This window comes from Nilaparvata lugens, chromosome 1, assembly GCF_014356525.2.
Source record: "Nilaparvata lugens isolate BPH chromosome 1, ASM1435652v1, whole genome shotgun sequence".
NCBI lineage: Eukaryota > Metazoa > Arthropoda > Insecta > Hemiptera > Delphacidae > Nilaparvata > Nilaparvata lugens.
This window is the reverse complement of record NC_052504.1, coordinates 19,826,095-20,082,694: the sequence shown is the minus strand read 5'-3', so window position 1 is coordinate 20,082,694 and position 256,600 is coordinate 19,826,095. Positions and strand designations below refer to the sequence as shown.

The 256,600-nt window shown below is 34.9% G+C and overlaps 5 protein-coding genes and 2 long non-coding RNA genes across 13 annotated transcripts; 2 read left to right on the top strand and 5 right to left on the bottom strand.

The window, feature by feature from the left end:
• The first annotated feature begins 33,512 nt into the window (after window positions 1–33,512).
• On the top strand, window positions 33,513–105,651 carry LOC111047439. 4 transcript variants are annotated; one of them, XM_039421405.1, is made up of 30 exons: window positions 33,513–34,050; window positions 37,465–37,595; window positions 39,156–39,329; window positions 40,848–41,066; window positions 42,001–42,206; window positions 43,749–43,932; window positions 48,771–48,930; window positions 49,346–49,452; window positions 50,150–50,211; window positions 50,533–50,729; window positions 51,638–51,824; window positions 52,370–52,512; window positions 52,702–52,865; window positions 53,112–53,216; window positions 53,404–53,540; window positions 54,221–54,304; window positions 55,010–55,172; window positions 56,650–56,778; window positions 57,525–57,733; window positions 58,179–58,351; window positions 59,689–59,796; window positions 60,474–60,586; window positions 60,906–61,050; window positions 61,853–61,992; window positions 64,635–64,775; window positions 91,457–91,874; window positions 93,515–93,622; window positions 94,905–95,069; window positions 102,246–102,350; window positions 104,827–105,651. In XM_039421405.1, exons 2-30 carry the CDS (start codon window positions 37,473–37,475, stop codon window positions 105,330–105,332), a joined length of 4,875 nt encoding a protein of 1,624 aa, XP_039277339.1. In that variant the 5' UTR covers window positions 33,513–34,050; window positions 37,465–37,472; the 3' UTR covers window positions 105,333–105,651. The 4 variants fall into 4 exon arrangements, with proteins under 4 accessions (XP_039277339.1, XP_039277346.1, XP_039277352.1 ...); XM_039421412.1 differs by lacking the exon at window positions 54,221–54,304; XM_039421418.1 differs by lacking the exon at window positions 53,112–53,216 and having other exon boundaries at window positions 104,827–105,650.
• On the bottom strand, window positions 65,336–86,230 carry LOC111047456 (G-protein coupled receptor daf-37). Its single transcript, XM_022333218.2, has 3 exons — window positions 85,779–86,230; window positions 68,884–69,260; window positions 65,336–65,902 (listed from the first exon to the last, which is right to left on the bottom strand). Exons 1-3 carry the CDS (start codon window positions 86,089–86,091, stop codon window positions 65,531–65,533), a joined length of 1,062 nt encoding a protein of 353 aa, XP_022188910.1. The 5' UTR covers window positions 86,092–86,230; the 3' UTR covers window positions 65,336–65,530.
• A 9,466-nt stretch (window positions 105,652–115,117) lies between the features above and the next one.
• Window positions 115,118–130,845, bottom strand: LOC111059308 (zinc finger protein 239-like). 2 transcript variants are annotated; one of them, XM_039421391.1, is made up of 3 exons: window positions 130,689–130,841; window positions 120,077–120,215; window positions 115,118–116,762 (listed from the first exon to the last, which is right to left on the bottom strand). In XM_039421391.1, the coding sequence occupies exons 1-3, from the start codon at window positions 130,701–130,703 to the stop codon at window positions 115,900–115,902; spliced, it is 1,017 nt and encodes a 338-aa protein (XP_039277325.1). In that variant the 5' UTR covers window positions 130,704–130,841; the 3' UTR covers window positions 115,118–115,899. The 2 variants fall into 2 exon arrangements, with proteins under 2 accessions (XP_039277325.1, XP_039277315.1); XM_039421381.1 differs by having other exon boundaries at window positions 115,307–116,762; window positions 120,077–120,236; window positions 130,689–130,845.
• Window positions 130,846–132,191: 1,346 nt separating this feature from the next.
• Window positions 132,192–170,578, top strand: LOC111059310 (centromere protein S-like). Its single transcript, XM_039421361.1, has 4 exons — window positions 132,192–132,442; window positions 137,944–138,113; window positions 168,557–168,623; window positions 170,203–170,578. Exons 1-4 carry the CDS (start codon window positions 132,407–132,409, stop codon window positions 170,314–170,316), a joined length of 387 nt encoding a protein of 128 aa, XP_039277295.1. The 5' UTR covers window positions 132,192–132,406; the 3' UTR covers window positions 170,317–170,578.
• Window positions 149,868–175,033, bottom strand: LOC120349913. The gene is made up of 2 exons (XR_005570506.1): window positions 174,981–175,033; window positions 149,868–150,161 (listed from the first exon to the last, which is right to left on the bottom strand). It is a non-coding gene; the product is annotated as an uncharacterized LOC120349913 (long non-coding RNA).
• A 2,144-nt stretch (window positions 175,034–177,177) lies between these two features.
• LOC111064622 (ankyrin repeat domain-containing protein 6) lies at window positions 177,178–196,751 on the bottom strand. Of its 3 annotated transcripts, XM_039421347.1 has the most exons (12): window positions 196,598–196,751; window positions 195,769–195,869; window positions 195,421–195,519; window positions 192,543–192,644; window positions 190,629–190,826; window positions 189,901–189,999; window positions 189,523–189,621; window positions 188,912–189,073; window positions 186,793–186,972; window positions 184,796–185,177; window positions 181,500–181,877; window positions 177,178–177,429 (listed from the first exon to the last, which is right to left on the bottom strand). In XM_039421347.1, exons 2-12 carry the CDS (start codon window positions 195,862–195,864, stop codon window positions 177,272–177,274), a joined length of 1,953 nt encoding a protein of 650 aa, XP_039277281.1. In that variant the 5' UTR covers window positions 195,865–195,869; window positions 196,598–196,751; the 3' UTR covers window positions 177,178–177,271. The 3 variants fall into 3 exon arrangements, with proteins under 3 accessions (XP_039277281.1, XP_039277276.1, XP_039277286.1); XM_039421342.1 differs by lacking the exons at window positions 195,421–195,519; window positions 195,769–195,869; window positions 196,598–196,751 and adding exons at window positions 193,818–193,916; window positions 194,477–194,574; XM_039421352.1 differs by lacking the exons at window positions 181,500–181,877; window positions 195,421–195,519; window positions 195,769–195,869; window positions 196,598–196,751 and adding exons at window positions 193,818–193,916; window positions 194,477–194,574 and having other exon boundaries at window positions 184,418–185,177.
• A 168-nt stretch (window positions 196,752–196,919) lies between these two features.
• LOC120349905 lies at window positions 196,920–256,204 on the bottom strand. The gene is made up of 5 exons (XR_005570502.1): window positions 255,837–256,204; window positions 236,850–236,884; window positions 220,390–220,447; window positions 197,761–197,823; window positions 196,920–197,031 (listed from the first exon to the last, which is right to left on the bottom strand). It is a non-coding gene; the product is annotated as an uncharacterized LOC120349905 (long non-coding RNA).
• Window positions 256,205–256,600: the final 396 nt, after the last annotated feature.

The following is a 256,600-nucleotide window of genomic DNA, read 5'->3' as shown; positions in this document are numbered from 1 at the left end:
CACAGACATACACACATACACACACACACACACAACACACACACACACACACACACACACACACACACAGACCAACACCCAAATATCATGTTTTTGGACTCAGGGGACCTTGAAACGTATAGAAAACTTGAAATTGGGGTACCTTAATTTTTTTTGGAAAGCAATAGGTACTTTCCTTACCTATGGTAGTAGGGCAAGGAAAGTAAAATCCTTCTAGACGATATAAAAGAATATAAGGAATAAATCAAATCACTAAAATCCAATAATGACAGATTTTCAGAAGCTCTAGCAAGGAAGACTTGATGTCATACTCAGGCTGGAGCAAGTAATATATGATTTTTCACAAGGCTTGCACCCTGAACCATCATGCTCGATTAGAAAGAAGGCAGAAACAGACGCAAAGAGCCTGTTGAGAGAGGCTGGAAGTAATGAAGGGCAGCAGGAAAAAGTTTAAATGAACATGGAAATGACACGGGCCTACCTGACCCAATCTTAGAAAATAAGGAAAGCAGCACTGGAAATAGGAAAAACTAAAAGACACAATCCATCTGACAAAAATGAAAATGATCATGGAGATAACACGGGTCTACTTGACCCAATCTTTGGAAATAGGAAGAGCAACAATACTGAACAGAGGAAAACCTAAATAGACCCCATCTACAGAATGTTCAAACAATATTACATTGGAGAGCGGTGCAAAATTGATAGAAACGGAGAACCAGCAAAGAAGAGAGGAGTCTGACTATTCAATTATTGGTGATTCAATATTGAGAGGACATGCCAAACAGGGGCGTTAACATGCAGTGTTATAACTTTTCAAAATTCAAAAAATTAACTCGTCTCTTGATGGCAATTTCATTTAACGAATTTGATTCAATTGCGAAGAATATTAAATTTTCAACAGGATGTCAAGATGCTGATTTGCCGTTAACAAAAACAGAAAATGTGCACTTTCCAATTTTATCTGAGATATTTGAATTACTCAATATACTAGATACAGGTCATCTACATTATGATTGTACAAATGATTCGCCATTATCTGTTGTTACAAATTCCGATGAACTTTGGAAATGCTTGTACGATATTGCAGATAAAAAATGTAAAAGAACTTCGATCATTGACCTCTCTGTAGAGATATGGATTCACTTTAATCTGACAGTATAGCATTAGATGTGGAGAGAGAGGGAGAGAGAGAATTTTTCCCTCAAATGGAAATTATTATTTTTTCCCTCATCCAATAGTCGATAGTCAATAATCGATATCCACCCTCCTCATCTATACAGGGGGAGGAGAAGGGAAAATCTATTTGAGAGAGAGAGAGATATCTCTCTCCTTCTTCATACCCCTCGTCCTCACTGGGAGAGGGGGAGAGAGAGAGAGAGAGAGAGAGAGAGAGAGAGAGAGAGAGAGAGGGAGATTAGATTAGATTAGAGAGAGAGAGGTGTGGGAGGGGGAAAATCTATTTTTAGAACACCCCCCACCCTGTGGGGGAGGAGGGAGGGGCTGGGGGAGTTGGAATGGGAGAGGGGGGAGGGGGATTTTGTGCAAAAAAGCTTCCTCAAACTGTCATATTATAACTACTGCTCATACATGAAATTCAAAGCATCATTTGTCTCATCAACAAACCGGATCCCACAGTCCTCCCGGCAGTGAATAGAACCTATATACCAATCTGTGAGGGGGAATTTACTTATGTTTGATTTCAATGTAAGCCAGAGCGGCCTCATTATGTGATTTGGCGTTCTGGGTGATGGTACATTTTTTAATCCTACATTTATTATAACTTTTTTAGGCATTTTTTCTTGTTTTGCTAGATATCTGCTCACATCTTGGATTCGTCCTGATGGAATAATTTTTATATTTGGATACTGTTTCATTTTTCCACCCACAATTTCACCGACACCATGTGTCTCTGTTCTATAAATTGATAACGTGCACGTTGTGTACTTGTTAGCATCAACAGATTGCTGAGGGGGGTGTGTCTCACTTCTATAAAAAGATTGCAGCACACATGCTGGTCTTATCACCTCTAGCTCTGAGCTGCTACTAAACTAAAAAGTGAGAGGAATATTGGAATGAAAAATCATTTGAACACAGAAAAAGTTTATTTACACATTTCACTATAACTATTCATAATTTCATCTTCAATTTTAATTAACTTATCTATACACAAATTATGAGGACAATAATAACATAGATAGTCTCTTATGTCATTTAAATTAACCGTGCTTAGAAAAATCTCTTTTAATTGTTTCGCCAAACTATAATTTTTACGAGTTGATTTCCTAATTGCACTTTCACACTCATCATACCAATCAATACAGTTTTTTAACCTCACTTCCAACTCGTTGTCAGCAGCCAACCACTTTCTCGGGTCCATGATAAGCGAATGAACAAAACTAAGTGTAGGCTGGGACTATTATAGAGTAATTAAGCAGTCTTTCTTCATTAATTGTAGACAGGCAACATGTACGTGCTTTATGCAGTCTCAATGCATGCATGCAATAAACACAATGAATCTCTTTTCCGTTGTAGAAAAATCCATAACGAGCGAAGTTTCTTTTCTGCGAATTCGTGTACATCGTGGCCATTTTCATACTTTGCATTTGATTGTTTTCACACATGAAATTATTTGTTTGATACATATTTCTAAACAACAAAGAATTATCATGTTGAGCACTGAACAAAGCACATCTTCCATCAGGTCTATTTTTATGAATGTTACACACACCATAACACCATGAACTAGTGAAAAAGCTGAAATCGGGTTTTGCAAAATCCTCTTGTATACATTGAACGTTAGTATGCAATCTTCTTAAAAACTTTGCTTTCTCAGTTCCTTTTGTAAAAAAATTTTCATAACCTACAAGGTAATCATGTATTAATGAGTCAGTGTATTCTAAATCTCCATCTTCCCATTTTATTTTATGATAGTGACGTTCTAACCATGTTACATTGATATACAATTTTGCACTCAATTCCGTCTTTGCAAATGGCGATTTGAAATGAAATACAATATAATTATTAAACTGATCAATTATGGCAAGTTCTTTCACAATAATTTGATTACAATTGATACCTCCCTCGCGTTCGCTACCTTTCAGCCTGCCGCTCTGCTCTGCTCCCCATGCCACGCATCAACCAAATGAGTGGTTGACCCACCCGCCACCAGGGTGCGCCTCAGTCGCCGCCACCCGTTCCTGCGTTTCTATTGGCCGAGCACCGCCGGCCAATAGCAGCGCAGGTGAACTCAGGGACTGTGAATAAAAGGGGGCTACTCAGCTACCCTCGATAGCACTTGCTCACTAGCAGCCTTCCACTGAAGAGCCAGAAGAGACCACCAGCCGAGACCACTACCAGAGACCACTACCAGCCAAGACCACTACCGAGACCAGGAGCAGAGCAGCGAGCAGGCCAATGAGGGAACCACGGCGAGACTAACCGCAACCTGAGGTGTCTTCCTTGTCTACTACCCAGCTGATGCCTAGGAGGAACTGAGCCGGCCGCCGAATCCAGAAGAGGAGGGCCCTAAATTGGCTTTGCCAGGTGGAGGAGAGGCTGAGGCTGTACACCGCCGCACCAGCTGCGCCCCAAGACTTAGCGCCCCAGCCTAACAACTGGCGCGCGGTTCTGGATGCGCGGGTTGGGTGCCGAACCGACATTGGAGTGTGTGCAGCGGAAGCCTACGACCCTGCCTGCCCGGGGTTTGACCGAAGGCCCCTTCTAAACAAGGAAGTGGTCGAGGAGGTCCTCCCAGCAGAGATTCGGCACGACCTCCGGCTAGTAGATCACCTGGTCAGCCCTCTCCATAGCCTGGGTAAACCAGAGTGGAGACTGCGAACCATTGACTTGAGCCCCTGCCGGCCTGCTCTCGCACCAGACGGACCTGCCCGGGACCCTCGCGCGGCGTGGTATCGCGCCAGTTGACGACTACTAAACATCTAGCCTGCCTTGGTCCCTTTTCAGGGCCACCAGCAACAAACTTGGCCCTTTTCAGGGTCACCAAAAGCCATTTTTTTCCAGACAGTGGTAACAAACCCCTCGCTCGACCCGACTGACTAGCCCAATTGATGAACGAGCCACACCTTCCGTCATATCAATTATTGGCGCCTGCCAACGTGGGGCCACTCACTGTATGGAGATACAGTAACCCGTTACCACTGTCAAAACTTTTTTTTTCAAACAAATGCGAACCTAAATTTTCAACTAAATGTATGTCTTAAATTTTTCATCTAAATGTATGTCTTCAATTTTTCACACAAAAAAATTCAAACTTATTTTCTTTCAACAAAATGTGTCTCTGAATCTCTCAATTCAGAATACCTGTCTGGGAACAGGCAATTTCCCAGTGGCGCCCATAACACCTGAACCTGGTAGCGACTAGAACCGGAGCCGGAGACAGTGGAGATACGACCACCGAAGATTCGATGCAGTCAACCAGCCAGCACACCAAGTCTACATTCGCCGGCTGGCCTGCACAGACCACCGGTCAAACCGACAGCAGCACGATGCAGCCGCCCGCTTCCACCAGCAAAACTGGGGCAACGCAGCCACCCGCCTTCACCAGCGAGCCCGCTCGACCAACCACCCTGCAACCCAGCGTGCTGACCGTCAACCTGCCTGCTCCACCATCAACCTCTAGTCACACCACTACCGCAACCAGCAACATGGCCAACTTACCGACTCCAGCCGTCAGCCACACCAGCAACCTCAGCCAGCTGACCAGCATAGCGACCCTGCTACCGTTCTTCCGCGGCAAGCTCCATGAAGACCCCATCACCTTCATGCAACAGTGCACCGAGCTGCTACAGGGTCACCACATTCCCAGCTATACCTGGGTCATGCTTCTAAAAGCGCAACTACAAGACGACGCCGCCGCCTGGTGGAGAGACTACGGAGAATTCGTCACCACCTGGGAACAGTTCCATGACCGACTTCAGGCCGTTTCCCAGGGAGCCCATAAAATCGCAGCCGCTCACATGGAATTTTATGGCACCACCCACAAACCGAACCAGCCAGTGGAGCGATTCATCCGTCAGAAGCTCCAACTACAGCAGCGCTTAGGAACCAACCTGGCTGAAGACGAGGTGATCGCCCTGCTCATCGGTCAGCTGAGTTCCGAGCTTCGCACCCTAGTTCGAGCTGCTCATCCCACGAACTATGAAGAGCTGATCGCCAACGACCTGGAAACCGACCTCAACAGTCAACCAAAATATAAGCCGCCTCAACCTACGGCACCCGCAGGGCCACCCCATCGAGAGCCGCCGCCGAGGTTCAACTACAACCAGCTTCCTCAGTGTCATTACTGCCTGGCCAGGCATTTTCATCGCGACTGCCCAGAACTCGCGAAGAAATGGCAGGGAAACGGCAATACTGGAGAGACTCAGACTCCACCCCTCCAGCACGGAAAGTAGGAGTCCACTACGCTAACGATGAGGTGCAAGACCCGCAGCGCCAGCCTCGCAGGTCACCACCTCAACTACAAGCGATAACCGTCACCGAACCGGCCAGCCAGTCATTCCTTGGTCACGCCACCGTGGATCCTGCCAGCATCACCAAGCCTCCTTCCAACGTCACCGAAGACCCCTCGCTCTTCTCGGCTGACGGAGACTCTCCACGGTACCTAGCAGCCGCACCTCCACGGGCTATCAAGAATGACCCAGTACCAGTCGTCACCCGGGTCACCGTCTCACAACAGCAACCGCATCCAGCACACCCTTGCGCGTCAACCACCCAGCCGTCACTCATGACCGTCTCACTCACAACGGATCGATCGCCTACCCGTCACGCCACCGTAGACCCTGCTAGCGTCGCTAAGTCTCCTTCCAATGTCACCAAAGACCCCTTGCTCTTCCCGGCTGACAGAGACTCTCCACAGCACCCAGCAGCCGCGCCTCTACTGGCCCGCGAGAGGACAGCATCACCAGCCGACGATGAGTGCGTCATCGACCACCAGCCTGGGGAGGAACATGCAACTGTGACCCACACGTACCCGCCACCTACCGGGGTCGCTGTCATGGACGGAGTCACCAACACTGCCCTTGCCGCAGTTGACGACCAGGTCACCAACGCTGACCCAGCCGCATTCAGCCACCAGGTCACCAACACTGCCCCAGCCGCAGTCAGCCACCAGGTTACCAACACTGACCCAGCCGCTGTCAACCAGCCGGTCACCAACACTGCCCCAGCCGCAGTCAGCCACCAGGTCACCAACACTGCCCTGGCCGCAGTCACCGACAAGGTCACCAACACTGCCGCCCCAGTAGTCAACAACCACATCACCAGCCCTCCGCCCAGCCAAGCACTGAACCTAGCTGTGATCCAGATAGATGGACAGACTCTACCCCGGATCCCTGTCATCCTCGCGGGTAAACAACTACACGCTCTACTCGATTCAGCTGCAACGCACAACTTCGTGAGAGCTGCCCACCTCGACCACGGTACACGGATCCAACCGCTGAAGCTACCTGTACTGCTGGCCAACCGTCCCACTAGCTGCGAAACGGCCATACAAGGACATCTGGAACTCCAGATCCAACAGCACATTCAAAATATTCCCTTCCTAGGTCTACCTGACCTACGCAAAGACATCATCTTGGGATGACCATGGTTTCGGGAGAATAAGGCAGTGCTTGACTTTGAGCAAGACAGGCTAATCTACGGCAAGACGCAGTGAGACACGATCTTCTGGATAGCGCAACTACCAGTCTCAGTAGAGACGGACACTCACCTGGTTGACAAGTTACTAGAAGACACGCCCAGCGACCAGCACCGACGGTTAACAGTATTACTGCAACAACACGCAAAATTGTTCATGGAGCAGATGCCACCCTCCATCACCACGGCCGCCACCATGACAATTCAACTCAATAGCTCAGAAATACGCAGCCAGTGGCCTTACCAATACTCACGGGAGAAACTGCAAATTATCGAGTCCGAAGTTGCCGCCCTCAAGGAACGCAACCTGGTAGAAGCCAGTGATTCGCCTTACAACTCTCCAATCGTCGTTGTCCCCAAGAAGGACGGCACATCACGGTTCTGCATTGATTACCGATGGCTGAATTCCATCACCGTTCCAGCCACGGCACTGCAGATGACCCTACAGGACATCATTCGAAGCCTGGGAACTTCAAAAATATTCAGCTCACTCGACCTACAGATGGGATACTGGCAGGTACCACTCTTACCCCAGTCTCGACCTTACACGCCTTCACCACTCCCTACGGCGAAAAGCTACAATTCAAGGTCATGCCTTTCGGCCTACGAAATGCACCCAGCTGCTTCCAATCCATGATGAACAAGGTACTGAGTGGATACGTCGACAAGTTCTGCTACGCTTATCTCGACGACATCATTGTGTACATACCTCGGAAGAACACTTACTCCACTTAGCCAAAGTGTTTGAATGGTTAAACCTATACAATCTCTCTGTCTCAGCAGCAAAATGCCAGATCGGCTGCAAGCAACTTGAATACCTCGGTCACATAATCACCTCCAAGGGCAACCAAGCATAACCGCAGGCTATCCTAGCTGTGACTTCTGCCCAACCACCCACCACCAGAAAGAAACTGCGAGAATTTCTCGGAGTAGTCGGCTGGCTACGAGAATTTTTACCCAACGCTGCTGACGTTTGTGCGCCTCTGTCTGAGCTACTTAGCACGAAGACGCGATGGAAATGGTCACCAACAGAAGAGACAGCTTTCCGCCGCCTACAAGCATTGACCGCCAACATCCAACCACTCTGTCAACCAGATTTCTCCAAGACCTTCATCCTACAGACAGACGCCAGCAAGGTTGGTATAGGGGCTGTCCTATACCAAGAAATCAACAATGAGCGTAAGGTGATCGCATACGCCAGTGCCAAGCTGAACCACACGGAACAACAGTATCACAGTAACGAACAAGAGTGCCTTGCGGTTGTCTGGGCAATAAAGTGATATCGCCCTTACCTGGAAGGCAGGCCATTCATACTCCGTACTGACAATAAGGTGATTACCTGGTTACAAACTGCAAAGGACAGCCGTGCCAAACTCACTCGATGGGCCCTGCTCCTACAAGAATTTGACTTCACCCTAGAACACTGCCCGGGTAAAGAGAATCAGTTCGCCGACACACTGTCATGGCAACCCGACAACAAAAAAGTTGAGGAGACCAGTCAACAACTAGAACGAACCATGCCTCCTGACATCCTGCCAGTCACCAGTGAACCCGCTACGCTAGCAAGCATCGCAACCGAAACTGAACTGTTAGAAGAGATTCGGAAAGCACAGGCCACAGACGACCAGATCAACGTGCAGGTGCAATGATGGATGGAGATCGAACCCCGACCGTTGGAGGATCAACCGGGAACTGATCAAGTATTCCTCACCAGTTACCGCCTACACAACCGACTCTGGGAGAAGAAGACACGCGACGGTTGGCGAATAGTCATACCGCCCAACTTTTGCACCCGGCTACTGTTCCGCTATCACGACGATGATCTAATGGGACATCCAGGCTACGCCGAAACCTACCAAAACATCGCTACATACTACACTTGGCCCCGTATGAAGGTGCAGATAACCGCGTATGTACAAAATTGCCTGCTGTGTAGCTGCTCAAAAGCGTACAACCGGAATCACGAACCTACGCAACGACCGCGACGGTCTACTAGACCATGGGAAACCGTATGTCTCGATCTGATGGGCCCCTACCCACTCTCCAAGCGAAGAAATCGATTCATATTGGTCATCACTGATTCTTTCTCCAGGTGGATAGAAGCCTACCCGCTGCCTCACGGCGACGCCAACACGATTGGCAGCATGATGGATACGCACCTGTTTCCCAGATGGGGAATACCCAAAAATCCTACTCTCCGACAATGGCACTCAGTTTACGGGGAAACTATGGAACGAACTCTGCCTCAAATGGGGAGTCTTACACTACACCACGCCAATTTATCACCCCCGAGCCAACCCTACCGAGAGAAGGAACCAGGAACTCAAGAAGGGACTACGGATCTGCCAACAAGAACAACACCAAGAATGGGAGAACCAACTACCATCCGTGCTATTCACCCTGCGAAATCGACAGAACACAGCAACAAGATACAGCCCCAGTCAAATCCTGTTTGGCCAAACCCTTCCACGGCAAGGGGAATGGAGCCACTGGCCCGAAAATCAACTCAAACCGCACAAAGACCATATTAACCAGCGTCTACACATGCTAACCGCAATCCAACGCGAAGCCATGTTGAACCAAGAAAATTATCTCAATAGGAAGGGAGACCCAATAGCCGAGACACAGCCTCGTTACCAGATCGGCGACCAGGTGCTCACATGGAATCATCAACTCTCAAACAAGGCTCAGAAATTCCACGCGTGCCTAGCACCCAGATGGAAGGGACCATATACGGTCGCCCACAACCAAGGAGCTGTCTACTGGATCACCCGTGACAACGAGACCATCAAGATGTACGAGACTCAACTATGCCCGGCTCCAACCACCGACCAGCAACATCTCTTGGAATAACAACCCACCTGTTGGGAGAGACCCTTCTGGTCTTATTTCTGTAATTATTGACCACAACCCACCTGTTGGGGGAGACCCTTCTGGTCTCACTTCTGTAAAATTATCGCCCAATGGCACTTTTGTATATTTTGTAAACATTGTATCTTGTTTTTTGCAATCAATTAATTCTCGCCGTGGCTACCTCAAATGGGGGGGGGAATTGATACCTCCCTCGCGCTCGCTACCTTTCAGCCTGCTGCTCTGCTCTGCTCCCCACGCCACGCATCAACCAAATGAGTGGTTGACCCACCCGCCACCAGGGTGCGCCTCAGTCGCCGCCACCCATTCCTGCGTTTTTATTGGCCGAGCACTGCCGGCCAATAGCAGCGCAGGTGAACTTGGGGACTGTGAATAAAAGGGGGCTACTCAGCTACCCTCGATAGCACTTGCTCACTAGCAGCCTTCCACTGAAGAGCCAGAAGAGACCACCAGCCGAGACCACTACCAGAGACCACTACCAGCCAAGACCACTACCGAGACCAGGAGCAGAGCAGCGAGCAGGCCAATGAGGGAACCACGGCGAGAGTAACCGCAACCTGAGGTGTCTTCCTTGTCTACTACCCAGCTGATGCCTAGGAGGAACCGAGCCGGCTGCCGAATCCAGAAGAGGAGGGCCCTACGTCGGCTTTGCCAGGTGGAGGAGAGGCTGAGGCGGTTCTGGATGCGCGGGTTGGGTGCCGAACTGACATCGGAGTGTGTGCAGTGGAAGCCTATGACCCTGCCTGCCCAGGGTTTGACCGAAGGCCCCTTCTAAACGAGGAAGTGGTCGAGGAGGTCCTCCCGGCGGAGATTCGGCACGACCTCCGGCTAGTAGATCACCCGGTCAGCCCTCTCTGTAGCCCGGGTAAACCAGAGTGGAGACTGTGAACCATTGACTTGAGCCCCTGACGGCCTGCTCTCGCACCAGATGGACCTGCCCGGGACCCTTGCGCGGCGTGGTATCGCGCCAGTCGACGACTACTAAACATCTAGCCTGCCTTGGTCCCTTTTCTGGGCCACCAGCAACAAACTTGGCCCTTTTCAGGGTCACCAAAAGCCATTTTTTTCCAGACAGTGGTAACAAACCCCTCGCTCGACCCGACTGACTAGCCCAATTGATGAACGAGCCACACCTTCCGCCATATCACAATCTTGTTTAAACCAGTGAAGATCAACTGTAGCAATTTTCATAGTTGTCTGCTTGTCCACTTCTTTCTGTTCGGCAGACTCATCGCATCTGCCGTCTTTCTCCCCCTCCTCCTCCTCCTCCCGTTTCTGCTCCTCCACCTCCTGTGACTTCTGGATCGGTGTACTGCACCTTGGCTCATAATAGAAACTATCAAAATCGAGATCACACTGGATACCAATAGACCAAGTTTGCACTTTGTTCTTACTCTCCAAAATATCAGATCACAAAGAATAGGACATTTTAGATGTCACCTGTTCAAAGGTGAAACTGATAATGAGCCAAATTTGTCAGGGTGCACACCTTATATAATATTGCCCACAGTGCACTCTATCAATAAAATTACTGAACTTCTTTCACCATGCTTGTCAGAGGTGTGTACTTCATCACACGATTGCTAATTAAAACGCAATAAGCGGAAGTATTTGCAGGTACTGCAGTATTAAATTCCATTCCAATACGAACATCTGTCAAAGATTTCAAATGACTTGTTTGGTGTGAACAATCCACAACAACCAGCGGTGTTGAATCACAAAACATCTTAAAGTTGATTTCTGTTCCGAGTTCGCTATTGATTGAATGATTATAATATGAGGGAGCGAAATCCAGAAATATTCTGTACAATAGTTCCTTTTCACCTAGCAGATTTTCGTATGGATAATACTTGCTGTTCAAATATACTTTCACATTGTAAATACCACAGCTATTGAAATTAGATATTGATTTTTTAATTCTTACGATCAGTTTGAAATGCAATTATAACGTATTTTGGACTATCAAAAACCGATGTGGTACAGACTGCCCAAGAATGGTTAAGTGAATTTTGCAAATTTGGTAATTCACAAATTTCCCAATGGCGGAAACTTAATTTCAGCGGAGTGTCAGCATTGAGCAGTCTCAAAAATTTCAGTCTTACATGATCTTCTAAAGTTATGTAGGGCATTCTCCATTGCAGTTTTGTAATTTTCACACTAACGCTTGTTCCAGTCACGGACTCAATGCCATTTAGGTCCATCGGTGCTCCCGGTTTTGTACAGCTAACCATCCCCTCAATAAATAGAAATGATTTGCAAGGTAAAGGATAGACATCTAAAGAATTTATGCCATACGCACCTTGTCAGAGTTTTTTATTTCTTGTCCCAAATAAACTGTATAAGTGTGAAATTGGAATATGGTTATATCATTATAAAACTGAAGCTCTGTCTCCACGTCCAGAATTTCACTAATTGCAGCTCCTTCTCCTCCTGACATTCCGCCAATCAACTATAAAACCTAACTTTTCTAATATTCTTGCACTTTTAGCTGATAAAGCACGTTTGTTTTTAGGTGTTGATGCTCTCACGTTTGTCTCTCTAATGACATTGTGCGTACACATCTCATTTGAACGTGGATTGAAAACAAGATAACCCATTATGTTTACTTTTGTTTTTCACGTTTGTGCAACCTAATTGTAATTGTATCTCCACAGAAATCAATAAACGATCCATTCTGGTCTGTTACCTTTACATTAATAGTTTGAATTCAATGAGTATTCAAAGGTACATGAATAATTGGTGATGATACTTCGTTTATTAAATAACCGCTAGGAACCTTTGGCAAAAATTCGTAGATTATATGTTTTTGTTTTCTGTCAGAGTAACTACCACATGCTAAATTACACTCGAGTACAATACTGCCAATGCTTGTTATGTTAACCAAATGCTGGGAATAATGCCATTTATTTGCTTGCAAAACAACATTATCAAAACCGAGTATCTTAGCAATCGAATTAGCACATGTTAAATCAATAGCTTTATCAGAATGAATTTCAATCTCCATAATATTTTTGTTTGCACATATAATAAGTTTATTCTTCTTCTCATCAATATTCAATTTATTCTTTGAAGATTTTATAATATCCTCAACTTCATATGCACCCATATCCAGCTCAATTAATCTATCACCATATTTGAAGCTGGAATTTGTTCCTTTGTTAATGTTTGCAATACTATTGTAACTACAAAAATTAATCAATCCAATTTCCCATTGATGATTTATATCCAATTCTATAATTTCTTGTAAATGTTCATAGAGGTTACTTGTGTTAGATCTTAATGTAATAACAACCATCTTGTAATGTGTTCAGCACAAACACTTAATTACAACTGATTTGCAAGAAACAATAACGTAAGATGACCACAAAAATCACTATTTAATGGCTGCATGTGCTCTACATTATAAAATATATTTACTCCAATTTCTTTTTTCCAATATTTGTCCAATTCATATGGTGGCTGTAAATTTCCAATTGGATCAAAATACCAAACATTAGAGCCAACTTTTTTATATGCAACCCAATGCGTCCCATCCTTGCTTTGCCTGGCCAAATTCACAATACCATTCTCGTTTTTTAGAATTTTTTGGGTAATGCATCTAGCATATATATACCTCTTAGCCGAATCTGTAATAATTTCGACCAATCAATCAAATAATAATTACTCAATTCTCCTTCAATATTCATGTCTTCTTCTTCTTCTTCCTACTCTTCTTTGTTGTTCTACATTTCTTAACTTGTTTTTGGGGGAATAAACTCACACCATATGATGATGGTGGTAGTAAAGGGGATGGAATTAAAACTCTTCCGCCACTAATTGGAGGAAAAGGTTTCAAAAAATACCCTTTTCCTGCTATGCCTGTCACACCCTTAAGATCTTTGGCTGCTGAACTCAAGATTCCTCTACCTCATTTCCTTGGACTTTGCTTTCTCCTACATACCATTTTCTTACCTTTCAACTCAATGGTTGAACATTAACTGAAGTTAATTAATCAATTAATCACTACACTAACTTAATCGAAAGAAAATTGAATTGGTTTAATTTTCAATCGAGTTGGAAATGAATTCACACTATCAGATTGCTATGTGCTTATAACATTGTTCGAATGATAAGAATATTATTTCAAATAACAAATCTGAAAAGGTGAACGCAATTTGAAAGGGGGAAATGATGCCATCGGCTCACCCATATCTGTAGGAATGCATGCCAAAACAGATGTGGGGGAGTGATGCATCAACTCAGTGAAGCTGCTTGGGTGTGTGTGTGTGTGTGTGTGTGTGTGTAGTAGTAAAGATGCTTGGTGCTGTGCATGCGTGCAACAAACTATAAAAGGCCCCACCTTATTTACATATATGTCACAACAGAGTGCAGCGTGAAAGGTGAACCATTCTTCTGTCTGTGTTTCTACTATTCATTGTGAACTTATCAACAACAACATCAACAACTGTAAACAGGTAAGAATTGAAAACAATTTTTTATCAAAATATGTACAGAATTTATTCACTACTACTAATACTACTTTAACACACATCTATACAATTTGTAACACATAAGCCGACAAATTGTATAGATATAGATTTTTTTTTAGCTCATCTTTATGATGTGCTATATCTGGGTAATCTTCTCCTTCTCCTTCTTTCTCACACTCTTCATATAAACAAAACAGTAAATGTATTACTTTTTCAAATGGATTTTTGATAATATATTTGCAATAGACACATTGCAGATAGTGATTTTTATGTAAGAAATAACCATTTCTCGCAAAATTGTCTGCTTTATCAGATAATGATATACAATAGTTCTCAATGTAGATGATGATGATGAGTTTCAAAATAAAAGTTAAATATCTTTCTTCATATTGACATAGAATATTATTATCGAAATTCTCCTTTTCTATTGTTATATTATCTTTCCTTCTCAATGCACAGTTCGGACTGTACATTGCATGTTCTATTGCTGGTATGTCACTTTCTTCCCATTTTCCCAAATAAATTGAACAAAATACACAGCGCACAATGTCTGGTACACATGCGAATATAAATCCCTCTTTTGCCATGTTTTCTGCTGACAAATGCTGAGAAGATTTCGTCCATATTTTATCAAAAGTTAATAATCTTAATCTTTCATGCAACATTATCTGATCCTGAGATAACATTTTCACACAGCATTCTTCTACCAATGCTAATTCACAACTGATTTAAAAATATGCAGTTGTACTCTATCACTCTAATTCTATATCATCCTGATCATTATTCTTTTGTTTTTCAGAATCTAACATCATCATCATGCTGAGGGAACGCAGACTACGTGGCATAAATTCCAGCAGGGTCTGCCATTGTATTAGCATTGAGGATCCGGAGGAAATCAACATTGAGAATGTGCTCGAGAGGTCAAAACATCGCGTTTTCGAGATAATTAGGGTATGATGGGAATGTGAAATGGTTCATTGTGTTAAATGTTTTATTGTACAAATTAGTGGTGATGGATGATGGGGTTAGTGAGTCTGTCTCATCTCATGTCAATCTTCATAGTTACTCCAACATAGCACTAAACGTGCTTGAGTATTATGAAGATTTTAATGATCATTTCATGTTGGCCATGAGAAAAATCCTGTCATCTTTTGAGAACTTTGTTCGACATGGCAGCGGTTGGGTGTTGAAGAAAATTGACTCACTGGATGTGAACGTGATTAAATTTAATCCAATATTCACATCCAGTTTCATTCAAACACCCCAGTTTCTTAAAAACAAAAATTGTATTATAAATGTCAAAAATCTGTCTGACAAAAAATGCTTTTTATGGTCGGTCCTTGCATATTTCTATCAGAAACCAAAGGACTCGCACTTGACTGTAAAGTATTTGAGCAAGTTTGCTCACACACTTAATATGCGAGGTGTATATTTTCCAGTGACAACATGCGATATTAAGAAATTTGAAATACTGAATCCGGATATTGCAATTCACGTCATCATGTATGACAACAAAAAGTTTTTCCCCTACTGCACGAGCATTTTCCGCACTCGTAAACACCAAATTAATCTTTCAATGTTGAAAGCTGATGCAGGAAAAACACATTTTTGTTTAATTAATACCGCAAACGGGAAAAAAGGCGGGATTATCGCACCTTCTCTCTCACCTTTCAAAAGACGGTCAAGTACATGTTTGTAATTTCTGTTTTCATAGATTTACATTGATCAAATCTAAAAATTGTGATGGGAAAGCAAATTTGATGAAACATGAGCAGCTTTGTTTCAAGTTTGAATCACAGCACGTTTCATATCCTAAACGCAGAGACACAATTAAATTTAAGAAACTAGGCGCGACATTGAAGAAAAAGTATACAATTTATGTGGATTTAGAAACTTACATTGTTAATATCGATAATGATGATGATGATGAATCCGATTCCGATGAAATTACTCATAGCTATACAAAGAAAACAGCGTGACATATCCCCTGTGGGTATTGTTTTGTTGTTATTGATGTGAACGGGGAAATTGCTCATGGACCTGTACTCCATAGATTGAGTAATTTAGATGAAAAAATCATGGAGAAATTTCTTCAGGAAATTACAGATCTTGATGACATTTTGTATGAGGATATGAAACGTGAAATTCTGATGCAACATTTATCCGAAAGTCAAGAGCACGAATTTCAAAATTTGGTGAACTGTGGGCTTTGCGCCGAACCATTCTTAGACACCGATATTAAATGTCGTCACCATGCACATGAAACCGGAAATTACCTATGTGCAGCCCACATTTCTTGTAATTTATCAGCTCGTACTCCGGAGTACATTTCGTGTTATTTTCACAATTTCTCCGGGTTTGATTCGCATTTCATTCTGAAAGCGCTCAGTAAATGTAAAAAAGAAATTTCCTGCATCACGAATACATCAGAGAGATTTTTGACACTTTCAGTAGGCAAAATTAAATTTTTAGATTCCTACACGTTTATGAACGAATCCTTGGAAGTATTGGTGCATAATTTGGCAGAGAGTACAGACATGGAAAAGAAGTTTGAATGTTTATTTTCAGTGTTTCATGACCCGCCACGCAAACACAGACACCTCTTGTTGAAAAAAGGAATATATCCTTACTCATACATGAGTTGTCCCGAAAAATTCGCAGAAACATCACTTCCTCCCATCGAATGTTTTCATAATGATTTAAATGATACACCTCTGTCTCGCGAAGAATATGAGCATGTGCAAAGAGTGTTCTCGACATTCAAACTGAAATCTCTCGGTGAATATCATGATTTCTATTTATGTTTGGATATGTTGCTATTAGTGGAAGTTTTTGAATCTATGAGGTCTACACTTTTTAGCTCATACAGCCTTGATGTCACTCATTTTGTTTCCCTCGCGCACTTTACCTGGAATTGCATGTTGAAGTACACTAAGGTTGAACTAGAGTTAATCACACATCCTGACATGCATCTCATGTTTGAGGCGGGGAAGAGGGGTGGGGTCTCATTTATTGTTATTGTGAGGCAAATAACAAGCATCTACCTGAGACATATGACCCCTCAAACCGAGTATTTATCTCCTTTATATTGATGCGAACAGTTTATACTCGGAGGCCATGAGTCAAAACTTACCTGTTGGAAATTTCAAATTCCTCACAGAGGAAAAAATTTCCAAGCTTGATTTCGTAAAGTTGGATAGCAATTCAGAAACTGGATATGTAATAGAATGTGATCTCAAGTATCCGAAAGAGTTACATGATAAGCATGCCAGCTTCCCACTTGCACCTCTCCACCAAACACCTCCACATGAATTGCTGTCAAACTATCAAAGAAATGAGAATGGTCAAACTGGAACCAAAAAGCTCATGAACACACTTTTTGACCATGAAAAGTACATTGTTCACTACCTCAATTTGAAACTCTACCTCCAGCTCGGTTTGCAATTAATGAAAGTACATCGCGTAATTAGCTTTTCCCAATCTCCCTGGCTGAAAAGCTACATCGACTTCAATATCTGCAATAGACAGACCATGAAAAATAAATTTGAAGTATCTTTCTTTAAGGCCTGTTGTAATCTTATTTTTGGCAAGACTATTCAATCAGTCCGGAAACATATCAATGTTAAAATTATCACAGATGAAAAACGATTAGATAAGTACATTTCAAATCCGTTATGCAAACGCTGGCAAATAATTAGTCCAAACGTGATCGTGGTTTTCTCTCGTAAGTTGGAACTGAAAATGAACAAGCCTATCTATTCCAGGTTTTCCGTACTGGAGTTGAGTAAATTCCATATGTATGATTTTTTCTGTTGTAAATTGCAAAAAATTATACTGTGGGATCGCATAGAACTCTGTATGACCGATACCGATAGTTTTCTTTTAAATGTAAAAGTAGAGGATGTGTATCAGTTGATTAAAGAAAATTTGAACCTTTTCGACACTAGTAACTACCCCCCTTACCACCCCTGCTTTTCCATGGAGAGGAATAAAGTTGTAGGAAAGTTCAAGGACGAGAAAGCCTATTAGTCAATTTATAGGGCTTCGATCTAAACTTTACTCCTATTTAGTACAGCCTGTCAGGAATAGCATGAGCTCTAAGTTCAAGATGCGCCGTAGCCCGAGAGAGAATTTTAGTGGTGGGGGAAGCATTTGACTCAGTCTCAACTTGACCTCCGTACGGTGCACATCGCTCCGGTTTGCATAGGCCTAATAGCATAAGCAGTAGGAAAGGCGACAGTGAGCCTTTCTGTCTCAACAAGCTCCAGCCACCTCCCCTCTCTTAGTTTCGAGTGGCCTCCCCACTCTCACTCCATTATCTCTCCTCTCGCGCATCTCACAGCTCATGCTATTCCTGCCTACTAGTATGTAATGAGAATGAAGAACCTGTAAATAAATGTGTAGCAAAGGGTGTACAGAGTGGAGTGAAATGTAGAAAACTTAATTTTAATTTATACAAGAAATCGCTGATTGAACGTTGTGAACACATTGAAAAATTCAATATGATGAGATCCTATAATCACAGCATGTATCAGATTGAATGTGTAAAAATCTGCTTGAGTCCTTATGACAACAAGAGATACATTGCAGAGAATGGCGTGGACACTTTGCCTTTTGGACATCATAGAGTGCCGACAACGCTCTGACTGATTGCTCAGTATGTCCCGTGACGATCATCCAACACCACTAATTTTGATTTCCAGTTGTAAATATGAATATTATTAGATCTAAGATAGCGTTAGAACTTCATAGCATGCCACATGTCAACTATCCCACTCGCAAATATGAGTTGAAAAGTGAAAAAGACTTGCTTCAAGCTGATCATTGAGATGAGCAGTTTATCACGTTTTAATAAAGGTTATAGGTATATCTTAGTTGTTATTAATTGTTTTTCAAAATTCACATATTGTGTACCATTAAAAGACAAGTCAAGTCAATCTGTAGCCTATTTGATGCACTCAAACCAATTATTTCTGAAAATAAGGGAGTTAAGTTATTCCAATCAGATCAGGGAACATAATTATTCTTTAATTCAAAAGTAAAAGCGTTATTAGTCTGTACAAGCGTTTCCTTGTCTGTTCCAATCTTTGTTGCTTGTCAAATGATACAGTATCACGGTGGTTTGTATCATGCTTGCTGCCAGTGCTATCTAGCGTAACAATCTGAAACTACATTAAGCTTTTTTCTACTTGATTTTCCGTCAGTGCAACTTTGATCCAGGTTTTTTTCTATCAATTTGCGAAAAATGTTTGTAATTTTCACTATCAACCTTTTTTGACGTAGATAGAGCTCTCAAATTAATTTTAATGAAGTTAGCATCTGAATTGTCACTAATAACTGACTTTATAGGTGCTGCCTCTCACCCGAGTTTTGTGCAAAAAGTTTGTATAGAAAGGCACTTTTTTTATGTTTAATTAACAATTGTAAGATAAATATGATTTAAAATTTTTTGGAGGATAATTGTGAATTCAAGTAAATTTTCAATACATTCATGGTGATTCCAACATCTCAAAAACAATGAAATTCATCTTCTCCTTTTTAATAATTTACAAGCTGGCCCAGGCCAAGATAGATAGAAAGATAGATAAAGAATTTATTTTTCACTTCTAAAAACAATACAAAATAAGATAAAATTAAATACAATAGGCCTATCATAGTTCATAATAATCCGAAAATTCTTAGGCATAGCCGATTGCAAAATTCTACATAGAATAATTAATAGATGAAATCTATGATCAATCTTAATGAAAACAACTTCCTTTGAAAAATAATTCATAATAATATAGGCCCTACGTTTTGTGGGAAAAAGATTCAGGATTCGAACCGAGGAACACTCGCGCCGTAATCAATTACTCTACCGCTAGACCACGGCTGCGTTCAAATTATGATGCCTTGTACTAATGTTATAACTTCCTTACTTATAAACAAACACAATCATTTTACAACAATGTAAGCTATTCTGTATACAATTTCATGTCCTATAAATGGAATTTGAACATTAATTCTAAAAAATCTAGAAAGAAAATCGAAATTTGGGCTTCAAGGTGCACGATTTTGATATTTTTAGAATCTATATGCAAAATTTGGAGATCTAAATCATCATCGTTTTTCCGGAATGCAATCCACAAGTTGGCATGTTTTGATGCAAACAAATTCAACCCAACTCTCTCTTATTATAATATATAGAAAGAAAAATAAAAATCTGGTGTGGCGCACTCACACAACTTTCCTTGCTCATTGAACTGCAAGCCCCATTCTTAAAGGAGAATAATTTAGGGGAATAACATGATAACGATTGGCAGCAACATATTTGAAACTACAATCAGAATACTGTATATGTGTGTATATAATTTTTTCAGAGTACTTTTTACTTTGTGTAAATTGTGAAATTCGATGATATTTTTTAAAAGCCTTAAAAAAGCTTTTCTACAGATGAAATATCTCGAGTATGTGTTCTTTTTATGAACTGCTCTACCTACATACCTCATGCACGAGAAGGAGGTTACAAAGTCCATTTCTCAAGGATGGGGTGGACCACCCATTAGTTTCCCAGAAAGGAGACTCATGCCAGTTAATGGAGCTGATAAATAACTATAAAGGGTATGAATTTGAAAAAAATCAGTCGAGTCATTTTTGAGAAAATCGTGAAAAACATGGTTTTTTAGTAATTATCTGCCATTTTTCTCAAGAATATTACGGAGCTCCTGCAATTTTCCCAGGAATGAGACTCATGTCAGTCGATATAGGGCTTATGAATAAGTATAATATTTATCCATAGTATAAATTTGAAGAAAATCGTTAGAGCCGTTTTCGAGAAAACCGTGAAAAACATGTTTTTTTAGTAATTATCTGCCATCTTAAATTAAATTTTATTGAATTTCTTATTGTCGGATCCTCATGGTATAAGGACCTTTAGTTTAAAATTTCAAGTCAATCGGTTCATTAGGGATGGAGTTATCGTGTTCACAGACATACACACACACACAGACCAATACCCAAAAATCATGTTTTTGGACTCAGGGGACCTTGAAACATATAGAAAACTTGAAATTAGGGTATCTTAATTTTTTTTGGAAAGCAATACTTTCCTTACCTATGGTAATAGGGCAAGGAAATTAAAAAAGAATATTCTCTAATTGTAGTTGACAAAATACCCACTGGAGCGCTATAGTGAGGTCCACGTTATAATGACAGTATTTGATCAACTTTGGTTTTGCTATCCTTGTCTATCATTCGACATAGCCAGGGTACTATCCTTTTCTAGGTCCACACCGATGCCAATTATGTTTTTGACAGTGTAGAAATATAATTAATTGAAGCAGAGAATCGGCATCGCTATTCTTCTATCTTAATCCTCTGCCATTATAACGTGGACCTCGCTATAGCGCTCCAGTGGGTATTTTGTCAACTACAATTACAGAATATTCTTTTTTAATTTCCTTGCCCTATTACCATAGGTAAGGAAAGTATTGCTTTCCAAAAAAAATTAAGATACCCTAATTTCAAGTTTTCTATACGTTTCAAGGTCCCCTGAGTCCAAAAACATGATTTTTGGGTATTGGTCTGTGTGTGTGTATGTCTGTGAACACGATAACTCCATCCCTAATGAAACGATTTACTTGAAATTTTAAACTAAAGGTCCTTATACCATGAGGATCCGACAATAGTAGAGCACTTGTACGGCTAAGCAGTATTAACATTGTAACTTGGGCTACATTAATTTCACCAAGGCTTCAAGAAAATCAATTCAAACAATTAATTTTATGGATGCATAACAGCTGTAATACATGTATTTCAAATGCTCAATGGAAATTCAATGTAGTATTTATTTAATATAACTTTTATGAAGTTTCCATTATATCAATAGGGCCATTCAAATTTTCCGCCGCTTCTTGCCTCTCTCTGTCATGGCTGCCCATGCTCAATTCGTAACAGGAATAGCGGCCATTCAGCCACTCTATAGTTTACTATATTCATCGCCGTATTCGTAGGCAGTTCACTGCCTAAAGATCTGTAGATCTTTAGTAGGCACTGATATTCTAGCTCGTTGGTGCCTCTATATAGTATTGTCACAGAATATATACAGAATGGAAACTTGTAATCAAATGCCTATCTTACCAATGCTTTTTACATGACCCTAGGGAACTATAAATACCAGGTACGCGCAGTCGCCATTTTGAGTCACAGAAGAAGGAGCCAAATTCAAATTACATCTGTACGCTATGTTGTATGGTTTTGGACAAAATTTATATTGACATCACTGAAGGACTGAAGTGGCTTATAAAATTGATGAGAATACTTTTCTAACAAGGATACATTCAAAAAATGAACGTATTGTTCAGAACAAAATGGAATGATTTGTATCAAATTTAACAAAACCCGGTACCATACAAAACTAGTCCAGCTGTAGTCCTTCAACTCTGTGCCTCAACATTATTAGTTTTGGAAAGGTGCAGTCTTCAGAAAAAAGTTTCTATCAATCATAATAATTGGTATTGATAATTTTTACATCTAATAATTTTTACATCATATTATTAATAGTCTACTTACTATACTGCATGGATTATTATTAGATGTAAAAATTATCAATACCAGTAAATTATTCATATCAGTCCAATTTTGGATGAGAAAAAGATATAGGCCTAGGCTATACTATTGTAGCTTGCACAAGCTTAGAAGACTCGCCATTACTAGTGTATTGTAATAGTGAGTCTTCTAAGCCACTAGGATTGGTATTTTTTTAAGACAATATTAATATTCATTATAGAAAGTTCATGATGTCAAGGAGAATTTGTAAGTAAGCCTATAAACTAGGTAGGTAGTGATAATATTGTAAACCAAGCTACTGCTCAGCTTCAACACTTACCTATATTGGGTACCTTATAATAGGTATAGTAGCCTACAGTTTGTAAGTTCACATTATAATATTGTCAATTATCCATGTAATATTGTTTTGAGATGATCAATTAGTAAAATAGAAAAAGCTTTCAACATAGCGAGTAATGATTGTTTGTGAAAGTACCTGGACAGTACCGTACCCAGTGTCTTTGACTCATGAAAAACAAATCAATAGGTATAATAATGCTCACAAACAGCTCATGTAAGAGTAAAAATGAGAAAATAGACCGCATGATTGCATACCAGTCAGAATCAACAACCACGTGATACCATATGCAAACGAGGCAAAATATGTTGCCATTAATCTGGATGCTAATCTTCGGTGGAGAAACCATATTTAGAAAAAGTTGGATGAGCTCAACTACAAGTACAGTAGAATGTATTGGCTGGTAGGAAGGAATTCAAGCTTATCAACCTACAATACAGACAAATTCTGAGGCCTGTCTGGTTGTATGGTGCACAACTTTGGGGCTGTACAGCAGAGAGCAATATTGGCATCATCCAACGATTCCAAAACAACTTTCTTTGAAATGCTGTCAATGCTCCATATTCCATCAGGAACGCCGACCTTCAGGTGGAGACAGTTAAGGAAATGATTGTAAGAACAGCAAGGACCAATGAAGAGGCTCTACATAACCACATAACCACCAAAATGTTAAGGCAATCCAGCTTTTGGACAACTCAACATTAATGAGGAGATTGAAAAGGAAGAAGCCAACAGATCTGGTGTAAACCACCAGGATTGCTTAGTGAAAGTGGAAAAAATTAACATATCTATTCAGTGCAGTTATTATGAATGAGCTAATTTACAACAAGGAGAAGCTATTACAAAACTCTTCTCGTAAAATAAATTGAAGTAATTATTTAGGATAGAAATAAACTGATCGTTAGTCCTAGTACTAGTAACAGTGATATTCAATTAAAAGAATAATTAAATTGTTATACAAGACTTTAATTGCTCAAACACTTTCAAGAACCTTTTCAAAAAACCAATAATCTTGAAACTGAATGTTGTTTGGAACTGATGACTTTAGCTCCACTAATGGCTACAGACCTAAAATTACTAATCTCATTTTCTTTGCTTGATTTATAGGTAGGAGTGATTTTAGCTTCTTTCTAGATGAGAGGAAATTCATTGCTTCTAATTGACATGAAATATTTACAATAATGGCAAAATTGGTTATTTCTTCAATTTTTTGAAGAAATAATGGGTGTACCAACCACTACTTCTATCATTCTTCAAATATTTGAAAGGTGAAAAGCATCAACTATATCTATTTCACTCACTTCTCCTAAATTTAAACCCAAAGTTTGACAAAAAATATCAATATCTTTGAGTAGATCTTCACACAGACAAAGCAATTTTCTGACAAAGCAATACAAGCAGTTGAAACGAATGCTATGCTATGACTCAAAATGGCGACTGCGTGTACCCAGTCTTTATAGTTCCTTACATGACCCCAATACTAAACACGTCACGTGACCTTGGGAAGTTCCAATCCTGGTCTTCTGATTGGCTCGTGGCAGTGAACGAGATCAATTGATCCGGATCATTAAAGTGATCCGAACCTACCATCAATACTATTATTACCATTACCATTATAACATATTATTACATATATTACCATTGATAACCAGCTTGACCAACCCAACGGATTAGCTATTTTCATGTATTTTCAGATTATAAAAATAAATTATTTGATTTCAATTCTATTATTCTTGATAAAATCTATTTAATAATATTTTTATAATATTCAGAGTTGGAATGTCTATCTTTTACGTATTTTTATTGCAACCACATATCCTACCCAATATAAAGTTAACGCAACGATGACATCGTTCATACTAAAACAAATAACTATAAAGCAATGATTTACTCACTTGAATAAATAAATTAACTCTTATTTTGTTATGATTTAAAAAAAACACCAGAACTGGTGTTAAATACCTTAGCTATTTATAAGGTTTCCAACCATGACATGCACTGCACTCGCTAACCGCCAATTATGAACTTCACTTCGAATACGATTGTTTTAGTATTTCTCATTAAAATTAATTATATATTTCACATGCAAATAATGCTTGAGTTTTGATTGTTGAATACGCTCTATTCTTGTCTTATAGCACATTTTTTATCGATACTTAGTGAGGTGGGTACCTTAATATTCAAATAAAATATCATATCTATAGCCTACTGTGTTGATATTTCTTAAAAATAACTTTCAAAACAAGAAAATGTAAGAACAATGATTCAATCTTTTTAATTTCTGTAATAATTATTAACGTTCATGACGATATAGTCATCAAAATAGTGTTTCTATCTACAAAATACTGCATCAGCATAATATATAAATCCTGCCTGAAGCAAACCAAACTAACTTAACATAAATTTTATGCATTTGGTGTTATTACCTATACTGTAGGCTTAGGCTATATTGGCAATGATCATTCACACGCCTTTTTTTAACACCATCAAAGATTTTTATGAAAATTTCTATAAAATGCTACTGTATGAATAGTGTTAGGTTTGCCACATATTTTGTGACAGCACGCAATAATATTCTCAGTGTTTTTTTGAAACACGCTTGATTAAATTGAAATAATGGAGTAAAAAAATTGAAATTTTCTTTGAACGCTGCTTAGTGTTCATGGGACTGGTTAAATACCAATAATTTCTTCAGATTTTTATTTGAATCCTTGTATGATTCAAATAATTCTTGATTATTGTATGATTTATACAGTTCACAATTTTATGCGTATTCATTTGTTTCTATTTTAATCAATTATTTTTGTTTTCCTTTATTGAATATCCATTATTTTTTCACTCGTTGAATATATCACAAATGTAAACTTTAAAGTATAAATACCGTATTTTTAAAACTCATTGATATAGCTGAGTTTAATTTCCCCACCACAATAACCCTCAAATTTTGAGAGTCTACTGTTTGAACATAATTTAGTTTGATGATGCAGCACACAACGAAACGGTCGTCACTAACATGAGTTTTAAAAAGATTTCTTCTTTAAAGTTTACATAAAGCCTTATCTACTCCAAGTGCGCAATGCAAAATGTTTTGTGAAACGACATTATAAACAATCAAGTACAGCAGTACCTACGAAGGCTAGTCAATATGCAAGATTTATTGTGATAGACTCTTCATATCTTTGTCAATAAGAGTAATGGGGTTTTTGAAACTCAATTATTATTCTAGATTAGAGTTTTTATTTAAATCATCAGTAAATTCTATACCTACAAAGATTTATTGTAAAATTATATAATAAAAGTTATTGAATGTCAAAATTTGAGGTTCGATTTTTATTTATATAGATTATGGGTAACTGTAAATTAAAACAGCTCAGTTATTGAATAACTAAAATTTATTGCAAATGCTCTCCATAACAACATCAATAAACTTAATTTATATTCATTTAGAAATGAAACTCACCTTATCAATGATTACATTAGTAAGTATACCTTGTTCATTATTTTTCATCATATTCTTTAATTTTTATAAGATTTGAAATTTTGATTCTCAATTTGTTTACTTTTTCCATAAGTATTTCTCAGTTTAAACTCAAAAATACAAGTTCAAATAGGTATAGATATTAAAACATAAATTAAATTAAAACATACAATTCCTTGCACAAGAATTGATTATCTAAATGTTCAAGGATTGAGAGGTAAATTAAATGTTCTTAATGACTTTGTAATTAATGAAGATATTGCTATTATAGGTATAAGTGAACATTGGTTGCTTACTGATGAAATCGTATATAGTAAAATGGATGTTTGTATTGCATCAAGTAGTTACTGTAGATTATTACACAAAAATGGCGGAGTTGCAATATTTGTCAGTAAGAATCTTTACTCTCAAAGTCAAGAATTGAGTCTGAATTTTTTATGTATTGAACGTGAGTTTGAGGCCACCTGTACTATTATTGGAGCCAGGAAACTCATTATTGTATCATTGTACAGATCTCCTTGTGGAGACCCAAAAGTATTTTTTAGCCAAATTGGAGGAATTGCTTCTATTTTTGTCTAGACGATGCTATAATGACCATACTATTGTTCTTGGTGGAGATCTTAATTCTGCCTTTGATGTCAATCAGGAAACCTGTCATTCCAATAATTTGAAAAATCTATTGAGACAATTTAATCATCATATTTTCAATACTCTGCCCACTAGAGACCAGATCGATAATTCATTCAAATTAAAAATTGAATTAATCCAATCAATTTGAAAAATTTTGAGTCAATCTTAATTTAATATTTTTCAACCAATCAATTTATGAATGAAAAAAAAAATTATTTGAAATAATGAATAATTAATAATATTCAAAATGTATAATTTAATGGGTTCTCATTTTTATTTAATTGAAAATCAGAAAAAATACATAGAACAAGTCCGCATTCAAAATACACGCCAACAATGTCTACAACTGATTGGGATGGCTGCAAGATAATACGCTAAGTATTAAGAGTACCTACGCAAAGTAATACTTTGCGCTCTAGAGCGGAAAAGTGGTTCTTTGCGGCCTGCAATCAGTGCAGAAAAGGTCACTTTCCAAGGTACCTGTAGGAAAATGCATATTTTAGGCGTAAGTTGATTTATCTTGTTAAATCTCGATGGCAATAAAATATAATTTGCCCCACCCGAAATCAAATCCTGGCTACGTGCCAGACTGATCGAAGCTAGTATAAAATAATTATCCAATGAAGTACATAATACCTTTTAATTTTTTTTTCAAAACATATGAAAAATTGCGAAAGTAACAATAAATTGTTAATTTACATAAACACATTATTATTCATGACAGAACACATGTTTCGTAATGTACAAAATTATACAATGAGAGTGGTATATTATACTATGGTAATGGTAAAACGTTGTGTATGGTGTCAAACTATATGATTACATGTTCACTGTCTTTGCAGAATGAGCAACAACACACACGATGAACTGTCTTTGCGGCCTTTGTGATATATTTTGGTGCCTGAAATGAAAAAAAAAACATTATTTTCAAAATCTGCAATTGATTGGAATGAAAGGAATACAACTTAATAACAAAAGTAATGAGTTATACAGAAATGTTATCACACAATAGTCCAGTCACTATATACATTGGTGCTTGCAATTAATATCGTAGTTCTGATTTTTTAATATACCGTATCATTTGGATACATGAGAGAAGTCCAAAGCCAATTACTTCATCCAAAATTTTCTTCTGCTAGATACAGAACGGCCCAAGAACCTCGTATTTTCGGTTCATTTTCCAGTTTCAAGCTATTTCTGCCAAATCCAGTAATCAGACAGAAAAATTGGCCCTCGCCTTTTTACAGATAAAATGAGATCATTCGGAACTCTCTATCTCCAATGAGCACTGAGTTATGATTTTTCAAAAATGTATAAGATTCAAAGAAAAAATCAATTCTGATGAATTTTAGTTTTTGATCAACAATATCTTCCGATTGTTACCATTTACATGTATAATTCAAAATCCATCTAGGAGCATTTTTGTGCTTTACAATCTAAGATCAGGTAGAGCGCTTCATCTCATATAGATTTCCAGGTACACCTGACAACAATACTCCTTGTATTGTGAAAAACACCTAATTTTCAGCTTAATCCATCATCACCAACTACATTGTCCTGCACAATGACAGAAGTTCATGAGATTATGTTCTATGAGAATCATCCGTTAGATGCACTTCATTTCATCATTTCCTGGTGGAGAGGCGCGCATAAGGACACCTCAAGGATCAAAATTTCAAACTCTTATAACTTTTGACACAATGCTCAGATTCCATACTACAACACTTCATTCTTCTCGACTCGTCAAGGCGGCCCAAAATCATGCATCATAAGTCAAATTCGGTTGAGAAATGAAAAAAATTCTGTCGAGTGTACCTAGCCCATATTCCAATACACAAAAAAGGCCAATTTATATATTTTATTTCTATCTTTTATTGCAAAAAAGAGCAGATAGAACAATTTGAAATGAACCACCTCTCACTCATTGCAAGCTTTTATTCATAAGACTGGGAATTATGAATTTACCATGTATTTTCATATACACTTGCTTGTTGTTTGTGAAGTCTAATTTAAATGTATTTTACAGTCATAATAATGTCCACTCTCATTACACACTGAATTGATTAAATATCTTGAATGAATTTTACTATTATAAATCTAGTCATACTAGTTTTAAGGCCTGAGCAAGCATATTTTATAACCACCAACCGTTAGGAAATTACCTGAGAAGGAATACAAGAGAAAAATTAAAAAGTTCATATTGGAGAAATGTTTTTATAGTCTTGAACAATATTTTAGCATTAGGTTGAACAGCATAGAATGATGTGTTAATTTTTTATGTTAAGTGTTAAGTTGAAATTTTTATGTAAATTTACAGTGCCTGTACAATATTTTATATAATGTGTATTGGGAATAAATAGGCCTAAAATTTGAATTTGAGCGCGACCAGCGCGCGACGCGATTTTTGTAACTCATGCAATGGATAGGAGACGCGCAGCGTCACGTCGTGTTGCCAATTTGCGCTGATCTACTCCTTTACAAGAGTTACAAAAACTCGCGTCGCGCCACAAGCGCTAGTCGCGGCTCAATAGGGGGCTAGGCTTACAGACTGGACAGGTAGACCGGTACCTGTCCGGTCTACCGGATAGTGAGTGACCGGCTTTAGATATTAGCGAGCGTCCATTGATTTTGATACTTTTAAAACCAATGTTACCAAAATCACCTGTTCAAGTAAACATGTGGATGTTTAACATGATGACTACCAAAGGGTTTTAGATGTAATAATTAGAACAGCTAATTTGTTAAATACACACATGTGACATAAAAAACAAAATAAAAACTTCCTCCATGAGAATAGCATGTACACATTGAAGGACAGTAGGGCTTATCCTTTAAGCCGTGTCCACACTGAACAAATGTTTTACAAACATGTTTGTTGAAAAATTTTGGGCAAATTTTATTATGTTATTTGACAAACAATGTTGTTGGTGGCCAGTGTGGACGCGTCACCAAACAAAATATTTGTAAGTGAGGAGAACAGGTTTCATGTTTTACATATGTCAACACTGAAAATGTTTGGAAAAACAGTAACTTTTTTGTTTGACAAACAATGATTGTCCAAACTTTTTAAAATGTTTGTCCCTGAGCTCCTCAACAAACATGTTTGCCGAAATGTTCAGTGTAGACACGGCTTAAGGATTTTCTCAACAAAAATAGGTCAATGACAGTCATCGGTTATATAAACCATCTTTCGGCAAAATGTCACATACCATTTAGGCGTAACGAACACCCAGACAAACGTGCAGACGCCATCTCATTTTCATAGTGGTATAGATTAAATTATTGAAATTGAAAGCTTGAAACTAATACCTTTTACACAATATTGTCGATACATGACTTTCGTCGAGGTTGCTTTGCCATTCCAGAAGTCTATTCTTTCTTCATCACTTCCGGCAATTTTGAAACCGTTCTCACGCTTGATCATCCGCTCTGCAATGGTTACTGGCCTCTCTCTCTCACGGGCAAGTTGTTCATCCCCAGGTAGAGAACCTCATGATCAAACTAATCATCATAAGGCGATTGGACTTCTTGAATCTTTCTACCTGATTTGAAGTTGACTGTGACCTGAAAAGATAATTTACATTGAATTTATCAAAGTAAAATAGCTCATACAGAATGCAAGTCTGAAGCACTTGCTGGTATCATCAAGACATGTAAAAAGCCTTAAAGGAGGCTGAAGCTAGGATGATAGACGGTTCATAAGATATAGTCGGTTTGCTGCTCTGAATAGTTGTAGGATTAGGGTATGAATAGGGTAGGATTGACCTGACTTTCAAGAGATGAATCTCGTTTTACAGTATATGGTGAGTAACCCACTTTTTATTTGTAGAGGTGAATAGTGAAGTTTTTTGTTTTCATGAATTGTTTCAATCTGATACCAAAAACTGAAATTAATAAGCACAATATAAAAACATGGAGTACACTTTTTAATTAAAACATTTCAACAACTAGTTTCGGCCTACATTGGTCATTTTCAAGTTTAAATGCAATAATAAACAAGTTGATATTATATAATATATGTTCATATGCTTATTTTCGTATGATTTATGACTTATTCATTATTTTTTGGTTGAAATGATTTAATTTTAATTTGTTTTATTTTTCAGTTTAAAAAACCACTATTTTTGGACTCAGGGGACTTTGAAAAGTATAGAAATGTGGAAATTGAGGTACCTTAATTTTTTTGAAAGCAATACTTTCCTTACCTATGGTAATAGGGCAAGGAAATTAAAAAAAAAACTATATAATGGAACACGTTTGGTGGAAATTCGCATCACCTACCGTCCCATGTGACATTCAGTAATTCAGTAGTCTCCATCCATGACCAGCACTTGCTGGATAGATTGCGTCATAAAAAATAAAACTTAAAACTTGATAACTAAACTGAGATCAAGATGGGAGGTCAGTCATAAATCTCAGAAAACATTGGATTGACTCTTCATCCAGGAAGTAGAGAGCCAGACTCACAAGCTTCTCACGAAGTGCCTTCTTGAAGATTTTTTCTCCTGTTCACGGAAATACACCGGCATCCTGTTGTAAATCTCAAATGCACGGACAGGGAAGCTATTATGAGATCGAGTCAGTCTGGCCTGAGACAAATTGATGTCATTCCTCCTCCTTGTGTTGTGTGTTGTGACTATGTGCATGTCCTCTCTGCTGAAAGGTATGATGTCCTCAACAGTACATCTGTTGATCTTCTCAACAGTAACAGGGAACTAAAGAGATACTGGCTATAGACCGTCATAATCCTCAGCCTCCTAAAGATTGGCGCACAATGCTCCAGCCGATGAGGTGATGATCCGGAGAACCTTCTTTTGCAGAAGCAAGATCCTTCTACAGCCTACTGCATGACCCCATGCACTATGCCATAATTGATATAGCTGTGGAAGAGGCCATGGTATGTCGTAACCAGGTACTCCAAAGAAACATTTTCTTATCTATCAATTAAAAGAATGATACATAGCTGTTAGTAGTTGTACAATGAACGTTTTTTTGAGTCTATAGCTGATAAATGTCTTCTTAGTTGTTAGGTGTGGTTTATAATATTGACTCCACGAAATGGAAGTCGTGGAACTAATCGAAATTAATGGCCTATTGGCCCGTGTGTACCCAGGCTAACAAACAATTAGTAGGGAACATCTACAGAACCCAACCAATGAAGAACGGTCCTGTCTCAAAAATTTGTTTTGGAAACACCAACAATATGAATGTTCCGGGCGGCCTCCAATAGGAGATCAAGGCAGTATTGTAATGTTAGAATGCAAAACTTTAAAAAAAAGTAAATTCGTGTGGCTTTTGTCGGTGGGGAGTCTCTTGCGGGAAGGTCTCACCGCCTGAATATATTTAAGCCATCAATGGGCCTTACGACTGTCATACTTCAGCCGGGACCGACAGTTTAGCGTGCCCATCTGATAACACGATAATGCGAAACTCTATTATTATTGGTATTGAAAACAATTTGTAATTTTTATACAGCATCGACAAGATTTTTATACATCAACATGATTTGATAGGTTGATAATTACAAGAAAGCTCACCAGATACTTGATACTGTGATCACCAGCCATAAACTAGCAAGATAAACCCAAGAGCAAGTTTCAACCATAGCTCATCAGCCTGTTATTCTCTGAAAAAAGAAAAAATAACTGTTTCTAGACCTGCTAAGAGTTTATATGACAATACAGTAGGCTACCTGTATCATGCGTATTTCAATGATTCTTTTAAAAAATCCGTTTTTAAAACCTATTTTTTGGATTTGGTTTTGAGGTGTCGTTCAATCCTGAGTGAGGCAGGAGTCAGGTGTTATAACGTGAAGCTTTATATGCAACCTAAAGCATGCTATATAATGCAAAACCTATAACGAGAAAAAAAAAGATTGATTATTTATTGATTGATACACTAAGTACATTATCAAAATGATGGAAGAAAAAATAAGTCAACCTTGTGCTATTCCTCTCCCAGATTAGGTAAGGTTAGACACATAGTCCAAAATAGGTTAAGTCTTGTAGTTGTTCACTACAAGATAATAGGTAACTTAGATGATAGGTAGCCTAATGTGTATTATTCAATATTCTGACCAACTTTATATTCCTCCATCAACTCCTAAAATGCAATAGGCTACTTGTCCTATTTCAATAAACTCTATTGAAAAAATAGAAGATGCACATAGATTACATTTTGATCTTGTTCAATGGCTATTAAATATGTTCGTATTAATTTTGTTTTTCTTTAGATTGACTAATAACTACTGTATTCCAAACTCTACCGTTCTTTCTTTAGGCTGAAAATACAGCAGATTCTAATAATCCTAATTATTGTTTTTACATGTTTTATCAATAACATTTTTCAGTGGGTAGGTAGCAACCGTTATGTTGGTAGTGAGGTCACGTGGGGTTGCCTTTGGTCTATTTGCGTTTTCTCTGTCGTTAAGATCGTTCATACTATTACAATGCGGCGCTTCCTAACAAGATGGCGGATTTTGGCGTCAGGGTGTAGCCAAGTTTCCATACTGTATGTATACTGTGGTATTGTTTTGTATCTTGTTCTTTGTTACTTTACTTTCATAACCTAAAAAAGATTTATCATTTAGATTTAAACATTCTGAATTTTTGAATTGCATACTCAAAGTAAAATCTTGAAAAGTGTTTGTCCTATCAATTGTAAATAAAGACATTGTATTATTCATTTGTAATGGCAGGAATTGATGGCGATGAAATTATTGACTGGACAGCCGAAGCTAAAGCTGTAATAGAAGACGTAAAACAATTTGTGAAAGAAATAGTTGTTTCTGAAAGGATTCAACCATTTCCAACAGGTATTTTTATCAACGTGACAACAAAAGAGAATAAAAAATACTGTGTAGAATTTTGTTCTCAAGGATTTCGTGTTGCCGGTCGTTCATATGATGAAGTGAATGATGGTAGTTCAGCAGATTCAGACACATGGTATGAAACACCGTATTCGCTTTTGTCAACAATCAGTCCTCAATATTGCTTATCATTTGGAAATTGTCTGATGCAGAAACTAAATAATTTGAAAAGCTCACAAGAAAATCAAGATTGGTAAGAGAGTAGTTTCTAAAATATTTTGCATGCAAAATTATTACTTATTAATAGGCCTAAGTACACGGTACCCTAACAAGTATTACGCACAGCTCTAACTTAGTTTTTACTATGTAAGAATAATAATATAATGCATATATAAACAAAACTAATTTATTTGTAAAAAATCGTTATTAACCATAGTCCATTGGTTTTACGAGAGTGTCAGATGGGAATGAGAAATTACAAATGTAAAATTGTATTTAGTTACTGTCTTCTTTTGCTTTCATTACTTTTCTGATCCATTAGCCTAAATTAATTTATTGAAGACATAGTGAAATTCACACAGAAGTTTTTATACAAAACTGTAATGAAAGAATAATATAGGACTCAGACAATTCAGAGTTAAACTTAAATTTGAGTTTAAAATACTAAATTATCTTAACATATCAATGTAATGGATGAATTAAAACATAAGTTTATAGCTTTATTTGTGTATTAAACCGTTGAGTAACAATATTTTGGAAATTTTAAGGGCTGCACTTTAGTATATGGGCCGCGGAATCCAGCATTGAGACCTATACAGATCGATAGAGGAGATCAATACGAGATCAACCATGTATGACATTGTTGTCGATTTCCAAGGATTAGCTGAAAAAACATGGTGGAAAGTTCAAATTTTTTATATCAATTTTTATTTTTAATAATTTTTTTATGGCTAAAATATGTTTAAAACTAGTGCAATCTTATGTAAAATTTGACGAGGAATCCAATGAAACTAATTTCAGGTGCGTAACTTTAGTAGTTTTTGAGATATAGCAAAAAATGTGCAGAAAATTGCAATTTTTTTATTTAAAATAGGTTAACTTGTTTTCATTGTGATTAATAGGTATTTTTAACTATTGGATTTAGTGGAATGATGAATTCTAAAGAAAAAATGTCTAGTCACTCGATAGCCTAACCTTACCTAACCTAACCCAACCTAACCTAACCTAATCTAACCCAACCTAACCTAACCTAACCCAACCTAACCTAACCTAACCCAACTGTGACTAAACATTTTTTCTTTAGAATTCATCATTCCACTAAATCCACTAATTCAGCCATGTTTTTTCACAAATATTTCCAACAATTTTAAGTTTAGGCTATCGATGTTAGGTTAGATTGGGTTAGGTTAGGTTGGGTTAGCGTTAGGTTAGGTTGGGTTAGGTTAGGTTAGGTTGAGTTAGGTTAGGTTGGGTTACATTAGGTTAGGTTAGGTTTGGTTGGGTTAGGTTAGGTTGGGTTAGATTAGGCTAGGTTAGATTAGGTTAGGTTGGGTTAGGTTAGGTTAGGTTGGGTTAGATTAGGTTAGGTTGGATTAGGTTAGGTTAGGTTGGGTTAGGTTAGGTTAGGATGGGTTAGATTAGGTTAGGTTAGGTTAGGTTGGGTTAGGTTAGGTTAGGTTAGGCTATCGAGTGACTAAACATTTTTTCTTTAGAATTCATCATTCCACTAAATCCACTAATTCAGCCATGTTTTTTCTCAAATATTTCCAACAATTCCAAGTTTAGGCTATCAAGGTTAGGTTAGGTTAGGTTATGTTAGATTGGGTTAGGTTAGGTTAGGTTAGGTTAGGTTAGGTTGGGTTAGGTTAGGTTAGGTTAGGTTAGGTTAGGTTAGGTTTGGTTGGGTTAGGTTAGGTTGGGTTAGATTAGGCTAGGTTAGGTTAGGTTGGGTTAGGGTTAGGTTAGGTTAGGTTGGGTTAGGTTAGGTTGGGTTAGATTAGGTTAGGTTAGGTTGGGTTAGGTTAGGTTGGGTTAGGTTAGGTTAGTTTTGGTTGGGTTAGGTTAGGTTAGGTTGGGTTAGGTTTGGTTGGGTTAGGTTAGGTTGGGTTAGATTAGGCTAGGTTGGATTAGGTTAGGTTGGGTTAGGGTTAGGTTAGGTTAGGTTGGGTTAGGTTAGGTTAGGTTAGGCTATCGAGTGACTAAACATTTTTTCTTTAGAATTCATCATTCCACTAAATTCACTAATTCAGCCATGTTTTTTCTCAAATATTTCCAACAATTCCAAGTTTAGGCTATCGAGGTTAGGTTAGGTTAGGTTATGTTAGATTGGGTTAGGTTAGGTTGGGTTAGGGTTAGGTTAGGTTGGGTTAGGTTAGGTTAGATTAGGTTTGGTTGGGTTAGGTTAGGTTGCGTTAGATTAGGCTAGGTTAGGTTAGGTTGGGTTAGGGTTAGGTTAGGTTTGGTTGGGTTAGGTTAGGTTGGGTTAGTTAGGTTAGGTTAGGTTAGGTTAGGTTAGGTTGGGTTAGGTTAGGTTAGGTTTGGTTGGGTTAGATTAGGTTAGGTTGGGTTAGGTTTGGTTGGGTTAGGTTAGGTTGGGTTAGATTAGGCTAGGTTGGATTAGGTTAGGTTGGGTTAGGGTTAGGTTAGGTTTGGTTGGGTTTGGTTAGGTTAGGTTGGGTTAGGTTAGATTAGGTTAGGTTGGGTTGGGTTAGGTTAGGTTGGGTTAGGTTAGGTTAGGTTGGGTTAGATTAGGTTAGGTTAGGTTAGGTTAGGTTAGGTTAGGCTATCGAGTGACTAGACATTTTTTCTTTAGAATTCATCATTCCACTAAATCCAATAGTTAAAAATACCTATTAAGCATCATGAAAACAAGTTAACCTTTTTTAAAGCAAAAAATTTGCATTTTTCTGCACATTTTTTGCAATATCTCAAAAACTACTGAAGTTACGAACCTGAAATTAGTTTCATTGGATTCCTCGTCAAATTTTACATAAGATTGCACTAGTTTTAAACATATTTCAGCCATCGAAAATTAAAAATAAAAATTTATATAAAAATTTTGAACTTTCCGCCATGTTTTTTCTCAAATATCTCCAACAATTTCAAGTTTAGGCTATCGAGTGACTGGACATTTTTTCTTCAGAATTCATCATTCTACTAAATCCAATAGTTAAAAATACCTATTAAGCATAATGAAAACAAGTTAACCTTTTTTAAAGCAAAAAATTTGCATTTTTCTGCACATTTTTTGCAATATCTCAAAAACTACTGAAGTTACGAACCTGAAATTAGTTTCATTGGATTCCTCGTCAAATTTTACATAAGATTGCACTAGTTTTAAACATATTTTAGCCATAAAAAAATTATTAAAAATAAAAAGCCTGATATCATTATTCCTGATTTCAAACATACAAACTATCAAACGTGATTCAGAAGTATTTATTTTATAATTGCATTTGGATAATCTCAGTCAGCTAGTAGTACGGTAATGTCTTTGGGTTTTAGCAAGCTGTACTTCTTCAGTTAAATTGTAATTCTTCAATTTGCTATAGTTTGAATTCGATTCTTGCTTCTCATCGACGAAATTCCTTATCAAGTATAATATAATATCAAGAAATATAATCAAGTTGTACGGTATAAGTTATGTATAAGCATTATTATTTTTCAGACACAAGGATGACGAAACCGTCGTCTGAATCCGAACTCATTTGGCCAGAATGGGATGATTCTTCTTTGAATAAAGAGAGCTGGCATGGAGCGACCCCTGTTTCATCTAAAAGCAAAGCAAGATCTGAGAAGGTAATGAATTTATTCCTTGATACTAATGCGAATATTATAGTTATAAAATAAGTTGAGACTTGGATCTCCATCTAAAGAATATTTACAATGTGGCCAAATCGTGAAAAATTGAAACTTTTTAATTCAACCTCAGAATTGTTTTTAGAATAATATCATCACCAATATTCCAGTAGCACTGAGAAGGTTTCAGGTTTGAAGGATCAAAAGTAAATTAATTTTTTTCAATAAAATTGAAAACATCGCAAAAATATGTTTTTATTTTGAATAACTATCACTTCTCTCACAATAATGGGGTGTCTTAATAAGTACCTAAGCATTTTACATCAGAATAACGGGGAGAATGTCTACTTTTCATTGGTGTCTAGACCTTTTCATCCGACCTATAGTTATTTTTTAATTAATAATTATTTTCGTCAATATCGAGCAGAAAAAAATATATTTTCGACATGCTATAAACTTTTTTGTTTCAAAAGATTAGGTAGGTGGTGGAAGTGAGAAAGTTTCTCAGTAATAATAGAAATTATTGTTCCAATTGTCAAAAGCAGCCGGAAGATAGATAGTATTTTGGTCTTTAAGAAATTTTAAAGTTAGGAGAGCGGCTAAATGGTGTGCCTCAATAATACCGGGCTTCATTATCTGCTTTCCTCATGATTAAAATCATTTGAAGGCATTTTAATCAGCAATCTTTAACAATTGTATTTAACAATAAATACTACAACCGCTATTTATTTTTATAATAGTTCGGGCGCAAATGGACTAAAAAAGGCACTCCGTTGTCATTTTTGATTAACAACCGTAGAAGATGTCTCAATTTCTTCGTTAGGAATAGTATAATAAGGATCACGATAATGATAAGTCGAAATCACAGGCAAATACCTCGAAAACAAGATGGGCGCTAAAATTTCCAGGATTTTCTTGTAATGCTTGTATTTTGATAACCGTTTATGATATTCCACTGTTCTTTGCACCTTGGTGTTATTCATGACTCCTTGAAGGTACAGACTTGGAAATTGTATCAATTTCTTTGTTATCATGTGTAGAAAAATAATATCTATGATGGCAATCTCAAAAATATTTTTCACATGAAAAAACATGATGGCGGCACAAGAGGAAGAATTTTCAAATATTTTGGTGCAGTGAAATATCATGAAAGGTTGTCAAAAATTAGGAAATTTTAGACGTTTTGGCAATAGCCTGTTTTTTCTTTTCCGACTGCTGTATTGTTTACTCTAAACAAAAAATAAATAAAATACAAGCAATAAAAAAAAACCCTGAAACGTTTGGCGGCCATCTTATTTTTTGGGTGTTTGCCTGTGATTTCGACTTATCGTCATTGTGATCCTTATTATACTAGTCCTAACGAAGAAATTGAGACATCTTCCACTGTTGTTACCCAAAAATGACCATTTGCGCCAAGACTAATATAGGACTAACAACCGTGGAAAGGTTATTACCCAAAAATGACCACGGAAGTACATTTGCGCTCGGACTATAAATAAATACTTGAACGGCTTACTATTCTTAACGAATTTTGTGATTTATTAACAAATATTTGTTTAGGACGTTGGAAGCTTCGTTGATCCGTCTGGACATGGTTTAATCCCTTCTGATTTCGAGGTAGCTTGTTGGAAACGACCTCAGGATATTGAACCGAATTTGACCTACACTGTTGCTCCTCAAACTTCGAATATTGAAGAGTTTATCTCTAGCAATATACATCTACTTCGCTCAGATGTAAGTTACTGCTTGTTCATACTTTGAAAATATTTAAATTTAATCACCATTGTACAACATTGTCAATGAAAGTGAAGATTACTATAATAATTATTGATTCTGCCACTAGTCAACTGCAAAGCTACTCTTTTATAACGCCGTAAATCGTTCTGAAACCACTGATACCAGAATTATTTACTGAATTACTTTACTTTGCACACGTGTCTAATCATTATCATCAAGGAACCTACAATCTACAATGTATGCTAGATTTCTTGATTATTGTCACGAACTGCTCATACCCTTCCTAGACGATGAAATAAGATTTTAATCAATTCATTAGTCAATAAAACGCCAATCACAGCTCAATGAACTCTTAACAATAGAACAGTTGTAAAATTTGAAAAAAAATCACATGCATCTTTTTTTCAAAAAATGAGTGTTTGAAGCTTTTAGTAATGTTTATATAACATTTCAATCCTGTTTTGCTTATAAAAGAGGACATTTTTTTCAATTCCTGAAGGAAATCCTGTTCAGGTTCCTCGAAAAAGATTCTACCCCTATCATAGAAAACAAAATTGATAATTGAATTATGATATTAATGATTAATCATTGACAAGTTGGTGTGACGAAAAAATATGAGCAATATTAGTTCAAACATTTTGCCAAACTCGAAAGATGACCTTATGAGAAGCATAACTGAAAAACAAGTATTATTTAAAACAATGTATTATAAATTGAATTCTATTACATTGGGGTCGTTGCCGTTCAGTTTTTACTTTAGTTGACTCGTGGATGAAGAAATTGTAGGTTTTATCTCCAAAAATCTTGTTTATATTAATTAGATCTCAGATCAACTATCATTAGTAAATTGAGGATTAGTTATAAGAATGACTGAGTTCTTATTTGTAGCTTTAATAAAATAATTTTTGTAAATCAACTTGAAGTTTCCTTGAAATGCCTGATTATCATATACACGCATAAAAATTTATTCCAGGGTTGAGCCACTTGCTAAGATGAATTATAACAAGATTAAAAATGAATGACTTGATCTTATGGGAAGAGATATTGAGGTATTTCTCCATAATTGAAAGAATAAGATATTGATGTTGTCAATAACACTATTTTTGTTGAAAATCTGATTGTAATAATCACCATGAGTTCAGCTGAAGATGTGGCAGGTGTTGCCATTAAACCTGGTTCTGTAATTTAATTTGATTTTGAACAAATATAGTGGTATTGACAACCTCACTCTCTTATTCTTTCAATCAAAAATAAAGTTTTGATCAACTTTTACAATTACTCTAAATCGACAAGCTGATCATTTGAAAGGAAGTGAAATTCTAAGCTCATTGAACTCAAGATAATTTATATTTGGATTAATAACCATCAACCATTACTTATCAGGATGTATTGGTTTTATGTTTTTAATATTCTCTATAAAAAGTAGCTTTTGCTTTGGGAGTGTGCAGTCCCAATCACAGCTTCTTCTGGTACCAATTGAAATTATTTTTTGCAATTTTACTCTCAATTTTTCAGCTGTTACAGAGAATTATGCTCTCTTACATGAATCTGGACAATGCTGCCCAACGATCTCCCTTTCCTACTGAATATACAAATTCAAAATTTTTTCCATCGTTTGATAAGTTTTGGAAGCCTTGGTATCATATTTATTCATTGTGCAAAGCGGGAAAGGGTCACGCACATAAACCTATCTACAATCCTTATGGAAAATATATCATCAGGGTTTTCTTGGTGGTAAGTTATCTGTTAAAAAATAAGATTTTTATGAATCATTCCACAATTGACAGGTCACTGTGATAATTATCTATTTTTTATTGCGGGAGATGCCCTCATGATCGTTTTGCTTGTGCGTGAGTAATGGAAAGTGCAATTGATTTACATTAATAAATATTTCAAATCAGAAAATTGAAAAAATGCTATAAAAGCTGTATGAAATGAAATAATGAAATCAAATTCGCTTAGATATAGAAGAAATACAGTTGAACGGATTAAGTTGAGACTTTAACGCAGGCGTTGAAATATCCGTTATCGAACTAGGGTTTTATATATTTTATGATCATTTTTTGCGAATATATTAATAAATATGCAACCACAAGCTTACAATAGAATTTTCGAGTATTTCTAGGACCACTTCTCAAACTGATTAAGACTACAAATTCCTTTGTGGCTTTTTAGAAAATGACGTATCCTGAGCTATTAACTTATTTAGCTATATTTCGAAACCTATTTGTATAATTACAAATTGAGTATAATACATAGAACCATTTTTAATTGTTGATAAGCACTGTAAAGAATCAAATTGATAATGTAACAAGTTCATCTCATTCAGTCATTGGTTTTTGACTGAAATCAAATTTAAAAATCAACATTGAAAAATTGAGAAAGTTTCTAGCAGATAATTTACCCAGTAACTTCTTAATATTCCATTTACATCAATAGAAAAAAATGACAACAACATATAGAGGCTTACAGCTTTATGCCAAAACACGCCTCATTGAAAATCAATTGTTTACACAAACTGATACTAAATTAGTAAGAAAGAAAAAAAACGAAAAATAGCAATAAAAATAGTTTGGAAGAAAGATTATAAATAGGAAATAACACAAGACACAATAGAAATAGACATAATATTAACCTGTAATTTTTTGATGAAGTTGAACTGTTGTAGGGTCGTTGGCGAAGAATAGACGTAGATGATTTCTTGCCGGTTGATAGTGAAGGGAGAGTTTTACTCCCACTTACTAAACGACGCGAGGACTTGTGGCTTCCACTCTTGACAAAAGCATTATTGAAAATAGTACTCAGTTCCAAATCAGTCACTATCAACGTTATATCCTGTTTAACTGGATGGGTTGAAATGCCAGTGAATTGCGCGTGAGTTCTTCCATTCAATTAATCTCTTATTACTAATTGATATTCACGACCCTTGACCAAATTATGTAAGTCCAGTATTACAACATATTATGAAGAGTTTGCGCATGAGTGAAATCTTGAATAGTCACTGTGATTAAGATGACCAAATATGTTGGTAATTCTTGATTATTTCTCTTGGTTATGATGTGTTTTTCATCTAACGATATTTTTTCTCAAAATCGATCAAAAACTGAAATGTTTAGGCTCAACTGTTATTCATCACTAGAAATCTTGCTGACAGTAAGCTCACAATGGCAATTGACTTTAAAATGACTATAAAATGGCTCATTCTAAAAGCTGAGGCACTCTATGTTAGGATACAGCTACTCGGCAAGTTTACCTACGAACCGACTCGAATCGGCCTCTCTGTTATTCAAATGTAATTAGCATTTGTTAATTCGGTCAAATGAGTTATAATCCTCAGCACTTATTATTGAATTCATCTGTGAAAGGAAGGCTTAGTTTAAAGGGTAAACGTCAAAATTTCAACTTGTAAAGCAAAAGAAAGGTGAATCAAGCATAATACAGTAAAGCCAGTTACACACACATCACAATTTTTCGACGTCCGATTCTTTGCCATCTTTATAAATTTTACCAGTTTAGGCTAGGTTCAAACGAGCGCACATAGTGCGTCCGTTGCAACTTACTTTTTGCGGCCGTCGCCAATGACACCACACGAGCGTTGAGTGTGGTGCGTCAACGTCAGTTGGCTTTACGCAATTGAACCAGACGAAGCAATAAATTTTGCATTTCTCGAAGTGCGTTGTAGCATTTCTGCGCAGTTCAAAAATCACCGTCCGTTACAACTTCCGTTACTTGGAATGCACGTACCTCGTGTGTTGTCACCAATTCACTTCTATTGTATTTCTACAACGGACGTCAAAAAGTAAGTTGCAACGGGCGCACTTTGTGCACTCGTGTGGCCCTAGCCTTAAACGGAACTTGCCAAACACATGATGTGAATGTTGTGTACAGATACACTAAAATCGTACATTCAAAAATGTGTACGTCAAGAAATCGATGTACCGGTATGTGTAACTGGATTAAGATACTTCATTAATTACCTCTATCATTATTGAAAATGGATTCATCATACTAGTTATATTTTAAAAATAAGGGCCGGTTTCCGAGCTCGGGATTTAGCTAAGTCCTAGACTTTAAACAGCTGGAGTCAGAAAATTGGCTTACCGAAACGGGGCGTAGTCGTAGTCCACGTTTAAATTAAATTTCGAAAAACTAAAATTTTGAATACAAATAAAATAAAGAGAAAATAGTGTAAACTGCAAGCTATTTTGAATTATTTAGGAGTGTTTCATTTCGTCAAGGAAAAACGTTTCCAATTTATATAAATGAGAAGATGAAGATTATCATAAAAACTACGACTATGCCCCGTTTTGGAAAAATCCAGCCAGCTGTTTAAAGTCTTGAACTTAGCCAAATCCCGTGCTTGGAAACCGGCCCTAAATTGATTAGTTCTTGATTTTTACCTTTTTCCTATTCTAGTAATATAGATAGAAATCTGCTTTGGAAATCACTTGAAAGACATTTGAAGCATGACAGTGAAGTGAGTAATGTTGGAGAAAATGAAATCGAGATGTGCATTACTGAACCTCCATATTGCCTACACCAACAACTAAAGATGCCGAATCATTATCCTTATTCTCCATTAATTGTCACGCATTTCAGTGTAAGATTGTTGAAATTTCTTCATTTACTAAAGTAATTCTGGAAATTACAAAAACATATGTAACCGACCCAGAATGGGGGTAGAATATTAAGAGATCTCTAAATTCTAAAGGGCGAGTCATGGGACTTTATTAAACAACAAACTTTAGCATTCTATTTAACTTGTCAAATTTTTTAAAATGAATTAAACTAATTTAAATTTGGACAATAACAAAAATAATCTATATCGGTTCATTGCACATTCTAGAAATTCAAGATGACTGCATGTAAGATTTTGCTAACTGCTTATTTAGATTCTATCTGTTCACGAAGGTAGCGTGGACTTTACTAATTTTTCAATTACAAATTTATGATACTAGGGACTCAGTCATTCAAGGGTTTTTAGCATGAGCTAGAAAATATAATGGCACTAACAATCGATCAATTTATAAATTCATCACTATTTGGAAATTTTCACCACACTGATTACTCCCGGATAACTTACTAATTTAAACAAACATTGACATATTCACTTCAAATAATTAATAAACTATTTCAGCTTAACTTACGGCGAAAAATAATACATATTAACAAACTTAAACAGCAAACAAATTCAACACACCCGTTAACAAATTTAACACCCGTTAACAACCTCGAGGCCCGAGGCTACCTCTGGATTTTAAATGTGAATTCGGCCGCGGCTTGATTGGAACTGAACTATTCCACGCAAATTATGTTCCCCTTCCACCAACGAGACAACGGTCCACGTGGAGACGAGCATAATTCCGTGGGAAAGGAAAATAATGCAAATTTTAAATATTCCCAAATACTCGTGTATTTTCATCGCTAACGGAAATACAGTTCCGTGAGAATATCTCAACCCTGCATAAAATTGTAGTCTTCCCGGACGCAAGTTAGCAAAATCTTAATGTGAGAAAATTATTTTTTAACAGAAAAATGAATTTCTCACGATAAAAATTTACACACACAATTCAGCTACAAGATCACTAAAGTCTTTTTGTTGAAGTCCTAATTCTACACGTTTCGAATCAACCCATACTAAATTTATCTCTAAGAAAATGCAAACACATAATTAATTTATTTATTTCAATATTATCACCATCACACATACATTTCTAATCAACAATTCATTCTGCAACGAATAAATTTGAGGTCTATTGAGGTATCTAGTTGATATTATTGTAATTAACCGGTCGATGAGTTGTTTGAAATATTTTATCCAATCGGTGGTTATTTCTGTAGTTGTTTTACAACAGATGACCCCCGCTCTAAGATTTACAGAGATTTCCCCGCTCTAAGAAAGAATGGTAATACCTTCTTGCTAGTAATGCAAGACGTGTATACCAAGTGGATAGAATTAGCGCCATTGAAGAAGGCTACAACCCTCAATGTGTCCAATGCCATGAGGGAAAAGATCCTCCTACGGTATGGGGCTCCAGAAGAGGTTATTACAGACAACTGCTCCCAGTTCACGAGAGATTTGGCGAGATCTTCTGGCCGGCTGGAACATTGAGCATCGCCTAACTACTGCACCATATAGCCCGCAAGGAAATCCGGTTGAGATGTCCAATCGGACTTTGAAGACGATGTTAGCAATTTACTTAAAAGGGGATCATAAGTTGTGGGAGCCTGCGGAGCGGCGACATCTCATCATATGATTAGTTGGAGATGCGTTGCCACGAGCACTGCCTCTTGATTGTGGTAAGATTCCTGGATGAGGCGCTGAAGATCGAGAAGGCGCCGCCTCGATACTGGAAGCTGCTGGGAGAGAGAAAATGTCCACGTTAGACCACCGTCTTCGAATGTGGTATCTTTGTCTGCGCGTTTGCAGAAGCTGTAGGCCGTGATGAGCTTTTTGAAGCAATGGAGGTAGATGTCCCCAGCCTCCTTCGCTGTATGCATTAGGAGCTGCTGGTCGGAACTCTGGCCCCGACGTCCATCCAGCCTTCTCCGGAGAGTGGTCCACCTGGTGTTACCGATGAAACACTCGATGAATTGATAGATGGGATATCGGCCTTACGCCCGGGGAAGGGAGGCACTCCTTCAGAGGACAACTTTGAGGTTGTTGGAGCCGAGGAGGTGGAAACTCAACCCGTGATATCAACGACCACAGCTGACGACGAGTTCGAGGTGCTCGATTTACGGCTCCTACGCCCCAACCCTCACCGACTAGTGCCCCATCTCAGCGCCTGAGGTCCCAAAGAGGAAAAGGCGGGATTCAAAGCGCAAGGCGGTTGCCTTCGCTGTGTCGACAACGAAGGCAAGAATTCTAAATAGACTGGGGTCTGTCTTTTTTGTTTGTACTTCCACACGCTAAAGTAGGAAGGAAATTGAGTTCTTGTTTTTTTTATTAATGCGGAAAATATATTATTATTTGTTTTTCTTTTTGTTTTCTTAATACTGCGGCTTGGGATGCCAATGTTTTCCTTTCAGTTTGCTTTATTCTCAACAGGTTTCTTTTTTCTCGAAGTGAGTGGGGAGTGTAAGGGTCTCATTTTTACTCCCTATTTCATGTTGTATATGGAATTTCACTTCAATTAAGACATGAAGATGCTACAGTAGAGTCAAAAATAGATTTTGTTATTGGCGCTCTGCCGGCCCTATCTCCCTTTCAACCCAAACACCTTATTTTAATCTAGGTAGTGTCCTGCTCTGTGTCCTCACAGGTTAATCGAATCTTTTGTGTTATCTTTTTTTGCAAGGATTGACTTGAAATCCTTGTTGTTTTCAATCCATCAAAGTCCAACCCTACGTTAAACTATAAAAGGGGAGGAATTAAATCAATAGCTCTCTTTCTTTCAACTGCTGTGGCTGACTAAGGACCGTGCGACGATTTTGAACCCTCAGTTGAACCAACGACTTCGATCTTCGTCGTTTGTGATTCAGGTTAGTTTTAAATTGGCTTTTAGAATAGATCCCCGATTATTTTTGCTTTGTCAAATAGTAATTTATTTTTAACAGATTCGTTAATTAATTGCTTAATTATTTGTTTAATTAATTTTTTATTAACTTTTTAACCGTTTTCTTCCTTAACCTGTTGAATTAAGAGAGTTATTAGGTGAAATCAGTTAAATTAATTATTAAATTTTGTTTAAATAATTAATCTACCGTCTCTCTCCTTTAAGGTAATAAGTGGTTAGCCGATCGTTCCCTCATACGAATTTATATAAGTTTATCTCGATTAACCGATTTCTTTGATCCCCTAGATAATACCCAAATAATAAATAACTACTCTTTTCCGTTTTTCCGAGTGGTTGCGAGCGTAGAGCTGCAATAACTCATTCCTAAATCTTTCCAACCACCAACGATCACCAACCGGATGTTAGGCAAAGTGAATTTGGAATTATTAACATTCAAAGTTTCAGACACTGGGCACAAGCCACTTCAGCATCCGTCAGACAGTCTGAAATTGTGGTCCTATTTTCGGTTTCCATGTCAGGAGGGTCTACGACGTCGGTGCATTACTTAGCCATGCTTCAAACCTTTGTTAATGAACAGCTAAAGACATCAATAATTGACATGTATACAGAGTGTTTCTGAAATAGACCGACAAACTTTGTGATGTGTCACGAAGGTGTTACATCAAAAACAAATTCCACAGTAGATATGGATCCTAAAATGCTTTGCTACCAAGATAATTATGACGAAAAAGTATAAAGAATGTTTAATAACGGTTTTGTCTGAAACGCACACATCACGTACCTCACAAATCAGCATTTAAAGGAGACAACAGAAATCTCTTCAGAAATGTTTTTATTTTTAGATTTGTGAAATTTGGGTGCGTTTTGAACAAAAATATTATTGTGAACTTTTCTTATTTTAAATTTCTTCAATATTAGTACATATTCAAAATACCGGTCAACTATTATAAGGAACCTATTTCTATCCCTTTGAAGTTGAAAAATAGATTTTTTATCATATTTTTCCATTATTTCAATAATCATTAAAGCTATAAACTTTTAACTGGTTCCATAGAATGTCTCAGCTAATTTTACATGTGATTTGATTACTCAAGTTCCCTCATAAGGCCGCCACAGAATTATAAAATTAGAAATTAGTAGAAAAATGTGAACTTTTCCGCCCTCATCTCGGTAACAAAGCATTTTAAGACCCATGTTTACTGGTACTTTCTGCTTTAGTTTGATGACAGGAACACCTCACGAAGTTTTTCGTTTAGACCTCTATACCAAGAATTTTATTTCTTGATCAATACAAAGAAAAACACATAATTTACCGTATATTATACGGTATTAAATGAACGAACATTATAACAGCAAAGGAATTCATTTGAATTCTATATTTAGATGAATTATTCTATATTCCATAAAAATACTTCTTTATTACAGTTAAAATATTATAATAATATCGGTTTTGAAGTGTGGTTACAAGTGGGAGGGATTTTTGTATAAGGCTGGCTACTAACGACAGGACATACATGATGAACATGTGTGTGCATACATCTTTATCATGCATGTCCTGTCGTTAGTGGCCAACCTAAGACAGAGTATTTTTATTGCTTTATTTGTATACTCATTTTCTACTTGAATAGTTAGTTATGAAGTGATAAACTTTCCATAATTCAAAAATGAATAGTTTTTATTACTACAGTTTATTTACTACCGAATTTGATGGAAAAGGTATAGTGTTATCAGGATTGCCAAATAGCTGATTCGCCTCAAAATTTTATTATTACATAGCTCACATTGAAAATCTTTGAAAACACTCTTGTTTAACTCTTTTAAGTAATTCAAGATTAAAAATATTGAAATATCTACATCCATAATATTTTTATTCCTATGGAAAGTTTAATGTGTCAATAAGGTTGATTAAACTTCTCAGACTTTGCCATCGTTCAATCGTGAAGATTGCATTAATTATGGAGCGATAATTGACTTCAAGGATGATGACGAGGGGCTCTTGGATGAAGACAAAATCGTTTTGGAAAACTGGAAAATCTACCGCTGGAGAGAATGGGCTATCAAAAATGGAATTCTGAAAGGTGAATTTACATACCCTAGTAGACATATTGCTTGCAAACGACATATAAAAAATATATATTGTAGAAAAAAATCAATTTATAGAAATGTATATTCAGCTTAGTGTACAAATTACTGGATAAAAATTTCTGGATTCCGCTTCTTATTTTCTAATATTATAGTGGACTACTCTACTTTATAGTTCTATATGAATAAAAATAAAACCTTTAGTCTATATATGAAATTCTCCAATATAGTGGAGAAAATATATTGAGGAAAGAAATGGATAAAAGCTTTTGCTAATGCTGATCTGAAACATTTATTTTCAAATATGAGTCAGTTCATTGCAAAATTCCGACTATAAGTGTGATTAATGTTGAAAAAATAATTATGTATCAAGTGATTATTACTTTATTAAATTATCCAACTATTTTGCAGATTCTGTGAACAATCCAGGTAGGAAAGTATTAATTTTTACGCCAAATAACGTGAGAAAGGTGCAGTTTTTGATTCCAGGAAACCGTGTTTCTATTGAGACTGATACGGTGAGCAATATTCTCCAGAAATATTTTTATTAATGGTTTCGATTGTTGAAAAGGCATTTCCTGCTGTCTACAATAACACTTATCATTATGACTTTTATACTTGAAAAATTGTAAATTCATTGATGTGGGTGGCTTGATCACCTGCTAAAATTTCTTGAAATCTTTGTTAAAGAGAAAACTTAGTATTCAAGTTCCTAAGTATTTTTTTTTTACAATAAGTCATTTTCAGAGACTTCGAAGGAGTTCAGTAGGCTACTTATAATTTTTTTTCATAAAAATCAAATTTAAGTTTCAACCATTCATGAAAATGAAGCATTTGTTACCCACTAAATACAGGCAGAGAATAGCCATAGATTCGTTATTTTATGATACAGTGATGTTGTCACTGATCAACTACCGTACTAGGTATCTAATTATGTCACTTAATTCACCTCATACATGCCCACGCTCAGTATTGTGAGTATTTCTTCCATCTTCCCATCGTTTCTCTTTTCATCTTACAATATGCTTACTTTTGTACTAGTTGATATGCCTATGTTTGATTTTGATTCACATATATTTTTGTAATCAATTGATTGATAATCAAATCGAATTAATGATTATTATTACTACTTACGGTATGTATAACTTCAGACAGAAAAAGCTTTTTAACTTCAAAAATAAAATCATTTCAAATTTTTAATAATTTATTTTTCAGGATGAACCAGCATTAAATCTCCTTTTGTGGGTCAAAATGGATACCCTAGTCTGCTCTTTGAGGTAAATAATAATCCTAAGCATTTTCAAGTACTACTTGACTCCTTCTGTGAGACACGGGATTTAAAAAGTTTGTCAAAGAGTTGATATTTTATCCATTTTTACTTACAAGTCATATTTTGATTGCTTCAAAAATGAATTTAATGCAAATGTTTACAATAACTAGCATCCTTAAAATACCTACTTGAAGTAAACTTAATTCAATGAAAATGTCTGCAAAGATATCCTTTTCGAAAAGAAAATATATACAGTATAAGTTGATATATTATTAATGTGCTGATAGGCAAATATAAGAATTGTTGATAGGTCGTTTCTCTTCTGCAGGAAATTGAGTTTCTTCTATAAACCTTCAGAGTTTAAGCATTCTAAGCTCATTGACAATTTTCAAGAATTTCTCACCAGTGCATTGAATCCAAAAGAATCGATTCAGCCAACACCAAAAAAGACGGCGAAAAAAATCGAAGTAAAAAATACGCTGTCTCAACCGGTCATTGATACCAGCATGAATTCTTTCTATTTGGGTATCCTTTACGAAAAATAGATTAACTGTTAATTTTTATTACATAGGTTGATTAATAAAGTTAATAAAATAACCCATCAGTTTGAAAACCCTTAGTGGTTTTCCTATTGTTTCCATAACGAAATTTGTTTGCATATTATTATGTTGGACTTTATTCTTGAATCATAGATAAACTTGGATCCTTCTTGAAAAGTATCGAAGTAATCGGAAGCAATTTTTCCTTAAATTATAAATAAACTAATAATTTTATTGTTATATAAGTATTTGATTTCAGTTATGTTTATAAAGGTGGCCGTTAGTTTATAAAAGGAAAATTTTGATATTATTGAATTATATTATTGATATTTTGAAATTTTGAAAATATGTGAGAAGCTTGATAATTTAAAGTATCAAGATGATGGTTTGGTTTTGATTTTTAAATAAGATTCCCTCCTGATACTGACTAATAAATCATTATAAAAAATAATTGAGCATTGTTGAAATTGTTTGTAAAAGCCAAAATAATTTCCTTCTAAATTATAATGATTATAAATGAATTTTCTCAATTTGAAGGTTTCTATTCGCATCCGATATAGAAGTTAACAAAAATGCACAAATTTTCCTTTCAAGACGTATTGTGAAAATCTTTCGGTGTTACTTCGATGTTCTTTCTTTTTCTCATTATGACATAGTTTTGTTATTTATTTATTTAATCATTCAGAATTACACAACTTACAGAAAAGTACCACAGGTTTATAAGCCCAAAACGGTTCCAATTCTAATTTATACAACAGTTCAAATGTAGCTAGGTTATGTGTCACTTAACATTTGTTATTGTTATAAGTCAATTGAACTCGTATTATGCATTATGCTTGAGGTAATTTAATATCAATATTGATTTCATTTAGTTTCCTTAAAAAAACCGACCAGTATGCGATACTTTGTATTGCAAAATATTTTTCATCAGTTTTGAAGGATTCAGTAAAACTAAGGACATATCAGAAGGTTACTCAATAATTGGAGAAAAATTCACTTGGGAAAGGCAGACAATTGGGAAAGCTCTTTTCTCAATTCATCTCCATAGTCCTCAAACTGTGACAAAACTCCTGGGCTCTGGGTAGTATAATCTTATTCAAGTAGAATTCAGTAATGTTATAGCCTAGTTGGTTATCTATATTTTTGTTATTTCTAGTTTTAGTGTGAAAGTGAAAATATCCAATCGCCGAAAAAAATTAAATCGCAAGTAGAGTGCCAAAAGTACAGATACTAAGTGAATATCAAGTGATATTTATGAATTATTGGGCAATGAATGAAAAATAAATATGTGGAATATTTGAATGATTTTAGTTCTTCTCCCAAAATTTTTATTTTGCTTTGCAAAGTCATTCGTTTATTTATTGTAATCTACCCTACCAAGTGTTTTATTAAACAGTAAGTAAGTAACGTAGTTGAAGTCTTGGTATATAATGGATCAAAATAATGTTTTTTCGTAATTCACAAAATTTTCACACCAACAACGGTGATATCAAAGACAGTCATATAACGGTGATATAACTGACAGCTAACACATTGTAGATTTATAATTAGTAGCTTAATTCGGGAAAAAGTATTGAAAACTTTATAATGCTTGACTTAAGAAATGATGGTATTTCTGCTCTTCAGATTACAGATTTTGAGGATCTGGTGTAATTTGCCGAAGAATTATGCCTTGAGAATATTTTCATACAGTGAATTCACACTCTGCAGCAGAGAGAAAGTCTACCAAATCATGGCATTACCCTCAATCGCTGTCAAGTATTTTGCACGTGAGTAACAAACAATTTTATTTCTTAAAACCTTTATAAAATCTAGCACGGTATAACAATACCACATTAAAAAACAATGTAAATAAAATATTTGGCTGACAAGTTCTTTATAAATGAAAAATACAATTCTCTTGATGAAACATACAATGTTCTAAGTGAAAAACATGATGATTCTGTCTTTTACTTCAGATACTTCAAGCAACTTGTTTGCGGCTTTGATAAATAAATCTTCAAATTCAAACGCTCATGGGGAAGCTTATAAAAAATTCATCGATTCATTGGAGCCAAAATATTTTTCGAGGCAGGTGAAAAGCTCAAAGGATCGGTCCTTGATCAGACTGAATATAATACAGGTGGGGTTAAATTCTAATTGATTGATAGGCTTTACACAGTAGAAATCTGCCAGAATTATAATTGAAATAGAGGCGAGCCCATTTTTATAGTTGTGCGCCAATGATATTGCTCATTCAACGTCATAAGTTAAGAATTCGATTTTTGTGCAGTACGCTTTAAAAATTCAAAAATTTATTCTAAATTATCCTCTAAATTGAAAAAGTAAACAGCTCAAACGTGTATTTTACCTTTTTTGTAATTTTCAGACATTTGAAGAATTGGCAATTGATATGTTGCTTGAAAAGAAGACAAACCCAGATGAATTCATACGGTGTTTACTTGAATTTCAGAAATTATTCCTCAATCCTGGGGTAAAAAAACTCAAATTTTCTTCTCATCTCTTTAGTTAAGTTATAAGTTTATTATTCAAGTTAGTCTACTTAGATTGAGTACTAGAACTTCAAAATGAGATAAAGTATCTCGGTTTGAATTTTTACTGGCCCATTGCTCATAATGCAGTTTATTATAAAGGTTTTTATTCTATTTATGTTGTTCCAGTTTGGTGAGAAATATTTGATGATGAAAAATCAAGAACTGTTTGAACAATTTTTGAAAGAAGAGGAGCGTCGCAAACAAATGAATAAATCCAAAATTTCTCAGCACTCTTTGGAGCCATCGGCCAAAGAAAACCAACTGTAAGGAAGTTTTCAATTTTGGTTTATGGTTGGAAAATTATTGCTATTTGCTGTAGAACACAATGATGTGTGATCAATTTTATTATTTAGTCAATTATAAATTTCCTCCATAATGTATAATTATTCCATATTACAATTGAGCCAACTTTAGAATGTCATAATGATAGCCTTATTATTTATATCAATAATTTATATTATAGTAAATTATGAATCAAATAGACTATGAGTAAAATGAGCATAATTAATACATTTTGGAATATTTCATAACATGACGTTACCATACTAAAATAATATCCTTTATTAACATTAGTTATTGTATAAATCTGAAGGCTATTTAAATACAGTTCCAGGCAAGACACTAATAATACAGTACCAGATAAGTAAAATAACATTTATTCTGCAATTGTAAGTTGTAATATTATTTCAAGGCTATTTGAAAACATAAAGTACTATAAAAGGTGCTAATAATACGGTACCTACCAGATAAGGAAACTAACATATCCTGCAAATATAAGTTCAAAACATTTTATAATTCTACGAGTATTTCAGATAATAGTTTCTACTGTACTTGATATGTTTCCAAAATCTATGAACAAAACTGCTACATTCTTGAACAAATTGAAGTAGGCCTTCCTACATTCCTTTTTTTTTATTTACACACCTTATTCCTTCTACTGCAGGAAAACATCAAGAAATGATTCCCACAACCAGAAAGGTGTAGATTTATTGTTTGACGATCCGGTAAACATGATGTCCATTTTCAGGTTAGTCATTTTGATTTTAGTCTTCAATTTCATTCTAGTGCATTTTAGATATTGAATTTTACCTACAGTGTCATTACGCTTACACCAAAAATTTGCTTGGTCGTGGCTTCACATCTATATTGGAAATTGATATTGATCAATTGAAAAGCTTCAATTTAATTTAATTACTTATTGTTTCAAAACGATGCACTATATGAGTGCTACATAATAGTATATATATGATCACTTTCTTGTTTAGGGCTACAAACAATTATTGATGATCGAAGCACCATATTCATACTTATTTACAAAGCACTCCATTATTTGTTCTAGTAAATTGAATGTCTGCTGTTTTTTAATCATGTAGGTATATGATTATGATTAAAGGTTTATCATATAAGATAGGGATGGGTTGGTAACCTATTAGAATTAGATAGAAGATAGATAGAATTATGAAGATAACTTAAATAAATAGATTGAGTTCTATGCAAATGTAATATATTTCTACCAAACTCCAAGATATCTAATGTATCTAATTCAATCAATATATTAATATATCAATATATTTATATTCCAATATATCTAATAAGGATATATTAGACTTTCAACCCGAAAGAATAATCAATATGAATATAAAATGGAATATATAAAAGCCAAATAGCCTACTGTAATAAAGATAGTCAATGTTCAATTGATACGTTACACTATCATTCATTTTCGTTACAGGAGGTTTTTTGAAAAGAATACCTACATTTCAACGTTCTATCCATACACTGACTGTAAAGAATATGAAATGTCGTACGTAGATTACTCAGGAAGCTACACTCTTGCTGAACCAGAAACAGTTATATTGATATTACGTTACATTATCAATGTTGATCATGTTGATGTGAGTTCTACCTCATTCAAATTGCATTCAAAACCTTTTGTCATAGTCATTCAATCTCAACTGTTTTCCATGCATGAAAATAAAGCTGGTAAACAGCTTTTTGCAGAACAAATAAACATATGATTCTCATTACAGCATACTGTACTGTAATGGAACCATATGTTTTCTTTACAGTCGAATATGTTTCCTAGTTCCGAAATAGGAACAGCAAACTGCTACAAAAAACCCACCTTCAGCGCTCCTGGTGTAAGTTTTGTCAACTTTCACAAAATTCCTGATTCGGAATTTGTAAACAAGGTTATGTTTATAGAATGCATGTATGTAGTAACTTCAGCACAAGCAGGTAATGTTTTCTATTTCTCAATAATTATTCTTCTTTAGATTATTATGACAAAAAATAGTGTACGTTACTTGAACGTGAATGTCTTTTGCAGTGCTCAAATGAAATTCTAGTCTCGGCTAACGCCTCGACTAGAAACATCATTCTCGCCTGCAAAAGACCCCTTCCCATCCTTGTGTCGTAAGATACTATTACAGTATAGGTGCTTATTAAAATTTTGCAGTCTTCGTTTAGTGTTAACAATGAGATACGATTCTTTTATCAATAAGGGTTTCAAATAAATGTAGCGAATCGTGAACCTTAATCTTGATGAATATTGATGAATTGAATATTGAAAAGAACAGTATTAGAACAATATTAATCAGTGCAATAATTGGATGTTTTATTTCATCTATTGATCAGAGAGTGACTAATGCTCTAAACTCTAATAAAGCATACAGTTTCACGCAAATGAGTTCGGCTGATCTTTGTCATATTTCAATATCATTGGCACCAGATTTCTCTCCGACAGCAATCTCGACGTCAATGATATTTTTGAGTCTATGTAGAAGCAGAATAAAATTTTAATAATATCTTCTACCTCTCAACGAGTTTGGAAAATGTTATTGTCTGAGACGGTTATTGTACGCACATCATGTGTTTTTATACCCATCCATTGGACCAATAAAAAGTATAATCATATACAAGCCAGTTTTATAAAAAAATCATTCAATGACAATGAATCCCACTTGGATTAACTTCAAAATTGAAATTTTTTTAACAGCGAACTGTTCAAATTCGCGTTCATATAGGTCCCGAACAAGTCTTTATCCTTTCACTAGGTACTCTGAACGTTCTAAACGACAACAACACCTTGAAATTTTACAGGCGTTCAGAGAAAAGAGATTACCACTTGGTGCGCTGATTTTTTACACTCATATGTTTATTGCTTACTGCCTGTACCGTTGTATAATTAGTGGGCTGAGTTAATAAACGATAAGAAATCGTTCATATTGATTCCTTTTTCAAAATTCATAATGTTGGAAACATTTTTAGTCAAAACGTACTGTTTATCTCTATTCCTAGCCTGTTAATGCAGTCTAAATATTCAAATGCATGTTATGATAAGATTGTTTTAAATCCTTGTCTCTGTTTCAGAAAAAGCCATATGTTTTCCAAATGTTTACAAATTGCCCAATTGGTCTAGCAATGGTCAACAATGACACGAACGAAGGCAATAGTTCAATTCTGAGCGAGAGTGCCAATTTCCAAGTATCTCATAATGAAGTAAGTAATTGAACTGTTGGTTACTGTTTATTATGAGAAAATTAATGACTATATAAATGATATTGTTTTGCAAATGGTAATTCTTTAAAAACATCCTAGGTCTGTAAGTTCCTAAAGGTCCAATTACTAAGGCTAGGCGCACACCAGTTAGTCAAGACAAAACAAGACAAGACATAATCAGACACGTTTCAGTCACAATACTTCACATAGCTGCTTGTGACGCAACTCTCACTGATTAGTCATTGCAATTAGTCATGTCTTCATAAGCAATGTGAAGTATTGTGACTGAACGTGTCTGATCATGTCTTGTCTTGACTAACTGGTGTGCGCCTAGCCTTAGTCATTGCAATGACTAATCAGTGTATGTTGCCTCATAAGCAGCAATGTGAAGTATTGTGACTAAACGTGACTAGTCTTGTCTTGACTAATCGGTATGTGACCAGCTTAAGCGACGACTGTAACCGTGCTGTATTAGCTGCCATAGCTTCTATACATAGACTACAATATCTATATAATAAGAGAGAGTAGGGTTTCGTTTTTTCGCATCAAAACATGTCAACTTGTGGATTGCATACCGGAAAAACGGAAATGATTTAGATCTCCAGATTTTGCACATAGATTCTAAAAATATCAATCTCGTATACAATAATGGATTACAGCCGTAAAAACAGTCGTTGGCTAGAATCGTAGAGCCGTCGCTTAGGAATTAGAACTTAACAGTAATCAATTTCTCTATATTTTTATAGCATGGTTACACTTTGTTGGTATTCACATCCGAAGGCAAATGCCCTGAACATATTTCTTGGAAATTGCGGATAATTGGATCTAGAGACTATCCACTTCCATATTCGTTTTCACCGATTCATGGCAGAACAGACCTTCCTCCATTAACACCATTAAGACGTGGCTTCGAAGGCTTATACATACCAGATAAGGAAAGTAATATTTTCTGCAAGTGAGTTGAAGCAACAAATACTAGACCTATTTATTGCGATCGGGCTAAGCTCATTATGTCTTTATTTTATGATACCCTTATTAACAAAAAATGAGCTATCTTGAAGAATACATACTGCTGTAGACATTAACGCGAGATCTCAGTATCTTATTACTACATTACTTGAAAAATCTACAAGCTTGAATAAACAATGCTATCAAAAATAAGAATTAGCATAAGTTTCAATTATATTTACTAGATCTACTAGAGTGTAAATCATGTATCGTATATATCAACGATCTACTGATCTGCAACTGTAATGTGTTAGCATACTTGCTGGAACGATTTCTATTTTGATAAACATTCTATTGACTTCTCTCCAGGCTTGCTTTTTCCATTTCATCTGTGAATTGACAAATTTTTGTTCTTGACAAATAATAATTGTCTATCATTAACGGTGTTCCAGGTGTATGTTAAAAGTGAAGAATAGCTGTGCCCTTTCCTTAGCCTTGATTTCATCTTCCCTTCTAGCTGAATTAACTTTGAAAATCAGAGGCCATGGTCAGAAAATTATAACTGAGCATACAAATATTCATAGAGTTTACCTACCTTTCATCTTTCTTGATGCATCAGAAGGAAGTAAGCTCTTATTAATACATCCATATACTATTTTTGAGCATGCTAGAGCATTGCAGTTTGAGAAAAATAAAATTGTATTCACTATTTTCATTTGCATACGATTACTTGACCAATCCATATTTAGCTGAAAAATCAACTTTTTCATCAACAGCAATTTAGTTATATTTTAATTAATGCAGTAATTTATGAAACCTTCAAGAAATCGTTATAGAGATTGAGAATTTATGGCTATATATTTTATTTATTATTTGTTATATTCGTCATCATAGAATATTATTGTGAGAGAAGATGCAAGTTGTAGATCTAATTTTGCAAATATTCTATTTGACGATTACCTAAAAGAAAAGTCTATGTTTTGCCTGAATGAAATTTCATTTACAAACTACAAATTCCCCAAAACCTTCTTATCTTTATAGTGATTGATGGGAAGGTTTCTATTGTGAGAATCAACTAATTCATATATCATCTGCTTTGTATAACCTGCCTCATCTAACCTGCATTTAAGTAATTTTGACATTTTTATGATTACTGCATTATTTGATCAATGAAAAGTAAAGAATACAAATCTCAATACTAGACTGGAGTGAAGCTGGAACACAGGAGATATGGAGACAGAGTTGAGAAACAAACACCTGGGACCTGTTGTTTGTGGATGACCCCAATATTGCTGCTCCTATCAGGATACAGCCACACTGAAAGCGGAGCGTGGCGTGGCGTCAAGGAACGTTGTGAACAATATCATGTTAAGTAATGAGCTAAAACACACTGGAAGCGTCTACTCGCAGAGCGGAGCGGAGTGGAGCGTGGTGTCAAACTTTGGAACAAGCTGGTTTGTTTTTTGGAGCGTATACGAGCGGAGCTTAAACGCTTCCTGTGTTTATCATACACGCTCTGACCACGCCACGCCACGCTCCGCTTTCAGTATGGTTGTACCCTCACAAAGTTGAACTGGAGAGAATGGTGTAGCTTGAACAGGTTCAGAACTAACTCGGGTAGATGTGTTGAGCTGACAATAGCATGGGGTACACCTTTGATTCCCGATGTGTACTATGTACCCATACTATGAAACACCTCCTGTCTCAATGCTCATTTGTTTCCCTTAATGGAGGTCTGTGTAGTCTTTATGCTGCTTGGAATGAGACCTGTCAGTGGCTGAAAGGTTATTCTAATGCAATACAGGTGTATAATAAGGACAATTTCTAACAATTACTACAATAATTTTTAGCTTATATGAATGAATCTCAATACTTTAATTTTTTCCGTTCACTTTGATCGTTCGAATAATTCAATTCATTTTACTGTTTCAAATTGTTACTAAAAACTGTTATTAATTACAGTTGAATCAGTTGACGGTGATGGCTGGTCATTTCTTATTGAGGCTCAAGTTGAGAAAAATTCATGGTTATTATCAGAAGAAAATAAAACAGCATTGAAAGATTTCAGAGGTATGAGACTTCCCGTTTAACATTTCAGTTGAATCACTTGTTTATTAATTATTGAATCCACTTTTCTCTTATTCTCAAGTCCTTGATCTATATCAACACTGATTCTGATTTTTATATTTATTTTTTATATATGTTTACAGAATTCTTATTTCATCAGTTTTCTTTCTTTTTGTAAAAATTAATTTCTTTTAAATTATTGACTTGAAAAATAAGTTTAAATCTATAAAGTTAAACAATTGATCATAAATTATTTCTAAAGTTTTTAATGTATTGTGATACATTCTGTAATTTATTTAGAGTATAAAATCAACCTTCAAAATTCAAAATTTTAAATCATTCTTGGACCGAAAATCAAGACGAAGCAGTGTGTGATTACATAACCTCATCTTTTGGACAACATTAACATTTTATCAAAATTTTTGGAGAGAAATAGTACAGGCTCAGCCTAGTTTTTCCTCCAATGTCATAATTGTATTATGATTATAGTATTTTATACAATAAATGAATAAATAAATATACAATTCAATTGATGTGGTAGATCTGTTGAACACTTGAATTACCCTTAAAAATGTGAAAATGAAATTAATGTGGAATGAAATGATGATTTATATTTGTATTAATAATAATTAATATTTTACTAATAGTTTATATTTATATGGTAATTTATTTTTTTGCAGATTCGGAAGCAAGTAGAAGATTGAAGAAACCTGCGAAAAAATCTTCCTATCTCGACTTTCATGGGATAGATCAGATGCCCACTTGGCATTTAAGAGCATGCTTTGACCAAGAAGTGAGTTGAGTCCTTTCATTATTACGATTTCTGACTTTATAGCTACTGCAGTACTGCGCTCAATTCTTTGAATGCAGTAATGACCATTCAGCCTAACCAATTCGCTACTCTTAAATAATACTTCTTTTTATATGTTTAAAATTAGAAAACAGTTCTTGAAGTAGAATGCATATCACTAGATCCACAATCTGTGTGTAACTAGTGATGATTTTCAAATGGTCTAGTTATACAGGGAAATTCTGGCAAAACTTGAATAATTTAGAAAGAATAACTTGAAAGAATTTAGAGAAATACTTGAAGAATGAAGTGTTGGTTACAGGCTGGTGATCCGCAGCTACTTCCCGATACACAGATTGCAGACGAGCTACGTCGTCAAAAGGAGAATTGGGTGAGTGCTGGCGATGAAGCTCAACTTTTGGAGGCCCTACAGTGTCAACAGAAGTTTCTCGAAGACTATCCAGAAGGTACTAATTAAATAGTAAATTTTCAGCAAATGAATAAAACACAATTTCAATTGAAATACAAAATAGTTAGGAACATCACTTGACTGTATATTATTAAAAATTATATATACTAGACTTTCTATGAACCTAACAAAATGCCTAGGCTCTGTTTCATAGACATTTTCATTGAATATATTATGCTTTTGTTTATGTTATATTTACCTGTGACAATGGCCGATGTTTGTAATGAATCAGATGGCAATACATATACGTATATCTATTTCTAGACATTTAGAAATCCTGTAATACCAGAATAAGGTACATAAGAATAATAATAATAATAGTGAGTTTAGCACGGCCTGCTATGTGATAATTCATTTCTTTTGTAAGGGAAGCTTTTTCATGTCTAACAAGCCTCTAGTAACTATTTTTGATAATAATTGGTATAAGTTAATACTCCGTTTTTTTATTTTGAATTATAAAATTTGAATGATTTCAAAATTATAAATTGAGATTTTTGGTCATGATAATGTACCATGATAGGTCTATATCGATGATTGTTGATCTTGTGCTTTGCACAGATTATGTTATACTTTGTATTAAAGTAATATATGCATGTTAAAAATTCTAACTAGAAAATAAAAAGTCAGAACTGTCTCACGTGTTATCTGCTTGCTCTGTTTGATCTGTTTTTGCTATTTTAAAGAATAAAAACTCATTTTGAAATATATTTAGATTAATAGATTAAGTAAAAGATAGTTTATTTAAAAATGTGATAGTTAAGAATAGTTGAAGCTACATAATAGTATTTCTTTTTCTTCAGACTATGCCAATGCTTGGAAAAGTCATCATGTTTCTCAGCAAAACGGTGCAAACTATAGAATAGTTCAAACTGGTGATAACGAGGAGAAAGAAGTGAGCAGAGCTCTATTAACCAGATCAGTCCTCGATGAATACAGCAAAGTAAGTGTTCCACCGTTTCAATCGTACATTTATTCATTCACATTTGTATTTAGTAGCACATAACCATCGTAAACGGTCAACTGAATAATTGTAAATGAAATTTACAAAACTCTTGAAATCGCATTCCACAATCTCTCATTGTATTTAACACATTCTCTACAGAATTTTTTTCCCGCTACACTAAGAAATGTAAATATTTATTCAATTCAGAAATATAAGATATTGGCGAATAAGTGGCTGGATGCAAGTGTGGAAGAGAATGTGGAGCTCATGATACATTCAAATAACCGTTGATTTCATTTTTATAATACAATTTCTCCCAAGTAATATAAGTGGGATGATGGTATTCAAATTGTCATGATCTCGTTGTTAGGTATTGAATCATTATTCTATCATTCTGTTTCTTGCTATCTCTTCATAAATTTCTTTCTATTTGATCCATTTTTTTTATTTCATTAGGAACATTATCTAAACTATGTAGTCTATAACTTAGTTTTCGAACCATCACTTGTTGAGGGCTAAGAAACAAATTCATCAAATATATTCCAGATTCAGACTGCTTTCCTCACTCATGCATCAGCCTTTATGGAGAACTTTTACTCTGTTTTACTTCTTCCATTTCACATGTGTGTATTCAAATATGGTTTCTGTTTCTGTCAGAATCTACTGATACAGTATTAATATTGATTAGTCTCCGGTACATAAGATTCATTATAGATATTTATCATTCAAATTGTGATGGTCATTTCTTGTACTTTGTGTTTTTCATGCAATAAAAAAACCAAAATTGAATTTCAAATTGTTTTTATCAATTTATTGTGACATACTTCAACTGCCAGAGCACATTTTCAAACATATTTCCTGTTACCCACAGCAGGTTGAATGCTATTTCACCGACAAGCTAATGCTAGTGAACTGCAGTGGTGCAATATTTTTCATATAGGAAATTCCTTAAGAATTGAGTTTTAGAGACCAAAAACCAATTAATAAATGTGTAATTATCATGAAAAATGAAATTGTAAATTTAAGTTCATGCCAACATTCAAAGCTGGTTCATTGAGAAGATACAAATCAGGGGAAATAACTTTTTTCTATGCCAATAGACTTATAGATTTGTGAAGATGAGAAGTAATTTTTACATAAATATTGATTGGTTCCTCTTATTTTGTAGAATAACAAAGTAGGTAGCCTATTCAGTAAGACATCTAGAAGACGTTATATAATCGTCTAAAAGTGTCATTATCAGGCAATTAACATTTTTATAATAATGAAACTGCTGAAGATAATAGACTTGAGCTGCATTGAATTCACAAACTTATTGACATATACTATTATATGTCATATATACTTATTGTATACTCAATTCCAAATCCTATAAACCACTTCGTGTTGTATTAATTAGGTTTGTAGCGTGAATGTTGATGTTGTGGAACTTTTCCATAATTGAATAGACTTAAAACGTTGTCAAAAATCCACTTTAATTAAATAAAAATTAATATTTTACAGGAGCATGCTTTCGTGTGTGCTCATACATCATCAGCTGTAAGTTACAGTACAGGTACAGTTGGGAAGTAGAAAGATTCCAACCTAACAAAAACAAAAGCAAGAGCTACTTGATCTTTCTGACTAATTATCATTTCTATTTTCAATTTATGATTTTAATTTTAATTCTAATTTATATATTCTTAATTCTAACAAAATTATTAGAAATTATATGAATTCGGCCTACTTTTTATGAAAAATACCTAAAACTAACAATAATATGAATATTTCATATGAAAAAAATAGGTGTAAGGCAGTAAAATAGGTTATGTAAGTTAAAAAGATTCCAGAGTAGAAATTTGTAATAAAATGAAGAAATTGTGAAATATCATCATCACTGTTGGAAATACTTATCAAGAATCCTAGAAAATTACTGAAATTGTGTTAACAACCTAGTCTAAATTTTCTCTTAAATTTAATGTTCAATAAACTAATTTTTTCCAACATGTCTAGATTTGGTTTGGTTTATTCTAGGTTGGAATCTTTGGTTCTTTAAGTTGGAATCTTTCTACTTCCCAACTGTACTGTAATTTACAGCTGATGATGTGTGAGCACACACGAAAGCATGCTCCTGTAAAATATTATTTTTTATTTAATTGAAGTAGATTTTTGACAACGTCTATTCAATCGTGTTGTATTCATGAAACAATGATGAAATTTAGAAAATATTATGGATTAGACAATGTACTAGCAAAATGAACTTCTCAAATTAATATTAGTTAAAGCTTTATAAACTCTGAATACATGGAACATCAAATCATATGCAGAAGGAGAGAAAAACCTGTATAGGAACTCACGAAAATATTATTTTTTTGTAGTTGTTGGATCCTCTTCTAAACACTGACTCCTCTCTAGTGATATATAACTCTAAAACTTTAAAGCTTTTATGATGAATTGGGTAATGCAGCCTTCCAATTTCACTCTTCAAATGAGTTTTATCGTATTTGTCAAAATACTGGATGACTGAATGAGTTTGTAAAATCTAGGAAATTGTATTTATTCAGAGTTACTTTTGATTTTAAACTAGCTTCTACGCGCGAAATTTAGTTTGCAAACTAGTTTGCAGAAACTTGAATTATTATTTGAATTTATTTTTGAAGGTTGAGAAAGAAAGTCCAACAGCTACCCAAAAAGATGAAGCCCCCCTCTCAACCGATGAAATAATTGAAAGGACGAACAGAGCCATAGATCTGAGTATTCTTAGAGGACAAGAGTACGTGAGGATGCGAGGATTCAAGGAGGTGAGTCTTCCATCTATCTTCATCATGCCTTGTTGTTCCATTTGATTTTTAAGTTTAATCAATTTATTACATGCAACTACCACAAGTTATAGAGGAATCCACCGCATTTCACTACTCCAATTACCCTGCTACACTTATTATGAATGTAGGTAGTTATGCTTCTGTGTCAAAGTAAATAATAATGCTCATTTAAATTCTTACGTTTCTCAGAACTCTACCAAAGAACAGTCTGATCAACTGGCTATGACTATCAAGAACGCTCTGTATCATTCTGATTCAAAATCTCATACGCCTCAGAAACCAAAATCAAATAATTCCAAGAGCAAGAAATAAGTGTTAATAGTAGTTTCAAAATGTGCAATCATTTTGACTTTCGTTTTTTTGAGATATTGTTTATGGATATTTCTTTTTCAAATATATGCTGGTTGGTAACATATTAGAGGTTTTCAGTTTATGAATTGTTAGAACATTATAATCTGTTCAATTTATGTTCATTATCTGTTCATTATTTTCTTTCTTGTATATGGCAAACTTGAGGAACATTATTAAAATTTCACAAATTGAACGGTTTTAGTTTTCTTTGTATTTACAATAACATACAATATTTTTATAAGAATGGTCTCCTTATTGATATTAATTATTCTATTCTCACACGAAATTAAATAATACTCATGATCGAATTACAAGACGAAAATATATGAACAATGTGAAGTAGATGAAAAAGTGGTTTCAAGAGGTCAATCGAAGATTAAAAATCACGAATGCCTCGATACAATACGTATAGATGAATTTTCATAGCTTGCAACATTCGAATTGAAAGTATGTGATCTCCTATGCCTAGTGGATAGGCATGGAAAAAATGTTATTATCAAAGTCCTCTTGTACTTATCACTCATAGCACAATATAAAATGAAATTTGACGCTGCATTGATAGCCACTAGGAAATTGGCAATATTACCAAGTCCTCTGAGCACAAAGTGTCCCAGCGATTTTCTACTTGGACTGTAGAAGTAAGTGACTATGAGAAGGAATGCCTGCGGCGTCTGACACACCATGAACAGAAACACTACGGCTATCAGCGTCATTGTGATCTTGTTCTCTTGCTTCTGTCGGCAGTTGGTTTCCACCTGCAAAAAAATACATCAAACTGCATTATTTCATCAGTTACCAAATCTTTAGCATTTAAATGTCACAGGTTTCTTTTGAAATTCCATTGTTCACTGGTTCTCTTGGCTAAAAAAGTTGAGAAGGCGAATTTTTACTTCAAAGCTTTGTTTGACATATGGCTTTATATTGGTGAGGAGTCCCTTGAGGAATTGTCCCATCTGACCTGAATTGAAGACATCCATGGGACTTACGACTGTTATACTTCAGACTGGACCGACAGTTCAACTTACCCAACTTATAGCGTGGGAGAGACTTGGATATAAGCTTTATGTGATTCCTAGGTTTGAATCCGGGATCCCAAGACTGCAACGCTCTATCCACTAGACCACTGTTCACTTCAATATTATACAATATTTTCTAGATACCTGCTCTTCAAAGGCCAAAGTACTGCATTGCATTCATGAAATATTGTTTATGGATGATTTTGTACTCATTAACCTCCTTAAAATTTCTTCATTCCTTTCATTCATCCATTTTCCACATCCCATCTCCATTCTACATAATGCATATTCATCTTCCCATCTCAAGATTCTCTGTTCTTTAGTATTGTATATTGTCAATATTACTCAATCAATTTCTAAAATTTTAATTTAAATCCCACCATATAACGTTTGTTCCATTTAACTAATTTTAATTATTAATGCAATATTGTATTCACTATTATTCTAATTTCATTCATTCATTCATCCCATAATTCTAGAGGTGCGTACAGATTTACGCGACGCGAACATGAGCAATTCACTTTTAATCAGCTGATGCCAAGCTTTTTATATCTGTATCTTGCCGTTTCTGTAAAAATACAGATATGAATCAGCTGATTAAAAGTGAATTGCTCATGTTCGCGGCGCGTATATCTGTACGCACCTTAAGATTCAAATCAACTAGTTTTTAACTTATTAAGTAGAGTTTCTTATTTGAGCATTACTTCGAGTTATAATTCCCAACAGCTCTAATTCATCACAACCCGGTCGTGTGTTAATGGGAAGGATATTTTATATCCTTCTTAGAGAATCAACAATTATTTGTTGAAACACCGCCGATTTATGAAGTTACATCACATTATTATATTTTCGTTATTCTAATTGCATCCAATCTTTATTCTCATTGATTAATTATTTATACTTTGTAAAATTCGTTGAATAACTAGCATCATCGTCATTTAATGTAAATTAGTGTATAAGCCAGTAAATATTGTAACATACATAAATAAAGAAATCTAATCTAAAATGAGGTTTATGGTTATGAGTTGGTTAAGGGGTGAATACCATATCCGTATGAAGTGATGTGCTGTGAGAAGCAACGTTTATAACACAATCACATCGTGAAGAAAATCTAAATTTCCCGAACGTGGATTAGTGATTCTGGTGTTTTAGTTTGTGTTTTTGGCTTTCTAAAATTAATAGAAGCTTTTTCAAAATGATATTTATGTGAAAATCAAGAATAACTATTACAGTGTTCCGTCATGGGAGATTGTGGTTATGTCGAGTGGAACTTCCTAGGAGCGGGACTCCTCACAATCCAAGCCATACACTAATAATAATATATTGCAAATTATTTCTATTTGAATTATAGACATGTAAGCCTAATAGATTCAATGCCACTAATTTAGGTCCACTTTAAAGACAGTGAAGGCACTATTTGAATTGTGATGTAACAGGCAAGTGCTTGATCACTGTTAACAGTATTATTTGTTGATTTACTGTAACAATAGTTTTTCATATTGATATGACACAGGTGTTGTAAGCAAACTCAGTGCTTGAACTATGAGTAATAATTCACTTCGGGAATTGGCAGTAATGTACTTTGATTCTACTATCATGTTACTTACTGATAAATTTCACATTTTCCATCCTCATTTTTACAATATATTCATCTATTGTAGTTTTTTATACTTCTCTAGAACACTTAACACATGAAGTAATGGTATAAACAATTAAATAGAACTGGGTTTAAGTGAATTGTGTATTATATGTTTTTCTAAATAAGTACTGGATATTTGTTTTTACTACCCATGTAGAACTACCCATGTAAAAATTGAAGAATCAAAGTAACCTTTTTTAACTCCATTTTAATTATCACTACAATGTTTCGACTTATAATGTCATATCATATAGACTCACTCACTTGAAAGTGAGATTATGGGCCTCTTGTACTAGGGTAATGATAATAATAATAATTCGAGTGGGTAATTCTAGTCTAACTTTTGCTGCGGCATCGTCAAGTTAAGTACAACAACAAATGCAGCAGATAGGAAATATTGGTAGTATTCATTTTCTTGCTAAGGGCTACTCGTACTTATGTAAAAAATGAAAAAGTACCCTTTTTCCAAATTATTTTATTTCTCACAAGATTTTTCGACTTATAGGGCCGGTTTCCGAGCTCGGGATTTAGCTAAGTTCTAGACTTTAAACAACTGGAGTCAGAAAATTGGCTTTCCGAAACGGGGCCGTAGTCAAAGTCAGGTTTAAATCAAAATTTCGAAAAACTAGAAAATTGAACACAAAATAAAATAAAGAGAAAATAGTGTAAAGTTTCAGCTATTTTGAATATTATTTAGGAATGATTCAGTTCGTCAAGGAAAAACGTATCCAATTATAGAATGAGAAAATAAATATTTATTTTGCTGCAACTATTTACTGCGACTACGCCTCGTTTTGGAAAGCCAATTTTCTGACTCCAGCTGTTTAAAGTCTAGAACATAGCTAAATCCCGAGCTCGGAAACTTGCCCTATAAGTCGAAAAATCTTGTGAGAAATGAAATAAAATCAGAAAAAGGGTACTTTTTCATGTTTTACATAAATACGAGTAGCCCTTACCAAGAAAGTGAATACTACCAATACCCACTCGAATTATTATTATTATTATTACCCTAGTACAAGGGTCCAAAACCACCTCGTGTCTTTGAAAACAGGGTACCCACTAGTAATTGTATGGTATTCACCTCAGTAAGTCCGCGCTGGCGTATGCTGCGGCGAACGGTGCCAACGAGGATAGTGTTGAATACGGCGAGCAGCACAAGAGGCACAAAGACGAAGGCGAACGCCCAGAACCAGTAGAAGAAGGCGCGGTAGATGTCGTTGTCGGCCAGGGCGGTGTGTCCGATGGAGATGGACGTCTGGTTGGTGTTGGGGTTGGTATCGGTGCGGACGTAGTACTCGAACGGGGTGGTCACCGTCGCCAGGGTGCACAGTGCGAAGATGGCCAAGATAACTCGCCTCGCCCGCTTCTCGGTGCAGATGACCTTGCCGCGCAGCGGGTGGCACACGGCGATGTAACGCTCCACCGTAAACGACACTGTCAGCCACACCGACACTGCACCTATACGACAAAACATTTTTCAAAAGAGGGAAAACATTATTATGAAAAAGTGGCTAGAAAATGTACCCTGCTGATCGAATCTCTTCAATGATCTTCACTTAACAAAAGACTTAGAATCCAAACGAGGGACAGTCTTCAGCGCAAAAAAGTGGATATGAGATCCAGGAATTTGGAGATAATTTGTCGAAATGCTTGGAGACAGAACACACTAATTATTGAAGGAAATTAGATTGGAAATCTAACCTGCTTATCGAGTTTACTTGGGAATTAATTCCGGCCAAACAGTTGGCTATAAATGATATTAAAAGACCTACAGAATTTTCAGGAAAATCAACATTCAAACTTGATGATTATTACTCAATACCTTGGGCGATACATGATGTAATAGGTCTAGAAGGTTGATGAATAGTGAATAATAAAATAATAGTTGGAATAATAATTGTAATAAAAAATGCTGACTACTACTTTTACAGTGACCAGGCCAGTGGCAAGACCAGATAGGATGATATTGACATTAAGTAGCTTATTGTATGGTATTGCAGATGGCACATCACATGGCAGAAACCCACATTTAGGCTATAGGAAGAAAACGTAGGAAGAAATAAAGTTTACAACTGGAATTCATTGCAGAATGGAGGACTAGAATTTTTAAGCTCAGGACAAAATGCTTAATACGATTTGCAGAATGTTTGATGGTAACTAGAACCTACTAGCTGGTATATGGAAGAGGAAAAAATGTGAAACAAATGAGAAACTAAATCTATTGAATATAATCAACAGTATTTAAATTTGCATGGATGGAATCAACAGTTTTTGATATTTCTTGAATGCACGCACTTTCATGTTTAGAAACTAGAAGAAATAAAGTATTAAGAAATGCTTATAAAAGTGTAGTGTTGGATCAGATTTATCTTATTCATCAACTAATGATATTGATGGATAGTTGAAAATCCCATAAATTAGCTTCCATAAATTAATAACAATAAAATCATACTATATTCTGGTTAAGAAATGACCATTAATGAATTGGGTGAATTTGAATTTTGAACATTCAAGACGATATATAAGAATATATTCATATTCAGCAAGCTAAAATTTCATAATTAAGAAGGTCTCAAATGTGTTATCCTACCTCAATAATTACCTTGAAAAACAATAATTCAAAGATCAAACAAAAAACAAAAGTTACATGAAACACCTATCTTACATTAATCCAAGTCTATTAAAGATAAGTCAACTAATTCATCTATGTTATATTTGTATTTTATGTTAAATTTCTTTGTTATTGATTGAATGTTATTACTTCACCTCAATTGGTAATAAAACGTATCAATCAATCAATCTCTTTATTCAAAACATACATCAAAATGTACATGAATGCGTCTTTCTTTACTATTTTCAAAATAATAATATAAATACAAGTAAAAAACAAAATACATCAACAACGTAATAATTATGTAACGTTTGCTCTCTAGTGCCTAACAAATGTAATCGTTCCTCAATCATTACTCGGTAGCGATGGCGAATGTCTAACTCGATTATTCGGGGGATAGTAGGCGAAGCAGAGCTGAAAGCATTGACTGGCACAAAACTAAACAACGTTCCAAGAATAACCAACAGTGATAACAAAATAACAGAAACAAAAATAAAAATTTATTTTTATCATTTTGTAGTTCCATGTAATTCCGTACTGAATTTGCAGATAATACACAATAATAGAGTTATTGAACGATTATACTTTCCTCTATTTCAATGAGTTTCTATATTGAGTTTTTTCAGTATGTTTACCGTACCGCGGCAAAAGAATTTCATTTTCCGATTTTTGGCTACTCAAACATGAAGCCTCATTCATCCCCTCCCCCTGCCTAATGAGACCGGTTAGGTATCAATGTATTGAAAAAATGTACATGTCAACACAACAACATATTTCGTGGGAGTTGATTCAATCTCTCGAGCACTGGCAGCACTCATGTCATTTTCAAGTGTATTTTCACACTTCAAGTAGCCCTTTTAAAATACTTTATTAGTTTATACGATATACCTCTAAAATATAAACCTCAACCTGAGATTATTCCTATCAAATGTGAAAACATTTGATGTCGAAAATTTTTTGATTAATTAAATTGACATCTCTCACTTCTCCATTGACATCTTGCGTCGACAGTAGTTCTCATCATAGTGGCCTTTAATTAGTCTAGTTAATCAGGTGAATCAGGCTACTAGTCTGAATATCAAAACTTGAAAAATTGATTTCTTTGGGCTGTGAGATACCCAGAGTAGATTGTTTTTATTGAAATAATAAATTATTATTAAAATAATGATTATTATTTTGAGAACATGCTATGTATTTCAACTTTTCAATCTTAGAACGATTATGTGGTTCACCTCACCCTTCTCTCTCATAATATGAGATTGGCATTATATCCATTATCAAGACTAAATAATGACAGGCTATATTTATGTAATTTTATTAAATACTATAAAATATAGAATTTATTGACTGTTTTGGTTCAATAGATTTGATCATTTTTGGCCTGCTAGAAATTAGATACTTATCTCTTACTTGAACCAGTAATCACCAGACTGTACCTAGTAATATTATTCATTTATCAAGGGAGTCCCTATTATTGCTTCTAAATTTGAACACTACAACAAACCCCCTATTGTGTCTGCATTTCATAACAGAATCTTTCGATTGCTGGTCTAAACAAATTCTATTGAAGTATGGGAGGGCATCTGGAAATCAAGTCAAACGCAAAGGATGTTTTACTAGCACTAACATCACCGATCGAAATATGCTTTATAAATATTATGACTTCAAAATGATTATAATCTCTAGAAGTCTACTTTCAAATAAAAGCACACTGGTTAAATGTGTGCCAGAAAGCTCTGCCAAGAACTCTTGTGGTTCAGTGCGTGCGCAAAAGTATATTGATGTGAACTGGCCTAAAACAGGATGTACTACCTACCTACAGTAGCCAAAGTGTTTCCTTATCATTTGCATTAATTTCAACAAAGTTGAGTGGCCCCAATGTTTGCTTGCGAGGTGTTCACTCTTCAATCAGTGACAAACAAACCGACTGCACCCTTACACCGCACCGATCTCAATTAGTCCTAATTGCTTCTCCGTTCAACATTTGATTGTTTGCCAATTGTTTTCTAATCTGTTGAAGCTAATCACAACTATACCAACATAGTTGAACATTTTGTATTTCAACTTGCTAGCCCAAGAGAACGGTTCACGTGTTTTATGAGAATATAGTACTATATACTATAAAGCCAATAAGAAAGAGATTAATATTCTATATCCAACAAACTTTACAACATTTTTCCTGTTTTGTTACATTTTGTTTTTTAACACAATTTGTTAGCTAACAATAGAGAGTCTAGGAGAATTCCTTCTTGTCAAATATTGGTATACATGGGAAAGAAAATATAACTAGTAATGGATGAAGGTAATAGAACTAGTAACGAAAGATTAGAAATGATACACGTGTCATAAGGTCATGACGCGCGTAATAATAAAGAAAATGCTAACAAAATTAATCGTGATAATTGAAAAGATCATTCACTTTTGATTAATTTTCATACTCATTAATGGCTGTACCGAGCAGTTATCAGAGAAATAAAAAAATATAATGCTGATAAATATTGCATACTTCATGGTACAAGTGAACTCTATATTGTAATGTACCTAAAGCTGGAATACTATATCATACTATCATCTTTTTTCTTACATAGGAAAAGTCAGTTATCCTAATGCTCATTAATCATCATGAATAATCAAATATATTTAGAATAAATTTATTGAAATCTACTAGAAATTTATCAAGAACTCATCGAAAAATGTATAGGCTAATCCAAATATCGCATTCACATATAAAATTAAAATTGACATGTAATCGTAAAAATTGACATTGGTGTTATAAGAAATCTTATCGCTTCATCCTGGTGGTACATCGCTGATAATATTAGTAGTTATAATTAAGTATTTAGTAGATAGTCGTTAGTAACTATATTATTCAACTATAACTTCTATATACTGCTTCAATTAAAACTGTATTCAATTTTCCATCATTATTAAGTTTGAACATAATGGAGTAGGAATAGATGATAATGGTGATTTTGAATGCAAATTGCGTGGAAAACTACGTGTATTCATCGGTTTAATGAAGATGAAAATACACAATGGTATTGTGAAAACATCGTACTCAAAGGGCTATTTTTTCTGACCAATAGTCTTGATGTGAGTGAATTCTGAAGAAGAGAAATCCAAGTTATGAACTGACGTTTTGGAAACGTATGATAAAACGTAAGTCTAATTTAACACAGGAACTCTGCCAAATCGTTGCCTCGTCTATACCAGCTAAGTTATGAGGTCAGCAAAAGTCTGAAAATTGCTGTCATTCATGAAAACATCAATCTATTAATAAGTTGCACTAGTAATTTAGTGGTCATATTGTATTCATTTTCATTTTGATTATGTCAAGTTTAAACTGTCAACAATTTATAATGCTGACTGGTAGATCTTACTCGTGTCTCCAGTCAAGGAAAGCGCGAATCAGTAAACGAGTACCGTACGTAAATATACTCTACTCCCTACAGTTTTACGTGGAAATATTTCAATACCACTCTACTCTCAATTTTTAGATTCTTTTGCAGATAGCTGTTATCATTTTTTCAAATTCACCTACAAAGCCTAAATAGTGTAAAAATTGAAATACCCCACTCAAATTCATTGATTATCAGAATAGCGTAGTCATCACTCAGGCCACCGTATTGGACTTTTGGATTGGTGAGCCGAGAGTGTGATGACCGCATAGAGACTAAACTAAGTGACAGAACGTTTCGAGGTGCGCTAGAAGCAGGTTGTGAGAGAATTTGTAGAAATGTGATTGAAGTGTTCAGTATGCTCAGGAGAGAGAGAGAGAGTAGTTGTGACTGTAATGATATTGATTAATAGAGGGTGTTTGAATTCGTAAAGTTTATGTTTTATTTATTGAATAATCTTATAAAGTGAGCAGAGCCCAGGACCCTAAAATCCTGGTGGTGGCAGCGCCACTGGAGAGCACTGTCATGCACACCACAGTAATAAACTAGATTTATAGAAAAAGGCTCAAGAAAGAGCGACCGTCCTGTTCAAATTACTATGAGTTCTCCCTGAGCTTTTCAAGTACCTTACGGTACACTTCTAAATTCAAGAATCATCCATTGTGTGATACATCATTGTAAAGGCCTTCTCAAAACGATAAAAATGACATCAATGAAAATGTTCTATGATACTTTTATCCAAAATAGCGGCTGATTGAAGTTTGAGTTTTTAAAGAAATAATTGATAAATTTTAATCAGCCGCCATTTTGTATAAAAGTATCATAGAACATTTTCATTGATGTCATCTTTCTCGTTCTTAGAAGGCCTTTAAAATGATGTATCACGCAATGGGTGTTTACATTTAAAATATTTGAGTTACAACCCCTCATATTTCCTTAAAAACTGAAACTTCAATCATTCGCCATTTTGGATACAAGTATCATAGAACATTGTTATCGATGTCATCTTTCTTGTTTTAAAAAGGCCTTAAAAATGATGTACCACACAATGGGTGTTTATATTAAAAATATTCGAGTTACACCCCCTAAGTCACCCCCTTATGAGGGCGTACTCAGTTGTATTTCAAAAGGTAGAGTATTTGACCAATAACTTATCCTGGAAGTTACAGTATTATATCTACAACAGTCTCCAATTTATTGAAGGGTTCTCATACATATGACTCACTCTGTATAATTGAATTTCAGAATATACATGTCATTTCATATCGCCACCTGTAGATCACTAGGAGGAACGGCACGTCATAAATAATTTATTATTTGTATCATTCTTGAACAGGTTCCACGAATACATGTATATAAGTATATTTTAATTTGATATTTGAAATATCATTGATAAACCAATAAAAACATGCTGCAGCCAGGAAGAGTTACTCTTATTTGTAATCTACTGTAGGTTTCTGCTATTCCCAAAACTTATAAACTTATTTTGGTGGCTTATGGAGCTTCTTACATAAAAATTACTCGTGCAATTTATTATGTCAGTTTCATTGGGTGTTGAGAGTTGTGAGTCATAACTCTGTTGCAGACCTATATGCTTTCGGTTATTGAGAATTTTATTAATGAAAATTCATTTGTCTCCCAAATGTATCTTACGCTTATACACGAAACATCCACATAAAAAGTTGGAAATCAGGTAGCTCTTGGAATACGTTGCGGGTTTTGTGCCCACCACATTATAAACAAAAGTAAATATGATACGCTAACCACATAGCTGTAATGTGCAACTGAAATCGATACAATAGCCGCAGAATTGAATATAGCCAATTCGTCCATGAACACAATTATGTTGTTTCGCTGGCATGTTTCGTTCACGTATCAATTAGGTTGACTTCACTTTCCTTTAAAAGGAAAGATGTCAGTATCGGCTGCTGAATACGTATGCTAATGCTAGTTTTGCTGTCAATTCAGTAGACGGATAATACTCGCACCTCATTACTCATTCATTCGGTCTCATTGAAACAACTAGTTTGCTGCTCAAATAAAACACAATTTCACGCACGAACTACTAGCCTAGTCATCGTAGTAGTGGTAGGGTCTAGTAGTGGTGGCCTACTCGTTGTCTTTCAGTTCAATGATAATGCGGAAATACACTCCTACCCACAAACCTAATCATTCGATCTCCATCATATAGTGAAGAAGAAATATGAACAGCCCATGTGGACTCAGATATATTGGGCTACATTTCGACTTTCTATTATTACATCACAGTAGGCCTATGCTAAGATATTTTGTTAGGAGCCAAAAGAATCACATACTTGAATATAATCTACCTTGAATGTTCTGAAATAAGGTCAACATGCGTGACAAAGGTTACCCTATCCTATACATCTTGTTGATTTATCCACTATGTGACAGATCCAGTTGTCGATTAAAAACCTATCCAAATTGAATCCAGCAGTCTTGAAGGTTGAATAGAACGTTATGGTCTGATGAAATGTTTATTTATTACGATTTCATAAAATCATTTCAAAATTCATAGCATATGAAGCTGAGAGTTGGATAGCTTACCATTGTCAATCGATTAATGCACAACATAGGACGACATTTTCTCAATTAAAACTAAATATTATAATAGTCTACGCAGATAAAACAACTAAAATCAATTGCATTGAGGGTAGTTTTATGAAATGTGTTGTAAACTTGGAAGAGAACAACATGCGGGCACCGCAATGTTATTTTCTTATTGTTAATTTACACCGACATTTACTGACACTCACGCTTTTTAATGCGAGTATTAGCCTATATCAAAGAACAGTGCGCCGTGACAGCACGTGTTTCGAAGGCTTTAGAATCTTAGAAGATTTAAAAATCCTTATAATTACTACAATTTGTGTGCTTTTGTTTCTATTTATAGTTTCAATTCCCAAGTGTGTTTCACAAAATATAATTGTTGATTGGATGACTATATGTTTTGGTAAAGTGCTGAAAATTAGGAAGTGCGAGTTGCGAGCTGTTGGCGAAAAGCATTCATTGTATCAAAATGTAGGTTCCTACTGGTGGTTGAAAATAAGTTTTGAGTCGCTGTTGGCCAGGAGCCCAACTGACCTTAATAGCGAGACCTACAAAACTTGAAAATTACATTTCTACTCTGAGTAACCTCATCAGACTCGATTGAGACGAGCAGTCGTCAGGTACTGACTAATCTGGATGACTTCTCACTTATCTATCAATCACAAAATTATAATCAATCAAGTAGTCTCCCTGCTTGGCATTCTGCCGGATCGCTGGCATTCGCTTGAAACATTCTGTGCTATTCAAAATTTCTAAATCCATGAAATACATTTATACATTTGAAAGAAGCCAAATTTAAATGAAGGAAAATAACATAAAAAGGCTTAATTCGTGAAATAAAAGAAACCGCAAGCTATGGCAAACTGGAGGAATGCACTGCCCCCAAGGGGGAACCGTTTTGTTTTCCGGGAAAAATGCTTTTCCCCTGAAAAATGCTTAAAACCGTTTTTCAATGACTCCTTTTTTATCGATTCTGATTATACTTAAGGAATATTCTTGTACTATCAATTCGGTTAGAAAAAGCATACTGATTATATGATTACTTAATTGAATTAATACATGGGACAATGAAAATATCTAACACTTCAATCAAGAGGATTTTTGAAGACATGTTTGAGATCGACTGCTTATTTTAATAATGTTTGCGCAAGTTACATCCAAAAGAATTTGAATTTCCAAATCTCACACTTAGTGTGATCTTGATCCTGTATCTTTTATTTTGTAATGAAATTAAATTATCTTGGAGTATTATTTATTGATCAATATAAAAGCAACTTGAATTAGTCCAGACGGCAATAATTATTAAGTCAGTGTTTAGTCTACCTATTACATATCTGCTAATACCCGTCGTGTTAGGATCGTAAAATCTATATTTTATTAAGCTATTCGATGTTGTTGACATCAAGTCGTAGTTGATTGCTCATTTTACTGCACTCGCCTAGACAAGCAATGATTTCTGTTTATTGACTTCGTCTGCACAATGTTCCTTGCTAATCAAAATAATGCCTTCTCTAATCAATGGATGATATCTTTGTTGATATTATAAAGCTGCGTTTACAACAAAGTTATTAACAAAATGTCAATAACTTGATCCTTAAAGATTCTATTAGATTGAACATAACTTATTTTATCATACACATGATGAACATATGTGTTTGTCAAGTTCCGTTCAATCTATTAGAATCTATAAGGTAAGGTAAGATGGTTTGGTGTAAACGCAGCTCAAGTATGTTATAAGTTTGAATTTAGTAGCATGAAATATGATAATTTCTGATAATTGATGAAAGGCTACAAGGAATTGAAATGGTGTGATTAGATAGTTTCACTATGAAAGCAAAACTTTCAGCTTGGAATAGATGCTATCATGCTTCTCGAATCACCTCAAAAACGTGAATGTGCAAGTGTACAACACTGTGATAAGACCAGTGGTAGGCCTAATATACTAATATGCAGAAACTTGGGAACGGATACAGAAGGACGAAAACTTACTAAATATCTGGGATAGAAAGATACTCCGTAAAATGTATGGACCTATCTGTAGGTAGTGATCCGCACTAAGGAAATGTTACAAGAGTTTTACAACAACCCAGACATTTTAGCTGAGATAAAGCTGGTGTAGCGTCTACATTGAGTTACTGCAAGTTAAGCGCAGGGCATGAATGACTCCGGGAGCGGAAAGAAAGTGTATTCAACGAATCCAGGAGGACGAAGATTAGGAAGACCAAGAATGCACTGGATCAATGACGTGAAGATTGACTTGTGACTAATGGGCAGCAGAGATTGGAGAGAAAGCTCAAAATCGGGACGAATAAAGAGATACTGATGAAGAGCCAAGGAGTAAGTTAGTTCCACCCAAATTGAATCATAATATCAGCCCATCATTTATCATTGAAGTATTATCAACATCGGCTGCAATTAGACTTCTTACTACGAAAATCAGCATTCCATCTTCTATTTGAACTTTAGTTTTCCATCCAATATCTGGTTGTAATATAAAAATGAAATCAGAACTACTTACTTCCTTACATTAAATTATAGATTAATCATTGATGATGATTGTTTGATTTCACATCTGAAGTTCACATAGTTATGTTCTCTTGTTCTGGCTAACTTATTTCAGAGCTTATTCATCATATCATACACGACATTATAAGTGCAAATTTGTTGACATTCGATTGAGCATGCATTCATTCCATTTTCTTTAGTTAGACTAAAGCTTTTTGAACGAGTGATGTGTGTTTTCAAGAGGAATAGATCGATTTATCATGATCATTGAAACTTGTATTTCCTTATCTATTTATGTTTGTATTCAATAAATAAATACGTTTTATAACCGGGTTTAATATTATGGAAAATTTCAAATGAGTGGGAAAGCCTCTCACAATACAATATAGTGCATCTCTTCTCTTAATAGGATAATATTTTTTGGAAATAAATCATTATGAAGCGTAGGCTTACGGTGACTCACATCCAAGGCACAGGCTACCATGTCTTTCTTTGGACAATAGTCGCCGTGACGATAGTTATACCGTGGTGGGGGCGTTCATCGGTACGGAAAATCCAAGCTGTCAGTAACTTAATAACCATTATAATTATGTGAACACAGTTCCATTCCTGAACTCACCTCCTAAATTTTCTAAAAGTATATACATGATAATTATAAAAATTGCTAGTTATGTGTGTGTGCAGTCTTATAAATCTCCAAGGTGAAAACTTTGAAAAAAATCACATTTTTGGATTTGAAGATACTGTTAGCCTACCTATAATAAATAAAAGGAGTCAATCATGTTGAAATGTTTCACTAATTTTCTTGTATTTAGATGCCTAATGAAAAAAAAACAAGCCAAGTATTCTGTTTTTGGGCCAAATAAACATGGTAGCTGTATTCATTTGTTTAAATCTTTTAATAGATTTACCACTTTATCGTATTGCTGGATTGGTGTGGGATTGCTCTTAGAATAACTCTGCTGATTCTACCTAAAAATAGACAAGTTGTAAAAGATTGTTACCGTTCAAAATATTTGAACGCAAGAAATGCTCCGCCAATGCAATTTACATTTAGATAACCGAAATGGAACGAGCTGTACAGAAATCGGCGCAGTCATGTGGCGCGATAGCCGAATCAGTAATTTGAATCATTGAATCAATGTGCTACTGACTCTTCTATTTGTAAAGCAAACGCCAATGGAACTTACACTTGAAAGTTTGTTCAACATGAGCTGAAGTAGCTATCTGACTGAATAAATAAATAAAATGATGCAGAGATGATGAAAGAACTTTCTCAATATACAGTGATGCTACTACTGCCTCGCAAGTTGAGTGTGCAGCCAGAGCAAACATTTGGTCGCGTACCAGTGTCAATAGCATTCACTTCAGTCGGCATAGTAATGTCAATGAAGTAGTAACTTTTAATATCCAAGTCAAATATCAAACAATAATAATTCACTTTACTTTCTTTACAATAATTCATATGATTTGCTCTAAAATTCATATATTCTATAGTGTAACGAAGGAGTTCATTGTGAATAATTGTATCACAAGTAAAAAACAAGAGTCATCCATTCTTGTGATTAGAAGTTCGTTCTATTTGAATATGTATTTAAATGAGAATTTTCAATATTATTAAAGTTTCAAGAATGGGGAATAATAATATTAAAAACACTAATCTGTAGCTTGTTTGTTACTAGATTTACGTATTTAACTATCATTTATCATTCAAATTATAAATTTAAAACCTATTTTAAAGAGTTTCTCTTGGTATTCCAACATATATTTGGAGCTAAAACTTTTCATTTATAAAAAATATTCCAAAATACAGTACATTCTTATTTTTACCTACAATAATATGTAGACTACAACCAAAAGACCTTTCCTGAGTATTTATAAATTAAAAAAATTATGTATTTTATTTTATTTTAACTAAACTAGGTATAATGTTGATTGTATAATTGATTCAACAACTATGTTTGAATTTACTCTAATGTCAGCTAGCAGTGAAAATAAACTTGTTAATTGACCTTCTACCAATTAGAGACATCCACACCGGAACTTTCAATTCTGTCATATGGGAAAGTTGAGTCAATCTACTAAAATAATTTATCATTTCCTGTTGTAACAAGTGGGGCTTCTTCATATCCTTCCCACGGGATCTTATTGTAGATCTGATCAAAATTTATCAATCATCCTCAACACTATTACTATTTCAAAAATGTATTTATTTATTTGTAAGCACATATAGTACAGTAATTAACGGAATTTTAATGGTAATAAAATTAAAAAAAAAATTAATTTGTTCTAATGAAGTGAGTAAAGAGGATGCTTTACAATGTTAGATCTTAGATGTAATCTATCATAGTTCCTAGGGTAAACGTATTAATCCTATAATAAAAAAGTTCAAACAAGTGAACATAATTTATTAGTAATTTTATGATAAATAATTCATTTGGACACTTGATAATGGAGTTATCACATCCAAAACCGGTCGTGTTATCCAGGAAAATGAAAAGATATTATCGTGATTCTAATGAATCATATAAATCTATCAAGTAGTCCTGCAGAAATGGATTAATAACTTAGAATAATATATCAAGTACCCTCGACATGAAGGTATTAATAGGGACATGAACCGTTATTCAACAAAGTTTCAATAATCGTAGATTTCGTGAACTTCGCAAATTATTACCAGATACGATAATATTCATGAAATATATTCCTACTCCATGTTATATTTGGTGATTTCTTTTCGTGGAAAGCATAATACGGCATTGAATTGAAGAGAATGAATGAGCAATGAACGCTTCGATAATTTTTTACATTTTATGTCATAAAACCTATCTCATTCAGTGTAACGTTGATCTGTTATCATGTACCGTATATGATACAAAAGCAAAGCACCTGGACCAGTGAAATGACATCTTTATTATTTGAATTATGTCATAATTGAGAATAATAATTGGCCAAATTATCAGATTAAATTGAAATCAGGAAAATACCATACTCGCTGGAAATGACATTATGGTCTGAACTCGGCCTTGGTAAACACTAATTAAGTGGTCGCAAAAAATACACAATTACATGATCTAGATTCTAGAATGCAGTTCAGATCCATAGAATTATGTTGATGTGATTGTGCCAGAGAAGCTTCCTATGAGCAGAACATATAGCTAGTTGTCAATAAATTAATAATCAATCAATTATTGTATTAATTATTTGTATAATTAGTATCAATTTGATGAAATAATAATTCCATTCAACTGATATAATACAAGACTAACTTGATATATTATATCAAGTCTTCCTTATCTACCTTATAAAATGTCTGACTACACTACCGAATGATCTACCAGCTAAATCGAAAATCGTCCCTAAAAAGTTTCCTTATAGTTTGTCCTTAATTTTGCGACATAACTTACTTTGTTATAAAGAGAAATTCTCTTCCTCCCAAAATGATTTAATGTACAATCTTTACACTACTTAATGTAAATCTAAATCAACCAGGGATTAGGTTTCAAATGGACCGTTAGTGTGTATTATTTGGATATTGCATGCAGAAGAATGTGATTGAAATGGATTGAACTTAACTATTCGAGAAAATTTTTTTTTTGGGGGGGGGGACTGTTCAATGAGCGAAAATTTTGAAGATTAAGCTAAATAAGTTATATGGAAAGTATTTTCAGAAATTCTATTAAAATTTGCACTTTCAAGATTTGGATACACTAAGGGCCAAAACCATAAGAAGTATTTTTTCAGATGTTTTCAGATAAACTTTGTCGGAAAGGCAGGAAGCTCTCCGATTGGCTGATTATCAGCTGATTGGGTTGGCGTTCAGGAATCGGCTGATAATCAGCCAATCGGAGAGCTTCCTGCCCTGCCGACTCTAAAACGCCTGAAAAAACGCTTCGTATAGCTTGGCCCTAATTCTTGACGCTTTGACTATTGAGAGAGACTGGAAAGGTTTATCTTCAAAATTGAAAATTTTCTCAGTCAACAGTTCATTAGAAACAAGTGGACAATCAATTTTGGAACACCCGTTTCTTAGAATATTTCGCTGAATACCTCAATAATTGCCAGATTTGGCTTTTATAAACCTCCTAAGGGCCGAAGAACACGAGGTGTTTTTTTCAGACGAATCGGCTCGGCACGACAGGACCAGAAAGCTGTCTGATAGGTTAATTCTCGATACGCCTACTCAATCAGCCAATCGGAGAGCTTTTTGTCCTGTCGTGCCGTGCCGACTCGCCCGGAAAAACACTCGTGTTTTCCGGCCCTTATTGTTGTTCTCAGCTTTTTTGATCGGTTTATGGTTCAGCAATAGCAGAATTAAGTTGCAACCCTCCAGACCACTCACTAGGTTAGGCTCACTCGCCTACAGAATAAAATTAAAAATGTACATCATATCTGAATTAACAGAGCCATCTCTAGTTGCCCTGCCCAACGATCTTAAAACGCTTTAATACAAGGTCTAGGCCAACATAGTAGATGTGATACTGTAGTTATCCATTTCAAATGAAAATATCGGGGCACCGAGCTTCGTTCGTTATTTTTATTTATTGATAAACAGATCACAATTCTCTAAAATGATCATGTTTATATTTTACAGCTGGCTATACGTCAGCTTATGAATTTCGGGGATGCGATATTTTGATTTTCCACAGTATCACTCGCTCACTTTTCACTATCCACATACGTCGAAAGTCTCAGCTGTTTCAGCCAATGATTAATGAATATTGTTCCGTTCTTACACTCTCACCCGGCCAAAACAGTATTAATAGAAAGTTGTCGACAGTAATTAATTGGCCTTAGTTAGCAGAAAATCGACTTGAAATTTGAATCATAAACGACCTATGCCATGGGATATCTTATGCTATCTTTCTTATTTTGCTGTATTACGATACAAAAGAAATGCACTGGAGCCGAACGCATCATCGGTGCAGTGATAGCAAACTGAATCTACGACTCTAGATCACTTTAGGCTTTGCAAGCTATTCATTCCATTCAACAACTAATGTTTCAATATCGGGGCACCGAGCTTCACTCGTTATTTTTATTTATTGATAAACAGAACACAATTCTCTAAAATGATCGTGTTTATATTTCACAGCTGGCTATACGTCATCTTATGAATTTGGGGGATGCGATATTTTTGTTTTTTCACATACTCACTTTTTTACTATCCACAGCTGTTTCAGCCAAGGATGAATTATCCTTTTAATGTTGTTCAGCGAGTTTTCCCAAGGATGAGACCTAGAGCAATCGATTTTTTATATCATAAACCTACTATGTTCCAAATTTCGTGAAAATCGTTAGAGCCGTTTTCGGGATCCGTTGAACATAAATAACCAGATATAACAATAACTATAGATATAAAAATATAAACAGATATACAGAAATTGCTCGCTTAATATAATAGGATAACTGAAAGTTGACACAACCTAAATTTACTATAATTATCGATATACTAGTTTTGCTTGATACATCATTATCAATCACTGGTAAACTATGATTTCAAGTTTTTTATTCTATAAGTTCGTGTTCAGCTGTCACCCAGCTAAATTATTGCATTGCATGGCGATTACCGCATTCACCTCGAATGTAAGAGGACTGCCCTAACTTAGGAAGAATGACAACGTCGCACAAGTAAGTTCAGTCAACACGTCAGCCCTAGTTGAAAGCAGTGAAAATCGAGTGCAGAGTTCAATATAGGTTGGAATGAATTACATGCTGTATTTGACAGCTGTTTAGCAGAACTTATAGTGTTGTCATCTCGTTGGTTATGGCATTTATTATAGGTGGTTGTGAATGCAACTCAATGCATTTTAACCCAAGTTAGCACACACGGCGCCTTTCAACTGGAGCTGACCAGCTGACTATAGAAAAAACCTTTCTTAAGACCTTGATAGTGAGATTCACACGATATAAAGTCAGTGGAAATGATAGGAACGCATTGTTGCCACTTACCCGTTTTCACCGCCTACCATAGTACATAGCTGTGATTCAAGTTATCCTGGTATATGTGATCTAATATTAATAATTATTGTTGATTCATATAGATAAATATTAATTCTCAAATATATTCTATCCATCAAGAAAATATATTGTTTAATGATTAAATAATAAATATGTATAATTTGTATGAAATATTATGTTAGTTCATAATATTTTTTCATATACACACAAACAATGCGGATTTGGAAAAGGATACAGCTTTGTAGTTTGTCTATTGACAGACAGGATAGCAAACCATGTGTTCGATCACATTGAATACGTATGTGTGCAAGTGCATGTCTGATCATGAATGAACCGAAAAACAAAATTTGAAAAGTGTCATTAAAACACGTTGTGACTTGCATGTAGCTGCTCACACTGAACGCAACCATCAGCAAGTGCAAGGTGCATCATCCAGTGTGAGTGATCCTATTGCTCTTAGGTGATTACTTTATAACATAAATCTCACTAGCCTATAGCTAACATAATATAAACTGAAGATAAATATTGATAAGTGAATATAATCTATACTATAACAAAGTAAAGAACTGGCTTATACACGTAAGGGATAGGACATTCATGTATGACGCATCTTCACGTCTGAACTACTCAACCGATTAACTTGAAATTTTGCATATAGATTTTCAATTTACCAAGGATGGTTATAGGCCTATTCTAAGTTGTTATTCAGGATTTCAGTATGTCAAGTTTTTAATTAGACCCTTGAGGAGCACGGTTGAGGTAGGTTAAGTGAAGGTACATAACCTACGTTTTGCAACTATTTCTATCAAAAATTGGGAAAATAACAGTTGATGAGCCTGTTGTTCCTTCCTCAAACATTTATATGATTTGTGTATGATTCAATATATGAATTAAATGAGGCCGGAGCACCCAACTAGTGAATGGACTTACTGGCAACATCGGTGAACCAGATGATGAATCGGTAGTAGACCCAGTACCAGGCGTGAGTGGTGAGATGCACGTCAGGGTAGTGCTCGACGGAGAGGTAGAAGATGCCGAGCAGGTAGAGGAGGTCGGCGACGGCGAGGGCGGTGAGGTAGGTGTTGGTAGAGGACGACATGCGGCGTCGCGTCAGCACCACGACAGTCACCGAGTTGCCCAGCAGGCCGACAAACACCACCAGCGGCACAAACACGCGCTGGATCCAGAAACGCACGTCGTCACGGAACCGCACCGCATAGTGGTCGTCACCGAGCTCAGTCATCTCTGCCGCCAAACCCGCATCTCTCTCGACACTATTAATAACCTCCCGCACCACTAGCACTGCACTCACCGCTCATCACTCGACTACTGCTCAGTGCTCACTGGCACTGCTCTTGCTGTTTCCTTTGCATCTCTTTTCTGCTCTGCAGCCAATCTACTTCCCTCACCCCCCCCTCCACCCACCATGCCATCTTCACTCAACTGTCTCACTCTAGAGCTGAACATCTCACTACGTTCAAATACAATATCATTCGTCCATGCTTCTATAGTTTGACTTTCCATGAGAGAATTATTAAGTCTATACCTGCTTTATTAAAGTAGAAATATTCAGGTAGAGATGTCTATGCTTTATTCAAGTAGAAATATTCAGGTAGAGTTGTCTATGCTTTATTCAAGTAGAAATATTCAGGTAGAGTTGTCTATGCTTTATTCAAGTAGAAATATTCAGATAGGGTAATAAAAATATTTCATGTTTTTATAGAGAAAATAGAATGATTTTTATTATGAAGAATGTGTAAATACCATCCATATATTATCCATTTTACTTTTTCTATAATTATACTCACTAAATCAAATCAAATTTGTCTCCTTTTTTCAACACATCATTATAGAACTATTGAATAACTATTAGAATAGAAAAACGTTTATTGAATCAATAAGCTACCTTGAGCAAACCTTGAAGATAGAGACATGTAAATTCAAATATATATATTTTTCTTTGTTAGGGCAACTCTTAATTATCAAGAAATAAAAATACAAAATACAAGTACCTTTTTTTAATACACTCACAACTTGTTTCAACATTGATATCATTTTCAAGTGAGTCTTGAACTGATATATATTATATATAGCCTATCAGTGAACGTTATTTTTACAAGAATTTACTTAACAGCTAAATATTAACATGATATTTATGTATTTATTTTATTACAAGAACAAGGAATACTACAGGAATTACGCCCAAATCAGTCTCCACTAGGTACTTTTTACAATCAAATAATTGATTAAGTAACTAAAATAAAAGATACATACACTACAGCAATACTCAGTGAATGCAACTTACACAAGTTATAAGTACAAGCACAAGTGGTATACAAAAAGTATAAGTGGGAAAAGTAAATAAAAAATAAGTAGGCTATATTAACTAATTAATTGAAGGCTCAGCTCTCAAAATAAATAACAAGCATATTTATATTTAATAGAGTTTTAATGATCAATTCCCGATCTTTCATAAACGAAACTTATTCTTCTTGGTATTTATTTTAAAAGTTTGATAGTAAACTAATCTTCAAAGCTATTTTATAATTTTTTAACACTTCTTTTTTCAGATGTTGCCTCCTGTAATCTACGAGAAAAAAACAAACAGTACGATACTTATCTTCCTTTTCCGTCTTATCAAGCTTTCAACCTCCGAAGACTCACTGAGCCTCTATCAACGTATCATCTTCCCTTAAACAGCACCCTCTACCTACTGGAAACTTCCGATTACCATTACCATGACATGGAAACTAGAAAAACCAACATACTTTTACATGGGTCTGTTCCATTTTTAAAGTAATATTTTGTTTAATTCTAGTAACGATCATCGGAAGTTCAGGCTAAACTTCTGAAAGATAAAGTGTTTTATTATTGACAAGTCAAAATCATTTTTCAAAAAGCAAGAAATACATTTACTGTAAAGGAATTGAAGGTACTACAATTTCAGGCTGAAATATGGTATTGGTGAATTTTCTTCCTAAAAATTACTATATATGACGATTAATCACTGGTTAAGTACAGGCCTATGATGTTAGGCTTGTATCGTATAAGGACAGGAACAGGTTTGTCGTACTTGTTAAGCTGATCAGTTCTTTTATGGTAAAATATTCTATTATGTGATGGAAATAACTTCTAGAGTGTAGGATTACAATGATCAGTGAACAATGCTCGTATTTGGAATTGGAGTTGTGGTTTGAAACATCTTTTCTTAATAATTCTAAATACCTTATAGGAACTATTTCCATTTTAATGTGTGGAAATCGAATAAAAGACGCGAAAATCCTTATTAATATAGCGATGCTTATTCCATCCATACAACTAAAAAAATATGAAGTCATTAAATTGTGTCAATAGCCTTATGTGATGAATGTCATCAACGTCATATTCAGTATTGTTCTCAAACAGTTGTGGGATTAGAAAATATTTAAACAGTTTTTTCACGTCGCTTATAGTCGTAATTGAACTTTTCAGTCGTGCTGAAATGTTACTCAACTAAACTGAACTAAACTAAACTGAATGTTACTCAACTAACTTTTCGAAAACTGTTTTATTCCAAACATTTTTTTTAAATCTCTTACTATTGACAGGGAGGTCCAACAGTAAGTAGAATACATCAATGTAATAAGTTCTCTGATCAAAGTGTATTGTTATTTTTGACCAAAAATAATTTTATCATACCAATTCTCATATAAATTTTACACTATTTTATCAATTCACATTGTATTGATTCAGTTGAGAATGGCACAACTCTATTTTTAATGTATGACATGATAATTTCAGTATATCGAATAAGATCTCTGCAATTTGACCTTGAGTTTTTTAATTATGGAAACAGAACCGATGAGAAATCAGCTGAAACTGATGGGAAGTAAGAGATAAGATATGACATGCTATTAGTCCAGTCACGAGGTAGTGGAAAAGGGCCGTTTGGGGAACCTGATTCCGAACATGCTGAATTTTTTGTGCAATGATTCTGGAGTATTGGACGGTTTCAATACAAAAAGTTGACCTCCTAGCCCTGGATATCTTTACAGAGTGCTCCACAAACCTTGAATTTTCGGTTACTTTTCCAGTTTTCTGCGATTTTCGCCAAATTGAGCCATCGAAATGAAAAATATTACTCTCGAGTGAAATGTAAGAAAATGTATTCGGAGCTCTCTCTCTTCATTGAGTGCTGAGTCACAATTTTTCAAAAATTAGTCAAAGGTTTGGAAAATTGAATCTGGAGTAAATTCCGTTTCCAATTAACTATATTTTTCGATTTTCACTATTTCAATTTATGAATCAAATCCCTGTGGGCGTAATTTTGTGCTCTACAACCGAAGTCCAGTTAGGCCATTCTTTCTGAGATATATTTCCAGGTAGGCCTTCACCCGTTTACAAATTGCCTTGCATTTGACCAGTTGTTTCCATGAAACCACCTGTTGGTGCTTTGTGGTAGTATATCAATCAAATTGGTAAAACGACTCAAAACCGTACAAAATGCAGATTAACTGAACAGTTAAGATTATAGAACATTGAAGAAATATGAATTATGATACACCATTTTGATGGTCTTGAAACGAGCTACATCTTTTAGCTGAAACATTTTTTCGAAAAACCCAAGCGTAAACTTTTATTTGCAAAAATAAAAATTATGAGGCAGAAATAATTCTGACTTTGTATAAGAATAAATTCCCAATCGATGTACAATAAAATGTTATTAAACATTAATTGCAGATCTATTTATCCTTGAACCGATGAAATCAAATCCCACAAGTTACCTTCATAAGGAGTCGAGATAATACTCGCTAACCCTTGATAGACCCTATAAATTCCAAGATAAACCTTTCAAGTTTCGAACTTGAGGGGGGTCCAGGGTGATGATGCAAGCGGGGGGAAGATAAGAAAATTGTGGGTGGTTCCAGGCTATGAAAATTCAGCTTTCCTTTTATTAGTTGCGCAAAATTCATTGATTGGTCTAATTTTATGGAAATATAGGACAATCACGAATTGTCGATTATGCATGGTTATTGTTAAATCACTCTCTCTCGTGAAATACTCGATGTATGAAAAGTTCGAAATCTAGTAAAGGTTTGTAGAGAATTTTCTCCTCTTTCCATTCTAATAAACGACCCGATTCATACAATAACTATTAAAAAGTAAGATACAAATAAAAAAATGGTGAATTTCATTTTTCTATTTTTTTACGATTCTACTAATAATCAACACACTCTAAATTGATACTGATACATGATAAACTTGCGATTGGTCTCAAATTGTGGAGAATCTTATGTCCTACAAGCATAGTTGTCTCGAACCCATCTTGAACCATTTTCTTTCACCAATAAACTAGGTACCGAAAACCTGAGAATGAGAAGAGTATTTTAATTTTCTTGATTTTTTGAAACGAGCGAATTAAACTTTACGAATAAGTTATATTTTTCCATGATTATTCACGTCAAATGTAAGAAGAGATTCTGCTTTACAATAAGACCAAGAACAAATTTTTATCATTATGGATTTTCAAAATAACCCTTGAATATAGAAATTAGGTATATTTTTGCATTGAAGTATAGGTTATAGTGAAGTACAATCAAGGATGAATTTCTCATTCTTTGACCGCATTTGACTTATGACAAGTGATCTTGGACCGCCTTGCCGAGGCGAGAAAAATGGGCAAACATATTTCAATAACTTTTGACACAAAAGTTGATCGGATCTTCTCGTAAACTAGGCCTAAATAGTATACGAGAAGATCCGATCATTGTGTGTCAAAAGTTACTGAAGTGTGTTTGAATCAAAAGTGTTTGAAATTTTGATTCTTGAGGTGACCTCATGTTCGCCTATCCTCTAGGAAATACTGAAACCAAAGTGCATCTAACGGGTGAATATGATCTCAGAAACCTATATCATTGTGCAAAATCTCAATGTGAGTACAATGAAGTTAATGATGGTGGTTAAAACTGAATTTTGGGTGTTTTTCGGAATGCGAGAAACATATTGTTATCAGGTGTTCGTAGAAATTCATCTAAGATAGAACAGTCCACCAGGAGTCAGGTTGTAAAGCACAAAATTATGCCCAGAGGGATTTTGAATCATAAATGTGAATAGTGGAAATTGGAAAATTTAAAACGGAAATACTACTTTTAATTTTCGTTCTTTCCGAATTAAAAAAATATAACTCAGGAGTCGCTGGAGATAGATAGCACCACATTATTTCATTTTATTGGAATTTATTATTAAAAAAAAACAGTGATTTTTCTCTCTCCGATGAGAAAATTGGCAAAAATTGCAGATAAATGGAAAAGGAATCAAAAATCCTAGGTTTTGGGACACCCTCTAAAACACTCCAGGGCTTGAAGGTCAAATTTCGTATTAAAGATGTCCCATACTCCAGAATAATTGCACAAAAAAATAGCGTGTTCGGAGGTTTTTTCCAGCAAAAAGTACCTGGTACTACTGGACGATATTCACTATTGGGTTACTTTACGTAGTCATACGCTTTTTGTTCTCTAATCCAAACCATCTTTTGGTGGAAGAATAATTTATGCATTTTACTGTATTCTAATCGGTTCCCAATATGTAAGTCACCACTTTTTAATAAACCGTGTAATCAATTTGTCTAGATGAGAAAACTGCGCATCGAGAGCGTTTTGATAATCACATTATGCATTATTGGAAACGCAGACTGCAGTGTGGACTTGAGTTGGATTTGGGGCAATAATAAACATGATGACGGTGTCAGCAATCCCCCTGCCAATAAGAGCGAATCAAAACCTCCTGCTCCTGGCCCTGCCCCTGCCCCTGCCAACGTCTGTAAAGATCCTAACGACCAGTATGTTCTTAAAAAGTCTACAGATGAAAAAATGACGCAATTAGCAAACAGTGCAGTGCAAGAAGATGCTTTGGCCATAGTGGATCGCATGAGCCCAGAAGTGGTGGAAGTGGAGGATGAGGTAGCACATAAGTGTGATCAGCCACAATGTCAATGCCCAAAAAATGATCATCCCTGCACTGTACCTGCAACGACGGCCGCTATAGAAGGTCAGATATCATATCAAATTACTTGATAGGATTCATATTTTTTGAAAATAGTGTGTTCAAAAAAGTGTACTAGGAGTATTTCGAAATGTGAATTTCACATCAATTAGAAAAAAATGAGCTCCCCCTCCCCTTGGGCACCCCTGCGATTTGTATTCTGTGCAAGTCGTAGTCTTTCATCAATGGAATCAACAATGCTGCAAAGAATAAATGAATTTTATTTCTTTAACGTGCCGAATTTTATTTCGAAAATGAAAATCTATACTTTATAGGAAGTATTTAGTTGTAATATGTATAGTCTTTTAACGTATAGTAAATTATACGTATAGTCTTGTAGGGGAATCACTGTAGTTTTGAGCTCTGTGGCTCACATGTTGTAAATTGAAATTTGTGGGATAAATAAATCTTGACTTGAGACTATCTTTAGTCTGAGTCTTATTCTAGTTCAACCAGCTTGTACTTCACGAAGCATCACTCTTTCATCTACTTCCTCCACTTCAATGAAGGCACTTCGCCTCTTAATCCACTAGACTGTATCGATGCAATAAGAAGAGAGAAAAAAAATCAGATGGCTACTTCTTCTGTTGATAAATAATGTTCACAACTCATGTCTTATGTATCTATTAGCATTGAGAAATGTCGGCACCTCAATATATTTTTTAATTTTGATTTAAGTTATAAATATAGAATTTTTTCCTTATTTCAGAATTAGCTCTGTTACAAATACACATTTTGAACAGACCTACTTCTACTACTACTCATTCGATTCACATACCAGCAGTATCTCTCAAGACGAATTTTCCCAGAACTGCAGATCAAACTTATCCTTGATCAGCTTAAATGAAATAATATTTCATTAGGCCTACTCAGCCCCGGGCAGATTGGGCATTTGCCCAGTGCGCCAAATTTTTGAGGGCGCAAATAAAAGATGATGAAAATAATTTAGAGAATCAAAATACCCACTAAAAATATTTTACTCAAGATTTAAAAAAATACATAGAACAGCAGAACATGTGAATATAATACAGGCTACCGGAAATGTAAAATGTAAATAGTAATAAACATGAGAATTATAAGCTGATATCTCTTTTGAAAAGTGATATCATTCAAATACCATACTATCTGCTCTTGTTCAAAAAGAATTACAGAAAGAGGCCATACCACAAGCTGCGAACAAACTTTATGCCTCCAACGCCCTAATGAGATAAGAAGTGAATTTGAAAATGAATGTCTGCACTTCAAAATGTATGGAGAACATGAAGAACTTTTGATGGAATCCATGACATGTTTGAATAAATGATAGAACGTGAATTGAAGTTTACTTTCTTAAATCTTGTAGTAGCTGTTAGAATATTTTTCTAAGCAGATTAGTCACCAACTGCTCTGCAGAGAGAGGATTTTCCGCTTTGAATCGTCTGAAGAATGTTAAGAGATCTACAGTTTTGTGTTTGAAAGACGTGATTCTCACTTCATACTATATACTCACTTCATAAGATATAAGTGACATAGATTATTTGCTTTTACATTATAGTAATAAGAGGGCGCCCAGTAGAACATTTGCCCAGGGCGCCATTCACCTGAGCCGAGGCCTGCAATAACTTTTATATTTTCGTGCCGTTCACACGCTTCAATTTATTTTTCAGTTGAAGAAGCAGTTAGTGTAAGTCCAAGTCCGAGATTGATCAGAAATGGTAATGGTATTGCTTTCAAATATGAGGTCGATTTTGCAACGCCTTTATTTGGTATGAGAGGTACGTATTTACATCGTTATTATCATTATTTAGTTGTTATTTCTGATCCATTACGAACTGCGATGATAACATTATAAATCCACATATGAAAACTGACTGAGTCCTCGGTGATTTTAAAACCAAGTTCAGATAACGTTATTGCTGCATTCAAGTTAAAATTGATAATTATAAAAATCTGTTTCACATTTAATACTTAATGGTAATTATTTTGATCCGTAGCAATAGAACTATTTTTATCTATCAACTTGAGATGTCTCCGATCAGTGCTTGGTTCACCATCTTGCTCCAAAATACAATATATTATTATGAATTGGCTATAGGATCTTCTTGTGAAGAAACAAAAATAATCACAATCCAAAATACGGTAATAAAAATAATAAATAGGTAGCAGTCAATTAAAAGTAATACAGAAAGGTGAGCAATATATAGTATGTTAATAAACTTTGACTTCGACATGAAAAACGACTGTGCTTACAAAATTTAATCATAATTGAGAAGAAAAATAGGATCATAACTGTACAGTACTAAAAATATCACATTGACACATCATAGGTCTTAACAATATTATACAAATTGGAATATTATGCAGAATGGATCATCTGAAAACCGAATCCAATTGATAAAAACTGGAAAATAAATTTATCGTACCTATTAAAAAATGAAAATTGAAAAACCTATCAATTCTAAATTGATAGTCAAAAAGCTATCTTTTACATGTTTTTCTAATGTTTTATTTTACATGGAATAAAACAATCTTAGAAAACGTATAAGTTTCCTCTGACATATATCAGAGAAAGTCAACATACGCCAATGTGTTCAGTGAAAGCAAATTTAGCCTATACTAGGCAATGAGTGATTTTTCCAGTTCTACAATAATTGAGTAATTACTGTGGTAATTACTGTGCGAGGTACGGGCGGTAACATGATTGACGAAGCATCCAAAGTAGAACCCACGCTAATCCACGAAAAGCAACCCACGCCGTGGGATGTTTTGTAAACCAGTGATACAGAATTATTCATAATCAGCTGACAGTGGATTATTCATTGTATGTATTATTATCATTACACAGATGTCTTGCCTAGCAACGGTTTACAGAACATCCCACGCCGTGGGTTGCTTTTCGTGTATTACGTGGGTCTACTTTGCGGCGGGCCTAAGGCTTGCAGTTCAATGAGCAAAAGGAAAGTTGTGTGAGTGTACCACACCAGATTTTTATTATTTTTAATGCAAAATCTTACTGATTTTTTTTAAAAGTTTATAGATCTAATGTGATGGTTGTAGGATTCCGAGGAGCTGTGGCAGCAGGCTACATCACTCCAAAATCAAAGGCAGAAAACGTTGAAGCCTTTAAAGCATTCACTACCTACACTGAAGGCACTACTAAGATATTCCTGGTTGGTGAATTCGGACTCATTAAGAAAGATAATACCACTTGGGGAATAACAGGTCAGTACATTCACCACCAGAAAATGTATTGCTGTATTTAACACTTTTATCAGAGATATTGTGGAACTTCTCCATATTAAGATAAAGGAAGGAAAAAAGATGTTGTCGAATTCCACTATAACATTTTTATTCACCAAAACTAGTTTTCGTTGCCTATGGCAACATCTTGGCAACATCATGGCACCTTGGCAACATCTATGGCAGTTGCCACTGAAGATGTTGCCATAGGCAACGAAAACTAGTTTTGGTGAATAAAAATGTTATAGTGGAATTCGACAACATCTTTTTTCCTTCCTTTATCTTAGTATTGCTGTATATTGGAGCAACACAGTTCTTATATATTTACATGATAAAATACAGATTTCAATTCAGGGAATTATTAAGCTAATTATCCAACTAGTAGTTCTGTGAACAGTAGACCTCACGCAGTATTCTCATCCACAAGTACCTGATTGAAACTATAGACCTTATGGAAATACAGCAATAGACTTGCTTCTCCACACATCTGTGTAATCACTTGTCAGCTGATTTATGATGAATAGTCTGATTTTTACTCTAATATCTGGCGTACGCCAGATTCTTCCTTTTAAATTATCCTTAAAATGCAAAATTTCCAAAAACCTTGTATATACGTCGACGCGCAATTAAAAAAGGAACATACCTGTCAAATTTCATGAAAATCTATTACCGCGTTTCGCCGTAAATGCGCAACATATAAACATTTAAACATTAAGAGAAATGCCAAACCGACGACTTGAATCTTAGACCTCACTTCGCTCGGTCAATAATTACTTATTGAAATATGGTGCGTTTCTTGGGAGAAAATCGAATATATTTATGGTATACCCTTGATACGGTATGTGATAGGCAAGTTATTCTTGCAACTTCTACGATATTCGCGATGTACGCAAATTTAAAAGGATGTCTTCACTGAATGAAGTGAAGTATAGTAAGTAATGCTACTGTATATTTATTTATAGACATTGGGAATAGTATTCCCTTTTGAGTAATACTTTTCATACCCCATGAAGAATTATATGTTGGTGAAAAGTAGTGATACACAATCATATCACATAAGAAAAGGCCATTAAAAAATGGATTACACAGAATATTGTGAGTGCAATGCGCAAAAGAGATAGAATGGCCCAAAAACTGGAAAAGCAGCCTTTCAATACAGTTCTGAAAAATCATTATAAAAATTACAGAAACACTTTAAATAACATTGTTGGAAATGCGAAAATTGAATATTTTAATAATAAGTTTGAATTAAACAAAGGTAATACAAAAAAGACATGAGAAAATATTAGATAAATTTTAGAAATAGAAAAAAAATCAAAAATAGATGCAAAAATATTTAATGACTATTTTGTAAATGTTGGAAAAAAATATGCAGAAGCACTAGATAACAATAGAAATACATCTCCCCTACGATCATTATCTATACCTCCTGAAAATAGTCTCTGTCTACATCCAACAAATGCTGTTGAAAATTCACTTACTATAAATTCCCTCAAAATGATGCTTCACCTGGAGAGGATAAATTTGCTGCCTGAAACAGATCTACCCTTATATTGCTGGCCCACTTGAAATAATAATAATAACTAGATGCTTTAGTGAGGGTTACTTTCCAAAACGTTTTAAAATGGCCAAAATTATATTAATCCATAAAGTAGGCGATAAGAGCAATCCAGCAAATTATAGATAGACCAATTAGTCTACTTAGCAATTTTGCTAAAATAATAGAAAGACTGATTAAAAAAGATTGGTTGACTTCCTAAATAAGAATAATTTAATTGCAAAAAAAATCAGTGTGGTAAATCAACCAAGGATGCTGCTGTTATGGTATTGATTGATTCAGTTAACAGGAATTTCAATAAGAACGTTAAAACACTGGCTGTGACTTCCTAGACTTGGCGAAAGCTTTTGATACCATGCCCCATTCGACATTGACAGATAAGCTCAATGGATGTGGTATCCATGGAGTGGCAAAAAAGTTGATTACCAGCTATCTGCATGATAGATCGCAAACTATGACCTTGAACAATAAAACTGATACAAGAATTCTACCAAGTTTTGGTCTTCCTCAAGGAATGTTCTTATCGCCAATATTATTCTTGATTTGTTTGAATAATCTTCTCAAATAGAATATCCCGAATTCCACCAGGATATCTTTTGCTGATGATATAGTATTGCTATTTACTGGATCATCATGGAGAGAGGCATATGATAACGCAAATGAAGGATCAAGCATTGCTAAGCGATGGTTTGACGAGCATACTCTCAAATTAAATTCAAATATAAGACAAAATTTATTGCTTTTACTCCAACAATAACTGGTGAACCACCTACTGAATTAGATATAAAAATTCACAACCATGACTCTCATATCGTCTCTAGACCCAATAATAATTGTATCTGTGGAACAATCGAAAAAGTCAATTTCCTAAAATATCTTGGAATAATAGTTGACAGTCACTTAAAATGGAACTTTCATGTACAACACAATAAAAATAAAAATACCGCTAAATTTACGCTAAATTTATTTTATCTATTTCAATATCTAAATTGAAATACCTAATATACATTTTCTATAAAATTAATACTCTAAAGGATATCAACATCATAAGAACCATATATCATGCATTCGCTCACTCCTTGTTCCAATATGGAATAGAATTATGAGGGGGTACCTTTGACACGCACTTTAATAGAATATTTACCCTGCAAAAGCATTTAATTAGAGCTGCTCTAAAACGGCCTAGACTGTATCCTAGCAGGAATTTGTTTGTTGAGTTTGGGGTTCCAACGCTACGACAGATCTTTGTAGGGAAAATCATTACACATGCCAATAGAAATAAGCAGCATCTTACTTTGAATACACATTTACACAACCTTCGTCCGTCTGTACTCAATCCTTATACTCGAAACTTTACAGGATTAACTATAAATAAACATAAATTCACCTACTTCATGGAATAGTTTGCTAATTGGCGGACCAGATTTTTAAAGTCATAGTAAAGTAGTATTCTCAATTTTAGTAGGATCCCCAATCACACCCATCATCCAATTACCTTTTCCCCCTCCTACTGTCAAAAGTACTTACTTTACTCCCTGAAACATGATACTAAAGTGTCACTTTTTCGCTCTCGGTACTAAAAAACAGAACAACTCCCTAGGGAGTAAAAGTGACTCCATTTAAATAACATGGGAAGCATTTCTATTTTAAAAACGTACATTTGGAATAGGGCAGAAGGTCTAAGCTCAGATGAGGAAGCATATAGAGTAGTCATTAAACCAACTAAATTCAATACCTCAACCAGACATTTGATCGATATATAAAATTTATGTTTGTATGCTGAAATAATTATTACAAACTTCATATCACTATACTAAAAAAAAATGTATATATTTTTTTCTTTTATTCCATGTTATTCAAAATATCAGCCAACGAATATTACTTATTAACTAATCAAATTTGAAACGGGAACTTCATCATAGCTGTAGTTGTGGCTGTCATTGTTGTTACAACTTTAGCCGACAGATAGTGCTGTCGGAGGAGAACTGTGATTACAAGCCAGCTGTTTCTGTTTACTTTTTAGATTATGTTGTAACACATTGTTTGGTCACATACGTTTTTAAAAATTATTTTATTAGCAGTTTTTATAAAAATGTAGGTGGAGGAAAAATGTTGTGTATATCATGAGTGAAATAGTATATTTCGCACCTAGGGCCGAAAATGAGATATTTCCGGCTCGTAATCAGTTTTTAAGTCCAAGGCCGTAGGCCAAGGACTAGAAAAGATTGAGAGCCAGAAATACATTTTTGCCCATGGTGCGAACGCTATTTTTCGCCACACCAAAAAAAAACTTCCCAATATATAAGAAATTAAAAAATAAATAAAATTCAAACAGCCTATTTTGATAATTTGAGTCTTGGTTATGACAACTTTCACTGTCAATTAATTTCAATATTACTAATTAATAATTTACAATAGTGACAATATTTTTATACTATTAATATTTCGAATAATTGTTTGAATTTTTATAGCTCGCACTTTGCGCCTGGTGCAATATCTCATGGATAGATGGATGAATAGAATTTTCATTACTATTTTCAAATAATGTGATTAAAAAATTAATATAATTGCATATTTCACAGTTTTGTCTCAAAATATATCTAAAAAATTGATTGAAATTTAAATTACAGTAACTAATATAAAAAATAGCTAATAAAAGTCGAAATTCATCGACAAAAAAAAAAGGTTCGAACCTAGATCATGTTTGTAATTCACTGAGCTTTGAGTTCTGATGTATTATGCCTTTACGCTCTCGGCCATTGCATATTTTTGATCGAAGAGGCCTGTAAGTCAGGTAACTTATGTAGGCTACTATAATATAGTGTATAGCGGCAAACTTGAAGCCGGTCTGCCGGCATTTTCACAACAAAATATTGCTCTGAAAATAGTTAAATCATAGAGAAAACATTCGAAGATTCAATCTTGAGTGGGCCTAATGTTTTCTCTATATGGTTTGATATTGAAGAAAAATTATCTAAAAGTTTTAATAATGAATTACGGAAAAATTACTAGGAATTTTTCAGTCAAGGCTGAGTTTCACCAGTAGGCTTACCTTAAACTTTAGATCTCTGCTGTATTTTCCTATTATTATTGTTGATTGTATTGCATTAAGAAGTGGAATTCGATAATAAAAAAGAAACAATTATTACTCTACCTCACTTTTAAATATTGATACAATTATTGTACTTTGATTTCAAATTCGATTCTTCACTTTTAAATACTTGCGATACATACCTTTCTGACAATGGACAATGCAGCCAATATTATATTGTTGAGGCTATGGAGATATCATCGTATTCTATTGTTTGATATCAAAAACACAATAATAAATATTAAATTATAAAACAGTAATTCATAAAATTTATTATAGACATGATACCGCGATTCACGATACATAATTATATAGATTATTACAGTCGTTAGGAGATTATCTCTATGATTTTTGTGAGATCAGACACGATCAGCTGTTATTCAAGGTCATTTTACAGCCCTAGGGCCGTAAAGTTTTACCGGCCTGGTCGGAAAACAATCACTTTCGGCCTGCATATGACGCACGTAAACCAGCTCATTACATCCAAGTGTGGCGAAAAATGTTTTTTCTCCCTCAGGAAAATTGTTGCCCTCGGCTTCGCCTCGGGCTTCAAACTTTTCCCTCAGGGAGAAAAAACAGCACTTTTCACTCTAGATATACAAATAACTATTGTGTATGAGATATTAAGCCGTTATTGGACTCTTCACCCACTCTTTATAATACTTCACATGAAAAATATATGCATATACTTCTCATGAAGAATCACCACCAAGTATTTTTTTTAATCAGTGTGGTAAAGATTTTACGGAGCTTGACTGTCAACCCTATCATGGATAAGACTCTACAGAACGTGGCCTACGCGGATGATGTGGTTCTGGTAGCCAGGAATAAAAGATCGCTACAGGAAAGATTTGTCCAACTGAAAAATAAATCTGAGCAAACACGATTTGGAATTAATACAACCATATTTGGTGGAATATATGCACAATTGTCGAAGAAATGAAATACAGTTTGTGGTTGGAGACAGTAGCTTTGAGAAAGTTTGAGAAATTTAGATATCTGGGAGCTGTGATAACACACAAAAACGCAATCCAAGTGGATATTAAAGAAAAACTTCCATAATAGATGCTATTATGCAATGAAAAAGCTCCTCATCTCCCGACTTATCTAAAAAAAACTTGAAAGTAAAGTCTACAACTCAAATGGACGAAAACTTACTCATTGTCTGGGAAAGGAAGATATTCCGAAAAAATTAAAGACTTTCTGTAGTGATGGAAAATGGAGGATCCGCACTAACCAAGAGCTGCAAGAGCTGTACAACAACCCAGATATTGCAGCTGAAATAAAAGTGAGGCGTCTAAGTTGGTTGGGGCATGTGAAACGTATGGAAGATTCAAGAACTGGGAAGAAAATTTTCAGATCAATCCAGGAGAAAGAAGATTGAGAGGAAGGCCAAGCATGCATTGGATTGATGACGTCGATACTGATTTGAGGCAAATGGGCATCAGAAGATGGAGAAGAGCACAAAATCGAGACGAATGGAGAGTCATACTGCGGGAGGCCACGACCCTCAATAGGTTATAGAGCCAAGGCGTAAGTAAGTAAGTAATTCATCTAATATTTCTCATATGCTCATTAACATTCTAATTTTATGTTCAAGACATTCACAAAAAATCATTCAAGTTATCGTACTTTATTCTCATATGGATTTTATTGACAGAGAAATCCTTTCGAATTTTCTATTTCACGCCATAATTGAGGCCCAAGATGTGAGGACTGTGATTCAAGTCGAATATTTTGCATTTCTCTTTATATGTAGGTATGAATGTTTGTTCCGCATCCACGACGATACGCGGTAATAGATTTTCATGAAATTTGACAGGAATGTTCCTTTTTGAATTGCATGTCGATGTAAGTTTTTACTTTTGAAATGTTGCATTCCAAGGATAATTGGAAAAGGAATTTCCTTTATACACTCTACTATTACTTTGAAAATCAGACTCATTATTCATATCAGCTTTCGAGTAGATTATTAATAACTCAAAAAGTGACATAGTATTTCTCTTGACCTTTCTCTACTTCCAACTCGGGCTGACCAGTTGGCATTATGTTTTGTAGGAAATAAGCTTTTGGTCTTTGGTGATAGTTGTTAACAATAGATTATTAGCATTGTTGATACGCCAACCCAATCAGCCGTTTCCACACCGATACCTCGCCGACACAAGACAGGACGGAATTTACTCTATCATTGGAAATTTTCAATTTCACTTTCACCTCCTGATTAGAGCTTGTAAAGTCCAAATTTAATAAAATGTTACATTTGAATTTTATTTAAGTCTAAAATTAATAAAATGTCACCTTTGAGAAATAAAAATTAAATATTTTTATTACATTTATCATTCAAATGATATTTGTATATTACTCAATGTTAAATACTTATATAAATAATGTAATAATTTCAAAACTCGAGGATTAGTTGAATTTATTATCTTTTTCCAGCTATTTGATAGATTATTCTGTATTATTTCTGTATTTATTGATATGGATGATTTCTTATGAATGTTATCAGGTGAAGTTTTCCTCGAATTGAAATTTGGTCAGGGCGAAGTACATATTGGTTTCGGAATGAAAGTGACTACGCCGTTCAAATCGTATGGACTGGAGAAAGAAGTGGGTTAGTGCCGTACCATAAATATATATATATATTTTTTTTTTCATTCTATAGAGGGGTTAATATGGGACAAATAATATTTCTAGTTTATTTTGTTGAAAATGGGAATGGGGATTTTATTATAGAACGTAACTGAAATTTCAGTTTCTTGAATCCGTTGATGTTGAGAGTTGAGGTCAACCAACCAATAAATCCAGTTTATGCTAACTCGTATGAACAAATAACTCACTGCTTCGCTGTAAATTCGAGGAAAGAGAGAAGCTGTATTTAATTTTTGTAAAGAGATGTTACTATATTATCTGCGCTGTATGAATGTAGATGGCTGGCTTCTCAGGTTCACTGCAGGAGCGTATCTATTATGTACGGTATTTAATGTATTTGGTAAGCTGAAATGCAGTAGTTCAAGTAGTTTAGATTACAGTTCTAGGTGATTGGAGAGATTGTTGTGAAGTCATGTGGGGATGGGGGGGGGGTGTGGAGCCCACACCTGGAAGTCATCTGGAGAGAGAGGAGTACTTTTTACACAACATAAGAAGTTAAGGTATAGGGTGAAATTCAAGTAGTTTAACTTCATTCATAGTTTCATTTGAAAGCTGATATTTTTGTTGGCGTGTGGGATATTATTTGATTTGAGTGAGCATGAACTGGATAGGTTAGTTGAGGGTTGGTCTAGGTCAGGTTCAACCACCCTAGTTCACCGGCCGTTCACTTGTACAAGTGAGGTTGATGGTTCAAAATTTGGGGTAGGGTTTAACGAAAAAACTCTTATTTACATAACTCACCCCATACTACCTTTTGTTCCCTATTGGGACTTTTCATCACAAATATTGAGTGATATTGATATGTGTTAATAATCTATAGGCTGTGTCCAGATCACCGAGTGAATCTCAAGTTCTTTATCGAAAAACCCTGAAAAACCGAAGATTTTGAGCGTATGTTCGGCACTATTTTAAAACTCTCAACATTTGTACATCTCATCTGAACTTCTTTGCCAAATATGAACATTCAACTTTTTACACCATAACTGATCATTTTGTGTATCAAATTCAAATATTTTTGTCAATCAGTTCTTGAAAAATCTAAGAAAACGCAGATTTGGAATTTTTGTAGTCTGTTCTTAGTACGCCTGAATGCCGACTAAACATAACTGCCAAATTTGAACATAGTCTATTTGGTCCAATAGAGTTTTAGTTGTGTTAATAGATGAATGAGTGAGTGAATGAATTGGTGACATTCCGCTTTTATATGTAGGCTAAATATTAGCATTGTTTCATGCAGAATTGCATATTTCTCAAACTAAGTAAAAAATAATAATTTTACAATACGAGAACAAGTATCAGATGAGGATTCCCTATCTTCAACCCGGTATGCATGCCAATAGGCCTACATAGTCTAGCATTCTGGAAGACCTATAGAGGGGGTTTAAAAGTAATGAACCTCAAGAAAAGTAAATATAAATATGATATATGACCGTAAAACACCAACTATTCCCTGGTTCTACTATGTAAGAGCCCTTTCTTCTGAAACACGACAGTTTCTTGAAGAATTAGACGACAGACGACATGTCCTATGGATTCTAGTAACAGTATACAGATTACAGGCGAGATATAAAGTATGTAATACATATTACAGTATAAATCTAGGATAATAGGCATCTAGTAGATGTATTATAGTATAAGGGTCGTTTGCACAGTGTAAGTTTAAGCTAAAGCTTAAACCAAATCTGGATTTTTTTTTTGTTCAAACTAAAATTCCGTTTGCACAGTATCAGTTTAAACTCTGTATTGAGTTTAAACTCTGGGAAAGTTTAAACCTCCAAAGCAAGAAGTTTAAACCAAATAATTTGGATTAACTTGACATCTGTAAAGATTTGATGGGGAAACAGCTGACAGTAAATTATTTTTCGACGGTTGTTTTTAATGCTTCTGTAGACGATAATATTATTAATTTAGGTTATTAGGTTATTTAGTGAATTATTATTTGAATGTAAAAATAATTATAATGGAGGAATTGAAAGATGTTTTCAATGCAATTGATAAAGATGACTGCGAAGAAGTTTTAAAAATGAGAAAAATTGGGCAAAAACGAATGATTTAAATTTCTGGGATAATAGAGAATTTTCTTAACGGTTTTCTTGAGTAAAGCAACTGCCAATCCAGTATTTGATTAAATAAACCACTTGATAGAAAATAAGACAATTTTTGACAGTTGTCTTTGATTAGAAAACATGTTTTTAATAACACATAACTGAGATATTTTTGCTTTCGAGAGATTTCTAATAAACGAGGGAGACCTTAGTAGATTTAAGCGTAACAGCGTAACTTTAATTCGACAAAAATGGAATATTTTTTCTTGTAAAATATATTATTTGAAGTTCTCAAATTATCCCAAAATTTCTTTTTCTTTGTAATATACCATAACATGATATAGGGCTATAAGTTGCCAAAGATGAGGGAATGAAATTGTTTATTTGTTGCAGGAAACTACATGAAGGAAAGTCCACCATTCTGTATAACAATACCTCAGATTGCTGGAATAAGATTCTGTCAAGTGGCATTCGATTTCATTTTCCGAACCAATTTCACTGGCAGTGCATGCATTCAAACTGAAATCAAGCACCTGGTTTGCCCACTCCCACTAGTCACCATTCAGTATCACTGTTTAAATTTCAATGGTAGGAAATTCTTTATTACTAAAACAACACGTAAGTCTGGTGTTATCAATCCAAAAGAAATTTACACATCATATACAAGAAGAAATCCATCACCTAATAACAAAAATGGCAAAGGAAAAGATTCAAAAGGAAAAGGATCTAAAGTAGTAGATTGCAAAGGAAAACAAGCCCAGCCTCCTTCCACTAACCAGAACAAGGATAAGGAAAAAAATATAAAATCAAGTACAGATAATTGTAATAGAAACAAAGCTAGTCCCAGCCAACCACCCCCTTCTACAAAGTTCAGCAATAACGCTTACAAAAAGCAATGAAGCAACGTCTTACAAAGTTCCCCTAAAATAAGAAGACTTCAAAAAATATCATTTCAGTTTTGGATGTCAGGCAACTTTTTGTGGGGAATGCTCTTATTTATATTTACAACCGCCATGAGAATGTTTTTATAAAGGTACATAAATACATATGCAAGGGTATTTTTCTCAATAATTGAACAATATGTATGTAGATAATAGATAAGTTTTATTATTATGTATTACTTTATAATGATGTATTTCAGTCTCATATTAAATAACTTATTATTCCGTCCTATGTTCAACACAGTTTATTGTAACTATTTGAAGATAATAAAATTCTTTTCGATTTGATTTGAAAGTATTGACCAATAAAATACTATATTATTATGTTTGAGTATGTGTTTCTAGTCACCCTTTCAATATATAAAACCTGATAAGGCCGGGAAGTTAGTGCGTCTACAGCATAATAGGTTTGCCGAGTCTGGAATTTCAGAAAATACCTTCCCGGATGAGTTGAGTTCACCATTTTTTGCATCAACAACGAAATATGAAATTTAACAATAGATTTATACTTTAATTATTATATAAAAATGACTTTGGATTTAGTACTAGGGAACTAGGGATAAGCTAATAATTGTTTGACGCATCATCACATTTTGTACTACTGATCAAATTGACATTTTGCTAAAAAATACTGAGGGTTATGGAAAGGAGACGGGGCCGCGCTATCTGTCTACTATGAGTAGGCTATACTTCAATAAAGGCTCAAAAAGGTTCATCCTCCAACTCATACCATACTCCATTGTCTACTGATTCCGCCTTATTACCCTCATTAGTGGCTCCTCCTCGTTTCTGGAAGAAGTGCCTAGCTGGTACACTACCTCCGTAAACAAAGCCATAGAGCATTCTGGTGACGTCAGCACAGGTAGGGCTCCTTACACATAGAATTCGGTAATTATTATTGAACGTACGATTTTTTTATGTCCTTTTAAATTCTATTAGATTGAACATAATGTGTATATAATTTAGTCTCATCATGTAGACCTACACTGACAGTAGGGGTTCTCATGTCGAAAAAGCAGGGTTTCTTGGGCAATTTGTGAAGATGGAAACAGACCCAAATATTCTGATTCTATGTTACCTGAGGATATCCGAATCACTTGATGCGCATTTGGGGGCAGCGTAATGGCTGATTTTTAATGGCGGATCCAGTCCAGCGTTTATTAAAATACGGTCATAGAATGGTAACCATCGATGATAGAGACCTCTAGTAAACGCGAATCGAATCACAATGAACTATTCTACATAATAGTTTATTCTACACATTTCCACATAAAACATGATTATAACTGACAAAAATCTGGTGTGGTACACTCACACAACTTTCCTTGCTCATTGATCTATAAGCCTCATTCTTAAAAGAGGATAATTTCGGGGAATAACATTATGCCGATTGGCGGCTTAATAATTAAAACTATGATTATACTATTGTTATTGTTTTCAGAGTACATTTCCCTTTGTTTGAATTATGAAATTTGAGGATTTTTTAAAAGTTGTCAAAACAGCTGTTCTACAAATAAAATATCGACATGTGTTCTTTTGAATAAACTGCTCTACCTACCTACCTCACGCACGAGAAGGAGGTTACAAAGTAAATTTCTCTGGGATGGGGTGGACCCCCTGTTAGTGAGACTCATGCCAGTTAATAGAGCTGATAAATAACTATACAGGGTATGAATTTAAAAAAAATCGGTCAAGTCATTTTTGAGAAAATCGTGATAGAAATTTAACAAAATTCATTCTTCTCAGGAATATTACGGAGCTCCTGCAATTTTCCCAGAAATGAGACTCATGTCAGTTGATAGGGCTTATAAATAGCTATCTAGTGTATCTAGAGTATAAATTTGAAGAAAATCGTTAGAGCCGTTTTCGAGAAAACTGCGAAAAATTTGGTTTTTAGCCATTATCCGCCATTTTTCCGCCAGTTTAAAATTTTAAGTTAAATTTCAATCGAGTTATCGTGTTCACAGACACACACACACACACAGACCAACACCCAAAAATCATGTTTTTGGACTCAGGGGGCCTTGAAACGTATAGAAAACATGAAATTAGGGTACCTTAAATTTTTTTGGAAAGCAATACTTTCCTTACCTATGGTAGGGCAAGGAAAGTAATGAAACGTATAGAAAACATGAATTGCATCCAATGCAATGCTGATTTTATGACACATAAAATGAGTTTTACTTGGCGAACTTTATTATGATGAATAAATCAGAAAAGCAAACCAGATACCAAATATCGGTCTTTCAGACTGATTTCTGTGTGGACTACCTGATGAATACGTACTGTACCTTTGAATGGGAGATTTAGGCTATGTGAATATTATTCCAATTTACTTCATAAGGAATATCAAATTAACAAAATTTAAAAGAGGATAATTTCGGGGAATAACATTATGCCGATTGGCGGCTTAATAATTAAAACTATGATTATACTATTGTTATTGTTTTCAGAGTACATTTCCCTTTGTTTATGGACTCAGCATCATCCAACTCTTTCTGTTTCTTTTCCAATAATTTGCGCTGGATCTGATCACCTTGATGAATTGATATTAATATTATTAATATTCTTTATCAGAATGTAAGAGGACTTCGCTCCAAAATTCCATGTTTTTCCCGGGAGGTATTGAAGTGTGATGCTGACGCAATAATTCTCACTGAAACTTGGTTACACGATGGGATTCATAATGATGAATTGTTTGATGAGCGTTATACTGTTTTTCGTAAGGATAGGCCGGGCAATCTAGGTTTGAGGGGAGGTGGGGTTCTGATTGCTGTGCGTAGCTCATTGAATGCAACTTTATTGTCTGATTTATCGTCACCTAATTTTGAATCAATTTGGATCAAGATTTCATTAAATAATGCACAATATTACATAAATTCTGTTTACTTTAAACCATCGACTTCATTTGAAACCTACCTTCAATATTTTGAGTTGGTTGAATCTTTCAATGATATTTTTGATGGTAATGTGTTAATTGTTGGAGACTGGAATATCCCAGAGATCAATTGCTCCGATTTTGATTTCAGTGGCGGTTCTCGTCTGGCTGTCGCTTTGGGTCAGTTCATGGGAGTGCTTGGTTTGGAGTCTCGTAATGGGGTTTTGAATGGTAATGGTCGAACCTTGGATCTAGTTTTGAGCTCGTTTGATGTTGAGGTGGTGAGATCTGATGATTTTCTTGTGGCTGAGGATAGCCATCATCCAACTCTTTCTGTTTCTTTTCCAATAATTTGCGCTGGATCTGATCACCTTGATGAATTGTACAAACTGTACTATAATTTCAGGAGAGCTGATTTCTTTGGTCTTTATGAATCTTTAAGAGATGCTGATTGGTCTGGAGTTTATTTGTCCTCAGATGTCAATGGGGCAACCGAATCATTCTATCGACTCATTTATTCCTGTTTTGATTTATTTGTTCCAAAGAGAGCTGTTACTAATGCAACTGGTAAGTATCCCCAATGGTTCACCAAGGATATAATTAGTGACATAAAGCGAAAGAACAGATGTGCCAGGAGGAGAAGAGTCTCGGCTTATCATGATGAGGAGTTCCGGAGACTACGTTCAGGTTTGAAAAGAAAAATTTCCGCAGCCTATCATAACTATATAAATTCGGTTCAATTGAGCGTTAAGGGTGATATGAAAGGTTTCTGGACCTACATTAACAATAAACGTAAAATGAGACGTACTGAGAATGTGATGAAGTGGAATAATAGAGTTTTCATTGGCAATGACATTTCGGATGGTTTTGCTGAATACTTTTCATCTGTATTTAGCAGAAGTGACAGTAACACTGAAGCACGAGACAACCTGATCAATCACTCTCCTTTTCACATTGATGCAATCTTGTCAGATGATATTTATTTATCCATAAGAAGTCTCAAGGGGTAGGATCAGTTGGCCCTGATGGTATCCCACCTTATATTGTCAAGGGTTGCTGTGAATTGTTTTTGGAACCACTTAAATTCATTTTCAATTTAGCACTAAAGACATCTACGTTCCCAGATCTGTGGAAGCAGGCCAAAGTAATTCCAATTTTCAAAGCTGGTAGTAGACAAGCTATCAATAACTACAGGCCCATTTCTATAATAAACTGTTTTGCTAAAGTTTTTGAAAAATGTATTTATAAGAAAATCTTTGGTCATGTTAAACCATTACTGACTGAACATCAGCATGGGTTTTTGCCTGGGAGATCTACTGTCACCAATTTGTTGCATTTCCGAAGTGAGGTATCAGCCTATCTTGATAGGGGTTTGCGTGTTGATACTGTGTACACTGATTTTTCTAAAGCTTTTGACACTCTGAGCCACAAGGTGTTGTGCAATAAATTGTCACTCTTTGGATTTTCCATTCCAAGTGTTGGGCTTATCTCCTCGTATCTGTCTGACCGAGTTCAATCTGTTTCTTTTGGTGGTAACCAGTCTAAATTCTATACTAGTTCGTCAGGCGTTCCGCAGGGTTCTAATCTGGGTCCTCTACTCTTCCTGCTATTCATAAATGATTTGCCTGGAGTCCTAAAGCATTCTTCTTGCCTTCTCTATGCCGATGATGTAAAAATCTACAAGGTGATTGAGTCGGAGGATGATTGTCGAAAGCTTCAGAGTGATGTGGATGGCTTATTTTGCTGGTGCAGTGAAAACCAGCTGAATATCAACATTGATAAATGCGCTACTGTAACTTTCACAAGGCAGAGAGACCCCCAGGTTCCTGTTTATACTATCAATAATCTAGTAGTCAAGCGTGTTGATCAATTTAAGGACCTTGGAGTGTATTTTGATTCTGAGCTTAAGTTTCATTTTCATTTGAGAAATTTATGCTCCAAGGCGTGCCAGCAGATAGGATTTATTCGCAGAACTTGCTCTCATTTCAATGAAATTTCAGTTCTTATTCTGTTGTACAACTCACTTGTTAAAAGTTTGCTCAATTATTGCTCCGAGGTGTGGCATCCTTATCTAGTCTCTCAGAGTGTTGAGATTGAGAAAATCCAGAATAAATTTTTAAGATTTTTGTACTTAAAACACTTCAATGCAGTTTGTCCTTTCAATTACCCAACTTCTGATCTGAGAGCAATGTTTCAAATGCAATCCCTTGGGGCATCGCGTAACTGCAGATTGCTTGTATTCCTGTATAATCTTTTAAATGAAAGGATTGATTCTTCTTACCTTCTTTCTTTGCTTAACATCTATGTCCCCCAAGTGGCTCGGCGTTCCAGTTTTAGGTTCCAGCTTCCTCAGTGCAGAACCAATAATCACTATAATTCTCCAGTTAATCGTATGATGTGTCTTTTTAATCTTTGTGGAGCTCATCTTGATCCATTTCATTTGTCAACTTTGCAGTTCAAGAAAGCTTGTGCAGCCCTATACCCACCATCTTTCCGCCGGTAATTCTATGTGGTTATTATCTTTTTTTTTTTGAATCTTCTTTTCTCTTCACCCTGGTCTCCATAGTCATCATCATCATCTTCATTGTCAGAATCATCTCCAGCATCATCATCATCATCATCATCATCAGCATCTTCATCTCTCATAAAATTTATATAAATTTCCTCTTATTAGTAATGATTTTATTTTTGCATCTCTTTTTTTCAATTAATTTTATCTAAATTCGCATCATATTATTCAGATTTTGATTATCATTTTATTATTTTTATTTTATTTTATTAGTTTTTAGTTTATTAGTTATTTTTTTTTTAGTTTATCACGCTTAGTTTTATAACTTTATTCAGTTTTGTAGTTTGCTTTTTTTGTTATTTTTATTATTTTCAGGAGTATATTTTATTTATTGTGTTAAAATATATATTTTCAAGAAATTGATGTATTTTCTATTGTTTTGATTGGGGAGCAATTTTTGGGGCTTGCCCTGTATGCGCCCATATTGTAATTAAATAAATAAATAAATAAATAAATAAATAAATAAGGTGCGTACAGACTTTCGCTCTGCTCCGCAACCGAACGTCACTCCAGCAGAGCGATTGATGATCGACCGGGGAGCAACAGTGGTTCGACCGGGGAACGCGAGAAGATCTTCCGTAACGTTCATGATGGGTGCGTGGGCGGCGCGACTGTGGTTCGATGGAGGAACGAGGGCGGTACGAGGGAGGAGCGTGCTCGGTGCGGGTTGGAAGAGCGTATATGTGTACGCAGCTATAGCCGCCTACATTTCAATAAGTAGGTCAATACCAAAGTTAGTAGACAGATTGTGTATTGGAATATGGGCTCAATAAGTAGGCCTACACTAAACAATACATTTTCCATTTTTCGACCGAATTTAACTTATGATACATGATTTTGGACCGCCTTGACAAGCCGAGATGAATGAAGTGTAGTACGATAAAATCTGAGCATTGTATCAAAAGTTATAAGTGTTTAAAATTTTGATCCTTGAGGTGTCCTTAAGCGCGCCTCTCCACTAGGAAATACTGAAATGAAGTGCATGTAACGGGTGATTCTCATAGAACATAATCTCATGAACCTATGTCATTGTGCGAAATATCAATGTGAGGACAATGTAGTTGGTGATGATGGTTGAAGCTGGAAATTAGGTGTTTTTCACAATACAAGGAGCATTGTTGTCAGGTGTACCTGGAAATTTATATGAGATAGAGCGCTCTACCTGATATCAGATTGTAGAGCACAAAAATACGCCCAGAGGGATTTTGAACTATACATCTAAATGGTAACAATTGGAAGATATTGTTGATCAAAAACTGAAATTCATCAAAATTGATTTTTTCTTCAAGTTTTACTCATTTTTGAAAAAATCATAAATCAGTACTCATTGGAGATAGAGAGTTCCGAATGATCTCATTTTACTAAAAATTTTATAATCTAAAAAAGAGGTGAGAGCAAATTTTTCTGTCCGATTACGAGATTTGGCAGAAATAGCTGAAAACTGGAGAATGAGCCGAAAATACAAGGTTTTTGGGCCACTCTGTATATAGCACAAGGAAATTTTGCATGAAGAAATTGGTTCTAGACATTTCTCATGTACCCAAATAATATATTAAAAAATTAGAACTACAATATAAATTGCAAGCACACCCCCTTTTTTGTCTATATTGACTGGACTATTATTGGTGGACTCAATTGAAAATTCTTTTAGTTTGAAAAAGCAGAGAACTAATTTACCAGAACTATTGCTTACACAGAAACTGCTGTTTCAATCAATATTCAAAGAATCAATTATCTCAAGACGGCTGAAATGTACATACTAGAAGACATTGTTGGTGAATTTTACTCAACAATTTATGATTGGCCAAAAACTCAAGCAGATGAGATTGAATTTTTATGATTTTTAAAATTAAATATCAATATTAAATAATCAATTATTACCAGCAGCGTAAATAGTTAATATTACTTTTAGTAGGATAAATAAGGGGTTTTCAATATAGTTTCTGTAGTATTATCTCTAATTTCATGCCTTTTCATATCTTTCAACATTATATTATTATTAGGTCATTCATTAGAGAAACAACACATCTCCACTCGGGTTATTTTTACTTTCCTTACCCTATTACCATAGGTAAGGAAAGTATTGCTTTCCGAAAAAAATTAAGGTACACCAATTTCTAAATTTCTATACGTTTCAAGGTCCCCTGAGTCCAAAATAGTGGTTTTTGGGTATTGGTCTGTATGTGTATGTGTACGAGTGCATGTGCGTCTGTGTACACGATATCTCATCTCCCAATTAACGGAATAACTTGAAATTTGGAACTTAAGGTCCTTACACTATAAGGATCCAACACGAACAATTTCGATCAAATGCAATTCAAGATGGCGGCTAAAATGTTGTCAAAAACAGGGTTTTTCGCGATTTTCTCAAAAACGGTTCCAACGATTTTGATCAAATTCATACCTAAAAAAGTCATTGATAAGCTCTATCAAGTATCACAAGTCCCATATCTGTAAAAATTTCAGGAGCTGCCCCATCTATGCAAAGTTTGATTTTAGATTACCAATTATCAGGCTTCAGATACAGTTTAAACAAAAAAATTCAAGTGGAAAAGATTGAGCATAAAAATCTCTACAATTAATGTTTAGTAACATTTTCACCTAAAAATAAGCTCGATGTTCGAGAAAATAAGATTATTAAATTGCAAACTGTTGATTCTATTAAATCATTCACTATGAAGAGATAGCAGACTTCGTGTATCTGCAGAGTTATTGTCCCGTCACCAGCTGGCTCAGATCTTTGTTTATAAGTAGGCTTGAGATGCGCGTGCACACTAGCGTCAGGTGATCAATTTTCATAACGGCAAGGAAAGTTGTGTGAGTGCGCCACACCAGATTTTTTTATCATAAAATGAAAATATTAAAATCATTTTTTACTATCGTTAGCTCTTCAAACACCCAAACAACCCTATATGAACCACAGAAGAGTGAAAAATGACAAAGAATGGAATTAAAAGGTTTTTTGTAATTTCTTAGAAATTTACTTTCTTGGCCATGAGGTGTTTCTCAAATGACTGATTCTAGGGCATAATAGACGCTTACCTAACCTCGACTATGCCAATGGACCTTATGTGACAATAAATGACCAACAGTTGGAGTACTGTAATACAGTAAAAAACTTGGGTGCCTTAATGAACAGACATCTCGACTGGACCGAACACATTACTAGCACTTGTAATAGGGTCTTTTCTGGCATACATTCTCTGAAGAAGATCAGCCCTTTTCAGGTAAGATTGATGCTGGTAAAGACCCTAATCTTTCCGACCTTCCTCTACTGTGACGCTGTTACCCATGACGTAACAATGAAAGTACACATTGATTGAATCTGATTCAAATGTATAGTGTCGTATACAATGAATATTATTATTCCACTTCAGTATAAAAATAGTGGCACTGACTGTGGCACTGTCTGATAGGCTTCAGAGAGCTCAAAATTATTGCTTGAGATTTGTTAATAATCTAGATCGTAGTGAACTTATTACACCATATTTTAACCAGCTTAACATTTTCAGGCTCAAGAGGTTTCGATCCTACCGCATTCTTTTGTTCTTATTTGAACTAATGACCACTATAAGAGCCCTGAATATTTAAGCATTAGATTTAGCTTTCTGGGAGAGGTTGATAGAGGTGGTATACGGAATAGTCTGTCGGTGTTGAGTGTGCCAAGGCATCGTAATGGTGAGGGTCTTTTCATGTGACTGCCTGCCGACTGTGCAACTCGCTACCAATGGAGGTGAGGACAATCAAGCAGCGATCCCGGTTCAGTGCGGCTGTCATGAATTGAGTGAGGGGAGCTAGCTGGGGCGACTTAACGACATTGTATTGATTAATATATATTCTTATTAATATATATATATATATTACTTGGTGTGTATTTGTGTGTGTGTGTGTGTGGTGTGTGTGTGTGTGAATGTATGAATCTATATTACTTTTTGAATAAGTAAGTTGAAAATGTAATTGAAAAATATAGAAAATTAAATATTAAAAATTGAAAATGTAATAAAAATAAATAATTATATATCCACTTCAAGATTTAAATAGTGATAATAAGTAGGAAATGGAATGTATAAGAAACATTTCAGCTGTTTTGTACTGTATTGTATTTTGAATTGCTTGGTTTATCTTCTTTTCTTTTGCTACAGTGATTATCACAAAATACTATTATTATTCAGTATTGTTATGTTTTAATTTCAAGGTAATTTTTTCTCTCTTGTCAATAATTTAAAATTTGTTATTATTTTAAATAAGTAGATATTGATGTTTTCTAATAATATTATTTGTTTTTTTGGTATTGTTATAATATGTAGTTGAGTGTAAGAGAGGGCCGACTGTGCCCTAACTTCGCTCTCTAGCAAAAATAAAGGTAGTCATTCTATTCTATATATATTGCACAGTACATCAAGGCTAATTTTCCTGAATTACCAGGACAAGAAATTTCATTCCTATTGCATGAAGCAGTTGTCAGATAAAGGTTACTTCAATCAAATAATTTAATGAGCAAGGTAAATACAAAAATGAAACATAAAATACATAAAACTTTACAGAGATCTACCTCCTAAGAATAAACTGTTTTCAAGAAGTACTCACTTTCTCTCTTCCTCATATTATGGAGAAAATGATATTCAATTCAAAATTAGTTGAAAAGGAATAATTGAAGAAATTCACATGTAAGAAAAATAACAAAGAAATACATAAGCTATACAGCAAGCAATATTTACGTATTTCAGGAAAAATGATCAATGAACAAATTAACAATGCAGACTGATAAATTTAAACTATTTATCAAATGACTTGATAATTTTGTTATTTTATTGCAGATGATGTCCACATGAGCTTTCAGCTTGTGCATGGGTAATGTTAATTTCGAGGGTGATTTGATCAGATAATCAAACGACTATGCCTACCATCGGGATTTGAACCCGCGACCAGGTAACACTAGCCGACTGAAGGGTACAATGCCTTAGTTGTCTCAGCAGGAAATCAGCGTTTATTGGTGAACTTCAGCAGCAGAACAAACTTTACCTATTACCAAACACAATTACATGAATTTGAATAAGTGCATATGAAGTCTCAAAATTTCAGCTGGCATTTGTTTCTGCTTTATGCGTTCTGATATGTAATTTCAAATTACATGAACGCGCACATTTATAGTCACAATACTCGCAGCTAAAAGGTCTTTCTCCAGTATGTGTTCTGATATGTCTCTTCAAAGTACTTGATAGAGCACATTTATAGTCACAATACTCGCAGCTAAAAGGTGTTTCGCCTGTATGTGTTCTGATATGTCTCTTCAAATGACTGGAATGAGCACATTTATAGTCACAAAACTTGCAGCTGAAAGGTGTTTCTCCTGTATGTGTTCTGATGTGTAATTTCAAGTTACTTGATTGAGCACATTTATAGTCACAATACTCACAACTAAAAGGTGTTTCGCCAGTATGTTTTCTGATATGTAATTTCAAATTACTTGATTGAGCACATTTATAGTCACAATACTCGCAGCTAAAAGGTGTTTCTCCTGTATGTTTACTGATAATATGTGATTTCAAAGTACTTGATTGAGCACATTTATAGCCACAATACTCGCAGCTAAAAGGTGTTTCTCCAGTATGTGTTCTGATATGTGATTTCAAATTACTTGATTGAGCACATTTATAGTCACAATACTCGCAGCTGAAAAGAGTTTCTCCTGTGTGTTTTTTAATGTGCCTCCTGAAAGTTTGAAACCCGGGGGCTTTGTAGTTGCAGTCAGCACAGCTGTAGAGCTTCATCTTTTTCCCAGCCGCAGATTGCTCAGTACATCTTTCTAGTAGAGAGATTGAAACATTTGATTGATTCATTCCGCCCACTTCTGTTGCATTGACAGTTCCAGATGTGCTGCAGTTTGAAGGCCACATCTCCGGTTCATACTCCACTGAACTTCCTTCTGCCTCTTGCTCAACTGCAGACAATAATAATGCGAATTGGATTAAAGGATTAAAGGATAAAAGGATTAAAGCAGAATAGAGACAATAAAGCAATGATAAAAATCTGGTGAGGTACACTCACACTATGTTTCTTGCCTTACCTTAATTATATGGTCCGGGCGCAAATGTGCTAGAAAAGGCACTCCCTGGTCATTTTCGGGTAACAACCGTGGAAGATGTCTCAATTTCTTCGTTACAACTAGTATAATAATGAGAAACACAATGATGATAAGTTGATATCACAGGTAAACACCTCAAAATCTTTTTAAATTTTTTCCTGTTATAACTTTTTTGTGTTTTTTTTTTTACTATAGATTCAATTTTTACCTGTATCTCTTGCACAAAAAAGTTATAACAGGAAAAATTCAAGAAAATGAAGAAAAACAGGGTTTGTAAGGTTAAGAAGGTTATAACAAATGAAATATGCGTTTTGGAGGAAACCATTATATAACAATTATTTTAGAGGAAGATTCTCCGAATATTTTGGTGCAAAGTACAGTGGAATATCATGAACAGTTATCAAAATACAAGCAATATAACAAAGCCCTGAACATTTTGGCGGTCATTTTGATTGTGAGGTGTTTGCCTGTGATATCGACTTATCATCATTGTGTTCCTCACTATATGCTGGTATATAATGAAATTATAAATTAGAAATTAGCATATAATGAAATTAGAAATTCTCTAATTTCTCAAGAAATTGAGACATCTTCCATGGTTGTTACCCGAAAATGACTAGGGAGTGCCTTCTCTAGCACATTTGCGCCAGAAAAAATGAAATTTATGAAAACATCTAAATCAGTAGCGTATTCTCAATGCTAGCTAGGTTAGCTGCAAAGCCCAACTAGTTTCAAGAAATAATTATTACTATCCATATATTATTCAGAGAGGTAGAAAGTTTCGTAAAAACAGTAGTGGCTTCATGTTTTAACTCAAAATTGGAGTGGGTGATGCGGCACGATGAGGCCTTATACGCAAAGCTAGCGCAAAGCTGAGCACTAGACTATCGGCCTATAATAACAATGTTATTCTGAAAGGAGGAGGGGTGGCGGGTGAGTAGTTCGTTTTGCATTGCAGTGAATCGGAGCGAGAGCTTCGCTCTTGGAAGCGCATACATTCGTCCGAATATTGGCGATAACAGCCGACTGAAGCCGATGCGAGTTGAGTGCTGGCTTGAAATGTTATTTTTTGAGGTTATATTTTGTTTTTGCCAGTTTTGGTTCGATCTGTTGAAGCTATTGCTTTTACAAGTTTGTTTAATTTTTCAGTAGCAGGTAACCCATGCTTTGCAAGAGTAAAGTTTGTGCTGTTTGAAGCACAAATAGGGTGAATTTAGTTTTATAGTTCCATGCTGATATTGAAAGTATTAACTACTGTATTAATAATTTACAAAGTTTTTTACTTTTGAAAGGTGATTTTAAAATTACTGTGCGGTTGGATTTGCCAGGAGAGCTAGCCCTAGGTAAGTTTTGAGGCTACGCCACTCATCTGAATATTTTTTACAAGAAAGTATAATTTGACAGGAGGTTTCATTATGGATCCTACTATATGAAATGAAAAATTACTCTTTCGCTTCAACATTTTTGTCCCTTATATGAATCCAAACTCATTTTTTTAAATGAGAAGGTTTTAATATAAGATTTCGATACAGAGTTGCAAGAGAAAATGAATGGCGAAAAACGCACATTGATATCTCAACCCGTATCAGTTTGTTGATGTAAAAGTTGTAAATTATGTTCTACATAATGGTATATTAACTAGCTGAAATCAAGGTACCTAGAGTACATATATGTATTATTCTAGGTACATTGGCTGATATCATGTGTGTCAGCGCATGAAGGTCTGTCTGTGTGATAGCTTCCGAATACCCTTAGCCCAGTCAATGAAGGTCCAAAAAAGCAGCTTCGATCCGAAAATTAAATAAAAGCTGAATTTCCCACCATCGATAGAACTCTCCCAGATGGTCATTTTTAGTATGATCCCCAATCACACCCACCTTCAAATTACCTTTGTGTATGAGATATTAAGCCGTTCTCGGACTTCTCACCCACCCTGAATGACTTTAACTTTAGGTAATTGACCGAACGTAGTGTTATGTAAAATTCTACAACCAGTATAAATGAAATGGACATGGGTTTCATGCTGCATCATTAGAAAAGCATGATCACAATGAAATTACTACCGTAATTATTTATATTCTCAAGTTATAATGTACTATTAGACACAAATTAAGAGTGAAACGAATTTGTAGGTATTTTGTTTGGAATTGGGAAAGCAAAAGTCTGCCGGATTCAAATTGAGGAGGATCTAATCGATTGAAAAAATCAATATGATACTGTGAGTGTTTCAAGTATTATGTCTTCTTCAGTTATCTGTACTAAAATAAAGGAAATAACTGGCTTATACTCGTACGGAATAGGAAAATTATGTTTGACGCATCATCACGTCTGAACTACTCAAATGACTAACTTGAAATTTTGCATATAGCATAGAAATATTTAGGTGTTTCCGTGGATCAACATATTAAATGGGACATTCACATTCAGAATCTATGCTTCAAACTGAAATATTTAATAACATTTTTTTTACAGAATTAACCAATTAAAAGACTTGAATATTTTGAGAACGATTTACTACACGCTTATGCTCATTCACTTTTCCATTATAATATAATGGAAGAGCATATATATGAGGAGCAGAGCAGCGTATCACACTCATTTAAAAAAAAACTTTATAATACAAAAGCATATTATTAGAGCTGCGCTTAGAAGACCCAGACTCTATCCCAGCAGATTATATTTGAAGAGATGGATCTACCAACGTTACGTCAAACTTATGTGACAGATTTAATTCGTTTTATTAATAAAAATACACACCAATTTACCCGTCGCACAATCCCTTATAATATACGGCCAACTAGTAGTAAATGCTTTCAGTATTAACTTTACTTCATTAACATCTAGTAAACACCAATTTGAATTTCGGAGTAATTAACTAATAAATAAAATTCCGGAAGACTTTATTAAGGATAAAATAACAAAAACCAAATTGAGATTAATAAGATCGTGGGTAAAACAGAACTATTATTTTAAAATTGAAAATCGAGTTGGCTAAATCAACAATTTTTGGAAAAAAACACGGGAGTGACCTGATCAAAAACTTTCAGCTATGAGCGGGTTTGAGCCAAAATATGGAGATAAAAAGAGATAATAATTCATTCATAATACAATCATTATAATTAGTGTTATCAGATGCATAAAATTGAATGAAAAAATAAAATTAATCTCACCATATTCTTCCTCTTTGATGAATATTAGATTGTAGCCAGGGATTAGATGTTGTTGGCTGGAATCATCATTGGCTGAAGAGCTTGCAGTGCTGCACTCTGGTGCTGGTCCTTGGCTGCTATCAACTGCAACTGTAGCCATCTGCAATATTGACATTGGTAACTATAAGAAGAGATCAATTGTTGTTATACTTGAGATAATATAATATATTTATTCAACACATCATTTTAAAAGAAAACAAACAGTTGAATATCGTCATAAAAACATGTAATAAATACAGAGGAAGCAGGTACTGTACACTACAGCATTGTCTTAAAAATAGTGCAGGTAATAGGATAATTTATGAATAAAAATATGCCTCCATCTTGTATCACAGAAATCAGTTATACTATTATAAGCTTTTGAAGCAAGAAAATTTTCTAATTTTTTCTTTTTTTTCAATTTTTGTATTAGCTACGGACTGCAGCTCGATTGGTAGGTTATTATAAAGCTTTGCACCAATGTAAGAAGGCATTTTCTCATATGGTCGGAATCTAAGCTGTTTTAGAGCTAATTTTTTTCCAACTCACGTATCGTGATCGTGGAAGTCGGCGTTTGTGGCAAATTCTGAGATGTGGTTGTACTGTAAGCGAGTGATTATTAATAGCTTATACCACATAATACAGCATTATTGTATTCTGTGCTTGGACATATAAATTGAGGGTAGAGTTAGAATATCCAAATAAACAAAATGCCTCTCTACATGACTCATTGAACTTGAGCCCCGCCAAATCACAAATTGCTCTTTGGTAATTTGAAATTTTTTATTAGTGAATCAGCAGTGCTCCCCCACAGCTCTGTCCCATAAGCTACATGGGCGATAAAACATAGCAAAGTATATCATTCTAGAGACATGTATTGGTAGAAGTGTTACTGAATTTCTTGATACAAAAAGATCTCTACTCACTCTAATAAAAATAATAATAATATCGAGTGACCTGGCTAGCTCAGGTCTGGTGTCAGAGTTTTCAGGCCGCAACTGATCAATTTCAGGGCCTCTGACATGACCTAACGACTGCTTTTTAGGCTGCCGGGACCGACGGCTTAACGTGTCCATCTCTATTAACTATTGCATTAACATGCTCATCACACACAAGCTTAGAGTCCAACTGAAGGCCAAGTAATTTGACAGAATCAGTTTTAATAGCACAATCATTTTCAATGAACAATTGTAGATCAAATGCATTGTTTCTTGAACTAAAATGTACCATTTTACTTTTCTTCGCATCAACGGTTGGGGATAGTGAATTGAAATACTGAACAACTCTATTACACACAATATTATAACAATCATTTTCAAGATTGCCTAGGTTTTTGTCTACGAATATAGTCATCTATACATAGCTTTGCCTATCGGCGAAGGGCCACTTGACTACAATACTACCTAAACTTCGAACATTTTTTAAAACTTTCCAGGATTGCTCCAAAAAGACGTTTAATCCTACAAAACTGATAATTACGCATATTTTTGTCCTTTGAACTTTTAATGTGAATCTACTCATTCAGAAGATAAATAGAATTTAATTAGAATCAGACTTGATATGTAAATAGTGTTCCTTTCCGTTTCCAACTCAGTTTCTCACAAACTAATAATCAGGATGAAACTTTGATAATATCAGGAGAATTGTTTGAGGATGCCAAAGATCTCTTGTAAACGAGGTACCGAAATCTACATATTCAAATTTTCATGACATGAAAATGTTACTGATCTAGAAAAACAATTGTTTTTAATAATTTGCGTAAAAATATTGCGCATAAAATGTAGACAATTAGTTGGATTTATTTTTAAAGAATCATGAGACTAGGTATTTTCGCTTAAATCCTGTAGAGCGTTAAACATAGGCACCCATTTAGCATATGCTAAGCAGTTGAATATGCGCTTGCTAGAAACAATAGACTTCCAACCGACATGAGACCAAGTAGAGCACTCTATCTCATATAGATTTCCAGGTACATCTGATAACAATACTCCTTGTATTTTGTAAGCACCCCATTTCTAGCTTCAACCATCATCACTAACTAAATTTATTGTCCTCAGATTGAAATTTCTCACAATGTTATAAGTGCATGCTCTATGAGAATCACCCATTAGACGCATTTTATTCTATTATTTGCTGTGGACACTCAAAGGATCTAAATTTCAAACATTCAGGCCCGATTGTTCAAAAGCCGGTTAAATTTTAACCGTGATTAATCTCACGATAACCAATCAGAGAAGGCCTTTTTGATAAGACGGCTTCTCTGATTGGTTCTCGTGGAATTAATCTCGGTTAAAATTTAACAGGATTTTCTGCAACCGGCACCCATAACTTTTGACATTTTTCTCAACTTTTCAAGCTGGTTCAAAATCATTCACAAGTCAAATTTGGTTGAAAAATTGAAAATTTATTGTTGAGTGTACTTTAACCCATATTACCATACACCAAGAAATGGCCAATTTCTTAGAATGATTTCGAACTTCCCAGCTGTTTTTTCCTCTCATATTATTTTAAACTTAAATTAATTAATAAATGAGGTACAATACGAAGAAACTAAAAATTAAAAAGATAAGTATAAAAAAAAAATATACCGTATTCAAAACAAATCAATAATTCTTCTTCTTCGATGGCGCTAAAGCCCAAATCGAGCTCTGGCCTACTCAATATTGCGCCTCCATCCATCACGATCTCTTGCCTTCATTCTCCAATTCCTGATGCGAAGAAGTTCTGCTGCATCCTTTGAGATGCAATCCACCCATCTCAGTCTTGGCTTTCCCAACGGTCTTTTGCCTCCTGGTTGTCCCATATATATTTTTCTGGGAGACCGAGAGTCTGGCATCCGCTCCACATGCCCCGCCCATCTTAAGCGGTTCAGTCTGACATATACAGACAGGGGTGGCTCTTTATAGAGAGCAGCTAATTCATTGTTGTTTCTTATTTACCAGACACCCTCATCACACATATATTGTCCATATATTGTACACAGCATTTTCCTTTCCCAGCGGTCTAGATTCGCTGCAGCCTTGGATGATAATATCCACACTTCACTTCCATACGTGACCACTGGGCATACATACACTGTGCGTATTATATTCAGAAGTAGTGTCGAACATTTTAGGGTATTGTTCCTGGATGATAGGAGACTACAAATGTCGTATTTGATCCGCATCGTATAGGTAAGGGATACCTTAAGGCTGTGCAAAGGTTAAAAATAAACTTTCTACTGGTGATATTTTTCAAAGTTTTACGATTAGTATACTATCAAGCTATCAAAATTAAAAAGTTTTCTCAGGAAATTTTTTTTGTTCGATCATTGCATGCGGCAACTGATCAGATAGTCTGCCGGTCATTATTCTTTACACCTGTCAGTGAGGACGAAATGATAAAAGTCATTAATAGTCTTAAAACTAATAGTGCACCTGGACTCGATAATTTAAAACCAGATTTTTTCAAACAGAATAATACTATACTTGCCAAGCCTCTAACACATATTGCAAACAAAATTTTTGAGGAAGGTGTTTTTCCACAGTGTCTTAAGGAAGCTGTCATTTGTCCAATCTTCAAAACAGGAGATAAGAAAGATATGAATTGTTACAGACCCATATCATTACTCAGTACATTATCAAAAATTTTTCACAGACCCATATCATTACTCAGTACATTATCAAAAATTTTTGAAAAGTGTATCAAAACAAGACTGATCAGCTTTCTTGAAAAAAATCTTCTATCGCCAAACCATCAGATCTAGTCGCAGTACAAATGATGCTATCCACTATGTGACCACTCAGATTGCCAATAAAATAAACACTGAAGAGAAACCATTAGCAGTATTCTTAGATTTAAAGAAGGCTTTTGATACCGTGTCACATGACATTCTACTTTCAAGGCTTGATAACTATGGAATAAGAGGAGTCACATGGAATCTTTTCAAGAGCTACCTATCAAACCGAACACAATGTGTCAGAGTCAATGGATGTATAAGCAACAAGCTGACTGTAAAGTAATAATAATAATAATAATAATAATAATAATAATAATAATAAAATAATAATAATAATAATAATAATAATAATAATAATAATAATAATTTATTCAACCAAAAACAAACATTGTACAAACAAATTGAATAAAATAACATAACTGGTGTAGCAAACACCCACGCATGCACAATACAAGTTTATCATCATAGTCTAAATGAAGCCCCAAAGGTAATCCTGTGTGGGGCCTTTCTTCGTATATTTAATCACAATAGAAAATGATCAAACAAAAGATAGAAAAAGAGAAAGAAGGAATATATAGAGTCTTACATTAATAGTATACAAAATCTTAAGAAACTACAAAATTTCAGAAAAGAATCAAGAGAAAAAAAATTGAAACTAAAATAATAAATCATATTGCAATTTAAACAGTTCTCCATGCGGGCAGCACATTCCAAATGATATGATTTGGAGTCCCACAAGGAACAGTACTAGGACCAATTCTTTTTCTTCTCTACATAAATCCATTATGCAACATGGAAATCAATGGATCAATCACCACCTTTGCAGATGATACTGTTCTACTGTTCTCTGAACCGACCTGGGAGATGGCCTGGAGAGAAGCCGAGACTGGACTTCAGAGGGTGTCTCGCTGGTTGGGTGAAAATCTGCTAACATTGAACCATGAGAAAACCTTCTTTCTGACCTTTTCAGCGACTCAACATGGACAGCCAACAGGAGATGAGATAGTAATCGAGAATCAACGGAATAACACTTCATACACAGTTCACAGGAAACAGTCACAGAAATACCTGGGAGTTACTATGAACTCTTTTCTGCGCTGGGATCATCATCTCAATGAATTATGCGGGAGACTGAGGAAGACCATCTACAGATTCAGGATTCTGAGGACACTGGTCGACAAGGGATGTCTAAGAGTTATCTACTTCTCTCTAGCACAGTCCCTCATGCTGTATGGGATTGTGGGATGGGGAGGTGCAAGCTTCTTGCACATTGAACCGCTCCTCAGGGTACAGAAGCTGATCATGAGGGTCATCAACCAGAAGCCTCCACGCTATTCATCAGACCAGCTATTCAATGAGTTTGACGTGATGGATGCAAGACAGCTTTACTCCAAGGAGATACTATACAGATTACACAAGAACCCAACAACATTCCAAACCAGAAACCACAACCACAACACCAGATACAGGAATCTTCTCATCACCAGTGTTGCAAGGAAGGCTCTATACCAGAGACATTTCAATCATTTAGCACCAAAATTATATAATCTACTTCCTGCAAACTTTAAACAGATTAATCATCCTAGAAAGTTCAAAACAATAGTACACAATTGGTTGATGAGCAAAGGAAGACAGAACATAGAAAACATTATTTCAAACAACAACTAACCACCTAATGACTTACTAAACACTAACTAATTAATAATACGCACAAAAAACTAACAAAACCTACTCTAGAACATGGTACGCCATAGTGGAGTAGGTCAATTTCCACACAGAAAAAACTAAACAAGTAGAGGACACATAATAAGAATTTTTTGTAACTAACTATTGTATGTAATATTGTAATTTATCTAATATTTTGTGTAATAATTGATGTTGTAGTTTTAGTTTTTTTGGGAAATGAACATTTTATTTATTTTTTTTATTACTTTTTGAGATATGAGCACCTTAAGTTTAAATTTTTGTGCCAGAACATTTCAAGTTTTGTGAAAGATAAAACCATGAGATTTTCTTCGGAAGAAGATCAACAATACCATGAAGAATCTATCCTTAAAATCTCATGGTTTTATCTTTCACCGAACATGAAATGTTCTGGCACAAAAATTTAAACTTTAGACGCTCATATCTCAAAAAGTAAATTTTCTTTCTTTCTTGATTCTCATGATACTCTCAGAATTTGATGCTAATACCTATTATAATTTACTATCATGATATATGAAGATGTACTATATTGTTGATAAGAATACTCTCTACAAAATTTCAATCCATTTACAATCACTGGTGGGTCTCAAGATATGACATGTAAACAAAGCCACTTAGCGATTAACAGTAATATTTTTGTCATTATGTTGTTAAATATAGCATTATTCAGTTGAATCAGCGAAAAAAATACGATATAATTATTACTCATCTACCGGATATATGTCAACCGTATACAATTCAGACTCAATGAGCCATATCAAGCCCAATTTCCATCGGTCATTGACAGAAGTCAATCATCATTGTCAAGGCGATGACAGGCATACCAACCATGAAATAATGAAAATCATTTCACTCAATGACGAACTGAGCTTGTGAGCACAAAAATAGGAAAACAGATGACATAAGACGGATGCGTGTGGATCAAAGAGCAACAGAAGCTGAGAAACTAATCGGATCTTTGCCACCTCCCTATGAACATTACATTCAACTATCATAATTATATATGTTTGGAGAATTCCATTTTAAAATTCTTTTGCTATCATCCGGTTATTTTCTGTGTCTATCCTTCCAGATATTTCATGAATCCTGCAATGTTTAAAAATAAAGTTGACAATTTTAGTAACTGAACAGCTGTTATATTTTTCCACTTGCTCACACTCTCTTTCTCTTGTTTTCAACAAACTATGGAAAACTCTCTTGTGATCAGTTGCTACTTAAAGGAACAAAAATCCCTTTTCAAGGAACTTCAGTGAGTTTTCCCAGAGTTGAGACCTGTTCCAAAATATGGTTTTTATTGCGAAACTATAAAATTCCTTATTTAATAAAATCGTAAGATCCGTTTTTGAAATCTGTCTGACATACATAAATTTATCCACAAACACACATATACAAACAGAAATTGATCGCTAAATATATCAAATATCGGGGCACAGAGCTTTGCTCTGGAGTACAAAAGCATAGTTCATATTTATTTATTGATAAACAGAACACAATTCATTAAAATGATTGAGGAAGGGCTAACAGGCCAGCACAAGACTGTTTCTTCTCCGAATTTTGATTTATAAACTATAAACGATCCAAAAAGTAGGATATGTTCCATAAATTTGAATTGAGGTCCAAACATTTGAAAACAGGAAAGTTTTCATTTTGTTTACAAACCAAATTGATTAACAAAATAACACTCACTTATCACTTGAAACTGTAAAATAATTATTAACCCTAAAAATGTTGATATACTTTAATTTAGAATGATATACTATGTTTGCTACAATATTTGTTAATATAAATAAAAAAATAATTGATCTTGAATAAACTTTAATCGTTTGTCCTGTCAACAAATCTGATATTTTGATAAGTCGATTAAAATTTCTATATAATATTTCTCGTGAGATAAGCTGATTGATTGCAAATAGTTCAACAGCTGAACATAATTCTGTCTCTTCTCTACCTCTGTAAACAAAGCCGTAGTGTATTCGTGTGATGTCAGCACAGGTAGGGCTCCTACACCAATAAAATTTCGTTGATTACAGATGATCTATATCAGCTAGCGTTTTCATTGGTTTAGGAGCAATACCTACAATTACTCTTAGTAGTAGGTATTGTTAGGAGCCCTACCTGTTCTGACGTCACACGAATGCACTACGGCTTTGTTTACGGAGGTAGTGTTCTTTCTCCCACACAGGCACTCGCATCTTCCTTTATCGACAGACGACGAAATTATCATCTGTTTTTCCAAGGATGAATAATTATTATCTTTTCCATGTCCTTCAGCAAGTTTTCCCAGGGGTGAGACCTAAAGCAATTTAATTTTTATATAATAAACCTACTATGTTCCAAATTTCGTGAAAATCGTTAGAGCCGTTTTCGAGATCCGTTGGACATAAATAAGTAACCAAATAAATAACTATATACAGAAATTTCTCGCTTAATATAATAGATTGTACCTAAGAGAATAATGAAAATGTATAATGGGAGTGGAAAAAGATAGGAGAAAAACGTTGCCGATCCTCTGTCTTGTCAATGCCTTCTATATATGGTAGATGATATAGGTTTATTGATGTAATATTAACGGTTCATTATCATTTAAAATAATCAATTATATTTTATTAAGCAAGAAATTATATCTTTCAATAATTTCATAATGAATTTTTATAATTAAGATGAAATATATTGGTAATTAATTATGAATTATTCTACATTGTTAAAAGACGATCTGGCAACAGAGCGAAGTGAGAAAGAGATAGCGCTATCCGCTCTGTTGAATGATAGACACGGATAGCAATACCATTGCTAATCAAACACTGTCATTATAACGTGGACCTCACTATAGTTATTGATAATGGATATGGATTTTTCGTGCCCGACCCGTCCAAAAAATCCAAAAAGTAGTTAAGCTTGTAGAGAATTTTCTCCTCTTTTCACTCCCATGAATTATACTTCTGATTCCAATATCGTTCAAAAGCTACAGCAAATTGAAAAAAATTATTTTTATTTTCTCATTTTTCTTGCAATATTACTATTATTCAAGAGTCTCTTAAACGAGTATAATAGGAAAAATTTATTTATTTATTGAATCAATGAGAATTTCACAACTTACAGAAAAGTACCACAGGCTAACTTACGCCCAAAACGGCTCCAATTCTAATTTATAAAACAGTCCAAATGTAGCTAGGTTATGTGTCTTTTAACATTCATTCTTCAATAAATTACACACTCAATTTAAAATTCAGAGCACACAAAATTTTTTCCTCAATTAAAAAAATAAATTAAATTGAATTGAATCCATCACAATTAATTAAAAAATTCCAAACTTTGAAAAAACTATAAAATTTTGAGACCGAAAAGACAAACACACTATTTAGAACTTGATAGAAACATGATAGAAACTTGCGATTGGTCTCAAATGAAAGAGAATTTCATGCTCTATGAGCGTAATTGTCTTAAATTACTCTTGCATTACTGTGTATTATAGAAAAACCGTCAAGACTGTTAAAATGAGAAAAATATCGCAAATTTCTTGATTTTTTTTTAAGCAAACGTATCTTACTTCACGATTATACTTTTACAAAAATCATTTACCTCACATGAAAGAGGAGATTCTGTTCTTCAAATTCAAGATCAAGTACCATTTTTTATAATTTCGGGTTACCGAGATACACAGTTTTGAATGTAGAAACTGGCTATTTTTCTGAGTATTGTAATATGGGATAAAATATACTAAAGGAGGAATTTTCTATTTTCTTAACAAATTTCAGTTATGACAGATGACTTTGAACCACTTGACGAGCTGAGAAGAATGAGATGTAGTACGAGGAGATGTGATTATCCAGTCAAAACTTAGAGTGTTCAAAGTTTTGATCCTTGACGTTTCCTTATGCGTGACCCCCCCCCCCATACACTAAGAAATACTGAAATATTAAGAAATACTGTGTGTATAATTAGTGATACTCATAGAACATAACCCTTGTAAGATGATTTCAGCCGAAATATGTTTCTTTTTTGTAAAGAAGGCCTTGAAAAGGTATTATAATAAAAATTTGAATTTTGACTGCAGGACATGATTTTCTATTTTTGGATGTATTCCCCCTCCCACCACTACTTAATTCGAAAATTCCTATGGAATTAAAATTAATTGTTCTTCCACATGATGTGTGGTTTTTCATCAATACTAGAAAAAGGTTCAAGATGTATAGGGTACAGGTGTTAGGTTTGCATAATTTTGAAAAATCATCAAAAAATACTCCTTTTTTGAAAATTCGTAGCTCCGGAACGAAAAATGGGGGTACTTTAGTATATGGGCCGCGGAATCTAGCATTGAGACCTACATACATCGATAGAGGAGATGAAGACGAGATTAACCATGTATAACATTGCTGTCGATTTCCAAGGAATAGCTGAATAAACATGGTAGACGTGCGCGACCACTCAAATTTTGGAAATTTTATTATCTTTAATTTTGTAAGGAATGCTTTTTCTCGAAAAACTCAATGTCCTCGAGATTAAATGGAGAAATTAAAAAAGTCCGAAATTTTGGGGGTGAAGCCGCCCTCTGGCGTGTCAGCAAATTTCAGATTCGAATTCAGGGCCCCAAAATACAGATAGAACCGTCGGGAAAAATTCTTTCGGGGCTGTTTCCTGAAAAACGACCATTTGTCTGGACTATAGTGAGGTCCACGTTATAATGGCAGTGGATAAAGATAGAAGAATAGTGATGCCGATTCTCTGCATTAATTATATTTCTACACTGTCAAAAAAATAATTTGCATTGTTGTGGACCTAGAAAAGGATAGTACCACCGGCTTTGTCAAATGATAGACAAGGATAGCAAAACCAAAGTTGATCATATACTGTTATTATAACGTGGACCTCACTATAGAGGCCTGCCTACTGTTGGGTTTTGATTACCAACTATGTAATTATGCTACTATTTCTAACCTAAAATTCATCATCTGATAATTTAAACTGCAATTAAATGAAATTATTCTGCATTCTTCCAACAAAATAGAAGTAAGTTTAACGTGTATTGCAATAATAATAAGATTTACTGTGATCAATATAATTTAAATTCGTCGTTTCTTCAAAAAAGGTTACAAAGGAAACAATGAATTGAATTACAGTATAAGCAAAGCTTTTTTAGGTTAATTTGAAGAATAAAAATTTCAAAGAACTCACCTCTTTATCCATCATTACATTAACAGGACAAAAACAAAGAAACTGAAAATGAATAATTATTTTCTAGGTTGGTTATAGATTTTAGTCAGAAAAATTATAAATTTCCAAGAGTAAGAATTCCATGCGTTGCTTACGTAACTACAAGGCTAGAACGGTAGAACCATAACCATCGCCTACTCAACTCATGGCCAGTACCTACAGCCGATCAGCTGTTCAAAAGCGTACACTAGAAGAATCACAAACCACTCACTGTCTCAGACAGCACCGTATCGCGCATGCGTTAGCAACGGGTTTTTCCCGTTCCATTCAGTCAGTTCTTTGAATGTAACGTTCTTTGTGATGATGGTTACCGAGCACTGTAACTGGAGCCAATCGTCATTCTATTTGATGAAAATATTATTATCCAATGATGATTTATCATTTACTTCAATATAATAATCGATATATTATTATTTTATTTAATAAAAGAAAGAGTACTTTTGAAAAATATAATTAATAAAATATAACAGTTGTTATTTAACTGATGTTAAAAACACTATAACTAAGTCAGCATATTGTCATTTCAAAACAAAAACCGAACCCTCAACCTCCCCTTTTACATTTAAAACATCAATAAACATAACTATTTGAAAAACCTCTACTCCCTTCCAGCATATTGCAATTTCAAAGCAAAATCCTAACCTATCTTTCCACTTTTGAAAATATATCAAAAAGCATAATTCTACCTGGACCCTAGCCCTTTCTAGCATATTGCAATTTCAAAGCAAAAACCTAACCTAACCTAACCTTATGGAACATTATTAAATATAATCCAAAAAAACCTAACCACTAATCCCTAACCCCTTCACATTTAATAATTTAGATTTCAGAGCAAAATCCTAACCCCCTAACCTATCCTTTCACATTTGAAACATCAAAAAACATGACTCTAACTGCACCCTAGCCCCTTCTAGCATATTGCAATTTCAAAGCAAAAACCTAACCTATCCTAATAACACATTATTAAATATAACCTGAATAAAACCTAACCTCTAACCCATTCACATTTAATACTTTAGATTTGTTCGTCATCTTTAGAACAAAACATAAACATTTGGTTCATTTCATGAACATGTTCACAAAAATGTGGTTCATTTCATGAACATGTTCACAAACATGTGGTTCAGAGCAAAATCCTAACCCCCTAACCTATCCTTTTACCTTTGAAACATCAAAAAACATAACTCTACCTGGACCCTAGCCCCTTCTAGCATATTGCAATTTTTAAGCAAAAACCTAACCTATCCTAAAAAAACATTATTAAATGTAACCTAAATAAAACCTAACCCCTAACTCTTTCACATTTGCAAATCGTACATTACCATTATAACGTGGACCTCACTATAGATACTCAAAGAATACTTTTGAATAACTATGTTATAACTGTGACTGTTGCTGGCCGTTACTCTGTTTCTGAGACAAAGAGAAGCTCCTGAAGAATCAGTTGATTGTGTTTGTTGAATCACTGCCACCGCGGTCCGCGGTTGTTGTAGGCTACTGTAAATGATCGTGTAATCTCTACGTCTAGTGCACTCCCCAATTTTAGGCCTACGCTGTTGTTGTATTGTAGGTTTTTTTTATTTATGTTTTTCTGTAGATACGGCAATTGAATTATTAGCCTACCTTTCCAAAACCTTTTTGTTTTTGTTCAAGTTAATCCTATCACTTACAATTACAATATGATTGATAATCCAGATCTGTTGACTACTGAAGAGGTAAGTGTGCTCGTCTGCCTTTCTTTTGCTTACTCAAAAAGGTTTTGGGCTTTAGCCTACTGTAGTTTGCTTTTGTTCCATTTTCAGGACAAACAGTTGTAGTGTCAGCGGTAAACAGCAAACTCGAAGCTTGAAAATCAAGATCACAAATCGCTTTGTGATAAAACCGACCTAACTTTACACTCTAGCTTAGAAATTGCTGAAATATATTTTGTGACATTATTGCGTCTGACAATGTTGATTTATTTTTAACACAGAAAATTGAGGTCGAACTAATTTTGAATGAATTTTCCCCATTTGGATAAGAATTTTATTGTAAATTTAGAATATAACATCACACACCCGGAGACCTCAAACTGCATTACTTTAGTCAAGAACATTATAAAATGGAGTAGTAAAGTAGCCAAACGCCAACGGCCTAAAGCAAAATTAATATTAGGCCCTATACCTTCTTCTTCATACTTTACCCACACTTGTGGGATCGATGGCGTCATAAAATACAAGAAAATTAATTACTTGAAACATGATTAGGCCTATGATCAAGATAGTAGTGTGTGCGATCCAACCTATCAACAATAAAACATACTACATGCATGGCTAACAGGTCAAAATCTGATTCAAGTCTTCGCCCAGAAACACTCGAACACTTTAATAGGTCCTGACCCTGAAGCATTCGGTTACCACTCTCAAATGCACCCAATTCCAACTGCTTCACCCTTGCAGGTATCTTGTTGGAGAAGCATAGTGCTGAGCTCATGTAGCCTGTAGCATAAATGCAGTCTCTGTAGGCGCATTCTGGGAATCAGTTCTTGATGCCTGGTGTTGTAGTGTTGCACATCTGACCGGGTTTTTAAGTCATGATTTTTTTATGTACAACTGATAAAATAGAATGAAGTGGCTGACAACTGTCAAAATACCCAGCCTAACAAAAAGGGGCTTGTAGTGTGCAAGATGATCTTTTGGAGTCATTATCCGGGCAGTTTTTGCAGCTTCAGTACATCCACAACCTTTGCTGAATGACCCCACGTAGACAGTAGGTAATACGTATAACAGTGGAAGAGGGTGAGGTACATCATGACCAAGAAAGCCTCCATCACAAATTATCTAAACACAGTATAATAAAGTATCTAAACATATCAGGAATAGCCGTGTGAGTTCAAATGATAAGTTATTGACCAAGAAAGCATCCGTCACAAATTATCTAAACACAGTATAATAAAGTATCTAAACATATCAGGAATAGCTGTGTGAGTTCAAATGATAAGTTATTGTGAAATGCAATCAAGGACATATTAAAATTTTAGGCACACATCGGCCATTATCTACTACCAACAAAATTAGTATGATTGGATAGTTGCAGAGTCAAATCTGTTAAAAACAGGGAGTGGCTCTTTGTTCCTAAGCTGGCTCCTCATGTTTCTCAGGAACATGTTGAGTCTTTTATTGCACAGTTCAGATCCAAACCAGTGTATTGTAAGGAAGTGAAATCCAAGTATTTGTATTATAAATCCTTCAAATTGGGAGGAGTTGCAGAAGATAAGAATTGAGAACAGAAGATAAGAGTTGAATGATGCAGAGTGTCAGACAGACGACTTAATTCTCAAGGAAAAGGATGAACTGATAGCACACATAGATGAGTTGCTTTATCATCGAGATGCACTCATCGAGGACATCAAGGACATTAAAGATATCGGTATCTCTATAGTTCGAGATGATGTAGAATTTAAATTCGATCAGAATGCACATTCTCAAAGTATAAGTACGCAAACCGAATCTTATTACGGATTGACCACCAAGAAATGCAAGCCAGATTGTGATAGCTTGGATATCATTACTATTCGAGAAGAAACAATCAAGATTTTGAATGAAAATAATAATACCCTTCACAGGGAGATTCAAGAAATTGAACTTGAGATAATGAAAAATTATGACAGAATAAATTCTGTAATGCAAGAAAATTATGAATTGAAGGATATTGTATCAAATCTCAAAGACCAGATCGATGAACTCCTCACAAAACAAATTTGTGTTAACAAAACTAAGAAATATGAAAATTTTATTGCTGATAGTGAACGGCCAAAGCTAACAGTGACATGTGACAGCCAAGGACGTGACCTGTTTTCATATTTGGAACATTTTAATGATGGACTTAAGAGAAAGTATAATATTTTCAATCATTTACAGTCAGGTGCGCCTTTTGAAGTAGTCATGTCCTCAGTTCTGAATAAGAATGACATTGACACTTATACTGTAGATGATTATATTATTGTGATAGGAGGTACAAACAATATAAATCCGAGCACTTATTGTCGAGACCGAAAAGTGTTCATGAAATTCACAACTAACCTGGAAAAACATATAGCGGCATTGAATCATACCAATTTGATACTTGCAACGATTCCACAAAGGTTTGATTTGAGAGAGGATGGCTTGGAGAATGAAATTATCCAGGAATACAATTTTATAATCAGGAAGTTTGCAGCACACAATAGTCATGTCAACATCCTTGACTTGCATCTGTTGGAGAGATATTGTCACACAAGGCATGGATTGCATTGAGAGAGGAGCGTGCATGCACCAACAAGATACGTCTTCAACTTTGACTCCAATAATGGGTCGGGGGTCGCATTTTACAGAGAATCTCGGCGGCATTGGTGATGGGGGACTAACATGCAGCGATTCTCTGGCTTCAGGTTGCCAGGAGCTCAACATTTCCAGCCCCTCCCTGGGGTATGGCTCCATAACAGATGAGGAAAATGAAAAAGTTACAAAATTATCATTTAGATGTAATACAATTGAAGAGAAGGACTTAAGTAAAATAATAGATTCGATAAAACCAAAGTGGTCAGCCGGCTATGATGACATACCAATAAAAAATAATCAAGGATGCTAAGTCATCACTCATCAAACCTCTTTTGCACGTAATCAATGCCTCAATTATAACTGGAGTGTACCCAAACAAATTAAAAATATCAAAAGTAATACCAGCTTATAAGAAAGGAGATCCATCTGATCCTCTCAACTACAGACCTTTGGCCATCCAACCTGCCCTATCTAAAATATTTGAAAAGTGTGTACTAATTCAGTTAATTGATTATTTTGAAACTAATGGTATACTTGGAAAGAAAATAAATGATTGATTGATTGAGAAAAAATTTCCAACCCTCCTTTTGGCCTGATGGAATATTAGTGGCTAACTACAGATTTCCTAAGAAAATTAATAGCAAAAGCAAAAGTAGAAATTTCATCAGCTTCAAAGGAAAATAACCTTCTTATAAATGATAATATTAATGTTCAGTGTATCAGATCTAAATACAATTTATAACACGTTATAAAAAACCGTTTACTGTTATGTATATCTGAACATTGGTTTAAATGTGAAGAAGCTGATTTTTATTATAATAACCTAGAGTATGACAATTAGTCTGGGCGCAAATGTCATTCCATGGTCATTTTTGAGTATCAGCCGTAGAAGATGTCTCAATTTCTTCATTACTGTAGCATAATAAGGATCGTGATGATGATAAGTCGAAATCACAGGCAAACACCTCAGAAACAAAATAGCTGCCAAAATTTTCATGGTTTTGCTATACTGCTTGTATTTCAATAACCGTTCAAGATATTTAACCAGTTTTTTAAACAAAAATATTTTTAAAATATTCCTCTACAATTGTTGTTCTATAAACGTTTCCTCTAACATGCATATTTTTTTAGTTATAACCTTCAAAAGCCCATAAAAACTTTTTTTCCAAATTTGTACAAATTATATTCCATTACAACGTTTTTTGTGCAGAGATACAGGGAAATTTTAAATCTATGAAATTTAGAGCTTTTTTCAACTTTGGAACAATATATCTTCATGCGCTGTACATCAAAAAATGAGTTCTCCAGCGCCCTCCAAAGAAAACCCTGCATGATTTCTGGTGTGTTTTTCCATATGCATGAGGTAACAAGCTAGAACTATAAAATCGATTTTTTCATGACTACTTTAAGATAGAGACATGCAAATGGTCTCAATCTCTTTGTTACAAGACAAATAAGAATATTGATTATGGAAACAACAAAAATATTCGACATCACTGAAAAATACAAGATGGCGGTCATTATTGACAGAAATTTTCATATCGCTTGTTATTCAATTATTGTGAGAGATATCGGATTGGTTCTACCACCAAAGTGTTTTAAATTAACCAAACAATGATGTTCGAGAGAATCATCTCATTTCGATCACTTGTTCCATTATTTATTCAACTTCTAAAACTTGGAACATACATTTTCCCACAGATACCTTGAAAAGTGGCCATTTCTGCACTGATTGCAGGCTGCAAAGAATCACTTTTCCGCTCTAGTGTGCAAAGTATTACTTCGCGTACTCCAGATTTGCAGCATGACAATGCAAAATAGTTAGTATGTTATATGGAGCACCAGTGCAGGAAAATAAAAATTAAGTTGGTAACAATGTATGTGGTTAGATAAGAATCAATGGCTGTATGGCTACATATTTATGATAAAATCTCAATCTAGAAATCCAAAACAATAATTATGTTTATCTAAATCATAATTAAATAATAACTTCTCATCATTTAATAATAAATAATGTTTATTTTCTATTGACAGTAATAATTATTTCAACTCCAAGCAATGAGAAATGTAGCAAACACATTATGAAATTTGAATTTTCAGGTTAAATAATTACCGTTCGAAATCCATGTCAATAAAATTAATAAAATAACATTAGAATATACTACAATAAAATATTTTCTGTTGTCTATGTTATTTTATAAATATTTTTTAGTTTACTTATAGTATTTTTCGGTAATTTTAGTTAACCATAAGTCTAAATATCTGAATACTATTTTTAGCTGGATGAAACAAAGTCAGGTACAATTCTTCCTGCTAGGTCATGCGCTTGTCGGTTCAGCCATCTTGCAGACATCCCAACCAGCTGTTGGCGTGTATTTTGAATGCGAATTTTTTGTTTTATCTGTATTTTTTCTGATTCTTGAATGAATAAAAATAAGAACTTTGGCTGAGAATTTTCAACTTCAATTGGATTATTAATTTTTAAATGAATTAAGGTTGTTATTGTCACACACACAAACATTTGATGGATTTCAGCCATCATTTTATCCATAATTACCCACTTTTCATATTCAATGGTAACTGGAGGAAAAATTTAATGTGAAATATGTGTGCAAAGTCCCTCTGCTGCACTCGCCTATGGCTTGGGTGTAAACGTTTCTTTCAGTGCAGCAAACTGTCACTTTGCACACTAGTTGCACAAATAACTATTTTCGGGAACAATATTTCACTTTTCACTCTGTATATGTATTTGCAGTAAACAAAATGGAAAATTTGGAAAAAAGAGAACCAAAAATGGAACATCCAACTTTTCAAATGTGAATAATGTGTTCCTAATATTTCGTCTGTTTTTTGTACAAATCCCCAATGCGATATTTATTTTGTGAAATTCTCATAACCTTTTTATTATTTTCTTCCAGAAATTGAAACTATCATTGTATCATACAGTGTCGAAGATATGTCATCAGACTGGTCAGGATAATTCGGTTGTTGGAGAATTTAGTTTCTCCAAGGATGCAAATGAGTTAATTTCGGAATTAATTTGGAAAAAGCTTGAATCTTTTTCTCTTGATCTAGAGTTATTTGCAAAGTAAGTTTTTCTCTAATATGCATAAATTATTGTTTGAATCTTGAATATGACTTATACTTTCTGAAACATTCATTCAGGAGCTGACATAGATCTTGAAATAATCTTGCTAATGAAATTTGCTTCTGAGTTATTGTGTCATAATTGAAATTCAGTAATATTTTTAATTTCCTTAACTGGAAGTGATGCAAATTCTTCACTTTGAATCATTTTGACTGGCTTTCCAATCATTGATCAATCATTTTAACATACCTTCAAATCATTTGTTAATCTATATCGCTAGAGTGAATTTCATCACATTTCAGAATGTTGACCGGCTTCAATGGATTTCCAGTCATTGACCAATAATTTTAACAGACCTTCAAATCATTTGTTAACTATATCGCTACAGAATAGAAATTCTTGGGCTATTTCATGAGAGGTTTAACTCATTGTTTTCAAATTCAATCCTATCTCAATTATTATTTTTTTTTTTTAGGATTCAAAGGTTCAAACAACCCCACACATCAACCAATGCTTATTGTGTTCCCAAGTAGTATGTTAGTTAGGCTTATTGTGTCCTTTACAAGAAGATTGCTTGTTGCTATCCAGTGTGATATGCTTGGCAGTCTCTTCAGACTGATTGGTTCTCGTGACCTATGTGACTTCCACTCCTAACCTTCTTTGAAGGTCCTTCCAATGAGAAAAGGTCGCCAAGTTGCCTCTAGGGCACCTGGCTACGCTTGACTCAGCCTCTTACCCACATTTTTGTGCCTGGAGTTTCACCTATCTCTGGTCTCTTGGGTTTTTTTCTTTTTGCCCCTCCAAAACTTTGCAGGGCCAAAAGCCTCACCTCTCCCAAGAAGTTTTGCCTGAGTGAACGTCCTTCTTTGAGCAGTGGTGAGGTTTGGTCTCTCCAACCACAAACTTGTGACCTACGTGAGTTCCACTCCTGGCCTTATTGTAGGTCCTTCCCCTGAGGGAGGGGATGCTAAACTATCTCTAGGGTGCCCGGCCATGCTCAACTCAGCGTCTTGACCCACATTTGTGCCTGGAGTTTCACCCATCTCTGGTTTCTTGGGTTTTTTTCTTTTTTGCCCCTCCAAAACTTTTCAGGGTCAAAAGCCTCAACACTCCCAAGAAGTTTTGCATGAATGGCTGTCCTTGTTTGAGCAGTGGTCTGAGAAGCTCATCCTTCCCCTCCAGTTGGGATGATGTGATTGAGCTTACATCATACTTGTCATGATCAGTAGAAGCCTTTTCATTGTTTATTGCCTCTTTTAAAACTATTCCCCATCTTCAAACAATCTCTTTTGTGATTTTAGTTTTTTGAATTGTCATGTTCTTTGTGCGGTAGTCATTAGTTTGTATCTTTGCTGCTGGAGTGCTAGTGGGCCACTGCTGAACTGATTTCAGGCATTTCTTTGTATATTTTAATTAACTTTGTTTTAGTTTTCGATATGTTCTGAAGCCTTTTGTCATTTTATTATTGTATTTGTCAATTTGTTGTTCAGCTTCCAGATATTTTTACATCTTTGTGAACATCAATTTTATTGGTGACTCCATGATCAAGGTAGCAGCTGCTTGCTTCCTTCTTCCCCTTTGTGTAGCAGTTTCATGTTTTGCATCAAATCTTTGTGTGTCTCCATCTATTCTGCTTCATTCGTGAAAATAGTTTTCACCTCACTGTTTGCTTGTTTTATTTTTTGGAGACATTTCATCAGTTCTTTGGAGCCATCAACTGTAAAATTCGGACAATTAGTTCATTTACTATTCCATTTCTAACTTTTCAATGTGTTCTTGAACGTGTGTGTGTGTGTGTGTGTGTGTGTGTGTGTGTGTGTGTGTGTGTGTGTGTGTGTGTGTGTGTGTGTGTGTGTGTGTGTGTGTGTGTGTGTGTGTGTGTGTGTGTGTGTGTGTGTGTGTGTGTGTGTGTGTGTGTGTGTGTGTGTGTGTATGCCTTCTTGTACAATTTGTAAGTTACATTTGAACTCTCATCTCTCGTGAAAATAATTTCACCTTGCCCTGTTTGTTTATTTCAATTGTTGGATAATCTCGACTGGTTCTGTGGAACTATTATTAGTTTTTCAAGATTTGAATACTTGTTTCAGTTTACATATTTTCATTTCTACTGCATCATACTCAAAATGGCCACTTGTGTGTTACTGCATCTTTCTACAAGTTTAAATTTGTTTTTACATGTTGTAGACTCTTGTTATATGTCGAGTGCTAAGTTTGTTAATAGTTCCGTGTTTGCAATTTTATGGGACTGAAAGTTTTTTCCCTTCATTCATTCTATTCACAATTATTGTGATATATTGCCAATCTCACTTATCAGTGTGACTCTCAATTGTGAATTGCATCATAAGTATTGCAACTGATATTTCCAAAACTTGGGAAATATCTCCACCAGAACATTCATTGAAAAATCTTCCTCATCAACTGGCTGCTGTTTCATTGGCATTCCAAACAACATGGCATCTTGTTTCTCTCCTGATGTGTCCATTTGAGCTACTAGAAGCTCACACTGTCTTTGAAGGCCCTAGACCAAACCGGGACCTTGACTCTGGTCTATTCGAGCTACTGGAAGCTCATGCTGTCTTTGATGGCCCTAGACCAAACCGGGACCTTGATTCTGGCTTATTTGAGCTATTGGAAGCTCACTCTTCTTTGGAGGCCCCATACCATTACCGAGACCTCAGCTCTTACATTGTTTTCATAGCTAAGTATTTTGTATCACCTACTTTGTAAATTAATACTGTGCTTATTGAGTTTTTACCTTCCAGGTTAGGAATTCATTTATTTTTGTAGTCAACTCTACTTCACTTTTTGAGTTATATTTGCTTAGTCAAACTGCTCTTGAGAATTGTTTTTTCAGTTATTTGTAAGCAATTCATGCATGTTCTGTTTGAACATTTGCAGTTATCAATCCTGTTTAATTCTTTATTATTAGTCTTGTTTGATTATTGCTAATTCTGCATTTTGCAATTAGGCTATTTCGGTATAGGCTACTTCAACTATTTTAAAATGAAAGAGAAACCTTTTGATGTATTAACAAGGCTTTATCAAACATTAATGACAACTTAAATAAAACATGCATTTGATTTTCCTAGTAACTGGAGCATATGATTATAGATCATATGATCAATATCATCACATTCACTCCACCAAGGAGAATGAATGTTCATAGTCCTTTAAATAAGTTGGAAGCTTTTTTGTCCTTGTGCTTCTTCGATTGCCATTAGCTTCACTAACATCAGGCTCTTGAACTGAATGCAGACTTTCCATTCCTTGGATGTCTGGGGATACAATTCCGGAATACCCTTCCAACTTTGATTCCTACTCTGGCTCTTGAACTCTGGAAGGATCTGGGAATGATGGTGGTTCTCCTACTTCTTCCGAGCTGGCTATGGGCACAGTGGGAGCTAGATCCCTCATAGACACTGTCTTTTCTCTCCCATCTGGAAATTGTACATGAGCGTATTCACCATTTCCTTGAAGCAGTGTAACCTCTTCAACAAGCGGGCCATACTTTGATGTTCTCACATGCTTTCTGAGTAATACGGGTCCTGGTGAGATGAGCCAAGATGGAGTTGATCTGCCATTTCCTGTTTGTCTAGGAAACCAGAATATTCTTTTGTGTGGAGTTTCATTGGTGGATGTACATAGTAGGGACCTGATCACATGGAGTGCTTCTTGTAGGCAGTCCTCCCAGTGTGTGATTGCCAGTTTTCTAGATTTTTGAGTCAATTGAACTGTTTTCCATATCATCCCATTGTATCTTTCAGCTTGCCCATTCCCTCTTGGCTTATAGGGTGTTGTTCTGCTGCAAGCAATCCCATTCATTGTTAAGTAGCTCTTGAGTTCCTGAGACATGAAAGATGGTCCTTGGTCTGAGTGAATATAAGCTGGTGTTCCAAACATAAAAAATATACTTTCCAGTTCTTAATAACAGTTGTGGAAGACATATCAGGGCAAGGTATAGCTAGAGGGTACCTAGAGTATTCATCAATCACTGTCAGAATGTAATGATTCCTGGTTTTTGAAGGTATTGGGCCCTTGAAGTCCAAGTTGAGGCGTTCAAATGGTGATGTAGCTTTGATCAGAGTTCCTTTGTGGCTGTAGAATTTTGGTTCAATTTCAGCACACACTCTGCATTGATTTAAGACCTGTCGTACTTCATCAAGGGAGAATGGCAGATTTTTACTTTTTATCCAGTGATAAAATCTGGCTATACCTGGATGACAGAGTGTTTCATGGTATCTCTGGAGGTTTTGTATTCTATTTGTTATGTTAGTGCACATTCAGGATAAAGCATCTGCTGTTACATTCTCTTTTCCAGGGCGGTAGGTGATGTCATATGTGAAACAGGAGAGTTTTTCATTTTTAATTTTACTCTGGTGATGTTTGGAAAATATGAAAGAGCCTGATCTTTGGTCTGTCACATTAGAAGAAAGTGGCACCATTTACGGATGGCTTCAACTATGGTACAAGCTTCTTTTTCTATTGCTGGATGATGCTGTTCTTTTGCTGTATAGAAATTGGGAATAAATTTTGAATAGTGAGAGAACATATCAAGTACTCTTTTCATTGAAGCTGCATTCGTTGGCGGGGGGAAGGATTTCAGTGATTCTAGTCTGTTAGGATCTGGGCGGATAGTCTTGTCCTTGATAATATAGCCAAGGAGATTAATTTCTGATTTTGCGAAAGAGCTTTTTTCTATATTTATTGTCAATTTGTATTTGTGCACAGCATTCATAAAGTTTTTTAAGTTTCTATCATGCTCTTCTGTTGCAGTTCCATAAATAGTAACATCATCGAGATAGGCAAACGTACTTGAGAGATTCTCCTTTTGAATGATATCATCAATCATTCATTGGAAGGCAGCAACCCCGTTTGTCATTCCAAAAGGTATATATTTAAACTGATAGAGACGGCCAGCTGCTTCAAAAGCCACAATTCCTGATTGGTATCTGGTGATAAGCAATTTGAAGATCAATAGTACTAAATACAGAATATCTAGCAACCTTTTCAACTACTTCTTCTATATTTGGTAGGGGGTATGTGTCCAGTGGAGTAAATCTGTTAATCATCTGAGAGTAATCTATCACCATACGCTTTTTATGATTGTCATTGGATGTTACAAGCACTTGAGCTCTCCATGGGGAGTCACTTGGCTCTATGATACCTTCTTTTAATAGTTTATCTATCTCTTGAGTAATGAATTCCATGTCAGTTTGATTGTAACGTCTTGATTTTACAGCAATGGGTTTGGTGTTTGGAGTAATGTGCTGAAACAGTGAAGCAGGTTTGACTTGAGCAGCAGCAATACCACATACTTTTAGTGGGTCTTTTGTTCCATCAAAAGACATAAACAGACCTGAATGATTAGACAATAGATCATGACCGAGTAATACAAGTAGTGAGTTGTTGCAGGAACAGCATATAGGCGTGGCCTTGCCCCCAGGACCCGGGGACCAGCGCCAAGGCCAACAACCCCCCCCCCCCCCCGGGGACCGGCTCTAAGCGGCAACCCCCCCTCCCCCAGAGGGGCAAGGGGAACTAAACCAGTTCCCTCAAGAGCTAAACCAGTTCCCCCTCATCATAGTCATAGTCCCAAGCACATGCCCACTATCAACCACTTCCTACCTGAGGTAGTCTGCTATTTCAAAGTTATTGATGCTTTATCCGGTGAGTGCCTCCATCTAGCGGCGGAGATTCCAAACTGTTGCAGAATCAGTTATTGGTTATAGACAGTACCATAGATAAAGGTTAAGCATAAGATTTATTGTCTTGTCTCTGACAGTACTGTCATAAACTGTACCGACATAATAATTTAGTTGTATTTATCAAATCAAACAAAATGCTATTGCTGAAGGAATCGCTTACACAATTATCTAATATTCTATAAGATTTATAAAAACTGCAAACATTATAATGTAAGGAATTTAAACTATATAACCACTTTCTTGTTTCAAGTTCCAATGAGTTATTGTAATTATAATTCAGAGCTGATTTTAAACAGGAAACAAATATAAAAAATGTACTATCCTGCTCTGTTTGTGATAGATGATTTGAATATGCATCTGAATCTAAATTGTCCTTTTCAACTGAATTTACCATTTCCTCTTTTTGTAATGTAGAATTTTTATCAATTTTTCTAAAAGCATAGGTGTAATTATTATTATTCAAGATAACCCGCTCTGTTCGTGATAATTGATTTGAATTTACAATTTCCTTCTCAAGTGAAAAAAATTTTGTACACTCTGATTGAGAGTCATTAGAACAATATTATTATTTTTTTGTTATGTAGAATTGATGTTCACTCTTTTTAAGTATAGGTTTAATTATCATTATCCAAACATGAATTGAACACTGTCAAAATGATAGTATAGTTTCCTTTTGATGAACTATAAGTCGAATGTAATAATATCACAATCCAAAAACTGCAATTGAATATAATTAACCATATCAAACTTTCTGAAACCCTCCGTACACCTCTCTCCATTCTCTCTCTGCAATGGTTCATAATATACTGATCCACAATTGGAGTGGAGAAAACTATTTTTAAGTTTTTCCTATTGTTTCTTCAAACTATCTTTGTATGTTACCAAATCCGCCTTTTCATTATCAAAGTCAGATCTTGTTAGAACCGTTAACTTATGCTCACATAACTGATTTTCTAAATATTCCTTAGCATCTATCTCATTACTTTTACCATGTGAAACATGTCCAAACCTGTCCACAGACATGATGTAACTGAAAGGCTAAATACAACACTAACTTTAACCTTCCCTAATACATTTCTACTCAACTAGATCAAAAATAACCTCCCACAATTGATTACTATCTGTGATTGTAATTATATGATGATCATTGCTACATCCATATTCCTCAATTACAATATATAAGAATTCATACACTTCAGATAAGATTGAATACTTTAAACTTGAATTCAACCATTTACTATCATCTGACAATTCTTTAACTTTACTATCATTCTCAATACATTATTATGTATAAGACAAATAGTTCACAGTATTATTCTTGTACTGTTCCAGGATATCACCTTATTTTACAAACAACAAATTCCAACTTTACCAATCAAAGCAAGCATCATCCCATCAGCAATAGTGATTATCAAAGAACATCACACATTTGCAGAGAACAGTGAACTTTTGATCACTACATCAGGGAGTCATCTTACAGCAAACTTTGATTATACTAGACAAGGTATTATCAAGGGATTCCCATCAAGAGCAAACACTCAACAATAGAAAACACTAGACTGGTGAGATCTGATTATTATTTATTATAAGACTATTATGGAATATATATTAGAAAAACTACAGCTATTAATGGAAATGTTGTTAAATATAGATTTTCATTCATTGAAACCCAGTTGGATATACAGTTGATTTTAACAACTTTGAAAGAAACAATATTCAACATTTTAATCAATGATTCAGTGATTTCTGATGGGAACATACATTGGTTTATTGCTGTAAAAGTTCATCTGATAAAAATAGCACCTTTACCGCCAACATTGGATGGTCAAGAACAGACTATGAACGTGGAGACAATTGCAACATTTCATAGTGCATCTTATAATATTATTAATATAAATCAAAATACCGATGAATTAATACATCAACTTGATTTAGCATCTAGTAAGTCAAATACAGGTTTGGAGCGATTTGTTTCTCATGGTTCTGGTTGGGTGGTGAATTGTATTTTAAATTTAGATGTCAATTTTATAAAATATAATCCCATTTATGGTGGTGATTCAACATATATAGAAACACCACCAGAACTTGTCAACAAGAGAGTTCTGATAAACATTAAAAATAATGATTCATATTGTTTTCTTTGGAGCATCTTGGCTTATTTTCATTATAGATGTAGTAATTTGAATGTTCAATACTTGAAACAATTTAAAAGTGAACTTAGAACCAATTCTATAAAATTTCCAATTTCTTCACGTGATATTTTAAAATTTGAAGGATTAAACCCAAACATAAGCATAACTGTCATCGCCTATGACAGCGCCCGTAAGAAATTTTTCCCATACCATGTGACTACACACAGAGAGAGAGAGAGAGTATAATGTACATTTGCTTCTGCTATTTAGAGAATCTTACCCAAACCATTCGCATTACGTTCTTATAAACACAAGTCAGAATAAAAATGGGCTTAGCCATCTTTTATTTCATTTAACAAATGGTAGAAAATCTGTTCATATATGTCCTTTCTGTTTTCACCGGTTTACATCAAATAAGAGAACTAATATTGATGGCAAGTTAAATTTACAAAAACACATTGAAATTTGTAGCAAATTTGGTGAACAGAAAGTCAGTCTTCCAAAGCTTGGGAAGAACATTCTTGAGTTTACAAACTATACATTTACAAAAAACTGTAAGTATATAATATATGCGGATTTTGAGTCTTTTATAATACCAATAAATAATGAAGAAGAAGAAGAGGAAGAAGAAGAAGAGGAAGAAGTAGAAGAAGTCAGAGATATAGCTCCGGTGAGGGTGAGTCACAAAGATCGAGGTCTTATACTGAAAAATGTGCCAGACATATTGCTTGCAGCTATGCTTTTGTTGTTCTGAATGAGAATAGAGAGATTTATATGGGTCCATATTTGTATAGAGCAAACTTTGTAGGTGAAAATATTATTGGAAAATTCTTGAAACATGTTACTAATATTGGTGATGAACTCTACAAGGATTTGATTGTAGAAACGCCCATGTTTGACTTAACAGAAGAAGAACAATCTATGTTTGATAATGCACAAACATGCGGATCTTGTCAAAAACCTTTTACACCTGCCAATATTAAGGTGAAGGATCACAATCATGCTACTGGTCGTTTTGAAAAAGCTGTTCATACAACATGTAAACTTAATGCTAAGAAACCTACTTTCATTCCTTGTGTATTCCATAATTTTAGAGGGTATGATAGTCATTTTTTAATACAAGCTTTAGCTTTCAATAACAATAAATTGAGATGCATTGCTAATAGCAGTGACAAATTTTTAACAATCAGTTTAGGTCATATTAGATCCATAGACAGTTTACAATTTTTAAATACTTCATTAGATACTTTAGTGAAGAATCTAGCTGATTGTGATGACTATAGAACAAAATTTAAAAGACTGTGTTCAATTTTCAAGGATCAGTCACAACAGAAACTATTTTTAAGAAAAGGGGTATATCCATATTCTTATATTGATGGACCCCATAAATTCAATGAAAACTGGTTGCCATCTATGGAACATTTTTATAACAGTCTAACTGAGAAAGCTTTAGATGAAGTTGATTATAAACATGCACAAGAGGTTTGGAGGGCTTGTTCTATGAAAACTTTTGGTGATTATCATGATAATTATCTTTTGAGAGACATCCTCTGCTTATCAGATGTATTTGAAAATTCAAGATATATCTTCTATAAAAATTACGGTCTTGATGTAGCTCAATTTTTATCATTAGCTCATTACTCATTTCAGGCTATGCTATATAAAACTAAAGTTAAATTAGAATTATTGACTGATCCATGTATGCACCTTCTCTTTGAATCATCAATACGAGGTGGTTTATCTGTGATTCCAAACAGATATGCGGAAGCCAACAACCCCTACATGAATGATGAATATGATAGCGGAAAACCTACATCCTATTGTTGCTACCTTGATGTGAACGGCTTGTATGGTTTCTGTATGACGAATTATCTGCCATATGGTGGTTTCAGGTGGTTGATGGAGACAGAAATATCTTCCTTCAATGTATTTAACATTCCAGATGATGCTAAAACAGGCTATGTCCTAGATGTGGATTTAAATTACCCCTCTCATCTTCATGATAAACACAACAATTACCCTCTTGCCCCAATAAAAGTTTTACCACCTGTAGAGCTATTTTCTAAATATCAAAGAACCAACAATCAATGCACACAGAGAGTGTCAACCAAGCTTCTAGCCACACTGGATTGTTGAAAGAATTATGTATTACATTACCGAAATTTGAAACTATATTTGACACTGGGAATGGAATTAACAAAAATTCATTGTATTATCACTTTTAGCCAATCTGCTTGGTTGAAAGAATATATTGACCTCAACACAAAACATCGTCAGGAGAGTAAAAACGTATTTGAATCAACACAGTACAAGAATCTTACGAACTCGATTCATGGGAAATTAATTGAACATGTTAGAAATAGATTGATTACAGATGAGAAGTGATTAGAAAGAGTATTATCATGCCCAAATGTAAAGCGGTGGAATATGTTTAATGCAAATGTGATTGGAGTGGAGTTGAAAAAGTATGATATTGTATTGAACCGACCAATTTATTGTGGGTTTACAGTTCTAGATTTGAGCAAACTAGTTATGTATGACTTTCATTATAATAAGATTCTCCAAATGTATGATTACCAAAGGGTGAAAATACTCATGTCTGACACAGATTCTTTCCTTTATCATATAGAAACAGATGATTTTTTCGAGGATATGAGAAATAATTCACATTTATTTGATACGAGTGGATACCCTCCCACCCACAAATGTTATAGTTTAACCAATTACAGGAAACTCTGTGTCATGAAGGATGAAATGTGTTCACTAATAATAACAAAATTATCAGGTTTGAGACCAAAGCTTTATTCTTCCTTATATGTGAATAAATCAAATGAAATTGCTAATAAGAATATAGCTAAAGGTGTGTCACATTATACAGGGTGAGCATAAATTATTGAACACATTTCATAGGTGAATAAAAAAATAACAATTGAGTGTACTTACATGAATATTGATTTATTGAAAAGCCAATTTCAAATAGTTTTATTTAGAACACATGAAAATTTCAACAAATTTCTACATGAGCACCTTTTGTAGCACGTAAAATATCTAGATGATATTCAATTTCATGCCATACATTGTTGATTATTTCTGGAGCGATGTCCTGAATTACAGCTACAATTCTTCATTTTAGTTTGTCAATATTACGTAGCTTCGTTGCATACACCTTATTTTTGACAAATCCCCAAAGGAAGAAATCGAGTGGTGTAATATCAGGGGATCAAGGAGGCCAGGAAATCGGTCCATCGCGGCCAATCCAACGTTCAGGAAATTGTTCATCCAGGTAATTTCGAACATGTAGACCCCAATGTGGAGGTGCCCCATCTTGTTGGTAGTAAACATTTGGCTGTCGATATTCGATTTGTGGTACTGCATACTCTTGTAGCATGTCAAGATACAAAGCACTAGTCTCGGTAGGCTCGGCAAAAAAGAACGGGCCGATAATGCCATATGCAGCCAACGCACACCAAACATTAACCTTGGGGCTATCACGTTCAACCTCTTGAACAACATGAGGGTTTTCACTACCCCAAATCCGACAATTATGATGGTTAACAACACCGTTGACATGGAAGGTAGCTTTGTCAGAGAAGATAACCTTCCTTAAAAATTCATTATCTTCTTCAACTTTGTTCAGAATTTCAACAGCGAAATTGTACCAGTGTGGTTTATCGTCTTCTTTAATGTTATGCAACAATTGAATTTTGTACGCATGCAATTTTAGGCATTTGTGTAGCACTTTCACAATTGTCGACTGCGGTATGACAAGTTCTAAACTCGCATGACGAGTCGATTTACTTGGGCTTCTCAGAAATGCTACCCTTACTCAATAGACTACTTCCTCAGATACACAGTAGGCCTGCCAGCACCTTTCATGTGCAAAACATCTCCTGTGTCTTTAAATTGTTAATACCAACATTTAATGGAGTTGTTAGAAGGAGGATCATGGCCATACTCTAAACGAAAAAGTCTTTGAACAGTAATAACCGATTTGCTTTCGTGAAACCACAGAACGCACATAGCTTTCTCCTGCATGGTAGCCATTGCTCAACTGAGGCTCTGTCACCCCCACCATTGAGCCGACTGTGTTTTGATGAAGGTCATCACAAATTATAGCAGGTACACCAACGTTTGCCACAAAAATAGGCGCGCTACTATTATTTGATATTTTTTTATTCACCTATGAGATGTGTTCAATAATTTATGCTCACCTGGTATAATTGATAATAATTTGAAATTTGAAATATATAAGGATTGTCTATTCAATAGGAAGATTCATTATGAATCATCCAACATATTATGTTCATATCTGCATAATGTTTTTGAGATAATGATATAAAAAATAGCTATTTCCGCACTTGATGACAAATGCTTTATTCTACCCAATAATATCAATACACTAGCCTGGGGACATAATCAGATTGAACATCATATTAGACTTGAAAAAGAGTTGAATATAGCTGAAGAAGATAGGCCTAATGATGGAAATGATACAGAAGAAGTGTTGGTACAGTAAATCCCAATGCAGTGAACAGGATAACCTCAACCATATTGATTGTAATTAATATGTGTATAGAAGAAGTGTGGATATGATTGAGACTTTAGTATCCATCTGCTAGTTGAAGAGAGAACAGGATAAAATGAGCAATGTACAAGAGCAGTTGGCAATTGAGTTGCATAAACCTGTCTGTAAAAACTTTATAAAAGGAGTTATATTCTAAAAGGGGTTAATGACATGTTACAGGCAGACCTTATAAAAATGGGGGATTTTGTTAAAATGAATTTGAACTATGAATATAGTTTAACTGTTATAAATGCATTTACAAAGTTTGCATATGCTGTGCCACTAAAGACAAAAACAGCTCGTGAAGTGAGTGATGCTTTAAGACCAATATTTAAGAGAAATCTCGGCATCAAGCTATTTTGTTCAGACAGTGGGAAGGAATTTTATAATTCTCAAGTAAAGGCTCTACTACAACATTATAAGATACATCACTATAGTGTCTACTCCAATTCTCATGCAGCATTTATTGAACGTTTCAACAGAACTCTAAAGTTGCGCATATATCATTATTTCACTGTAACTGGCAATTATAAATGGGAATCTTGGTTAGACAAGATTGTTGATCAATATAATAATTCATTTCATTCAACTATCAAAATGAAACCAGCTGAAGTAACATTGAAACATGAGAAACAAATCATTGCTGAATTGAATAAAAAACACTTAAGAAAGAGTAATAAACCTATTCGTCCCAAATTTGGGTTAGGTGATATAGTGAGAATTTCTAAATACAAAAAATTCTTTGAAAAAGCCTATGAAATAAATTGGAGTTTAGAATTATTTGAAATAGTTGGAGTTCATGCTACAATACCACCAACATATTCATTAAAAGATCTGTCTGGTGAAAATATTATTGGGAGGTTTTATGAAAAAGAATTACAAAGAACTCAATTAAATGAATCTGATAGAAATGTTTACTTAGTTGAAAAGGTATTGAGATGTAAGGGGCAAAAGGTTTTAGTTAAATGGTTTGGGTTTATAGAACCAAGTTGGATTGATAAAAAAGATCTTATTTTGAATTAATAATAATAGATATGTATTTTTCAGATATGGAGTCACACATTCCCGCGACAATGTTCAAAGAGGGTATTCTAGTAGAGCTTCTTAGTAATATTATAACTGAGATGAAAAAATATGTTGGACATGATTTCCTTCTCAATGAGCTTATCTGGAATTTGAATGATGTAAATAGGAAATTTGATCATTGGGGTTATTGCAAGAGAAATCAATGTGAATGCTCAAAACTATCTTTAGCAATGCAAAAGTTAATAGAATATCTGAGTGATGATATGTTTGAAGATCATCATGTAGGAAAAGAATTTGCAAGAAAACTTATTAAAGTTTGTGGTATAGATGTTGGATTATTTTATGATGAAGACTAGTTTTAAGATGATATGAAAAGATGAAATTTGAAGGTGAAATGTATATATATTATTTCAGATTATGACGTCTACTGCAAATTTCAAATTGGAAGCTCACCGTTGTAGTCTAACAGTGTTATTGGACAATCTTATTGATAGCTTAAATGATTATGCAAATTCAGGTCTTACATTAAAGGACTATCTTTTGTTTTTAGATGGAAGGGCTAAAAGAAAGTTTGGACATTTAAGATTCTGTTATAAGTCAAAAATAGATTTTGATAAGTTAAAACATGAAGGGAAACGCTGTCCTGATGTAACAGATACATGTCCCTGTTCTTTTCCAGCTATGAAAGTATCTATCATGCAAAAGCATATTAATGAAAATGAAACTTTAAAATCAGCTGGTGATGATTTTTCTTACAATTTATTAGAACAGTGTGGTCTAGAAGCAGGATTAAAAAAAAAAGTAATTGTCTGTAGCAATTATACTAATATTGTTATTATATTCAAGAAATTTCTCTAATAAGTGAATATTCTCTATTTTAAAAATAACTGAGTGTTTATTATTATTATTTTGGTATTTTGAAAATCTAAATTCAAAAGAATGGTTTGTATGAATATTTTTGGACTGAAAATTTTATGGAAATCTAGAAGACATAACCTCATTTTGGACTTTTAATGCTACCTAAATTTGGGAGAGAAATAGTACAAGGTATTCTTAGTTTTTCTCTCCCGATCTGTGCTCCATTGTAAAAAGAATAAATAAAATAAATAAAATAAAATAAATATTCGCTTTCAGAGACATGGATATCATAGCTAGCATAATTCCATGTTATCAATGTTATATGTGTGACATTCTCATGAGTTTTGTTGATTTAATAGCGAATTACAGAAAAAACTATGTAGACCTTGATGAATTTCTATGGTTTGTGAGACCAGGAAAAAGTGATTTAGAAAAACAGCTACATTTGAGTGTATGTTATTCTGGTAGCAAATTACTAAGTGAAAGGATATGCAGGAAATCTGCCTATGAGCTTCCTGAACAATGCTTTTGTAATTCATTATCATATTCTGTTTATAAAATTAGGGAATTCATCAAAGAAAGAGCAAAACCAGATATGGATACAGATAAACTTTTTATGGAAACAATGATTAAATGCGCAAATCTAGCTTGCATTAATTTAAAGACAAAATGAAAAACCTTTTTCTAAAATCAACTGTTAGTACATTATAAATTGAAAAAATTTGGTAATTAAAAATTGAATATATGTAGTTAATTTGTTTGCTTGTGACAGTTATCAATATGTTTTAAACATGAACATAGAAATTTGTATCATTAGCAAGGGTAGCATGTTTTGTAAAATACTTTTCTACAGTAGAAAATGAGTGTATGTATATTCTGGAATATTATGTTATTTTCTGAATGTGGTGTATGTAATTTTTTGAGAGGTAAATTTAATAGCATTTCATCTTGATTTTATATTATTTGTGAAAAACCTGTGTTTGAACTGTTAGTCGTAGGTGAAGTGTGTTCATGAACACATAAGACATGAATGATAAGCAGAATCTGAAGAAAGATGAAAATGTACATGGAGATGAAGTTTAAATTCCTATTTTAAATTTCGATGAACTAATTGTCACTACAAAAATGGCTGACATGAACAAAAGTAAGCATGGCATGCTTTTTCCAAATCATATCCGATCAATAATTGTTGGTGGTTCTTCTTCTGGCAAGACAAACATTCTCCTAAACCTTATTTTCCATAGAAAAACATTACGTTTTCAAAGCTTATATTTGTTTAGTAAATCCTTATATCGGCCCAAGTATGTATTTTTGGAAAAAGTCTTCTCTACACTAAAATTCATAAAGTTTTGTATGTCAAATGATATTTCAAGCATACCAAATCCAAATGATTTAGAAAAGGATAGTTTGGTGATTTTTGATGATTTGCAATTGCAGAAAGTTGCATGTATTCGAGATTATTTTAGCATGGGGAGACATATGAATATTGATGTGATATATCTAAACCAGTCCTATGCGACTATACCTAAGCATATAATCAGAGAAAATACGAATCTGATTTTGGTTTTTCGAATAGACTTACTTTCTTTGAAGCTAGTCCATAGAGATTTTGCAGAGTCCGATATGAACTTTAACACTTTCAAAAATATGTGTTCAGATGTTTGGATGAAGGGTAATGGACATAATTTCATCACCATTTGTACTGATCATAAGTTGCATGATGGTAGGTATAGATTGAATTTGGACACATTCTTAGATCTAACAAAGTTCAGTGATAAACATGGAGAGTTAGTTTAGCAGAATAAATTATAATATTGAGTTAGTTGTCAAACAGTACTCTTATTGAGTGTTTGCTGTAAATATGAAAGTGAGTAAGATTGTTAATAGGCGAGGTGAGGTGAAGGTGAAGAAGAGAGGAATAGGAAAGATTACAGATGTGAGGGATGGTAGAGATGTGTTAACAAATAAAATTCATGATTTGAAAAAATCAATTGTTGAAAAATATAATATTTTACGAGGTATGCAATCAGAATCAGAGTTGAATTTGAAGAGAAGATTAGCACCAATTATAAATCCTCTTCAAGAATTAAAAGAATCATCAATGAAAATTGAGAAACAAATCAAAAATGAAATGAATGATTCTGAAGGTAAATTCAATTTTAAGAAAGAGGAAGACCCAACTGATGATGATGATTCTGTAGATGATGATGAAGATGAATCTGAATATCTCAGTGATGAAGAAGGGAAGACTGACAGAGGGCTAGATCCACCTCCTTTAAGCAAGTCTTTTCTAATTAGGAAAACCATGTTACAGGATATACTTGACAGTTATTTGGATAATTTTCATTTGTTAAAAAAGAAGTCTATTACATTAGGTATACAGTATGATTCTAAAACAAGTTCATACTTCATGGGAAAAAAGTCATGATCACATTTTCAGATAAACATATTTTTGTTGGAAAAGGTAAATTCAAAATAACAAGAGGTTTACTAGAATTATTATTCAAGGTGCGACCAAATGAGGATTATTGTAGCATGAATGATTTTCACAATTATAAAAAGATTCTAATTGCAACAGGTGCACATTTAAACAGACTGGGTTATGTAAAGAGGAATAATGGGATTAAATTGCTGTTAGTTCAGAAACTATTCCCATCAAAAACACATAGAACTACACGCTCAACAATGGGGAAAGGTTTGAATTTCTTGAAGAATATAACAAATAATAGATCATATGTTTACTATGATGATCCAAATGAGTTGGTTACACATTTGCAAATGCTATTAAAATCACATAAAGTTGGTAACAATTCTCATTCAATCGAAATAAATTCAATTTTAGAAGGACTAAGAGAATCGCATATAATATATTGATAGGTGGGTGGGTAGCGCAATTAAGTTATTGTTAGTATTCTAGAGATAGTCTAGATGGGAAGATGGTAAAGTTGCACTGTCATGCCAGTAAAAAGAAGACTAACACACACAGACAGGAAGTGGTTTATTATCCACATTAGGTAATATTGCTAAAGGTATTGTGAATAAGGCAGGTACCATTACTTCAGGTGTTCTGAATAGGACAATAGACTTCCTACCAAGGGGGCTACCAATACTGCGGTCCTGGCACAAAGCTGGACAAATGGCTTAAGTGAGGTGATCAAGGAATAAATTCCTTGGATAAAGCTTGTCGTATTCATGATATAAGTTATTCACAATCTTCAGATAATTTATCACGTTCAAGAGCAGATAAAATTCTAGCAGATAGTGCTTGGGCAATATTCAAGGATCCCAAAACAGACTATAGTCAGAAGGTATTAGCATATTTAGTCACATTAGCAATGAAGACAAAGTTGGCAATTGGATCTGGAATGAAATTACCACATATTTGTAGAAAAAGGTTAGCACAAAAGAAGTCCAGCAGGAAAGGGAGAAGTGAAGGTGTAACAAAAAGGAATAGTGAATAGTGATTAAACGTTTGATGAATCATGTTAAAGGAAAAGGTTATTATCTCAGACCATACCACAACTACTTTGGTGGTGGTAGTGGCGGTGGAAGAGTATTGGATTCTCCATCTGGATCAGCGCCACCTCATAATGTTCGTGGTCTATTGATGAGGGAAAGTAAAAGGAGAAGGACATCAAAGCGATCAAAACATTGAGCAAGAGGAAGATCAAGGAAAAGTAGTAAAAAATGATTGCCAAACTCAGTAAAGCTATGTCTGGTCATGATCTAGAACAATGGATTGTTGAAAATTCCGCTGTGTGGTGTGTATATGCTTGATATGCTGCCCAACAAAATCCATCATGATGAGATGTCTATTGTTAATCTGGATTCCCATACCAGACCAGGTACACATTGGGTGGCCTATGACAAACAAGGTGATAATCTATACTATTTTGATCCCATAGGCAATCTACAGCCACCATTACAATTGGTAAAGTACTGGAAGAAGCAGGAAGTTGTGAATGTATTTTATAATACTGATGAGATACAAAAACCTAATACAAATATTTGTGGTCAACTATGTTTATCATTCTTGTCTGGTCAGTTGTAACTATTTTTAGGTGGAGGTAAGTTCTACTACCGCAATTACTATGGTTGTGATAACGCTTTCTGGAAAGAGTAGTGATTTATATGAAAATCTACCACAAGTTTTGGATTTAGATAATAATATGGAATATGAGATTGGATTAGTGAACCTGTGGACTTTTAATTCTATTCCAAATGTTATTAAAGGGAAAAATTCCAGTTTCAAATATGGTGATCAATTTATAATGCTTGAAACAGGTTCTTATGAAATTGATAATTACATAAAAGCAATAACAGAAAAATTGAATGTAACTAGTCAAAGTCTAGTTATATGTGGGAATAATAATACAATGAAAACTGAAATCTATTCTGATAGACCTATTGATTTAACTCATAATGATTCAATTGGCACAATACTGGGTTTTGAACATAAGGTGCTAAGTCCAAATATGTGGCATTATTCCAATAAACCTGTTTCAATATCAAACATCAGATGTTTAGATGTTTCATGTAATTTGGCTTGTGGGAGTTATAGCGATGGTGAGGAAAAACATACTATTTACGAGTTTCTTCCAAAGGTTCCTCCAGGATATTTAATTAATGAGACACCAAATCCGATTGTATATGTGGGTTTGAATACACACAAGTTTCAGTGCATTAATGTCAAAGTGACTGACCAGAATGGATCTTTATTTGATTTCAGAGGAGATAGATTAACAGTTAAACCACATATACAAGAGAAGAAGTGAGATGGGATTCATTGTATTTAAATTGCATACCTCAAATCATAATCCATGCAGAGGAGATGAAACTTTTGAGAGGTTGAAGATGAGGAAAAAGAGGAGGTAAATAAGAGACGTTTAGTAGAGTTTCACATTCCAACATGAAAACATCTAAAAACGCAAAGATATTAGAAAAATTAGGATTTCGAGTAAATTGGGATAATGTCATCTTCAATGGCCGCAATAAGTGAGATCTTGGATGTTGAGAGGCAAATACATTTTTTTAATGAAATAAAGAGTCTGGAATATCACACCCACACTCCTTATGCAAATCAATGCTTAACAAAATCTGATGAAATTAGAATTCCAATAAATTCACAAGATAATTATAGCCTTCCATGTAAATTGTTCATTCTTATACAGGGTGATGTTACATGCAAGAAGAGTGTGAAAGATGACAAGGGAGAAACTAGTATTCAAAATGTGACATATAAACTAGTAAGTAATGCAATAGGATTTATGTTTGATGAAATAAGATATGAGTTGGCTGGTCATCCAATTGCAAAGTCGTGTCTTGTAGGAATCACAAGTACAATTAAAGGCTTACTCTTGAAAAATGTAATTGATAAAAATACATATCATCTAGCAGGTTTTGATCGGGAAGGATATACTTTGGACAATAACAAGTTCACTTTTTGTATTCCATTAAGGTTGCTTCTAGCCTTTTTTGAAGATTTTCAACAAATAATATTGAACTTGAAACAAGAACTTGTATTATTACGATCATCAACAGATATTAATAATATTACTACAACAGATGGTCAAAGTGTATCAATCAACATTACAAAATTGCAGTGGAAAGTACCATATTTACAACTTGAGGATCATGTACGACTCAAGTTTTTACATATACTAGATAGTGATCGTCCACTAAAATTAGCATTCCACAAATGGGAAATACATGAATATTCCATATTACCCACAACAAAGGTACATAGTTGGACTATTAAAACTGCGGCACATACAGATGCACCAAAATATGTAATTTTAGCTTTTCAAACAAATAGAAAATTGCTCTTGAAGACTACAATGGCAAATTTTGACTTGTGCAAGCTATATAATGTGAAATTATATTTGAATAGCATTTATTACCCTTATGACAATCTATTAGGTAATAAACAGTAACTGTTTATGTATAATTGATAATTATAATAATAATAATAATAATTGATAATTGATATTATGTATAATATATATATAAAATATGTACATTAACTGTTAATGTATAAAATGTTTTTAGACTTTGCAGGTAGTTATTCAAATTCACCAGTGAATTCTGAACATGGTAATGAAATTGATTATACCACATTTACAAAAAATACACCAATTTTGGTAATTGATTGTTCACACCAGCCAAGTACATTGAAAGGATTAATAGATGTGTGACTCGAATTTGAATTTGAGAGTGATGTGCCTGCTTCAACCAGTGCTTATTGCATTTTAGTAAGTGATAATATTATAGAATATACCCCACTAACATCAATGGTTCAAGAGGTGCAGTAGTTTTACCAGTAGAGTGTGTGGTGAGAGCAGGTTGTATATAACCTAAGACTGATTGAAAAAGCTTTAGTAGGTGAAAAACCATGCTATCGAGCAGAACTTCAATATCGTGTAACTCTCTTTCATCATCCTTACTTCAAACTGTGAAGGAAGAAGAGGAGGACCAGAAGGGCTACAATAGTTTATTATCTTGCTATACTGGTGACTTATCATTGGGGTTGAAGATGGGAGGAAATTGTCATTCAAAACCATCAAGGAAAGTGGAATATGCAGATGTGCAGTGCAACTTGGACAAGGAGGAGGAGGAAGAGCAGTTGATGGAGGAGGGAGGGCATGCTGAGGGAGGAGATGATGGGGATTGCAGCACATCAAACAGGTTAGAATTGATGACACATTTGCTGTTGTTGAGTTTCATGGATTCAAAGATGAGAATAATCAATTTAAATTAAATGAATTTGCAATGATTGATCCTAAAGATACTTATGTTATATTACATTTCAAACCACCATTTCCAAAATCACAGCTAACATGGAGAACCTATTGAGATGTATGTTGGTTGGAGTTTTATCATCACAAGATAAAATGGGAATTGGGTGAAATAGATTATTCTGATAATCTAATAAAAGCTTGTCTCAAAAACTATGATAGAGTATATACAAAGGGTGGAGAAGAAGCAGAATTCCTAAAGAAATTTCACAATAATGTTGAAACAATACCTGATAATTTTGAAAGGTCTAATTATAGAAAGTTCTCTGATTGCTGGACTTATGATGTTTGCAAAATTCATAATAGTATTGTTGATGGTAGATGTGCTTTATTCATTATTTGTCATTGATGTTGTCCAAGGCAGAGAAAGTATTTGGTCGAAAAGTGGATTACTTATGTGAAGCAGAGTGAATGAAAAGTATGAAGATGTGTCCATTTTATACTAAGTATTTTACTACAATGGGCAAGAGGTAATAAATTTGTGTATGGTGTGGATATCAATTATACATGCACAAGGCGAGAATATGCAATCTTACAAGTAATGTTGCTAATCCAGTAAATTTTTCAGTTCTTGTACCACTCATATAAAAGCTCTGCTACAAACAGAATCCATTCCAGTGTGCTGTTATGAACAGATCTGATCAGTGTTGTAATGGATCCCAACTGTTGGTTGTATGCTGATATAGAATTGGAATCGAAATTATGTGATTATATAGACTGGTTTGATTTATGTGAAGAAGCTATTGCAAAAGCAAAATGTGAAAATCTTGATGTTATGATTGCTGAACAATTAAAATTAATTTTTCTAAACACAGTGAATGTTTGTGATATAAATGATTACCTATGTTATTACAGACCTATGAAATTGAATGTTCAAAAACTAATCCAAATTGAGGATGAAGTGTTGCGCAATATAAGTTCATCTAACAAAGAGGATTCTTAGGGTTATTGACATTTGCAAACATGTTCAATCATGTCTGACCTTGGGATGGAACAAAGAAGAATGGTAACAGTGATGGTGAACTGCAAACCAGTTTAAACATGAAAACCTTGATGAGTGGAGGGGGGGAAAACAGTGTGATACCACATACAATAGTGAAGTGGCTTTCATTCCCAGTTTAAGAAAAGTTGAGTGCAGAGACATGCTATTCTACTCCTTCATGATGCAGCAGCAGCAGCAGTTCAATATGACTAAATTCAATGAGACATCAAGGGAGAGTATTCCCATTGTGCAGATAAGTGACTTGAAGTCTGACTCCAGCTATCCAGTATATAAGGCAAGAATAGTTCATACACCATTCGGATTGAGAAGTGTGTTGCGATTATATGAGAAAAATAAGCAAGGACAACGTGTGTTTTTTGACGTATTTTTGCCAGAAAGGTTTTTATCGGACCTAAATGGACAAACTTTGGAAAGTTTTAATAATGGGAAGTATGTTATGAGATGTATTCACCGGGAGGATAAACCATCATTGGTACTTCTGGATGATGTAGCAAATTAGATGAGGAATAAAATGGAATAGGCCTATTTCTTAGCTGTATACAAATCAATTCTCTATATTAAACTATTATGAGTTTTTCATAGTGGTTTAGTATGGAATTGATATTAATGTATCAGTTTTGAAATGGGGAAGCGTTTTAAGCTAACGCCTGCGCTTCGTACAGCACAAAGATGGGGGTATATGAAGTTGAAAGTTGATGCAATTTTCAAGTTTATATACCTACATCCTCCTGTCAGGTGGAAAGCAAAGCATATATAATAGTAGGTAAGTATACGATTTGATTTAGTATAAGCTTGTTAGAGCTGCAGTTCAGTTGTACATAAGTACTTCTTGTTTAATAGAACATAACCTCAAATATGTCTCATTGCTTTAGTTATTCTAAATTCAAAAAGTTGTCCAGGTTATTAATGGGAATAACTTTGGATGAGTTTACAGAATTGGCTAATAGCATTAGATTCTCACAATATTGTGTTGAGAATGATAGTAGAGTTAAGGATAATGATGATAAAGAATTGTCTGATGATAGTAAATGGTCAAATTCAAGTTCAAAGTATTCAATCTTATCTGAAGTGTATGAACTCTTAGATATTGTAATTGAGGAACGTGGCCATTTCCACTATGGATGTAGCAATGATCATCATATAACAACAATCACAGATAGTAATCAATTGTGGGAGGCTATTTTTGATCTGGCTGAGTGGAAATGTATTAGGAAAGGTTGAAGTTAGTGTCTTATTCACTCTTTCAGTTACAACATGTCTGTGGACAGGTTTGGACGTGTTTCACATGGTAAAAGTAATGAGATAGATGCTAAGGAATATTTAGAAAATCAGTTAAGTGAACATAAGAAAACAGTTCTAACTAGATCCGACTTTGATAAGGAAAAGGTGGATTTGATTACATCCAAAGATAGTTTGAAGAAGCAATTGGAAGAACTTGAAAAAAACAGTTTTGACAATATCAGATTTTAATAAGGAGAAGGCTGAACTAGTGTCATTTGATTATCTCAAAACAAGTTTGAAGATAATTACTGAAGAAGCAAAGACTAGTATTAATAATCTATTAACTAAAGATGAGTACCAAAAAGAAAAGGTTGGATTTGTTAGTTATGATAATCTTAAGACTGGAATTAGGCTATTAGAAGAGAGTATGATGGATTATGTATACAATAATGCTGAATTCAAGCAATATATTCATGATGCAATTTACCAATACACATATTATCTGATAGGATAATGTGTAATGGCTTCAAGAACATTTGATTGGGCAGAGCTTGAAGGTCGCGGCTTCACATTAGAACATAGTGTGGAGGATTTTTTTCGAAGAATTAGAATGTCTAAACCAGAGATTCCATTCAATAAGGATGATTTTTTAACGCCAGAAGAACATCAATTAAAACATCAATATGATGGTTATATAAAAAAAAACCATCTGACTAGGATAAAAGGCTGGTTTTGAGCAAAATGGTAGATTTGGATGTGGAGGGGGGGATCAAACTGATGAAAATGGGTGGAGATAAAAGGTTGATGACTTGAAGTGGGCGGAAGTAACAGGTCAATGACCCCTGCTGGTCCCTCACCCCTTGGGGAAGGGGGGGTTGTTGGCCTTGGCGCTGGTCCCCGGGTCCTGGGGGCAAGGCCACGCCCATATGCTGTTCCTGCAACAACTCACTACTAATATATCACAACAGAGATCTTTGAGAACAAGGAGAATGACATTTTTGTGCTTGTGGCCAAGAATTGAGAGGTTAACTGAGCATTGTCCAACAACTGATGATCGGAGAGAGGTAGTAGCCATACAAATTTGTTCATTAGAGGGGTAAATTTTTAATTTCAGATCTTTTGCAAGTTGTTTATTAACAAAACTACTGGAACTGCCAGTGTCAATTAGCGCAGCTACTCTAAAATCATTCAACAAAGCTGGTACAGTAGCTTTACTGAGTCCTGGAGGTGATGAATTACAGATTTCTGCTGCTGCTATCATTCTTGTGGGTCTGATTTGATCTGCACATTTTTGCATAATGCCCTTTTATTCCACATTTCCTACAGAATATATTGCGAGCAGGGCATTCATTTCTGAAGTGTGAGTTGAAGCCACAGTAATCACATAATTTGAGTTTTTTCTTGATTGAGTAGCTTGTGCAATAACAGGCTCAGCCGGAGTTAGAGATTCAACTGAGGATTTGACTACAGGCTGTGCGGCGTTGAGTAGCAATGAGGAAGAGTTGAAACTAAGTGAGTCACGGTATGCTGATTCTAAAGTTCTAGCATGGTCTACTATTTCATGGAAATCTAAAGACTTTGTCTCCAAGAGACGTTGTTGAATGTCTGGAGACAGCAAACCACTTATAAAGGCATCTCTCTCACAATCATCATGATTCTGTTCTGCTGTTACTGCCTTGAATTTACATTTTTTTCCTAAAAGCATCAGTTCTTCAATAAATTGATCAATAGATTGGCCTGGTTGTTGTTTTTTAGTTTGAAGTTCATGACGGGCAAATATTTCATTAACTGGCCTAGTATACAATTTTTGTAATGAACTAAGAGCATCGGTATATGTACCACAGTGACTTATTTGTTCGAATACTGCTGGAGATATAAAATTGACTAGTATTTTGAGTTTTTCTGTATCTGTCGTTTGTATTGTTGAAATGAGATTCATGAACGTTTTGTGCCAATGTTCCCATTCCGGTTGGGCTGTGGCCTAGTTTGCGTCCAAATCCAAAACTTTAGGCTTCAAGAGGTGATCCATTTGAGTTTTAAACGATTGATGTTTGATAGATTGAACTATTTTAAAACGAAAGAGAAACCTTTTGATATGTATTAACAAGGCTTTATCAAACATTAATGACAACTTAAATAAAACATGCATTTGATTTTCCTAGTAACTAGAGCATATGATTATAGATCATATGCTCAATATCATCACACTACTGTTATTCACATATTACCTTATGGTTAATTTCAACTTACCTGTAATTTTTATTGGTACCAAACCAATTCAAATTCTGTGGCTTCACATTTCACTTTTCCTAGGTGTTACTTGTTCATAAATGGCACTATTATTTTAAAAAACTACTTATTTTAAACTCTGGTATTCTACAAACGTTTTGTTCAGTAGCTACATTGTCATTCTTCCAAATTTTTTAGTAACTAAATTATTTTATATTTTATGTACATTGATGCTATATTCATAACTGTTCACTGTCACTCATTGATAATTAATTTGTTTGGGATGTGTGCATAATAGCAACATCATCTCCTGAGAATCTTTGGTAATAATTTACTGTTTCAAATTGCTATATTGCAATTAGTTTTTGCATTCAGATTACTGTTTTACTTATTCTGTTTTTTACTAGAATCACTAATGCTGGTTTCAAGTTTTTATGTTTTGATTTGTGATAAATTTCAACTTCAATTGTTTTCTAAACTCAATCCTAATTTTGTTCATAACAAAGTTAAATTCTTTTTCAGTTTTATATTGTTGACCAGTCACCCCGATGGGTCACTTCATGTACTCAAATTTACATAATATTTTTCTACTTTAAATCATTTTGTTGGCATCATTTTTTCCTCATGTCAATTAGGATCAACTACATGTATTCTTGCTCATGTGATTGATTAGTTTGTGATTCATACTGTTGATGTCAGGTATTTTTACTGTTTTACTTATGGTATATTCTTTAATGCTGATTAAAGTTTGTATTTTACTAACCTACCTTTCCATTTGGCATTTCACCTTAGCCTACATTATGTTGATTAGTTTTAATACTGAGTTGCCTAAAATTGTGGAATTCCAGTCAGGTTTCAGTGGAAATCAGTCAAGACACATTGTTTCTTCCTTTTCAGAATTTGATTTATTCTCTCCTATTATACAGTCCACTCTTTTCTAAGACTAAATTTCACAGCCTCTACATAAGAGTTCAACGGTATTTCCTATGTTCCTGAAGCACCCATTTCAGATTAAGGAACCTGTCCTAATGGAGCAGACCCTGTGGGTTTGAAGGCGAGGCAAATTCTGGAGTTGCCTTGGGGTTTGGTTTGTTCATGTGGTTCCCACGAACAGCTAGGGAAGTGGACAATCCAGAAAAAGCCCCGCATGTTCAGGCAAGGCTAAATACTACAGGAGGGCGACTGGTATCCTGCAGGCACCGTTAGAGACACCATATAAAAGCACCACCCCATCAGCACGGTCCACATAACACCTTGGGTTGGCCTAAGAAGAAGTAAGAATATGGCCAAGGAAGGCCAACAGATAGAAAAATACAGATAGAATGGCACAAACCTAAGTCAATGGAAAAAGAGCCATTCTAGAAATGATAAGTTCCAAAGCATATTACGAAGGAGAGGAAGGGATTTGGAAAGGGGGTCCCTTTTAGTCACCTCCTACGACAAGCAGGGATACTATGGGTGAATTCTGGTTTTTAACAAATTCTTGAGTACGATGTTCTACTCAAAGCTCCCCCAACCCACAGGGGGCTTCTCAATGATACTCTTTCAATTTTTTTTATTTCATGTCTAAAGGCAAATCTTTGAATTAGTAATACTGTAGGCCTATAAACATCATAATCTTACTAACTATAGTGAGGTCCACGTTATATGAGGTTATTTTTTTACAACCTCCGATTTCATATCATGAGTCACAGACAAGGTGTAGGGTGCTGTTACGAGCTCAACAGCTTTTCATCCCCACCAAGCACCAAGTGAACGGCGCGGCCAGATCGTCAATTGTTGTCGAGTTGTAGAACCCGAAACATGACCCCCTTGCTTGCTTCTGTCGCCAAGTGCTAGTCGCATAGTGTTATTCATTTTTGTAAGCAAAAGGCAATGGCAGTTCAGCATAAATCTAACAATTATTCAGGTTCACGCAGGAAATTTTATAAAATGATGATATTGTACGTGAATGGTGTTGGAGAATTAAAGGAGTCACTTGAAATGACTTCCGGAATCGTAGTGATCCATGACAACACGGCCTCACAGTGCTGCCAACCAAACGGCCTCTCCAGCAAATCAAATTACTGAACACCCACCATATAAACCTGTCATGGCCACTAGTAACTTTAACCTTTTCCTCAAACTCAAGACATGACTTTGAGGACAGAGCTCTCAAACTAACGAGAAGCTCCAAAACAACGTCATAGCCCACTTGAACTCATTTGGCGTCAGCAGTATGAAGCTGTTGTAGGCTAGCCCATTGGTATGACGAATGCCTCGACCTTAAAACGGCTATTAGGTTAAAGAATAATTTAATAAGTGTAAAGTAAGTTTTAGTAGAAAAATTATTCTATTATAGTCTATCATTTATGGCCAATCGAAGGTTTAAAAACAAATGACCCTTGAATAATGACAATGAAAAAGATAGGACAACTGCGTTGCCAATTCTCTGCGTCACTACTGCCTTCTATAGTAGGGTGGGCCGAAAAAAATAAGTTTTTTTCGAAGTTGTAATAGCTCGCAAAAGTGTCTCTTTTGGAAGGGGAACACAATGAAATGAAAAAAATTGAAATCGGTTGACATCTTCCGGTCGCGCATAGGCACTAAAGTTTGTCAAAAACCTAAAAAAATTTTCCAGAATTTTTTTTTCAACTTAAATTTTATTTTTTTCGTGTTGTAATAGGTGAAAAATACTTAAAGTATAGCTTAAAATCATTGTGATTTTTTTCATTTAGGTTAGGCAATATCTACCGGTGGCGCACGGTGCCTAAAATTCGCCAAAATATAGAAAAAAACACATTTTTTACAGAACATAACTTGAGCATTTTCAATCAATGTGTGCTACTTTAAGACAAGTTTGATGAAGCCTGATACAATATGATGGGTGAGTATGGAAAAACGAGCTTGGTGAATTGTCTTTTATTTCACAAATTGTAGAATACAAGAAACTGTTAAATGTTATTGGACAATAAAAACTGAAATAGGAAATTGAGCAAAACTAAATTTTTAAAACTGTCCAATTTTATGTCAAGAATCAAATTCATATGTTTATAAACTACATTTTTCCTTCAAATGGAACTTTGAAATCTCTTTTGCTTGTGTAATTGGCCATAGACGATCTTGACAGAAGATTTGCTCTTATGAAGCCATTTTGGTTGTGAAATTCACAAAGCGTACTCGAAGCTTCGGTGACAAATAAACTTTCCAAATGTAGAGTTCCAGTCAGGGATGGAGTCACTGTTGAAGGCAATGTGCGCTTTTATTGCTTTGTCTGTAAAGCCCCTTAACAACGGAGGTGATGAAAGTGTGAGATTGGAGTCCATCTAGTTGATTAATTCAAAGTAGTTTTGTGCACAAAAGTTGATTTTTGGAGGGGTAAATGTTCTTATGGCTTTCCTTCTTCCATCGACCGGCCTTGACTTTGGGATTCTCCGGAATTCGAGCTCTCTTACATGTTTCCTGTTATCCTGAGTCATTGCCAATAATATGTGTTCAGGGTGTGCAAAAAAACCGTTTCTCTCGATTACAGGATCAACAATGTCAAGCAGGTCAATACCTTGGTAAATAGCTTGTTGATTTTATGGTTGGTACACAAGTTTTGGACCGACAGTGAATAGTCCACTTTTTCTATTGCAAACCACATTGGCATATATGAGCGTAGCACAAATAAAACGAGTTTTTTTAGTTCAGGTGAGGGGCTTACTTCACTTACGTAGAGTCTGACGAGGGTCCTGTAGGCTTTTGTCAACCACCTAGAATGAGATAAGTGTCCTAGATATCGAGCAGCCAAATCTTCTTCACAAATACCTGATTTGATTGCACTAGAAATATCAAGTAAATATTTCTGATCCTTACTGAGTACTTGTCTGTCTATTTCATGGATTTCACAATCAATGATCTGGAAGGGAACTTTTCACAGTTAGATAACTTTTCACCGATTGGCCCTTTAGAGGAAGTAAGCCCTATTGTTATGCCGTCAAAGTGTTCAAATTAATACCGAAACGGCAACTCATTCAAGCGTATGAGACAAATTATTTCCCATTGTAGAGGTATTCTCAAAAATAGCTCTATTCGGCGTATCAAACCAGATTTCAAACATGAATTGACTGCAGTACCATCGCAGCCAATCACAATCAAGAGATATTTCATGTTAAGATAGATGAGAAATATCAAATTTAACGATTTCTTCTAAGCTTCCAGAGTTTGGAGTAACATGACCGATGTAGAGTGAGCCGGGTTCTTGAATAAGGGAGTAGTGCTCTTCTTTTATGACTCTACGATACTGTTTCAAGTGGGCCTGCTCTATCACCAAAGTATCGTCTTTCCTTCCATTTGAAGGAAATATGTAGTTTCTAAACATATGAATTTGATTCTTGACATAAAATTGGACAGTTTTGAAAATTTAGTTTTGCTTCATTTTCTATTTCAGTTTTTATTGTCCAATAACATTCAACAGTTTCTTGTATTCTACAATTTGTGAAATAAAAAACAATGTCCCAAGCTCGTTTTTCTATACTTACCCATCATATTATTGTATCAGGCTTGATCAAACTTGTATCTATTATTATTATAAACTGTAATATTATTATTCATTCTTGTTAATAATTATCATTCAAACTTCATTTGTCAAGAAAAAATATTTTTCAATGATTTTATAATGAATTTTTAGTTGAGATTGAATATTTTGGTAATTAATGATATTTCTTTATGGTCCAGAAACAATCTGGTACCGTTGCGGAGCTAGAAGAGGATAGAGCTATCTGTTTAGTTTAATGACAGACAACGATAGCAACACAAACTTTAATCAAGTGTTGACTTTATAACGTGGACCTCACTATACCTATGTTATTATTTTGAATTTTTCAATATCCACACAACTTAACAGTAATTCTTATTACTCGCTGTTTATAACTCTAATTTCTTCTACAGGAATAGAAAACAGTCAACAATAAATATTGAAGACATACGGCTACTAGTTCGTAAAAATGCAAGCATGGTAAGCTTTAAAAATGAAAGTTTTATAATTATTTAATTTTAGAACTGGGTGTATCTTTGAATAATTAAAAAATTCTGAAAATAAAATTAATAAAACCAACGAAATATAAAATATAAAAAAATATGTATTATAAAATATAAATAACCAACGAAGCTGTATTCTACTAATACATACATAATATACATTGAAGTATACATAACCCACTAAATGATCCATCAGCCTCTGAACTTAAGGCTGTGCAAAGGCTAGAAATAAACTTTCTACTGATGATATTTTTCAAAGTTTTTCGATTTTTTTATCATCAAGCTATCAAAATGAAATAGTTTTCTCAGGAAAACATTTATTTTCCTATCATTACTTTTCGAGATACGAGCGCCTAAAGTTTAAATTTTTGGGACAGGACATTTCAAATTCGGTAAGAGATAAATCCATGAGATTTAGAGGATAAATTCTTCATGGTAAATCTGATTAAATAAAACAAAAATTTTCTGAGAATATCAGTTTTTGAAAAAGTTATTATAATTACTAAAAATTACCAAAAATAACTTTTAGTTGAGTTATTCGTAGAAATAAATTTTCGTGAATTTGGAAAATTTTTGTTTTGCTTAATCAAAAACTTTGAAAAATATCACCAGTAGAAAGTTTATTTTTAGCCTTTGCACAGCCTTAAGTAGAATAGATTTATATATTCAGACAAGATCGTTACTAATTATTAAAATATTCATTTTATTTTTATAAAATTTGTTCTATATTTTCAATAATTTGGAAGAAGTCTAATTGCTTACAGAATGGAATACACCAACAAAAATTACTAATTTCACTTGAGACCCCGCACTTTCCACGTAAAACACAATAATCAAAAATCTTTTTCACATCAAAAACACTTTCTGACAAAAATACCAGTTTCTGCTCTAATTTATCAACTCGATAGTTTTCTAGTATTTTTCAAATATTAGAACGTTTGGCAGATTTTTCCCCAGTTCATGAATTGCGACTATTATATTAGAGTTATAAATTAATTTTTAAAAAATCCTATTATTTTTTTCTGATTGAATGCCTTAACAAAAAATATGTTTGTATTTTTTTTCTCTTTAGTTGCTTTAGTTCCTTCAGTTGAGATGTGTGTCTTCAAAATCATTAATAGAAGGATTTTACACCAATTATACAATACACGAACTCCATGCAGAGAAAACATTGATATTATGTAGGTCTAAAGTTAATATTGAATTAGTTTGAACCGATATTTTACCCAACATCCAAGTCTAAAGAGTTGTTGATTGTTTTCCAATAATCTTGAATATTATCATACTTGGTTTGACGCAAACCACTGGTAAATTGAATGACCAATAATTCATCTACCTCAATGACGACTGTTCATGGTTTTGAAAGTCTTTTAACATAAAAATTACATGCTCTATCATTTTGGGTTGCGATTGAACGATGATTTATATAAAATGTAAATAAATAAATATATTATTTTTTTGCAACTAGTTTCATTTGATCTCAAGAAATTGTTACTGTTACGTTTCTCAATGTTATCTATTTCCATTTCTATACATTTGAATGTTTTAATTTTCAGAAAGAACATGTTGACAACATGATATTGGTGAATGGATTGGAGAAAAAGCAAAGATCATCAAGAGCTGCTGAACCATCAACTTCGACTGAACTCAAACAATCAGATGACAGCTGACCATGAAAAAGACATTTATTCATTTTTTCAAGAGTTCTATCAAAAGCCCTCTTATGTCTCTGTATAAGGTTAAACGATTACCTAAGGTTGTCAAGTGCCCAACTTTCTGATACTGAGTGAATGTGTTCCATCACTTTGTGAATTATTGGTCAACTGACGATTGGTGTAAGAAAGATTTGTTGATGAGAGATGGATTATATTTTATTCGTCAGAAAATATATTTTAAAATGATTCAATAATAAATTTTCATAATTTTCATATTTTGTTGATTAACTATATTTCTACAATGTTAGAAAACGATCTGGCGACGTTGCGCAGCTAGAAAAGGATGGTTGACCGAGCGAAGTGATTCAAGTCAACGGTTTGACATTTCTCTTAATGTTTAAATGTTCATATGTTGCGCATTTACGGCGAAACACGGTAATAGATTTTCATGAAATTTGACAGGTATGTTCCTTTTTAAATTGCGTGTCGACGTATATACAAGGTTTTTGAAAAATTTTGCATTTCAAGGATAATATAAAAGGAAAAAGGAGCCTCCTTCATACGCCAATATTAGAGTAAAAATCAGACTATAGAATTATTCATCATGCGATTCAATATCTCAATGTAACTTGATAAAAAATCAGCAGCTGTGTAGACTATAAATTGCATGCCTCATTGAATGCAATTTTTATGCACTATTAAATAATAGGATGCAAAGAACTTAATAGCTTGTCTGGGCGCCTAAATGTCTTCTGGTTTTGTCGCGCTAAATTCCGGAAAGCGTTATAATTATGATAATAATTAAATCTTGTGTAAGCATGATTTGATCGAATAAATAGTTGGTGTATCAGTTCATATGGTTTGGGACGTCGTTCAGTTATAAATGTTATTTATTCTATTGATAAAATTTTTGTTCATTATTTGTTATTATATTCTTTAATTTTTATAAGTTTTGGAATTTTGAATTCTCAATTTGTTTTATTTTTACTTTTTTCATAAGTATTTGAAATCTTTGTATTTTTCATTTTTGAATTAGGTAGTATTTTTTTGTTTGTATACTTTATTATTGCATGAGTTCGTATTATTTTTATTTTTTTTTGTATCTGTACAATTTTTATTGTTAAGGAGACATAAATTTGGGGAAACCCGTTCTCTCCATTGTGAATATAGTATATTTCGCACCTAGAGCAGAAAATGAGATTTTTCCGGCTCGAAATCGGTTTTCAAGTCCGAGGCCGTAGGCCGAGGACTAGAAAAGATTGAGAGCCGGAAAAACATTTTTGCCCGTGGTGCGAACGCTATTTTTCGCCACACACAAAAATAAACAATATATAAATGAGAATAGTTGTTTACTAAGCACTTCCGAAAGCAGAAGTGGAAGGTGATAGCTCTAGCAAATCTGAGGTAATCTGAATATCAGGAAATAGTCCAAGTATTTTTATTTTTTATTCTGCTTTGTCTAAATAACCTAAAAGATGATGTTCAATTATGTGGGAGGTTGAGTTTATACTTTTTTATTCTTTCAAATGACAATAAGATGATATTATTATAAATGTTTTAATTATTGAATAATGAACACAAATAATAAAAAGTTTTTTGATCAGCTGTTTATGATCACCTCTCTTAGTTCCATGTTAGCGGCTGGAAAGGGTACTCTTTTCGGCCTAGGCCGGAAAGAAACCTGTTCTGACGTCAGACGAGAGTCGTCTGCAAACAATGTCTTTCAGTTCTACGTAGGGACTGTAAAACAGCTGCTTTCTGTGCAGTGTGGCGAAAAATAAATAAATGAACTATTGATTGCGTGCAATAACGCATGCAATTAATAACTAAAATAACATGGTATTGTCTCTCGAACTTTCTCTGCTATGAACTCGGGCTGTCCTGTTGACAGTATGTCTTGAAGGAGATTAGCTTTTGATGTTAGCATTTTTGAAACATCAACCCCAACAGCCATTAGCCGTTTTCACACCGATATCTCGCCGACACGACATACAGACAGGATTTACTCTGATGGACAGTATAAGAGGAGGCTGCGGTTTATAACTGCGCGAGGTCTTCTGCTCACAGAACTACTAGTGCTATATGATTCAAATGATAGCAACACCAATAATATAGAGGCCTTGAAATTGATCAGGTGCGACCAGTGAGAATAGAATGTAATAGAGCTGCCTTGCTCATAGCTGAATGCAGAGCGGGAGCCTGCTTGACCCCCCAACTCTCTGGTTGGATACCTCGCCTAAGACGTCTCGAGTCTTTATATTGCAAGCGTTACGCGAATTGTACATAAATCTAGTTCTAATGGGAATATTGAAACATAAATTTATCTCGATGGCTTTCTCATATTACTAGTAGTTCTGTGAACAGTAGACCTCACGCAGTTTCTCATCCACAAGTATCTGATGTCACCTGTTCTAGTTGATTCAGTTGAATCATAATTTATTCTTAAAAACTTTCATTTGGTTTCTCTAAGATCAAAAACTCACTCATGTTAATAAACTCAGTTCACGTTTTAATTTGTATCCCATATGATGATTTATCCAGTTTCGTGATAATCATTCCATCTTATGAAAATATTTCTCAACTATTTTAAAATTATTTTTTCAATCAAGAATATTATAATTCCTTTAGCATTATACAGTTCATTTAATCAATTTTTGTTTTATTTTCAATCACCTATTTAATTTGTTTTTCAAATGTGAGAATATTGATACTGATTGGCACGCATCATAAAAAATATCAAAACCCTACCTTATAGAAATAGACACGGCCAGACCTGTGTAATGCATGCAATGAATAATCCACTTGTCAGCTGATTGATTATGAATAATTCTATAGTCTGATTGATCCTATCTTCAAAGTAGATGATATATATATAGTGATATTAGAGTATGGAGGAATTCCTTTTCTTTTCATATTATCCTTAAAATGCAAAATTTCAATAAACCTTGTGGATACATCGACGCGCAATTGAAAAGGAATATTCCTGCCAAATAATCGCGTCACATACAGACAGCCAAAACAAATCGAGTTGAAACGTATACCTCACTACGTTCGGTCATTACCTAAAGTTAAAGTCATACAGAGTGGGTTAAAAGTCCGAGAAGCGCATAATATCTCATACACAAGGGTAATTTGACGGTGGGTGTGATTGGGGAACCTACTAAAATGGAAAATACTACTTTACTACGACTTCAAAAATCTGGTCCGCCATATTGAATGCAACTTTGTTTTTTTTTAAATAGGAAGGTGGTCATGCGATACATAATTTCGATACGGAATTTCAAGAAAAAATGAATGGCGAAAACCGCATATTGATATCTCAAAATTATTAATCAATACAGGGTGTGCATAAATTATTGAACTCATTTCATAGGTGAATAAAAAAATAACAAATGAGTGTACTTACATGAATATTGATTTATTGAAAAGCCAATTTCAAATAGTTTTATTTAGAACACATGAAAAGTTCAACAAATTTCTACATGAGCACCTTTTGTTGCACGTAAAATATCTAGACGATATTCAATTTCACGCCATACATTGTCGATTATTTCTGGAGTGATGTCCTGAATTACGGCTACAATTCTTCGTTTTAGTTCGTCAATATTACGTAGCTTCGTTGCATACACCTTATTTTTGACAAATCCCCAAAGGAAGAAATCGAGTGGTGTAATATCAGGGGATCGAGGAGGCCAGGAAATCGGTCCATCGCGGCCAATCCAACGTTCAGGAAATTGTTCATCCAGGTAATTTCGAACATGTAGACCCCAATGTGGAGGTGCCCCATCTTGTTGGTAGTAAACATTTGGCTGTCGATATTCGATTTGTGGTACTGCATACTCTTGTAGCATGTCAAGATACGAAGCACTAGTCACGGTAGGCTCGGCGAAAAAGAACGGACCGATAACGCCATATGCAGCCAACGCACACCAAACATTAACCTTGGGGCTATCACGTTCAACCTCTTGAACAACATGAGGGTTTTCGCTACCCCAAATCCGACAATTATGACGGTTAGCAACACCGTTGACATGGAAGGTAGCTTCGTCAGAAAAGATAACCTTTCTTAAAAAATCATTATCTTCTTCAACTTTGTTCAGAATTTCGACAGCGAAATTGTACCGCCGTGGTTTATCGTCTTCTTTAATGTTATGCAACAATTGAATTTTGTACGCATGCAATTTTAGGCGTTTGTGTAGCACTTTCACAATATTGTCGACTGAGGTAGGTATGCCAAGTTCTAAACTCGCACGACGAGTCGATTTACTTGGGCTTCTCAGAAATGCTTCCCTTACTCGATCGACTACTTCCTCGGATACAGTAGGCCTGCCAGCACCTTTCATGTGCAAAACATTTCCTGTGTCTTTAAATTGTTGATACCAACGTTTAATGGAGTTCTTAGAAGGAGGATCACGGCCATACTCTAAACGAAAACGTCTTTGAACAGTAATAACCGATTTGCTTTCGTGAAACCACAGAACGCACATAGCTTTCTCCTGCACGGTAGCCATTGCTCAACTGAGGCTCTGTCACCCCCACCATTGAGCCGACTGTGTTTCGATGAATGTCATCACAAATTATAGCAGGTACACCAACGTTTGCCACAAAAATAGGCGCGCTACTATTATTTGATATTTTTTTTATTCACCTATGAAATGTGTTCAATAATTTATGCTCACCCGGTACTATTCAAAGCAGAAAGGCAAGAAAAAAGTATGAGAACGGCTTAGAATCTCATGGAAAAATGTGATTTCAAGATGGGTGTGATTGGGGATCCTACTCATATTGAAAATACTACTTTACTATGACTTCAAAAATCTGGTCCGCCATCTTGGAGCCGCCATTTTGACTGCAACTTTATTTTTTGAATGGGAAGATGGTCATGCGATACATGATTTCAATACAGAATTTCAAGGCAAAACGAATGGCAAAAACCGCACATCATTAAACTATTAAAATGATTGTTACTTGTGTTGCATATGATTGTAACAATCAGAGTAGAAAGACAAACAATAAAGAAAAAAAATGAAGAAATATATTATACGCGACAAAAATCAACAGATCCAAGAACAGAAAATCAGGCAGAATCTGGAAAAACGTATTCATTTTAAAGGACAATAAAAATATTGCCGGACTATTTATTCAATTATATGCAGAATCTATATACCTATAGAGCTATGTGCGTATAGTGAAGTTTAAATTATGTATTAAGTGTAAAATGAATGTAATAATTTGAATGTAAATAAAGCCTGTAAGAAAAATTCATCAAATTAATGAGTGTGATCTGGCCAGAATACATCTTATTTCAGGAACTGAATACGGTACAACTGGAATATCAAAGCTTACATTATATTTTCATAGTTCTGTAATATAATTGCAATATTGGTCAAGTGTAGTTTTAGAGCAGAGTCACAGTGATCATCACTTACTATTAGTTTCTTTTGAATGCATAATCTGTTGTTCTCTGATCATTAAGTACGTATGATTACATCAATCAATTCGAAGGTCTTCCTGTGTGTTCTAGAAGTTTTATTATTAATCTTTCAGTTTAAAGTGAAATTTTGTTGTTTAAACATTGCATAATAGCCTATTGAAGAGAATAGAAATGTATGCGAACGTTGAATATCGAACCATTTAAGCTTTCACACTGATAACTACCAAACAGTTGCAGCTAAAATAGAAAGGTATGACTTCAATTGTAGGGGATTATGTAAGGAAGACATGGAAATTAATTTTGTTGCGATATTCTTATTAGAACTAAATATATGGACGATTTCCGTATTGCTTGCCATCTTATAAAGCGCCTTCAGATGGCTATGGCGAGGTACCCAACCAGAGAGTTGGGAGGTGGAGCACGCTCCACTCCACGGGAAGACAGCTCTATTAAATTCTATACCGTACTCTCTGGGTGCGACCTGAAAACTGCACCAGACTAGAGCCAGTCAGGTCACTCGATATTATTATTTAATCAAATAGAACGTGGACCTAATGTACTTGTAGAGTGAATCAGGCATTGTTCTGTTGAAATTCATTTGTTCTTTTTCCAATTAATGTTGCTCTCATCAAATTCTAATAGATGGTTATTTCTCAAGCACTATAATACCAGGCGCACACCAACGCGAATATATTGCAAAGTTTTATTGCGGTGCAAATTCAATTCGGAGAACTTTAATACCATTGTGGTGGTGTATGTGCTGGCGCAAAACAATGCGTTGCGAATTCGCAACGTTTGCTACATGCAGCATTTGCAGAGCATTTTCGTGTTGCGAATTTTGTGGCGAGTTCTTGAACTGCACTAGTTTCGTCTGCCTTGTAAACAGTAGCAGACATTGCACGACCACAAGTAGGAAAATAGCGAACACAGAACAATAATTGTTGGAGGTTGGAGATTATTTATACCTATCTAATATTGTATGATCTTAGTCATACAGATTATAAAAATATAAGGATATAGCTGTCTATCCTTCCTCAATTGTGGTACAAGAGTATGGTATTCTCCAAATTGAAGTCTATCTTTATTAATGGCATGCACCTTCATTTTTTTTGCCTTTCATCTTTTCAGGATCTGCCGCCACAGCAAGTAATAGTAGGGCTTATGATGATATAATGATGAACTTGAGTAAATTGAGATGAAGTAGCCTACAGTAGTACCTACAATAAATTTTAGATGATAAAAGTGCTGAACTGTTTGGTTAGGATAACTCGAATATTCCCGCTCTCCACATTGTGATTATTTCGCTTTCCAGTGTCCGTGCCCCAGCGTTGCGAAATATTTCGCAAGGAAAACTTCGTTTGGAAACCGCAGTCTGAATTCTTGAAAAATCCGCAACGAATCTGTACACATCAGTGTGTGCATACCTTAATGAAAAACTGCAGTTTTGTAAGATTCATTTGATGTATTTCAACAAAATTATTACAGAAAATCACAAACATGCTTTTTTACAAATAAATAGATATTTACAAAATATGTTTAAACTAAACTTGCTTCTCCAGTGTAGATATTTTGGCATTTGTTGGTTAACTGAGTGGTAGTGGGAGGGGGAGGCTGATACTCGCTGTGGTCGATGACTGCCGCCTGAGACTTGAATATGCCGGTCGCCGGCGCCAACCCGTCCGATTCTAATCGTCCTACAAACCAAAATCCATCAATGTAAACAACTATTTGGAACAAGTGCTTCACAATGTCATCAGATATGACCTAATGTTTAAACAACAGTACAGACTGGCAAAGAGAACAGAAAACATTTGGAAATATATTAACATGAATAAATTCATAAAACTAGTTTTTTAATAACGGTAAGACATGCATTCAGCATGCCATCTATGTTCCTACGATGAACATGCCTAACAGTGCCGCCTTACTTTTCAAGATAACATTGGAAAGAAGTGCTCCCATTCCGCGTTCACCATCTGATGGAATTTCAGTGAAACAAATCTTGTTGATTGGTTTTTTTCACACTTGACCGATTCCGAGACGGTACGACACGACAAGGCAGGAAGCTCTTCGATTGACTGATTAGTTTGACGTGTTGAGAATCAGTCAATCGGAGAGCTTCCTGTACTGCCGTGTCGTACCATACCGGCCTGGAATCGGTAAGTGTCAAAACGGCCAGTGGCGTATCCAAAATGGGGGGGGGGGATCATAACATTGGCATAGTAAAAACCTAAATTTTAGGGGGGCACCGACAGGTCTGAGGGGTATGGTATAACCCCCACCAAAGGGGAGTCCAAGAAATTTTTGAAGTTAATAACAAATATAATTGTAGTAGCCCCGAATAAGCCCACTCATTATTAGATAACATAATGATTCATGCTATAATTTTGGCTCCAAAGCAATTTTTGAACAAACGTTTTTAGGTTTAGTTTTAACATATTTTGGAGCTACTATCTAGAAAAAGCTGCTGGAGCATTGTGATTGAGCACTGGATATGAACTACTATAGGCAGTCACACTTTTCAACCAAATGCATGAAACTAAATTATTGTGACAATAATAATATAACTACTAGAACAATATAAGTTATATAGTCCAGTCGATATAGACATAAAAAAGGGGGTGAGATTGCAATTTATATTGTAGTTCTGATTTCTTAATATATTATTTGGGTACATAAGAGAAGTCTAGAACCAATTTCTTCATGCAAAATTTCCTTGTGCTAGATACAGAGTGGCCCAAAAACCTCGTATTTTTGGCTCATTTTCCAGTTTTCAGCTATTTCTGCCAAATCTCGTGATGGGACAAAAATTTGCTCTTGCCTTTTTTCTAAAATATATAATTTTGAATAAAATGATATCATTCGGAACTCTCTATCTCCAATGAGTACTGAGTTATGATTTTTCAAAAATGAGTGAAATTTGAAGAAAGAATCAATTTTGATGAATTTTAGTTTTTGATCAACAATATCTTCCGATTGTTACCATTTAGATGTATAATTCAAAACCCCTCTAGGCGTATTTTTGTGCTCTACAATCTGAGATCAGGTAGAGCACTCTATCTCATATAGATTTCCAGGTACACCTGACAACAATGCTCCTTGTATTGTGAAAAACACCTAATTTTCAGCTTCAACCATCATCACCAACTACATAGTCTTCACATTGATATTTCGCACAATGACATAAGTTTATAGGATTATGTTCTATAAGAATCACCCGATAGCTGCACTTCATTTCAGTATTTCCTAGTGGAGAGGCGCGCTTAAGGACACCTCAAGGATCAAAATTTCAAACCCTTATAACTTCCGACACAATGCTCAGATTTCATCGTACTACACTTCATTCTCGGCTCGTCTAGGCGGTCCAAAATCATGCATCATAAGTCAAATTCGGTCGAAAAGTGGAAGATTCATTGTTGAGTGTACTAAAGCCCATATTCCAATACACAAAAAATTGCCAATTTCTATATTAAAAGCTATGTATCTCGGTAACCCCTTATTATAAAAATCATTACTTGATCTTAAAATGTACAATATAATTTCCTCTTTCACCTGCTGTAAACGATTTATGGAAAAATATTTTTGTAGAGTGAGATTTGATTGTTGAAGAAAATCCGGAAATTATAGATATTTTCATCATATTAACGGTTTTGGCAGTACTATGATAGGGAAAAGTGATTCAAGATGGATTTTAGACAAATGAGCTCGTAGAGGATGAATTTATCTACAATTTGGAATCAATCAAGAGTTTCTATGATGTATCAGACTCGTTTTAGAAACTTTTAAAAACTGAAATCGCCATCTTTGAAATCTTCTGTAACTTTCGAATGGTATAGGAATTGAAAGTATTATTTATTGGAGTGGGTAGAGGGGGACAATTTTCACATCCTCACTAGATTTGGAAATTTTATCAGAAATATTTCAAAAGACATGCAGCTTTGAATATAGAAATTGGCCATTTTTTGTGTATTGGAATATGGGCTTAAGTACACTCAACAATAAATCTTCCACTTTTCGACCGAATTTGACTTATGATGCATGATTTTGGACTGCCTTGACGAACCGAGAAGAATGAAGTGTAGCACGATGAAATCTGAGCATTGTGTCGGAAGTTATAAGGGTTTGAAATTTTGATCCTTGAGGTGTCCTTAAGCGCGCCTCTCCACTAGGAAATACTGAAATGAAGTGCAGCTATCGGGTGATTCTTATAGAACATAATCCTATAAACTTATGTCATTGTGCGAAATATCAATGTGAAGACTATGTAGTTGGTGATGATGGTTGAAGCTGAAAATTAGGTGTTTTTCACAATACAAGGAGCATTGTTGTCAGGTGTACCTGGAAATCTATATGAGATAGAGTGCTCTACCTGATCTCAGATTGTAGAGCACAAGAATACGCCTGGAGGGGTTTTGAATTATACATCTAAATGGTAACAATCGGAAGATATTGTTGATCAAAAACTAAAATTCATCAAAATTGATTTTTTCTTCAAATTTCACTCATTTTTGAAAAATCATAACTCAGTACTCATTGGAGATAGAGAGTTCCGAATGATATCATTTTATTCAAAATTATATATTCTAGAAAAAAAGCAAGAGCAAATTTTTCTGTCCCATCACGAGATTTGGCAGAAATAGCTGAAAACTAGAAAATGAGCCAAAAATACGAGGTTTTTGGGCCACTCTGTATCTAGCACAAGGAAATTTTGCATGAAGAAATTGGTTCTAGACTTCTCTTATGTACCCAAATAATATATTAAAAATCAGAACTACAATATAAATTGCATGCACCAATGTATATAGTGACTGGACTAATATTGAATTTCTTCATCATGATAAGAAATGGTGAAAAGTGAATAACTTTGAAGAAGAAGTATCTGTAGTTTTCTGCTATCTTAGTCCCTACGCACTAGACAATTCACTGTCTAGCTATATAATTATCATTGTGTTATTCTCTTATCCATTATATATTTTTTCGACTTATACAATACAATGTAAAGAAAATATTACATTAAAAGGACATTTTAGAGGCTCATCTGGCCACAAAAAAGAACAAGTCCCATTTTGGGATGGAAACCTGTAAACAACGCCATTGAAAACGGCCGTTGGATGTGATTTTATTTTCAAATGTTTCTTCGGTTGATGGATTGTTGCAGGAAGTGTACGGTAGCCGTACACATTGCTTCCATGATATACCAAGATTGTAATGCCAACTTGAACTCTTTTGGTAAGAAACAGAAAAAAATAGTATTGTTTTTACGGATCAAACTCAACAGGCAGGATATAAATTTCTTGTTTTTTGATGACTAAATTTCTCACACCCATTGTTACAAGAGAATAAATTGATATTCGATAACTAATTGGAAGCTGCAAAAATGTTCAAGTATCATGATTCATATCTAGTATAGTGTTGATGGCTCAATATATGCAATATTATTTTCTTCAATATGTGTAATTGATTAATAATGCGGAATAGTAAATAATTATGTATTTCTTAAGTTTGATTTAATTTTATGATGTAAATTTTTGTAAATGTTACCATAGGCAACAGCCTTGTAACAATTATCAATAAATATCTATCTATATACATGTTGGCACAGTCTGCAATGTGCCCAATGAAGGCCAGCGTTGGCAAACCACCTATCCATACACTGGCGCTGACCGACATTGGTTCAACATGCAGATGCTGCATTAGAAAAACACGTTACAAAAGATAGCAACTAATTTGAGCTTGATTGGTGTAAAATTGAAACTGTTGTGACCTGATAGCGAAGGTGATGGGCCTTGAGAATTGCTGCAAATCTTTGTACTGTAGCCAGAGTCGGGTGGCTCTCGCTCGTATACGGCGCTGCGACTGCGGTAGGGCAGCCTCTCCACCTCCTGCCAGGAGACCACCCTGTCTTCGCCATCGTCATCAGCATCACTCGAGTCGTCGTCCGAACTCACGCCACCTGCCCTCTCCTCCTCACGCCACCTGCTCTCCTCCTCCCGCCCCTCGCCCTGCTCCCTGTGGTGCGAGTTCACTCTCAACATGATCTCTTGAACCGATTTTCTCAGCTCGTCCTTCCGCCATTCCGGAAGCAGATCGTCCTGTTTGGCGTGGTCGCGGATCACACTGCCGGTAGGACTGTAGGAGTGATTTTTGGTTCATTTTCCATTTTCAGCTATTTCTGCCAAATCTCGTGATCGGGCAGAAAAATTTGCTCTCGCCTTTTTTCTAGAATATGTAATTTTGAATAAAATGATATCATTCGGAACTCTCTATCTCCAATGAGTACTAAGTTATGATTTTTCAAAAATGAGTGAAATTTTAAGAAAAAAACAATTTTGATGAATTTTAGTTTTTGATCAACAATATCTTCCGATTGTTACCATTTAGCTGTATAATTCGAAATCCCTCTAGGCGTATTTTTGTGCTCTACAATCTGAGATCAGGTAGAGCGCTCTATCTCATATAGATTTCCAGGTACACCTGACAATAATGCTCCTTGTATTGTGAAAAACACCTAATTTTCAGCTTCAACCATCATCACCAACTACATAGTCTTCACATTGATATTTCGTACAATGACATAAGTTCATAAGATTATGTTCTATAAGAATCACCCGGATAGCTGCACTTCATTTCAGTATTTCCTAGTGGAGAGGCGCGCTTAAGGACACCTCAAACATCAAAATTTCAAACCCTTATAACTTCTGACACAATGCTCAGATTTCATCGTGCTACACTTCATTCTTCTCGGCTCGTCAAGGCGGTCCAAAATCATGCATCATAAGTCAAATTCGGTCGGACAGTGGAAGATTTATTGTTGAGTGTATTAAAGCCCATATTCCAATACACAAAAAATTGCCAATTTCTATATTAAAAGCTATTTTGTGTATTGGAATATGGGCTTTAATACACTCAACAATAAATCCTCCACTGTCCGACCGAATTTGACTTATGATGCATGATTTTGGACCGCCTTGACGAGCCGAGAAGAATGAAGTGTAGCACGATGAAATCTGAGCATTGTGTCAGAAGTTATAAGGGTTTGAAATTTTGATGTTTGAGGTGTCCTTAAGCGCGCCTCTCCACTAGGAAATACTGAAATGAAGTGCAGCTATCCGGGTGATTCTTATAGAACATAATCTTATGAACTTATGTCATTGTACGAAATATCAATGTGAAGACTATGTAGTTGGTGATGATGTTTGAAGCTGAAAATTAGGTGTTTTTCACAATACAAGGAGCATTGTTGTCAGGTGTACCTGGAAATCTATATGAGATAGAGCGCTCTACCGTATCTCAGATTGTAGAGCACAAAAATACGCCTAGAGGGATTTCGAATTATACAGCTAAATGGTAACAATCGGAAGATATTGTTGATCAAAAACTAAAATTCATCAAAATTGTTTTTTTCTTAAAATTTCACTCATTTTTGAAAAATCATAACTTAGTACTCATTGGAGATAGAGAGTTCCGAATGATATCATTTTATTCAAAATTACATATTCTAGAAAAAAGGCGAGAGCAAATTTTTCTGTCCGATCACGAGATTTGGCAGAAATAGCTGAAAAATGGAAAATGAGCCAAAAATACGAGGTTTTTGGGCCACTCTGTATCTAGCACAAGGAAATTTTGCATGAAGAAATTGGTTCTAGACTTCTCTTATGTACCCAAATAATATATTAAAAAATCAGAACTACAATATAAATTGCATGCACCAATGTATATAGTGACTGGACTAATATTGAATTTCTTCATCATGATAAAAAATGGTGAAAAGTGAATAACTTTGAAGAAGAAGTATCTGTAGTTTTCTGCTATCTTAGTCCCTACGCACTAGACAATTCACTGTCTAGCTCATAATTATCATTGTGTTATTCTCTTATCCATTATATATTTTTTCGACTTATACAATAGCCTACAATGTAAAGAAAATATTACATTAAAAGAACATTTTAGAGGCTGATCTGACCACAAAAAAGAACAAGTCCCATTTTGGGATGGAAACCTGTAAACGCCATTGAAAACGGCCGTTGGATGTGATTTTATTTTCAAATGTTTCTTCGGTTGATGGATTGTTGCAGGAAGTGTACGGTAGCCGTACACATTGCTTCCATGATATACCAAGATTGTAATGCCAACTTGAACTCTTTTGGTAAGAAACAGAAAAAAATAGTATTTTTTTTTTACGGATCAAACTCAACAGGCAGGATATAAATTCTTGTTTTTTGATGACTAAATTTTTCACACCCATTGTTACAAGAGAATAAATTGATATTCGATAACTAATTGGAAGCTGCAAAAATGTTCAAGTATCATGATTCATATCTAGTATAGTGTTGATGGCTCAATATATGCAATATTATTTTCTTCAATATTTGTAATTGATCAATAATGCGGAATAGTAAATAATTATGTATTTCTTAAGTTTGATTTAATTTTATGTTGTAAATTTTTGTAAATGTTACCATAGGCAACAGCCTTGTAACAATTATCAATAAATATCTATCTATATACATGTTGGCACAGTCTGCAATGTGCCCAATGAAGGCCAGCGTTGGCAAACCACCTATCCATACACTGGCGCTGACCGACATTGGTTCAACATGCAGATGCTGCATTAGAAAAACACGTCACAAAAGATAGCAACTAATTTGAGCTTGATTGGTGTAAAATTGAAACTGTTGTGACCTGATAGCGAAGGTGATGGGCCTTGAGAATTGCTGCAAATCTTTGTACTGTAGCCAGAGTCGGGTGGCTCTCGCTCGTAGACGGCGCTGCGACTGCGGTAGGGCAGCCTCTCCACCTCCTGCCAGGAGACCACCCTGTCTTCGCCATCGTCATCAGCATCACTCGAGTCGTCGTCCGAACTCACGCCACCTGCCCTCTCCTCCTCACGCCACCTGCTCTCCTCCTCCCGCCCCTCGCCCTGCTCCCTGTGGTGCGAGTTCACTCTCAACATGATCTCTTGAACCGATTTTCTCAGCTCGTCCTTCCGCCATTCCGGAAGCAGATCGTCCTGTTTGGCGTGGTCGCGGATCACACTGCCGGTAGGACTGTAGGAGTGATGCGACGACACCAGGTCGGGACACTCGGTCCTTACGGGGTTCAAGAATTGACTCTTCCAGAACCGTTTGAGAGGGTGCTTAGGAACGTGATCGTCGACCTGTAGGCTTTCCAGCTGTACGCTGAGCTCTCCATCAAGGCTACGCGTGCGCTGCATTGACGCAACTGCACTGGCGTCGCCGCAACTGCGGTGGTCTGCCAGCCAGTGTGCGATCTGCGACAAGCGACTCTCGGTCTTGCGTTCAAGACTCTCCACTCGCCTGCCCAGCCTCTGCTCGGCGAATGTCAGCTGCTCCTTCAGCTCCTGCTTGTCTCTCTCCAGCTTCTCCTCTACGTGACGGAAGAACGGCGCGCAGTAGCACGTGTATCCAACTCCAACTGGGCCCTGCAATTCAACACCATTCCCTATTTAAATATTCTCTTCAGGCTGACCTATAACTGTAGGACATGATAGACATTTGCAAGAGCACACACACACACACACACACACACAACACACACAAATAGACACACACACACACACACACACACACACACACACACATGTTCTTCATACATTTTTTGTCATCAGGGAGAGGCTTCTAACATAAAATAAACTATCAATAACAATTAATGAACCACTGGAAAATTACAAATTATAATAATAGAAAAATAATTCAAACTGAAATAGAGCAGCGAAGAAATAATAAACACCAAAAAATCAAAGATGAAAAATCTAATCCCAAAAAATTGCTCGAAGCCATTCGCTGTGTTGACACAACAATGTATGACGACATGTGTATAATGCATGATAAAGATCATACATTGTGTCATCAAAGCGAAATGCTTCGAGCAAAATGTTTTGAGGTTGGTGAAAACACAAATTTAAATAATTGTCAACCACTTTTTATTATTATAATATAGACAGAACCTGGTTTCGTTGCTTTTACCAGCCACATCTTCAGCTTTGACATCTTTCAGCTGAATATGTAGCTGGTAAAGCCACGAAACCAGGTTCTGTGTATATTATAATAATAAAAAGTGGTCGATTGACAATTTAAAGTTGTGTTTTCATTATGGAAAAGTACCACATCAGCCACAACACAACTGTGAGGTTTTGAGGTTAGGTTTTTGTATCTCCGATTTTTTGTTGTTTATTTTTCCTTTACTGTTCTTTTTTGAAGTTTAATTATTTTTCAATTATTATAATTTGTAATTTTCCAAATTATTAAACATTTTAAAATTATGGTTGTTTTATTACAGTATATAATATTAGGTTGTTTATTTTATGTCAGAAGCCTCTCGCTGATGACTAAACATGTGTGTGTGTGTGTGTGTGTGTGTGTGTGTGTGTGTGTGTGTGTGTGTGTGTGTGTGCATGATAAACTTGCATGTCCTACCGTTAATGGCCAGTCTTATCCGATACCATCAAACTCGAAAAAATGATCAGTTGATATCCAATGATAATAAGACCCAGTTGAATGTGCGTCCATCAAATTTAACCATGATTAACCTCTGATTTATGACATCATCTCATTGTCGTCCGCTTCTCTCATTGTTCCTCCTTTACTGTTTTTAAATGATATTAACTGATATCTGTATTTAAAAATGTTTTTGTAAGGCAATAAATTTGATTTGATTGCAGACACTTTGGGCCAAGCCACACGAATTGGCTGATTGCGCTGGCGTTCGGGAATCAGCTGATTGCCCTGCCGACACGTCTGAAAACGCCTGAAAAAAAACGCTTCGTGTGGCTTGGCCCTTATATAGTCAAGTTGGCATAAGAAGTGGAGCGAAAATCCAAGAAAGTTTGGCTAGTATGAAATGAAATGGAAACAGGGCATTTCCAATCCGATAAATTTACTCTAGAAAACTTTCCTGATGAACAGCATCTTCTTAATGTAACAATGGCATTGTTAGCAAGTGCAGTAATTCAATACTAAAATAGCACGTCTGCTGAAAACATAAAATATTCATTATTAGATTATACCAATCTATAATATATACTTTATAGATCTTACCTTGCAAATATTGCCAGCCAAATCCAAAAAATATTGCTCGCCTTTCTTTAATGGCTCATTGGGTAACGAATCAAGATTTGGTTGAGGAAAATCTTTTGGATCTGGATAGTAATGACATCCATATGGAGACCACTGTTTGCCACCTGCTAGAGAAGCTGCCTCCATAAATTGTACTTTTTGCTGAAACAGGTAATAAGAAGAATATTTCATTAGAAGACACTGAAAATCTTGTGTGCAACAATATTCTCCCTTTTTAAAGAAAAATGAATCACAATAGATGATACTCCTGGCATGAACCCTTAGACGAGTAGTTGATCTATTGGACTAATGGGCCAACAGTATCGATTATTTGGAAAAATGATAAGCAGTTATCTTCATTATTAGCATTCCTATTCCTAGATTGAGTAACATGAAAAGGTGATTATAAGAAAAAAACCCATATTATTATTCATTGTGTACATACATCACTAAGATTAGCATGACGGCGACGGGAATTTTTAGATGATGATTAAATGGTTGAAATTGTCAATTTCGCCGTCATGTGAATCGTAGGCCTACCTAGTGGTGTGCACAGGCACACAATAACATTATTGTGGATCCTTTGTTATACTGTAGCTGTAGGGTATTTAATGTATGTACATACTTATGCGCCAAGAACACGCGCATTTTGCTTTTCATTAAGCTGGCCACTGACGAGCATTCCAAACGGCGTGGCGCGGCGCGATGTCACTCCAGCTGGAACGATCCAAATCCGTAAATATTTTGTGGGTCAATTCACGAGCACTCCATTCCATCACTCCAGTAGTTGATGGTTTGTGATCAAGTATGGACGAGGAACTTCTCCTGATTTCAACAGCTGTGTGTTTGTACGTAAAAAGAAAAAACCCAACGGAAATGGGTGAAACGTTTATTTTCAAATAGGCGAAATCACACGCATCTGAATTTATTTCAAGATCTTAGTGTCGAACCTTCGGACTGGAAGAATTATTTGCGTATGGATGAAGATACCTACACCATTTACTTCGTTTGGTAACACCGATGATTACAAAGAAAGATACAGTCATGAGACAGTGCATTACTCCCCATGAGAGGTTGGCTGCAACTCTACGTTTCTTGGCCACCGGATGAACTATGAAGAGCTGAAGTTCATCACAGCGATATCACCGATGAGCCTCTCATCGAGTTGAGCTTCTTAGTAACTACATCTTTTGTAGCTGTGAGATCAACAGTTTTAAAAAAATCAAGGATCATCTCCAGAGCAGCGTTCCTTTTTACCTTGTCATGGTAACCAGGGTCTGTTATTTTCCACAAACAGGTATGATCCCTGTACATCTCGATCACAGAGATTACAAAATCCCGGTTCGAACTCATGACAACACAACAACACAAGAACAAAACAACAATCAAAACAAGAGCAAAACAGCAATCTATCCTTCCAAGTCAACGGTCTGACACGCACTGAGACGGACAACCCACAGGTTTCCACATTCACGGTCGTTCCGTCGTTCCAGCATGCCATCGAGATTCCCCATTCACGAGGAGTTGGAGTGACGTAGGTTTGGCGTGGCGCGATGGATTTTCAACCGGTTGGAATTCCATCGAGCCTCGTCGCTCCACCAAAATACGAGCGCGATTCACCATTCACGTCGTTCCAATGGCACGCTACCGTGCCATTTGGCTTGTTGGAACGCTCGTCAGTGGCCAGCTTTAGCTTATTATATCTGTAACTTACTATTTCTGTACAAATAGAAATATAATCAGCTGATGAAGAGTGATGTGCGTGTTCTTGGCGCATAAGTATATTTATACTCAAGGCATCAGTCCCCTTCCTTCACAAAACGGAAATCATTCTTCTGTTTCGAACAACTTAGCCAGGAATCTAGGCCAAGTGGTGAGGAAATCATTCAATATAATTAAATTTGTCTACTGTCTACAGTATAAAAATAACAGTGTATGATTTTGATATTAATATATTATTTTTATATTTTAATTTTAATATTTGAGATACGGTATCTCTTTTCTTACCTAGATAAAAATTGTATGTTAAATTATTAATCTTGATAAAAATGAATGGCAAAGTGAATAAATAAAACTAAATATGGTGGGAATTACTTGTTACCTTTTTCTTATCATGCTTGTGTTTACTAGTTTTGTTTTCTTTAGCCTCTTTTTCTTTTTTCTTTCCCTTTTTCGATGATGGAGCATCAGGAACTTCATCAATAATCTTCAATATTTCTGTCAATTCTTTCCTCGAAGCAATATCTCTAGCAGTCTCATGTTGCTGAAAAAAATCAAATAACTATCTTTATTCTGCATGCAACAAATACTCAACTACATATACACTACTGATAAATTGTATAAAAATGTAGGTTGTACATTCAAACCGTATATCAAACTCCTGAATCATGTAAAATCTAATGGAATCTGAGTTATAATAATTCTATTAGGTACTATTTTTATGACTCCACCTCACGCAAGGGCTCAGAAAAGTGGCAATTAGTTTCATAACTCACAACATCAAGTTGTCAGATGATGATATTGGAAAAGTAGGTATTAAATTACTCTGATTGGTACGATATTCAAGCGAAATCATTAATTCCTTGGATTTATCAATAATAATTTATATAAATTTATCAGTTACTGAATGAATGAAGCAACTTCAATACTGGAAATGTTTTAACGACGGTGGAATAAATTATAAAAATATACAAGATAAATATTTCGACCTACCTTATTTTGAATGTTTTTATTGCATTTGGCTTCCAGGAGGATCCTTGTCAACTTACGGCGACCCATTGCTGCAGCTATGTGTAAAGCTGAGTCCCCATTCTGCAATCGAAAAAACTACTGTTATTGTCTGTCTTTACTGTCTGTCTTATTGACTCATGACACGAAATCTATTTTCAGGGCTATTGGTTGGAAATGTCCTTGCAGGAACTTTAGTTCTGAAACTTAAGTATAACAGTAGTAGAAAAACAATTATATTAAAAAGTAGTATTTTAAGTAGGTAGTATTTTCGTTGAATGTTAAGTGATAAGGTAAAAATTTAGATTGAATGTGAGGAATATTATTCCACAGATATGATTGTATCATTTATGAATTAAGTACCTTGTTTTGATCAGAGACACGGCATTGGGCGCTGATGAGTATCCTCGTAACTCCAGCGTGACCATACCTGGCGCTTGTGTGTAAGGGTGTATCGCCATACTGTCAACAAAGTTAGAACATGAAATTAATACTAGTTATTCATAGTACTGTACCTCTCAAATCATTGAGCAAATAATATAGAATACAGGAGTAGATTTCTCTTGATTTCCTGATTAAGTGTGAACTTCAATTGCATAATTTATATAATATTCATCTCACGCTATTCATTAAATATGAACAAGATGAATGATACTTGCTTTGTATTCAAATAATTCTTCATTTCAATAGATAGTCCATCATATTACACCTTTGTGTTGAACTTATTCGATATGGAATAAGTTAAAATTCTACTGGAACACAGACAATTGAGGCGGATCCCCACAAATCAACACCAGTGAACGAGCCCGTTAAACTTGGAATATTATTTTCTTAAGTTCAAATAAGACCATTCATACTCGCTCTGTTGGGCTGAGGGGAAATAGTCAAATTAGAACTCATGGAAATTATATTTTCACTGACTCTCGTACTGTAAGTAGAAATCCGCCTCTGATTGGTGAAATAACACTATTGAATGCATTACTAACAGAAACTTCATTAATAACATCTAATATATCGTATGAAAATATACATTATTTTAGTAGATAGTGATTAATATATGATTATCAATAAATGGCTAGAAATTGACTGACATTATTTTGTAAATCTGGATTGCATCCATAAATTAATAGTTCTCGACAACTTTGGTTGTGGCCGTTCTGACAGCACAGATGGAGAGCAGCAAAACCTCCATAGTTCTTGATGTTCATGTTGGCTTTGACCTTACATAGGGTGGCAACCATCTGACTGAATCCTTTCCAGCTTGCCTCGTGCAATGCCGTATTACCATGCTAAAACCAAAAATGATTATTACATTTTATTATAATTATTACAATATACCAGTAAGCACTTTCTTCAATCTACATAACTATTAATGTGTGAAGTTATAATATTAGAGAAGTTGTGTGAAGTGTATTTTCTTGCACTCACAAGACCTTCCTCTTGCGGTCAAAATAAAAAGAGGTCAACGTTTTCTATTTGGCCTTCATTGTATATTTTGATAGCAGGATAAGAATGAGAAACCAATTATTTTTATTTCAATCACGGAATTATCAGATACCGTAATTAATAATGATTTATTCTTAGATTTTATAGTGAACTTGCTACGTATTACGGACATTGATCAATTTTGGTTACCATACATTCTAAGAATAAGAAATGCTAAAATCGCATGTAAAATGCTGGTGAGAGATTCAATGCAAAAAATGTCGAAACATAATAAATAAAACTCATTCAAACCTGAAGAAAAATTGGCCTGCAATAATAACTAATGTTACATTCTATTTAGATTGTGAGATTACAATAGGCTGGCTACCTTACAATCAACTCTTTACAATTGACAATAGGTCGATGATATGAACTTCCAATGTAGGTAGCCTACATCACCAATTGAATGGCAATCAAACTGCAACTTTCTTTCAAATTCAAAATTCAATTCAAATTAATTGTAAGGCTAGTTTCACACTCATTCGGTTCGTTTCGTTTTCGACAAATTCCGATAAGTGTGAAACGGTAAATCGGTTTGAATTCGGTACCGAATAGAAACCGCATAGAACCGAACGCCCACTTGACTCTAATAAATTCCATCAGGTTTCAATTCGTTGCTAGCGAGAGGCTACTTTCACACACTTTCGGTTCGGTTCGTTTCGTTTTCGGCGAATTCCGATAAGTGTGAAACGATGATTCGGTTTGAATTCGGTACCAAATAGCAACCACATAGCACCGAACGCCCCCTCGACACGAATAGGTTTCATCATATTCGAATTCGTTGTTAGGGAAACAGGAAAAAACTAAGTCTTTTACACACGCTTGCCTTTTTTGTTTCTATTTTAACCTGATATCGTGATTATCTGTTTCAAAATTTTCCAAGTCAAAATCATGTGGTCAATTCATTTCTGTTAATTCACAGAAACATTTTTTCTCAATGAATAGTTTGCTAGAAAAATATGAAAGATATAAATTAAAACTTAAGGAGAATTTTTATTTTTTTATTTTTCCACGAATATTACATGATTTCATCAATGGAGAGAAGAGATGAAGTTTTTTATACTATGTGTCGAAACAAGGAACAAATTTTCAATTAAAAAAAAAATCTCTCTGAACTTCCAAAATTAACATAATCAAAAAGAAACTATTCAAAAAATTCAGAATTTTTAATTAACTTTGAAATTTTGTTGTTCAAGATATAAGATCTTACAATTCAACACCAACTGTTATATTTAAATATACCAGCATGAACTGTGAAAATCCAAACACAGCTGTGTTTGAGAAGAAAATACCTAATTTGAACCGTACGAATTAAAACCTGACATGTATGAAAGCCTCATTCGTTTTCGGTAACGAGCCGAACCGAACCGAATGAAACCGAAAGCGTGTGAAGCTAGCCTTATTGTTGCAACATTAAAGAAAATGCATAAGTCTATACTGGAATATACTTTCTAGTATATTCAAACCAGATTATTCATAAGCAAATAGATTATTTGAAGCCATTTGAATGTTTTACCTACCACAGTATCCTGTTTATTGACATCTGCTCCATACTTTATGAGTTGTTTGGCTATTTCTAAATGACCTTCAGCTGCAGCCACTTGTAGAGGAGAACAACCAACCTGTAAATCAATGTCAAATAAACAAATAAATAATAAAAATCACTTACATAACACATAAGACTACTCAAAAATTGTTAGTGATTAATATTATTGAATGAATTCTAAAATTTGACAAGTTATTGATATCTTTGAGGAGATTTTAATTAAATGTTTTATTAGAAATATTTGCAAACTAGTGATCTCATTGAGCTGAATATGGAGAATCAAAATATTCTAAAATTATACATCAGTTTTCTAATTGATCCAATTCTATGTTCGGTATGAATTCAATCACTGATTGCGAAAAGATGATGAGTCTAAGAAATTCTAATATAAATGGTAGAATAACGTAGCCTACTAATTGGTGCAACAATTTTTTTATACTCCAAGTTCACACCAGAGAAGTCAACTGAGATTCAAACAAATTTCGGCAATTTGCTGCCAATTTATTAAACAGCAATGCAACACTTGAAGGGCCCCATACCATAGCCACCTCTAATACATGAGGTGGCTAATACCTATAATGCATTAGAGGTGGCTATGCCCATACACTAGGGAACTTGAATCGGCGAACTTGGTTCAGGGAACCAAGTTCGTGTAGGATTTGTCCCACACACTGTAGTGGGGAGAGCGAACAACCGTTCGTTACTTCAGTGTCTTTCGGGGACTAGAGATGAGTGTTTCAAAGTTTGCAGCTGCTGTGGGAAGAAAACATATTGAATATATATAGATAGAATATATCATCGCCCTGGCGGACGAACCGAACAAAGTTTTTAATCCAGATTAAAATCGTCTCGAATTTGGTTCGCGGTTCGCCAATTTTCCACATACACTGGGGTATCCAAGTTCCCTAGTGTATGGGACCCTTAAGATTTAACTTGTTTTTTACAGAAAAAATTCACAACTTTTCTGAAGAAAACTATTTGTGAACATTTCAACACTGGTTTGAACGTGACATTCAGCATGTTTGGTGAAAAAATGAGAATAAAACAAATAAAGGATATAGGAATATCATATTATTATAAACGAATAAAGGATATTAAAACTGAGTTTAATGGTTATACTGTATAATAATGTTTTATCTTATTCTTTGAGAACTGAGTGCATTAGTCATTCCCTTTTTTCCAATTACGGTTATTGTTTTATAAAAATGGATGATGAAACAGAATAGTGTTAGATAATATTTAAGCATACCGAATCTACTGCATTGGGATCAGCTTTAGCAAGAAGAAGTGCAGCTGTTACTTCAGCAAACCCTCCAGCAGCAGCCAAATGGAGTGCAGTGCGACCATTCTGCAAAACACAACAAAACTTTGAGAATTCGACGAAGCGGTTACAATAAAATAAAACTACTAGTGAATATAATGCGTCGGCTAACATAGTTGAAGGAATGTCAACGTCTAGTCTAGTTTCATCGACCGGGAGATATTATTCACCTGATGGGTACCTACTACTGTATTGTTTGAGCAGTATCCACAAATACTAACAACAAGTAACCAGCAAGTTGAAAAATAGAAATATATACAGATTGATAAAAACTGCACAATAAAATAAACTCCACATGAGTTTGTGGATTTGAGTGAAAATTTCAATATTTTTTGCAATTGTGACGGAAGAGTTTTGTTTGGATTTGTATTTGGAAATTGATCAATCTGATAAATTCAAAATTGTAGTAGATACATTTTTTGGACTCAAAATTGTGTACGAATTATCATTTAAGTTACGTAAGTAGCATAACCTTTAGACTGTGTATTCCAAATTAAGGTTTGAAGCAGTTTTGGGCAAATGCCTGTTGTTTTTACCTGAATTGTATTTTCATGTGAATAAATAAATAAATGATAGAATGTACTGACCCTGTCAGGCGTGATCTTAGCTCCTTCACTGAGCAATCGTACGACCTCCCTGTTGTTCCCTTCTGCTGCAGCTTCACGTAGCTGCTCTCCCAACATCACATCTGAAATCAATCAATCAAGTTTTATTCAACACAAGATACTACAAAAATCAATGACAGACATAATTATTATGTAATGTGAGTAGATTCATTTATTACAATTTCAATCTATAGAAACAAATAAAGCAAATCAATTATATCAATGAATAAGTTATGAAAATCAAGTATAATGAATATAACTCCGCTAATCGCATACCATTTCATCAAGTCAATGTGACCCCTAAATTATTCTCGTTTGAGAATGAGGCTTACAGTTCAATGAGCAAGGAAAGTTGTGTGAGTGTACCACACCAGATTTTTTAAATTGTTCTTGTTGTATTTTTTATTAGAAATCTTCTTTATTAAATTAAAAGCATTATTTGTTGTTTTGTATCCTAAATAAAATTGTTTTGCAAATGTCTTCCTAATTGCCTTATTGAGAATAGTTTTGTATGGAACACAAATATATTCCTTATTTTCTGAATTTCTATCATTTTGTGGATTGATTTGTTTATATTTTTGCTTATATATCATCTTATCAATAAATTTGGTATCATATCCATTTGTTACTGCAAAATGTTTTATAATTTTCACTTCTTTTTCATAATTTTCTTTTGAACCTGAAGATGGTTTTAGAACCGAAACTAGTTGTTCAACTATTTTAAGTTTTTTAATAAATATAGGGTGCTACAAGTTTTATTTTATTAATTTAAAAGCAGCCCATTTCAAATAAGTGTTGTATAATAATGTTTTATCTTTTTCTTTGAGAACTGAATGCATTAGTCATTCCCTTTTTTCCAATTACGGTTATTGTTTTATAAAAATGGATGATGAAACAGAATAGTGTTAGATAATATTTTAGCATACCGAATCTACTGCATTGGGATCAGCTTTAGCAAGAAGAAGTGCAGCTGTTACTTCAGCAAACCCTCCAGCAGCAGCCAAATGGAGTGCAGTGCGACCATTCTGCAAAACACAACAAAACTTTGAGAATTCGACGAAGCGGTTACAATAAAATAAAACTACCAGTGAATATAATGCGTCGGCTAACATAGTTGAAGGAATGTCAACGTCTAGTCTAGTTTCATCGACCGGGAGATATTATTGTTATACCGGAGTATTGTTTGAGCAGTATCCACAAATACAAATAACAATTAACCAGCAAGTTGAAAAATAGAAATATATACAGATTGATAAATGATAGAATGTACTGACCCTGTCAGGCGTGATCTTAGCTCCTTCACTGAGCAATCGTACGACCTCCCTGTTGTTCCCTTCTGCTGCAGCTTCACGTAGCTGCTCTCCCAACATCACATCTGAAATCAATCAATCAAGTTTTATTCAAACACAAGATACTACAAAAATCAATGACAGACATAATTATTATGTAATGTGAGTAGATTCATTTATTACAATTTCAATCTATAGAAACAAATAAAGCAAATCAATAATATCAATGAATAAGTTATGAAAATCAAGTATAATGAATATAACTCCGCTAATCGCATACCATTTCATCAAGTCAATGTGAATAACAGTTATTCTTTATAAGACTGACAATTTACATTGACAATTTAATAATTTCTTCTTTATTCTGTTTCTCATTTCAGCTTCTTTTGCAAAATTCACGGTTCACTTTTCCAAAATATTTGTTTCGAATCAATTTCAATTTTATCATTCATAAGATGATGAGATTTCATGTTAATTTCAATGTCACTCATAAAAAGACGGTTGCAAAATACACCAATTCACATTGTTTCCGCCAAAGCAAAGGATGGCAGTCCTATATGTTCATTTGTTTTTTGAAAAAGTATTTTTGATTGGATCGAAAATTGGAAAACAATTTGAAGTACAGCTAGTACCATCTATCGGTTCCTTGGAAGAGGTCCTGTTTTCCCGGCTATTCCAGGGCAAAAAAGTGCCCAGATAAATATGGAATGTGTATTTTAATAGACAAATTGGAAAATATAAATAAAATGAATAAGTTGACTAAATTCTATGAATATTTATGATAGAGGTATTAAAGGAAAATACGTTACTATACCTATTTTCGTAGTTAGCTACATGTTTGATCCTTGGACTGACTGCGAAACACGTATGCCTATGCCTGCGAACAAAACAAGTAGGTCGTTGGTTACAACTCACATATCAGTCACGCACACCCTCACTGATGGTCACTTGCCAAACACAACTGTGGAGTAAATCACAGGTTTTACTGCATGCTACTGTCAGGAATTTACTTAATTAGTATCATTTTACCATCGAGCCTAGCCATTAGCGCTCCGCTCCATGCAAAGCACTTCAACTCACTGCTTAACTCCCATTCTTCAGGCATTAAAGGAGGAGAACAAACAGCTGCACGATAGAATGTACTGACCCTGTCAGGCGTGATCTTAGCTCCTTCACTGAGCAATCGTACGACCTCCCTGTTGTTCCCTTCTGCTGCAGCTTCACGTAGCTGCTCTCCCAACATCACATCTGAAATCAATCAATCAAGTTTTATTCAAACACACGATACTACAAAAATCAATGACAGACATAATTATTATGTAATGTGAGTAGATTCATTTATTACAATTTCAATCTATAGAAACAAATAAAGCAAATCAATAATATCAATGAATAAGTTATGAAAATCAAGTATAATGAATATAACTCCGCTAATCGCATACCATTTCATCAAGTCAATGTGAATAACAGTTATTCTTTATAAGACTGACAATTTACATTGACAATTTAATAATTTCTTCTTTATTCTGTTTCTCATTTCAGCTTCTTTTGCAAAATTCACGGGTTCACTTTTCCAAAATATTTGTTTCGAATCAATTTCAATTTTATCATTCATAAGATGATGAGATTTCATGTTAATTTCAATGTCACTCATAAAAAGACGGTTGCAAAATACACCAATTCACATTGTTTCCGCCAAAGCAAAGGATGGCAGTCCTATATGTTCATTTGTTTTTTGAAAAAGTATTTTTGATTGGATCGAAAATTGGAAAACAATTTGAAGTACAGCTAGTACCATCTATCGGTTCCTTGGAAGAGGTCCTGTTTTGCCGGCTATTCCACGGTAAAAAAGTGCCCAGATAAATATGGAATGTGTATTTTAATAGACAAATTGGAAAATATAAATAAAATGAATAAGTTGACTAAATTCTATGAATATTTATGATAGAGGTATTAAAGGAAAATACGTTACTATACCTATTTTCGTAGTTAGCTACATGTTTGATCCTTGGACTGACTGCGAAACACGTATGCCTATGCCTGCGAACAAAACAAGTAGGTCGTTGGTTACAACTCACATATCAGTCACGCACACCCTCACTGATGGTCACTTGCCAAACAAAACTGTGGAGTAAATCACAGGTTTTACTGCATGCTACTGTCAGGAATTTACTTAATTAGTATCATTTTACCATCGAGCCTAGCCATTAGCGCTCCGCTCCATGCAAAGCACTTCAACTCACTGCTTAACTCCCATTCTTCAGGCATTAAAGGAGGAGAACAAACAGCTGCACGATAGAATTCGTGAGCTGGAGGGGTCTTGTCACCTGAAGGTCGACGACCTCGAGCAATATGGGCGCCGACATTCTATACGTATTTTTGGGATCCCGGAGAGTGACAAAGAAGACACGGACCTGCTGGCGCTCGATGTCTTTAACAAGAAGCTGAACGTGCCCGTGACTTTGGCGGATGTCAACCGCTCGCATCGCGTTGGAAGGCGTCAACCACCTCAACAAGGGCAAGCTAAACCCAAGGACCGACCCATCATAGTTCGACTCTGCAGCTACCGGACCAGGAAGATGATCTTCGACGCTAAGAGGAAGCTGAAGGGTTCCGGCGTCACCATTCGCGAGGATCTGACCGCGGAGCGCCTCAAGATCCTCAACGCTGCGGCCGACCGTCATGGGCATAGGAATGTTTGGTCATCGGACGGGAGGATCAAGATCTCTATCGGCGAGGGAGGATCCAAGAGGGTCCACACAGTCGAGAGGATGACCGACCTTCAAAAAATAAAGGTAAATTAAATCATTTCAGGATTCGATTACTAAGGTGCCCTTCACTACAAAAATAGGAAATTTGTATTAAAACATTTCACAATAGATATACCTTGGCATTTTTCATGAGCTGGCTTTCTGTTCTATAAATGAATCTTTCCACTGCTATTTATGATTATGTATGAGACAATTATTTCAAACTAAGGAGATCTACATTTGTTGATACTGATTAATAATTTATCTTGATATTAATTCCCAAAACTACGTTCAATGCATCAACTACTATACTCCAGAGGGTACTTAGAGAATCATTATCTCTATTCTTACTAATAATTATTACATCTCTTACCAAAATTATTTCCATAATTAATAATTTTCGAAATGCTGAATTTCAAATAAATTGGATGATTAACATACGTTATAGATATGGATGTAATCTATAGGTAAAGATAGTAATCTCTTCTATATTAGGTGTACATAATGATATCTCCTACTGTTGCCACAGCTCGAGCAATAGAAGCAAATGTGTGAAGAATTATTGATAGAACGGAGGGGTGGGTAGTCTGTTCATATGCTTATATAGGGGCTGTGTTTCATTAATGTTATCTTAGACATTCATCACTAAAATATTACAGTTCTCATTTACTACTTTTATTGTTATTGCAACTCCCAATAGTTAATTATACTTCTAATACTATATAATATTTTTCACACTTCACCGTTCAATCCTATTTAAAACTCATCTAAAATAATCTAGCACTTTCTCCATCGTCTCCTCTACTTCTTATTTTTCTTTCTAATTTCTCTTCTTGATCTTATATTTGTAATGATTACTTGAATATTGTTGTTTGCGATGATGATTATTATTCTTTTCTATTCTTCTTCTTCTTCTTCTTCGTCTTCTTCTTCTTCTTCGTCTTCTTCTTCTTCTTCTTCTTCTTCTCTTCTTCTTCTTCTTCTTCTTCTTCTTCTTCTTCTCTTCTTCTTCTTCTTCTTCTTCTTCTCTTTCTTTTTCTTTTCTTCTTCTTTTCTTCTTCTTCTTCTCTCCTTGATTAATTCAAGATCACAATACGATGTTCTATTTCTTATTCTATAGTTCAGTTTCATAAGTTCTTCTCAATTTGTGCACATTCCTTCTTTCTCTTCTTTTCTTCCCCATTGTTATCATTATTTTCCCTGTGATTTTTTCACTAGCTATCCAGCATGTTCAAATGTTTATTTCTCTTTCTATATCTATTTATCTTCCTACCTTTTCTCTTTCTATCTGATTACCTTCTACTAGTATCCATATATTATATATAATATCCATATATTTATCCATATAATATTCGATTCTTTCCACATTGAATCATACTATTCCTCTTCAATTTTATGGGGATATTATTCATTATCAGTTCGTGCCTCGGGAGGAAGACTGTTCCAACTCAAAAAGTCGTTTATTCAGGAGAGCAGTTTTAAAATTTTCATAGGTATTCAAACTTGATTTTCTGCTCTTAGAATTTTCTGCTCAATTTCTCTGATTCCAACTGTTTTAGTTCACTTATTACTTCTTAAAAGTGGCCTGTATTTATGTTTTCATTCATAATATGACTTAGTCTTCCTGTAAATGATTGCATTGGTGTTCAAAATAGGAATACTGAACATTCTGTGATATATTATAGAATAATTGGAACGAGTTTTGACTTGGAACAGTCTTCCACCGAATAAAGTGCATAGAAACCAACTAAAATACACAAGATCAAAATTGACAATTTTCGAGTTGGAGCAGTCTTCCTCCCAAGGTGCGAGTTGTATTATGTATCTTTTCTCAATTGATAACTTTCTTCAAAGATTTTTCGTTTTTCTGCTGGCTTTTTCTTCTCTTTTTCAGTTTTTACTGGATCCCATTTCGCTCTATCTCCACCATGAACACGATCTTCCACTACTGGATTCCATCTCTCTCTATCTCCACTTGGACTCGATTTTCCACCACTGGATTCCATCTCTCTCTGTCTCCACTTGGACTCGATCTTCCACTACTGGATTCCTTCTCGCTTACCTCCACTTGGACCCGATTCTTCCACTACTGGATACCTACTCGCTCTATCTCCACTTGGACCAGATCTCCCACTACCAGCTCTTCCTCAATCTTCGTCTTATTCACCATTAGGATTATTCATCACCGGAACTCCACACATCTACATCTTATTGTGTTTAGTGAATTTTGTTTTGAACTAGTGCTTTAAATAGTGAAGGGAGCCGAACTGTCAAGGCATGCTGAATGCACTCGAATCAAGAGACTTTTTCATTTAGGTTAAGTTTTATCAGTTTCATCCCCATTTTCCCCGTCATGTGTTGTTCTGAGGTCGGTTCACGATTGGTCTGCTGCTTCCATGATGCCTCTCACTGACACGTCAGCTCGCTCGCCCTCAAGTAGGTATGATTATTTCAATAATAGTAATAATGACGCAGGTATGTTTCTAGCAAATAAGCTCCACTCTTTCAAAAAACTTTTCAAGGCTGCTCACCTTAACGTACAATCCCTCAGTTGCCACATTGATGAACTCAGAGCAATCTTCCGTTTTCAGGACTTCAATATAATCGGAATTTCCGAATCATTTTTGAAGCCTAGTATTTCATCAAATTTTGTTGCATTGCCTGGATATAATCTTTTCCGGAATGATAGATTAAATAAAGCTTGTGGGGGTGTAGCAATTTATGTGAAAGAAGGTATCAAAACAAAAGTTTTAATCACATCTAAACAAGAGTATTGTTCCAGACCAGAGTTTATGCTACTTGAATTATCCTTATCTAGTACTGATAAATTACTCGTTGGTATCTGTTATCGCCCACCAAAAATAGGTCATTTCACAGATTTCGAAAGTGCCTTGCTTTCTCTTATGCCTTGTTATAACCGTATACTAGTTATGGGGGATATGAACACCGACTTGAACATGACAAATCGTAACTTTGACTACTTTCAACTGACTACAATTTTCCAATGCCTAAACATGACTATTTTACCTCTCGATCCAACTCATCATACTAATGAATCAGACACACTCATTGACCTTCTCATTGTTAGTGATCCCAATGAGGTTGTTCAAGCAGGCCAAATCTCAGTCCCAGCTATTTCTAGACATGATTTGATCTACTGTGTACTTTCCCATAAGATACCCAAGCCAGAACAGAAAATAATCACTTATAGAGACTTCAAAAACTTTGATGAAGCCGCCTTCCTGACTGATGTGGCTCAGACTCCATGGCATCAAATTGAAGCATTACCCTCAGTTGATGACATGGTCAAGACTTTCGAGAATTGGACTTTGACTTTGTATGACAAACATGCACCTTATGTGACAAGGAGGATTAATAGAAAACGACGAGTACCGTGGATGACTGAAGACATACTTAAGATGATGGGACGTAGAGACAAAGCACATAGAAAATTTAAAAAGACATTTGACTTGGACAGTTTGATAGAGTATAGGAGCCTTAGAAATAGGGTTAAACAGGAATTACGGAACTCAAAGATTAGGTACTTGAATTCGTTATGACAAACAATAGACAAGACTCTAAATCACTTTGGCAGGGAATAAAAGAATTCGGGCTTGGCAAGAGAAATCGAATCCACAATTGACTTACCATTGAATAATATAAATGACCATTTCGTTTCACACTCTAACCAACGCGACGAAGTTGTCATTGCTAATCACATTGATGATCTTGAAGAGCAGGTTACAAACTTAGATTTACCAATCACTGATCAATTTCATTTCCATCCAATCTCAGAAGAAGACACTTTCAGAGCAATTCAACGTATTCATAGTAATGCTATGGGTGTAGACAAAATTCCTATTAAATTTATCAAGAAGATGTTATTTGCTGTTTTACCAACCATTACATACATTTTCAACAAGTCACTTGAAGAAGGCATTTTCCCTGAAAACTGGAAGTTTGCTCTGGTTCGCCCTCTAAATAAAGTTCCATCACCCAATAAAGTTGAGGATTTTAGACCAATCAGTATTTTACCTGCATTGTCCAAAGTGCTAGAAAGACTCATTCATGCTCAAGTTGTAAAATTTCTAGACAACAATAGTAAGCTTCATAACTTTCAATCAGGCTTTAGAAAATTCCATTCAACTGAGACAGCTCTGCTTCGTGTCACTGATGATATAAGGTTAGCTATGGACCAAAGAAAATGCACCATCCTCACCCTATTTGATTTTTCTAAAGCATTCGATACTGTTGATCATACAGTCCTTCTGAATAAGTTGGCTATTCTTGGTTTCAGTCACAACTCGTTAGTTTGGTTTAAATCCTATCTATTAGGTAGGAAACAATGTGTATCTGTCGGTGACAAAAAGTCAACTTGGAAAAACGTTATGCATGGAGTACCACAAGGTTCAATTTTAGGCCCTCTCCTCTTCACTTTGTATGCTAATGACCTTTCTTCCATTATCAAATTCTCCAGTTTCCATACTTATGCAGACGACCTTCAAATCTATTTAAGCTGTCCCATAACAAAAATTAATGAAACAGTTGGAATAATGAATCAGGATATCAATTCGATAGTGGAATGGACAAAGAAAAATGGCCTTAAGCTTAATCCCATCAAAACACAACCCATTATAATTGGATATTCTCGTCTTATAAACAATATTGACCTTGAATCGATTCACAAAATTAGTGTAGACGGTAATGACATTCCTTACTGTAGCTCAGTTAAAAATTTAGGCATTATTATGAATAATACTCTTGACTGGTCAGAACAAGTGAACAAAACTTGTAAAAAGGTATTCTCAGCCATGCATGCATTGAAGAAAATGCACGATATCCTCCCTAGAAACATTAAATTATTATTGGTTCAATCTCTCATCTTCCCACATTTAATGTATTGTAATTCTGTTCTTAACGATATGCAAGTCACTCTGAATGATAAACTACAGCGTTGCCAAAATTATTGTCTACGTTTCGTCTACTCTCTCCAACGCCATGATCATATCACCCCAGCCCACATTGCTAGTTCAACATTAAAGCTTCCCGATCAGAGGCTTTTTCGAATAGTCAAGCTTGTTAGAGATATCTTGATATACGGTAATCCGAACTATTTTAAAGATGATTTCAAATTGTCTCTGAAGGTAGGAGGATAGATGCTTCACATACTAGAACCGGAGAAAGTACTTTAAGGATACCCAATCATCGAACTACTATTTTCACAAAATCCTTCTTAGTCAGTGCCTGTCGTGCATGGAATGCACTTCCTGTTTCTATCAGGTCCATCGAGAGCCGAGCGAGCTTCATCCTACTTTAAAAAAACATCTTTTGGAACAAATGACTGAAACTGTCCGCCCTAGAACGATCACATGACATCCATCCCCCACCCATCCCACAAATACAAACCTTTAAACCATGTTATAGAACGAATTGTATATATATATATATATTATATAAACTCATGTTATTTCAATTATCCACTGCATAATGCTGTATATTACTGAAAGTTGATAACCCTGATCTACTTTCAGCCTACTTCATTTTATTAATCAATTATTTGATCTTATCTACCTATATAATTATTTTACTCTATCAATTTTCTGTTTTTTTTTCTCTTTAATATTCATATTGATTAAAACTTTTACAATATTTCCATTAATAAATAAATCCTTAGTTTAAATAACGAAATTAACGTTTTGGTAGAGAGTTAGTGGGGAGGATATTTTTAATATTCTTCCCAAAGAATGGACATTGATATGTCCAAAGCTCCGCCAATTTATGTAGATGCATAACAATATAATTATCTATAGTTATTATATTACAAATTACTTTTTCATATCATATACTTTCAATAATTATTTTCTTAGTCTATATTATGTAAATTCATCTATAATTTTGCTGTATTGTAAGCTATTGTATATAAGTGTATAAGCCAGTATATATTGTAATCTACATAAATAAAGTACTCAATCAATCAATCAATCAATCAATTCTTGAAACCAAGTAACGATCCATTAGCTCTCGAAACTACGAAATATGTGTGTGTAAATTGTATGTTTGACAGGTAGAAAATGTATTAGAAGACTTCAATTATTATATATCCAATGAAAGTCAATTTAAAAGTTGAATTTCATCCAATGTTGAACAGTAGGACTTGGAAGTTGAATGCTCCGTCTGTACAAGATAACATAATTTTCTAGAAATCAATAAGTGGATATTCTAGAAAAATGCATAATAGCATATTATGCTATTGCTAGCATAAAAATTATACAATTCTATTTGAGTACGAGAAGTAAATAATTAAAAATATCATAGATTGTCACCTTTTTGAACTAACTCAATAAAAAATATTCACTAGACTTGATGTTGAATTTCGCAAATAACAATAATAATTCTACAATGTGCAGTGCAGCTCTCAGTAACATGTCAATTGCTAAAATTCAATTTCTGAAATTTTGCACCAGACAATTTAGCCACTAAAATTGAAAAAGTGTAAACATTTTAAACCGTTACTTATTGAACTGTCACATTGGAGTGCAGTGGTTCTGTAAGAAAACCATAACTGCTTCATAAAGGTATTAAATTTGTTATGTACTTATGCATTTATTATAATATTTCCTCCCATTCGTCCATGTAGTTTACATTACAGTTTTTCATGTAATAAAATCATAAACATAAACATAACATAAATGATATGTTAACATTCCGTATATCTGATGAACCCTACCCTCTATCCACTACATTTTCACAGTTCACTTTTCCAAAGTTATGAAAAATAAATCAACAGCTTTTTAGAGTGTGGTAGAGGATGCTTGAACATAGCAGGATGCGATAATGGGTGCCTGGAATATTTATAGCCGCAGCACAGCCTATTGTGGGCTGGTTCGCGCCGGCTTCACACTAAACTGCTTTGCTTTTCCTCTGTCGTCTTCTTTCTTTAATCTTGTTCATGTTTTATTTTCTTCATCCAGAAGACTGATTAACGGCCGTCATCGTCGGCTTATGGGATTTGGACGAACCTCTCCAGCAGCTTGCCTCGTCCAGAACAGACCAACTCACTTCTTTCGTTTGCGTCTGGAATAACAATACTATTTAGACACAAAAGAGGAATAGGGAGAGCAGCATTTCAAAGCCAGAATATGCTTCGAATTTTAAATCGTTCGACTACTGTTCTAGCGTTCTAGGTCTGGCGCATTCCTTTGATCATAGACGCCCAACTTTGTCTGGACATTGAGCTCTGTCCATTGTCCATGACCACATCATGAAGACAACAACTTCTCAACTACAACTTCTCAACTACAACTGCCATTTTGAACAGTTTGCCATTGGACACTTATACAATTTATATGTAAATATATATGTCATACATATTATGTCAAATTTTTCTGGAGTTTGTCAAGTTGAAGTGCTTGAAACTAAGATGATTATGTTGTTATTATGGGCGAAAAGTAAAATAAATGTAAATAGTATAAGTTTATTTTCCTATAACACAGCAATTAAAAAAACCGTATTCATATATATATATATATATATATAATATATATATATATATATGAATACGGGTTTTTTAATTGCTGTGTTATAGGAAAATAAACTTATACTATTTACATTTATTTTACTTTTCGCCCATAATAACAACATAATCATCTTAGTTTCAAGCACTTCAACTTGACAAACTCTGACTCCAGAAAAATTTGACATAATATGTATGACATATATATTATACATATATTTGACATTATGTATTAGTCCATCCCTTTGTGTGTGGGGGTAACTTGTTCAAAACAATGAATAGTTTGTCAATAGTCGATAATGTGTGTTTAAGAAGCATCAAAGCCGATGTAACAAATTCGAACAGCTCGTATTAAGCAAAATAGCAAGGGACACAAAAGCTGAAGAATAGACTTCCTATACGATAATGTAAGAATTTCTTATACGGTAGATGCATGATAAGGCATTGTTCGACTAGATGCCAATGCGACACGTGACAGAATCGACAATGTCCTGGATGGTTTAACGGATGACGGATTTCGTAGGAAACTATCAACTCGGTCTCCTCTGAGCACTCACAATATGGAGGCACTTGGCATTCCAGGCCCAGCACAGAGAGACTGTCGTCCAGCACGGAAGGAGCCCAGCTGGATGCTGGGGATACTACCCCCCCCCCGCCCATGGCTACAAAAGCGATCCTCAGTCACCGCTAGCCAATTTTCTCCGTCTATCTGTATGCAAACTACGCATGAAAAACTCATCTCCCGATTCTATTATGGATTACCATTCACTCTACAACCCGTTCAAGCAAACATCACATCTACACAAAAACAACCTATCCACTTCACATTATAACAACTCTAAATGCGAGGGTTAGAATCATCTACCTATCCACTTCACATACGCCAACTCTAACATAGTCGGACTTCTGCTAGCTTTTCCGCTTATTCCAACTAAACTCTGCTATATTTGGAGAAGTTCACCATTAGGGGCAACAGCATCTGTCTTCCTTGTAAGCACTTAAGATGCATCTGAACTGTTCCACCGGCTATTAACACACATGTCATGTAGTGTATACATACTTGATACATAGTTTGAATCGTCGTTACAAGCTTAATATAGATTTGAAGGTACCGTACATTTTTAATTTTATATCTACCGCAAATTAATATAAAACACAACGTATCTTTTAATGTGATATAGGTTTGATAAACGAAGCCTTCATGAAACTAAGATGATTATGTTGTTATTATGGGCGAAAAGTAAAATAAATGTAAATAGTATAAGTTTATTTTCCTATAACACAGCAATTAAAAAACCGTATTCATATATATATATATATATATATATATATATATATATATTATATATATATATATATATATATATATATATATATATATATATATTAGGAAAATAAACTTATACTATTTACATTTATTTTACTTTTCGCCCATAATAACAACATAATCATCTTAGTTTCAAGCACTTCAACTTGACAAACTCCAGAAAAATTTGACATAATATGTATGACATATATATTATACATATATTTGACATTATGTATTAGTCCATCCCTTTGTGTGTGGGGGTAACTTGTTCAAAACAATGTATCGTTTGTCAATAGTCGATAATGTGTGTTTAAGAAGCATCAAAGCCGATGTAACAAATTCGAACAGCTCGTATTAAGCAAAATAGCAAGGGACACAAAAGCTGAAGGATAGACTTCCTATACGATAATGTAAGAATTTCTTATACGGTAGATGCATGATAAGGCATTGTTCGACTAGATGCCAATGCGACACGTGACAGAATCGACAATGTCCTGGATGGTTTAACGGATGACGGATTTCGTAGGAAACTATCAACTCGGTCTCCTCTGAGCACTCACAATATGGAGGCACTTGGCATTCCAGGCCCAGCACAGAGAGACTGTCGTCCAGCACGGAAGGAGCACAAATTGCCCAGCTGGATGCTGGGGATACTCCCCCCCCCCACCCGTGGCTACAAAAGCGATCCTCAGTCACCGCTAGCCAATTTTCTCCGTCTGTCTATCTCTATGCAAACTACGCATGAAAAACTCATCTCCCGATTCTATTATGGATTACCATTCACTCTACAACCCGTTCAAGCAAACATCACATCTACACAAAAACAACCTATCCACTTCACATTATACCAACTCTAAATGCGAGGGTTAGAATCATCTACCTATCCACTTCACATACGCCAACTCTAACATAGTCGGACTTCTGCTAGCTTTTCCGCTTATTCCAACTAAACTCTGCTATATTTGGAGAAGTTCACCATTAGGGGCAACAGCATCTGTCTTCCTTGTAAGCACTTAAGATGCATCTGAACTGTTCCACCGGCTATTAACACACATGTCATGTAGTGTATACACACTTGATACATAGTTTGAATCGTCGTTACAAGCTTAATATAGATTTGAAGGTACCGTACATTTTTAATTTTATATCTACCGCAAATTAATATAAAACACAACGTATCTTTTAATGTGATATAGGTTTGATAAACGAAGCCTTCATGAATAACGAATGACTAATGTTCGAACAACTAAGCCAGAATCACTTACTATACTATACTATAGTTTTCTTTTATTTTTTTCAATTCTAACTAAACAAAATAACTGTTATCTACAATATTCCAATTTATTGTATTTTTTATGAGACATTTACAAACAGCCCATCGAATGCCACCAACCCAAAACCAAACATCCCACCGATGTCTTTATGGTTTGTTCATATTAAAACCTCCAGGTAAAAAATTGAATTGAAAAAATTATACCTAATCAAAACTTGAATTAACACAAGATAATCTCATGAAACAAAGCAAAAAGAATACTGGAAAGAGCTACAATCTGGATTCCTCATCTATCGAGAGCATTCAAAATGTTTGTGACCAACTATTCACTCTTGTATTGAGATCATAGAATTCTAATTTGAATATGATTTATTTATTCAATTGAAAGTGTATTACTCCTATTTCTATAACATTTTGAAAAGGATGTTGAATAAGTGCGGCTTCAGAGGACAAAGGTATCGCAATAGATCTTGTTATATCTGAGTGGGTCATCGGCGTTGGCTATTCGAAACAATAACTAAGTAAAAGCACATATGGCATTCGGGTAAACATTAAAAGAACTTACCACGCACTGCATTCCTAATAAGGTTACAAGTTATGGCTCACTAGATAGTTTAAAACATGTATTTCGATCGAACTGATGATCAACAGAGAAGTTGTGAAACACTTTCCAAAACTCAAGATAACTGTACCGTCATGTGGAAAGCTTGTATTGTGCAGTCTACCAGATAAACGATAGCCCGCCTGATGCCTGAATGCAAAGCAACATCCATGCGATTCTTCTCAGATTCGTGCATTGTTGGTCTGGAATTCGCAGGAGTCATCTTCAACAAGAAATTCGAGGTTCTCCTCTGCCCTGCTTTACTGTGTATTCCTTAAATAGTTTCATTTCGTTATTTTGAAAGAGGTTTCAAAAGTACGTGATTGGATAGGATTGTAGATAATCTACAATGAATCGGAGAAATAAAGAATATCCATCCTGACGAAGAATGGAGCCGAAGTTATTTATGTGCAGGTTCTAATGCAAATCACGTATATAAACGCAGCGATAAGAAGTAAGAAGTGCACGAATTATTCTTGTGCCTAGAAACTTGACGGGCAGATATTTGTTATTCTTGAGATGTCATCAAATTTGATGCCTTATCCATCCTCTACAGTTGAATACAAATTAAATGCTTCACTCTTAAAAGAATTGCATAGATGGAAACTATGAAATTGAAAAGACTTTAGTAAGAAGATCATTCATTATCTTACTTAGTGCGATAATTTCTTCAGACTCTCTTATGATGTTTCAGATTTCTATGTTTTAGACATTGTCATCCATTTTCCAACTTTACAAACAGTCTAGGTTCTGAGACAGTTGAATGGATAATATTATATACAATTACTACGAGTTTAACGTCAAGTTATAAAGTGATTTTTTTATAGATGGATGTTCACATCTCAAGACAAAGAGTCAAAACTAACAGAAAATTAAATTCTTATTCCGTACAGGTAATGTAATCATGTATCCAGAATAAAATTAATCAAAAGTTACAATATAATATAATATTTTATTCAAAAGTATGATACATTACACAAATATAGTAAATTATAACAAGGGAACTTGCTCTCTAGTTCTTAAGGTTGTGCAAAGGCTAAAAATGAACTTTCTACTGGTGATATTTTTCTAAGTTTTTCGATTAGTATACTATCAAGCTATCAGAAAGAAAATGTTTTCTCAGGAAAACATTTTTTTCCGATCATTACTTTTTGAGATATGAGCGCATAAAGTTTCAATTTTTGGGACAGAACTTTTCAAATTCGGTAAGAGATATATCCATGAGATTTAGAGGATAAATTCTTCATGGTATGTTGACTGAATGAAAATTTTTTTTTGAATATAGCAATTTTTGGGAAAGTTATTCAATTTACCAAAAATAACTGAACTGAAAGTTATTTTTGGTCATTTTAAGTAACTTTCTCAAAAATCGATATTTTCAGAAAGTTTTTGTTTTATTCAATCAATAATACCATGAAGAATTTATGCTCTAAATCTCATGGATTTATTTTTCACCAAATTTGAAATGTTCTGTCCCAAAAATTAGAACTTTAGGCGCTCATATCTCAAAAAGTAATGATTAGAAATAAAAATAATTTTCTGAGAAAACTTTTTCATTTTGACAGCTTGATAGTATACTAATCGAAAAACTTTGAAAAATATAACCAGTGAAAAGTTTATTTTTAGCCTTTGCACAGCCTTAAAAAAACAATGACAGTAATCCATTCTTTACAGTGTACACATAACACAGAAACTTGCTTTCTCGTTCTTCACTGTAACTAGACCGAAATTTTCTTGTATGCTTCGAAACCTAAGACGAAATTTATGACAGGAAGTGAATGTCATGTAAAGAGGGACTACAGTTAGACACGGAATCCGACATATATTTCCTAAGGCGAATAACTTGCTCCACAAAGACAGGTGCCAATCCCATTGAAAGTATCCTAGTTACTGCAGCATCACTCACTGGAACTATGTGCACACCTATCACGGGAATCGCATTACGGAATGGAATTACAGAAAAAAAGCAACCAATAGAGCAGGAATTTTCAGCCTAGAAAACTAAGTTTCCATGTCGAACATAGAAACTACTCAGATACACGAGAAGTTGAAAATTATAGTGGATGTAGTACAGAGAAAGCAGTTTTTAGAAGAAACATAACTGTGCAAGAAACAGTATTCAAAGTTGGAATGTATTCTTTCATGGTGTGAGCTGCAATTTGACTAAAAATAAAAATCAGTAGTTAAACTATGGATAAATAGCCCAAGTTAACCGATTTTCCAATTACGTTTAGTGATGTTTCTTCATAAAATACAGACGGTTTTGTAATTTACTAGAGAGTGTTCAATTTTCTATAATTAATCCTTTGAAATTCCATCAGTAGTGTTGCTTGTAGCAGAGAGAATACAATAGGAATTTAGTTCCATTCTCTCTGGTTAGTATTTGAAACGTCCAAAGTAATACTGAAGCATTTTATTTTGAAATCTATACAATTCATTGATTATTATAAACATCCAATCAAATATCACATCCAATCGAAGTACTTGAATGCATTTAAAAATAGTTTTCATTCAATGCAGCGTTTTTATTAGCAGTTTAAGCTCAGAATGTTTCAAATAATAGGCAACGTTTGATGGAAAGCCCATTAAGAAAATCACGACGCTATCTACTACTTCGCTTGAACTGCTCGAATGATTGCAGTGAATTGAATGTGCGAGCTGCACAGTAGTTGTGATAGTAAGTGCTGATGACCAACATCAACATTGCAAAGCAAAAGGTATCTGTAGCGGACACCTATTAGAGCGTTCCTTTTGTGGATTAGATTAAAAAGCGCATGCGTTCACGATCTAAAGTACATTAACTATATTGTCTCATGATAGTCTGTGTCGCTTTCACCTACAATGAGCTGAGTTAGGTTTCCTTTGAAGAATAGAGACAGCCATATCATTAGTATTAGGCCTAAGCTTTGATCTCACCAACAGGAGAAGAATAGGGTTATCCTTTGAATACTTCGAAGAGAGTAAAACTATTTTTTTTTTTTTTTAAACATCTTTATTGCCCATAAAAACAAAATACAAAATAAAAAACTTACAAAAGAAATATTCTAGATTATATTAATATATTATGCTATTTTACATATAAATTAAAATTACATGGCACCACCCAGCAAGGGCAAAACCCTGACCGCTGAGTGAGAGTATCAGCTGTTAGACAATATAAAAAATTTATTTACTAATAATCAAAGCTACAAAAAAAAATCGAAGTTAACAATAAATTACTAGTCTTGTAATTATAATATTTGACTGATGTCGAAGAAAAAATTTTGTATCACCCACTTATTTATCTGTTCCATCCTCTGTCTACCCCTATTAGAAAGATATTCTGACAATGCATTTGGCATTATATTTATTATTTTTGAGCTAAGATACCCCAATTGTCTTCTCACTATTGTCAAATCTGAATAGTTAATATTATAAATGTTATGAGATGTAACTCTCAGGTTATACATAGAAACGTTATTATTCACTGTAAATTCCTCCTTCCTCATCCATGCATAATAGAGAAGTTTCTTTATATAAATTTGACGTACTGTCATCACTTTAAATTCGACAAATGTTTCACTACTAGAAAAAGCCCTTGGCTTATTAAGAATTGCTTTTATTATCATTTTTTGAAATGTAAAAATTTTATTCATGAAAACATCATACGCTCCTCCCCATACCACTAACCCATATTGCAGCACCGATTGAACATAGGCAAAGTAAAGGACCCTAAGTAATTTAATGTCTAATATTTTACGGACTTTATAAAAGATAAAGGAAATAAATTTTAAGCGTTTACAAATATATTGTGGGGTATGGTATCATAGGCTTTTGCCAGGTCAATCATTATAGCTAGACATTTGTTGTTATTGGAAGACATGGCTTCAGAAACTTCATTTGTAAAGGCGGCCAGAGCATCCTCAGTATTTTTGTTACTTTGGAAGCCATATTGATCCTTATGAATTATGTTGTGATTGTTTATAAAACCCATCAATCTAGTTTTGATTGCTTTATATGGAGATTTATATGGAGATTTCCAAAGACCAGGGAGGCTAAGGTAACGGGGTTCTAATCGATGTACACTATAATTGCTGCTCTAGTTTCAACTTCACTGAAGGGATAGCACCACGATTAGCCTCATTAAAAAGATCATTTAAAATCCCTTACGAACATTACAGCCAATTAGAAGGATTAAGGGAATTTAGATGCATTGATCTTTCATATTAAATGCCACATGTACCATCCAAGTTGAAACGGCATTCGATCAGCTGGTAGTATAACTCGAGGTGTAACACATAATAAATGCTTCAGCTTCGAATTGTGCTTATGACCCTCCGTAGTATTTAATTTAATTCAATTAATCATTCAGAATTAGACAACTTACAGAAAAGTACCACAGGCTTATAAGCCCAAAACGGTTCCAATTCTAATTTATACAACAGTCCAGATGTAGCTAGGTTATGTGTCACTTAACATTCATAAATTAATTACACACTGAATTTACAATTCAAAACACACAAAAATCATTTTTTAATTAAAAAAATAGTTCTAAATTAAATTAAATCAATCAAAATTAATAGAAAATCCCAAACTTTGAAAATACTATGAAATTTTGAGACCGAAAAGACAAACATATAAAGTATTCATATAAAGCCTTGATATTGTGCACATCATCAAGAATTCGCATGACGGCGACGATTTCAACCATTCAAACACGGCTTTAAAACACTCCAGCTCCCGTAGCCAGCATGTGAATCGCAGAATTGCAGTAGTTTTCACATGGCTTTAACGATGCAAGACACAAAACCTGAAAACCCTAAACCCGACTTAAACTCTAGAAGAAAGAACAGATCTAAAAAATTCAGAGAAGAATCAGCATCATATTCATGAATGCAAAAGCCTCCATTCCACTCTAATATACCTGATTTCGATATCTGATTTATCAACTCAATTCCAATTAGAATATAAAATTCCTATTGATTATAATATAGTTTAAAAAGTACCTCATAGATAATAATAAAGTAATTAATATAGTAGATACAATAATTGTATCAGTACTGATAACAACAACTTAGACAAAACATCCGTATAAAATACCGGCCACATACCACAGTGGACTAGTTGAAGGCGTTGCACCCTCCAGTCTGCTAGTGCTACCTGGTCGTGGGTTCGAATTCTGCAGAATCCCATCGAATATGCATGGACGTTTGATCATCTCATAACTATGCACTCTCGCACTTCCCATTACCCACGCACAAGCAAAAAGCTCATCTGGGCATCATCCGCAATAAAAAATCATCTTCTTGATATTATGTCCTGAGAATTGATACGACAGTAACATCGAATCTGGCCGTTTGATTTGATTGACCAAACATTGATCACAACAAAAAATAATTTTGGAATCATTTCTCTAAACCCAATAAAAACTTGGTTTAGCATCCAATTTTCACTCTCTCGCAAAGATAAAGTAGCCGTATCAACTGGACCACTGTAACTATTTGAAAAGCTGGTAATGCTGGAACTTGGACCAAAAGGAGAAAAGTTGACTCATGTTCAGTCTGAATTTTTTTTGGTGATTTGGTTACAGGCAAGCATCGCATACCCGAACAGCCAGGGTTCGATTGGCGATTAGCATGTTGTGGGGGCGGAGACCGTGCCCCCCATCAAGACGGACCTTCAACCGCTAGGAGATTGTGCACGGCGCACCGCTAGCCACAGCATCATTACTGCACACTCACATAAATCCATAATTCCACGATGGAGTGCAACTGATTGAAAATTATCAGCCACAAAATAAATAACAACAATGTCCATTGTCGCTACATCAGTAGAAGCTTTCTTTTTAATTACAATTGTATGAGAATGTACAAATTGCCTAGGCTTATCCGTGGCCAATGTGATCAATGGTGATTATGATAAGTAATGAATAGACCTAAAGATTTAGGTGGATTCCGACTTCCGAATCACAGGGCTGTGATTTTGAAGACCATGTAATTGTCAGTTAGTTTGTTCAGCCACCTTACTAACGGAAATACCAAACTCATTCAATCTGAACGGTTTTATTATAGACCGTCAATAATTCAAGACACTTGCTTAAGACAAGCTCTGACGCTTGTTTCAAGTAAAAAGTCTTGTTTCCAAACAAAGAGCCCTTGGTACTGCACTGCAGTTGTACTTATCAAAACCTTATTATTTGCAGTTTGTCAATACCTCTCTTGATACATCATATAGACTATAATAGTGAGTACTGTATGAATAGCCTACTACAGGTGTACAATAGCAAGAATAGTCCGCCAACTGAATCAACTCAATCTTCATGTTGATCTGTGATCCTATCTTTATTGCCAATATTATCATTCGACAATATTAAGGTGCGTACAGATTTACGTGCCGCGAACATGAGCAATTCACTTTTAATCAGCTGATGCCAAGCTTTTTATATCTATATCTTATACCGTTTCTATGAAAATACAGATATAGAAAGCTGATTAAAAGTGAATTGCTCATGTTCGGGGCGCGTGTATCTGTACGCACCTTTAGATATTTTATCAATGATGGAAGTAAACTACCTGTTCTGCTACCCTACTTAATATCTGAATGTAAGGGTTGACGTACAATAATAATAATTATCCAAGAAACAAGAACGAAGTTACATACAATATTTGTTTCTATCTTACTAATTCACTTTTTGAAATTTCAAACAATAAAGTGAGTGAGTGAACTTTCAAATAACAATTTGACGGCATCGATCATTCCATCCAACCTCCAGCCTCCATCCATCAAACCTAGCTTGAAGATGAACCAAGTAGAACCAACCAAATAGAACTTGTTTCTATAACTTGTTTGGAACATTTTTCAATAATTATTATTTTATTGTCCTTGTTAACTTCCACCAATATACTCATGAAGAGATATTTTTGTTTAGGATAGCAATCAGTGTATTCGCGTACATCCTGGCATCCTGTACACATTTCCTTTCACAAAGTGCATCCAAGCCAGTTGCCAGTATAGGAAATAGAATTCAAGTGTGAAGGACAATGAGAATCCCGCAATAATAATTATTCATGTAACCGATTTTCCATGGCTCATCGTATAACATCCTTACATCCTCCGCAAATTCTACATGCTTAGGCTACTATGACTACAGGCTACCATAGCAAATTACAATGTAATTAAACTTCCAGCTGGGAAGCCACCAAGTACATGACCCCAATAATGATAAGTTCATTTAATTATTGTTTCTACATTCTCAATCAATACAATCTCAATATTGTACCATACTAGTACATAATGCAAGTAATCATATACTTTATACAATCTCAATATTGTACCATATATACTAGTACCATATGATGCAAGTAATCATATACTTACTCATATTATTACCACTTGAAAGTGGAAAGGAATTATTCAGTATATTCGGATCACGAATACAATAGATAATTCCACTAAAAAAATCTTAGACCTCTTGTCCTAATCCTCAGCTTCTAGTTGGATGAATTTGATCAGTGAATAAAATAAACTGGGACAAAACTAATCAACTAATTCCAATAACAGTATAATAATAAGTTCAACACAATAATGTTGATATATTCAAAATAACTTTGATGATTTCAACAATACTGTTTCAAATGAAATTGCACATTATACTGACGTTGAATTAAAAATTCAGAGTGAATATGCATAAAGCAGTCATAGGCAATACAATCGAATAGAACCAATTCAATAACCAATTCAGTTATTATAAAAAATATGAAGTCAGTTTGGAAACAAGACAACAGGCATGTAAGACTGAAACTGTTTCCGACACAAAGAAAGCACATGAATATAGAAGCCAGAGTAACTTAAACCTCATACAGTTTACAAATGATTCAAATTAAAAGTAAAATGAAGTACGAAAATGACGTACAGGATGGACGCATACATACACCGATACAGAACATTTCCTCACGAAAGTGGAAATTTACAAGGATAATAAATTTATAATTGGGATGAGGCTCTTATGTCATTTAATATTTCAAGCTTTCTATGGTTGGCTTCGTTAATCGAAGCCTGCAAAGAATAATGATGCTTGTCCACATGGCCGAAATTCCTGAAGTGGGAAGTAAAAGTGGATTCCGTGCCACGGAAGATAGACAAATATGATAAATCCTATTGAAGCCAACACAATAGAAATGGAAATTCATGTTCAGTATGTACACAATATCATAATTAGTCATGGACTGTGTACGCTTATCAAGGTGTTCAGTAAACTATGAACGTTTTCACTTTTCCATGCAGACTACAGTAGGTAGCGTTACTTTGTATTATAGCTTCAATTGAACGATGTTTAATGAATCTTTCACAAAAGCGACAAATCAATCTAATTTCCAATTCTAGTTAAATTAATTGTCTATTTCCTATATTGTGTGCAGCCTATTTCTGTTTTGATCTTGATTCTCTATATTGTTTTGTACTGCTTGACTGATAAATATTGCTTTCTAAACAAAGCTGCTTCAAATACTTAAGTACGTTCTACGAATTCAGTGTTACATTTTATCGTTTCAACTTATGAGCCATCACTATATGTACAATTATCTCTGGATAACAGGTAGATCTGGTTCAAAACTGCATAAAAAGCCTAGCGAATAATGATATTGGTTCATCCTGCAGAAAGAACATGAATTACGAGTTAACATATACAAAGTTGTTGATAAAAACGAGGGACGGTTCAGAATGAACTTCATAATTCAAATGTTTAAATCTTCCAGATCCTATAGGAAAAACAAGTCGTCTTCCAATACATGTTGTAAAATATTTGCAAGTGTTGGTTGGAGTGCAATAGCTGTTTGCATCTTGTAGTAGTCACGCTCAATTGGTCAAGTATAAAAAAGCATAAAAGGCGTGGTCAAGCCCAACATTTTCCCCTCCGGCTCAAGCATAAAACTCACCACTAATTTTATAGCTATTCAGTCGAGAACAATCGTACATTAACTTTGTCGAAAACATAAATTCATAGCAATTCTGTACATGCGGGCACTTCTCAAGGATGACCAGGATGCTTACATTCTATTCCCCCTGGCTTGAATATGAAATTTTCCTAACAAAAAATGCGGATTGGTATCACTTACTATTCTTTTCATCAATATGAGTACTCTGATTTCATAACCAGTACTCATTTGTACTTGAGATTCAACAAGTTGAAGAATTTTTAGAAATCGTGCAGTAAGATTTGTCAGATAATTTGGTAAATATAAAAATACTCCCGTACACCCACTTACACCTTTGAAGAAAGTCCTAGAGAATAATATATCCACGAACATAGATTGGTTATTACAGATTATTTTTTTAATCAAAGAATATAATACTTTATTTCCAAATTTTAGAGAAATCAGATTACAACTCTTTCATTGAAACAGTCCATATCCTATAATTGGCATCAAGCCTTCTATTTCTTCCAATAACCCAAAATATTAATGACTAGCAGGTAACCTGTGCTCCGCAAGGGTGCATTTTAAACCTTGACTAACGTGATGATATATGGAAGAATTGAGAATAGGCCTATAACCATCCTCGGTTAACTAAGAATCTATATGCAAAATTTAAAGTTAATCAGTCCTGTATTTCAGACGTGATGATGCACCAAACATAATTTTTCTATCACGTACGTGTATAAGCCAGTTCTTTCCTTTATTATAGTAACTTATAGATGAAGATTTTTCTTCATTTCAATATAGTTCGTGAACGTTAATAGGATAATATTAACGTTGTAACTATTTTCTTTATTTTATAGCCAATTTTATGTGCCAAAATCAAAGGATTCATAATATTCACTTTTTACAAGATATTTGTGATTTAGACCCCTTCACTTTCCTCTACTACGACAAGGTTGAAAGTTACTCAATACTGAAGTAAATTTACTTACTTTCTCAATAAAGACGGATAAAATATTATCGAATTAGTGGGAAAACCAATAAAACATACTTCTAAGAATAGAACCATTACTCATAAGGCACCCAATGTGGTCAAAGAATGAGGGTTTTGAAACACCCTCCATCACTGGATAGAACATTTATTGGATTCTCATTTACTCTCAAACACAATCATTATCTCTCTGGTAATACAAGAAACGTTAATTCAAATTTCTTCGTGAGATGTCAGTGTAATCTATTTGATCCCAGATATTATGATCAGTTGAGTGGGCCTGTTTATTGGATGGAGTCATAATTTAGAGGTGGCGTTGTCCCAGCAAGAAATACAGCGTTACATTGGTTAGACACATTCAACAACAAGATCAACATTCAATTATTAGAATTATTAATGCAAGCACGATAAACTTAAATCATACAACAGAAATATTGAAACATCAGTTAGGAATTTTGCAGGGGTTATAAAACATATTCTATCAAATGTGAATTACAAGTTTGCTGAAGCAGAATGTAAAACAGAAACAATGACAGTATTGACGGTGTGTGGGTTTGAATAGTTTTCGTTTAGGTGACTCTGGAGTCTGGTCTGGACCGAACAAGCAGCTGTCAAAGCAGTGGTGTGGGGGGGTGTTGAGGGGGTCGTGGGCGGCCCTTGGCTACCCAAGGTGGGCGACACAACATCTGCTGACATGTTTCTTTTTCCAAGACAATTCATTACTGAATCACCAAACACTGAATGGACAAGGGTTGGAGCAGACGCAACATGATTGACACAATTGTAAGTTGAAAAACAATGAATGGAAATGCTGGCACACTGCAGCTGTTTGAGAGAAGAAACCATCTGAAGAGCATAATTTGAAGTTGTCAGTGAAAGTAGGATGTCGATGGAGGATGCATCCAACATAACTGGATGCATCCAGCTTCTATTTTGTAACATGAATAATGTTGACAAGAAAATAAAATATTGTTGATTATAATATAATGGTGATTCTTTACGTACGTGTAATCATATCAAATTTAATAAAACTCAATCAAAATCTAATAATTTCAGTTTCACTTGCACTTGGCAGATTTAATCAATAAACAATAAAGGGCATCAGAATCCTCAGAATTCAACTCCTGTAATATTCTTATACATAGTAGCTTCCCGCGTTTTTCTCTACATTAACTAGTCACACCACTTGAATACAGATGATATTGATAAAAATTGATATAATAAAAACTCACTTTATAAATTATTATATCAACGAATATATTATTATTGTCTCACCTTTTTATTGAAATTCCTCATAGACCTGGATAAGTTTCTGCTCTTGTATTATTCAATCCTGAAATGAAAGATATCAAATCAATAATTTTAATTTCATTATTATGAATATTTGCTAAACATTATTCAATATTACATTTAGACACCAATAATTTCGTTCTCAGGAGTTGCTGATTCTCTTCAGCTGGGTTTACACCAAAGTTATTAACAAAATAATGTTAGTAAGTTAATCCTTATAGATTCTATTAGATTGAATGGAACTTGACAACCACATATATGTTCATCAAGTAGTGTATAAGCTATGTTCAATCTAATAGAATCTATAGTCTATGTTGTCAATAACTTTTGTGTAAACCCAGCTTTACATTGGGTCTAATCCGATCAATTTCAATGAATCATCAATCGTCATGATCTGACTGACATTCATAGATGTGTTTTAGTAAGAATTTCTCATTGGGCCATCTCTGAACAACCCTGAGGTTACAAATCACCTTAATTTGCATACTTTCAAATTGTTTAAGACTAATTACACAATCCTTACCTATAATAGTACAGTAGTATACTACTACAATATAACTAATCTAGATTATTCTCATAAGGTAATTATGATCTTATCTACCTAAATTATCTAGTTACAATTGGGATGATTATCATTGTCACTTGCATGTTGGACAATTTTCTCTCACTACCGGTCTGATATTGTCAGGTCGCCATCCAGTTTTCTCTTTCAACTCAGCCTGATGGCCAACTTGATTGTCCATGCTATGGTAATGGTGGTGGTAACGAGAGGGGCTTCATTAATCAGGCATATGGCGCACGGACTTGGACTCGTGACCTCGGCTGCTATCCATCCACTGTGAGCTTACCGTTCACTGCACGGACTTTAAAATGAAAGCTTGCCCTCCACAGACCACAAACGACACTCCGCGACGACTAAACGATCATCAGACGAACGGTTCCGAGCCCAACCAACAATCATCTCAACGCACCCATTTCTAACCGCAACAGCTATCTTGCCTCTCTCACTCTTTCGCCTTGCTCAAATAGACATTTCCTCGAACTGAAAATTTTTCCATCACTCAAATGACCGAGCTGTTGGCCTTTGTTCCAGCATAGTATCACAAATAATTAGCTGTTCTGAATATTAAAAATATAAAGGTGTCAAACAGTCAAGTTTCAGTCAAACATCAAATAATACTATTCATATGATGTTATCTTATTTCTTCTTGAAAAGCCTTATATACTGTAACTTGGGTAAAGAAGAGATGATTGAAAAACTTATTCCAATTGATTTTATAAAATTATTGTACTTTTACTGTAATTATTGTAATTTCTTTCAGGTTAATAGAGGTGAAGGAGACAAAACAAAGATTGACAACATGTAGAGTGAATCATATACAGAAGTAGTAGTAGTGGAAAACATAATTTTTTATTCATGAAACCAATAGCGAAGGTGAAGAAGGGGTTCCATGTTACAACCCCCCTCATGAGCCAGTAAAAAGGGGCCCAAAAAAACAAAATTCAAGATAACAAGCCCCCCCTCATCAAATTCCACTAGCCTATAGGGACTGAAAAATTTTGGTCATCCCCCATTTCAAAGTCCTGCATGAAACTACACAAAAAGCGCAAATATTTCCAATATCAAAGATGTTTGAGAATCGAACCAAACAGCATATAGTTTTAACACATAGTTTTCAACATCTTATTAGAAACTGTTATGTAAGACAATTTGTAAAATTGGAATTGATGTCAATTGCATTAGAAAGGGAATCTTAAATAAATTGAATTGAGGAGAAGTTGTGCTCATCATAATACATGGTTCAATGTAACGTTGGAGATCGGATCGGAGAAATTATGATGCAATTTAACAGTCTCACTTTCCAAGTTTCTCAGACAGCTAGCAATTTCTTCAACTTCATTCAATCACTTTTTAATTATTTCAAGGTGTTTAATGCGTTATATTCAACTAAGTAACTGGTTTCATGAACTCAGAAATCTCATTTACAAGCAAATTAATGCCAACAACGCACAACCATTCCTAATATCCTATATTGATCATTGATTATTTTTCTCAATTTTCCTGGTCGCTCCAATGTATATACTACTTTCAATTGACCCTGATGTATTAATAAGAATTTGCAGTGGAAAAGAAAAGGGAAAAATAAATCAGCTTGCTACAGCGAGCGAGAAACATTTCATATTGATTTTCAATTAACCGGGGAATAGATTATGTTGGACAAGTTGATACAATCAAGTCTCCCACCCCAGTCGAAGACAGCCTAGGAGCCGCACTTGGTCGAGAGTAGTGAAACAATATGTTCAGCCCGAGGTGTTGGATCAGGTTTCCTAAATTGAATCGTAAATCATAGCATAGGCCATTCATGTAATGAATATAACAGAAGCGATGAACAGTAAATTAAAAGTAGCCTATCGTCTGCAACATTTCACAAAACGCACAGGCAATTTAGAGAGACTCTATTTTATAATTCAAAATCAAATTCTGAGTCACCGTTGAATGATAATAATACATATCAATTTGAGGAGTCCTGCGAAAAAGCAATTATATGTTGTATAAAACATATCAATTTGAAGCAATCCTGCTTAAAGGCAATTATATGAAATTGAAATGTAGATAACAGCAGATGAAATGGTTCTATCAACTGGTTTCTGATGTATTCATGGCAAGTAAAGCTTCTTTCTAATAAAACCAAGATTATATTTTTGTATGATTTCATGGTTAAATGATTGTTAGTAACATTAGAAGAAGTACTCTTTTGAGAATGAGGGGTTTTTTCTAGATAATTGAGAACACTGATTGTATTGTCAATTCCACTATTTCTAGATAATTTCTAAAAGAATGATTGTGCAATCTATGAGCCAGTTCGACAATGAAATCCAAAACTGCAATATTGATATTACCCTCTACATTGGAAGCAGATAACTATGATTCCTGAGGTGAAATCAGTTCAAGTTCAGCTATTGTACCTGTGCACAAATACTTATAAACTGGTTTTGGAACTAAATGAAAAATTTTGGTAAACAGTATTGTGAATGATAAATCTTACAACGAATAACTTCGTATAATTCAGAAATTTCATTTTTTTTAAGTGAATCAAAGATTATAAGAATGTCGGAAATATTGCGAGTATTGAAAACAAGTTCAGGAAACCGTTCTCGTTTGTATTCTCAAATCAGGTAAATTGAGCTTTTCCGGAGTAACTGAAAGCAGGCTTTACAAATAACATTAATGTGATTGAACTTTGAGTTTTAAGATGACTTCGAATTTCATATCCTTTCATATCCTAATCTACCTCTTTTGGACCTTAACTTACACGATGAGAGTGAAAACCAATTCCAGCAATGTGATTCTGGTATCACATATAAAACTGCGATAAAAAAGTAATCTTCATCATGCAATCTACTGCTGTAACATTACACTGAATGGACGATTACTGACGAGAGATTGGAAATCAAACATGCGAATGAGAGGATAGGAAGTACAAAGATTATGGTACCTTATTTTGTACGTGGTCCATGTGTTACGAGTATACCAAATGACTGATATATTGTACTGTAGTAGCCTAACTGGCTTTCTCTTTTTAAATGAGCGCACACCTATACGACTTGCTTCTTCTATACGTGACGGTTAATAGTAGCAAGATGATGCTCTTATAAATATTCAAACTAGTTTCTCAATCACATTACTTTGGAGCTCCGTCCAAACTTATTAGAACATGTGAAGTTGAATTATTGATATTGAAGCTGATGCTGGCTGGCTATTCTTGACACTCACATTAGAGATATTATTTCTGAAAGCATTGTTTAGCAACAGCATTAGGCCAACTATTATTTTAATATGATAGTAAAGTACTTCATATGTGACAATACATAATACTCAACTCAATGATTACGAGTTTTGATAACATAATGAGAGGCTCAAATCATCGTGAGGCATTCAAAAGTATTACAATTATCGTTCTTGAATGTAATATTACCGCCAAGCTTATGCAGGATTAAGTTATGCACCACGTTCAACACAACACAGAATTGTATGGTGCAACATTCCTCAACGGAATCAATCTTTGTTTCTCACAACTAAAGTAAAATCATACAGAGTATCCATAAAAACAGGGTACTTTGATTTGTAATTTGCAAGTAGATACGAGTAGCCCTTACCAAGAAAGTGAATAGTGTTTTAATAAATGTGTTCTTTCTATCATTCCGATCCCTTCGATTCCGCTTCTTCTGTTATACTTTTCTGCAGAGTGGTCGTGGTGGATATCATTAGTCAAAGGTCGTAACTTATATGAATAAAATAAAATTTTTGTTACTATACTCTTTCAAGATTGATAATGGCAAAACGATTGAGAATCGATTTATTCGTACAATCGATTCATATACCAAATTCATTCAATTTTTCGCATTCAATGCTTGATATCTATTCATTCATACCCTTCTATAACTACTGAACCATTTTACAAAAAAATTTTGCAGCAATTTAAGTTATTCATGTTCATGAACAACTGTTAATTTTCTACATAACAGAACACATTTTTCTACATGTAAATTCATCAACATATTTAATCAATAAAGTAAAGTTTAATCAATCTTAATTGTTAAGCCAGCCAAGTGAATCCACAAATGATCAAAGATCCTCGAATGAAACATTACAAAGAAATTTTGAAGCAATTGAAGATATTCATGTTCATGTTCAAAATGAAATAAGCCAGCCAAGTAAATACAGTAGTAACACTACAGATAAGACATAATTTGAAGATTTATGTGAGTCTTGAAATCCACCAACACATCCGCATCTGTTCTAATCAGTTTCTTCATGACGTGGTGATTACCTTTTTGGCCAAAACGAGATATACTGATGATTGACACATTCAGTGAACATGATTCAGTGCATTCCATGTCTCTGATTTGGAGTTTCCATAAATCGCTGTCCTGTATGCTCAATAAGGTAACGCTAAATGACCAGACAGTTTTCTTTCACATGGTTTGTAGCATGATTATGAAGACGTTTCACGCTCACTCAAACAAGTGGGTCTACGTTCACGCCTGTGACTATGTTGCTACCACAGCTGGCACGGAACGCCAATGTAAATACAGCTCATTCCATCCTTGCAGTACGATCAAGGAAAAGGATCGTACTGATTGCTGATAGTGAACGGTTTCTACAATCTATATCACACCATACGTTCCTATGTCATTAGACAGGATCATAGAGAATAATGTTGTAGAAGACATATAATCTAAAATGTCTCATTTCAGCTCTAAATTCAGGATTTAGCGGATATGAATTTGATTACTTCTATTAGACATTTAATACAGCATCTGATATAATGTTTTTTGTTGAGAGAGTTACGAAGTTTATATTAGTGGTGGACTAAATCAGTGGAATATTTCCAAGTTAACGGATACCGTTACGGTAACGATGGAGGAGATCTTATACACAATTTCCGTTCAAACAGGAAGATTAAAGTGAAGGGAACAGTTTGTAGAAAACAAGGTTGTTTGTCCGAATGTCCAGCAACAAGGTGTACTTTAAAACTCATTTATTTATTCCTACTGCCTTTAAATTTGAACAGAAAAATTCAAACATCAGTGGTAATTACGTGAAGGGTAATGCTGATGGGAGCTGAATACCAGCTCGTGTCTCATATATTTTTGCATTCAAGCTATCATCAAATTTCAAATTCTCAATTCAAGCCGTTTTGAAAACCTAAAATCTATTAATATCTGCCAAATACATTGAGCTTACTATGAAATAGCATTACTGATACATAGGACTATTAGCGGTAGCAGTAGCCTATTAGCAAAACTCATATTCGAAAACTCAACGAATTTATCATTTTACGTAACTATATGTTTAGATGAGTTATTCAGAAAAGTATTATATTGAACTTACAACAATAATCGACAATGTTTATGGACGATTCATTCTTTAATTGCAAAACCTTATTTTTATTAACCAATTATTGAAATTTATTATGAATTGAAAAACAAAAAAACTACGGAAATGAGCATGACTTATGAAAAATTGGACGGAAACGCAAGTCATGAAGAATTTGATACAATCTTTTTTATTGGTCTCGATTGATCTGGAACAACAACGTTTTTGTCAGAGTGCCTGATTAATAGATTTTATCTGACACGACAATCGTGACTGAACTAACCAATCACAGGCAAATGATATTTTCTTTTGCTGAATTGAATATCAGGCAATAGCCATGACTGGGATGACCTATCACAAATGATCTCGCCCAATTAGGAATTGGTCAAATCATTTGGTAGATATACCCTGAACAAATAGTTTAGTTGGTTGTTTTCAAAAAAATCAGATTCTAGATTTATTGTTGAAACAAAGATAATGAGCACTTAATAATAGTGTTTATAGAGAAGGACTTTACTTTAGTTTTATTAGAAGGACTTTGTACCTATTTTTGACAAGCAGACATGAACACAAATAATGAGATTTCACTAATAAAAGCATTGGTTTTTCAAGACCTGAGACGAACTCTCAGGAGTAAGAAGGACAAAATTAATAAACAGTACAGCATATTCATATCATAACTATAGAAAAGGATATAAGATGCGAGAAATTATTATTATTAAACAGAACAATCAGCACTGATAAAGAGAGAACTACAAGAGAAGATACTAAGAAAATGTTTATCCACTATCAAAGCGAGTATAAAAGAAAGCCGAAGTTGGGAAAATATAAGGAACGATGACACAAGGGAGCCAAACAAGAAGATTTTCAGGTCTCATTCAACTACAACTAACTAGAGAAGGGTGTTTTTCTCATTATGGAACACTTACAACAACGACCTCTTGCAATATGTGCCTGTTGTTGACGATGCATAAAGTAATATAAGATATGTTGAGGGAAAATTCAAACATGGACATTGAAAATGATTTTGCAAGTTGGAATCAATGTTTTGAACTAAGCAGATCGTGTCAACGTGCGGCATACATGATATGTAACCTGATAAGACGAAAGCCACCTCACAAAGGTTGTTAATTTCACACTATTTGCATGCGTGATGTTTGAGTGAACGCAAAAACGTCAATGCACATAGCCGTTGACCTTTGAGAGGCATTCGTGTGGGAGGCACCCCCTGCTCGTACGACAAAGGCCAGAGCACACTGTTGTCCAGCTCACTGCACCACTGCACCACTGCTCCTCCTATCCTATCCACTCCTTCCACATCTCCAATCTCGTGACTGCCACTCACAATCCACCTTGACTAATCCCGAGTTTCACCAGATACTTATCATTTATCTCATTTTCCAGCATCTAGATTGTTAAAGGTCTATTCGGATTACATAAATTCTATAAAAGATCATACAAAATGCCGCTATTCTCAGATTGTCATAGACAGACATAGTCTAGTATTCCACTCAAAACGTCAATTCAATAACGACTGTGATTTCTTTATATCAGTTCAGTCTGATGTACAGTTCAAATTTCAATTTCTTATATAAAGGCAATGGAAATGGGGCTAAAATCCAATAGAATGTAATATGCTAATCTTAGAAATGAAATCGGATTATCTTAGAAATGAAACAACATTATAACTTCAAGATGAAATACTGTTGAACTAATCAGACAATATCAGAGAGCAGCTAGGATGTCAGTATCAGGTTGTACATTGCCTTGGACTAGTACTAGTTTTTTAACGGTTATGATCTGTGTGTTTCGATCATAAGATATAATTCGAATCAAGAAGAGAGCAAACGTTGTATCTAGAATTACAACAATTATAACTGCTATGAAACAAATGAGATTTTTCATATCCTTCACTAAAAATAAGACATTTTTTCCTATAGAAATTGACTGATGTGCAGAATATTTTCTAGAAAATTATCAATTTACTAATTCCAATACTTGAAGCGTTCACTAATCTGTAATAATACATCATATTATAAAGATTTTATTCTCTGTATGAGCTAATTACCTATGATTATTAGGGTTCAATCTTCTGCCCTCCACAACTTTCCTTCACATGATTTAAACATAGTCTTATTTTGGTGTCAATATGCTTCTAGATCATAGCTCAAGGAATTTTTATTAATAAACAGAATTTAACTCATTTTTACACAGCCAACTCTCTGAATATCCACTTTACTCCAAATTATCATGAATAATTTTATAATTTGATAATAATAAAGTAAAAAAGTTTTACTTGTAAACGTAATCATTCCAGTGAGCAGCTACTATAATAGTTCCAAATTAGCTGAGCCAGAAAGAGACACAAAAGTATTAAAAACGAGTGACTGGAAAAAGTTTGAAGTCGGCATGAAAGGTCAAAGATTATTAAACCTAAGACTAAGAGACTATGTATGGTTAGCTATGGATGCTACGCCTTTGTAGCTGCTTGAAGCATAGGTAGGTAGGTAGGTAGGGCTGGTCGCAGCGTTTTACGACTTGCTCACAACTTCATTTTGCTTTGCAGTTCCAAGACAGTAAATCGTCAGCTTGCCTCTTCTTTACAACACATAACTGACAGCAACAGTAACATAAACCCAAGCCGGACACCAATAATATCCTTCAGTCGCATCATAGGCGAGAATCATCTTTTCACTAGCAAACCACAGAACCGGTCATTCGACGATATCACTGAATTAACTTGCGAAAGCTGTGAGAGAGATTGTGACATCCATTCAACCATCAAATCTAATGACCATATAAGAATTCGTTTCAACGATCGAGTGATCATAAACGATTGCGCAGTTTTAACACAAAAATGTATATTATCTCACAATATAAAAATGTGAGGTTCCTATTCATTTTATTCAATTCCTCTAGTTGAGTTATGGATGTCTTCATATTAATTGTTGAGAAATGATATGAAATATAGCACCCAATTAAGACATGCTTACTATGTTGAAGACAGAGTGAACAATAATATTCGTGGTTGCTTCCATGAATAATAAGGTAGGCGTGCTGATTTTATAATGACATCAAACAACCAAGTGCAATAAATATAACTCTTCGATTCTACATTATAATATCATCATCTCGTAATCAAGTGATTAAAAACATTCCAAAATATATCTTCTAGTTAGTGAAAAAAATACTTCATCTTCGAGTGGAAATGCATTGTCAACATTAAGAACAATTTTTTTAAATAATCTCTTTCAAATTCACTCCAAAAAGGTTGAGTCTACTATTTCGACACTTTCCTATCCTGAAGAATTCCTATCCGATGAAGGTCAAAATCAGGAGTATATTGATTTTGATCTTGCAAAACATTAGAGGCGTTTTATTCTTTTTCGTATTTATTTCATATAAAACGTTTCCTTCGAAGTAAGGTACATCACTATTCAATCTACTTCGAATATAATCTTATTCTTATAACTAGGAGGCTAGAGACGATATTAGCTAGCTAATTATAGAAGATTTACTGAGCGCTGTATTCTGTTATTAGGAAACACTTTAGTTTATGAGTAGCGTGGATCGTACAATACACAAAGATACAACCAGTGAGGAGTGAGTACATAGTTTCATGGCTATATTGCAAATTTCGAGGCCAACTTTTCATTAGAAATCTACCGATAATAGCTACTCATGAAATTAATGGTTCCATAGTGAACATAATTATTTTCCTATAGTGCAGTAGACAGTAATAGCTAATCGAATATGGCAAGTGAAGTCAGTTAGTGTTTTCAGGATAGTAACGTCGTGTTTCTTGGTGCGAACATGCAGTTGGTAGGAAATATCAGGAGCTACTCTTTGCGTATTCGAATGTTGCATACATCTCATCTGTTCCATTATGGAAAGTTCAGCATGCACAGAATGTTGGCTGCCAGGCTGCATAATGAAGGGAGAGGTCTGTTGGTCGGTCTGCACTGCAGCCTACATGCTTTCTTGTGTCTGCAAACCGGTCTTGTTTAGTTCCAAGTATTGATATTGTAATGTCGATCTGTCAGTTCCGGCAGTGCCAAATTCTTGTCCAAGATCAGTTTCACGGACCAAAAATGAAGTATTTTTCTAAGCTTAATACCTAAATGAGCCAAAGATTCTACCCGGGTAGTGAGGATGGTAAGAGTTTGAAGCTGGTTCCAAACTACCGGGAAGTAATTTTGAAGTTCCTCGCTGACTGTATCCTCGAGCAGAATCCCTTCTAGGGTGCAACAAGAACGAATATAATATCTGTGCGATCAGATTGTTTTACGAGGACAATCTGTCTGATCCTATTCTGATTGTATTGAAATCAATTATCAATGTCAATATTAAGGTGCGTACAGATATACGCGCCGCGAACATGAGCAAATCACTTTTAATCAGCTAACTATATCTGTATTTTTCCAGAAACGGTAAAATGCAGAAATAAAAAGCTTGGCAGCTGCTGATTAGAGTGAATTGCTCATGATCGCGGCGTGTAAATCTGTACGCACCATTACAATCTTCAATACGCCTTATAAATTTTTTAATGAACTAGAACTATATAAGACCTTGGTGTATTTCGTATTACACTACTAACTACAAATAATAATGGAGTTGGGGACTTTTCTGAGGGTTTTTTTTAGGAGGGAGGAATCTTCATGAGCTTTAGAATTATGTCTAGTATCACCTTTGACTCCATGAATTATGTGTTCTGACCAGAGAGTAAAAATGTAATCATATTCTATACTCTCTGGTTTTGACTCTCTCAAAATAGTCCAAATAGTTTGCTTAGCAATCGATTTCTGATTAAGTCCAAGTTTCATCTTTCTCATCATCAACTTATAACTCTCACCTATAATTGAAATTCAGGGTGAAGGCCTAATTCTGGGATTTGATTTGGAAAATCTAAGGGACTTTCAATACATTAACTGTGGTACATTCAAATGATGGAAAGATTTTTCTTCTATATCTGATTTGAGCAATACTATTGTAGAAGATATTCTTTAGTATGGTCCGATACAAAGGAAGTCCGACCATTAAGTACACAGTTGATTAATATAAATTTACAGTAAACGCAAAGTAAATATATTGTCTCTGTATGCTGTACGTATCATCGATATTCATCTCGAAGATACTTGGTATGGAGCTTAATCCTTCTGCTGCTCGTTATCTATAAATGATCAAGAGCATTTCATTTTCAAAAACTAATAAATAATATCAAATCAACTAACAACATATCAAAACGTGGAACTGCAATATCAGTGTAAAGAAGGTTCTGAAATCCTACGTGTCTACTCGTGTGTTTCATGAACGTTGAAAGCAATCGAATCAATGCATCATCATAATCGAACATTACGTAAATATTAAACCCATCGAGCATCATGCCACGAGAAGACCTTATCCCGATGGAATTCACTTTCAATATGAGCAATCGGATGAGTCTAAGCATGCTTCCAAATGCAATTTTAGATAGTAAAAACGAGAATCTTTTCAGTCGTAACGTGATTTGCGGTTCAATTTGCTCGGAATATGGCGTGGTCGCGGACAAGACCAGATATGAACCGAGAAGATGAACTCTGAAATTGGTAGGCTAGATCCCATCGGCTGGAAAATGATTCAACGCTGTTTCATGAGACGAATCGATTTGTGAGAACGAAAATTTGTCTAGTTAGTTATTGAAGATGTTGCACGCCGTTGCACGAAGGCAGGGTTGGGTACCGTTTTAATCATTGCAACAACTGTAGTGCTCGTCACATATTATTCGATGAGGCCAGAACCAATCAGGCACGTCTCCTGCTGTAGCTGCAACAAAAACTGCAATCCAACATCCACCAACAATACCGTATCACTTTTAAAAACGAGAATTTCGAACAAATAACAATTTTGAAGGATATTGTAACTGAACCAATAGTTTTACTTGTATATTAATAGTAACTCAACATGTAATAACATTCTATATTTTGAGAAATACTCTATACTCAAAGCAATAATGAAATTTCCCATTTGTTACAATAGTGTTTCTATATTACAGTATATAGAAACACTATTGTAACAAATGTATTGAATCCTAATTTAATGTTTTCGTGAAATAATTAATATAATATCCTGTGATACTTGCTAAGCATAGCATTGCCTCAGCTTGTGCAGCTTGTTCCTCTTTCTACAAGTGGGTACTTCACTTAGTACACAGATTTTCTATAGAGTCTGGAATGTTAACAGTGCATGTTGTTTTGCTTTTCTTCCTCCATTATCAGACAGCTTTCTCTTTTCAAACCATTACTTTTCTCTTTGATGTGTCCGGGGGTTTAAATTATCAACAAGACAAACAACATCGACACAACATAAAATGATAATGCCTCCCATTGGAAACATCCTTTTCTCTGGCCGCGCCATATCTGTTCTCTTCATAATTATTTCCCACTACAGAAAGTTTCCACACTTATTACTTTCATCAATGGGAGACGAAGACATTCACGTAGAAATAGGTTTCTTAGTTTCTACTGTTCTCTCCTTATGTAATTGATGGAAAATGGAATGACAGAGGTATTGTAAAGGATAGTTTTTATCCGCACATATTATTAAGTGAAATAAGAAATCACTAACGTTTTCAAAGTTCATAAGTTTAGATATATAACAGTACACTAAAAGTATACGAAAAGGAAAAAGAAGCAACAAGAAGAGAAAAAAAACTACAAAGCTTTAAATAACATATTTAAGACATTATACATATCTTTATCTATTGCTCAATTCATAACAATCTCCCAATCTTCCATCATCAATCTCCATCACAAATAGTATACATATCGAGTATTTCACAGAAGGTTATTTGGAATAGTCATTTATCTCAAGTAGGTACAATGGATACCATTGAAATATATAGGAAAAGGTTTTTAGTGTAAAACCTTTCACCAAGATGATGGTTTTTCTGCTGCATTCGACCAATGCCTTCTTGGAAAATATGAATCGCTGAGGGAAATTGAATTCTGAGCACAAGAATTTTTAATGGACATCTAATGTTGTCAGTGAGTTTAAAAATTATTTCATCATTTTCTGTTTCTTTAGTTTTACAGATTAATACAAATTTTATTGTTATTTTCAACACTTGAATTAGTTTTCAATCCATTCAAATCCATCACAGAAAGCATTTTTGAGTTGAATATTTTCTAAGAATACTGCCTCATGATTATCAAACTTATAATAAATAACAACTACCATACATCTGATATCCAAGGTTGAAATATGGAGGCAACGCCTCTATAGTTAGTATGTAGTACGGTAGTTAAATCTCAATCACAGAAGCCAACTGCAGGTTGGTAGCTGTTCCAGTTGAGTTGGCGGACAAAACGATAAATTTCAGACCGATAAGCATGCCTGTCGACAAAAGAATCAGTTTATTTGACAGGAATTAGAGTGGTCAATTCGCATGGAAACCGATAACAAAGAAGCATGGTTGAACAGTAGGCAAATTATTCGAGCCAAAAGCCAAGTCGACCGTTATTGCTGGAGGTATTATATAGGTTCTGTATAATAGTAATGATGATGGTTGTGTGTGGGGCGGGGGAAGGTGGTAGTGTTACAAACGCAAAGCTAAGATAATGCGACCATATTTTCAGAATGCATCATCCCACTTCAGCACCTGAATGGGCAGTAAACGCTCCAAGTGCATACTCTATCAATAAGATGAGAAAATCGACTACGTTTATAGTGCCTTCCACCTTTCTGCTTAATAATATGTAATTTGAGCAAATTGACCGAGCAGAGTGATGATTTCTAATCTACATTGAAAAACCATTTCACCAAGATGATGGTTTTTCTGCTGCATTCGACCAATACCTTCTTAGAAAATATGAATCGCTGAGGGAAATTGAATTCTGAGCACAAGAATATTTAATGGACGTCTAATGTTTTCAACTATTGTGAACAAAAAATAAATGAATAAATCGCCAGCAAAAAATACAATGGTATCAAACTAATCTCAACAGTTGATTAACATCCCAAAGATACAAATCTCAACTAATATACTGTCCTAGTACTCTTTGAAAAAGCAAAGATTTTCGAGAAGTTACCTGAAAATTTCGAGTTTTACTAAATAGCTTATACGTCAGTTACAACATGTAAACATCTTCCTACAAATGTCTTTGTAGATGTTCCTCATGTCCATTTCAATCGGAAACAATTACAAGAAAATGTGCTTTTATTTTCTCCTGAGAAATGCCAACATAAGCTTCTCTAATAATAATATCGAGTGACCTGGCTGGCTCAGGTCTGGTGTCAGAGATTTCAGGTCACAACTGATCAATTTCAGGGCCTCTGACATGACCTAACGAATGCTTTTTAGGCAGCCGGGATTGATTCACAATAAGCTTCTTGTACCTAAATTTCTTCAAACTTTTTGTGCTGGAGTAATAAAAGAAAATGAATTTTATTTTTTATTGTAAAATCATACACTAATTCATGATTGATGATGAAACTTTTTGAGTTTTCTCTAAGGATATTTTAATAGAAATCTCTTAAAAATATTATATTTCGTTAAATATATCAGTGATCATTGTACAACACGAAATAAAATGTAATGAAAACAGACTTGATGACTCGACGAAGGCAACTTCACAGATTGTTGTAGACCTGGAGATTTATATATCAAAATCCTTGGTATGATGCTAGAAACGTTATAAAGTTTATATGTACTAGCAAGTACATATATTGCTATAAACTTGGAACTGGAGTTTGATTATTTGGAGATGTGATTATTTTGTGATTATTTATTTACGAACATAGGTTACAGTACGTAATTTGATGTCCGCTGAATTATGTTGTTGATTTTCGCTATCGTGTGAATTATTATCACTGATAAATGCTAATAGATGCAGAAAGCTAGGACCAGCACAGTCACATATTTCACATTATGTTAAGTGAAGAGATGTTGACTGGCAAAACAGAAATGATGAAGCAGTTCTTTTGGAATTATGATGTACGGCTACCTGAGAAGATATAAATTGAGAAGAATGATGAAAGGGGATAGGAATTTAGTATGGTAATCGAGCCGTAATTGAATGAGACAGTAATTTCGCGTCGAAAATATTGGGCTGTTAGCATATTGTAGACATCGACTTGGTATAGAATTTCGATGCCTTGGAAGAATACAGGCAAGCGTAGGATGAAAAAGTTCAATACTATCAAAGGGGTATAATTAGAGTTATTTATACTGAACAAACAGCAATATTTTCTGATTCAGCGAAGGACCGTGGGCATAACGTACACTGGAGATCTCTTCTATCTTCTGTTACTACCACATATTACTACTATAATAACAGAGTGCCATCTCGAAACCGCTGTTCTCCAAATACCGGTCTGCACCGGGGCCACAATAGCTTAATATACAGCATAATCAGAACCAACCATCCTAAACAGTTTGCCAGTCCATTATATTATGGTAGAACGTCCTACTGAGATTACATGGAAAAGTGATTTTGGTGAATTTAATCATTTCTCATACAGGAATTCAATGCCCTGACATCATATGCGAGAAGAAGTCCGCAGCATAAGACAGATATCAATCTCACATTTTTTCCAAAACGATTATCAATAAACTCGATAGAACGATTGGTCTCAAAACTCAACACAATTATTAAGAAGAAAGTGTCATACATTGAGAAGACAATATTATAATCAATAACAGTATTATTTGATTCACTACTCACTAGTAAATATTTAAAACTGAAGAACAGATTATCAGTCTTAAAAACACGTGCCATCAAATCTAGATTTTGATGTAAATTATGAAAGGACACATTTGCATAAACTTTACTTCCACTTCACCGCTAACATTGCTGCTATTTATCATTCATTGGTTGATATCAGTAATTTAGGCAATACTTCATAACTATCTTTATATCAAGCGAGGTTTTATGCGCTGAGGAATGTGTTCCACACTCCACACATTCCACACACTCCTAAAATATTTAGCCATTAGAAAAAAGAAGCATATTCCAAGATACAGTATATGAGTTGTAAAAGCTGATGGTAATCACACGAAACCGAGCCTGAGCAACGAGCCCATGTCCGAGCCAAGTGAGGGCGAGGTTCATCACGAGAGCACAAACCAGTTCCGCGTCTCTTCCGTCGTTTTAAACACCCACCAAACATGAAAAAGTCGAGAAAAAAGCAACAATGCCCACTTGTGCAACTTGATCGGGAGAAGTGGGTTACCAAACACTATTTTTTCCATCAAACACACTCACACGAGCTCCACTTGAAATTACCCAGCATTTTTCAAACGCCAACTGACATACGGCGTTCCACTTACATTGATGAATAGCAAATTGTACATCACAAACTTGACCACAGCAATTATGTTATTTCTGATTGGCTCATTTCCATACAAGGAAAGTGGTGTTCGAATCTTGTTTACCTTTTCCTACTAGTTTCATTAGAATAAAATCACTTCACTTATATGAGCTACATTTGTTCAAATTAATAAAAACAATATAAAAATTAGGGTACTACAAGTTTTTATATTGTTTTTATTATTTTTTCCATTATATAATATATTATCAGTACACACCAAATAAATCAGGCGTGCATTCATAGAACAGCAAACTGAAAGAAAAACAATCAAACTTATTGATGGATTCAAGATTTGATCAATAGGACAAAATCAACTACAATAATTATCTAAAAACTTATAATACAGTATTTGCATTGATTTCTGTTCGAAATGTTAGTATTTAGGTCTATAGACAAATTACGCAACAAACGATTTGAATAAAATCCTAGATATATAATAATACATGTATTGAGTAGTTGCAGTTTGCACTTCTCGGGTAGATAGATTGAATCAGGTAGATATTAGATCAATTTAATCAACTTCACAAGAGCCTTGTTCATTATAGAATTCATTATTTTAAAACATAAATTAAAGTTATACACTTTGAAATTTTTCGTTCATTCATACGCTTATTTTCAAATATAGGCAATAGCAGCAACAATAACAGTCTTGGTGTATTGCTCAAAAATTACTTCCAATGTTTCAAGTTTCCTCACTTATAGGAATTTTTCACATGGGAGATTGAAAGCCATGGACACAAGGCAACCTCCCAACAACTTTCAATTTGTACGCTTATAATACACAGAAATCAATGGATAACTGAAATTAAAATGAATGCCAATGACAAAATAAATAGCTGCTCATAATATGTCACAACCGTTTTAATTTTTTTTTTAGTGGATCCAAAACAAATTTGGATATGAATTGGAATGATGACAGAATGAATCGAAAATACAAGTTGAAATACAACTTGAGTGGAATTGACAAGCTAAGCTGGACCCGAAAGTGAGAATAATAATTAATCTCAAGGTTGTAAAGACGATTTATGGTAATCCTGTGGCTGGTTGACACCTGCAGCTAACATCAGAACCTGGATTGAGAACCAATTATTTGTGTGAAAAGCTGCCTGCAATCCTCGAATCGAAAGTTTAGTTTCTAATCGGAGAGTGAGTGTGTGGCGGCGACGGGTATTATTATCTGGAATAAGGTAACGAGTGGGCAGAAGAGGCTGAACCCGCTGCTCTCTGGTCTCTGCTGAAGTAGGTTAAAAGCAGCCAGCGATCAGAGCAATTCGAAACAAGGATTGCATCTGAGTGACCATGGCGTGCTGATTCGTTACCTCAAGATTCACCTACTGTCTTATTTTCGCGCCATCGCAGTGGCCAGCCCGTCACTGACAAGTCTGTAATCAACAGATAATTGCCCACTACTGACCATGCTTCCAATGATACCACACTTCGATTAGACGCTTCAAAACGACGACTTTTCTTTTCTATCACGAATTCTCACTTTTTGTTATTAGCGCACATCATCAATTGGTTTTTCATGGGAGGAAAACTCGTGACGGTCCATTAAATAATTTCGGTATGTTCGAGTGAAAATTGAATGAAGATAAGAATGTATTCATTCCTTAGCTTCAATATTAGCTAAAAGTGTTAGTTCACTTATAGGAAATGACATTGGGCATATTGCGGCAAAGCAGTAGGATCTATCACTCTGACAAAAAATCTGAAGCATAGAAGTAATATTATAATAATTATAGGGCTCAACAGGTTGTGTTTTTGTTTAAAAAAAGGGGATTCGGGAGCAGTCCAATATTTGAAAATTTGATGGCAGTAATGATTGTTCTGGGAGCAGGTTACAGCTTCCAAATAGCCTCTAACTTGGATCGAATTTGAAAAGTTGGTCACAGAGAAACGAAAATATGTGCCTTTAATGAACTAAGAACTACTTAAATTTTCTTAAATACACAAGAAGAGTTTTAAATCTTTTTTGATGGGTAGAAATCCCAGAGAGTACGAGACAATGTAACATTACATTGCAGCAATGTAACAACGTATCCTACAGTAATATTACATTGGCGGGTGAAATTCCCAGAATGTAGCAACATTGTAACAATGAACGAACTTTTAATAGATTCTATACTCTTTGGATAATCCTAGAAGAAAAAAGTTACAAAGGTTTGCTTGCTTTCGCTTTTTAGGTAATATAGATCAATAACCTTGATAAGAGACAACGCTCAAGAGCGGGTGGTCGTCGCCGGTCGAAGAATAAAAATCAATTTACTGAATCAAGCCTTTGGCGTATTACAGGCTCTTAATCACTGAAATGGATGTCTTCACTGATGGATTATAAAATGAGATTGGATCAATAATAGCTGACAACAGGTTCATTTTTCGAGGAGATGGCCAGCAAAATGAGAGAGATGGAAAATACGTGACCACTTCTTCTTTTCATCACTCCTATTTTTTTATTGGCACAAAATTACTTCTCTTCACGTCTCCATCGTTTTGCATCTCCACTAAAAAACCTCATCCAATCTTCTACTCCATTCTCCTTTGCGCCCATGCTCATCTACTGACCACATAATATTCAGCTTCGCTAGTAAGATGCATCAGGAGTATTTTCAAGGGATTGGCACTGAATATGCATTGGTATACAGACACTGATTGATTTGTAGCATTCTTACGCATGGATACATAGTGCTGAAACCATAGTTCAGATGGTAAAGTTCTATGGCTTTAACCGATTGCTTACCATTTTTTAAATATTAATTTGTTTTTTAGCGTATTATCTCTGACTGTACTTATCATGACAATACTGAATAATGCATTTACGGATCTAACATGAAAACCGTTCCCTTCTGAACTAATGAGTTCAGAAGTCTCATCGATCGAATGTACTGTAATATGCTGTTTAATACAATAACGGGATAGAGCTGTAAAGTAGAGTTAGCTGGTAGCTGCTAATCCATTACCCATGTCATGAAATGGCTTCACTATAAATGAGGTGAATCAATTACCTCTAGAACTCTGAAACATCCTTTGAGAAGTGTTGAACCAGCTATCGGAGAGAATAATTAGCTGTATTTTCAAGGAATTGACATGAAGTAATTTTGAATACAAAAAAGATGAACCGGAATATTCAATATGATGTAAATTTAGTTATTAGGAAAACAGAAGACTTGTTAGATAATACGCAATGAATACATGTATAAATACAAAAATACATATAATAATACATCATAGAAACAATAATTATTGAATGATTGAGATTTCATTGAATAAATGTTGATACAAGAGGAGTAAAACGCTTTCTTTCCATACAGCAATGTTTTTGTTAGTTTGGTTCGGATCTCATACCCAGGCCATCTACTAACCAACCAACTTGAACGAATGAGTTGTGAACCAATTCACTGACATGAAATAGTAGCTGGCCTACTAAGTAATACTTGGAGATAGATTCGTTACCGTAGATTCGATTTTGCGCCAAATTCTTTAGAAAATAAACAAGCAGTAAATAACAGTCTCACAAAAATGGCGCGCCAAGGTGTGACAATTGAATGGGACTCCAGGTGATCACCGACGATAATGATCTAGAACAGACGCTGCGGCTATTATCAGATGATTTCCCATGAAACAAGACATACTTGCAGACAATGTTTCCCACAATATTCTCGAGAATAGACTATAAGTATGCAAGAAAATGAAAAAATATATAAAAAATATAGTGACTTCGAATATGAATGGATAACTCTGGTCTGTGATCAGTGGATGGTTCTAAATAATTGACTAAATGAATTACTGAATACTGTGAGAATTGTAAAAACGCGAAGGTATTATTACTTCAGAAAAGCCTTTGCACGAAATGCTCCTCAATCGTCTTGCAGAGAACCAGACACTTGAACAAGTACAGCATCCTGACATTAACAATGGACAAAACAAAAACCGCGCTCACTATGGAATCTGGCAGCAATTGGCTTCTTTTGTTCTGAAAACTAACAACTCTTTCGTTGGTACCTTCATGTATGCTAGGAGCAAGGCCTCATACAAAATACAATGTTTATACGTGTTGGGAGAGCTCCTCTGCTCTTAATGATACTTGGACGATACTTGTAAGTGGAGTCGGCACTTTGAATATGGAAAATGTTGTTGGGATGAAAACATGCAATATTTTTAAATGGAATTTTAGAGTATTACTTTTTTCTTTTAATGTGACTTGATTATATGCTTGTGTTATAATAGAGTGGATGGAGCTCAAGAGATGAACTGCAGCGGGAAATTGGGAGAATACTGAAATCGGAGGATCCTCATTGCCCGAAATCGACATTATTTAAACTACGCACTTACTTCATTACGCACTTACTTCAGTGCTCAAAATCAAAACTAGTGTAAATCAAAGTAACACATGAGGTTTAGGTTATACTACCGATTATAATGATTTTGTTATGATACCAAATACTCGAATTTAGTATAATCTATTATAATATCGGAGCTCAGCTCTCTCAACTCTAATGAGTCTTGAAAATTCATAAGCCTCTGAAATAGAGTGGTAAGTATTTCAATAGGAAATATTCCCTTTAAAATAGTCTTATTTAAAAACTCTTCAAAATTAGAGAATTTTAGATGAAAGCTTAACAATTTATTTTTCAAGTCCACAGTATAATTAAGTATTACTTTTTAAAAGATGTATTTATTGGTATCAACCACTAAATAATTAAATTATCTTAGAATATATCCCGATATTGTAATCTCAGAAGTAGATAATATAATGCATGAAACATTAGTTGTAGAATGGAATGAATAGCTTGCAAAGCCTATAGTGGTCTAGATTCAGTCTGCTATCACTGCACCAATGATGCGTTCGGTTCCAGTGCATTTAGTTTGTATCGTAATACAGCAAAAGATGAAAGATAGCATAAGATATTCCATGGTATAGGTCGTTTATAATTCAAATTTCAAGTCGATTTTTGTTAACTAAAGTCGATTACTGTCGACAACTGTCTATTATTACTATTTTGGCCGGGTGAGAGTGTAAGAACGGAAAAGTATGAGAGACTATCAGCATCCCAAACCTTCAAGAAAATGAACTATAGGCTTCAGTTAACAGTAAAATTTGGAACATAAACGCCCTATACCATGGAATATATTATTATGCTATCTTTTCTCTATGATATAACTCACCCACGCACAAGTCATATACTAATAAGTCTTATAGTCTTAATAGTCTTATAACTTATAAGGAAATCTAAAGAAAATTCAATACGGATTTTTTTAGTGGAACTCTACAAGGTTAGTCGTTTGAGCCAGTTATGTAAAGATGTACAATCTAGAATCTTTTACCTCAGATCGTCGTCAGTAATGAGCACTTTCATTAATGAGCTATCTTCAAGTGCGTACCGAGATTTAATTCCAGCTTAATAGAAAGTGATGATGAACAGAATGTTTTATAATAATTGTTACGATTGAAGCGGATAGAGTTATTTTTAATGCGGCAGTTAGCCGACCGAAGAGCCGGGTCCAGGCAACTGACGGTAAAAGTAGCCTACGTACGGAGAGCAGAGTATAAAGTATAATGGCCGTGATGTATAGTCGGGCTTGGAAAACGGACAAGCGGAGACCGGGGACAGGGGACAGGAATCGGGGAATCTCCAGGTGCAGCAGCATCCAGATCCACTCAAGCACACTATTCCTCTTGCAGAGAAGTGAGACGAAATCTCCACTGAAGAAGAGGGAAAGATACCACTATCACAGCCACCACGACCACCATCCAAACCGGTTATTATAACTTTTTCACAGTTCTATCACAGGTATAGGCAGGACGCGGAACTCTGTACAACTACTATTTATACTCTACCTATAAGAAACTCGAGTGAGTATGCCCTATGCACGTCTTGAGCTGCAGCAACTTGCAAGTTCAGTCACCAGCACCAGCCTCTGCTCTATCGCTCAATGACAATTATAACTAGTCGACTGAAAAAGTTCAATCACTTCAGGTGCTCTTTTTATAGTGGAATTACCTCAGGAATGACATTCTTGACTTTGAAAGGTAAACAACCATGGAATAGAATGAGAAGTCTAGTGTCTGGAATAGAGAGTGAAGATAAATATTTCAGTAATGAATGAGAAAAAACCATTCTTTTGTGAAATTCATAATTCTTTTATAATCGATCTAATCGATATTTAGTTGAAGATTTTTGAAGGAGTAACTACTGACAGGAAAAATGTGAGGATTATTGAATGAAATAGCACAAAAATAGAAATATCTAGATTAACACGTTTTCATGTTAAGCTACTGGCAATTTCAGATCAATGATTGAAAAATAATAATAATACAATAGCTGAGATATCAAAACAGTTGTTGCGATCAGAATATCGCATTTTAGTAATTGCGATATTCTGATCGCAACAATTTATAATCTAAATATTTTCCAATCATTAAAAAATTTTCTAAAGTTTCCACAACAAAAACTCTGGATATTCTGAAGAGATTACATAATGAGGTATATAATAAGAGATTACATTTCAGATAAGTAGAATTTTAGTATAACGACTTGTTGACTGGGATATAAAACAAAACATTGTTTGAAAGTACAGTTTATTTTCACTCATCTAACAGTTAAATGAGGAAACTGAGATATCAGCTAAAGGGGAAATAAGTGAAGCACTCCAACTCCAAATGACGAAATGACACTGGGAATGAGAGGGAAGACTTTGAAAATGAATAAGACTTGCGAGTTGAGATAATAGTGATGATTTGCTTGGAGTCGTGAGCCAACTCCACACCGAATGGCTTTGCCACCTTCATCACACAGCTTACATTATTGTGTGCAAGATGCCCAATGACAAGACAGAATGAATAGAACGAGGAGATGAGTGAATAGGAGGGAAGAGTGAGGTGTGAGGTCAGAGGTCGATGAGAAGAAGAAGAGCGAGTGATGACAAGGGAGGAGGGACTCGACTCTCCACTTGCATTCGTCGCTAAAGAAGCTGCTAATTAAATGAGGGTCGTGGGAGTGACACATTGTAAATAACCGACTCAAAAGCAGTTCTGGAATTCAACAAACACCCTCAACAAACACACACACACACACAAGTGAAAGGTGATACGAAAAGGGAATCTGATTGTCTCTCAGCTTGCAGCTACAGATCAACATAGTTAATTGAAGTGTAACCTACAACATTTTATAAAAGGAGTTATAAGACAGATAAGACAAACAGATATAATAAGACATGATAGATCACACTAAACCTGAACATAATATTGGCATACAAAACTGTGGCATCACATTACTATCATGCTGGGTTATACAACAATATTTTCCTTCTCTGTAGTTGCACCAACTTGGATTGCAAAATTTGAACAACAGTTCATGCAGGACTTCCTATATACTACCTGCAGTATATAGGAGGTCATGGTTCATCACAATGCTGAGTAGGGATGATCAGATGTACAAGACAGTTTGTCCAACAAAGATTGGAAAAGGTTGGAAAACGATTTCATTGATCAGAGATTTGTGGTCTTTACCTTTGAAACTAATTCCCTTTCCAATTTTTCATTGTTTTCCATCTTTCAAGTCGAAATAACTTTAGAGAGAAATTTGAATTGTGATTGGAATGTCAATGATCAGGAAAAATATGGACTGGAAACAATAAGGAAGAAGAGGAAAGAAAAATTGAGTCAGATAGAGAACATTTTAATATTTTGAGAAGATGACTAATGACTTTATAAATGAATACTTTATTGTCTTAATACGTCAAAATCTTCATACCAACTGCATTGTTTGAATAATGTATTGGTTTCATTGAATACATTCACTGAAATCATTATGCGATAGGCCATCAAAATGTTTTCATAAGTAATGAGCATGATTAAGAATTGAGTCCAATATAGAAACCATTTTTCCAATTCATGCTATTCTCTTTCCAAAAACTCATGCTCTTTACATTCATAATAACTTATAACAATAATAATACTACAACACTTTATTTAAAGGTTTATTAGGAGGTTGGTGCAATTTGTATTTGAGATTCATGCATCCTGTATACAAACAATACTTCTACAATCTTGACTTTGGTAAATCCCGTTTTTACCTACGACAAGTCTGTGAGGGGTGATGGGCACTTGAATGATATTCGTATGCATTTGCCGTGGGATTGAGTCGTAGAGCGTTGGGGATGAGGAGGGAGTGCCGATGCCGATTCAAGAGCAAATTTCTTTAGCAGATCCATTTCAGAAAAGCAGCTGGCGAAGAACTCAGCTAAACAGCGACAGTCGTGTGTTAAAATGCTAATAAGAAACCGGTTTGCACAGGACGAGAGGCTTAAAACCGCAAAAGGTTTCAATTTCCCAGTAATTTATGGCAGCCTGCAAGTGACCAATGCACTGAAAATCTGCGCAGACATCTAACATTGACAATATTTTTGCCTTGACATTTTTTCTGCTCTATAGAGCTCAATTCACTGTATTATACACTGTAGTACAGTCAAGATGATAAAGAATTTCAAATGAATGTCTGTTATTAATTTTTAAAGCAGAAGGATTATTAAGAAATTTAATATGAACGGATTATTGGGGAAATACGACTAAGTTTAAAAGCAATCCATATGAAGGCCAACGCCATAAAATGGTCAACTTTCACACACATTTTTGGTTTTAGTATACAACACGAAAAAATAGAATCTCTCTAAACACTTCAGACACCCATCAGCCATCACAAATCCTCCTCCATATGAGAGGGTAGCAGGTAGCTGAAATGAGAGATGTGAAAGAAATGGACTAAGACAAGGACAAGACTACTTAGCGCAGCATAAATTATGGCTGAGCAGCATACAAATTGGTGTCTATTTCAGATTAAGAACAATTTGGTGTAATTTGTAGAAGACACGGCTGTAAAAACCATGAAGTCAGCTACCAGTAGAACTCCTGTTCAACACATAGCGCTTAACACAATATCTGTCTTAAATCTCATTTTGAAATATTACTTCATTACCTCGACTGTTTCTAGTGCTCAAAATTAATACTTCACTCTCACGGATAGAATAAAACAAGTCACATAAAAGCACTGACTGATATTCTATATTTGTCTGGAACACACACTTTTGGGAAGGCTTGTGAAATGGTAATGGTTTAGGCTTATGAGTGGGTAATGAGGCTGATGATAATGAGAGATGAATGGACGATCAGTTTTTGGAGGGTTCCGAACCACCGGAAAGCGATTTTACAACTTATCATATTCAGAGGAGTTGGCTCAAGCGGTGACCCTTACAACGAAAGTAGCAGGCGCATGATTCTTAACTTATCTAAGCTTATCAGCGCGACCACTGAGTCAAACCGCTCGCCAAAACTGATTTTTTACTAAATATGTACATCACATAGTTGAATACACTATTAAAATTGAAGAATTGAGATTTATTGAACTAATTTAGTCACATATAAAAAAATATCTGCAGTATATATAAATAACAGTTAGAAAATCTAATTAATTTACTTGGTAATTATATAACCAGACTCAATATTGACAATATGATTTAAGAGTCAAAACCGTAAGGCTTTCAGAATAACGTTTGTAAAACCAGAGGCTCATTAGTTTTGGCATTCTTATTTTGTACACGAGAAAATATATTTTATCATGGCGTTCAGAAGGCTAATTGATGAAAAACAGATTCAAACAACACATAAAGAAAGGGGTTGTTATACAGCTTTCGTAATATATTTTCAAATAAGAGTGTTTCTCCCAGGCCTTTGATCATAGAGACCTTAGTATGTGTGTGACAAGAAGCTGTGAGTGTCGTACAGCAGCAACACTACTTGAAAAATGCCTTTGAATTAAGTGAAAAAGAAGGCCTAGCCCAGACTCAACTCAACACAACTCGACTCGAGCAGGGCTCTTCAGTTGTCGGCGCTGGTGATGGTCACAGAGTCAACAGCTCCTCAAGCATCCTCTGCTCTCTCGTCACTCGACGTCTCGACTCGACTAGTGCAGAGTGCACCAGCACCAACCACCCTCTCAACAGCCACCTCCAACTCGTGAAATAATGACCAACCGGAAATGGAAGAGCACACATCTGCCACAACAACCGTATCGTGATCTCATGATCACCGTGACTGTCCCGATGTGAATTACATTATCGAAAACATTCTTTCGTCCGAACGCATTCAGCACACATCATTTGAATATGCACCGTTACCGAGTGCAAACGTGGGTGTGCCCTGCCATGATACCTACAATCAGTCTTGTCTACAAAACAGTTTCAATTCAAAGTTCGCCTCATAAAATTGAAATTCTCAACACGAACCCGATTGCGTAGGGCGCTAGTCTGTGTTTCTAGATTGGAAAAATTGAGAAAACAACGCTGTACAGTAATTATAGATTCCCCTCATCAATTATACTGTATAATTTATCATGTGCTATCATTAACATTCATGAATTAACATGTAATTTGCAAAGAGTTAATTAAAGGGATTAATTATTAATGTAATTGAGATTTGACAACGATCTGAGATAACAATAGAAAATTAACAGAGCTATCAACAACAATTATGCTGAGAATCAACAGAATTAAGTGAATTCTGAATCAACAGAACTAATTATGCTAAGAATTGATAATATAATTTATTTCTATCCCGAGAATTTGACAGAATCAATCAAGATAATGTTTATGAATATTTCAATTGAGCCTTTAGTTGAAAAAGTAGTAATTTTTGGATATAACATTAATGAGAAATCAGTCATCTTAGTACTGTACTTGATTTAATCTCAATAATCACGGAGTATAGAATGTAATATATACCTGCCAATAATATATACTGTACCGTATAATATAATGTAAACAAACCTATTCATGACCTACAAAACGAAAGACAGTATTTATGATTTGTTGTTAATGAAAAAGTCTCCAGGTATTTCTCTATGTTTGTATTACTGAATACTTATGAGAATAACTGATAGCCGATCCTGCAAGTACGAAGGTATTTTTCGTTCACTTATCTCTTGGAAACATGATTTGAAGCCGCCAACAGATTATTAGAGATGATAACCCGTGACTGATTGATAATATCCTAATGGGACACGCAGCACCAACAACTCTGACGACACGGCGTGCTTGTATACAAAAATCGCCAGTTTTTTAAAGAGGAGTTTAGCAGCCGATGAGCCAACATGGCATTTCTTTAGTATTCCTTCTGGCGACGGATTTGGCTTCTACTTAAGACTTTCAAGGATACACTAATGCTATTCATTCAAATTAGCCAATTCTATTCAATTTAAGGTGCTAAAAAACCTGTTCAGTGTACGAGTTACTGAAAAAATTATATGAGAGGAAAAGAATAGAGAACATAATTCTTAAGGACCGTCATCATCAAGCTGCACAATGCTACAGTATTATAACATTATCGTAAAGTAGATGTTTATCATTGCTAGGCATGATTGAATATCAACGTATCAAACATTATAGATGTTTGGAGTATGATGCTTGATACAGCAAATTCCAACACTATTGTCGATTTTCTTATAATACCGGAATAAGAGTTCAATACTAGCCTACTGTAGTTTGTCCACAGTGAAGGAAGGATCTTTTCTCTGTGGTTTGGCGGAGTAGAAGGAGGAATTTCATATGTCAAGTATTATTATCAATGATAATAATCCACTATCCATTTTATTAGAATAGAATCCTATTGTAAAATCGAATGAATAATCTCCATTCCATGATAAAACTCCTCCCCATACTAACCACTCACTTATAATTTATGCACCAGTCCAGAGAGAAAGAGACAGATAGAGTTAAAATGCTTATTGAAGAAGCCCTTCCAACTTTGTGCGGAATGTGAACATCATTCACTAGGTAGAAAAACTACAATATGGTTCACAACACAAATCAATTGCTTGCTTCTGGTCCGCAATCATGCGATGATTTGTTGAGCTTGTCCAATACGATAAATTGAACCGTATAGGATTGCACCCATAAATCGAGCCAGAATGACTGCTGCTCTCATGACAGCCGTATGTTTTGCTAGGCTGAGATTCACAGACCTAAGAACTTCTTGCACACAGACTCATGACTGTACAGCACTATAATTAGTGCATGTTAAGTTTGTTCATATCAAACGACCACTCCACAACAGACTTTGTACACATACCTTCTAGCCAAGCCATGGATAGAAGAACAACCAACTTCCTCCAACTATCGTTCATCTTGTTAAGTTGTACGATCCGCATTCGCAATCTCCGATTCAACTAAATGAATGTCTTCAATTAAAACCACAATTAAACAATGGCTTAACTCTTAACAATCTATATACGGATATTAATGAATAATTGATAAGTACGAGTATATACAGAATTATGGACTAGTAAGCTCACAGACGAAAAGTCCGTCAATTAAATTCGCTTGAATAATAATTCCACATGAGGAAGGAGTGAACTGGATTAATAATGAAGAGCTATATGTACTGAGTAAATCAGATTGATATGGGTAGAAACTTTCATTTTCGTTTTGTCTTAATGTGGATGCTCAAATAACAATAATTTAAGAGTATGTTTTGTTTTTCCATGTTCAGACCTCAAAAGCTCTATGAATATACAGTAACAATATTACCCATTATAGTTACTAATATAGTTATAGGGTAATGTAGTTACTGTAAATGAGTACTATAAGATAAACGTGTTTATAAGTTAGTACTTTTAATTACTTTTGATAAAAAGAAATGGTTATGGCATGTTTTGGGAGAAGAACATGAGAATAATGTAGGTCTACTTGAAAGTACTGTAATGTCATGTTGACTTGCGCTTACACGTACAGGAAATTGAATGAGACGTGGAAGAGAGTAATATAAGTAACATAAATAATGGATCCGAGTTTGGAAAACGTTGAGAAAGTAAAACTCCAGGAAGACGTGGAACTATGAAATGAGCAGAGATTTACCACTGCCATTGTAGCTACATGTGCAATGTACAGTGTATTCAACTATTCATGTACTTTGCAAATAAACTTCAACAGCAACTTCATATGCATAGTGATGTTTATTCATCCACATTTGAAGAATGTTTGCTAGACAATGTAAGAACGAGAACTTGCACAATTATGTAGATTTCTTATGGAATAAAAAATTGAATGATATCACTAAAGCATACTTCTCTATCCTGGAAATTCTAGTATCTAGATCTAGTCTATTCAAACGAATCAAACGGCAATGAGTGAGCAAGAGCTCCATTTTTTCAATCAGTTTCCTGACAAAACCCAGTTTTTGATTGTCAAGGAAATTGTTGCCACGTTTCTGACCTGCTTTTTGTTTAATGTGACCAATTAATGAATCTAAATTGGATGAAAGCTTTATGTGATTTCCGTTGTTTTTCAAATCCGCCTCAATCATGAAAATTCAACTTTTTATCTATATTAGCGGAATCGTTGTTCTTATCAATTCATTTTCTTCAGTCTCCAGATCAACTTATCTACAACAATTTATTGTACTTCACTTTGAGAAAACTGAATTAATTTAATTACCAATTGAGTGGATAAGATAACTCTATTGATGAGAGCAGTATCTCAATATTGAGTTCGAACACAATGTTCGAGCGTAGTAACTACGCTCGTTAGAGATGTTTCAGATTGGGTTCCGAACGATCAGGAAGTGATTTTGAAGTTCATAGCATTTTTGAAGCTCAAGCAGCCACCCTTCCACCCTTCTAGACGACCGATAATACGAAGAAAACAATGGAATAGTTCTTTGCACTCAGTTATAGGATCTTCACAGCAATTTGATTCAGTCCAACCCTTTTAAAGCTAGATTTCCGCAATGTTAATGAGAGTTAATAAGGTTCTGAGTGAGTTCAAGGCAGATACTATCCCATCCCATGGCTATTGTGATGATTCTCTCACGCTCATACAAATAATAGATTGTTATGGCCTACCACATAGGTATAATTACTCTGTTTACTAGAGCAAGACAGACAATTCAAATATTCTCGTTCTTATCATCACCACCTTCAGGAATGGAAGTTTTCTGTTGGTTTGAAATTGATGATACATTTTGTAAATTACTCTTTCATATATCAACGAGTGTATGTATCAAACAACTCAATTCAAGAAGTTTAAAAAATAGAGGAAAAATTTATTGTATCAAGATTCAAGTCTTGTTATAAATATATTGGAGATTCGTTTAATGGATGAGATTTCTTCCTCTCTCATGTTTATATTTTTAAATTACATATTAGGCCTATTACATTTTCTATTCTCACCAACGTTTACGAAGTACCTATTTCGCCTAAGTTTTCTATTCTCATACTACTATACTATAAAACGAATAAAGTTGGCATAATGATAAAAATTGATGTCTATACGTGGCATTACTTGCATTTCGTTTGAGAGGTCTCAGAAAATCTAGACGGCGAGAGACATCTAACTTCAAAAGAACGCTTCCAATTTGTAGATGGAATTACAGAGCATCTCAATTTCCAGCATCTTAATTCAATTTCTTATCACCTTCATTACTTATTGAAATATCATAAGTGAATGATTGAATTTTTTAAAATAATTACTCCTTCAGCTTATTTTTATTTCACTATTGAAAACTATTATCCTGTAAGCCTAGATCTCATGCCTATTATATTTTACAAATCCCATATAACAGGCCCACTTTGGCAACTGACCTACTCATTTCAAATGATCTTACTATCCAACAAACGAATCTCCAACCACAAAACAAACATTTACCAAAATGTCATTCAACAACTAATTTGAATTGAGATGTGAATTGCTCATTTTTCATTGCTGAAGCAATTTCATAAGTTCAGTATCAAAAGGCCATACACTCAAAGTATATTTTTCTATTTTCAAAGTATATTCAGATCCGTTTAATTGAATTCATTCTTATTGTACATACCGACTGTACTTAAAAATTATACTATCACCAAATCTACTTTAATACTATTACGAGTACTTCAAAACATTGCCTTATTGTATGACAAATTGAAGACTGATGAGAAATTCGTTTCACAAGTTCAGTACTGAAACACTACCATACTGTTATATGACAAATTGAAGACTGATCGGAAATTCGTTTCACAAATTCCGTAAATAGTTATTGGCTCTTGGGTTTTTATGTTTTACAAGTAAGATCCTTTCCCTTTTACTCCATCCTAATGAAAGTTGGATCATAGTCACCACAAATTCGATTCAGATGAATATCACCACATAAAAAAATCCCAAGGAGAAATTCTTAAAACTTTCTACATTTGAATAATTCAATTAGACCGCATCTGAAAAAGGAAATTCGAATGAAATAGGGTTCGTTTATAGACCCAAAAAATGTAGAACGAAAACACGTGTCAAAAACATACAGGTTTAGGGCAATAACAGACGAGAATAAAAACATCCAATTAAAGCGACTGGATTTCTCTGCTATCCGGTTTTTTATCTGCAACTGTTGAATTAATGGAAGCCTCGCTACTGTCGATAATATTAAAGTATTTACGGTAATCATCAACTCGATCAAAGTATCAATGTAGCTCTCTTCTTTTTATATCTCTGTTCAGTAGGTACAGCTCTCGTGAGTTATCCATCTTTTATTGACCAACCAGTTGTCCAAAAGTTACAAAAATCTCTTGTGGTCTGAAGAATGTTGTTCTTTATCATCTTTATGATGACACGATGACTGAATAAGAAATTATGCTGAGTGAGAAACGATTCTACTGATGTGGAAGTGGACAGGCGAGCTCTCCCAAGGCAATTTAAATCCAAGCCTTGTCTATACCGACGCGGGATCATTGTGGGAAGCGGGAGTGGACGGGAGAGAATAAAATAATATTCTTCTCTAAAATTCTTCTAATCAACCAGATAAGATAACAGACACAACCAGAGGAACCAGACGACCCACGAAAAACGTTCAATCTGGGTGAGGTCAGTGAAGGCACATAATCCCATTTCGGACTGCAATTCTTGGAAGAGGTCCTAGAACCTACAGAACCTACAGCTTCTATCAATTATTTTCATTTCATACTAAACTAATAATGTAACTCCATGATGGAGATTAAATAACATCATCTTACTTGTAGAAAGTTGCTTTTGTGAATAAATAAATAAGAAAATCCGATCCATGGACTGTGGCGAAGACACCTAAGTAGTATGTTGGAGTAACTTCCAATATCGACGAACGGACGTCAACATAAACTGTTGACTAAAAATGAGCTTACAGTACAAAAAGCTGAAAATCCATTTCAATTAAAAATAGAGAGAAGAGACTGAAGAGATTCGACGACGTAATCAGTAGAGTATACCTTATCATATTGATATAATTCTTGAATATTATTGTTATGTTGCGATTGGATGACATTTTTATACATATATGATATATAGCTGGTAGCCTAGTGGAAAAATCAAGTGAATGTGTCATCATTTATTTTTATTATTATTATTTTTAGTAGTATTATTTTTTTTGTATTAGCAGTGTACTGTTATCAAAATGTTTTGTTTTTATTTTTGTAGATACTCCCATATGCGGTCAAGCTTTGAAGCTTTGCATATGTGTAATTTAATCAGAAGGATTCATTAATATTAATTTTCAATTGTTATTATTTGGTGTATTGTATTATACAGGGAGTATTGGTGTATTGTATTATTCATGTATTGTAATGAGGGAGGAAAGAAAAGCAAGGATGGTAATGGAAGCAAGACCGGAGGGACGTCGAGGCAGGGGACGACCACGGATGGAATGGAGCGAGTATGTGGCGAGTATCGCGGTTGGAAAGGGAAAGACAATGACAGACGTTAGGAGGATGGCCCAGGATAGAGTTCAATATAAGAAATGGCTGGAGGCACCCGACGCTTAGCGGCATAAGGGGAAGGAAAAGAAGAAGAAGAAGAAGAGAAGTATTGTATTATTACAAATTATTGTATTATGAATTTTTCTGATAAATAAAATCATTATTTCATTATCAATGACAAAGATTTACCGGAACATTAAAAATCTCAACAATAGTGTTATTATGATTTCAGGGTCCTTTGAGCTAATTTGTCCCCCTGGAAACCCCCAGTTCAAATTGAGTGGTTGATGAATGGAAGCGTTTTCAAGCAAGTACTGGTAATGTCGATGTCGATGCACTCTGCGGTGTCCATGTTCCTCGATGGCTGAATTCCTTTCCTTAAAAATGAGCAACAACTTCCCACGGCCGAGGGGAAACGGCCAACTAAGAAATGAGATGAGCGAGAGAGACAGACGATGCTAAGTTGATTGCGGCTCTTTTTCTAGCAGTAGAGTACAGAGCGGCCACCCGCTTATCAATTAGGCCTCCACTACTGCACTCTCCTCATCTGGTGATTCACTTTTCGCCTTCCCGTTGAAGAACTTACGATAACTTCATTAGGCAGAAGACGGTGATTGGACACAAAATCACGAAACCAATATAGCATAGGATTCAAGTTTTTATTGACGAATTAATCAACTCACCACAAATTATATTAGATTCTTCAATCTCACCGATTCTATTTATTTTTTGCGATGCTCATCATTCGAGTGACTCAGCACTACTGGAAGACTAGACAGGTTGATGATTTAAAGGGAGAGGAAGATGAGGGGTGGTGGATGATGCAATTTCGGGATGACATCGAACTTGACGAGGAAAAACAACATCAGGCTGACATGTTTAGCTCTAGTCTCTATATATTTTGGAGTACCATACTACCATTATATTAAAAATACCCCCCTGACTTTTCCAGACAACATATCTATTGAGGATCTAGTTCGTGACAAAGCATTTTTTGTTTTGATTTGCTATTGAAAGATTCTTGGAAATTCTTTCTAGTGCTAACGGGGTAGCATACCAAAGAAATAGCTGTGCACAATAGAGACCAAAACTATTCTTCTACCCTCCTTTCTCAATACTCTACACAAACAATGAAATCTGAAAACCATACTACTGCACTGCACTCCCTTCATTGGGAGCACTCAAACCAACTGTATTATAATAATTTTCAAAAAATAGTTTGTAAGTATGAGTGAAAATATGGTTATTATGGTATGGTAGGGACCATTCAGACTAGATAGCCTACTACACAATTTAAATTCTCATCATTTTCCATTACAGTAGTTCAAATTTTAAATGAAAATATATAGGTAACTTACTTCTTTTTCCATAGTTCAAATTTCCTTTTCCTTACATTATTTTCCATTAGCCTAGTTCAAATTTTAAATGGAAAAATGAAAATATATAACTTACTTCAAAATAAAAACTTCGTTTTTGATCATGACAAGATCAGAAACCATGGAAAGAGCTATCAATGTTTGAATTAATATTGTTCAATGACTATAATAAAGTTCATCAACTAGCAATAGCAATTTTTTTGAGATTGAAATAATTCTTCATTGTTCAATAGATAAGTAATCGTCGTCGACTATCAAATTGTAAGTTTGAAGTCATCAACAATCACTGCATTTGGTTTAATTTAATAGAATAGGAACAGAATTTATTCGAATAGAATCTAGTTCTATTCTTTCCAAATTTAGCAAACTTAGACGTGAATTGTTTGTGATTGATGTCAACTAGTGCTGTCATTTAATTTGGTTAAATTTATCAAATGTTAATATACACCCCTCTATTGTGAGGTCCATGTTATAATGGCAGTATTTGATTGACATTGGTGTTGCTATCCTTGTCTATCAATCGATAAAGTAGATAATTGTATGTTAAAATGCTTACACCTCTGACTGACTAGAAAACTAGCTTTAGATGATAAGATCAGATTATATGATCTAATAAGTAGATGCATATAGTTTTCTGGTGTGGGGGCTGGTGGAAGTTTAAAAATAAGAGTGTGCTCACATTGAACGCGTACCGTATAATATGTGCGAGTGCACGTCAGATCATCCATGAGCCGAAAAACAAAATTTGAAAAGTGTCATTGAAACACGTTATGACTTGCATGTTGCTGTTCACACTGAACGTAACCAGCAAAAGTGCAAGCGTCCGGTGTGAGGCTTCCTATTACTCTTTACAGATTTTATTTCTCATAATATGCATGCTTGATAATGCATAAATAAGCTTGCACTTGCACATATAAGCATTCAATCAAGGTTAATCGATCCAGGGATAAACTCGTGAGACCGTGACTGTATTATTAGCTAGAGACGATCAGACAGAATTTTCGTCAGTTCATCTCATCTATGCTCAGCAAATTCATGTAAATAAAAATGATTAAATTTTAATAATGTTATATGAAATATGTTGCTCACCGATTCCAAAATTATAGATGAAAAGAATCCTCTTGTTAGCACAAACAATGTAACTTACTTCGCAATATATACACAATACACTAGTTTACAGATTGTACGATAATATTCAACAGGTACATGTAGAGGTAATCATGAAGTTTAGTAAAGTTCAGCAGCATGAGGGAATACCGCACATTTTATGATTCACAAAATTAGCTTAGTTTCTGCTGAACATAACTAATAAACAATAAAAAATAACTAACGCCGCGTGTCTAACCTCTCACATCAAACTTATCACGATTCAAGACACTTCCATGAAGCACAATCCGAATTCTTCGTGTTGTTTTCACTGTTGTGTTTGTTGTTTCTGTTTTCAACAGTTCAAGTTCGGACAACACAAAACTCTGGAGTCAGGAGTACCAACAAAAAGTCTAGAATTTCCCTTGGGAGACAGCAGTCTAGTTTTCCCTCCACTTCCTCCATCCATTTTTGTCTGCGAATTTTCAAATAATTTTTGGACTTGGTCGTTGTACAATATTATTATTAGAAAACATCCAACTAGAAACGAATATTGATTAGGTACATAAGACATGTACATTTATATTATTTTAATATGTTTAAAACTTAATGATACTTTAATTTATTATAACTATTCCTGTTACAGAGTATTGTAACCAAGTCACAGATCAATACATACATTAATGTATTCTGTGCTGTATGTAATGTTAACTTTACAGTAAATATTAGGCTATCTCTATTCTTATTAAGATCATCATCAGTTTTAA

Bases quoted from the DNA above. Each gene is read 5' to 3' on its own strand.
- LOC111047439 (XM_039421405.1), top strand. From the start codon at position 37,473: ATGACGAAACCGTCGTCTGAATCCGAACTCATTTGGCCAGAATGGGAT. The intron at 50,212-50,532 runs GTAAATAATAAT...TCTCTTCTGCAG, and splicing joins ACCCTAGTCTGCTCTTTGAG to GAAATTGAGTTTCTTCTATA. The intron at 102,351-104,826 runs GTTAGTGCCGTA...TATTTGTTGCAG, and splicing joins TGGACTGGAGAAAGAAGTGG to GAAACTACATGAAGGAAAGT.
- LOC111047456 (XM_022333218.2), bottom strand. From the start codon at position 86,091: ATGACTGAGCTCGGTGACGACCACTATGCGGTGCGGTTCCGTGACGAC. The intron at 69,261-85,778 runs GTAAGTCCATTC...TTTGTCGTATAG, and splicing joins CTGGTTCACCGATGTTGCCA to GTGCAGTGTCGGTGTGGCTG. The intron at 65,903-68,883 runs GTGAATACCATA...ATTTTTTTGCAG, and splicing joins GCCAGCGCGGACTTACTGAG to GTGGAAACCAACTGCCGACA.
- LOC111059308 (XM_039421381.1), bottom strand. The intron at 116,763-120,076 runs GTGAGATTAATT...TATTGTCTGCAG, and splicing joins CATCAAAGAGGAAGAATATG to TTGAGCAAGAGGCAGAAGGA.
- LOC111059310 (XM_039421361.1), top strand. From the start codon at position 132,407: ATGATTGATAATCCAGATCTGTTGACTACTGAAGAG. The intron at 132,443-137,943 runs GTAAGTGTGCTC...ATTTTCTTCCAG, and splicing joins ATCTGTTGACTACTGAAGAG to AAATTGAAACTATCATTGTA. The intron at 138,114-168,556 runs GTAAGTTTTTCT...TTTCTTCTACAG, and splicing joins GATCTAGAGTTATTTGCAAA to GAATAGAAAACAGTCAACAA.
- LOC111064622 (XM_039421347.1), bottom strand. From the start codon at position 195,864: ATGTTGGGAGAGCAGCTACGTGAAGCTGCAGCAGAAGGGAACAACAGG. The intron at 192,645-195,420 runs GTATGCTAAAAT...ATTGATTTACAG, and splicing joins ATCCCAATGCAGTAGATTCG to GTTGGTTGTTCTCCTCTACA. The intron at 189,074-189,522 runs GTAGGTCGAAAT...GATTTTTTTCAG, and splicing joins ATAAAAACATTCAAAATAAG to CAACATGAGACTGCTAGAGA.